Source organism: Coffea eugenioides, chromosome 11 (assembly GCF_003713205.1).
Source record: "Coffea eugenioides isolate CCC68of chromosome 11, Ceug_1.0, whole genome shotgun sequence".
Taxonomy (NCBI): domain Eukaryota; kingdom Viridiplantae; phylum Streptophyta; class Magnoliopsida; order Gentianales; family Rubiaceae; genus Coffea; species Coffea eugenioides.
In genome coordinates, this window is record NC_040045.1 from 44,160,324 (window position 1) to 44,407,414 (window position 247,091).

General features: G+C 37.0%; 31 protein-coding genes and 1 long non-coding RNA gene across 41 annotated transcripts; 15 read left to right on the plus strand and 17 right to left on the minus strand.

Annotated features, from left to right (window-relative positions):
- The first annotated feature begins 4,406 nt into the window (after positions 1–4,406).
- LOC113753965 (pentatricopeptide repeat-containing protein At1g59720, chloroplastic/mitochondrial) lies at positions 4,407–6,600 on the plus strand. The gene has a single exon (XM_027298244.1). The coding sequence runs from the start codon at positions 4,423–4,425 to the stop codon at positions 6,250–6,252; it is 1,830 nt and encodes a 609-aa protein (XP_027154045.1). The 5' UTR covers positions 4,407–4,422; the 3' UTR covers positions 6,253–6,600.
- Positions 6,601–7,006: 406 nt separating this feature from the next.
- Positions 7,007–11,932, minus strand: LOC113754099. 2 transcript variants are annotated; one of them, XM_027298432.1, is made up of 4 exons: positions 11,191–11,932; positions 8,251–8,835; positions 7,660–7,951; positions 7,007–7,266 (listed from the first exon to the last, which is right to left on the minus strand). In XM_027298432.1, exons 1-4 carry the CDS (start codon positions 11,794–11,796, stop codon positions 7,229–7,231), a joined length of 1,521 nt encoding a protein of 506 aa, XP_027154233.1. In that variant the 5' UTR covers positions 11,797–11,932; the 3' UTR covers positions 7,007–7,228. The 2 variants fall into 2 exon arrangements, with proteins under 2 accessions (XP_027154233.1, XP_027154232.1); XM_027298431.1 differs by having other exon boundaries at positions 7,007–7,269.
- A 4,923-nt stretch (positions 11,933–16,855) lies between these two features.
- Positions 16,856–19,456, plus strand: LOC113751334 (LEAF RUST 10 DISEASE-RESISTANCE LOCUS RECEPTOR-LIKE PROTEIN KINASE-like 1.5). Its single transcript, XM_027295305.1, has one exon. The coding sequence runs from the start codon at positions 17,325–17,327 to the stop codon at positions 19,323–19,325; it is 2,001 nt and encodes a 666-aa protein (XP_027151106.1). The 5' UTR covers positions 16,856–17,324; the 3' UTR covers positions 19,326–19,456.
- A 143-nt stretch (positions 19,457–19,599) lies between these two features.
- On the minus strand, positions 19,600–23,802 carry LOC113751335 (tetratricopeptide repeat protein 38-like). Of its 2 annotated transcripts, XM_027295306.1 has the most exons (14): positions 23,502–23,792; positions 23,227–23,379; positions 23,033–23,131; positions 22,271–22,372; positions 21,935–22,078; positions 21,358–21,452; positions 21,154–21,283; positions 20,975–21,079; positions 20,629–20,735; positions 20,494–20,545; positions 20,269–20,358; positions 20,111–20,195; positions 19,978–20,042; positions 19,600–19,856 (listed from the first exon to the last, which is right to left on the minus strand). In XM_027295306.1, exons 1-14 carry the CDS (start codon positions 23,589–23,591, stop codon positions 19,770–19,772), a joined length of 1,404 nt encoding a protein of 467 aa, XP_027151107.1. In that variant the 5' UTR covers positions 23,592–23,792; the 3' UTR covers positions 19,600–19,769. The 2 variants fall into 2 exon arrangements, with proteins under 2 accessions (XP_027151107.1, XP_027151108.1); XM_027295307.1 differs by lacking the exon at positions 20,629–20,735 and having other exon boundaries at positions 20,269–20,351; positions 23,502–23,802.
- A 3,192-nt stretch (positions 23,803–26,994) lies between these two features.
- LOC113753404 (tetratricopeptide repeat protein 38-like) lies at positions 26,995–31,138 on the minus strand. Of its 2 annotated transcripts, XM_027297544.1 has the most exons (14): positions 30,855–31,138; positions 30,574–30,726; positions 30,380–30,478; positions 29,620–29,721; positions 29,284–29,427; positions 28,690–28,784; positions 28,486–28,615; positions 28,307–28,411; positions 27,958–28,064; positions 27,823–27,874; positions 27,598–27,687; positions 27,440–27,524; positions 27,307–27,371; positions 26,995–27,185 (listed from the first exon to the last, which is right to left on the minus strand). In XM_027297544.1, the coding sequence occupies exons 1-14, from the start codon at positions 30,942–30,944 to the stop codon at positions 27,099–27,101; spliced, it is 1,404 nt and encodes a 467-aa protein (XP_027153345.1). In that variant the 5' UTR covers positions 30,945–31,138; the 3' UTR covers positions 26,995–27,098. The 2 variants fall into 2 exon arrangements, with proteins under 2 accessions (XP_027153345.1, XP_027153346.1); XM_027297545.1 differs by lacking the exon at positions 27,958–28,064 and having other exon boundaries at positions 27,598–27,680.
- A 523-nt stretch (positions 31,139–31,661) lies between these two features.
- On the minus strand, positions 31,662–32,994 carry LOC113751858 (glutathione S-transferase U17-like). The gene is made up of 2 exons (XM_027296004.1): positions 32,469–32,994; positions 31,662–32,308 (listed from the first exon to the last, which is right to left on the minus strand). Exons 1-2 carry the CDS (start codon positions 32,784–32,786, stop codon positions 31,925–31,927), a joined length of 702 nt encoding a protein of 233 aa, XP_027151805.1. The 5' UTR covers positions 32,787–32,994; the 3' UTR covers positions 31,662–31,924.
- A 4,762-nt stretch (positions 32,995–37,756) lies between these two features.
- LOC113751698 (glutathione S-transferase U17-like) lies at positions 37,757–39,032 on the minus strand. The gene is made up of 2 exons (XM_027295802.1): positions 38,514–39,032; positions 37,757–38,338 (listed from the first exon to the last, which is right to left on the minus strand). The coding sequence occupies exons 1-2, from the start codon at positions 38,946–38,948 to the stop codon at positions 37,967–37,969; spliced, it is 807 nt and encodes a 268-aa protein (XP_027151603.1). The 5' UTR covers positions 38,949–39,032; the 3' UTR covers positions 37,757–37,966.
- Positions 39,033–42,187: 3,155 nt separating this feature from the next.
- Positions 42,188–45,569, plus strand: LOC113751697 (HIPL1 protein-like). Of its 2 annotated transcripts, XM_027295801.1 has the most exons (8): positions 42,190–42,307; positions 42,443–42,448; positions 42,541–42,698; positions 43,066–43,863; positions 44,014–44,230; positions 44,421–44,599; positions 44,740–44,981; positions 45,082–45,569. In XM_027295801.1, exons 3-8 carry the CDS (start codon positions 42,645–42,647, stop codon positions 45,473–45,475), a joined length of 1,884 nt encoding a protein of 627 aa, XP_027151602.1. In that variant the 5' UTR covers positions 42,190–42,307; positions 42,443–42,448; positions 42,541–42,644; the 3' UTR covers positions 45,476–45,569. The 2 variants fall into 2 exon arrangements, with proteins under 2 accessions (XP_027151601.1, XP_027151602.1); XM_027295800.1 differs by having other exon boundaries at positions 42,188–42,448.
- Positions 45,570–46,764: 1,195 nt separating this feature from the next.
- Positions 46,765–51,565, minus strand: LOC113751695 (pentatricopeptide repeat-containing protein At1g05670, mitochondrial). 2 transcript variants are annotated; one of them, XM_027295799.1, is made up of 4 exons: positions 51,408–51,565; positions 47,952–50,396; positions 47,376–47,574; positions 46,765–47,043 (listed from the first exon to the last, which is right to left on the minus strand). In XM_027295799.1, the coding sequence occupies exon 2, from the start codon at positions 50,298–50,300 to the stop codon at positions 48,042–48,044; it is 2,259 nt and encodes a 752-aa protein (XP_027151600.1). In that variant the 5' UTR covers positions 50,301–50,396; positions 51,408–51,565; the 3' UTR covers positions 46,765–47,043; positions 47,376–47,574; positions 47,952–48,041. The 2 variants fall into 2 exon arrangements, with proteins under 2 accessions (XP_027151600.1, XP_027151599.1); XM_027295798.1 differs by lacking the exon at positions 51,408–51,565 and having other exon boundaries at positions 47,952–50,569.
- A 1,884-nt stretch (positions 51,566–53,449) lies between these two features.
- On the plus strand, positions 53,450–54,808 carry LOC113753341 (wall-associated receptor kinase-like 20). Its single transcript, XM_027297468.1, has 2 exons — positions 53,450–54,405; positions 54,513–54,808. The coding sequence occupies exons 1-2, from the start codon at positions 53,553–53,555 to the stop codon at positions 54,563–54,565; spliced, it is 906 nt and encodes a 301-aa protein (XP_027153269.1). The 5' UTR covers positions 53,450–53,552; the 3' UTR covers positions 54,566–54,808.
- A 786-nt stretch (positions 54,809–55,594) lies between these two features.
- Positions 55,595–60,469, minus strand: LOC113753790 (hydroxyproline O-galactosyltransferase GALT6-like). Its single transcript, XM_027298036.1, has 7 exons — positions 59,602–60,469; positions 58,729–58,961; positions 58,359–58,649; positions 58,144–58,272; positions 57,868–58,041; positions 56,213–56,320; positions 55,595–56,127 (listed from the first exon to the last, which is right to left on the minus strand). Exons 1-7 carry the CDS (start codon positions 60,422–60,424, stop codon positions 55,918–55,920), a joined length of 1,968 nt encoding a protein of 655 aa, XP_027153837.1. The 5' UTR covers positions 60,425–60,469; the 3' UTR covers positions 55,595–55,917.
- A 7,907-nt stretch (positions 60,470–68,376) lies between these two features.
- Positions 68,377–71,665, plus strand: LOC113753624 (glycerol-3-phosphate 2-O-acyltransferase 6-like). The gene is made up of 2 exons (XM_027297824.1): positions 68,377–69,328; positions 70,450–71,665. Exons 1-2 carry the CDS (start codon positions 68,717–68,719, stop codon positions 71,182–71,184), a joined length of 1,347 nt encoding a protein of 448 aa, XP_027153625.1. The 5' UTR covers positions 68,377–68,716; the 3' UTR covers positions 71,185–71,665.
- A 10,061-nt stretch (positions 71,666–81,726) lies between these two features.
- On the plus strand, positions 81,727–85,014 carry LOC113753242 (glycerol-3-phosphate 2-O-acyltransferase 6-like). Its single transcript, XM_027297345.1, has 2 exons — positions 81,727–82,678; positions 83,799–85,014. The coding sequence occupies exons 1-2, from the start codon at positions 82,067–82,069 to the stop codon at positions 84,531–84,533; spliced, it is 1,347 nt and encodes a 448-aa protein (XP_027153146.1). The 5' UTR covers positions 81,727–82,066; the 3' UTR covers positions 84,534–85,014.
- A 293-nt stretch (positions 85,015–85,307) lies between these two features.
- On the plus strand, positions 85,308–90,208 carry LOC113753243 (exocyst complex component EXO84A). The gene is made up of 7 exons (XM_027297346.1): positions 85,308–85,600; positions 86,199–86,296; positions 86,688–87,732; positions 87,963–88,475; positions 88,668–88,856; positions 89,612–89,748; positions 89,930–90,208. Exons 1-7 carry the CDS (start codon positions 85,451–85,453, stop codon positions 90,090–90,092), a joined length of 2,295 nt encoding a protein of 764 aa, XP_027153147.1. The 5' UTR covers positions 85,308–85,450; the 3' UTR covers positions 90,093–90,208.
- Positions 90,209–92,712: 2,504 nt separating this feature from the next.
- On the plus strand, positions 92,713–94,596 carry LOC113752678 (probable leucine-rich repeat receptor-like protein kinase At1g35710). Its single transcript, XM_027296761.1, has 2 exons — positions 92,713–93,713; positions 93,749–94,596. Exons 1-2 carry the CDS (start codon positions 92,713–92,715, stop codon positions 94,575–94,577), a joined length of 1,830 nt encoding a protein of 609 aa, XP_027152562.1. The 3' UTR covers positions 94,578–94,596.
- Positions 94,597–94,894: 298 nt separating this feature from the next.
- On the minus strand, positions 94,895–100,337 carry LOC113753067. Its single transcript, XM_027297147.1, has 9 exons — positions 100,126–100,337; positions 98,826–98,909; positions 98,195–98,674; positions 97,366–97,501; positions 97,088–97,250; positions 96,336–96,464; positions 95,917–96,111; positions 95,587–95,709; positions 94,895–95,439 (listed from the first exon to the last, which is right to left on the minus strand). Exons 1-9 carry the CDS (start codon positions 100,319–100,321, stop codon positions 95,332–95,334), a joined length of 1,614 nt encoding a protein of 537 aa, XP_027152948.1. The 5' UTR covers positions 100,322–100,337; the 3' UTR covers positions 94,895–95,331.
- A 4,949-nt stretch (positions 100,338–105,286) lies between these two features.
- Positions 105,287–109,062, minus strand: LOC113754068 (CDK5 regulatory subunit-associated protein 2). Its single transcript, XM_027298394.1, has 11 exons — positions 108,847–109,062; positions 108,718–108,762; positions 108,529–108,627; positions 108,314–108,424; positions 107,230–107,404; positions 107,100–107,156; positions 106,694–106,827; positions 106,538–106,597; positions 106,371–106,448; positions 105,779–105,852; positions 105,287–105,524 (listed from the first exon to the last, which is right to left on the minus strand). The coding sequence occupies exons 1-11, from the start codon at positions 108,916–108,918 to the stop codon at positions 105,440–105,442; spliced, it is 990 nt and encodes a 329-aa protein (XP_027154195.1). The 5' UTR covers positions 108,919–109,062; the 3' UTR covers positions 105,287–105,439.
- An 8,618-nt stretch (positions 109,063–117,680) lies between these two features.
- Positions 117,681–121,458, plus strand: LOC113753423 (transcription factor BHLH094). Of its 2 annotated transcripts, none has more exons than XM_027297568.1 (6): positions 117,681–118,392; positions 118,777–118,968; positions 119,162–119,227; positions 120,125–120,193; positions 120,357–120,428; positions 120,983–121,458. In XM_027297568.1, exons 1-6 carry the CDS (start codon positions 118,066–118,068, stop codon positions 121,061–121,063), a joined length of 807 nt encoding a protein of 268 aa, XP_027153369.1. In that variant the 5' UTR covers positions 117,681–118,065; the 3' UTR covers positions 121,064–121,458. The 2 variants fall into 2 exon arrangements, with proteins under 2 accessions (XP_027153369.1, XP_027153368.1); XM_027297567.1 differs by having other exon boundaries at positions 117,683–118,392; positions 120,935–121,458.
- A 1,660-nt stretch (positions 121,459–123,118) lies between these two features.
- On the minus strand, positions 123,119–128,258 carry LOC113753871 (ubiquitin-like modifier-activating enzyme atg7). 2 transcript variants are annotated; one of them, XM_027298137.1, is made up of 15 exons: positions 128,062–128,258; positions 127,673–127,839; positions 127,082–127,305; positions 126,726–126,917; positions 126,587–126,641; positions 126,396–126,490; positions 126,015–126,201; positions 125,794–125,899; positions 125,565–125,709; positions 125,306–125,455; positions 125,033–125,221; positions 124,661–124,855; positions 124,464–124,579; positions 124,195–124,354; positions 123,119–123,960 (listed from the first exon to the last, which is right to left on the minus strand). In XM_027298137.1, exons 2-15 carry the CDS (start codon positions 127,809–127,811, stop codon positions 123,787–123,789), a joined length of 2,127 nt encoding a protein of 708 aa, XP_027153938.1. In that variant the 5' UTR covers positions 127,812–127,839; positions 128,062–128,258; the 3' UTR covers positions 123,119–123,786. The 2 variants fall into 2 exon arrangements, with proteins under 2 accessions (XP_027153938.1, XP_027153937.1); XM_027298136.1 differs by having other exon boundaries at positions 127,673–128,258.
- A 1,868-nt stretch (positions 128,259–130,126) lies between these two features.
- LOC113751278 (phospholipid-transporting ATPase 3) lies at positions 130,127–143,414 on the plus strand. Its single transcript, XM_027295221.1, has 27 exons — positions 130,127–130,493; positions 132,256–132,321; positions 132,453–132,514; positions 133,909–133,990; positions 134,224–134,334; positions 134,920–134,997; positions 135,188–135,284; positions 135,456–135,562; positions 135,895–135,960; positions 136,273–136,394; positions 136,493–136,577; positions 136,660–136,737; positions 136,812–136,928; positions 137,132–137,278; positions 137,361–137,465; positions 138,135–138,277; positions 138,499–138,600; positions 138,687–138,750; positions 138,840–139,052; positions 139,651–139,816; positions 139,996–140,075; positions 140,157–140,396; positions 140,824–141,045; positions 141,282–141,449; positions 141,619–141,978; positions 142,058–142,164; positions 142,746–143,414. Exons 1-27 carry the CDS (start codon positions 130,311–130,313, stop codon positions 143,047–143,049), a joined length of 3,675 nt encoding a protein of 1,224 aa, XP_027151022.1. The 5' UTR covers positions 130,127–130,310; the 3' UTR covers positions 143,050–143,414.
- A 1,262-nt stretch (positions 143,415–144,676) lies between these two features.
- Positions 144,677–152,957, minus strand: LOC113752679 (disease resistance protein TAO1-like). Its single transcript, XM_027296762.1, has 5 exons — positions 152,473–152,957; positions 148,424–149,537; positions 147,739–148,164; positions 145,627–147,222; positions 144,677–145,448 (listed from the first exon to the last, which is right to left on the minus strand). The coding sequence occupies exons 1-5, from the start codon at positions 152,955–152,957 to the stop codon at positions 144,771–144,773; spliced, it is 4,299 nt and encodes a 1,432-aa protein (XP_027152563.1). The 3' UTR covers positions 144,677–144,770.
- Positions 152,958–153,556: 599 nt separating this feature from the next.
- LOC113753899 (disease resistance protein TAO1) lies at positions 153,557–160,951 on the plus strand. Its single transcript, XM_027298173.1, has 6 exons — positions 153,557–153,677; positions 153,909–154,419; positions 155,970–157,074; positions 157,542–157,961; positions 158,612–160,228; positions 160,310–160,951. Exons 2-6 carry the CDS (start codon positions 153,926–153,928, stop codon positions 160,820–160,822), a joined length of 4,149 nt encoding a protein of 1,382 aa, XP_027153974.1. The 5' UTR covers positions 153,557–153,677; positions 153,909–153,925; the 3' UTR covers positions 160,823–160,951.
- A 13,422-nt stretch (positions 160,952–174,373) lies between these two features.
- On the plus strand, positions 174,374–176,328 carry LOC113754275 (CLAVATA3/ESR (CLE)-related protein 25). The gene is made up of 2 exons (XM_027298655.1): positions 174,374–174,876; positions 175,895–176,328. The coding sequence occupies exons 1-2, from the start codon at positions 174,623–174,625 to the stop codon at positions 175,932–175,934; spliced, it is 294 nt and encodes a 97-aa protein (XP_027154456.1). The 5' UTR covers positions 174,374–174,622; the 3' UTR covers positions 175,935–176,328.
- Positions 176,329–179,298: 2,970 nt separating this feature from the next.
- LOC113751530 (serine/threonine-protein phosphatase PP2A-2 catalytic subunit) lies at positions 179,299–184,825 on the plus strand. The gene is made up of 7 exons (XM_027295569.1): positions 179,299–179,560; positions 179,661–179,968; positions 181,959–182,073; positions 183,500–183,608; positions 183,687–183,764; positions 184,019–184,210; positions 184,287–184,825. Exons 2-7 carry the CDS (start codon positions 179,716–179,718, stop codon positions 184,458–184,460), a joined length of 921 nt encoding a protein of 306 aa, XP_027151370.1. The 5' UTR covers positions 179,299–179,560; positions 179,661–179,715; the 3' UTR covers positions 184,461–184,825.
- A 484-nt stretch (positions 184,826–185,309) lies between these two features.
- On the minus strand, positions 185,310–188,442 carry LOC113753161. Its single transcript, XM_027297259.1, has 4 exons — positions 188,170–188,442; positions 187,746–187,893; positions 186,489–186,791; positions 185,310–185,645 (listed from the first exon to the last, which is right to left on the minus strand). Exons 1-4 carry the CDS (start codon positions 188,259–188,261, stop codon positions 185,532–185,534), a joined length of 657 nt encoding a protein of 218 aa, XP_027153060.1. The 5' UTR covers positions 188,262–188,442; the 3' UTR covers positions 185,310–185,531.
- A 3,499-nt stretch (positions 188,443–191,941) lies between these two features.
- Positions 191,942–197,005, minus strand: LOC113752680. The gene is made up of 2 exons (XM_027296763.1): positions 193,931–197,005; positions 191,942–193,849 (listed from the first exon to the last, which is right to left on the minus strand). The coding sequence occupies exons 1-2, from the start codon at positions 197,003–197,005 to the stop codon at positions 191,942–191,944; spliced, it is 4,983 nt and encodes a 1,660-aa protein (XP_027152564.1).
- Positions 197,006–199,597: 2,592 nt separating this feature from the next.
- Positions 199,598–201,450, minus strand: LOC113751061 (transcription factor MYB1R1). Its single transcript, XM_027294913.1, has 3 exons — positions 200,946–201,450; positions 200,579–200,787; positions 199,598–200,459 (listed from the first exon to the last, which is right to left on the minus strand). The coding sequence occupies exons 1-3, from the start codon at positions 201,238–201,240 to the stop codon at positions 199,947–199,949; spliced, it is 1,017 nt and encodes a 338-aa protein (XP_027150714.1). The 5' UTR covers positions 201,241–201,450; the 3' UTR covers positions 199,598–199,946.
- A 5,641-nt stretch (positions 201,451–207,091) lies between these two features.
- On the minus strand, positions 207,092–209,011 carry LOC113754090. Its single transcript, XR_003465129.1, has 5 exons — positions 208,977–209,011; positions 208,661–208,876; positions 208,452–208,560; positions 207,916–208,316; positions 207,092–207,341 (listed from the first exon to the last, which is right to left on the minus strand). It is a non-coding gene; the product is annotated as an uncharacterized LOC113754090 (long non-coding RNA).
- A 4,079-nt stretch (positions 209,012–213,090) lies between these two features.
- On the plus strand, positions 213,091–217,410 carry LOC113753663 (protein COFACTOR ASSEMBLY OF COMPLEX C SUBUNIT B CCB4, chloroplastic). Of its 3 annotated transcripts, none has more exons than XR_003465054.1 (9): positions 213,091–213,440; positions 213,516–213,682; positions 213,809–213,908; positions 214,015–214,088; positions 214,754–214,935; positions 215,037–215,107; positions 215,577–215,660; positions 215,913–216,435; positions 216,524–217,410. XR_003465054.1 is itself a non-coding variant. In XM_027297878.1 (8 exons), the coding sequence occupies exons 1-8, from the start codon at positions 213,276–213,278 to the stop codon at positions 215,985–215,987; spliced, it is 918 nt and encodes a 305-aa protein (XP_027153679.1). In that variant the 5' UTR covers positions 213,091–213,275; the 3' UTR covers positions 215,988–217,410. The 3 variants fall into 3 exon arrangements, 1 of the variants encoding a protein (XP_027153679.1); XR_003465055.1 differs by having other exon boundaries at positions 215,913–216,237; positions 216,328–217,410; XM_027297878.1 differs by having other exon boundaries at positions 215,913–217,410.
- Positions 217,411–218,358: 948 nt separating this feature from the next.
- LOC113754318 (glycosyltransferase family 92 protein RCOM_0530710) lies at positions 218,359–220,697 on the minus strand. Its single transcript, XM_027298701.1, has one exon. It carries the CDS (start codon positions 220,442–220,444, stop codon positions 218,579–218,581), a length of 1,866 nt encoding a protein of 621 aa, XP_027154502.1. The 5' UTR covers positions 220,445–220,697; the 3' UTR covers positions 218,359–218,578.
- Positions 220,698–230,269: 9,572 nt separating this feature from the next.
- LOC113753625 (TORTIFOLIA1-like protein 4) lies at positions 230,270–234,429 on the minus strand. The gene is made up of 5 exons (XM_027297825.1): positions 233,485–234,429; positions 233,280–233,388; positions 231,988–232,514; positions 230,704–231,211; positions 230,270–230,513 (listed from the first exon to the last, which is right to left on the minus strand). The coding sequence occupies exons 1-4, from the start codon at positions 234,274–234,276 to the stop codon at positions 230,711–230,713; spliced, it is 1,929 nt and encodes a 642-aa protein (XP_027153626.1). The 5' UTR covers positions 234,277–234,429; the 3' UTR covers positions 230,270–230,513; positions 230,704–230,710.
- An 8,194-nt stretch (positions 234,430–242,623) lies between these two features.
- Positions 242,624–243,225, plus strand: LOC113752681 (RING-H2 finger protein ATL73-like). Its single transcript, XM_027296764.1, has 2 exons — positions 242,624–242,655; positions 242,769–243,225. The coding sequence occupies exons 1-2, from the start codon at positions 242,624–242,626 to the stop codon at positions 243,223–243,225; spliced, it is 489 nt and encodes a 162-aa protein (XP_027152565.1).
- The last annotated feature ends 3,866 nt before the right edge of the window (positions 243,226–247,091 follow it).

A 247,091-nucleotide genomic window follows, 5' to 3' on the forward strand; every position in this document is an offset into this window, starting at 1 on the left:
GATTTAGCAAGATAGTGCAGCCAAAAAGTGTGTATGTAAGATGAGTATGACGATATAAGAAACTGTATATTTACCATAATCACGCAAAATCATTGGTGATGTGGATGCCTGGCGATCTTGAGGACATTAGATTTTTCATTTCTTTGATCTATAAATAAAATATATATTAAATTAAAAATCAATAGTTTATGTATTTATTTTATGTGTAAATAGTGATACATTGTATGAGAACTGTTAACCAAAAAAATACAATAATTAATATAGAAATAGCATCAATATAATTTAATAGAATTGCATTGTAATCAAATGAAAATAATTACAGAGAAGTGGTTACTTGAACTAAGGAATGCAGTTTTAAATGCTCAAAAGTGTCTTGACGATTGCACATATGTCAGGGGCTTGGTGAATTTTTTGCTCCTCTTGAATCATTTTCTTTTTTCTAATTGTAATATATTACTTGCAGGTGTTAAGTAGGACTTGGCTCTAACATTTCGTTTAAGTACTTTAAGCAATGAACTATTTATTCCATGAGTTGAATTGTGCTGTTGCTAGATAGATGAATCACGTAGTTGTAATTGTCATTGTTGATAAAGAAAAGAAAGGCTAGAATGCAATTTTGCCAAAAGGATTTCTGACGAAATTAAAAATTAATCCAATTTTAATAATGGGCGTATAGTGCCTTAGTTATTAGTAGTATTTGAATTGTTTTTCTCCAATTATAAACCATTTTTAATTATTTTTTTAAATTATCAAAAAAATCATTTTTTATTTCATGCACGATCATTTTTGGAATAAAATTATGAAAATAACTATCGTAACACCTATTTTATGTGATAAATGTGCAAATAAAAAATAATTAAAAAAATTTCAGTAATACAAACAAATAAATTTTTATAATATACAATTTATGTTAGAAATAGTAGAACCCTCAATCATGAACCAATACCATCCGCAATTATATAAGCAAGCAATACCTTTTTATCTTTGTTTTACGGTGTAACAATAAGCAAACAACCGTTCATAAGATTTTGTAAAAAATTTTCAGAAATAATGGATGATCAGAAAATCAATGCAATATCATTCATGACAAAAAACAAAGCAAAAACAAAACATACTTAAAAGGCAGAGGGGACTGACCTGGAAAATTAAGCCGGCCGCAAGAAGGTTGATTTCTGCTGGAGTCTCTGCACATAATATCTTCCACTACTGCTCACAAAAGAAACAAAATCAATACATTTACAAAATCAATAGAGAACCCAAAACAAATAAGAAACTGAGAGAGAGGGTGAGGGAATTAACTCGATAAGTTAATTAAGTCGATCAGTAAAAGAAGGATTTGTAGGAGTAATTGTAGGATGAGTTAAGATAGTGGAATAGTGGGAGTGAGATAGTGGGAATATTGATTGGTGATAATGTGATAGTGGGATAGTGAGAATATTGATCGGTGATAAGGTGGGTTATAACCCACTACTTTTTTATGTATTAAAATAAATACAAAAATATGAGTTAAGATAGTGGGATAGTGGGAGTGAGATAGTGGGAATATTGATTGGTGATAAGGTGGGTTATAACCCACTACTTTTTTATGTATTAAAATAAATACAAAAATTTAGAAAAAAGTATGACAAGTTTAGAAGACATTGAGAGGGTTTCTGCTAAAAATCCCTTCCTGAATACATATAGATATAGATAACTTCATTTTACGATCAATCGAAAAAAAAATCTTCAAATAATTTCCGATCAAAACACTCTAGAATGAGAGATTTAATTATGCAAGACAATTAGCATACCATAAAACTATATTTGAGCATAAATTAGTCTGTTTACTTTCACATAAAAAAAATAAATACTCCCTCCGTCCCACTTTGATAGTCCTGTTTCTTTTTTCACACAGTTTAAGAAAAAATAGTTAATTTTGTTGGAAAAATAAATTTAGATTGCTATTTTCCTAAAATACCCTCACATTAAATAGAGTACAACTTTATGGGAACTTTAATTGATGGTAAAAAAAGAATCAACTCTCATTAAATGGGGTAGGTTTATAGTAACAACAACTTACATTGAATAAGGGCATTTTAGGAAAATTAAAATACGACTACATTTTTCAATTGGAAAGTGGACTACAATTTGGGACAGACGAAAAAAGGAAAACAAGACTATCAAAGTGGGACGGAGGGAGTATTTTGTCTACTTTTAGTTATACACATTAATTAGATTACATACATTATTTGATATAAGCTTACTTAGAAATGAAATGAGTGTATGTAAAAGTTATTGTACATAACTGAAATAATTACATGAAATTCTATATTAACTCAAAATTCATTACAATTGATACACACATATCCTCTGGTTACATTTATTATTAGATTATGAAATTAGTATTTTTTTTTTCGGACTCTCAAATTGTAGCAGTTTCGAACATTTAAAATCTTGACTACTGCTATTATTTGGATGAAAATTGAATTGAATAATTTACTAAAAGAAGTATAGAATTGGTCTTTTCTTTTCTCATAAAGATACAAAAACGACAAATCAAGGTTAATTGCGATTATGTGATGAGTAGATAAACATGTCTTCTGATTGGCGCATTTGATTTGTCCGACCTTTGGATGGTGTTTAGGCCCTCCATCCATGATGACGTCAGACACGTGGGGTTTGGGAGTGGGCGTGGGTGAGTGGGGGTGTGGCTGACGGGGCTGTGAGGGACGGGAAATGTGGGGAAGGGGTGGGGGTTGAAGAAAATGATAAAGAAAGGCGAGTGAGCGGTAAGGCAAAGGAATGGACTGTGGAGAACGTGCAGGCGCGTAGAAGGAGGCGTGGGGGTGGGCCGACAGAGTATCTTCAATTTCAAGCGTGTGCGGTCGTTACGGAATCTGTTTTGGCGTCGCTGGTTGGCAACTTGGCGACTGGACGCCTGGCCCTCTTACGACGTCGTCTCTTTGTAAACCAGATCATGGATCTTCTGCTGTCCTTGTTTGGATTGTGGTTCTGCACGGGGAAAATTTTTATGTTTTTTGTGAACACATTTCTCAATCATCTTTTTATTTTATATATACATCAAATTGTACGGTACATTTTTTTTTTTTACAAAAATTCTTAAAAATAGTAATCCAACCACAAGAAGTGCATTAAAATCACTCAAATATAGGGCGTAAAATCCAACACTCTAGAGTTGAATTTTGTTTGTTTGTTTGTTTTAACGGGTTCAAAATAGTACTCAAAGTTTATTTTTATTTAATTATTGAGTTGAACTCAGATGATATTTCACTAAATAAAGTTTGACAATTTTAAATATAAAATTGAAATATGATAGTACTAATTGAGTTAAGTTTGAGATGAATTTGGAATCTTATCTTAGTTGACGAGCAAATATTTGAAATGAGTACAAATCAAATATTGAGCTATTTGATGGTTTAAACCTTGTTTTCTATCAATTGTTACAATATATGATTTATCTGAAAAATCCATATGGATACGTGGATAAAATGACGATGAAAAAAAAAATTTCTTGGCTTTAGACCCTACTATTGATTTTTTTGATATATTTTTTTAAAAATTTCCATTATTGCGAGGTAGCATGAGGAGGCCCATGGGCAGTGTTGGAAAAAGCTCCACCTGCATGATTCGGTTCAAACCAGTGGGCCAATTGATTCATGATTATTATTATAGTACTAGGCCCACATGAAACCCAGCAGTGTCAATCTAGTTCAAGTTGGAACCCAAGGGATCAAAAGGCAGATAGGAAGTAAGCTCACTGGACAGACACAAGAATATGTAAATATGAATTGTTGGAAAGTTGATGGTCTAGAAGATGTGTCTGTGACTTATTGCTACGCACCTTTTCTCCTTACCCCAAAACAAAAACAAAAAAAAAAAAAAAAAAAACCCACCACACTAAAGAATTTCACACGTATGCAAATATGTAGCTCTTTGTTTTAATTGTCAACAATCTACACATTCTACTTTGTAGTAAGAATGGATTTTTTTAAAATTAATTTTGGACCAATTTTTATTCATTCTTTTCAACACATAAGAGTTGTACTTTTTTTTTCTTTTTTTTTAATAATAAACAAAAATTAACATTATAACAGAAGATCACACTGAAACATGATAATCAAAACTCTGAGCTTTGAAGAGGAAATTGGAATAAATAATCTCTTACTTTTTTTTTTTTTTTTTTTGCTTTGGGTGTGTGTTAACCAATTGCTAGTGTGGGCCTGTGGTCATGCAGTCCACTTATCGTCTAATCTGCCTTTCATTTCAATGGCCCACATTCCTCTCTTCATCAATGGTGTGCATGTCAGTTGGAAGAAGCCCAACTCTTTTGCCAACTGTTGGCAATTTGTCTGCCGACCAAGAAAAGGTCGGGTTCGGGTTCACAGTTTAATCGAAGTTTTGGTTCGCGCCAGAAAGGCTCCAATGATTCTTGCCGCCGCACCCGGTCCGCCACCTTCTGTCACCGGCGCCATCATCCCAACCATCCTTTCGGTCAGCTCCCCTGCCCATCTCCTCCACCTGTTAACCCAATGCACCACCGTTTCTCAGCTCAAACAAATCCATGCTCACGCCCTCCGCACCACTCCCCCACAATCCGACCCAGACATATCCCGCCTCTTTAAAAAAATTCTCCAATTCTCGTCTTTGCATGACCTCAGATACACTATAAACGTGTTTAAACGGCTCCCAGATCGTGACTCGTTCACTTGGAACACTCTTATAAGAGCCCATGCTCATAGTGCAGACCACAAAGAACAAGCAATTATGCTATTTTATCAAATGTTAAACGAGGAAAATGTTTTACCTGACAAGTATACTTTCCCATTTGTGCTAAAAGCTTGTGCGTATTTATTTGCTCTATTCGAAGGCACGCAAGTTCACGGACAGGTTTTGAAACGGGGGTTTGGTTCAGATGTATATATTAACAACAGCTTAATTCATTTTTATGCTTCTTGTGGATGTTTGGAGTATGCGAGGAAAGTGTTCGAGGAAATGCCGGATAGAAGTGTCGTGTCGTGGAATGCTATGATGAATGCTGTAGTTGAGGTGGGGGAATTGCAGGGTGCGTTGAGAATGTTTTCTGAAATGCAGATGCTGTTTGAACCTGATGGATATACGGTACAGAGTGTAATTGCTGCTTGTGCTGGTTTAGGGGCGTTGTCTTTGGGCATTTGGGCTCATGTTTATGTTTTGCGGAAGTGTAAATTTGATGTAAATCTTGAAATTTTAGTAAATAATTCGTTGGTGGATATGTACGGTAAATGTGGATCAGTAAATTTGGCTGTGCAGGTTTTCGAGGGAATGAGGAATCGTGATGTAAATTCATGGAATTCAATTATTCTCGGATTTGCCATGCACGGGAAGTTTGAGGCTGCTATAGAATACTTTGAAAGAATGGTTAATGAGGGTGGATTTGTTCCTAGTTCGATAACATTTCTTGGTGTTTTAAGCGCATGTAATCATAGAGGTTTGGTTGACGAGGGTCGCAAATACTTTCATAAGATGGTTAAGGAGTTTGACATTATCCCTGTTTTGGAACACTATGGTTGTCTTATTGATCTTCTATCTCACGCTGGCCTCATTAACGAAGCACTTGATACTGTATTCAGCATGCCAATGAAACCCGATTCGGTGATTTGGAGGAGTCTTCTTGATGCTTGTTGCAAGAAAGATGCAGGACTAGAGCTTAGTGAAGAAATGGCCAGGCATATGATTGAATGTGAAGGCAGCGATTGCAGTGGTGCGTATGTCTTATTGTCAAGGTTGTATGCCTTAGCTAATCGCTGGAACGAGGTTGGCTTGGTCAGGAAACTGATGGCAGAAAAGGGTGTTAACAAAGAGCCTGGCTGTAGTATGGTCGAAATTGATGGCATTGCTCACGAATTTTTTGCTGGGGATACATCTCATCCTCAAACTACGGAGATTTACCAGCATTTAGATGTGATTGAAGAAAAGTTGACTTCTATGGGTTATAGTCCTGATATTTCACAGGCAGCTATGGTAGATGAAGGTGGTGATGGAAAAGGGCGGTCTCTTCGGTTGCACAGCGAGAGACTAGCGGTTGCATTCGGACTTCTGAACCAAAAACCAGGAGTGCCTATTCGCATATTTAAAAATCTCCGTTTCTGCAGTGACTGCCACAATGTGATCAAGCTAATATCCAAAATTTTCAATGTAGAAGTAATTGTTAGAGATCGTTTAAGGTTCCATCATTTTCTTGATGGGTCGTGTTCTTGCATGGATTATTGGTAATTTGGCTTTGTAATGCGCACTCACATTCTAAACCACACTGAATTCTCAAGGCCATTAGCATAGCATTCCGCCGGTGAAGAGGTTAACCATTTATTGCTCTGTTCGTACTCTCCCTGGTGCTGCTACCGCTTTAGGACCCGCGCGTGTTGCTGGAACTGGCAATGTATTGATGTCATGGCGCTGTAGTAATCTCCTCTGATAGTCAAGATTAGGTAGCATTTCGAACAAACAAAAAGTTGTGGCAGGCATAATCGATGTCATTATTGTTTGTTTCATTGAACCCTATCTACTCCTACGAGGAGGATCAATCACTCCACGGGACCTTTCAGCTGGGAATATGAAACGAGTAACAGGGGTCAAGGAAATGTTTCTCTAAGGTATATACGTATGAAGAGTGAAGACAAGACATGACCCGTTATTTAATTTTATCCTCGTGGATGTTCCGTGAGTATATGGCAATGTTAGGTGAATGCTTTTATCAAATTGACATTGAAGTTTACTAGCTCGTTTGGCATTTTGTTCTCTGCATTCTTCCACTAAGTTCATCAACGAAACAAACAAATATTGGAGATTACCAAAGATCAAATTTCAGTTTTAACCTCAAAGACGTTTACAGCAAAATATTTGTAGAATGAATAGGATACAAATACAATAATAAGAATAAAAACTCCAGCAGAACAAAAACCTCTACAGCTTTTTTTTAAAAATCCCAAAAAAAAAATTACTACAAAATTAATTCCCTTTTGACAAAAAAAAAACTACAAAATTAATTCCCTCCATTCCTCCAAAATAACAGAAAGGACAGCCTAGCAGGCACAATTTATGACGTGTAACATATTTACAGACGCTTTAAGAATTCAAAAATATATCCTCTCCAGGGCTCCCAAACATTGGGCGAACTTACAGCAATAGCAGGCATAAACGTGTGGAGTGGCATTTCTGTTTACGCCAGTATTGTATTTCTCTCTAATTTGTTCTACAATGACAGGACTGGTTTTGGGAAACTTCTAGCCACTGCTGCACGAATATATGAGGAGAAGAAGTCAGTAAATACCTTGATTATGTATACATTAACAGATAATTAATATGTAGATGCATGATCTAAAACCAAGTTTTGAAAGGAATGCAGCTGGCCCAATGATCTGATCATGGAGGATGAACAAATTTAACAGGATCAGCACATCTGAACTACCACTCACAACTTGGAAGCATCAAAATTATCTAATTTACTTAGCCACACTTGGAACTTCAGATCACATTATGCAAGATCATAACATCTAAAACCAAGAATTCGATTCAATTGAGTGTCAGAAATTTTTGATATAAGCAATCAGCGACGGAAAAGAAGCACATTGGATGCAGAAAGATTAACAAATTATTGTTATAAAGTTTAAACAAAGTTCTCGCCTTTGGATGAGGATTGGGCTACAATGACGCGCATAGTTGCATTATTTGGAGGAAGCTGCAAACGAAGAGGATAAAGCTTCCCATTCAACGGACTCCTTGTACACACCACAATATCCTCAAGCCCGGTCTCTTCTTCCAATCTTTTTGTCAACTCCTCCACGCCATTGCTTTTGAACGAGATACAAAGCTCCTCCACTCCCTCGTCAACTTCTCCATATCCATCAGCAACACTATAATATATCAACCTGCCTTCACCTCCCTTACGTGGCGAACTTCCCAAAGAATCACCAGACTGCACAAAATTCACAGAATACTACTGTTAAATTTCATACTAAAATTCTCTCATCTTATAATAATTACTTATTTTATCATTGGTCAGGGGATTGCCAGGACTAGGACTCCGTTCGCCTGTACGACTGAGCAGGCATTTGACTACAGAGCTACTAGTCCGACGGCCCCAAAATCAATAGTATGAAATTTCTCCTTCATCTTTGCTAGAATTACCAAAGAATCCCATTGATAAAGTCACAAAGATTGATTAATTAGCGTGAAATAAAGCAAGCTATTGAGGAAATGAAAAGATTAAAGTACCTCTTGTCTAGAAAAGCTTGCAGATTTGGAGGAATGTGTGGAGGGAGAAGACGATTCGGAATCCACATGAGTTACCAAAGGCGGAGGAGGTCTAGGAGCGGGAGACTTAACCACAATATCGACGACATGAACATCCCACAAAATCCAATCTTGAGTAGAAGTACGATGAGGAATATCATGAGTAACCGAATTTCTCCAAGGGGGCAGCCCACCATTAGCTCTCAAGAACTGCCCATACCTCGTTTTCAGCTTCACTTGATTCCCATCCTTAATGGGTTCCCACTCAACCGAGGAATCAAGCCGCTTGGGGTGCGTTTGAACCACCTTACGCCCCGTCCATCCCAACAAAAAGGGCTGGTTAGAGGCGGTTAAGTACGCGTTGTAACAGCTCTTTAAACGGATAATATTCTCTGCGTTATCGACAAACTCAACCGTCCACCTCGCCGCCTTGGATGAGCCGTTACGGTCTTGAGTAACTGATTCTTCGTCTTCTTCAGCTGTCAAGTACTTGTTGTGCGCGCTCTTCAGCCGCACTGCCTTGGCGTTGTGAAAGAGTTCCATCGCTGTAATCTTCAGCAGAGGACTCTGCTTTTCGTCACCAAAAAGCAAAATAAGTTACGAACTAAAAAATGGTCTCGAAAAATCAAATTAATTTCTGGTTTTGTGGAGGGTTTTTTTTTGCTGAAACGTTTAATGGGATCGAAACTTGAGAGAGAATGACGAAGAAATGAATGCTTGGAATTTTGGTCTCTGGCCTGGAGAATGGCCGATGAAGGTTTGCTTTTATAGTTGGCTAAATACAAGCGGGTGGGAAATGAATAATATATTTTTAATCGGGAAGGAGGGATAACTACGAGCATGTACGTTGTTCAAAGTAAGTAGTACTTGGTCTGATTTGGGGTTTGTGGGTTTACTGGAAATTTCCGCAAGCAAAGTCGGCGCCAGCTAGCTCTAATAATAGCAATGGTTAATCTGACGCGTTCATCTTTCTTCCTTCTCGTGGCTTAGACCGAGTTTGACAAAATCCTGGACTCCATTCTATTTTGGCACCTGGCCTATATAGAAAGGTAAAATACTACCCGTGTTTGTTTTGTGCTGCTGAGTTTAGCTCTAATAGTCTCGTTTTCTTATGGACTAATTCGTTTGGATTGCTGAAATTTATATATATAAAAAAATATTATAATGATGTGATATATATAAAATAAAATATATTTAAAAAAAAAAAATGACAATCTTTAAAATGATCTCTTTCTTTCTCGTGCCTGAACATCAGTAGTGAGATTTTAGGTTTCATAACAAAAGAAACTAACTAGCATGAGCATGAGCATGTTTATTGTTAAAGAACCAATCTTGATCACACACCAAAGAAAGAAGTCTTGGGTTCAGAAGCAACGTGGAATATGGTGCGGTTGCATGATTTACATGTGTGGTTGCGTAATGTTCTTATTTACTTCCCCAGGACGACAATTATTAAATACAGATTAAAAAGAAAGAAGGATTACCGTATATAAATCATGCTTTCAAACTATAATTGCCATTTGGCAGGTCAGATTGAAGTTGCGGGAAATTAGGGTGTTAGATCAGGTGATATTCGCAACGGATCTTCTGTCTCACACTCTGTGCCACTCTCTGTGCCACTTTTTATTATATTGCTATTTCTCCTGCATAAACATCATGTTTTAGTTCTTTTTTGTCTTCTTAAGATCCAATAACTATTAATTGAGTAATACATAAAATTTAACAAACTCAAAAAATCAAAATGCATAAAAAATGAGATTTTTTTATGAATTTTCTGCTATATTTTTTAATTTTCTATTATATATTGCTTTTTTGAAACTGTTGTATTTATTTTTTACTCAATTAATAGTTATTGGATTTTAAGGAGACAAAAAAGAACTAAAACATGATATTTATGCAGGAGAAATAGCAATATAATAAAAAGTGGCACAGAGTGTGAGACAGAAGATCCGTTGCGGGTGATATTCGGTTTCGCTGACTAGGAAAGAATATAATCTTACGGCCTTTACAAGTCAAGCGGTGCATTCCAGCAGAAGGTTCTCTGCATATTCGTTCCCTAGTCTACTTACTATCGAATGAATCTGGTAATCATATGCGGAATTTCCCCAGTATGCAATCTTTAAACGCAAACGCGCCTTTTCCTTTTCAGATTCAACTTTGGAGTAAACCGCTTATCATCATCATTTCCTTGACGCAAAAAAAAAAAAAAAGGGAAAGGAAAGACGAGACAGGTTTAAGTGAATCTCTTTTCTTTTCTTTTCTTTTTTGTGTTTGGGGGTATCCATTCCGCTAGTTCTCATGACAAACAGTAGTATCGACTTACCTATATACTTTTTTGTTGTCAATTTAATTATCCTTTTTATGCACAAAAGACGGTGATATGTTCACCTCAAGAAGACCAGAGAAATTCCAATTCATTCTGTACCCCCCTCTCTAAATTTCGTCGTAAGAATATCATAAAATTTATGCATTCATTAAAAGCTGAATAAAACCTCAATGCCTAATAAGTTTATTTGTTTGTTTCAATAAAAAAAAAATACTATTAGTTGTTTTTTTTTTTATCTCTACCCATTTTCCTAATTGCTCCACGTACTCACGGACGACATGCGCTCCTAACTTTTTTGTGACCCGCTCATATTGGCCTCAGGCCTTGTACTCAACTCCACTGCTCCACCCACCTCTTTAAAGGGCGGAAAAAAATCTAATGAGTGTCTAGGAGGCAACTGGCCACCGTCAACGCACTATAACCATATTGACCCTTAAGGCAACTGAATTGACCCTCAATGCAAATCACCATATTAACACCTAATCAAGCTGTAAACTTCTCATTTTAAGATGATAACATTTTTTTAATCTCAACTCTTAAAAGATTCTTTGGGAAGAAAAATAATGGTAATTTTGGGAAGTTGGAAACGTACGTACCTTTCTTGGAGTTGTAGATGCTCTTGGAGAGTTAAAACTAGAACGTATTGACATGGGGGACCCGAGCTCCAAGCCGGAGAGTTCATCAGAGACAGATGAAAAACTCGAAACAATCGACAAGTAATCATTAAGATGCTCATCTTCCGGGACATCTACAGCCTCCACCTCCCACAGAATCCAATTATAAGTTGAACCCGTCTGAGGTTTATCGTGAGTCATCGAGTTTCTCCATGGCGGAGTGCCTCCATTAGCCCGCAAATATGTACCTCCATAGGCCCTTAACTTCACCTGAAATCCATCTCTAACCGGCTCCCATTCAATTCTCAAGTCCTTCATGTTTTCCGGCACGGTTTGTTGGACTCTGTTACCGGTCATCCCCAGAAGAAAAGGGTCGTTCGAGGCGGTCAAATATTTCCCGTGGCAACTTTTGAGGCGAATAATATCACTAGTACCGCGGTCGACGACCTCCACTAGCCAACGGGCTTTTTTCGAGCCACCGTTCCGGCTCTGTCTTGTGCTTTCTTGATCATCGTCCGCCACTAAATATTTGTCCAGATGACTTCTGAGTCTAACAGCTTTCGTGTTATGAAAGAACTCCATGACCATGAGAAAATTTTCCAAAGAATCAGAAGCTTAGAGCGTGTTGCTATACAGTGATGGTGAGAAGTTGAATATGGTTTTAATTAACCAAGTATTAGATTGGTGGAAAAGAGGGCTTTGTCGGATGGTATTTGTACCCTTGCCAAAGTATTGATGATGAAGAAATAGGCTAAGAAAATAATTTAGTGTATATATATAGATAGTAGTATGGTACTCTATTTTATAGTCATATATTTTTGTAGTAGCTTAATACGTAAGGTTGGGAAAAGGTGTGAATGAATTATTGGAGGTGTGATTAGTGAAAGAATTTCCTTGGCTTTACCAGGAAAAAAAAGAAGAAAAATCCATGGTGGAAGAAGGACCAAGAAGATTTAGGAGTTGACAAGGAAATTTCGAGGTGGCATCATCGTCTAATCTCAAAGATCACGCCCTAAAAAGCGTGCGAGGTCTTAAAAGTCTTGTTTTGATACGAGATGTATCCTGCGAGTAAATTCATTTATGGCTGCAGGTGGATTTTTTTTTTAATTTTTTGGGTGTGGGTGACATGTATATATAATAGTAGTATTTTTTAAAATTTTTTATGATAAATCATAATCAAATAATATCATTGAAGAATAATTTTTTGAAGGAGAAATATAGATGAATTTAACTCCGATCATTATTAGGAGACATGTTATCAAGTTAGTGTTATATTTGAAAAAAGGGACTTTTTTCCATCTTTGTAGGTAAAAGCACTACTAGTTGCTCCTTATTGATTGAAAATTTTAACGGAAAATACAACTTTATTACGGACTGTAGTAAAAAGAAAGTGAAAGGCATCCATTTTGAAAATAATAAAATATATAAGACTTTGTTTGTTGGTAAGCACAGCTCATCAGCTGTATCTTTCACAATATATGCTCCAAACCCCAATAATTAGATAGCAAAATAAATTCATATTAGTTACCATTCTCCTCCTTTAGCTAAACTCACATGGATTGGCCATTTACGTGATAGATTTGTGGTTGCCACTAGCTTGATTACTCAATTTCTAAACTAAAGAAAATGTTGTAAAAGTCGGTTGATCTCCTTACATGATCTCAATTACGTTATTAATTATATTATTAAATTATAACTAAAATTTTATATTATGTATATACATGTATTGTATATATTCATAAATTTAAATATATATATTTTTTTTTTATATGCGGGGAAGGGACGGGAAATGGGGTTTCAAGCCGGGGGAAATTTTCTCCCCATACCCCCGCCCTGCCCCATGCCTACCCCGCGAGCACCTTGCCCCCTTGCCATCCTAGTTTATAGTCTATAGCATGAAGCGTAATAGCAGTTGAAGATACAAGTAGGCTCCACGTGTCCCTTCCAAGACTCATTTTGATTAAGAGGAATATTAGTCAATTGATTATCAGATTTATGATTTGATTATCAAACTCTCTCACGAGTCTAATTGCTTTCTCATAGCTTTTCGTGGTAATGAAGATAGCGTAATCCTTCTCATAAATTCATAGACCTCGTATAATATCTCTAGACTTGTAATCAAGGTTGGCTATCCCCGCATTAACAAATCATTTATTTTCTTCGCTAATTAAATCAGGATGATAGAATCTGAGTGAGGCGGATATTTTCTCCAGTGCATTGCTAGAATAAGCAATAGTAATTGTTAGTTTGTCAAAGTAATTAACGGAGAAACGGGCTCCTAAATTGCAAATCTCCTTGATGCCTTTTCTGGCTAGAGTCCACTATGAATTGATTGCTCGACGAATAAGGCACTGAACCTCCTAGACTAATGATGAATGCAAAGGACATTTTGGAGCAATTGCATTTAAAAGGCTTAAAGCCCAAGTGCCTCAGAGTAGGTACCAAATATTAATGAATGATACTCCTTCTTTCTCGTCCATTTTGATAGTTCTAGTTTTTTTTTTTCACACAATTTAAGAAAAAACAATCTACTTTGTTGGAAAAAATAAATTTAGGTTGCTATTTTCCTGAAATACGATTACATTAAATAGAGTACAACTTTATATTAATTATTCATAGAAACTTAAATTGATGGTTTATGAGAACTTGAATTGATGGTTAAAAAACAATCTACATTAAATATGGTAGTTTATACTAATAGCAACCTACTTTGAATAAGGGTATTTTAGAGAAATTAAAAGATAACTATATTCTTCAATTGAAAAATGGATGACAATTTGAGACAGACGAAAAAAGAAACAAGCAGCACTGTCAAAGTGGGACGGAGGGAGTACAAAAGATAACACAAGTCGACTTGATTAATAAAGAATCATGTCCTAATCCGTGATGGATGGCAATTAGAATCAAATTCACCCAAAATTTTTTTAAAAAAATAAAAATGATATATATATATATATATATATATATGTTGCTTCTGTGGCCCTGGCAGGTGAGCGGGTATATCGGTTCAACAAGTTTTCTGCAATTTAGTAACTTAAATTACTCATATCATATGATTAATGATACATAATGCAAAATATAGATCTCAATTTAGGCTTAATTTCTGGTGGGTGAGAGGATAAGATATGTACAGGACATTGCTATCTTGAATGTCTAGTCTTTAGTTTTTATGTAAAGCCAATTGCTTGAATGAACATATGTTGATGATCAAAATCATTCCAAGTGCAGCACAAGTCTGTTGCTTTGTATATGTCGTTATTTGAGATGAGCATATTCAAGAAAATTTTCCATTTTCTAAATGATAAGATGATATGGATCGCCATTTCAAAAAACAACAGAACCAGATGGAGCTGGAACGCAGGATGAAGGATGTGATAGGAAGGGGCTTCGAGAACTGTTTAGCGTAATCCTCGAAAACGACTGGCACTTGTTTTCCTCCGCGCAACAAAACCTATAGACCATGAGCAGAAATTCCATTTCCATTCCAACCGAACATGTCCAGAAACATGTTCTCAACAACATTTATGGACCAATAGTTGGGACGTTAGTGATGGTGGAAAGGACAAAAATATTTACAAGTGTTTAGATACGGAATTATTTGGGATAATTTTTTTTTAAAATAGTTGGGACGATGCAAGTAAGATAATTTTTGGTGTTGGAAACTTGAGGCCCAGGCATTAATGCGGGCAAATAATGCGCGTGAGACCCAGTCGAACGCTGAGATTTCCGGAACGCATTCTAATTTTCTAGAAGGAGGAGGCTAGGACCGTCGAAGTCCGAAGAAGCCCACAATTCAACAAATGGGAGTCGTAGCGTTCAGACAATTAGTTCTAATTAACAAACATGAAAATTGCTAAATTAGTTCAACTCCCACGCTCACCGCTATATGTGCGTGTGGCCCGTCTAAGTGAACTTAGGATGTTGACAACGAATACTATGAGATGATGAACATAATACTATTGAGTAATAATGGGATACAGAGTGTTGTTGGAAATATTATTTAACATTAATTAGCGTAACACTTGTTATGATGTGTTATATGTTACATAGAAAGATGATTGAAAAGATAAAAAAAAAAAGAGTTATTAAAATGCATGTTTTTTGATGTAAAAACGCTGCCAAGTATATTAGTAGTGATTGTTGATGTTTCTTACTCTTTCCATTTAATAAAGATAAACTCACTTTCGTGTATTCGTTTCGAATTATAAACTTATTTTTCATTCAAAAGGATAGCTAATTTATTAATTTACTAATACGTCCATATTTAATATATATTTTTATCAACAAACATGAGTCATATTATATTAAGGAGCGATAAGTGCCAAAAAATGATTAATGAACATGTGTCTCATACACTAATTTGAATGGAAATATATGAGTTGATAAAAGTACAAACGAGAGGCAGCCCTAAGTGCAGTCAATCTTTTTTTTTTTTAATTTGATTTCATCGGATTCTAAAGAGTGTGAAAGTGATGGAACAGTTAAGTGATTTTTCTTGATTTAGTACGCAGGCCTGAGATTGGAGCGTGATAAAACAAACAGAGCCACAGAGGTCAATGGGAAAAAGATGATTATATGACTACTGAGATAACAGAGATAAATGGGAAAAAGATGATTTCAACATTCTAGGCTTCAAGCTGATACCGATGTTTATTATTTTTTTTCCTAAATAAATTTTTGATAATCTCACTTTAAGATTCCACGTTATCCTCGAGATCTGAGAAGAGCACAAGCGGAAAATTTCACTTAATCCAGCATTTCTGAAGCCCTGAAAAGTGTTTCGGAAAAAAATAATAAATAAAGAAGAAAAGAAAAGAAAAGAAAAGAAGAAGGAAGCCGAAGACAGCTTCTTCAAAATTGATCTAAGCTTCTTGAAAGCAATTTTGCAGATATTATTATATAGCTCTGCTGCCTCGGGAGAAAAAGGGTGGAAAACGAAATGGGAAATGGCCCGGCTACAGCATGGAAACCCATCCATTTGCTAACCAAAACTTGTGGAATTAAGATGTAAATGGCCACTGAGAATGAACCATCTATGTGACAGAGATGTTCATCCCATCATCATATGGCTGAAAAATTATTCACACTTGGTGTTCTGAAGCTGTCGCTCTCATAACATAACGAAACAATCACCACTCTTGCTTGCAAGTCTTTCACCACAGTGCCTAACCATTCCACTCCCAGTGCCTTTTAGATTGGTGGAGTTGAAAATTTGCATCCTTGCACATCCCACTAAGCAAAATGGCTTCATAGTAGTATTAGTATGTGTCTGCTGACTCTGCTCCAAAGCCCATGCAACAAGGTCCAAATCTGTGTAATCTGTATCTTACCTAAATTCGAAATGATGAATGACGTATAGTCTGCTTAACGCTGATGCTTTGAGCTCACAAGCGTAGTTTTCTTTTAAGCTTTTGTCTTCTTGGATGGGCAGAAAACTAGGATTTGAACACTATGCTAATTCTTGAATAATACATCATACGGATTTCAGATACAGATATTGTCAGATTAAGCAGTTTTCTGTAGTAATGATCACTATTGCTGGAATATAATGCTCTAGTTAAAAGGCTCTTGCTTTTTCAGTCAGATGGTGCATAGATGAATTTACTCACAACGCAATTGTTACTACTAGATTTTTATCGCCAGAAAGAACAGTAGTAGTATCTGAATAGATAGAGAGTGATGAAAGAACTTTCGCTTCACTTCCATCTTCATCCTTCTCTACCCCTATTGAGCCATTGTACATTCCAAAGTGAAGCACACTCTCGCAAAGAAGCATGCCATCAATATCATATTTGTGATTCCTTCCACGTAGAATAGAATAGAATACAAGCGAAAAGGTGAAGTTTTCAACTTTGGCCAAATTTCCACGGTTTTGGTCTCCTTAGCTAGTGACCATTCCTTTTGGGGTTTTGTCTTCACCCCATTCTCTTCACGTGCCTCAGACACTTGACTCCTCTCTCTTCCCTTCCTCGAGACCTCCCCACTTCTCTTCTTGTTCTCACATCGGCGGTGCCACCACAAACGACCTATGCAGTCAACCCAAAAGGCCAAAACTAGATCAAGATTTAGATCTTCCTCTCCTCATTCATGACTGTGCTTCGCAGTTGGGCTCCACAATGTCACCCGCGCCACCATTAAAACCACCAAAGCCACTCTCTCTGCAACCGCGTTCGGCCGCCACCACCACTATCTCTCTCTTTCTGCTCTTCCTCCTCCGCCTGCCCTCCTCGACAGCAGCTCATATTTGCTCAGAACTTCCCTCCGAAACAGCCAAATATTCATGTCCACCTTTCACTTACGCCCCGTCTTTTCCTTTCTCCTCGCATCCTGGCTGTGGTCATCCATCCTTCCAAGTCAAATGCTCACTTCCACATGCCATCATTTCCATCAATAACCTCACCTTTTCCCTCCTCCACTATGAACCCAACTCCCCTTCTCTCGTCCTCTCCCCTGCAACAGTTCTGCCGCCATCTTCACACTCCAAACAAAATTGCTCTGTTCAGCATACTCTGTTTTCCATCCCCAGCAAACCAATCTCCCTTGTTGGCTCCCCATTTCGGTTATCTGACTCGTATTGCTCTAGACTTTCAGTCGTCAAACCTTGTCCACCTCCAAACCTTCCAAACTGCAGCCATTGTTCTTGGGAATGCAAACTTATCAAGAACCCCGTAAACCTTCTTCCTGAATGTAGATCAGAACACCAAGAAGACTCTCAACAGGGATGCCGAGGTGATGTTCTGGGATTTCTTGACAATTTCTTGAAACTTGGAGTTGAAGTTGAGTGGGATGAAGACCAAGATAGCTACTTTACGAGCTGCAAAACCTGCAGGGCTAATAATGGCTTTTGTGGGTTCAATTCTTCGGACCCTGGAATGCCATTCCTCTGTTTCAAATCCCCAGCTGCACAAATTCGTGAAAAAGGGGCCAACAGGATTGCAATCCTGTGCATTCTTTTGTTGTTTATGTGTTTCTTGATCATATTTTTTGTTGCTACTGTTATTTTCAGGTCTAGGCAAAAAGGATTGGCCTCAGAAGAAGATCCCACTATTGTCTTCCTTCGGAGACACCGCTCAGCTAGTCTCCTTCCACCAGTGTTTACTTATGAGGAGCTTGAGTCTTCCACAAATCATTTCGACCCAAAACGCAAAATTGGCGACGGAGGATTTGGTTCTGTCTATTTGGGCCAGCTTAACGATGGCCGCAGAGTGGCAGTAAAGCATCTTCACAAGCACAATTCAGGCAGAGCAGCTGGGGAAAAAGCATTTTCGACAAAGTCATTTTGCAATGAGATCTTGATCTTATCTTCACTCAACCATCCCAATTTAGTTAAGCTTCACGGCTATTGTAGCGATCCGAGAGGGTTGCTTTTAGTGTATGAATATGTACCAAATGGTAGTCTCGCGGATCATCTCCATGGAGCGACGGATTTATATGCAAAGGGCACGTTACCATGGAATCTAAGAGTTGATATCGCGCTACAAACTGCAATGGCCATCGAATATTTGCATTTCTCATTAGTGCCACCAATTGTTCATAGAGACATTACCTCATCAAACATTTTTGTAGAGAAAGATATGAGAGTCAAAGTTGGTGATTTTGGGCTATCAAGGCTACTGATTTGCTCAGAAACCACGACGGAGAGGGATAATTCTTCAGGGGGTGTTTGGACTGGTCCGCAAGGTACACCAGGATACTTGGATCCTGATTATCATAGGTCCTTTTTGTTGAATGAGAAGAGTGATATATATAGCTTTGGAGTAGTGTTGTTGGAGTTAATAACTGGGATGAGGGCCGTGGACCAGAGGAGGGAAAAGAGGGAAATGGCACTGGCTGATTTGGTCGTGTCAAGGATACAAATGGGACTGTTGCATCAGGTTGTGGACCCTGTTTTGGTCGTAGATGCTGAGGCAATGGAAGGTGTTGGTGCTGTTGCGGAGCTGGCTTTTCGATGTGTGGCAGCAGATAAGGATGACAGGCCTGATGCTAGGGAAGTGGTGGCGGAACTGAGGCGAATTAGGGGCCGCCCCCGTGTGGTTGCTGGCGGTGGTGCTGGGGTTTTCAGATCGTCCAACTCCAGTAATGTTGTTGTTCCAGATAGTATTGGATTAACGAGCTAAAACAAGACACGTGAGCTTTGACTATTGTGGAGTTGAGAGATTGATCAAATTGTACGTGCCCGTAATGTTCATGACTTTGTTTACTGTGCAGCATTTAATTGAATACCAGTGCCGGCCTGTGTGCCACTCGATGCCAAATTGTTCCCTTTAGATTGTAACGTTGGCAGAAGACCAAGAAAACGGTCTTTTACTTTCTCTTTTCTCTCGTGTGGTTTTTCCTGGGCAAGTACGAGATTATAATCTCTTAACACTGAACTACTTGGAGCTAACAGGCTTGAACAAAAACTGGAACTATTACGCCTCTATGATTTTACCACCTCGCGGTCTCATTCAACAACTATTCATAGACTAGGAGATCATTAGGGTACAGAAATGCGGGACTTACAAGTAAAATATTCAACAGCCAATGCTAAGCATTTAAGGATGTACGTCCATCTAAACCATCTATGTGAAGTATGCGACCGCTAATGCACTGGCTCTCTCTCCAACGTTTGCAGCTTCTGGCCTTCCTAATGTATGGTAACATTTTTCCTGGAAAAACAAGGCAACACCAAAAAGACAGTAAGATCAGTATGTGTATTGAATTGAGAATGCTCACAACTCCGTAAAATTTTGCTCAAGCGGATGGTTTAAGTGGTGAACAGAGGCGTACTAAGAGGCGCCACAAGAATGGGGCTCCTTCTCTCTTCTTTAACTGCTTCTCAATTGCTTCAGTTGCTGCAATTGACAACACTAATTAAAGAAATGAGGCACCACAAACATTGATCAGTCAGAAATTGGCATACCTTTGGTAGTTTCTCCTCCATTGATCAACAAGATGATCCAAATTTCGTTGAAAACATCAAGTTGTTCATCTGATGCTCCAATAGCCTAATCATAAATAAGTTTTTGTAAGTACATAGAGATGAAGCTAAGCCCAAATGGCTCCCCCTCTCCACATTACCTTACAGTCAATTGCATCAAATTGAAGTCCAAGCAATTCTAGGGCCTTTTCGTTTTCACCCTTCCCATACTCGTAAAGTGCTTCTGCAAGCTAGAGTAGGAGAATTAAATCACAAATGAAAGTTGAAAGAGGAATATGACAAAAAGTACATGATTCCAAATGCAAGTACATAAAAAAGACCATAGCAAATCAGATAGTGAAATGGAGGAGGAAATGGGAACAAACCAGCATCCCTTTTTGCATCCGCTGTTGCTTCTTCTTTGACATCAGAGAGAGCCTGCAGAATAGAAGCAACAAATGATGTTGCAGTGATGTGATTGACAAACTATATGCAAGAAATCATCAGAGGAAACCCTAAACCTGGATTTCAATCCTGTTAAAAGATCTTCAGCTTTAGAAATCTCTCCAGTATAAGCTAAAGCCCACACTATCAACACATCAAAGTGCCACTCGAGACACCAGAAGGCCTAAATAAATTGCAGGAGTACATCATAACATGTTCAAACCACTCGAAGGTTAACATGTGTATTTAAGTAGAGGAGAAACAGACAAAATGAATTAAGTTATCAACCGAGATGATAAATTAAGCAAATAAAGATGGATAACTGACAAGGAAAATATCGAACACCCATGAATTTGAGGAGGGCAAAAAAAAGCACTTAATCACAAGTCAAAAAGAAAATTGATTAAAAAAACTTTTCCTTACTTTATTAGTCAGACATTTTGCTAAGACCTTCAGACGATCTTCAAAGACTTTTATATAACCTCTAACATATATCCGCAACAATAAACTGACAGCATTAAGGTAGACCTGCATGCATGAAATCAGAGTTAGAATCTGGGAAACATTGAAGAGGCTCGGGGAGGAAAATACATTCAACATACCTCGACTGGACTGGCATCACTTCTTTCCAATTCTTTCCAAATACATTCATCATAGACCTCTGCTACCTTGTCAATTGGGGAATTACCTTCCAAGTAACAAAGAGCAACATGCCACCAATTGTGAGTGTGCCTGACAAACAACCTTATTCAGCCATCTAAAGAATTGTAGCAATGAAGTTGAGGATTCTGTCATATCATACTTACATAAACGATGACAAAGGACTCCATGATTGTGAACATTCTTCCATGAATATCACTGCTTCCTTGAAATGACATTCATATTGATAAACATGACAGAGCTGCAACAAAGTCCATATTAAAGGACTAGTCAAGTCTGATGTCAACAAAACAAACTTCAAGCAAATGATAACAAATGGAAACTCTTAAACAAATTACTACATCACTTGAATAAGCTATTAGTTATAGAGTTTTAAAATTATATTAGCCTACAAACCAGTATATTTTTTATTCTTTCCCAATTCAGCAAGAGCACTAAAATCTGAGTCAATAATCATATGATTAACAAAAATTAGAAATAGTTATGATCAAAGCATAATGGAAAGATGGGGGTTTACCAGGAAGGAGCTGACAGAAAATTGGAACTTTCTGTTTAATGAAGATTGGCAATACAAAATAGGCCAACGATGTTAAAATGATACTCATTAAAAAATTTATTATTAATGGAAATAGAATATGAGGATTCAAGATGTTAAAGGTGGCAGATTTCTCATTGATGCATGCGAAAGACTGAAAAGAGAAAGATGTATTATATTTTATTTACAGCATGTTGAGTCCAAGGATCCTCCTTGTTGATTTCAAATCCCTCTTTAGCAGCTTTCTCAGCATCTACCATTCGACCAAGCTCTAGCAGAGGGAAAGCAAGCATGCCATAAATGAAATTTGCTTTTTCATTTTTTGATAGAACCTGTTAACCATACAAGAGATAAGTTTCAATCAAAACATGGACATTACAAAATATTCAATCACCCTTCCATGTTTCCCGAGTTTGGCAACAATGTTTTCAAACGTGTGTGATAATTTCTATGTACAAAGTTGATAAGGTATTCTTGATGACTATCATTGGTAAAAGAAAATAGAGAAGCTGATTGGGCACAACCTGTTGAACAAGTTGCAGAGATAGATCAGGTCGACCCATATAGAAGCACAGCACCTGTGCCCTCGTCAGAGATACTAGATCTCTTGGATAATCTTTCAAAAACTGCAAAACAACATCGACTGTATTTACCAAACGTGCTATATTCTCACACAGATACCAGATATTAAATTGATCAAAGGTAAAGCTTAATTGATGAGGATCTCATCCTGTACAACGTTGCTTCTTTATGTACAGAATGGATTCTTACAAACGCATTACAGCACAGCCATTCAAGCAAAAAAAATATGTAAGACGTGTGATTTAACTACACGAAATAACTTTAAAAAACCATTCCATTTTGGAACAGGTACGGGCAGAGAAAAGATGGAAACCACTTCAAATCATAGAAACTGCAGTTTCAAGAAGAGCAAATAACATTTCCAACTGGTAAATAAGCTTCCTAAGTAACCACCACATAAAGAGAACTCCATAACATTTGATTAGTTGGATTTATTCTTTCTGATCTAAATTATGCAAGCAAAAAGTTGCAGAGCATCTCTTTAGTTTAGTCAAATATCTCCTTGCAAAATTTAGCATGTCAAAAATCACCCTTAGGAGAGGAATTGTCCATTCATGAAAAACTCAAAAGCAAAGTCCCATTAGCTCAATAGTTACGTTTACAGGAACAATTACAACGGCCTGCGTCAATAATTTGCAACCAATCATACTGAAACCAGGCCTTAAAAAGAAAAAATGAACCTGAGTGAGGAAAAAGGAGTGTACCGTGGAATGTAAATCAACAGCAACATCATCATCTCTATCTGGCGAAATGAAATAACTAACAGCATCAAAAACTGCTTTCTCGTATCCACTAGCATTGTCCTACGACATTATCAACAACAACTATGCAAATTTTGACGAAAAATCAAGAAAGATGAAAAGAAATAAAAGAGTAAATAAATTAAGGAATGTCATACTAGACAAGAATTTGCAGCATCAAGGAAAGTAGGAACTCTAGAAGGATCAAAGGAACAGAGAAAACTAGCTGCCAAAACATTTCCCAAAACACAATCCGGGTCGGCTTTAGGAGCTTCCAAAATCACATCCCTTCTTCTTCCATAGCTAAGTACCTAAAGATTCAGTTCAACCTTTCATATCATGGCATAGTAAAACATATGCAAAACCCACTATGTAAAATTGCCAGGAGAAGAACGTAAGAAACCCAGATAGGAAAAAAACAAAATCAAAGGACCTGATGATAATAAGAGTTGATAGCAGCTATACAGGCATCCGAACTAGTCTTCACTTCATAACCCCACTGATCCAGTTTCACACCTTCCATTTCTTCGTCTGTGAGGATCTTTCTCCTCTGCCAGCTTGACTTAGAAAGGTAACAAGGTAGCGTGGTTCCAGTTTCAGTTTGGATGGGTTGGGTTACAGTTATGGAAAAGGACCTTAGGTACAGGCAGAAGCGGCAAGCGGGCTCCAAGCCTCCAACAATTGGCTTGTGTATCCAAATGTAAGTTGTCCTTGTATCCTTGTTCCCGTGCCAGTTATCCCTGCGTGTGATATTTGATGGTCCCGATTTATCCAAATTCCTGGTTTTAATAAGCGCGAGCCTTCGCCTGTTTTTTTTTTTTTTAAGAAGTGAGGAGAAATCTAAAGAGGCTTGTGTCATTAGGCCTGTCAAAGATCCGGATTGTCTTGACCGGACTCGGATCGGATCCGTCAAATAATTTCGAGTGCGGGTAGAGATATAATTCCGTTACCCAAATTCGAATCCGTTTTGTCAAACAAAAAATGTGTTTCGACAGGAAATTATTTGCCCCAATTTATTTGCTTACATCATCATTACAATTTCCAATACACCTTTTTATCTTCTTAATTACCTTTTTATCCCATATACATCACATCACAAAAAGTGTTACAGTAAAAATATTTCAAATAATTTATAATCCAAACACACTGTCGGATACGAAATATGGTATTTCGACCCGTATTGAATCCGAACCCGGATATAAATTGATTAATAATTTTAAAAAAATATTTATTAATATAATACCCCAAATTTACTTCTCTGATTATTATCCATATAGTCAAATACACCAAAGACAAGTGTTGTTGCAAAAATAGGCTTTTGATGGGCCGTTTTCGAGTAAGCCCGACCCGGATCCAAGTAGAAGACTCGTCGGGTATTCAGGTCGAATCCAGAACTAGTATAGTATGCCGGGTCTGGGTCCAGATCCAGACTTTACTAGTGAACCTCGACCCGGACCCGGCCCGTTGACAGTCCTATGTGTTAGGGACTAACAGGTACACAGACTTTACTAGATCAAAGAGGTGTTTTGATACCATTCTTAAATTTTTTTCGTTGTAGGTAAAATTGGAACCTCGAAACTTAAATCCCACCTTAGTGGTCACTGAGCCAAGCTCCGTGGTTGAGCCTTCGCTTGTTCATTTGTCCAATCTTGGCAATTTGGATTAAAGCATATGTTAAAGATGTGGACGTTCAGGAATCCAAAGCTGTACCTTTTTATTGTCCCAGTTATTGGTTAATGGGCAAATGCGTTACATTGCGCAGAATTACCTCGAAGAAGGCTCACAGAACGATTGGACACCGTTAAATGTCCTAGTTTGGGCCACAAAAGTGCAGGAACGCCAGTTTACTTGCATATTTCTACTTCAAGTTGCACTTAATGCCTTGTGCTGAGTTCTTGAGCCCCTCCCCACTTTAATAAAATTCCTTTCTGATCTTCCTCAAGATTGGATATCAATTTATAAAAAGAAAAGAAAGGAAATAATTTGATTTTAACTTTCAGCAAGGTGCAATGTAACCAAAAGAAAAAAAAACTGTTTCATCGGTCATCCCACGAAATTGGAATCAGAAGAAATAAGTTTTTTAAAAAAAAAAAAAAAGAGAGAACTTCCATTTATGAATGGAAGCTCGCCCATTACAACTTTCATTTGGGAAAGGAAGCTTCCCCGTTTCAATTATTCTCGCACAATCCAAACAACAACAAAAATGATGACCACTCGGGCCATCATTGATGGGCTCCTTAAAATATGGGCCTTTTTCACTTTGAAGAAGCAGCAGCGGCCCAAGCTTGGAACATTTTGATAAGGTTAACGAGTTCCTCAGGCTCGGGTATAACACCATAACAACTTTATGAGAAGTAACCTCTCAGCCCATTCCACCAGGGCTGGTATCTTGGTTTCGTCCAGTATTTTCAAACCTGTAAATATTTCTCCAGCCCTTACCCATCCCAAGTAGCAACCCAGAACAATATCAAGGTAACCAAATTTTTCTCCACCAAAGAAGCCCTTCCCTTTGCTTGAATTCACAACTGCATCCTCCAACAATTTTAGGCCTTCAAATAATTTCTCTAAGGATGGCACGAGGATAGAAATGGGGCGGGCACACGGGATCCAAGTGCTACTTTTCTAGTGGCAATTCAGTATCACTTCTATATTTATGTCAAGTGTCTTATTTATTTAATTTGTCATGTGTTGTTTATTTAAATTTCTTCTACTATCATGTGATAAGTGGGATTGGCACTGGATTTAGCACCGAGTAGTGGCATAGAGGATCCCAACTGGGATAACAACTACCAATGGTATATTGGTATTATTTAAGTCAAGATTGGTTAATTTTTTGGGATAATTTCAGAAACCTCCCTGAGGTTTCTAACAATTTCATTAAGCTCTATTAAAGTTTAAAAAATTGCACATACCTCCCTTATTATTTAAAATAACAATTTTACCCTTAAATATTTTAATAAAATTCTCTTATTTGGTATACTTATATTTAGAATGAGTTTTAAAATTATTTTTTCATTCTTTTTCCTTCTTTTTCCTTTTTTTAAAAAAATTTCTCACCAATAAAATTGTAGAACTATTACTACTATCTTTAGGTTTCTATTATAACCAAATATCGAATTAATGATTTTTTTTTATGAGTTAATTTTATATGTGATCCAATATTTTTGTTGATCTTTGTTTTCTATTTTTTGGTATTAAAATTAATAATAAATTAAAGGGTAAAAAATAAAAAAGCCCCCTGTAGTAAACGTAATATATAGAAAAGCCCCTTGTGATTTCAAAATATACAACACGACACCTCATATTTTGAACTAAATTGCAAAGGTGACGAAATCTGTTAAACTTAACAGAAATGGACGAAATGACCAAAATGCCCTGATATAATTAAGTAAAAGACATCTCAAAAAAACCATTTGTTTTATTCTCTAGATAAAGAGAATTGAGGGTTAAGAGGTCGAACATGTATATTTGTTAAAAATTAGTTATAAATTTTTTTTTTAAGATTTCAACATGTCATTTCCGTTAAATTTAACGAATTCCGTCACCTTTGCAATTTAATTCAAAGTACGGAATGTCGTGTTATATATTTTAAAATCAAGGGAGACTTTTCTGTGTATTAGATTTACTACAGGGGACTTTTTTGTATTTTACCCAAAATTTAAAAAAAAATTACCCAAAAGCACTACTAAATTATAATAATCTAACTATTTCAAAAATTTATAAATTTTAAATGAATTATTTCAACATTTTCCTTCTATCTTATAAATCTAAATCTATAATAAAATACTATAAAAAATATCATATCATGGTAATAAAATTATTATTATAGTTTTTTATCAAATAGTAGATATGGATATGAAAAATTTGACACATTTTCCTTATAATTATACTAAATAATCTAATAATTGTATAGAAATAAATTAAAACTCATTCCACAAGAGCATTTTTGGGCATTCATTTAAAAAATTGTCCAAGACAATATTCAACAGCCAATGCTAAGCATTTAAGGATGTACGTCCATCTAAACCATCTATGTGAAGTACGCGACCGCTAATGCACTGGCTTTCTCTCCAACGTTCGCAGCTTCTGGCCTTCCTAATGTATGGTAACATTTTTCCTGGAAAAACAAGGCAACACCAAAAAGACAGTAAGATCAGTATGTGTATTGAATTGAGAATACTCACAACTTGGTAAAATTTTGCTCAAGCGGATGGTTTAAGTGGTGAACAGAGGCGTACTAAGAGGCGCCACAAGAATGGGGCTCCTTCTCTCTTCTTTAACTGCTTCTCAATTGCTTCAGTTGCTGCAATTGACAACACTAATTAAAGAAATGAGGCACCACAAACATTGATCAGTCAGAAATTGGCATACCTTTGGTAGTTTCTCCTCCATTGATCAACAAGATGATCCAAATTTCGTTGAAAACATCAAGTTGTTCATCTGATGCTCCAATAGCCTAATCATAAATAAGTTTTTGTAAGTACATAGAGATGAAGCTAAGCCCAAATGGCTCCCCCTCTCCACATTACCTTACAGTCAGTTGCATCAAATTGAAGTCCAAGCAATTCTAGGGCCTTTTCGTTTTCACCCTTCCCATACTCGTAAAGTGCTTCTGCAAGCTAGAGTAGGAGAATTAAATCACAAATGAAAGTTGAAAGAGGAATATGACAAAAAGTACATGATTCCAAATGCAAGTACATAAAAAAGACCATAGCAAATCGGATAGTGAAATGGAGGAGGAAATGGGAACAAACCAGCATCCCTTTTTGCATCCGCTGTTGCTTCTTCTTTGACATCAGAGAGAGCCTGCAGAATAGAAGCAACAAATGATGTTGCAGTGAAGTGATTGACAAACTATATGCAAGAAATCATCAGAGGAAATCCTAAACCTGGATTTCAATCCTGTTAAAAGATCTTCTGCTTTAGAAATCTCTCTAGTATAAGCTAAAGCCCACACTATCAACACATGAAGGTGCCACTCGAGATACCAGAAGGCCTAAATAAATCGCAGGAGTACATCATAACACGTTGTTCAAACCACTCGAAGGTTAACATGTGTATTTAAGTAGAGGAGAAACAGACAAAATGAATTAAGTTAACAACTGAGATGATAAATTAAGCAAATAAAGATGGATAACTGACAACGAAATATTGAACACCCATGAATTTGAGGAGGGCAAAAAAAAGCACTTAATCACAAGTCAAAAAGAAAATTGATTACAGAAAACTTTTCCTTACTTTATTAGTCAGACATTTTGCTAAGACCTTCAGACGATCTTCAAAGACTTTTATATAACCTCTTACATATATCCGCAACAATAAACTGACAGCATTAAGATAGACCTGCATGCATGAAATCAGAGTTAGAATCTGGGAAACATTGAAGAGGCTTGGGGAGGAAAATACATTCAACATACCTCGACTGGACTGGCATCACTTCTTTCCAATTCTTTCCAAATACATACATCATAGACCTCTGCTACCTTGTCAATTGGGGAATTACCTTCCAAGTAACAAAGAGCAACATGCCACCAATTGTGAGTGCGCCTGACAAACAACTTTCTTCAGGCATCTAAAGAATCGTAGCAATGAAGTAGAGAATTGTGTCGTATCATACTTACATAAACGACGACAAAGGACTCCATGATTGTGAACATTCTTTCATGAATATCACTGCTTCCTTGAAATGACATTCATATTGATAAACATGGCAGAGCTGCAGCAAAGTCCATATTGCAAGGTCCATATTAAAAGAACTAGTCAAGTCTGATGTCAACAAAACAAACTTCAAGCAAATGATAACAAATGGAAACTCTTAAACAAAATACTACACCACTTGAATAAGCTATTAGTTTATAGAGTTTTAAAATTATATTAGCCTCCAAACCAGTATATTTTTTATTCTTTCCCAATTCAGCAAGAGCACTAAAATATGAGTTAATAATCATATGATTAACAAAAATTAGAAATAGTTACCATCAAAACATAATGGAAAGATGGGAGTTTACCAGGAAGGAACTGACAGAAAATTGAAACTTTCTGTTTAATGAAGATTGGCAATGCAAAATAGGCCAACGATGTGAAAATGATACTCATTAAAAAATTTATTATTTAATGGAAATAGAATATGAGGATTCAAGATGTTAAAGGCAGTAGATTTCTCATTGATGCATGCGAAAGACTGAAAAAAGAAAGATGTATTATATTTTATTTACAGCATGTTGAGTCCAAGGATCCTCCTTGTTGATTTCAAATCCCTCTTTAGCAGCTTTCTCAGCATCTACCATTCGACCAAGCTCTAGCAGAGGGAAAGCAAGCATGCCATAAATGAAATTTGCTTTTTCATTTTTTGATAGAACCTGTTAACCATACAACGGATAAGTTTCAATCAAAGCATGGACATTACAAAATATTCAATCACCCTTCCATGTTTCCCGTGTTTGGCAACAATGTTTTCAAACGTGTGTGATAATTTCTATGTACAAAGTTGATAAGGTATTCTTGATGACTATCATTGGTAAAAGAAAATAGAGAAGCTGATTGGGGACAACCTGTTGAACAAGTTGCAGAGATAGATCAGGTCGACCCATATAGAAGCACAGCACCTGTGCCCTCTTCAGAGATAATAGATCTCTTGGATAATCTTTCAAAAACTGCAAAACAACATCGACTGTATTTACCAAACGTGCTATATTCTCACACATATACCAGATATTAAATTGATCAAAGGCAAACTTAATTGATGAGCCTTCATCATGTACAACGTTGCTTCTTTATGTACAGAATGGATTCTTACAAATGCATTACAGCACAGCCATTCAAGCAATAAAAATATGTAAGACATGTGATTTAACTACAAGAGCATAACTTTAAAAAACCATTCCATTTTGGAATAGGTACAGGCAGAGAAAAGATTGAAACCACTTCAAATCATAGAAACTGCAGTTTCAAGAAGAGCAAATAACATTTCCAACTGGTAAATAAGCTTCCTAAGTAACCACCACATAAAGAGAACTCCATACATTTGATTATTTGGATTTATTCTTTCTAATCTAAATTATGCAAGCAAAAAGTTGGAGAGCATCTCTTTAGTTTAGTCAAATATCTCCTTGCAAAATTTAGCATGTCAAAAATCACCCTTAGGAGAGGAATTGTCCATTCATGAAAAACTCAAAAGCAAAGTCCCATTAGCTCAATAGTTACGTTTACAGGAACAATTACAACGGCCTGCGTCAATAATTTGCAACCAATCATACTGAAACCAGGCCTTAAAAAGAAAAAATGAACCTGAGTGAGGAAAAAGGAGTGTACCGTGGAATGTAAATCAACAGCAACATCATCATCTCTATCTGGCGAAATGAAATAACTAACAGCATCAAAAACTGCTTTCTCGTATCCACTAGCATTGTCCTACGACATTATCAACAACAACTATGCAAATTTTGACGAAAAATCAAGAAAGATGAAAAGAAATAAAAGAGTAAATAAATTAAGGAATGTCATACTAGACAAGAATTTGCAGCATCAAGGAAAGTAGGAACTCTAGAAGGATCAAAGGAACAGAGAAAACTAGCTGCCAAAATATTTCCTAAAACACAATCCGGGTCGGCTTTAGGAGCTTCCAAAATCACATCCCTTCTTCTTCCATAGCTAAGTACCTAAAGATTCAGTTCAACCTTTCATATCATGGCATAAAACATATGGCATAGTAAAACATATGCAGAACCCACTATGTAAAATTGCCAGGAGAAAAAACCCAGATAGGAAAAAAACAAAATCAAAGGACCTGATGATAATAAGAGTTGATAGCAGCTATACAGGCATCCGAACTAGTCTTCACTTCATAACCCCACTGATCCAGTTTCACACCTTCCATTCTTTATCTGTGAGGATCTTTCTCCTCTGCCAGCTTGACTTAGAAAGGAAAGAAGGTAGCGTGGTTCCAGTTGCAGTTTGAATGGGTTGGGTTACAGTTATGGAAAAGGAGCTTAGGTACAGGTGGAAGCGGCGAGCGGACTCCAACAACGTAAGCTGTCCTTGTATCCTTGTTCCCGTGCCAGTTATCTCTGTCGTGTGATATTTGATCGGGTCCCGATTTTATCCAAATTCCTGGTTTTAAAAAGCGCGAGACTTCGCTTGTTCATTTGTCCAATCTTGGCAATTTGGAATAAAGCATATGTTAAACATGTGGATTTTTTATTTTATTTTTATCAATACAGGGGTACGGGCCCGACTAATCCCTGCGTTCAAAAATCCTTAAAGATGTGGACGTTCAGGAATCCAAAGCTATAACTTTTATTGCACCAGTTATTGGTTAATGGACAAATGCGTTACATTGCGCAGAATAACCCAGAAGAAGGCTCATAAAGCGGTTGGACACCGTTAAATGTGGGAATTGGGCCACAAAGTGCAGTAACGCCAGTTTACTTGCAAATTTCTACTTCAAGTTACACTTAGTGCCTTGTGCTGAGTTCTTGAGCCCCTCCCCACTTTAATCAAATTTCCTTTCTGATCTTCCTCCAGATTGGATAATCAATTTATAAAAAGAAAAGAAAGGAAATAATTTGATTTTAACTTTCAGCAAGGAGCAATGTAACCAAAGAAAAAAAACTTTTTCATAGGGTCATCCCACGAAATTGGAATCAGAAGAAATAATTTTTGAAAAAAAAAGGAGAGAACTTCCATTTATGAAAGGAAGCTCGCCCATTACAACTTGCATTTGGGAAAGGAAGCTTCCCCCTTACAATTATTCTCGCACAATCCAAACAACAACAAAAACAAGGGAAAAAAAAGAAAAAGAAAAAATGATGACCACTCGGGCCATCATTCATGGGCTCATTAAAAAATGGGCCTTTTTCACTTGGAAGAAGCATCAGCAGCAGCAGCGGCCCTAGCTTGGAACTTTTTGATAAGGTTAACGAGTTCCTCAGGCTCGGGTATAACACCATCCACAGCTTTATGAGAAGCAAACCTCTCAGCCCATCCCACCAGGGCTGGTGTCTTGGTTTCGTCCAGTATTTTCAAACCTGTAAATATTTCTCCAGCCCTTACCCATCCCAAGTAGCAACCCAGAACAATATCAAGGAAACCTAATTTTTCTCCACCGAAGAAGCCCTTCCCTTTGCTTGAATTCACAAATGCATCCTCCAACAATTTTAAGCCTTCAAATAATTTCTCCACTGCAGCTGCTTTTGACTGCTCGTCCGTTGCATTTCTAAGATCCCGCACCAATGGAAACCACTGCCACATTTATTAAACCCATTGACTCTTTTTCTTAGAATGTAGTAGTAGTACATGACAACTGAAGAATATGCAGAAAAAGTCGCATATATATATATATATATGATGTTGAAAAGAGGGAGGGGAGTGAGTGATGAAGCAAGAGAACTTATAGTGGTACCTTTTCATCAATGTAAGCGGCCCAAAAGCGAGCTGTGGCGCGGTCATAGGGATCAGAAGGAAGGAGAGAGGGAGGACCAGACCAGACCTCATCAATGTACTGCACAATCACAAGTGACTCGGAGATGGGCTGATCACCATGGATGAGTACTGGGACCTTCTTGTGAACAGGATTAGACTTAAGAAGGAGCTCGCTTTTCTCTGCCAAGTTTTGTGGGATGAATTCATGGTCTATTGACTTGAGGTTGAGGGCAAACTGAACCCGGTTCACGAATGGGCTCGGACGTGCACCAAGAAGCTTTACATCACTTGCTGCCATGGCTAGTTTTCTTTCGAGCCTTTTTTTTTTTTTGTTTTTTTTCAAATCTCCTTTAAACACAAAAATAAGCTAAAAATTTCACTTTGCAGAATATTTAGGGGTGAAGTTCCTGAAGTATAATAGTAATATTTATACTAGTAGCTACGAAGCTTGCAAGAGACGTCGGATTGGTGATGAGTAACTGTTCTTTAAAGTCTCAGGAAAATTTTGACTTTCCTGCTGGACAACAACTACTGATGGTATATTGGTATTATTTAAGTCAAGATTTGGTCAGTCAATATTTTTTTTTTGGGATACTATTGTGTCAGCAATGACGATTGGTATCAGGAGTTGACGGATGCGAATGCAATTACGTTTATGTCACGGTTGACAATGACGATTAGTAGTAGTAGTACAGAAAAAACGGAGATGCTTCTTCCCCAGCTTCTTTTTTTTTTCATTTTTATTCATCATATCAAAAGGCACAGAAGTTTATGTCACTTTTGTTTTTTTTTTTTTGGTTGGTTTGATCACCAGTACGGCACGGTGCCCAAAAGATTGGAATCTAATAAAACCAGCTTTTCATGTCGAAAATTGCGGAACTTTGAATGGAGAATTTCTAGCCAGCGGGACGAGGTCAAGAGTTCGAATTTTACCTCTTACAAAAATTGTCATAATATGTGACGATTTTTGTTGACCATTTTCGATGAAATTTCTACTCATATTGAGCCCCCTTCCCCTCCCTCTAAAATAGGCTAATTTAGGTTATAGGAATCCTATCGTTACGATAAAAAAAAAAAAAAGAATGAAGAATTTCTACGTGTAAGCTCATCAGTAGTTTGATACGCACGTATGCATATATGTCATGTGAATTAAGGATCCATTTCTCTCTTTTCTTTTCAAAGAAGAAAACTTGTCACGTATGCATACATGTCATGTATGTGAAGAAGGATCTATTTCTTTTAAAAGAAGAAAACTTTGAATGGAGGGTTTTTTTTTCTTCCAGATGTTAATCACACTTTTTTTAAATATATAATGACCACTTCAATTATCATTTTCATCATATGATTTTTATTTATAATAGTGAAAGTGTCATCATTATTTTTAAAAAAAAAAGTTGGGTCGTGTGGCTAATATGTGTATTTATATTTTTTTTTTTTGATTTTTTGAGTGTCTGGTTCTACGCCGTCGTAACTGATGTCTGACAGAGAGAACGACAACTCACCATTTTCGTTAGAACTAAGCGGCAGCCCTTTTTATCAGTTCTGTTTTCTTCAGTGTGGGGACTGGGGATGGTAGGGTCAGCCGCGAGAAGATTCTAAGTCGAAGGCGATGCGACAACTGGGGTGGTCTCTTTGACGACGCCGGTTAACTCCTCCAAAAAACCGCCCCCCCTTCCCGCCGGGGAATCTTTTTCTTTCAGGCGCAAAGTTGATCCTGCATTTTCGGCTGCAGCTGAGGGAATCCCTTCATTGTTCATTCTCTCTTGAAGAGGTTGCTTCCCATGCCATGGATTCTTAAACGAAAGAATCCCATCTTTTTGAATTGCATGCTATACGCAGAGTGGCCTCTCTCTGGAGAAAATTCTAAAACTATTATGAAAAAAAAAAAGTTTTCTATTTGAAGGGTTGTTTGTGTTGGGGATTCTAAGAATAGGTAGTTCGCATTTGTCGAATGCGAGCTCAGTGAGTTTGCATTCGGCAAATGCGATTTATTATTGAATTTCTGATTTTGCAAAAATCTAAAAAAAAATTTTTTTTGCTTCAGACAAATGCGAGGTCAGGCAACCTTCATTAAACTCTAATGAAAAAAGGCTTCGTGGCACGATGGATGCACCATGATTTTTGTTCGATAAACTGATTAGACAAGGGGGAAAAAGGCTCTGTGGTTGAATGGGGAACAACTATTGGGCATTGGCATACTTATAGAAATGTTTTACGTAGACATACAAGGACAGACCTACTAATTAACATATTAAGTGAAATTCACTTGACATATTAAATGGAATCAAATGAGACTCTTCTATGTTGACTTAAAAAAACTTTTTTATTGGTTCAAAAATAATTATGAGTATGAGTTATTTTGGACCGACATAAAATATCTCGTATTTTTTGTATTGTATCTGTCCAGTGAGTTTAATGAAATCAATTATGCTGAAATATATTTCATAAATCCTACATCGACAGCCTTAAATTCAACAGCAGCTATGTAGTATTCAACCAAAATTCTTACCTAAAGGGAAAACAACTTGAGACACGAATTGGCTGAAAGGCCAGAGCCAACAGTATAAACTTAAAAGAATACCCACAAAAATTATTTCCCTAAAATACACTAAAGCTTCAGACCTCATATTTGCATTTATACGCTTTTTGCAAACTATTCATGTTAAGTGTGTGGAAATCTATTGGAAACATGGAAACGTAGATGTGGCCAGACCTTCAGAAGTCCAAAGATGGAGGTTTGGATGCCTGACCTCGCATTGTCATTTGGATGCCTGACCTCGCATTTGACAAATGCGAGGTCTAAAGCAAATTTTTTTTTTTTTTTAGATTTTTGTAAAATCAAAAATTCAATAATAAATCGCATTTGCTGAATGCGATCTCAATGAGCTCGCATTCGGCAAATGCGAACATCACTTAGACAGAATGCCAAACTCAAAAAGGCCCACTTGTAGAAAAATTTTAAATTTCATCATAAACTTAGAAATTTCTCCCTCTCTCTGTCTCTCTCTCTCTCTCTCTTTTATTTAGCAAGGCTGTTCGAAGATGTCTCAAGCACTCTCTAATATTTTTCTGCGGGTTTTAAGATGTCTTGATGATGTTTTCTAACCCAAAATGTTGTTCGAACTATGGCTAATTATACGACGCAAAGTGTAATAGGTGCTTGTACTTGTGGGAAGCTTAATTTGTGCTTTGATTTTCGAGGCCCATGTGTGTTATATATTTCACATACATGAATAACTAGTATGAATATCCATGCTATGCGCAATACTTACATTATTGAAAGAAATTAAAAGAGATGATAAATTTGAAAAAAGTTAAAAAAAATTGTACCAACATAATTAAAATATAAAATTTGTCTAATAATAGTTCAAAGTATGACAAAATGTGTAGATCATTCAAGAATTGCGTTTTTACAAAAGATGGATCTTGAAATAATAATAAAAATTTATATTAGAAAATAAATGATATATGGATAGAAATAAATGTAATTGCATATTTTATTTGATTTCAAAATGACGTACTTACAAATATTATGCATTCGATTTGATAATCCTGTACAAAGATGCGAACATTTTTTACACCAATCAAACTTTTAGTATGAAAATTAATAATGGTGGTTTAATTAATTTTATTGAATTTCGTGGAGTTCGTACTCTAAAAAAATGTTCAGCGAATCTTATATTTCTTGGAAGTGAACTTGCTGAACCTTTTAAAATATTTCAGTGGGATCACTACGGTGTAGGATTCGTTTTGTGATTAGTTGTTTTTTCCTTTGTAATTATGCAAGTTTGAAACTGAGACGCCATTAAAATCAATGATGGAACTAAGGAGGGCTAATAGGGGCCATAGCCTCCTACGTTTTAAAAATTTTAATTCATATTGTGTAAATATTTGTGTAAAATAAAGTTGGCCATCTTAATTTTTTACAATTTTAGTTTATATTATAAGAGTTTATATATGTGTGTGCATGAATTAACTACATTTGAATTAATTTTTTCTTTAAAAAGTTATTTATTTTTTATATCCTTTTATAATTAACGTTAATATTTGATGTTTTTAGATGTCATGTATTTAAATAGATAAAAATTATTTTATGAAATGCTTACAAACATTCTGTATTTGATTTGATAATTTTGTATAAAGGTGCGAATATTTTTTACATCAATCAACTTTTAGTGTGAAAATAAACATTGGTGGTTTAATTAATTTTGTTGAATTTTATGGAATTTGTACTACACAAAAATGTTCAACGAGACTTGTATTTCTTGAAAGTGAACTTGGTGAATCTTTGAAAATATTTCAGTGGGATCACTATAGTGTAAGATTCATTTTGTGATCAGTTGTTTTCTCTTTTATAATCTTGCAGGTATGGAATTGATACGCCGTTGAAATCAATGATGTAACAAATGGGGGCCATAGCCCTCCCCCTAAGTTTTAAAAATTTTAATTCATATTGTATAAATATTTGTGTAAAATAAAGTTGGCATTTCTAATTTTTTACAATTTTAGTTTATATTATAAGAATATATATATCTATATATATGTATATATGTATGCGTGTGTGTGTGAATTAACTACCCTTTGAATTAATTTTTGAAAAAAAATTATTTATTTTTTACATCCCTTTATAATTAAAAATTAAATTTTGATATTTTTAGATGTCATATATTCAAATAGATGAAAATTATTTTGAACATAACACATAAAAATAATTATGTTAAGAAAAATTTTAACCCCTCCAGAAAAAAAATCTTGATTTCGTCAATGATTGAAATTCTTGTAAGTGGGATTTATCCATTGTGAGAGTATGATATATAGTCTTTTTTTCTGTATTTAATTTGTGTAATGGCAAATAAAAAGGGTTAGTGACCATTAGTTTTGTGAATGATAATGAGAGTAAAATATATTATAACAATAAGATACATAGAATTGTGAAAGTTGTAATTCAAACGAGTTTCTAAATTTTGGATATGTGATTTTCGTAGTTGTGAGTTTTTTAAATTAATAATTAGTTGTTGCTATTAAGTATGAGTATTGCTAGTAGTGATGTGGTAAATATCAATAGTAAATTATAAGACGTGAATTGATATTTGCAAATATCATTATATAGGGGTGATTATTGCCTATTAGTTGAAATTTAGGAGTTTTGATTTTGTGAATTAGTGGATCACGTGTGAATTGAAGAGCAAGAAGGGATAAGGAGAAGATAAGAGTTATTGAATTAAAATAAATCTAAAATTATAGTAAAAAGGGATTTAGATATCTGTCGCTCGTGGAAGCTCCTCCTCAGAAACCTGTTCTCTATAGATATAGATTGTTTGTTTGGTTGAAAATGAAATTCACTTGAAGTTTTAAGAGGAATTAACTATTACATCACTTTCTTATTGATCGATTGGACTCGCGACAAGAAAACATAACATAAAATCCAGACACATCTCAATTCTCAACCACATGCAGATGCAGATGCAGTTGCTACTTTCAGTTCTGAGGATTTCTGAGTTTGGCCATCAGAACCTTAGCAAACTCCAAGAGCTTATCAGTGTCTGGAATAACATCCTTGACAGAATTATCAGCACAGAATTTCTCGGCCCATTTGAACAAATTTGGTGTCTTGCTTTCATCAATTAACTTCACACTATTCATCTTCTCCGTCACCCTTACCCACCCCAAGAAACTGCCGAACGCGATGTCCAGATATCCAATTTTATCTCCACCAAAGAAATTCTTGCCTTTGCTGCTCTTAATAAATTCCTCTTCCAAGTACGCCAACCCTTCGATCACTGGCTCTATCGCAGCTTTTTTGGCTTCCTCCCCCTCAGCAGTTCCTATGCCTCTGATAGCCGGAAACAACTGCATCAGCCATTCCAAACAGTGTCATCTTGTGAAATATAACAAGACAAAAGGACAATTTTACATCTTTCTATTTGTCGATTTAAAAGGGAATTGTAATATCACGATGACAGGCATGATCAGAGCTGAACGCAGTCTTATATAAAACAGAGAAAGCAGGGCAAGAACAGGATACCTTTTCATCGATGTAAGCAGCCCAGAAGCGACCAGTGGCACGATCATAAGGATCTGAGGGAAGGATTGAAGGGCCTGAGCTCCAGACCTCATCAATATATTGGACAATGACCAAAGATTCACAGATGGGGTGGTCATTATGAATCAGAACAGGAATTTTTTTGTAAACAGGATTTGATTTGAGCAAGAGCTCACTCTTGGAACCAAATTTTTCCTCAAGAAATTCGTATTTAACGGACTTAATGTTTAGTGCAATTTGAGCCCTATTCACAAAGGGGCTAGGCCATGCACCAATCAATTTCACATCATCCTTAGCCATGGGATAAAAATTGTGAATTGGAGGAAAAAATAAAAGAGATGAGGTTAGAAGTGGCTGGCCTCTAGACTGTAATATGAAAGAAATAGAGGATGTGGTTGTCCTTGATGTGCACTGCATTTATAGTTGAGGTCCTTGGGCAAGAAGGCATAGGAAAGAGGGCGAAGCATTAAAGCCGGAAGAGTCGGTGTAATTTCATCCAAGCAAGGTCAGTTGTCAGGTTTGAATGGGTACTCGGAAGGATGATTTCCGGACCTTTGAGGGCGTTGAAACTTGAAAGGGGGAGGTGGGCTGATTGGTACGCTAATTCATGAATCACTTTTTTATTTTTGTCCGAAGAGGTGGTAGTGTCATTGTAGCAAATATTATGGAATCTAGATGTTCCTTAATAGATGTTTATTCACCAAAAAAAACAAAGAAAAGAAAAAGATGTTTCTACGAGGAAAATAGATTCTGATTCTACTAGCAACACCAATTGCTTTTGTTTTTCTTTTTAAATTTTTGTATTTCCAAATCTTTGCATTCTGAATTGAGCTGTATATTCTGCAAGGTTTAACGTGTAGTTTGTTCAAGATGTAATAAGTCAATCGGAACTATAACGTCAAAGGGTATCAAAACCAGATATTGACATCGGAAACCGTCCAACTAATGCCGCCAAATTTTGAGGTGGGTAAGTGGTAATGAAGCCGTTGTAATAAGTGAAGCAGTCAAGGAGAACTCGAGGTTGTTGGTAAAATGTATGGCTCAGACTCCTCCTCCCATTTTCTAATTTCTTTCTCCTGTGTTTTATTTGGTGGAAAGCACCCTTCCACGACAACCATTTTACGGTCGCTCGATTCCCAAGCAAATTAATTCAAACGTTGTCTTGTGAGGGAGCCACGTCCCCTACTTTCTATTTTAAAATATTTTTTTATTTAAAAAGTCAAAAAAACTTCTAGTCTCCTTTTTCAGTATATTCCTTTTCTTTAATTATATGCACATGCATCTTACCATTTAAATTCAAATTTTGAATTTATGAAAATAAAATTAAAAAAAAAACACAAATACCACAATCAAATCACTGTTATTAAAAAGCTAGATTTTCGAAACAGGATGAAATAATTGAGACGGAGGGATTCTATTTTATGGTGGTGGATCATATTTTGTTTTTGTTTACTATCCACTAGACAAGATATGACTATTCTTATTGCTTGATGATCAATAATTAATATTAGTGCTATTAATTGATGCATATGGATCGTGTAATAATTTTTTTGAGAGATAAGAAAAAATCTTCAAGTATTGTTGAGTACTTGAATAGTAAAATTGCGTACAGTTATATTTTATTATTGATATTTTTTGGTTTAATTTGAGTAGAATTCTATGATTTTTTGGTATATTGTGGAGAATTTCGCTTTTATCATGCAATATCTTATGAAATCATCTTTATTAATAAGTTTGGATATACGTTACATGTGCACAATTTAAAACTAATATTTAACCTGGATCATATGACACATATATGAAAGATAATATGTCAAGAGTTTTTTTTTTTTTTTGGGGGTACAATACAGTCAAACTTCAAGATTAAATGTTGGACCATTAATAATTCCTCGACCCTCGTCCAACGATACTTAATGAATAAGGCTAGCACCCTAATTAACGCCCCGCTGCTAGCTAACTTTGGTACATAAATTCCTCCTTTAAGAAATGGGCCCAAAACCAAACTGAAAAAGTCAGTACCCCATCCCACAAGTTGTCTTCTTGCGGGCAACCTTTGTAAATGCCCAATGTACAAAATTTCCAATCTTTGTACGGTCTTGGCCAGCTAAGTTGAACTTAACGACATCGAATCGGCCGATTTGGAATGGGAACCCCAAATCATCCTTAATGATAATTGGTCTGGCCCTGAATCGCTCCTAGAGCGTTACAGCTAGTCAGTATTCAACAACTCAACGCTATTTTTTATTGAGCAAATTATCCGAATGGTCATTAAATTTTTAGAATCATGAAGTTTTAACCACTGAACTATTAAACGTCTCATTTTAGCCACTGAACTATCTAATGTTTAGGTCGTGCTTGGATTGTAATTTTTTGGAGTTTTTGTAGAAAATGTACTGTAACGATTTGATATATGTGAGATAAAAAGGCGATTGAAAAATGTGTTTACGAAAACATAGAGATCTTTTAGTGATTGTAGTTTTCTGGATTTTCTATCGAAAGACTATTGTAACGAGTTGATATATATGAGATAAAAGAGTGATTGAAAAATGTGTTCATTAAAAACATAATAATTTTTTTTGAAAAATTGTAGTACAAACAAAGCCTTAGATTTCAGACCATTTTATCAAATTTAATCGTTAACTATGCCCTTTTCTTTTGTCTCGTGAATCGTGCGAGCACTCAGATCTGTCATGTTTAACGATGAAATCTAATGGATTGATCCGAAATCTGAACATTAGATAGTTTAATAGTCAAAATCAGACTTTTAATAGTTTAATGGTCAAAACTCAACGATTCCAAAAGTTTGGTGGCCATAAAATAATTTGCTTTATTTTTATTTTTTATTCAACCCTTCTTTTGGCGGTGATTCCAAAAGTTTGATGGTGATTATCGTGTCGTGAATCATTTCTTTAACATAGCGTTTCGAATGCTAATTACTCACAATGAATAGCATTAGCGCCTAGCCATCCACTTCTGATTTTCGCCTAATATTTAAAGCAGTTTATATAATACTAACACCTATCTGACAAGAACGTGACCATGTCCTTCAACGTTTTTCTAATCCAATGAACCAAATCTATTTCCCAACGAAACAGCCCACTATGCTCAGTTGTTTATGCATGCCAAAAAAGCAATTCAAGGATCCAAATCCTCAAGCGATTCACTTGTTTCAGATTAATAATATTTCTCCACTGAGAAGCCGTTATCTTCGAATTTTGCTGTAAGCGCAGATCAGTACGCTAGTGGAGAACACAACACCACTTCTTGTTTAGATTCCTTGCAATCTGGATGTTCAAATGGGCAATAAAAACAAGAAGAAATGTGTACAGATATCACCAGTACTAGTGTCCAAGACTTTTAGCCAACTTTTGCCTGTATTATATTTATGTCATTTTTTTTTCACAAGAAGAAGTTGCTTTCCCATCATTTTCAACTACCGCCCTTTCCACTGAGATTTGCAGGTGGACAAGTCAAATTAGGACCTGAATTATTGCTCAACTTGGTTGCCTCAAGTCTTCTCACATTTATCAACTTTTTAGCTTTCTAGTTGGAGGGTACTTTACTCAATCAAGCGTGTAACAAGTTCAGATTTACTGAGCAAACATTCGTCAACTGAAAATGGTCCCAGGAAATTGGAATAGTCAGCTCCTTCTGGAAGCCTTTGATACATTTCTAACCCCATTTGCAGTCTTGACTCTTCAGTGGAAACTGGAAAATGATAAGCTTTGTGCGCATATGCGAGTCCTTCTTTTCTGAGGTGGAAGATATAAAATAAGGTAGCTCCCTTTGTTGCACGTTCTTGTCCTCTCTTCTTATCTGCCAATCAATGGCTGATGTCCTTCCTGTGCTCTCATTCTTTTGTCTTCTTCTCTCGTTACCTCATCCATCATCCACACTCCCCTTGTGTACAGACTTGAGTAAGCCTCCCTTTATCTTTCTTTGTTTGCATATTTGTGATTTGCTTATTTTATATGGTTCTGTTTTGAAAATGAGATATCATTATAAACAGGGGCACCAGTCACTCCAAAAAAGCCTTTGGCTTTTTGCCCATACAATGGCAGTCTCTGCTGTGACTCATCTAAGGATTTGCAACTACAGAAGCGTTTTGATGCAATGAACGTAACTGATGCTGCCTGTGCATCTGCAGTGAAATCCATTTTATGTGCAGTGAGTGGTTGCTTTTTCTAATTTTCTTTTATTGCATTATCACTCTTTCACATTCATTTATGGGTGAACTGAAGTTCGCAAAGTACATGAATGTTGAATAGCACGAGTCATCATGGATGGAATGTTAGTTATTTTTGTTCAACCCCTTGACAAATACTGAGACAAAGTACGTTTTGCCCGGCATGTCTACATCTGAAACCAATTTTTCTATTATCCTCGAGTTGTACATGTTCGACCTGCAGATCTTAGACTCTTAGTATGCTGTTAAAAGTTGCCCAGCAAATGATTATTCAACTAGATTTGCTGGACTATGTTTTACATCATGGTAGCTTGCTTCAAGCTTAGTTTTGGATCATTATCTTTGCAGACCTGTGATCAGTTCTCAGCAGATCTATTTGAGGTTAAACTGGGACCTCGGCCTGTTCCTGTTCTTTGTAACTCCACGACTGAGGGAGGCTCGTCATCCAAAAGCCAGACGGATGGTAGTTTTTGCTCAAATGTGTGGGATGTTTGTCAAAACATATCAATATTGGATTCCCCTTTTGCTCCTTCATTAAAAACCAAGACTGAAGTGCCGCAGAATTCGACTGAATCGAAGCTAAGTGATCTCTGGCAATCAAAAACAGACTTTTGTAATGCATTTGGTGGCGTCTCCAATGAAGATTCAATTTGTTTTAGTGGTAAGCAAGTTTCACTGGACAAAACCGAAACATTGCTTCCTCCAAGAGGCATGTGTCTGGAGAAAGTTGGTGAAAAATCATACCTCAACATGGCAGCACATCCTGATGGATCTAACCGTGCATTCTTTTCTGATCAACCTGGTAGAGTTTGGTTGGCTACAATTCCTGAGCAAGACTCAGGGGAAGCTTTAGGACTAGATGTATCTAGCCCATTTGTTGATTTAACAGATGAAGTTTACTTTGATACCAAATTTGGAATGATGGGAATGGCATTTCATCCAAACTTTTCACAGAATGGACGTTTTTTTGCGTCATATAACTGTGATAAGACCAAGTCGCCAGATTGTACAGGAAGGTGTGCCTGTAACTCTGATGTTGGTTGTGATCCTTCAAAGATAGGTTCTTCGGAGGGAACTCAGCCATGCCAGGATTATGTTGTGGTTGCAGAGTTCAGTGCTAATGGGACTGCATCAAACCCCTCAATGGTATGAATAATCTTCACTTTCGGATGACAGACCATAAATATGGCTTTCGCTTAAGGTTGTTTCTGGAGGACTACAATTTTAGGCCATGAAATGGGGGTAAAATGATTATTAGTATCTTCCTGCTTATCTGAGTTTTCTATATATTTTCAGGCGAAAAATGCCAATCCTTTTGAAGTTAGAAGAATTTTCACAATGGGACTACCTTTTGGATCTAATCATGGCGGCCAGATTCTTTTCGGCCCAGAAGATGGATATCTGTACTATATGATGGGAGATGGCGGTAGTAAGGGTGATCCTTACAATTTCGCCCAAAATAAGAAGTCTTTGCTAGGAAAGATTCTCAGGCTTGATGTAAATAACATACCTAGTAAGTCTTCTCCTAACTCTATCCGCACTAGTTTCCTTTGGTTTTCTTAGTTTAAGATGGGGTCACAAAAAATCCTAAAAAAAAAAATGATTAGCTCAATTGGCTTCCTTCTTGTTCCATGAATCTTTATTATAAAGGAATAAACAATTTTACTTGCTTATTCTTCTTTTGAATGCATGACTGTTATTAGGTCAGGAAGAAATAGTTGATCTTGGTCTATGGGGAAACTATTCTGTACCTCGCGATAATCCATTCTCTGAAGATAAAGAATTGGAGCCAGAAATTTGGGCCCTGGGTTTGAGGGATCCTTGGCGCTGCAGCTTTGATGTAGAAAGGCCTTCTTATTTCCTTTGTGCAGATACTGGGGAGGTTCAAACTTGAAACATTGTCTTGCTTTCGCTCTTTATCTACACTTTCTTGCTTCACTTCATGTAAATGTAAGCCACTTTGGTAGAATATTTCAATTATCCCCATCACTGACCGTGTTGCGCTCGCAAAAAATTCTCTAGGATCAATACGAGGAGGTGGATATCATCACAAAGGGAGGAAATTATGGATGGCGCGTTTTTGAAGGGCCTATTCCTTTTCAACCTCAACAGACTCCAGGAGGGAATACTTCAATTGATTCAATTAATCCCATTTTCCCTGTGGTGGGATACAGTCACTCTGACGTAAACAAGAAGGAAGGATCAGCAGCAATATCAGGTGGCTACGTTTATCGCTCCAAGACTGATCCATGCCTGTATGGAAGGTAAGTTTTTGCCAAAAAAAAAAAAAAAAAAACCATTAATTGATTTCTCTATAGAAGCTGATTAAAAGCAGTCAACTGATATTCCAAAATGCCTGTGCAGTTACCTGTATGGAGATTTGTATGCTAAAAACATTTGGGCAGCTGCAGAAAACCCCAAGAATAGCGGCAACTTTTCAACTACAGATATTCCTTTCACTTGTGCTGCTGATTCCCCACTTCCATGCAGCTCGGTGCCCAACAGTCCTCTTCCTGCTTTAGGTTATGTATTCTCTTTTGGACAGGATAATAGGAAAGATGTTTTCATCCTTACTCAGAGTGGTGTATACAGAGTAGTTCGACCAAGTCGCTGTAATTACACTTGCTCCAAGGAAAAAGAGGTGGCCGTACCCCCTCGTCCTCCGCCTCCTCCTTCATGCAGTCATCTTCTTGTTCCACTATCAAAGTTGGTGCTTTCTCTGTCTTTCTTTGTGCTTTTTGTAGGTCTGATCTTGTAACATAATTACGGATATCTTGGATAAAACTTGAGAACTTGGCAACATCTAATTAGTCTTCATTGATTAATGTATTCTGGAATTACCTTTTCTTGCAGAGGCTTGAACATTTTAGCATGTAAGGTGAGAAGGTCTAAATACTCATGGGATGAAAAAACCTTGTTCCAGTCCTACACACAACCCCTTGTGATTTGGTTAAAGCGTCACCGTTAATTTTTTTCGTTAAAACTAAAGGTTAATAATAAAAGATCAAAATCAAAATAATAAATTGTTAAATTTATCCTTTCATTACTTCTCTTTATTTTCCTCCAAACATAAAAAACAAGAAATTGAAATAAAAAAATAGATAAATAAGAATTAGAAAATACCATTAAAAATTAATTTGGTTTAAAAACCTATAACGATATTTATAATATAAAAAGATTTGGTATTTTTTATTTTTTATTTATTTGTTTTATATTTCTCTTCCATCTTTTTTGTTTCTTATTTATTTATTTTTATTTCCCTTCTATCTCTTTTGTATTTGGAGAAAATTAAGATTTTGTAAACCAAAGTATAGGTGAATTTGTCATATAAAAGTGAGAAAGAAAAGGAAAAAGGAAAAAGTAGTAAAAGGATGAATTTATCAATTTATTAGTTTGACTTTCGTTTTTTACTATGAACAGTTAGTTTTAAAGGGAAAAAACTATTGGAAACACTTTAATCCAAATCATGAGAGGGTTATATATTAGTTTTTAGATTACAAGGGAATTATGTAGTAAAACACCAAATCACAGGAGATAAATTATACCCTTTGTTACATAACTTCCATTGCGAGTTGTCAAGTAGCTAAAAGAATATTTTAACGAGAATATCTACCAAATTTTGGATATGTGGTACATTATTTGATGTATATTATCATATTATAGTGAAAGTATGTAAATAAATTTTTAAAAATTAGTAAATAATTGAACATTTAAAATACATAATTTTTTAAAATTAATATGAATGAGCATGTAGAACTGTTGTTAATTTTTATATTTAAATTATTCTTATTTGTATAAATTCACAATAAATAAAAAAAGACCGTGCTAAGGCACGAGTAAAATTCTAATTATGTAGTAAAACACCAAATCACATGGAGGTAAATTATACCCTTTGTTATATAACTTCCATTGCAGAGAAGGATATTCCGATAATTGTTTGTTTGATGTTGAAAACTTGAACACAAGAGAGACTTTAAAGAAAGGCTATCATTTTATCTATATAAAACTTTTGACAAGATTTATTAAAAGTGATAACAGATACATACATGCAGGAGATCTTGCCCGACCATTTTTCTCCCAAAAAAAAAAATCCTATCTACAAATGTTGAAACCACCAAAAAAAAAAAAAAACTGTTGTACAAAAACTCGAAGAGCGTCCAAGTCAAGCTCTCTATGTACTCGAAGAACAGGACTGCCTTGTGCGCCATAAACTTCTAACACTGAGGACAGCAACATACAACGTGTGAAAAGAAATAAATATATCTTTGCGCGACAGAATTTCCATCCGCAGAGTTGCTAGCTCTTCCTTCTGCATGCGCCAACTTCCTGCAAGGTTAATAAAAGAAATTACGTTATGTAAAGGGACGTGGCAATATTGCAACATTGGCCACTATCCATTCATGGTGGCAAAAGAGGGAAAAAAGATTCCTTTGCATGTCCTCGATTTAATTCCCTCATCACCAATTTAAAACTCCAAGCTGGAATAACTACTTTTGCATCACACCTGATATCATCACAAGTTTTAAACTGCTTGCGTTTCCACATATTTTAAACAATAGAATGTGTGCAATTTTTTCATTTACTGTTGTCTATAATTGGTAAGATTGACAATAAATGAAGGAAAAAGTTCATAATCAAACCCCAATTGCAAGACAAACCTTTAGCCGCAAAAAGGGTTTAACCAAAATTCAGTGGTCAAGACCTTTGAATGACATTTTAGATCCCTGTGTCTCTTAAATTGTCTGCCTTTATAGGCATTTGGAAGCATCAGATTCTTTTAAGGGACACGTTGAGTAAAATTTCATACTCAATTTCCAGTAGATATCGCCAACCTTCAGCCGCTATTCTTGGCCAACCCTGAGAAAATGACATCAGAGTTCGTCAGCAAAATTTCAGAAGCATCTTGCCATGGAATGCTAATTTTATCATTATGCAAAGTAAGTCACTTAGAAAAAGAAGACCGATCAAATGGAAAAGGAACCAGATTTCATATCAAAAGGAAAACAAACTGTAATTGCAAGTCTTTGTCCATATATGATATAGAGATGCAGTCGAGCAAGTTTACAAACACAGCTGCATAAGCAGTTAACTAAATCACGGCTATATACACATTCAAACATGCAAACTCCCAATGGCTATTAGACGAGAAGGCACCATTTGCAGGATCCATAAAGGATGCAAAATCTCCAAAGTTTTTTTTTGCCCTCTACAAACAACAATAAAAAAACCCATACCGTCATATGGAGGATAGGCATTTTCTTGGATGACATGAGATGGCAGCCAAAAGTTTAGCTTCATGAATGTTTCCAGCATTGCAACTAAAATCATGTAACTCCACCACCGCTCTTATTCAGAAGGCAATGTTCTATTGATTCATCACAAAGCTCAAGCGTTGAATTAATATCTCCTTCCTTGTACCTTACATCTAGAAAGATGCCATATAATTCTTGATCTCCATGCAGCCCTTCCATTCTCATGTCTTCAAAAAGTTGTCTTGCTTCCAAATATTTCTTCTTCTTGATAAAGCCTTTGATGAGACTTATATATGCATCAACTGCAAGGCTAAGACCCTTTTCAACCATTTGTCGATGCACAAACCATGCCTCTTTCATGTTCCTTGCCTTGCAATGCCCTCGTATTAATATATTATAGGTATTTCCATCTGGCTCAATTCCTTGATCACACATTCTCCGGTAAATGTGAGTCGTTGCACGCATATTTTTCCTAATGCTGTATTGCTTCATGAGAGAATTATATGTGGCTGCATTTGGCATTACACCTTTCTCTAACATCCACTGTAGCAACTTTTCACCATCTTCTAGCAACCCAGACATACAAAATCCATTTATCAGTACATTAAATGTAACAACAGTTGGTTGAAGTCCTTTACTCAACATCTCATGCAGAAGCTCATGAGCCCTGATCAACTCTCCAGATTTACAGTATGCATCCATCAATGTGGTGTAAGTATATGTATCAGGCCGAATTCCAGAGACCTCCATATCTTGCATTAAACTAACTGCTTGCACTATATTTCCAGATTTACAAAAACCATTGACCAGTGAGTTATAGGTGACAATATTCAGTTCCAGACCTTTTTGACGCATCTCATGAAGCAGCTCATTTGCTGCATCTAATTCACCTTGTTTACAAAGCCCATCAGCAAGTGCAGTATAAGTAACAACGTTTGGTATCAGTCCCTGTTGCACCATTTGGTTGTGTAGAGAAAATGCAAATTTAATTTCACCAGCTTTGCAATATCCATCAATAAGTGTTGTATAAGTGACCTCATCTGCTTCCAATCCTCTTCTAAGCATTTCCTGGAAGAGCTTATTGGCTTCAACAACTTTTCCACTCTGACAAAGACCATAGATGAGAGATGTATATACCACATAATCAGGAATAAGTTTCTGAATTTGCATTTCATCAAACAATCTATATGCAGCAGAAATATTTCCAGCTTTACAGAAACCATCAATAAGAGTAGCATAAACTACATTATCTGGAGCAACCCCCTGGGAAATCATCTCCCTCAATATTCTCTCAGCATCCAGTACTTTACCAGCCTTACACAGAATTAGGATGATGCTATTGAAGGTGAACACATTTGGCTTCAACCCTTTTACCTGCATTGCTTCAATAATCTTTAAAACAATTTTAAGTTCCCCAGCTTTAGAATAGCCATCAATTACAGTACTATAGCTTATAACATCAGGTATACAACCCCTAAACTCCATTTGCAAAAGTAAACCGTGAGCTTCTTTCACTTTATTTAATTGACAGAGACAATGGATCACCATATTATATGAAGCAGTGTTCCAGCAAACACCCAGTCCAGATAATTCACCATAAGTCCTTAGTACCTTTTGTATCCCGTGATTACTATTCGACAGATGGGATAGATACAAATTACATGAATCAACAGATAAAATCAACCCATAATATAACATTTTATCAAAAAGCTTTCTTGCATTGTCCAAAATCCCAACTTCAACAAGCACTTGAAAAAAAATATCAAAAACATGAGGACTAGAACCCCAATCCTTATATGTGTATATTAATTTTTCAAGGAATTGTAGAAAAGAGAGATCAACATCTAGATTGGGGTTTGTCCAATAATCATGCATAAGTCTGTGAGCCATTGCAGAATCTTTTGCAGCAACAGCAATCTGAATAACAATGCAACGAGCTTCCAATGATGGGTCTCTCCGCAAGCAAGACCAATCAAAGAAGTCCAAAACTAATCTATAATCATTCTTTACATTCATGAGAACCCAAATGAGATGATCAGGCCTGAATTTGGATTCAAAGGGTCTCAGAGTACGGCGAAGCTGTTCAGATCGGCGCTGCTTAAGAGTCATGGAGATTTGATGAATGAGCTTGCTGTCTTTAATAGAAGGTTTCTTTGGACAATAGTCAGGGAATGGTCTTGCAGTACTGGAGCGAAAAGCAGACAACTTTCGGATAAAAAATCTATTAACATAAAAGATGAACGAGCAGCTGCTTTTTGCAGAACCGAAGTGTAAATGAAATGAGAAGACCTGACAACGATGAGCTGACAGGAAGATGGAATACTTATTCATATCTATAATAGAATTCCATCAAAACAGATGCCCAGCATACACCAATCTCCATCTAGAAAAAACCCAGGCAGATGAGTCCCTTCATCACTGCATCACCTGGAAGAGTATTACACAAGGTTCTAAACAAGTTTGCTCAAGCACAAAATGATTTATATATCCGGATGCTCAAAATTTTCTGCCAGAACAACAGCCAGACATACATGTACATGTCGATGATCTCTTCACGCTCTTATGATAAATTACAGTGAGAATTTTATCAACATTAATTTTTTCTTTTTGCTTACAAATACAACCATATTATGAATTTGACCAGTTGGTGATCAGGTTCTGATACTTCTTGATGTAGTTAGTTTGACTAAAGTCTAATATGGCTAACGAGCAAAGTGGATAGTTGTGTCACTAAATGCATAAAGTTTGTATCGACAAGCAAACTTTGGCTATGTAGCCCCAAACCCAGTATAAAAAGGCATCCCTTACTTCCTCACCATTGACTCGGTGGCCATTCAAAATTTTGCTCTGCCTACATGTTCACTATTACTTATTCTAGAAGTTTATTGCTTAAGAAAACCAGCATCCGTTCACATACAATAAGATGTTCCGACTTAATACTATTAAAACTAAAACTTGGGCCAGTTATTATTATCTTGTTATCAATAAGTGCGGCTTGCAAGAACACTATGTACCGGGTAATTTTACTTCATCAAACACATTTTCACGTATTTTCCCCTTTCTATGTTTTTCTTTTTGGGACTAATCATACAAAAATACATTTCAGTAACAACTAGCACTAATCCAAAGTTATGTCCGTTCTAGTTCCTGAAATTTCAAGAAATGATTTAAGCAGGTCAAATATTTTACGAGTAAAAAAATTCACAAAGCAACGATAAACTGCAATTCAACTGAAATTTAGAATTCTTTGAGGCATTTCATCAAACAGCAACCAAGCAATTACAGATGTTACCGTGTTCTCATTAAAACATAAAACGTCACAACTAGAACAGGTTGCCAAGATACTAAATTTTCAAAGAAGAAGCAGACTAAAGCGATAAAATGGATATGGTAACTGCTGTGGTTCACGTAACATGAGTTAAAGCTAATGGCATAAACCTTTTACACATTCCAGAGAGGAAAGAAATATCAACAGCCAAAACTGGAAATGATGAGTGCCCTAATAAATTAATGGAAAATGGGGAAAAGAAAATTAACAAATGTTTGGTATGAAGATGATGAACTCAGAACCTCACCCGTGGTAATGGAGATGAAGGCTGAAGCATGGAGATAAGGACTAAGGAGCATAGGAGAAGGCTTTTTGGGTGCGTTTGATCCTTGGGCATGTAGAAAGTAAGTCCAAGTTAGTGTTTTTGGGCCAACTTAGACATTCAGTTTAAACTCCTTTGGGCCTTAGTCCATTTCAACAGAGAACGCATATGATCCAACTGGGCACCGCGGTGAAATTAAATTGCGATTTGGAACCCCCTATTTTTTTTTTAATTTTTGGGTAGAAACTGAAATAATAGTTCTAAGGATAATAGATACTTGAAGGCTGTAGATTTCAGATGCCCGGCCCCATGCTTCGTAGCCTAGATTTATTTGCATCTTGATAAATAGGAAAGTTTTTTATTTTTCTGCAGCTTTGAAGCTTGGAAAAATACATATTTATCCATAATGTATGCGGTGTGGACCGAAATTCATCCCTAATATTTCAATAAAAACACATTTCATCCCTAAAGCATCAAATTTGGATCAATTTATGTCAATTGATCTTTAATTAAAAATTTTGGTTAGGAGTGAAAATGGTAGCCCACACGTGCTATTACTGTATTAGATCGGATAGGGCTGCAAACGAGTTGACTCTTGATTTAGTTTTATTAAACTCGAACTCGACGAGTTGCTAATCTAAAGCTCGAACTCGAGTTCGAGCTTGAAAAAATAAAAAATAAAAAATTTATTTTTTAAAAATGAATCAAATAATTTTTTAAAAATAAATAATTAAAAATTAGGGATATATTTATAATTTTACTATTAAAATAAAAAATAATAAAAATGTATATATACACTCGAGTTTGTAAGCCGATTCGCGAGTTAATGAGTTTGATATTTTGAGCTTGAGTCGAACTCAAGTTCAATTTAGCCAGTTCGAGCTCGACTCGAGTTCAATATTGATCGATCTCGAGTCGAGCTTTGACTCGAGCGGCTCGCGCGCGGTTCGATTCGTTTATACCCCTAAGGCCGGATACTTAATTGAACACTTGCGTCTCTTCTCTATTGCTCTAATGGCGCATGTGAGCCACATCTTTGAACTCCCGACCAAATTTTCTAAATAAAGATCAACTGTCCTAAATTTGTCCAAATTTGATGCTTTAGGGATGAAATGTGTTTTTATTGAAATATTAGGGATGAATTTCGGTCCACACCCCATACATTAAGGAAATCTTGGATATTGGAATGTAAACTAAAGGATTTGATCCTTTGACCTATGCCTCAAGGCTATTTTGGTTATCTTATGGTACTCACTTTCTTGAATTTTTTCCTGCCGTGCATGCATATGCCTTACATTGGGATTTATCCCAGTGTAAAGAAATGGAGAACGAGATCCGGAAGGCATGCACGGCGGTTTATGCATCCGATCCTGCTTTACTGCACATGCTCAATAGTCCAATATACATAGCACTACTAATAAGCCAACTTCTAAGCATAGATTCCAAACAGAGAAGCGCAAATTTCTCCACATACGCAGTTATTATTTTTATGTCTTTTTCATCCCATATATGAGAGGAATGGAAAAGCGATTATAGAATAGCTGATCAAAATCCTATAAATCAATCATGGTACGGACCTTAATTGCCCTCAACTAATTATTCAATCACAGCAGCATCAGCATGCGGTTGAATGAAGATTAGGAGGCTTCCGCAAGTCAGCTTAGTATGCTTTTCATTTCTAATATTCTACTTTTGGAGCTAGAAATCTTACAGCCGAGACATAAAATCAGGGCATCAATAGTTTAATGTTCACAAGGGCTAAAGATAATTAGTTACTATTGCCAGAGTTACCAAGAACCAATCTCCGTGCAATAAAAAAGCACATAAAAAACTTCAACTTAAAGCACTGGCTGCACATCCTTATATTTAGTGTTCCACCACAATCAGCATATACCCCCTCCTTTCTCCCCTCCTTTAAGCCTCTGTCGTCTTGTGTGTGTGTCTGCCTATCTGGTTATTTCTGTCATATTTCCTAGTCAATCAATTGATCAACATGAAGATCAACAAAATTTCTGTTAATTCTATCATAATATTCACTATGCTGATCGTATATGTCCAGCCAGCCTTGGGACAAGCTTGCCAGAAAACCTGTGGCAGTATACCAATCAAATATCCATTTGGCACAGGACCTGGATGTGGTGATCCCCGTTTCCAATCTTATGTAAATTGCAATCAGCAACAACTCACTTTCTCCACTCACACAGGCTGCTACCCCGTAACATCCATTGACTACAACAACCAAGTTTTGTACATCACTGATCCCTCCATGTCAACTTGCTCTTGTTCACAACCAAGTAAAGGCTTCAGCCTGGATTGGAATGCTCCCTTCAGCTTTCGCGACGACGTGGTTTTTGCTCTTCTTGACTGCTCAACTTCTGCTTCTCCAATATACAAATCCATTCGTGCAAGCAACTCGACTACTTTTCCACTGTGTGATCCTCAGGGTGCAAGTGTCTGCAGCGTTCTGTATTCTTGTCAAGCCATAAGTAGACTAAACATCCCAGTTTCTACTTGTTGTGTTTATACACCTGTGGATCTTGGGCCGTCTTTTGAGATGGATTTGCAGAAATTGCAGTGCACAGCGTATTCTGGCTTGTATGGATTCAATGGCCAAGAATCTAATCCGGATGCTTGGAAATATGGGGTAGCTCTGAACTACAAGTTCAATTTAAATAATGATTATCCAGCAATGTGTGCTAATTGTGAAAAGAGCAATGGAGTCTGTGGATACGGTGGACCTTACAATTCTTACGTCTGCAACTGTCCTAGCGGATTCAACACATCAACTGATTGTTTTTATGGGGCTGCTTGGAGCAATGGTTTAAGGTTTTATCCGTGGCAGACAGGTACCCCTAAAATTCTCTCCGTCTCATTTGCTTCAAATTTCTGTCATTCAGCATATAATCTTGGTGAGTTGATTATGAGTTCCGAAGCTTTTCGTTTTTTGCTGCAGGGATTGTTTTGGTGTATTCTTTGGCATGGTTTGCCATACTTTGCGCTGCTTAAGCTCGAGTGATGATGCAGCGGAGTACCAATGATCGATTTGAGCACTTTATGTAATTAATTGGTACATGTTTTCTTGTCGAAATTTCTCCAAGAGAAAGTTCTTCATATTGTGCCTCGATGCGAATCGAAAATACGACCAATAATTCTTAGTTGATAGATGTTTATTGCGAACCCTTTTTCTTCCCACTGTCTCCCTTTTGTGCTCCAGAAGCTTTTAGTGCCTGAACGCAATTGAAATCAGTAAACCAGTAATTATTATTCTGTTTTCATCTTAGTTCAAAAATTAGATCAACGGTCGAGAGAACAGCATCCCCCTTGTGTTAATTCCAACCGCGCGAGTCTGGAATTTAGTGTTAATCCCCTTATTAAAGCTCGACCACCCAATCCCAATGTAGGGTACTATGTGATACAGCTTGGAAAGTTGAGCTTGTAGGGTTTTGAGGAATCGATCATACAAGTATTTAAAGGCTATAAATGGGGAATTCTAACGGAATAAGTTCCCACCCAGCTTTTGAGCAACTCTGGTCCTCCACCAACAGAGGATCACTTTGGTTGTGACTGTTCTTCTTTTATCTCAAATTCCATGGAAAGCTCCGGACGTGAAAGAGCAATTGAATATATATATTCTGCTTTCCGCCCACAGCTTCTGGAAGGATTGGGATACCCACTGCATTAGCTTTAGCTAGGCCCCGGAGGTTGATGCTAAAGTTTTCCATGTCTGTGCTGTTCGGTATAGTATAGCATAAAGGAACCTTTTAGTTTAGTTAGGACTTAGGACGAAGTTTTTTCTATTGTGTCCATCAAGCTGTAAGGGTTCCGAGTTCATCGACATTATGATGAACCCTAAGCCTATTTGACCGCCTGGAGCAAGATCTCTAACAACAAAAGACCTTCCAATGATGCCTAGCCAGTCCCACCGACTGCTTGGACCGTAATAATAATTAGCACAGGCTATGCAGTAGATTAGACAAGAGCAAGTGCAAAAGCATGTGCTCCTACCTCAAAGATTGGATTCTGATATAAGCAGGAACTACTCGCTCGTTGATTTTACTCGTATAAACTGTATCATTTTAGTCTACATTACAGGACCTGAAATTGCAAAAACTATTCTCATCGAGTTCAATGTCCAACTGACATGAGATCTCAAAGACATCAGAACTCATGAGACAAGGCCCCCAAAAAGAAAGTGAATAAGCAATGGATTAGGAGGATTTAAGATAGCAGCTCCATTTTGACAGTCAAAATCTACTCACGTATGTACAGGCTATAGCCGCAAAGCCTTCTCTCACTTCTCTCTGTGCAAATCCTCAGGGTCTAACCATTAAAATCTAATCAGGAGAGACTGAGACTCATCATCTCATGTTGCAGCAGCGAGGTTTTCCCTTCAGTTGTAATTTATCCCACAAGCAGATCATCTGTCTCGGAGACTGGTAATGTGCAGTATAATAATCATCAATGCATCCAAATTGACAGAACTTCAAGCTGTGCACATACTCAACTTGCTTTGAGCTATTAAACCGTTCCACCCACATTCCCATGCTCACATCTTCCATCTTAAACAACTGCAGCACAGTGTTTATGTCAATAGGCATTAAACAGAGAGAGAGAGAGAGAGGTTCTGAAGAAAATAAAAGTATTATAACGCACCCTCAACCTATGTTTCTCAAAATCCGTCACTATAGAGTTTGCTATGTCAGATGACATGACATAACCAGGCCCGTTTGCATAGGGAGGATACTCTTCTTCTGGCCATTCCTGCATTTCCCAAGGAAAACAGAATGAAAAGATAAGTAAGCATTTGATCATGCTATCAACAATTGACATAGATTCACTCACAGAAAAGGAAAGAGGAAATGACTTTTTTTTTTTTTGTTTGTGGGGGGGGGGGGGTTTGGTTGTGGGGGAGGCTAGTAGAGCTAAAAGCTGATTTGCTTAAAATGTAAAAGTACCATCAATTCAATCAACTTCCCATTTGATATGCATCCGGAAGACAAATTATGCAAAATTAAAGGATAAAAAAATCTTTTTATCTGATGATTCAGCTACTAACGAATGAAAAAACGAAAAATTGTTGCTTTAAACAAAATATGAGAACATAAAGAGATGCAAATTTTGTTTGTGCTTGAGGTAGCCAATTAGATGTTCAGAAACTTTACCAAGTGTCCAAAAAGTTAATTCTTAGCAAATATGTTACTGATTTCACTGAATGACATTATTAAGCCACAATCAGAAAAGTAATACTTGTGTAAGAATTCAGTAGAAAGAAAGAAGCGAAGAAAATTTATCAAGGAGCAAAATAAATACAACAAAAAAAAATGAGAGGCTTTTTATTCCTCTGGCCGGGAGCATAGGAGAGAAGAAATAATTAAGCTTTTTTTACTTAGTTTGAAAGGTGGGAATCACAGATAACTTAGCAGAAGATTAAGTCTATTTTATTTGTTACACATGCACCCATTTTCGTGTGGATACAAATTCTTCGATATCGGACAATTTGACAAATAAAAGATTTTATTTACCAAGTTAATCTATCTTTCTGTTTCTTCTAAGATCTGGAAGGAAAATACAATGAGCATTAGAAGAATCCATTTCTTCTCCTTCCCTTGCCTTCTAAAACTCCCAGATAATTGACAACTACAATATTTTCTTCCCAACTCTTTCATTTCCCCATGTCTCCACCAAAGGCATAGACGCTTTCAGCTCCACGGCAGAACAATTCTATGACATCATTATGTCCAATTTGTATGCAAAAGAATAAAGGTCTAGTTTCACAAATAACAACACCGGAAGACTTTTGTAGCAGCACAGTTCCATTAAACAAGAAGAGAACAAAAGAAAACATACTATTATTTTCTTCAGATCGTAATAAATTTACCAATATAATCTAAAGCATGTGACTTTCACTCAAGGAATCAAAATGTAGGAGTACAAACACATCAAATTGCTGTTTTTGGATACGTATTGCAAGTCATATGGTCGCCCAAGTAACAAATCACATATACTAACTAAGTTGAATTTCCTACATCAAGTAACATGACCAATCCAGCAGTATGTAGAAATTAAATCTGGAATGTGTTTTAGCACATTCCAATCAAAAGAAGGAAAAGTATAAATTGCTAAGCTTTAATTGAATGCACTTCAACCATTGAAACAATAAGGAGAAAAAAAGTTACAAGTGCCATGCAGCTTCTTGAGGAATGCAAGAGAATCCACCTCAAGTTGATGCAAAGATTATTGAAGCACAGCCATAGAGATTGTAACATTGTAAGGATTGCAGAACTAAACCAAATATAAAGAAAGTATACCTCATATGTCACTGCCCATTTACCATGTCGCAAGGGTATGTGATAGTAATTAATATTTCCAATATACAGGCTTCTACCACGGTGGACTTTCTTCACTTCTTTCATGACAGCATCCACCCTTACAAACGTGTCATCATCACACTTCATTATGTACTTTGCAGCAACCGTCCGAACCTATAAACATCCAGCTTATATAAGCAAAAGGAAAAAGAAAAGCAATTTAACAATTATGGAACAGCAAAATAAGTTCTAAATTTGCTATAATTCATGGCTCACCCCATATTCACAGATTGCTATGGTCTTTAAAACAACAAGATCATAATGATCCATGTAAGGCACTATGACAATATCACCGAAAAACTCTGCTTCTTTCATTAGCTCCACATTTATTTCCTTTCTTCTGTGCTGCCAAAATTCAAAATTTCAAGCATCAGAGCTTCCAAGAAATTCTTGATAGGAACATTCTTTACAAGTTAATGCCTAATCTTTACCATTGCCACAAAAAATCGAGCTATATATTCCGAAGATTTGATTGATTTATACTGCATCCATGATTTCCTTACTGCCATCCGCTCAGAAAAATGATTGCCGGCAGAAAGGATGCCAATGAAGAGTTCCACGGGTCCATCATGGAGAGGCGGAGCCTGCCACTTAGTCAGCATCTCCAGATGCTGCTGTGGAGCAAAACTTGGATGCGTAGTTGGTAGTGATGCAGCTAATATTGAATGAACATCAATGTTTCCATTAATATATAGTCCAGTCGCATCCTCTAGAGTGAAACCCTGTCAATATTTAAAACTTTCCTCAGCCAAGCACTTCATTTGATTTTACTTCTCAACAGCTGTAACAATAAATACTCACAGGGCGATAAGGGAATGAGGTAATATGCCTCCCATCCACATTAATATGATAACCTTCCAAACCAGCACTTAGTGTAAGAACAAATAACTTGCCCTCAACAAAAGGGTAAGGCCAGTCAACTGTCACCTTTCTTGTCCTCCCAATCAGCCTTTTTAACCACCATGTGGCTTTGGATTCTTCAGTGCGATCATCGTCATCTCGAATCCACTTTTCACATTTCACCTGTCCATCAACTTCAGACAATCCAAAGATTGTACACATAAATAGCTCTAACAATCCTCAAAAGCTCGATGCTCACCCTAAGCCACATTGTATAAACAAAACCCACAAGCAACTAAATACAAGTATATAACCACTGACAACTAAGAACTCACACAAGGAGACAAGCCTACATATTCCACATCCAGTTTCCTCCATATTCAAAGGTCTGATTTTGTTGAGTCAGAAACGGAGAGAAAACCTTATAAGACACAAAAAAAGGGACAAAAAAGATGCCATTGCTATCGACCAATGATTGTACAGTAGTATCTGGTTCTGACAATCCTACTTTGCCGCTATATATCTTTAAAAGGGAGACACCATTGTTTCTGGCTTCTCCTACTGTTCCTATTTGTTGAAAAGTAAACTTAACATTCAATTCAAAACATTATAGCCCACAATGACTCCCTTTCTCAAATACGTCAACACAAATAAAATCTTAAATAATTAATTCAGTACACTCCAGCAATCCAATAGCACCAGATTTGAAAAGTCACAAACAGAAAGATACCAAAATTAACTCCCTGCAACCAACATGGCAAAATAATGATGCAGCTAGATACTCATCAATCAACACTTAATCAAATATTCGATAACAGTATTGCAATCCCTTACCCGTTTCTTCATCAGCGTTAGACTTCCACCCTTCACACCTCAATGCTGATCCCCATTGCATTCGGTAACACGTATTCTGCTCGATGACAGGCCTTCCACTCCAATCCCCTTTAATCCGGGGATTAAAATGCAGAATCTTAGGAGGGTCCTCACCATCCACAACCCTCAATCCTTGCAATTCCATCATAAACTGAGACACCATCAAAGTCTCATCCCCCTCCCTTAACAATCCTATCTTCGGATCCCGCTCTGGGTGGGCCCACTGCGGCCGAGCCACCACCGTTATGTGGGACCCCAGTGTCAATCCGCAAGGTATAACCATTAACTTGCCCTTCTTTTGCATTTCTACCCCTGATAAAGACACCGAACTGGGACAAGACTCTGTCCGGTTTTGAGTTCGATTTTGCAACTCGGCCTTAACATTTCCCGATTCAATTTCTTCCAATATTTTCTTCCCCATCACAAATGCGTCCCTAACAGTCGTATGAAGCTCAGAAAAGTCATCTTTGCTTACACTATCAAAAGCAATTTCGTCGAAAGTAAGCCCTGAAACTTTCTTAAACTGTTCCTTTTTCCTCTCCTGAAAGTTGAAAACTGGGTTTTCCTTGACGAAATATTCACTGGCATCAGGGCTTCTAATGGGCAAAGTGTTGATGGAGATCGTTGAGTCGGGCTCGGGCGATTCTAAGCCTAACCCATTTCGTAAAACTAATGGAATTTCAAGGCTCATTAATACAAGATAAAGAAACAAGAAACCCATCAGAATTTGAATCGATCTGATTCGGCTCACTGAGATCAGTGAGTCGAACTTACCTCGCTTCATTTTCTCCCAAATCCCCCAAAAATGGTTAAAATGCCCCAATGCTATCTGGTTTTTTCTGGGTTCGAGTCAGATTCAAGAGGAGAGATATATATTTTTTGAAAAAAAAAAGGAAAAAAGAAGCTGCTGCTTTCTTTATTTAGCTTTGTCTCTTCTTTCCCTCGAAAAACCCGAATGAACCCTAGATTTTAGTCGAACGAAGAGGGAAAATGGGGTTAGTTTATCAGGCTAGCTGGATGAACTGGTATCCGGACGTCCTGGGAGATTTAAAAACATGCATATCAAATGCATGACAGCAGTTCGGAAAGAATGAGAAAGAGAAAAAAGAATGAAAAGGAAAGCGTTTTTAGTATTGTTTGTGGTACGTGGAAAGCGTTAATAATTGCCGAAAAGGGAAACTCGGGGTCCACTGTCACTACCATATATAACTGTGCTCGTAAGCTGAAGCAATTTTGAGCTTTTACGGTTACACTCCTCCATGTTTAGCGTTGCAAATCAATTAGAAGTCGTAACTTCATAAATGCTAGTACATTATCTACCCATAAGAATTTTGCAAGAGATTAATTTCTTTGAATTTTAAGTAGATTCATTTTGTTAATACAATCAATTTGACGTGGTGTAACTTTTACGGACCATTTCTCTTTTTGGGTAGGCTGTGGGCGGCTGAGAGCCTGAGACAAATTGTTTTTCTTTTTTTATTTTTAATAGAAGGAGACCACATTGTTTGAACTTTGAAGTGTGAGCTAGAGAAAGAGGAGGCTGTTTTGGTCCTTTTCGGAGGAATAATGGGCGCCCACATGATCTCATCCGTGGTCTTCAGGTGAATCCCATTTTCTTAGGGATGGCAACGGAGAGGGGTTGCTACAAACTCCCCTCGCTCCCACCCCATCCCTCGTTCCTGCTCCCCCCGCCTCGTCCCCGCTCCGCCTCGCTTCCCCTGTGGATGCTCTCGCGAGACTAATAAAAATTTGTTATATAATTTTATTATGATTAAATTTTAGTAAATAATCAAGTACTAAAATATCAACACATCATCAAATTATTATTCATTGTAATTTTATAATTGAAACTTATAAAAACAATCAAATAAAAATTATTTGAATACAATCCAACATGATGAAATAAATATAACTAAAGTAGTCAAGTTTTCACTTTTGGCACAAATACAATCACTAATTCATTATTGTGCTTGTGCTTTTTTTAAGAAAAAAATGTTATTGTATTAAGTGTAATTAGGGATTTAGTATAAATGTATTAGTAAATTTAGTATAATCAATTAATAATTTGTATTAGTACACATATATAATTATTAGTATAATTAATAATATCAATTATATTATATATACTAATAGACATTATATAATACATATAACTAATAATATCATTATCATAAGTTTGTAACTAATTAAATTATATAATTATATATATAATTATATACATATATATTTTATATATTTATTTTTTTAAAGCGAGTAGTGGGACGGGGGTACACTCCCCCTCCCCTCGCCCCGTTTCTAAGCGGGGGGAAAAAAATCCCCCCTGCCCCAATCCCCTCCCCATTAGCCCCCTGCGAGACGGGTGACCGCCATCCCTACATTTTCTTCAGGAGGAAATGAAAGACGAGCATGTTAAGAGCAGTGTTATTATACTTGGACCGGACTGATCGGTTTTATTGAACCAATCGTGAACTCGCATTCTTTTCAAATTGATTTGTAGTATAGAATTATTTTAGTCAAAAATCAGTTAAAATCATTAAAAATTGGTTAGACCAGGACCCGATTCAACTGATTGACCTGATTATCAAACTTGCCTTTCTTCTTTTCCACAAACATAATTTGAGTTACCTAAATTGTAATATTTTTATTTATTAATAGGAATAAGAGAATGTCACCCATTTAGTGTAAATATCAAAATCACTCGCTTTTCTAAATAATTTCTAAATCAAGATGTTTTTCATCCTTATGATCTCATTAATTTAGCATCAGTGTTTCCAACTTGCATTATTTTGTTTTAATTTAGTTTTTCAAGTAGTTTTGGAGAATGGACATATTTTAACCATGAATTTACATTTTTGTATATAATTATTAGGTTTATATTTGATTGCAAGTCTAATATTTTTTAAAACATTTTTCATGATTGGCCAAATATAACCAAGAACTTAATTTCAATATTTCTGAACCTTCTAAAAATATAAAATAATTATAATATCATGCTGATGTCAGTGAATTTTTTAGAACGATCCGATCGATTCGACTAGTTGACCCTTGACCCAATAGTTTAGCGGAATCACTTTTCGGTCCGAATTTAACAACATTGATTAAAGATTAAAGAGTAGTAGTATATGATGCACTAAGTAACTAGAACTGGAAACTTTTAAGCGGGCGTGTTGCTTATCCACTTCTCAAATTGGTGTGTCAGGGACTGGGGGTTGGTGAATTGTGTGAAGACGGTTGGGAAACATGTGGTTGTTCCAACTTCCAAACGGAGTGAAGACTGGAGAAAAATCATGGACCGAGTCGTCACATGCCAATTGACGTTTGGTTTAGGGCGTTTTAAAATTTTAATCATTAGAAGCCTATATCTTCTCGTTTTTTAGGAATTGAAATGTTAAGACTTTTAGCAATGATTCTTGTGTCTTCTTCTTCTTTTTTTTTTTTTTTATCAAACACGCCACAATGTCATGTCAAGAAAAAGAAGAGCATTTGAGGTTATAAATGGAATCTCAATAAAACAAATATTTTATACTAGTCGATGATATGATTCAGCGATAGAGATAAACTAAAAAAATGATCCATCTCTTTGATTTCAGAGACTTCATATTTGTGTCCATCGCTTATAAATATTATAATTTTCAATGGTCTTTTTATAAATGGACTCACCTCAATAATAGAAACCCTTTGGGATCTAAAATGCTGGGGACTAGTTATTTCCTTCGCCATGAGAGAAAGTAACGAAGAAGGTATTACAATGAGCATGTTTTATGATTTGTTAGCCAAAACATGTAAAGAACTAAATAGAAATAGAGGCATTTCTAAAAGAAAATTTTGACGAAATAATTCCGGTGGTGAAAGTTTTGGCCCACAGTTGGGCGTTGGACAGCATTTGATATTTTGGCGTCGGAGTGTTGAGTTCTTAAACTCTGCCAGAGAGGTTGGGCTTATTTGGATCATGGTGTAAGCTCTGGGTAGATTAGCCCAAAAATTGTTTGGGCATGTACCGAGATCAAGAGGCCATCATTTAAGTAGGCGATGACTTAGGTGCCTCATTTATTGAAAATATTTTAGGCTTTCGGCCGATTCAGTGCCCGTTGTCATTGGGCACCTTTTTAACTTTGGAGCTAAGTAAGGCAAGTTTACTGATTACTCCAATGTTTCATTAATGACGCTCTTATTCCTTCATATTCTTTTGTAAAAAATAGATGGCGTGTCATTAACAATAAATAGGTGCTAATATAAAAAATGTTACACTAACTAAATATGGTCATCACAACAATTAGTAATGTATAAAAAAAATCTCGCAAAAAGGAATAGAAGACAAGATTTGAGTTTTATTTAGCTTCAAAAAAAAAAAAGGTGCTCGATGAGCTTGATGACAGGGTGTCAGCCTGTGCAATAATAAAAATATACTCAACTAAAGTTAATTTCTGTAGATAGTAGTAAGCAGGGTCGAATCCACAAGGATTAGGTGTAATTGTTTCTTTTCAAATTCACAATAACCAGAGATGACAATCAAATAAATGCAAATAAAATCCAAGAAATTACTAAAAATTAAATAACAATTTACTAAAATCAAATGAATGATAACTAATGATCTAGTCAAGAAATAACTTCAGTAATGGTTCACCTAATTGATCCTCGATGCACAAGCAATTCCAATTATTTATTAATAAATAGGTCATAATTGCCAAACAAGCGATGACAGTCAACCCCTCCTTACTGTATTGGTGATTAAAATACGCCCGTTAACCACTGCTCTAATTGAAAAATAATTTTAAGTACGCCTGTAAGATTTAATTCCCCAATTACCTTACGTATTATAGGAACTCTATTCTAACCAAATAACGCACTACCAGGGTTATTTCAGATTAGCCCGCGTATCCCCTGACACAAATCCAATCATGCCAGCTGTCACTAATTCAAGTCAATTAAACAATTACGGATTTAACTCCCCAATTGACAATAGACTCCCAAATTAACTAATTATCCGGATCCAAGACAATCAATTAATTGAACAATCACAAACATTGTAATCAGGAAATATGTGAATACCAATAAATAAATTTAAAAAGTAAAATTAAATCGATATCATAATTTTAGATGATCCAAAGCATTTGTTCCTTGACTAGTTCATCATCCCGAATGAAAAGAACCTACGCGAGAATTCAATGCTTCTAATCATCCCTGACATGCGAGGGAAGAAAAAAAAATGCTAAAAGACAAGGACGGAAAAGTCAAGGAAAACAACTCCTCATTTCTCCTGACATGCGCAGGAGAAGTCCTACTCAAAAGCATCCAAGGAAAAATTAAAGCTCCGTTTCCAATTCCTATCTTTTTCCCCCTACTGTGCGGCGGCTCCCCAAGGAAACAGCAGACTCCGCTTGCCCTCTTCCTCAGCAATTACTGAAATGGGCCCAAGTTTTCCGTTGCCAACAATGCCCCTGGGATAAGCTCTGTGATTTGGACTCCTTTCCTGTTAAATTGGTACTTGTTATCATATTGTCGTTTTATTCCTTGAAATAAATGTAAAATACTAAAAATGAGTAGAATCCAATAATTAATCCACATCGGGTCAGGTAATAGGGAAAATTAATAATAAAATAAATGATAAAATTGCAACCTATCACTTGAACTCGTACTCAAATACTTCTATTTGTTAGTCGAGTCGAACACCAGTATCCTACTCGAATTCAACTTGACTCGATTATAGCCGTACCCTGCTTCAGTTGATTTTGTTTGGTTTGGTCCAATTATTGTAATTCTTAGGACTTTAAACATAAAATTGTACATCTTTGGTGTGGATCGTGAATTAGATGTATGAGTTAACAAAAATTTATGTTTACACCAAAATCGTACCATTTTGCACCAAATGTTGTAAGAATTACTATATAATTGGAGAAAACTAGATAGAAGTTCAATTGGAGAAGCCTTGAACCAGATTCTCCTATATTGAAACCAGATAAAAGTTCAATTAAAAGTTTCTTTCAACTATATAATATCCTCTGTCTTTCAACTATATTAATTAATAAATAGCAGGTTATTGTTTAGGGATACAACTGTAAAATAATAAATCCTTTTAGTAGACGAGAATTCAGAGGGAAACTTTCCAAAAGTCTATTTATTTTGCTCCCTTGAGATAGAAGTAGCTTTGTCAAATAGTTCCCCACTGTTCATGGATTGTATTGTAAATTCGGTATATATTTCTAATTTGATTTCCATTCAGCGCATTTGTTTTAGTGCAATGATTAGAACTATATAATATTCATAAGTCAAGCAAAACTACTATTTTCTTTTAGTTTTCTACATTTTTTTTCTTATTTTCTGAGCCCTGATTATCTTTCTTTGATTTCCTTGATGTTGGGGGTTGCATTCCAAATTTCAGTTCAATAAAAAGGATAGAACCAGTAGTCCAGTACGCTTCAAAAACCATTCGAACAGTTCAATTTTGGTGTTAGTTTGATTAACTAAAGCATTAGATCTAGTTCCAGATTAAGCTTTAGGTGACGAGGTCCCTTCAATTAATACAATTAAAATTCCTTAATATGTCTTCTAAACTTTCTCTAATTAATTATATTTTTAGGGACCAAATTGACATTTTGTTTAGAGGTTGTAAATGAATCTTGAATTTGGTCGTGGACTGTGGAGTATGGACTATGAATAGCAAAGTCATATTTCATTCAACGTAATTTTCTCAAAATGCACTTCGATCAATCATTTTAACATTAGAAAGTTAAATATGTTATACAGTTGAGTTTTACTTAACACTCAGTCACTATTGAGATTTTTGAACATTATTTATAGATAATATTAATATTTGCAATATAATAACTAATAAATACTTATTTTATTACCAACATTAGAGGTTATAAGCAACATTTAAAAAAGTTTCAAAGTACAATATCAACTACGTACTTTGGCTATCTGCATGTAATAAAGTAAACTTGATAATATCTCTCTACTAGTTAATTCTTTGACTGCCATTGACCTGACTTCCATGACTTTATCTAATTAAATGGCAATATGTGTTTAAGAAGCAAAATTTAGATCAAGTTACGGGGCAACGGCTACGCATAACACAGCCAGCCTCCCCTAAAGGCACATGCGATGCTAGCGAGGAGGGGTGTGTAATTCAAAAACTCATTTTTGCGAATCAATTTTATATAAGATTTTCATTATTAAAGCAAATTGTGGTATTTTAACTTTTTTTTTTTAATCAAAGAAAGGCTACTTTAGTAGTTATAATACTTAGAGTCAGTCATTTTTTCAACATGGGTTTAGATGAGTTATGGTTAAAAATAGTTATAGACAGTTATTTTAGCAATTTATGTAAATAATTATAAATGATTTTCAATTCATGAGAATAAAATTGAAAATATATAAAGTGATAGAAAATGTTTACCCAGACCCCATCTCTCCCTGCAGCCCTTTATATATATATATATATATATATATATATATATATATATATATATTACTAATATAGGTAGTAATGGTACTATTGCACACCGCTTATCTTGCACTATTTTACCTTCTTTCAGAAAGGACTTGCAAATTTCTCCGCGCACTTAACGTGCTAGGGTCGGGTTGGGACGCCGGGCCCGGGTCCCAGGGGGTTAGTCGGGCCCCGTAAGGATTGATCCGAACACCTCTGTGTCGACCAAAAAAAAAAAAAAAAGAAGAAAGGACTTGCAAATCCAGCTACATGGTATGGTGCATTTCGTTTCATTTGCGCTTTTGCTGCTCATTGATGTTTTGTTTTATACGTCAAATCTTATCACCTAGTTCCCGTTTCAGGTAGGAAGTTGCATGTGGAGATACCGCCTATTGTAATGGTTATTAGCTGGTGGCTCCTTTGTTTATTATTCACTACCTTATTTACGAGTTGGAATCAAGGCTTTTTTATTTCAAAGCAAAAGCGACAAACAACCTTTGTTTTGTTTTTTCCCCTTTTTTGGGGCAAACATGCATAAAGAAACTTAAACTACTTTAGACTTGGGGAAATTCGTCCTCATTAAAATATGAAACCTAAATAAAATTCTTATATTTCGATTGCTATTTTACAGAGTCTTTATAGAAAAATATACTGTAGTGATTTGATATATATAAGTTAAAAAATTAATTAAAAAATGTGTTTACAGAAAATGAAAATATTTTTTGGAAAAAAATTTTCAAACAAGGCTTTAAAAGGATTTTACTAATCAGACACTCGTTAAAAGAACGTTTATGTATTATTATTATTTTTTTCCAAAAAATGAAGTTAAGTCTAGAAAAGAATCTAAATGCAGGGACAATGAACGTAGATGTATGTATTCCATTGGAAATTTTTTTTTTATTATATTTATCTTCCTCTCCTCTTGTCTTTGTGAGCTAATTTATCTCTCTTTCCTCTTCTTTGTCAGCTGTAGTTTTGTGATGCAATGCCGAATTAAGGAAATAATATGAGTTGACTTGGTTAAAATTCCACCCAAAAAAGAAGAAAAAAAGTCTTTCACTAATTTCAACTTCATTCACCTTCTTATTTTCTATTTCTTTCTTTCTTATTCTACTTTTTGTGGACTACTCCACCTTGTTATTTTAGACAATAACGCATTATTGTCACTATATGCGGGTGACGTACTTTTTTTTTTTTCCTAGGGCAAGAGCTTGGTAGATTATATCCATGCACATTTCGTGCAGAAACCGTAATGAATCCAATACACAAATGTTCCTTCAAAAAAGAAAATTACACAAATGACACGAAAATGACGATCTGTACTATGAAGAATATAATTGGGATAATCAATAATTATTTCATTCAAATTTGTAGCCGCAAGCTATTCCTCAACAGCAAGTAGCCACAAGCTATTCGTCAACATGTCCAGTTCTCCTCCAAACGCAGCGCCAATCTTTTTCATTGTTCTTGGAGCCAAAAACTTTTGCTTTGTCCTTCTCCAACTACTAATCTGGTGCTTTTGATTTCGTCTTTTTCCCAACTTGATCATCTTAAATATAACCAAGCCCCAAGCGAATTCAACTTCAAGGAACAGGTGCTTTTGGATACTTCAATTTTTCCACAGAAAGAAAGCTTTTCCAAGCCAAAATGGCCATCACTGCCTTCCCAACTGTCGATAAATGCGCGTCCATCGGTCGCGAGAGGGATACGGTGGTGGCGGATATGGATGGAACCTTGCTTAGAGGGCGAAATTCTTTTGCTTACTTTGCTTTGATTGCTTTTGAAGCAGGAGGGATTCTAAGGCTTCTTTTCCTGGTCTTGACTGCACCAATCGCTGGTCTTCTTTACTATTTTGTTTCTGAATCTGCTGGAATTCAAGTTATCATTTTTGCAACATTTGCTGGAGCAAGAATTTGTGACATAGAATCGATTGCTCGCGCCGTGTTACCAAAGTTTTACTCTAGTGATCTTCATCCGGAGTCATGGAGAGTGTTTTCTTCTTGTAGAAAACGTTGTGTCCTCACTGCCAATCCCAGGATTATGGTGGAAGCTTTCTTGAAAGATTTCTTAGGAGCTGACTTGGTTTTGGGTACTGAGATTGGTACTTACAAGGGCAGGGCAACTGGTTTTGTTAAGAAGCCTGGTGTTCTTATTGGGAAGAACAAAGCTGATTCTCTTAAGAAAGCATTTGGTGATGAACAGCCAGAGATTGGATTGGGTGACAGACAAACTGATATTCCTTTCATGACACTGTGCAAGGTTAGCGAACTACTGCATAGTATTTGTTGCATATGAAAAAAAAGCAAAAAAAATATTCCTGTTTGAATATTACATGTTGCATATCCAATATTTGGCTAATCACTTATCTATTTGTTGTACCCTACATACACTAAAACACATTTGAACACTAAGGAGGTGATAAACTAGAGAAAATAAAAATTACAGACGGACTAAACCAATAATTCAACATTGTTCAAGATGTTAAATCTTGTCCATTTTTATTTTGTCATTGATTATACAGTAAAATACCAAAAAAAACCTTCTATGATTTGTTAAATATTCAATTTAATTCCCTCTAATTTAGAAACATATAATATAATTCCATGTGGTTTCAACTAAATTAAAAATTGAATGGAAAGCATCCAATCTAACGATTGTATGTAAAATATCAATATTGCCCTTATGTAAATGAACTTCCTTTGATTTGCCAAATGTACAATTTAATTCCCTCTAATTTTAAAAAATTACAATTTAATTCCTTGCAATTTTGACCAAATTAAAAATTGAACGGAAAGCATTCACGTGTAATAGGGGCAATTGACACTTCACGTACAACTATTATTAGATTGAATGCTTTCCTTCCAATTTTTAATTTAGTCAATTTTTAATTTAGTCAAAATCACAGGGAATTATAGTATAGGCTTTCAAATTAGGAGGGGTTAAATTGAACAATACTCTTTCAACCACAAGAAGTTTTTTTTTGTTTTTCATATTTTACCCTTGATTATATATTATAAAGAACTGGTAGTCAGGTAACGTAAGTCTAACTACGGAGTGAGACGGATGTAGCAAACGACATCCCTATCTCAATCAAAAATTTGTACTAAGTATGCTCGAAAGCGCTAGGAAGATTCCTTTCTCTTATTAGCATTGTGTGTCTTGTAACTAATGTTGCAAGGCATGTGATATACGTTAACGTTACATGCGTGCCTCATAAAGAATGGTGCTGGATGAAGAATCTAAGTATACTGAAGAATATTTACTTGCAAGATTAATTGCATAATATCGTCAAAAAATTGACTACTTTAGCTTGACAGAATTAGTGTTGTAAGTATTACCTCAGCATCAAAGTTTCTTGACCACAAGTCTTCTGAATGCAGGAGGGTTACATTGTTCCACCGAAACCTGATGTGAAGGCCGTCACAAATGACAAACTCCCGAAGCCCCTAGTGTTCCATGATGGCCGCTTAGTTCAGAAGCCAACACCCCTCTTAGCTCTTCTCACCATCCTTTGGATCCCAATCGGTTTCCCCCTCGCTTGTCTTCGGATCGCAGCTGGATCACTCCTTCCCATGTCAATGGTGTACTATGCACTTTGGGCACTTGGGGTTCGTGTCACAGTTAAGGGCAATCCACCACCCCCTGTCAAAAGCTCCTCTGGCCGCCGATCCGGTGTACTCTTCATTTGCTCCCACAGAACCCTGCTCGACCCCATTTTCCTCTCTACCGCCCTTGGCCGCCCCATTCCAGCTGTTACATATTCCGTCTCCAGACTATCGGAAATCATTTATCCAATTAAGACAGTTAGACTTAGCAGAGATCGTGCTCCAGATGCATCCATGATAAAGAAATTACTTCAACAAGGTGATCTAGCAATATGCCCAGAGGGTACTACTTGTCGCGAACCCTTTCTTCTCCGATTTTCAGCCCTTTTCGCTGAACTAACCGACGAATTAGTAGTGCCCGTGGCTATGGAGAATCGCATGAGCATGTTTCATGGAACAACAGCAGGAGGGTGGAAAGGGATTGATCCATTTTATTTCTTCATGAACCCAAGCCCTGCTTACGAGGTCACTTTCCTGAAGAAGTTGCCAGCTGAATTGACATGCAAGTGAGGAAAGTCTAGTCATGAAGTAGCAAACTAAATTCAGAGGTTGATTGCTGCCACTCTTTCTTATGAATGCACGACCTTTACTAGGAAAGACAAGTATCGAGCACTTGCTGGGAATGATGGAACAGTAGTTGATAAACCTCGGATCAAAGCAGACAAGGTTTTGGGATGCTGATTTAATTTCCTGATGCTGGACCACAACCTGGAGAGTACTAGCTTGTATTATGGTTTTCCCAGTTGGGTACCTTCATTAGGAACATCGGACACGAACACGACCCGTGTTTGCAAATTCTAATGTTTCGTGGGTACCTCTGAATGCATGAGAAGCTAATCTGTTGCCTTCTTAAATTTAGGAAGAAACAAGTGATGAGAAGTTGGAATTATAGTCTAATGAATTGAGATCCCTTCTGTTTCTGAAAATGCATTTCATGCATCCATGTACCCGTTTTTCCTTTGAGTACAAGTGAAAGCATTGATTTACCTAACGTAAATTAGCTAAGAGAATCATCAAGAAAGAAAGCCCCTAAAGAAAGTTTGTTTAGAAGTTACAAGTAGGGATCCACCTAACACATCCACTTTTCGGATCTGTGTAAATTAGGGGGACAAATTGCAACTCCAAGGATATATAAAAATATATTTTTCTTTTGGGAGGGGAAAAGGTTCTCTCCTGGTATGCTGCTCCCTTTTACTTATTAACATATCATTATTATACAAGTATGTACCATAAAATTATTATTATTAATTTTATTTTATTTTTTGGTAAGCATGTAGGAGTACCACAAAATGCAGTACGGAAAGGGATACCATTTGTGGGGATGCGCTTAAAGCCTTACGACAGCGAAGCAGCTTTTAGAGTTTGGTCCTTGGCTGCTGCTGCTGCTGCTGGTGGTGGCTCTGCATGACAGAATCTATGGAAAATTGGGAGTGGTTAAAAACGAAATAAATAAATTAGGCGAAGCAAATATGTCCACATGCCATAACATCTTTTGCCAAATATATATTAATGTTTATTGATAAACCCCGCAGCCAGCGGGATTGGGTGAAATTGAACAGCAGCAGTGTCCGAGATGGTAAATTACAGCCTCCTCAATGCCCCTGCCTAAGTTAACAGCGTAGTACTATGGCGTAGAGAAAAATTATTCGAGTTAGAATCATGCCATCTTCAAAACTTACACATTCGAAAAGGAGTTTTTGTTTTAGCCTTTTCAACTTCCACCGGATGCAATTAGGCCTGTCAACTGTATTTTGGATACGGGTAGGGATTTAATTCCGTTTTTCGGATTCGGATCCGACCCGAATCCTTTTTGTAAAAAAAAAAATGGATCAGATACGGAATAAAGTATTTCAATCCGAATCTGAACATAAATGGATTAATAATTTAAAATATATATATTTATCAATATAATTTGAACATATATATATATTTAAAAAAAAAGGAAGAGGATCAAGAAAAACCAGGAGGATCCTGAAATGATCTGGCAAGTTGGATTTGGTTTACCCAGACCAATTAAGTAAGCGACAATGCTAAACTGGCTTGGACTTCCTTCCCTGTTAGTTCCTCCGCCTCGTTTTACATTTATTCCCTTCTGGGCCGGCGGTCAGAACATATAAAAACTCGAATGGGGACAAGAAATGCTGCACCACCCTCCGACAGGTTTGCAGTTTGCACCGCACCAGTGCACTCGATCGACTCAACCCCTGTGTTGTGTTGTTTGTAGCATAGCAGATTATTATTAGCAGCACATCAATAATGATAACTCTGGGTGTGTGTGGGCCTTGTTAGCCTTAAATAAATTACTGCTCGTACCACGACTTGGTACGTACTAGTACTAGTTTTGAATTTTGATTTGGCCATTTTCTGCACCAAAACAAGCCCCCCCTCAGCCCTCAGGGAATCCAATGCACCTCTGCGCTCTGCGCTCTGCAAACTACAGGTCCACCACTCCTAACTGCATCTCCAGCTCTATTTTCCCACCTCTCAGATTCTTACAATAAAATTGCTACAAATTCAGACTGCATGCTTCTCGTCTTGCTAAAACTGTTGTTGTTGTTGTTGTAATACTAGAGTAGAGTATAGATGTTTTACTGGCTGACACGAAAGTTTAAAATATGGAGTTTTGAGCATTGCCCAAATTTTCTAGAAGCAAATGTATAAGAAACCATTTAAAACGTCAAAAATCAATACTAGAAGTTTGGGACCTGCTACGTACATCGCCATATATGAATTTGATCTCTGCACTAGAACAAGTCCAGCTTATACATTTATACATTATTACATATTATGTATATTATATATTATACATAACATTATTATACATTATTATACACAATAATGTACATAATAATATTATACATTAATAATGTATATATTATAATATAATGTATAAATATTTATACATTTATGTATACAATATTGCATATTATGTACATTATATTATATTATGTATAATATACAATATTATGTATAATATTAATGTATATAAATATTTATATAATATATAAATATATAATTTTCAATTTGTATATTTCAATTTATATTAATATATATATATACATAATTGAAATATACAAATTGAAATATACAAATTGAAATAAACATATGGAGTTGTTTTTTATATAATATTTGGATATGGTGTTTTTGGAATTGTTTTGAAAATACACATTTACTGTAGCATTTGGAATGTGAAAAACAGTTTTTCAAAAACAGGAGCAAAAGCAAGGAATCCAAACGAACCCACATTGTTTGAACTTTGAAGTGTGAGCTGGAGAAAGAGGAGGGTGTTTTCGTCCTTTTAGGAGGAATAATGGGTGCCCACGTGATCTCATCTGTGGTCTTCAGGTGAATCCCTTTTTCTTGATTCAGGTGAATCCCATTTTCTTCGGGAGGAAATGAAAGACGAGCCTGTTAAGAGCAGTGTTATTATACCTGGACCGAACCACTGGGCCAATGGCTCAGTGGCCACCAGGGAGGGATTAAGTCCTACTTGGGCTGTTGGTAAGGGTTGAACCCTCACCAGCAGCGAAAAAAATTTAAGGGTTGTGTCATAACACTTTTTTGGTCTAGTTGGGTCTGTATACCCACTAACCCCTACAACAGCCTCCTTAGGCTCCTCCTCCCCCCTAGATTATGATAGTATAGGTTATACACATGTATCGTTGCTGACAAAAAAAATATTATACCTGGACCGAACCGATCGGTTTTATTGAACCGATCATGAACTCACCTTCTTTTCAAATTGATTTGTAGTATAGAATCATTTTAGTAAAAAATCAGTTAAAATTATAAAAAATTGGTTAGACCAGGACCCAATTCAACTGATTGACCCGATTATCAAACTTGTCTTTCTTCTTTTCCACAAACATAATTTGAGTTACCTAAATTGTAATATTTTTATTTATTAATAGGAATAAGAGAATGTCACCCATTTAGTGTACATATCAAAATCACTCGCTTTTCTAAATGATTTCTAAATCAATATGTTTTTCATCCTTATGATCTCATTAATTTAGCATCAGTGTTTCCAACTTGCATTATTTTGTTTTAATTTAGTTTTTCAAGTAGTTTTGGAGAATGGACATATTTTAACCATGAATTTGCATTTTTGTATATAATTATTAGGCTTATATTTGATTGCAAGTCTAATATTTTTAAAACATTTTTCATGATTGGCCAAATATAACCAAAAACTTAATTTCAATATTTCTGAACCTTCTAAAAATATAAAATAATTATAATATCATGCTGATGTCAGTGAATTTTTTAGAACGATCCGATCGATTTGACTAGTTGACCCTTGACCCAGCAATTCAGTGGAATCACTTTTCGGTCCGAATTTAACAACATTGATTAAGGAGTAGTAGTATATGATGCAACGATTCTTGTGTCTTCTTCTTCTTTTTTTTTTTTTTTTATCAAACACGCCACAATGTCATGTCAAGAAAAAGAAGAGCATTTGACGTTATAAATGGAATCTCAATAAAAAAAAATATTTTATACTAGTCGATGATATGATTCAGCGATAGAGATAAACTAAAAAAATTATCCATCTCTTTGATTTCAGAGATTTCATATTTGTGTCCATCGTTTATAAATATTATAATTTTCAATGGTCTTTTTATAAATGGACTCACCTCAATAATAGAAACCCTTTGGGATCTAAAATGCTGGGGACTAGTTATTTCCTTCGCCATGAGAGAAAGTAACGAAGAAGGTATTACAATGAGCATGTTTTATGATTTGTTAGCCAAAACATGTAAAGAACTAAATAGAAATAGAGGCATTTCTAAACGAAAATTTTGACGAAAAAATTCCGGTGGTGAAAGTTTTGGCCCACAGTTGGGCGTTGGACATGAATTTGATATTTTGGCGTCGGGGTGTTGAGTTCTTAAACTCTGACGGAGAGGTTGGGTTTATTTGGATAATGGTGTAAGCTCTGGGTAGATTAGCCCAAAACTTCTTTGGGCATGTACCGAGATCAAGAGGCCATCATTTAAGTAGGCGATGACTTAGGCGCCTCATTTATTGAAAATATTTTAGGCTTTCGGCCGATTCAGTGCCCGTTATCATTGGGCACCTTTTTAACTTTGGAGCTAAGTAAGGCAAGTTTACTGATTACTCCAATGTTTCATTAATGACGCTCTTATTCCTTCATATTCTTTTGTAAAAAATAGATGGCGTGTCATTAACAATAAATAGGTGCTAATATAAAAAATGTTACACTAACTAAATATGGTCATCACAACAATTAGTAATGTATAAAAAAAATGTCGCAAAATGGAATAGAAGACAAGATTTGAGTTTTATTTAGCTTCAAAAAAAAAAAAAAGGTGCTCGATGAGCTTGAACTCGTACTCAAATACTTCTATTTGTTAGTCGAGTCGAACTCCAGTATCCTACTCGAATTCAACTTGACTCGATTATAGCCGTACCCTGCTTCAGTTGATTTTGTTTGGTTTGGTCCAATTATTGTAATTCTTAGGACTTTAAACATAAAATTGTACATCTTTGGTGTGATCGTGAATTAGATGTATGAGTTAACAAAAATTTATGTTTACACCAAAATCGTACCATTTTGCACCAAATTAATGTTGTAAGAATTATATAATTGGAGAAAACTAGATAGAAGTTCAATTGGAGAAGCCTTGAACCAGATTCTCCTATATTGAAACCAGATAAAAGTTCAATCAAAAGTTTCTTTCAACTATATAATATCCTCTGTCTTTCAACTATATTAATTAATAAATAGCAGGTTATTGTTTAGGGATACAACTGTAAAATAATAAATCCTTTTAGTAGACGAGAATTCAGAGGGAAACTTTCCAAAAGTCTATTTATTTTGCTCCCTTGAGATAGAAGTAGCTTTGTCAAATAGTTCCCTACTGTTCATGGATTATATTGTAAATTCGGTATATATTTCTATTTTGATTTCCTTTCAGCGCATTTGTTTTAGTGCAATGATTAGAACTATATAATATTCATAAGTCAAGCAATACTATATATTTTCTTTTAGTTTTCTACATTTTTTAAAAAAAATTTCTGAGCCCTGATTAGCTTTCTTTGATTTCCTTGATGTTGGGGGTTGCATTATTCCAAATTTCAGTTCAATAAAAAGGATAGAGGCAGTAGTCCAGTACACTTAAAAAACCATTCGAACAGTTCAATTTTGGTGTTAGTTTGATTAACTAAAGCATTAGTTCTAGTTCCAGGTTAAGCTTTAGGTGACGAGGTCCCTTCAATTAATACAATTAAAATTCCTTAATGTGTAGATAGAGGTGAGCTCATGATGATGAGTAATGGAATTTAGGAGGCTGGGAGTGTAGGGTGTGAAAAAATATTCCATATGTCTTCTAAACTTTCTCTAATTATATTTTGTATTTAGGGACCAAATTGACATTTGTTTAGAGGTTGTAAATGAATCTTGAATTTGGATGTGGAGTATGGACTATGAATAGCAAAGTCATATTTCATTCAACGTAATTTTCTCAAAAATGCACTTCATTCATTTTAAAATTGCGAATCAATTTTATATAAAATTTTCATTACTAAAGCAAATTGTGGTAGTTTAACTTCTTTTTTTTTTTTATCAAAGAAAGGCTACTTTAGTAGTCATAATACTTAGAGTCAGTCATTTTTTCAACATGGGTTTAGATGAGTTATGGTTAAAAATAGTTATAGACAGTTATTTTAGCAATTTATGTAAATAATTATAAATGATTTTCAATTCATGAGAATAAAATTGAAAATATATAAAGTGATAGAAAATGTTTACCCAGACCCCATCTCTCCCTGCAGCCCTTTATATATATATATATATAGTACTAGTATAGGTAGTAATACTGTACTATTGCACACCGCTTATCTTGCACTATTTTACCTTCTTTCAGAAAGGACTTGCAAATCCAGCTACATGGTGCATTTCGGTTTTCATTTGCTTGCTTTTACTGCTTCTTTGTTTTATACGTCAAATCTTGATCCTAGTTCCTGTAAGGTATGGAAGTTGCATGTTGAGATACCGCTATTTAATGGTTATTAGCTGGTTGGACTACCTTTGTTTATTATTCACTACCTTATTAGAGTTGGGAATCTGACGGTGGATTACCAGTAGATTAGGCCAGTCAAGGTTTTTTATTTCAAAAGCACGAGCATCAAATCAACCTTTTGTTTTTTTTTCCCCTTATTTTGGGGGCAAATTTCTTAGTATATTGTCAATTTTGAATAAGTTCACAAAATTGGGGGTAGTCCGGGTGGAGTGCTGAGAAAGGGGTCGCCGCAATTGAGAGTTGAGTCTACTGATAAAAACACTTTTAGTTTTCATTTATTTTAGTTTCATGTATTTTGGGTCAGTTTTTGTAAAAAAAAAGCATCTTGGCCGCTCATGAATTTTGCAATTGCTTCGCCGCTCATCACATGGGCGGCGAAGGAATGTCGATCAATTGCTTCGCCGCTCAATTGATGAGCGGCGAAGCTTTTGTCCTATGTTCTTTTTTCTTTTTTTTTTTTCCTAAGTATTCTTCCTACCTTTTTATTATTATTTTTCGAAGCATTCTTCCTACCTTTTTATAATTTCATATGTAATTTTTTAATAAGTTATTTATTATTTCATATGTAATTTTTAATAAGTGTCGCGGCTCATTCTAATTTATTTTTTTTGCGAAGCATTCTTCCTACCTTTTATTTCATATGTAATTTTTAATAAGTTATTTAATATTTAACAAAGGCAGCGCGATCAAGTTTTTTCCTGCCGTTTTTACGTAACCCTTAAATAGGTGTAATTAGAATTTTACGTTTTACATGAAATACTAATTTTCAAATTACAATGTAATACTTTTTAAATTAAAATTCTTAAATCATATTACTAAAATTCTATTATAAACCAAAATTATCAAAAAATTAAAATATGATATTAGAATAATGAGAAATTTATAAATTAACATGATAATCGAGTATGCTATTAAATTACTAATAAAACTTACTTAAGTCATATTTTTAAATTTTATAATATTATTATTGCAATCAATAATGATAAATAATACAATATTTATAGAATGTAATAATTACTATATAAACTTAAATAATAATAAATTAGGCATAATTAGAGTTTAGGATTAAAATAATTGGTATGGTATTAAAAATATTCTAAAATTTACTATTTAACATTTATCGTTTATCACTTATCACTTACTATTTACTATTTAACATCTACCAGTATTTACCTTTTATTCATCATTCGCCTAAAAGACTACTGCATCTATAAAATTAATTCTAAAATCCGTCAATAAATAATCTTTAAAAAACTTCTTTAATAACCATAAAAAACTAACCTTATCATCTGACTATTAAATAATCTTAAATGTAAATATTAATTCACCTACCAACGACTATTAAATCTTAAAAACTATAACTTTTTATTCATCTGATCTTTAATATCAATAAATAATCATTTAATAGTATATCTTACTATTAATATTCATTATTAATTCACCTAAAAGACTTGTAGGCAAACCATAAATAAATCATAAATAAAAGATTACTGCAAACCATAAATAAAGGACTACTGCAAACTATAAATAAATATCTCATTCCAAAATTAAATAAATGTAAAGCAGCATAATATTTAGAACTTAACATAACTGCAAATATAATAAAAATATTATTAACAAAATTATTAAATAAACTAACCTGGTCAGTGATATGTCGTTTCTTTACAAAATTTCTTTCCGATTCACCCCTCAAATTGTAATGTTGCTTTCCTGAATCATCGTCTTAATCGATCAGCTATTCTCGAAAATTTAGGAGAAATATAAGATGAGAACCACCAGAAAGGGAAAAAGCTAAGAAAAATTTGTGAAAACGATGAAGAAGATGATGAGGATCACACCAGAAAGAGAAAGAAAGCGAAGGAAGTGGGTTTTCTCAAGTGAATATATAAAGGAGAAAAATGTTGAGGTTGTCCGTGAAGATGCGGCAGAATAGTTATTGTCGGCAAACAAATAATTGTAGTACTGCATTGACTATAACTTTGATTAGTTTAGTTAAGAAAAAAATTAGTGCATGGCCGTTAGTCTTTTTTATCCAATGACAACCATTGGATATGTTGGGTAGATGGTGTTGACAGTGGAAAAACTATCGCCGCAATCAAGATTTGCGATTTTATTTTAAAAATATTGTTTTCCAATTAAATTAAGCCATCTCACTTTAAAGAAAATATTTTGATCGACAGCGTCCGTTGATCACAATGTGGTCAACGGTGGAAAAAAATAAATTCTACTCGACGTCAATAAAAATCGACAGCGTCCGTTGATTTGCGGCATCGAGTAGCAAATACAAAAAAAAAATATTTAGTGCCTCCTGTCCGTACGAGGTAAATAATTTGGCCTCAAACAAAAAAAGTAAAAAAGTAGTATGACATCTGAAGAAAAAGTCAAAAAGTACTACTCTCTCCTGTCCGCAAATAATTTTGGTCTCAAGCAATAAAATTCAAAAAGTAGTCTGACATCTCAACATAAAGTCAAAAGTTGCTCCTGATGTCTTGTCAAATCATGGTCACGCTTACAGAACCTTTCGCCGCTCATCAGCGTTTTTATTTAAAAAAAAAACGAACCAAAAAATGAAACCAAAATAAATGAAAATTAAAACTATTTTTACTAGTAGCCACCCTTCTCACTTGCGACTAGGGGTGCAAACGAGCCGAGCTCGAGTCGAGCTTTGGTTAATCGAGCCGAGCTCGAGTTAATTTTGTGAAGCTCGAACTCGAGCTCGAGCTCGACGAGCTCAAAATATCAAGCTCGAGCTCGAGCTCGAGTCAAATTCGAGTCGAGCTCGAGCTTAAAAAATAAAAAAAAATAATAATAATTATTTTATTTTTTAAAAATAAAAAATAATTTTAAAAAAAAATGAATAAAACAATAATTTTTTTAACAAATAATAAAATATTAGGGATATATATGTAATTTTACTATTAAAATAAAAAATAAAAAATAAAAAAAAATATATAATTGAGCTCGCGAGCCAACGAGCTTAATGTTTTTGAGCTCGAGCTCGAGCTCGAGATCGCTTAATTAGCTCGAGCTCGACTCGAGCTCGATATTGACGAGCTCGAGTCGAGCTCGTATTCGAGCCGCTCGCGATCGGCTCGCGAGCGGCTCGATTCGCGAAACAGCCCTACTTGCGACGACCCCTTAACCAGCAAGACTTCCCACACAGCCCCAATTTTGTGAACTTTTTCAATTTTAACAATATTCTTAGAAATTCGCCTATTTTAGGGTAAACATTCATAAAGAAACTTAAACTACTTTAGACTTGGGGAAATTCGTCCTCATTAAAATATGAAACCTAAATAAAATTCTTATATTTCGATTGCTATTTTACAGAGTCTTTATAGAAAAATATACTGTAGTGATTTGATATATATAAGTTAAAAAATTAATTAAAAAATGTGTTTACAGAAAATGAAAATATTTTTTGGAAAAAAATTTTCAAACAAGGCTTTAAAAGGATTTTACTAATCAGACACTCGTTAAAAGAACGTTTATGTATTATTATTATTTTTTTCCAAAAAATGAAGTTAAGTCTAGAAAAGAATCTAAATGCAGGGACAATGAACGTAGATGTATGTATTCCATTGGAAATTTTTTTTTTATTATATTTATCTTCCTCTCCTCTTGTCTTTGTGAGCTAATTTATCTCTCTTTCCTCTTCTTTGTCAGCTGTAGTTTTGTGATGCAATGCCGAATTAAGGAAATAATATGAGTTGACTTGGTTAAAATTCCACCCAAAAAAGAAGAAAAAAAGTCTTTCACTAATTTCAACTTCATTCACCTTCTTATTTTCTATTTCTTTCTTTCTTATTCTACTTTTTGTGGACTACTCCACCTTGTTATTTTAGACAATAACGCATTATTGTCACTATATGCGGGTGACGTACTTTTTTTTTTTTCCTAGGGCAAGAGCTTGGTAGATTATATCCATGCACATTTCGTGCAGAAACCGTAATGAATCCAATACACAAATGTTCCTTCAAAAAAGAAAATTACACAAATGACACGAAAATGACGATCTGTACTATGAAGAATATAATTGGGATAATCAATAATTATTTCATTCAAATTTGTAGCCGCAAGCTATTCCTCAACAGCAAGTAGCCACAAGCTATTCGTCAACATGTCCAGTTCTCCTCCAAACGCAGCGCCAATCTTTTTCATTGTTCTTGGAGCCAAAAACTTTTGCTTTGTCCTTCTCCAACTACTAATCTGGTGCTTTTGATTTCGTCTTTTTCCCAACTTGATCATCTTAAATATAACCAAGCCCCAAGCGAATTCAACTTCAAGGAACAGGTGCTTTTGGATACTTCAATTTTTCCACAGAAAGAAAGCTTTTCCAAGCCAAAATGGCCATCACTGCCTTCCCAACTGTCGATAAATGCGCGTCCATCGGTCGCGAGAGGGATACGGTGGTGGCGGATATGGATGGAACCTTGCTTAGAGGGCGAAATTCTTTTGCTTACTTTGCTTTGATTGCTTTTGAAGCAGGAGGGATTCTAAGGCTTCTTTTCCTGGTCTTGACTGCACCAATCGCTGGTCTTCTTTACTATTTTGTTTCTGAATCTGCTGGAATTCAAGTTATCATTTTTGCAACATTTGCTGGAGCAAGAATTTGTGACATAGAATCGATTGCTCGCGCCGTGTTACCAAAGTTTTACTCTAGTGATCTTCATCCGGAGTCATGGAGAGTGTTTTCTTCTTGTAGAAAACGTTGTGTCCTCACTGCCAATCCCAGGATTATGGTGGAAGCTTTCTTGAAAGATTTCTTAGGAGCTGACTTGGTTTTGGGTACTGAGATTGGTACTTACAAGGGCAGGGCAACTGGTTTTGTTAAGAAGCCTGGTGTTCTTATTGGGAAGAACAAAGCTGATTCTCTTAAGAAAGCATTTGGTGATGAACAGCCAGAGATTGGATTGGGTGACAGACAAACTGATATTCCTTTCATGACACTGTGCAAGGTTAGCGAACTACTGCATAGTATTTGTTGCATATGAAAAAAAAGCAAAAAAAATATTCCTGTTTGAATATTACATGTTGCATATCCAATATTTGGCTAATCACTTATCTATTTGTTGTACCCTACATACACTAAAACACATTTGAACACTAAGGAGGTGATAAACTAGAGAAAATAAAAATTACAGACGGACTAAACCAATAATTCAACATTGTTCAAGATGTTAAATCTTGTCCATTTTTATTTTGTCATTGATTATACAGTAAAATACCAAAAAAAACCTTCTATGATTTGTTAAATATTCAATTTAATTCCCTCTAATTTAGAAACATATAATATAATTCCATGTGGTTTCAACTAAATTAAAAATTGAATGGAAAGCATCCAATCTAACGATTGTATGTAAAATATCAATATTGCCCTTATGTAAATGAACTTCCTTTGATTTGCCAAATGTACAATTTAATTCCCTCTAATTTTAAAAAATTACAATTTAATTCCTTGCAATTTTGACCAAATTAAAAATTGAACGGAAAGCATTCACGTGTAATAGGGGCAATTGACACTTCACGTACAACTATTATTAGATTGAATGCTTTCCTTCCAATTTTTAATTTAGTCAATTTTTAATTTAGTCAAAATCACAGGGAATTATAGTATAGGCTTTCAAATTAGGAGGGGTTAAATTGAACAATACTCTTTCAACCACAAGAAGTTTTTTTTTGTTTTTCATATTTTACCCTTGATTATATATTATAAAGAACTGGTAGTCAGGTAACGTAAGTCTAACTACGGAGTGAGACGGATGTAGCAAACGACATCCCTATCTCAATCAAAAATTTGTACTAAGTATGCTCGAAAGCGCTAGGAAGATTCCTTTCTCTTATTAGCATTGTGTGTCTTGTAACTAATGTTGCAAGGCATGTGATATACGTTAACGTTACATGCGTGCCTCATAAAGAATGGTGCTGGATGAAGAATCTAAGTATACTGAAGAATATTACTTGCAAGATTAATTGCATAATATCGTCAAAAAATTGACTACTTTAGCTTGACAGAATTAGTGTTGTAAGTATTACCTCAGCATCAAAGTTTCTTGACCACAAGTCTTCTGAATGCAGGAGGGTTACATTGTTCCACCGAAACCTGATGTGAAGGCCGTCACAAATGACAAACTCCCGAAGCCCCTAGTGTTCCATGATGGCCGCTTAGTTCAGAAGCCAACACCCCTCTTAGCTCTTCTCACCATCCTTTGGATCCCAATCGGTTTCCCCCTCGCTTGTCTTCGGATCGCAGCTGGATCACTCCTTCCCATGTCAATGGTGTACTATGCACTTTGGGCACTTGGGGTTCGTGTCACAGTTAAGGGCAATCCACCACCCCCTGTCAAAAGCTCCTCTGGCCGCCGATCCGGTGTACTCTTCATTTGCTCCCACAGAACCCTGCTCGACCCCATTTTCCTCTCTACCGCCCTTGGCCGCCCCATTCCAGCTGTTACATATTCCGTCTCCAGACTATCGGAAATCATTTATCCAATTAAGACAGTTAGACTTAGCAGAGATCGTGCTCCAGATGCATCCATGATAAAGAAATTACTTCAACAAGGTGATCTAGCAATATGCCCAGAGGGTACTACTTGTCGCGAACCCTTTCTTCTCCGATTTTCAGCCCTTTTCGCTGAACTAACCGACGAATTAGTAGTGCCCGTGGCTATGGAGAATCGCATGAGCATGTTTCATGGAACAACAGCAGGAGGGTGGAAAGGGATTGATCCATTTTATTTCTTCATGAACCCAAGCCCTGCTTACGAGGTCACTTTCCTGAAGAAGTTGCCAGCTGAATTGACATGCAAGTGAGGAAAGTCTAGTCATGAAGTAGCAAACTAAATTCAGAGGTTGATTGCTGCCACTCTTTCTTATGAATGCACGACCTTTACTAGGAAAGACAAGTATCGAGCACTTGCTGGGAATGATGGAACAGTAGTTGATAAACCTCGGATCAAAGCAGACAAGGTTTTGGGATGCTGATTTAATTTCCTGATGCTGGACCACAACCTGGAGAGTACTAGCTTGTATTATGGTTTTCCCAGTTGGGTACCTTCATTAGGAACATCGGACACGAACACGACCCGTGTTTGCAAATTCTAATGTTTCGTGGGTACCTCTGAATGCATGAGAAGCTAATCTGTTGCCTTCTTAAATTTAGGAAGAAACAAGTGATGAGAAGTTGGAATTATAGTCTAATGAATTGAGATCCCTTCTGTTTCTGAAAATGCATTTCATGCATCCATGTACCCGTTTTTCCTTTGAGTACAAGTGAAAGCATTGATTTACCTAACGTAAATTAGCTAAGAGAATCATCAAGAAAGAAAGCCCCTAAAGAAAGTTTGTTTAGAAGTTACAAGTAGTGATCCACCTAACACATCCACTTTTCGGATCTGTGTAAATTAGGGGGACAAATTGCAACTCCAAGGATAAATTTGTCTTTTGATCAGTTTTGATCTGGGACTGGCAGCTTACCCCTGGCAAGAAATAGCAAGGGAAAATACAAAATCGAGTAAAAAAGGAAAAAAAAAAAAAGGAGCGAGTCCGAAGCGCGTGATCCATGAAAAATTGCGTCGTCTTTGTCCCTCAACTCATTCTCCTCGTCCAGTTCTTTTTCTATCTTCATATTCTCCTCTTGTTATTTTCTTTCAGGCCAAGATTTTGTACTACATTCCCTTCGTAATGAATCTCATGGTATAGAAAGTTGAGAAACACAGGCAAACGGAAACATGGATTTCGGGTCATTCTCATCAAGCGTAGAAGATTCAGCAGAATTTGATAAAGATCTCACTCTTAGTGAAAAACTTAAAGTCTTCAAACCATCAAATTTCGATCCAGAGGGCTATGTCACCTCCAGATGCCGTCGGATGGGTGAAAAGGTCACCCCACCAACCTTTTTCCTATCCACATGTATTCTTGCATGAATTCTCTATCACCTTTATATTTACACTAGAAATTTCCTAATGTACTACTATGATTTTCTGCGTATGATGGGATTGTCGTACTAGAGGAATTTTTTGTTTGATGACGTTGGTTAACATATTTGGTCTTTAAAAATTATCTCATGATCTAGTCAGATAATTCTTGAGGGCCCATTTTCAAATGAAAACTATTGCATTGGCAGCTTCATTGATCCAGGTATTATCAAATTCTGCCTGCCAAAGTTTTGCTTTCTATATATTAAGGAGGCATGATTTCCCAACCTTAGATATGTAAGAACGAAAAAAATTGTCTCCTACATAGAGGGATATGTTCTATCATGACATTATAATCACTTGCATTGCTGGGAAATGAGTTTTTGACAATTAGCTAACGTAGTCCAAATCATTAATCTAAATATTACTGCGATGTTTCAAATTTCAATTGCTAAGGCATACATTTAATCCGGTACATTGGCCTACATCAGAAACCGTTTAAAAGTATAATAGGTCCTCTGTGAGAAACAAGGCTGATAGTAAATTCTTGATTTCCTGACAGGAAATTAGGCATTTGTGCATTTACCTAGTCGATTTGAGGAAGGCTTCAGCTGAAGAGATGCGGAAAAGTGTTTATTCTAACTATGCAGCATTCATTCGGTAAGCATAACTACAGAATAGGCCATCAAGATTGAACCTTTCTGATTTCTGACAATGCACTTGGAAGCTTAATGTGTATTTTTCTTCATCCTATGATGTTGTTCTTACATCATAAGGCATAGGCATTGCAGTTTGCAAAACCGAGAGATGATTAATAATCTAATAGCTATTGAAAAATTTTACTGCAATTCCTCAGTGGCTTTAGTTACACTTACTAGCACTTTGGTTGAGCTTAGCAAAGTTTTATCATAAGCATGTTATATTTGTGCTGCTTTTGAAGGATGTATAGGTTGAGCAACTTCTAAATCAATGATCATGGTCCTTTTTTGCAGTGTCTCTAAGATGTTGGTACATGACATGAAGAGCTATCTGATACTGTTTGCATATGCAGCACCTCGAGGGAGATTTCTGATCTTGAAGGACAGCTTCTCTCCTTAAGGAATCTCCTCTCAACCCGAGCAAATCTTGTTCATGGTTTAGCTGATGGAGTTGGCATACATTCTCTGTCAGATGGCCCCGAAGGTTCCAAAGCTGAGGACGTTGTAGGATTGGACCAGGGACCTTCAAAATTCGAAAATTGGTTAGCTCAATTTTTGGAGACTCTTGAAGTTTTACTGGCTGAAAGAAGGGTTGACGAAGCTTTGGCTGCCTTGGAAGAAGGGGAAAAAATGGCAGAGGAGGCCGAGAAACAAAAAAGTTTAACTCCATCGGCATTGTTATTATCACTGCAGGCAGCTATTATGGAGAAGAGAAAAAAGTTGGCAGATCAATTAGCAGAAGCTGCTTGCCAATCTTCAATCACCATTGTTGAGCTTCGCTCGTCTGTACAAGCTCTTAAACGACTTGGGGATGGCCCACGAGCTCACACACTACTTCTGAAAACTCACTATCAGAAGCTGCAGAGTAATATGCAGAGTCTCCGGCCATCAGGATCTTTGGAAGGAGTAGCATATACTGCTGCACTTTCCCAGCTTGTTTTCTCAACCATTGCACAGGCAGCAAGTGATTCGTTGGCTATATTCAATGAAGAGCCTGCATATGTATCTGAACTTGTTACTTGGGCTGTCAAGCAGACAGAGAATTTTGCACTGCTTGTGAAGAGACATGTTCTAGATTTACCAGCAGCTTCAGGGGGACTCAGACCTGTTGCTGAGTCGGTTCACATATGCTTTGGTCACTGCTCTTTGCTAGAAGCTCGTGGATTGGCCCTTTCTCCAGTTCTCTTGAAAATCTTTAGGCCTTGTGTCGAGCGGGCACTGAATGCAAACTTGAAAAGAATTGAACAGAGCACTGCTGCGCTTGCTGCTGCAGACGATTGGTCACTCAATTATCCCCCTGTTGGTTCACGCGCTTTTGGTACCACGTCCATTGGCACTGCATTATCATCCCAACCAAGGCTCTCATGCAGCGCTCACAAGTTTAATTCCATGGTTCAGGTGATTTTCTGGTGTATATGTGTACAGTGTTCATCGTTATTTCTCGTGCACTAGTATCAAGTTAGGGATTTTCTGCTTTGATATTGCAACAGTTGTGTGTTAATCTATCTGAGAATGTCCAGAAATTTTGCAACAGTATTGTGTTAATCTATCTGCTTTTGAAAGGCTTTCTGATAGCCCACAAGTTTGTATGGTTTCTATTGTATTAACCAAATTAAACATGGACTCAGGAACTTTGCGAGGATGTCAGTCCCCTTGAGAGCTTGCAGTTGTCTGATGCAGCTTTAGAAGGTGTTATACAAGCTTTTAACGCATATGTGAACTTAATGATAAATGCATTGCCCGGTTCAACAGAGACTGAGAACCTGGAGGAGACTGGACATAAAATTGTCAGGATGGCAGAAACCGAAACCCAACAAATTGCCTTGCTAGCCAATGCACTAATGCTGGCAGACGAGCTTCTTCCACGTGCAACCATTAAGCTCTCATCGTCACAGCAGATTTATAGAATGGATGAACAGTCTCGAAGGACTTCAGATAAACAGAACCGTCTTCCAGAGCAAAGGGAACTTAAGCGCCGGCTCCAGCGCATGGTTGATCAATTACGAGATACCTTTTGCAGGCAACATGCCCTTGAGCTTATCTTCAATGAAGATGGTGGCGTTCGTTTGGGTGCAGATATGTACTTAATCATGGATGGAAATGCTGATGAGCCAGAATGGTTTCCCTCACCAATATATCAGGTAAGCATTTTACTTTGAGTGGTGATGCTGTGTTGTATGGTGTTGACATTATTCCCCTGATTAGCTGCTCCAATGTTCCTCTCTTTCTACAGAAAAAATCCTTAAGATTTTTCAATCTCTTCTATAGCATGGACATCATTGCGAAATCAATTTTGTTAGGTTCTTAATTTTGATGTATAAAACCTGTTTCAGGAATTGTTTCAGAAGTTAACATACATTGCGAGCATCGCTTCAGATATGTTTGTGGGAAGAGAAAGATTTGCTACTATTCTGTTGATGAGACTCACAGAGACAATCATCCTATGGCTTTCTGATGATCAAATCTTCTGGGAAGAAATTGAGAACGGGCCAAGGCCTCTGGGTCCTTTTGGGCTTCAACAGGTTTTTCTTGCGGATTTTTTTGCTTTTACCTTCCGAATGCTGATTTGTTTATGCTGTTATCTAGGGTAATTTACTCAATTATTGCATTTTTAATTGGAAATTACAAAACAGTATTGTTACTTTTGATGGGCTCCCAAAAGTACAGAAGCCTACTCCTTAGAAGTCCACTGCCAGTAAATTTTGAAGTCTACTTCCAAGAAATTGACTTTAAAGTCAACTTTTATTCTCCAAGAGGTTTTCTCCTTCTTCCATTCCCAAAAAAAAAGTATAATCCATGATTGGAAAGAAGGTTTTTTTGGCTCCATCTTTCTACCCCCTTGTTTCTGCCAAGAATTTTCCCAGCTCTTCAACATGATTAAGAGAACCAAGAAGCCAAGTATTGTTTGGACGCTTGGTACCTGTTATGCTGCTAGTGCTTTGGTGGCCGGTAGCATCATCTGAAGGTTGAGGGAGCAGAGTGAGAGTTGAGATAAATTTTTGTGAGGAAAAATATTTGCTTTTTGGTCTCAATAAGTGACTTCGAGTTCTTAATAGTCTGACTTCTATACTTTTGAAACACTGTTAAAGCCAACAATAATATTATTCTTTTAATTTTGAATACAAGATTCCAATACTTAAATACATTATCCTTGTCATTTACGGTAGGTGTATCTTAGAATGAGACATAATATCGGGTAAAAAAGGAAACCCGACATACTTTTCTTGGTATATTACTGAATAAATTACTGAACATTACTTTTCTTGGTATTCTGTAGTTTTATTTGGATATGGAGTTTGTGATACTCTTCGCATCACAAGGGCGGTACCTATCCCGAAATTTGCATCAAGTTATCAAAAACATCATTGCTAGAGCTATTGAAGCAGTTGCTGCAAGTAACATGGATCCTTATAGGTAATAAGTCCTGGTAAATAATGTTAAACCTTCGTGATCAATCAAGTTGTACTTGTCATACAGTATTATCATGCAGGAAGTTGGTGCAATTAGCACTTTTATTGCCTATTTCTCATCTTAAGTTTTAAAATTAACCACCATTATTCTTTTTCTTTCTTAAAATTTTGTTGCTCCCTCCCAGTATGTTGCCAGAGGATGACTGGTTTGCTGAAGTAGCTCAAATTGCAATAAAGATGTTGACCGGGAAAGCCAACTTTGGGAGCTTGGAGAGAGAGACTGGCAGTCCAACCGCATCCATTTCTGCAAGATCTGCTTCATCTGTCCACTCCCATGGAAGTACCTAGCATTGATAATTGTTGTTATGCTATGCCTCCATATTTCATATTACCATGCAAATTCTCCACCCCACTCTGTAACCCTCAGCAAGGTTGCTTCTTCTTATTAACTTTTCTTCTTTTTGTCATCTGATTCCAATGAGAGAATAATATCATCTAGAGGCATGTGGAAGTTGTATTTGCAGCTTCCAGGATGGATACATCAAGTATATCAAAGGACAACGTTGCAACTAAAACACATGCTGCTTTCAGTAATACGAACAGTAAAAAGGAAAGATGCAGTTTGAAAAGGACAGAGCTGCCTACTTCTTTTACAAAAATTGATTCTTGTTATAGCAGCAATTCTAGTAGAGGTAACTACTACTATTAGATAGGTACAAGGCGAGAAATGAGTGCATAGGCTTTGTACTCTGATTATGCATCTATGACTCTACACCTATATGGATGGTCATCTTCCCAGCTTTTCTCTTTTTGCCATTGTTTGCACCGGTAGTCATACAGATGAATCTTCCTGGTGCCAAGACCATTGGTGATGCTACTGCTCAGACAAGCATGGATGGCCAGTTATCTCCATCCTTGCCACTCCTGACCTCCCTTGAAGTTCTTGATCTTACTGGACTTTCTTACCTCAAAGGCCAGATCCCTCCGCTGATTGAGAATCTGCCAGAGCTCCGAAGTTTAGCCCTCTCTTTCAATGGTCTTAGTGGTCCAATACCATAAAGCACAGGAAAGCTATCAAAACTTGAGGGCATGAATCTGCGTTATAACAAATTATTAACTTTTTAACTTTTCCAGCTCTCTTCCTTCAAGCCTTGGCGGACTCAGGAGTCTTAAAACACTTGATGTAGATTGAAATCATCTTTCTGGTTCTATTGGAAATTTGATCGATTTGGAGAACTTGTATCTTCAGAATAACTCTCTATCTGGACATATACCAAAAAGTATTGGTTATCTGCAGGCTCTCCAAGATCTTCAGCTATTAAACAATCAGTTGAGTGGGAGAATTCCGTCTTCCATAACCAATCTAAGTTCCATAAAACGCATCTTACTGAACGATAATCGTCTAAGAGGAAGTATACCTTCCTCTTTTGGGCAACTGAAGTCACTTCAAACACTCTCTTGAGAATAATCGCCTTTTGCCTTTCTACAAGCACAATGTACCTGCCAAATAAATCGTCCTACTTAATCACTTACAGTTCCCAGGAGAGTTTTAAAATTCAATAAAACATTAAAGGCAGAAATGATGATCTGCCCCTTATCTGAGGAAAGAAATGTCAGCCCCAGAAGGTTTTATTTGGACCAAAACGAAGACAACTCTGAAACTAAATACAGCTTTCTGTATCAACATTGTACGCGATAGCCTCGTTACAGCAAAAAATCAACTAAAGGCATCAAAACTCCAGTTGGAAATCATCCCCAAGACTTCATCAAGGATAACCCAGATTGGAAATCCTAGGGTTTCTACACGGAAAAGTATGACTAAAGTAAATGATTTGGAATTATATGAAACCTCTTAAAAATGTGCAGGGACTCGAGAAATAAAGCACTGGTTTTCAACGTTAATTAACTTTCTGAGCGCTTTCAATAAACTGCGCTTGACATTTTCGTGCAAAAACAAGGGAGAAAAAACACGGAATTTGGAAAATACTGGAAGAATAACTCCATAGATTTAGGCAAAAAATGATGAACCTCGATTTTTTTTCCTTTTTTTAATATTTAGTTGCTCTCGGTATGTTGCCAGAGGATGACAGGTTTGCTGAAGTAGGTCAAATTGCTATAAAAATGTTGACTTGGAAAGCCAATTTTTGGACCATGTAGAGAGATGGTAGCAGTTCAACAGCTTCCAATTCTGCAAGATCTGTTTCATCTGTCCACTTTTCCTGGAAGTAACTAGAATTGATAAATTTTGTGTTTTATCATGTTTCCAAATTTCCTTTTCCCCACGCAAATTCGCCTCCATATTCATGGATCCTCGGCAAAAATGCTGCTTCCTATGTTTCTCTTCATTTTCTAATTTGTTTCCCTCTTTAGTATGTGAAAATGAGAAATTAACATCATCTAGATACAATTCCTAAGACCAAAAAAGATAGAATCGATCACTTCTCAATCAAAATTCGTCGCTGCTATGGCGACAATTCCTAGCTGGGATAAATATTAGGTACAAGGCGAGCAATGAATGCGTAGGTACCAGATTGCTATATACTCCTGTTTATGTACCTACATGTACTCTGCCGGAAAAAGAAGAAGGGGAAGCTGTCGTCCCTATTATAGTATGCCAGTGGTACTTTTTCCAGCTAATCTCATCGTTTCGCCATGCCTTTAGTTACAGTCGAGACTGCTAGTGCTGACGACTAAAGAGAGCTTGATATCTTGCACGTTTTCACACGATGAATATGAACACATCAACGGTTGGTTTTCCTGATTTGGTAATTCAAGCGTGAGAGCCCGTTTAGCTGTTTTAGTGAAGTATTTACCCCTTCCCATCCCTCGCATCCTTTAAGCCTGTTTAGCTGTTTTTTTTAGTAAGAAGTATTTGCTACTTCCCATCCCTCGCATCCTTTAAATCACAAGCACTGAATTAAGAAAAGAATCAAGAATGAGAAAATCCATCTTGTTTCATCCAGAAAAAATGGGTTCTAAGGAAGTTTTAGTTCTTCTAATTATTCTCATGATCACAAAGGGAGAATGCAAGGCAAGTGATGGTGAAAAAACTTGCCACCCCAATGACCTCAAGGCGCTGATCGATTTCAAGTCTGGGATCCGCCATGACGATTCATTCCGGCTGGAGAAGTGGATTGGGCGTGATTGCTGCAAATGGGATGGCATTGTTTGTGACAATGTCACTGGAAGAGTCATAAAGATGAAACTCCCTGGTGCAATGACCATTGATGATGCTCCTGCGCAGACAAGTATGGATGGCGTGTTATCTCCATCACTGTCACTCCTGACCTCCCTTGAAGTTCTTGAACTTAGTGGACTTTCTCACCTCAAAGGGCAGATCCCTCCGCTGATTGGGAATTTGGCAAAGCTCCGAACTTTGGCCCTCTCTTACAACAGTCTTAGTGGTCCAATACCAGAAAGCATTGGTAAGCTATCAAAACTTGAGGAAGTGCATCTAAATTCTAACAACTTCTCTGGCTCTCTTCCTTCCAGCCTTGGAAATCTCAGCAGTCTTGGAACAATGGATCTTACTTCAAACCATTTTTCGGGTTCTATACCTCATTCTATTGGAAATCTGATGAATCTGGTGAACTTGTATCTAGAGAATAACGTACTAACAGGCTATATACCAAAATGTATTGGTAACTTGCAGGCACTCCAAGATCTTAAGCTATCAAACAATCTGTTGACTGGGGGAATTCCTTTTTCCATTGGCAAGTTAAGTTCTTTGCGCTCTATTTTACTGGATAATAATCATCTTACAGGAAGGATACCTTCTTCTTTTGGGCAACTGAAGTCACTCGTTACACTGTCCCTTCAGAATAACCAGCTTGAGGGGCCAGTCCCTTCCAACTTAGGCCAGTTACAATCATTGGCAGAGTTAAATCTTGGTGGGAACAGATTATCTGGTAAACTACCAAAAACTATTGGCCTGCTCCCACTTTTCACCTTAAGCATCTCGAACAACATGTTGAAGGACCACTACCTGTGGAGATGTCTTCTCTCACGAATCTTTCAAGACTCTATCTATCATTCAATCCGCTGAATCTTTCGTCAATTCCAACTTGGCTTGTGGATATGCCATCGATAAACGCGATTCACTTGGCTGGATGTGGAATAGAAGGTGAAATTCCAAGGTACCTACAAAGTGCTGCAAGCAGATGGGCGGAATTGGACTTGTCAGCTAATCATCTCACTGGAAGCATACCTTCCTGGCTTGGGAGCTTCCACCTGCAACATTTGAATCTCTCAACCAATTCACTTTCTTCCGAGATTCCTGCTACCTTTATAAGTTTCGAAGACTTGGAAGAGTTGGACCTTCACTCAAATAAATTATCAGGTTCACTGAACTGGTTATTTCAAATGAGATGTAGTTTCCCTTTTGGATTGTCATATGTTGATCTTTCTAATAACAGATTCAGAGGTGATATCGAGCTGATTGGCAAGGGAAGCCAACAGAGAATTACAAAACTTAATTTGTCGAATAACTTGCTCAACGGTGAACTGCCAAAATCCATTGGAGAGTTAGGGTGGCTGTGGAGTTTGGATTTGAGTTACAATCAGTTGAACTCTGTCCTGCCAGAATCACTAGCAAATGCAAGCCTCTTAAAGAGGCTGAATCTGCAACAAAATAAGTTCACCGGTACGATACCATATGAGTTTTTGAAGTTCAAACATCTAAGAGAGTTGAACCTGTCAGGTAATCTTCTTTCAGGGGAAATTCCTCAAGGCAAGCCACTGACTGGTTTTCCAAAGAGCTCTTATTCTGGAAACAGAGGTCTTTGTGGCGCACCCCTTCCTCCTTGCAAGAGGACTCAAACATCACATCCATAGTCTTGTTTTTAGGCCTTGGCTTATAACACATAGTATGACAATGTGATATAACAGCAGTTGCTGTTCTACGTGGAAATAAGAAAGTACAACTAAGCTGAACTTTGAAATTTGATCTTCTACTTTCACAACCCTCTGTTTATTATAAATACAGTCATGTATGCGTATCCCTATCAAAAGTCAAGCCTAACTGTGCGGCCCAAAAACTTCAAGCTATTAGCGAACCAGCGGGCTAGAGGTTATATTTCATTCCCCCCGCCCCATACTCCAGTTTTGGCTTGATTTAAGTGTGTAAAAAGGTCTTTCACGCACCCTCAGAGGAACGACGAAAACCAGAGCTGGCTCAAGAACATGCACAAATTTTTTCTACTGTTACACTGTTGCATGTGAGAGGCCGGGATATAATACACCGGAATTCAGGTCCGAGCAAATCAGGACCCAGAGATGGAGCAGGACATGATGGCCCAAGTAGTTCATCGAAACCTTGCATTGCTTAATGTAAAAGTCTAGAATGACGAGCATTCTCAGCACCGTCGGAACTCTATTCAAGATTCATTAGTTTAACAGCAGTCTCTTTGCTTGCTAGAAAACTCAGATGATTTACTTTCTTTTTAGATTCAAGGGATTGTTGTCATCCACAGATATATTTTTGGCGTATCCAAGAATGTTAAGCTTCCCAGGGCGGCAACAAAAGTTGCTGTAGAATGAAGTTTTGCACTATTCGTCATTATCTTGAAGCTAACAAGTTCTCCACCTGTTAAAGGGACTCATTACTAAACTCCAATTGCTGATAATTCACATAATCAATTTCATTTAGCCGTATGCAGCATAAAATCTGCTCCGGCAACTCCTCAGCTTTGTTACCCTGGTATGCCACCAACCAAAAAAAAAGGGGACAAAAAAGAAAAAATATATATATTAGAAAGATATTTTACGGCCCAGAACTGTATTAAGAAAGAACGAACGAATAAAACAAGAGTGAAAGAATTGTGCACTCAAAACAGTTGCTTGCCTGAATTGTGAGGCCAAAGTCCAAGATGCAAAACTTTAGCCGGTCTAGGAATGCTTCAAAACCTTTTCTAGAGATGTAGCTAAATCGATGCATATCCAAATCAATCTCAAAATAGTTTTCTCCCTGCAGAAAAATTTTCATGGTTCTTAGGGATTGATATCATCAAGATGTTTGTCTCTCTACAATTTCAACGAGTATCAGTGAGAGCTCTTATAATTGAAAGTTTCAAGCTTTTATCCATAATTATGCTGCTTCTCTACATAGATGGCTAACAAGACTAAACAAGAACATCTAAACAAAAACAATTTCAAGCTTAAAGTTGACTCTCACCAAGAAAAATTCATGTTGCGGACGTGAAAGAACAGGCTTTTCATTGTAGGCATGCATAAGCTTTCGCTCAGGCGCACTTAAACGGAGATCATCCACATTGCCTACACGCCCCAAGATTTTTAACCTTTCCCTGAAAGGTACATTTGTATCTACAGGAAAGCCTTTTACTTTTTCCACCTCATCATTGATTAACCTCTGCACCACAATATATAGTAAACCAAGAAAAAAGAGTATTACATGAAAATTTTGGCAAGGCATTCATGGACAGAGGTGTTATTATATGTTCTCTTCACTGAGTTATTATTGCTCAAGGAATATTTCAACTAGAAATGAAGTGAAAAACTCGAGCACTTTAGGATGCTACCTTCAAATTTTAACTTGTCAAAATTCAAGTGAAAAATTAAAATGATCCAACTTACCCTGATACTTTCTTGAAAATGGAATGGAAGTTCCTTTGCATAACTCTCTGAAAGTTTAAAGTACATAACAAAACTAATCCCGTCTCCATCAGTTTCATTTTGAAAAATTGTGGCTGGATACAGTGGTATCTGTATAACCACGAAAACATGAAGGATACTTAAATAAACAGGTGTTAGATATGGAACAACTGAGCAACTCAACTTCTATAGCAATGCAGCTTTATCTTAAAGAGCAATGTCTAAGCAAATATTGAGGCATAAGCCAACATATAAACTGATAATCCTGGAGAGAGAAACTAAAATGATCAGAGAGGAAAGGATAATGTATGAGAATTAGATAAGAAAAAGCAATTAGAGACAGGTAGAAGGCTTCATAGACAGTTAAAGGGCACTGAACTAGAGTCAAGACTTCATGCTAAAGTACACCACATGCTTTGTCATGAATTTGAAGGGAAAAAAAAAAAGAAGACAGAAACAAACTTGAGCACAGTATTAGAACTAATCCAACTCAATATCACACCAACCATACATCCTGTAGCTTTCTAGAAGGTTGTCTAATTCCAATAAATAAACTGAATGAAGAAATAGAACATTATCGGAACTTTATGTGCATTGTCAGATTTGATAACCTCTGAGGAAGCAAATAAAATCCAGGTAAATATCGTGATATTCCATGCAATTCTTTTCTGGAAAAGTCATTTCTGTATGGTGTTAAATGACAAGGAACTGCCATAAATTGCAAGTTTTAATACCTGAGCATTGACAACAAGAATAGAAGGAAGTGCCCCAGAGTAGTTTATGGCTGGAAGCTCCACAAATCGAGCAATATGATTAACTTTCTTCGGAGATAAAAATACATCAAGACCAAATGGGTAATATGCTGCATAATTTGGAGCAAAATCCTTCCTTTTATCTCTGCATAGTAAAAGCACAAGAGAACCACATGAGAGAGATGGGAAAGACCATATACACAAAATGCATAAATGTGTTTGGGTGCAAAACTTTGAAATAGTTGAGAATGTCCTCCAACCTATGATAATTTGGCCCCCGAACTTTGAAAGTACTCGGTTCAATCTGAGACCAACTGTCAGAAATCTTCTTCTCCAAGGGACAAAAAGGTACCTGGGATCCGGCAATTGGCCTTTGTAAAAGCGCCTTTGAAGAAACTGCAAGGAATAATTATCAGTACTCTGCCAAACTTGCCGATGACTATAGTAGCTGTATTATAGATGAAACTGCCTCATTTGCAAATGCACCCTTTTCCCCATTTCAGCATTTGTGAGGGATTCAACATCACATATCAAGCAATTTCGTAAAAGCATTCTTATAGACAGTTTCTCACCATGAATAGCAGTCAAAGCTACTTGAATGCCTGAAGGAACCAAATTTAAAATGCCCACAGGATGTAGAAATAAATCTTACATAGCTTCATTACACAAGGCCTTTATTCAGTCCTGAAGAAGTTACTGAGGGTCATTTTTTAAAGTTAATAGATTACCATTTGAATGAAAGATAGCAAACTTAAGCAAGTAGCATGCTCAATAATCATTGGCAGTCTAACATAACATTAACTATTTATGCTTCATTAGAAAAATGATCCCGTTAAATGTTTATAGAAAAGATTTTCCCCCACTTTTCTTTCTTATAATAAGCATGTCCACTTCATATCTTATACCCAGATGAGTGATTTCATCTCAAACAATATGTGTAAACCTATAAGGAGCAAGAGATGATGCAGTTTGACCGCAATACCACAGAGAGAAGAGGTGGGTATGAGACAGCAGTAAATAAATTATAAACATAGAAACTCAACCATAGGCATAGTTAATTTGTAGTTTCAAGTGGAAGTGGATACTCACGCAAATTTGCACTAGAATGTCCTTCCCTCCACTTGAAGGAAAGTTTTGAGGCAGCCTTTTTCCTAGCACTTGGTGGACTGGAGCTCAGAGATCTCCTCTTTTCCACAGATGGGACGGTTGAAGCTAGACAAGGCAAACAATTGTTTGGAAGAATACCACAGTTATCCATCAAGCCATCCTCCCTGTCAGCACTTTCATCTGCCGAAGAGGATATTTCATCAAGGAAAACAGGTTGCACCTCACTGGAGGATCCATCAAATTTCACCCGCAATTCACAGTCATTAGGATGCCCTGAACTTTTTGAAACTCCACTGACAGAGTTCCGAGCAGAATTCTGATTTGACAAGTCTCCTTGCCCCTGTGGCTGCTCAATAGAGGATACACATTGCACATTAGCATCACCATGTCTTTGATTGGCATATTTGGGAGAAGTAATACTAGACACTGATGCAGCATCACAGCCATTGAGGGAGAGCAAATCTGTCCACAAAATAGTCGTGAGATTTGATAAGAAGTGTGAAACCGTATTAGATCATAGACAAACTTCTTCTTTTTCTAGTTCAAGAATTCAGTTGATGCATCATCAAGCTATACATTTTATGAAATTTTGATCAATGAGTAGTTTATGTACCATCAGGAACACTTTGAAAATCATCGTCACTACAGTCAGATTCAAGTATTGCAGCAGAATCATGCCATTCCTCCTCAGTGCTTCCTGTTACCATTACCACAAAGAACAAAACAATCTCATCAAAAAATCTTGATCAAACTTCAAACAATTGAAAATATATTTGTAGCAGAGTTTTATCTCCAGCAGCAGGAATCTATGATCCCTTTATTGTCCATTAACGTCCTGATGCTGATACAACTACTTCAATTAGAAACCTTGATGCATAACTGAAAGTCTCACCAGAAAATTCATGCTAAAATTGTCCAAATGACAAAACTAGAGATGCATCTTGAAATCAAAATGCACCTTCGAGCTCATTATTACCTCCCAAAAAGTACAATGCTGCATTTATGATTTTCAGTCGTGTTAATATCCTGATTTCAGAATGCAAAATCTCCACTAAATCTGAATGTAAGGATATCAATCTAAGAAATAAATATCTAGTGCTTAAATCCAGATGTCATCATGCCAAAAACAGAAGAAAGCCTTGTGCTCAATATACTGGGAATACTCTACCACATCTGAGTAATTTGCACAATCACAGTTCTCACCAGATTTTTGCTTAGTAAGCTCAGAGTTCAATCATTTCCTGCCAGCAACAAAGTTCTAATCCCAGTATTAACAATCATCTGGAAAACCACAGAAGTTTCAACCATGTTTAACCATGACCAGCTCAACAGCTCAAAAGGCTTGGCTGGCAAACTACTTAGTGATCCTTTAGCATTTCCACATCTTCAGTATGTTCGAAGAGCAAAATACACAAGCTCTCAACAGCCTCGGCATCATATAAAAAACATTGCATTTCAACTAGGAACCCACATTTTGCTCTATCAGTAACAGCATGAACTTGTTAAATAACATTCCAACCCAAAACTCAGACACCCAAAAAAGGGAACAAAACAAAGTCTCCTTCTTTTTCTGAGGAAAGAAATGCCAGCCCAAAAAGGGTTTAATAAAGAAAAACTCAAAATATTTCTGCAGTCAGATATGGATCATCAGCTGCTACGGGAAAATGCAGCACCCAATCTCCACATTTCCATCACATGCAATGCATCAATTAATCACAAAAGTCAACTGAAGACTTCGAAACTCCAAACAAAAATCAGTCCAAGGCTTCATAAAGAACAGCATACCAGATCAATAACCTAAATAGTTAAATCCGAGGATATAGATACAGCAAATTGAATTACAAGGAGACAAATTTTATCAACAGAAAGAAAACGTACAAAAGGGCAGAGAGAGAGAGGGAGAGAGAGAGAACCTTTATTATAGGTGGGATTGTTGAAGGAGGGATCCAAAGGAAGAGACTTGTTGTCAAATTTATCCAATGATGATCGGTCAGGTAAGTGAGAAGGAACTTTTCTCCTCACCGCTTTTCTTCTTCTCCTAGACTTTTTCTTGGAACCTCCAAATTTACCTCCCACACAACTCTCTGGCCTTGATACACATGCACCCATGTCCCCTACCCGGCTGCCAACCCCCCCCCCCCCCTCCTCCCCTGTCTCTTTTCAGTCTGCTCTGCAAAACGTCACAAATCGAAGGCAAAATCCACAAGCCTTTTTTCTCCTTTATATCATCTAGACCCACTACAGCTGATGATCAACTAAAAATATAAAAATCCCAGATGGGAAGCCGTGAAAAAGAATAGAACCCGCAACGCAATATAGAATCAAGAAAGGGAACTTATTAAACTTGGTTCTTATACTCATTAGACTATCTTTTTCGTTTTCTAGGTGGAGGGGTTGGGAATTTTCTATTGAGCTAGACAGGCAAATAAGTTAACGTAAAATTTTTTTTAAAAAAAAAAAATTTTTGGTGTGGTGAAGACCGAAGCCAGAGAGAGCATAGTCAATACCATAATCTATCTAACTATCCAAGGGACAAAATCAATCAGTGAGAAGGCAGTTGGATGATCAGGGGCGGTGGCCGTGGTGGGGAGAGAGCCGGAGAGGTGAGGTGGGGGAAGCACCATCTGGGATTGGGGACCCAGTCAAGGAATAGCCCACGTGGCGCAATTATGGGCTCCTCAACGTGTGGGATCGTCAGTTTCAGGCTTTCAGCTTCTAAAAATCCCTCACGCTTTTTTAACGTTACTTGTCTCAGCTGTCTGTCACCGAAATCTATTTACTGCCACTGCTTAAATCTGGGCCCAAATAGTAGTCTGTCTGGTACGTGGATCCATTTTACACTACTTTACTTTAGTAGTACCACTTTAATTAAAAAATAATAATAATGCTACTTATATATATTTTCTTTTCTTTTTTTGTGTTTGGATATGCCCATTAATATTAAAATAAATGTCCGGGTCAATTTGCTTATATTTATGGGAATTTACTTATAGAATTGCTCTAATGACAAAAATGTTTTCGGTAGTATGATGACTCATCGAACCCTCACGGTACAGCTCATCAATCATTATCTACTAGCCTCCTTAATAATGCTTATATTTCAGGAATTTTTTAGAAGTTAAAAGTAGTTTAGATTTGCTTAACGCTTGTAGATTCAGACAAGGACAATTGTCCCAGGTCCCTGGTTCTACAAGTACGAGTACAGTTACTACTATCTTGTTCATGTTTGCAATGGTGTCGGATTTTTTTTTTTTTTTTTTTTTTTTGTAACTTTGGTTCAATAATGGGTTCCTTCAAAAAATAAAAAATAATAATGGGTTGGTTTCGATTTGCGTTGAATCTGCGCTCAGCTATGATTACAATAATGTAGGACTATGTGAATATGAATTTCGGCAAATACTAGTGCTGTAATTGCTTCTTTTTTTTTTATACAAGATATCTGGATCTTCGATCCGACTAATTTCCTGTAATCCGAGAGGAGCGATCCATTTTTCTCGAACACCCCTTAGGCCCGACAATAATTGCTTCAAACCACTCCTTTTTGTCCCGCCTCTTGTATGGTGTAATCTCGTACCAAACTTTTTTTTTTATTTACCATAAAAGTAGTAAAAAAAAAAAAACTCGGTATCTATTCTTATGATATGCTAGATCGAAAATTTTGTCGTTCTTGTCTGAGTAATTGTTTGACTTCAAAGAAAATCAAAGGAAAAGGAGATGGGAAATCTTTTTAGTACCAAAGAAATTCGAGGATGATTATATTATTGTCAAAATTGTAGGCAAAAGGCCAAGAGGGGCATTGAGTGTAGTGCATCAAGATGTGCGCTTTTTTCTTTCGAGCAAAGTGTGGGGTTGATGAGATTTGACTGGGGAAGTTTGCGATCTATTCACCAGTCAAATGGGTAATTAATGGATGTCATAAAATCCTCAACAACTTCTATATCAGCGATCACGCTTTTAAGATTTAATTAATAAGAAGCCCAAAAGTTACACTGATTCATTACGCTGCAATAAAGAGTGATTAATTACTCTTCCACCTCTCTCGACATTGCCTCATGGAGTAATTAACTAAGAAGATCCGTAAACCTATTAATTTGTTTGAAGGATATAGTAATAATGGCTCTCTGAGATCGTGTGGCAGTACATAAGGTGTTGAAAAATGTGCAGTGCAATAAAGAAAAGGAAGATTTGCAGTAGAGATCCAAAGCAAGGTCTGCGTAAAACTTGCCAATAATGGTCTCAATTTGAGTAGACCTCAAGCTAACTTGTCCATCCAATTCATTTACCCCCCTAAACCATATACAGTGCATATATAGTAAAAAATCTTTTACTTTCATCACGCTAATATCTTGCTTGTTTAATATAGTAGAGCACATGATTTCCACAGTCCCTTTTAGGTACTCCCTTTTTTCTAGTATCAAATTGTTTGGATTGTGATTTTCTACCCAAACAAATTTTTTTTACATTTTCTGTAAACATATTTTTCAATCACCTTTTTATCTCACATACATCAAATCGCCACAGTACATTTTTTTATTCAAAAAAATCCTATTGAATTATATTTGTGTGTCGAATTCATCATGAAAATACAAGGAAAGAAGTAGGGTATCATACTCATGCTCTGCACTTTAAGGTAATAGAAAAGTCTGAGTTCAGTTAGAAAAATTAAAATTCATGGGACAAAATAGTCACCTTCAAAAATTTTTTTTTTGTTTTTGTTTTTGCTTGATATACTTGTTTAAGAGGATCCAAAACGTACTCGGCATTAAGAGACTCGGTGTGGTTTCCTCAAAATAAAAAGGTGGGAAAATTACAGAAACAGTAGTAATTAGCTGAAAATCAAGAGAGTGAATACGAAATATGCTACATATTGGTGAGGTGCTCTACTTGTTCTCATAATTAATCTCGTTTATTATGATTTCTGGGAGGTAATGAATGGCGTAAAAGAGTAGTGTAATAGCATCCTTTGCTGCTTAAAGAAGAAAAAAAATGGCGTTCATGGAGCGAGGATAGTATAGGTTTGTAGTATCTTGTAAGCAACCTTTTCCTAACTCGAAGGCAAAAAACAGACAAAAAAGAAGTAGTCTTGTGAGCAACCATTTGCTGTAGAAAAAAGTTACTTCGTTGCATTCTTGCTACATTACGATTTTTCGAATATTTGATTTTAAAGAAAGACACAGAAACGTAATGTAATGGCAAGGCATTTTTTTTTGTCTTGATGATATTTGAAGAAATGCATGCATTCCTTTGCAAAGTGAGATTATTTATTTTTGTATTATTTTTTCCTCCACATCTTAAATTTTGTTCTTCCCTTATTTTAAAATATTCATCCTTTTATTATTTTAACTACCCTTTTATTTTACACACTTCACGTCATATATTATATATTAAAAAAATCAAATAATTGTCAATCCAAATGCACCTTTTTGTTTGGGGAGCGGCGGCAAAGGCAATCGTAATGCGAACGTTGTCTGCAGCTGCGTTGGCGTGAAATCTTTCATAACTTTGGCCTCTTTCTTTGTTGCTTCTATTTCTCATTTTCCTTTTTTTTTTTTTTTTTGTCTTTTAGGTCGTGGGACACGAAACAATTTCTACCGGAAGAAACAAGAATATATTATTGTATAGTAGCTAATAATAAGTGTACTCGCTCAAGATTTTTATTGTTCGAGAAAAAGTACTTGTTCAAGATCGAGGTGCTTCGAATCTTGGATATACCCTAAAGGCCAAGCCTATAAAGACTAAAGAGATTTATATCTTTGGCCGAATTAATTATTTCCACTGGTGGAACCTTCTGCCATTGCTTTTCATCCCACTTTTTTTGAGCTATTTATTCTGGATAATAGTAATAGCATAAGTTGCATAAGGAACGTACAGAAGATAAAGAGAACCTAACAGAAGAAGGTAGAGAGACAGCCATTCAAATAGGTCTGCGAAATTGCCGAAAACTATTACTAAAAAATAATGAGCTATTAGTTCAATCACTGAAATCCCTACCACACCAAATGCTCAAAAAGCAGAAAAGGCATTACTCTCACATTTAATGAGGAAAACAACATTTAAGTAATTATAGCAAAATGAGAGTTGGAATAACTTGTACTCAATGCTACAATCACAGGCCGAACATTCTTGTATTTCCAAACTACCATTAACCTTAAATGTCCCAAAAGCCAACCATGTAATTAGAACAAGTTCAAAACTATCATGACTTGTGTACCTAATGCTCTAACGATACTCCAAATATTCTCAGATTTTCAAACTATTTCTGCTCTTGCGGTTGAAATTCAAACACAACCTTTGATCACAACTCATTTTTATATAATATAAGAGATAAGAATTCCATTGTACTCGGGGTAATCTTAAGATTCAGTTTTACTTCTTCGAAAAATTAATACTTGAGGTCCCATTTATGATTTAGCCAATGAATCTCTTAGGCAAAGCCTTCATACAAACAAAACATTGGGACATAATTAATAGGTTGATTTTGACTAAGTATCACAATGACAATGCTGAAAATGATTGTCTTTATCACCAATCATCAGCTGTTTCTGGATTCTTTCGTGGATTACCTAAACTACGACCAAGATGGCAACGCATAACATAATTAGTTTGTTTTTTGTGAATCTTGTTTTTTGAAATCTTAAGATCATCGCGCTACGAAACTTCATCTCTTTCTGTTTCTGCCGAATATTCTTCGGTTTGGTACAACAGCTTGGCACATTGCTAATGGTGTATTGCAAGTTGCCCAATATAGCTAACTGGTCACATATTTTTTCTTTTGAATGGGAAAAAAGATTATAATTCCTTGCTAGTCCTTGAACTTTAAAATGAAGCGAGAAATCATCGGAGAACATGAGGAGTTAGCCTGCAATTCCAACTCAAATCAGATCCGAGCAGAGCCCGACAGAAATCACCAATTGCCCCTTGTGGTGTTATTTTTTTACACTTGTTATTTAACTGTTTAAGTGCATACCATTATTGTATTAGTACATAAATTTACTGTATCACGACTACACAAATTAGTAAAGAGAGTTTCAAGTAATAATACAACTATGAATGTCATATATGTATGATTTGAACTTAAAACATTTTCCTTGACCGTGTCACGACTGTCAAAACTACACAAATTAGTAGAGAGAGTTTCAAGTAATAATACAGATTTGAACTTCAAAGCATTTTCCTTTATGATTCCTATTGATTGTTCCTGAATGTACAACTCTGATATCCAGAAAACTAGAAGAACCCTGAATTTTCAACAGCTCCTACAGCAGAAGTATTTTGGTGACAGCCATCTTCCTCTTCTTGAACATCTCCTAATCTGCGCGCAAATAGACAGCCAATTAGAAAGACTCCACTTTTTTGCTCCTTCTATGGATGATGATCTTTCTCCTCGTTTATTGATCACATTTGACTTTATGCTGCCTAGTGATGATTTACTAAATAACACAATTCTCGAACTACCAATATAGCATGAAAGGATTTGAATTCGACAAAGTTAGACTAAGACACCAAAAGTTCATTAATAAAAGGTACATAAATGAATCCAACAGTAAGCAAGCAGGGATGGATTACCCTTTGACTTCATTGCTTTCATTTGTTACGCATTCCTCTGCTTCATATAAAATTGAGGAAAATGATTTCCTATTCTGGAACAGCATCAAAAGTTTAGCAATTAGTGCTGAAGAAGAAAAATGAAAAAGTAATGCTGAACCACATAAATGCAATCCATAGTAATAATAATGTTTCTAGGCATTTCGACACCACCAAGGGGTTAGAAAAGGTTGATTGAACTGAGAGTCCTTGCAAAGAATCACCTAGAAGAAACAACTAAACTAACAGCTGTACTTGTACTCCAAAAGTATCATTTGATAACGTATGGTAATGTCACTAAGTGATCTATGGTTGACGAAAACTCCATCTGAAAGAGGAAAGCCATAAAGAATTCATGGCAGAAAAACCCAACTATTAATATTCCCCATATTGACTTTGCAGCATGTCATTTCTTATTGAGCTGCAGAAGCACGGACAAGATAACTCATGTCTAGAATTCTGATGTCTAGAGTCTCGCATACTTGTACTGATGAGGAAATGGTTCAGAAGAACCACTACTGACAATTATAGCATAGAGCGATCCTGTGACATATAAAATGGACCTTTCTCTAACCTCTTCATCCATTCCTGAGACAGCATCTTGAATCTTCTTCATGGTAAAACCCAGATTACGAACTTCAAAATGCAATGCCTGATCAATCAATGTACAAGAAAAGGTTTAAGAGTCATAATGATATTTATTGTGCTTTAAAGGAACAAAGCAAAAATCATGCTGCCTACTTGTTTCTCCAAGATTAAATTCTGTATAATGATTTCCTTGGCAGCTAATGCATTCTGAAGGTTTGGCTAGTCAAGACAAGACATTCAAAAAACTTTTCTATTATCAATATAGCTAGGATAACAGACCACAAAGATCTTTAAAAAGTTCATGGATATCTCATCAACTCTTGGTTGGAAGTCATAGGTTGATTTTGCTGCCTCTATCTGTGCTTCCAGATCCAAAATGATTTTATCCTTCCTTTTGAGCTCATCATCATCTCTCAGTTTTCTTTCCAGGTTATTGATTGTTTCTGCGAGGAACAGTGTCAAAGCAGTTTTTTCACAAAAAAGAATTATATTGCTCAGATTTATGCACCCAAGAGAGTTTATAAATCACCAATAAAGAACATCCATTTTTCAATTCATGCTGTGGTGGTATAATCCGATGACACACTGTTGTACAAAAAAAAACTCTGGAAGAGAATAACCTGGTCAATTTTTTAACGTAGCATAAAATGGGAGGACTTCAGAAAATGAATGAAGAATGCGCCACACGTGACAGTAAATAGAGATAGCAGGTTACCCAAAAATAGTGTTTCCCACGTAGAAGCCTCATCAAATTTCCTCTTTAATCCAACAACTGGAAGAAAAAAGAAAAGTTAACATGGCAAGACTACAAACAATAAAGCTCTGCTCTGCAGAAAGTTACATGCCTACTTCTTCTCTTTCTTTTAAAGCGTTCTCTGCATTACTCACGACCTGCTTGATAGAATTAGCCTCCTTTTCAATTGTGTCAAATAGTAGGGAATGAGCTTTTATCTTCTCAGAAAGAACAGCAATCTTTTTATCTCTGTCTTCCATAGCTCGTTTCATTTCTCCAAAGGAGTCCTGAGAAATAATGTAACAATATTAACTGCCTCCTTGTATTGATTGCAAAAACAAGATTTGAAGTAAACAAGCCCTCTGGGATGATTGAGTTTTACTGTTGCAACTATAAAATCCACTACTGAAGAACAGAGAGAGGGCAATCTCGTAACTACAGATATAAAGACAGCGTAATCACGAAATGCTTCTAAATCCCAGCTAGCACACAGAGCAGCTAAAAATAGTTTTCAGCCAACTTTATAGACTTGATAACATGACATTTAACTGTTCCCCAACACATGCTTATCCAATTGAAAGAAAACAATTAGCAATGATACTAGTATGAAACTTAAAGTAACATTTGGAGCCAGATGAGGAAAAGTAGACTTGCAAATTGCAAGAGGTTTCCTGATTATAATGAATGCAAACCTTCATCTTCAACAGCTGCGATTACAATTGAACAATGAAAGAGAAGACTGCATTAACAGAACATACGATACTTTCTGATCACAGCGCTGCTTTTGCACATGGATTATTAGGAATACAATGTACCAGCTTCGCAACACAGATAGAACATTCCACCTCTAAGCCATTAAGCAGCAAGCTTCATTGTCGATCACCAAAAGAAGAGAGATTCAATAATTTTTTTCTTTTTCTTTTTCTTTTTTTTTAAAAGAAAGATCATAATAAAGTTATTAGCTTGACCCAAAGAGACTAGAAGTTATAAAATTTGCCTCGGACGTTCAATTTGCATTCTGGCATAGCAAACTCAAACGGGTCTTTACCTATTAATCCACTCAAACATAAACAACCCCACCTCATTAAACAGTTAGAAACACAGTAATTAATTTTCTATCACCTCTAACTGCAATCCGTTTACCAATTGATAAACATTCAAACTTTCCTAATAACAGAAAAGCAACTAAAGCAAACCTCATAAACTTGGAAAAAACTCTGTTTTGATTGAAGTAAGCTGCTAATTGTCTCCACCAACTCCTGCTGCTTACTCTCGAGCAACCCATTTTCACTCTCAAGGCAACTCACCTATCAAAACAAATTTAGTTTCCAATTACTTCAACAGATAAGTTCAATCTAATTGACCAATTTATCATCATCTTATTCCAAAAAAAAAAAAAAAAACTTCATACCTTCTTTTCGAGTTTCTGTCGGATATCATTAGATAAACTTAATTCAGCTTGCAATGCCGTTAACTTTTTACTAAAAACCTCGTCTCTTTGCTTTTGTTTCTGTAGTCATCCATGGAAAACAGTTGCTACAGAAGAAATTAAAAATAAATAACTAAATAAATAAAAATGCTGAAGTGGATTGAGTCCAACCTGAGTCAAAACTCGGACTTGATCATTAGCCGAGATTTCTCTATCCTGCAATTTAGAGTCAATTAGGAGGAGATATACATTAAGACGTGGAATTAAAATAACAATGAATCATCTGTCATAAATTAGTACTTTGAGTTGCTTGACTTCGGAGATTAGGGCTTTGAGTTGGAGCTTGAATTTTGATAGTTTCAGAAGCTCCATTTTCCCGCCAAAAATTCTCAAGTTGTAAAATCTAATCCACTTTTTTCTCTTGCCAAGAAGATTTTTGATTGATTGAGTGGAAGATGATCTTTGCTGCTTGAATTGATCCGGCAAAAAATATTACCATTAAGGCTGATGAAATATTACAGAACTAGTTCCAAATTTTTTTTTTTCCGTTTTTGGGAAGAGGGGGAAAAGGGGGGGAGGGGTGAAGGAAATTGGTGTGGCTGATTAATACTTTCGGACAAGAAGTCTAGCCTCGTACCCCAAAATTTTTAAAAAAAAAAAAAAAAAAAGGTCAAGCGTCGTCGTTCTGGGTACAATGCATTTCTCAAACTTCAGGATTTGCTAAAACTAAAAGCCGCGCGCGTTGTTTTGGCCCTTTTTAGGGACTTTGCCCAATCCAAGCTCGAAGAAAATTCCCAAATTTCTTCCTCAAAAAAGATTAATTTGGATTCAAAACATTTCACTTATATATATAAAAAAAGGGACTTTTCTTTTCTTTTTTTTTTTTTTGTCAATTTGAGGAGAGAAAAACAGCAGTTTAACAAATTGAGGCACCAAACTGGTTGAGATTCAAAACTAAATTTGAAAATTGTAATAGGATTTATGCAAACTTGAGGGACTAAGTAAATTAAACCACACTCAAATAATAATAATCATCCAACAACATAATGTATGCATTTGCCAAATGATGATGCGCCCTAAAAGTGGATTTCTTGAATATACTATTGTATTGGTACAAGAATAAGATTGTATACATTTTGTGATTTGTAAAACATCACAACTAAGGTGAGATAATTCTCTATTTTGATCTTGGTAAAATTCAAAAATTGGATACGTGAGCAGAAGATAAATCAAGTGCTTGCTCGAATTTGGACGAAATCGAGCTCGAACATGCTTGGTAATGAGAGCTCAAGCATAGTAATACTTTACTCTAGTTTTCGTTTGATAATTTATCATTTTATTTATATAATATTACTAAAATACCTCACCATTTTAATAATTTACACGCTTTACTTGTGAAAGTGATCTCAAACATCAAATTTTGCATTTGATTAATTTCAAAAGTCGACAATAGATCATATATTCTATCAATGTATTTATATTTTATATAAAATTACTAAAATACACTCCTTTTTAATAATTTACATGTTCTACTCGGGAAAGTGATCCAAGCATCAAATTTAGTACTTGATTGAGTTCGAGCACATCGACCTTATTCGATCTCTAGGTCAAGTAGCAATATTTACGGTCTCCTGACTCGTTTAGGGACCTATTTTTTTTTTTTTTTTGATAGAAAAGATCATTTCATTCAAACAAATTTGCATTAATGACAGAAAATACATCAAACAAACATAACACAAACACATATAGATTTGAAATCAATAGATATAATATATCTAAGAAAATAATACAAATAAAGATAAAATTGATACTCCTATGTGTCTTGCATCCGGATAAATCACCTACTTCTGAGCATTTCATGACTCGAGCAAATAATGCAAATCTGTTTAGAACATTATTGGTTCAGTTTTTCGAGAATCTCCCCTGGGAATCCAATAGTCCCAATAGGCCATTGCTTTCTTTTCGAGAATTCAACAAAGCCTTACAAGTTCATGCACCCATAGATATGGAATTCCCAAAGTGATTAAGAAATCCGAATTGCAGCCCCATTTAGTTCCCCACGCACCCAATATTTCTGCAACTGCAAGGGCCAAGTTCGACGTGCATTTTCATCGCAATATTTCATTAAATTGGGAAAAAATCTTTAATTTCTTGACATAGAACCCCACAACAATATGAATCAATCTCCATATGACTGCCTTTCGGGGGGTTGGGCGCGGGGCCGTTGGACAATTCATGGCTGATGAGGCCACCAATGCTAAGGCAATAGTCCGTAACATATCAAGCTGGAATTGGGTCCTTCATTTGTTCTTTTCTTCTGTTTTTCCTCCCAACTCATTTGATCAATATCGCATGTTTCCATTATGCATTTGCCTTCTTTCATATCCACTACCCTGCAGAATAAAAGGGAAGGACTAGACAATGGAGCACTGATTTTGATGCCTCATCTGCTTTATCGACCAGCAATTGGTGATGCTGCATCTAAATCCACAAGAACAGAGAAAACCCAATAATTACGTCCATCAAATTGGATTTGTGGTCCTAAATACACGTTGCAATGTTTGAGCCATTTAAAGTACCGTCACTGGGACATTACTAGCAAATTAGGTATAGTTACTAAGAACAATATTCATGCAATTTTTTGGCAAAAACATTTCAAATCAGTGATTCAGGCTAAAATTGTTAATTGGTTAGCTTGCCAATCGAATTGTATTAATCAATACCGAAGTTCTTTGCAAAGCTACACGTTTTTAAGGTGCACCTAGCTGGCGATAATACATGTCCATTTCTTCAATGATTCACGAAGAAGAACAATTATCAGCTGTTTTTAAATTTGCTCTATTAGCAAAAGTTCCGACCGTAATTTTCAGCGAAATTGCAGTATCTGACAGCAGTTACCAGCCCCTTTCTCCGTTGAAAACAAGTAGCACTGCGATCACAGGATCCCATTTCAAAAACAGTTTGCATTTCACGTCCTATTAATTAATGCCGCTTAATAATCGACTCGACTCGACTCCTGCAGAGCGAGCGAGGAACCGGAACTGAGCATGGTTGTCATTTGTTTGTTGGAAGTTAATCTAGATGGTCCAATGATAATGACTGATCGGTCACGCCTCTTCATGCATTGATTGCCCATTGCGGTTCTGGATATCACTTTCCAATTTACTCAACGTCTAGTTAAAAGTGAAAAGAAAAAGGGAAGCATCAAGCGTCCCAGTCGTAGTGGAGATCATGAAAGTACACATATAGCTAGTGGCTGCATAAGCATGCTGCTCCAGCTCTCTCAGCTCCTCTCATGGCTTGTATATGATACCAACCTTCGTCTGTCAAGGACGCCATTTGCTTTGATATTTCGAGAATTTTCTCACATGGCCTGCATGGCAATTGGCATCGCCACCATTCATTTGATGTTAGTGTAGAATCATCTAGTTTCTCTCCGGACATGTTTTTTCACCAGATATAGAAAGTGGCACATATTTTTCAATCTTCACGTGGCTCAAAACACAATCGAGAATTGTTCCCACTCGGCACAGAGATGACAAATCCAAAAAGCTACACTTTTGTATTCCTCCAACAAACTTCTGATAGAACGAAGCAATCCCGTCACAAAATCTCAAATCAAGAAAGAAAACGAGCTGGGATGGTACTGATTTCTGAACGAGTGTCACGAGTCCAAACAAAAAAAAAGAAATTTTTTTTTTTATCATGGTCCATCTAGAGTTGGATAGTATGAAACCGAAAGAATTAGGATACAAGAGTCTATAGAGGTGCTGCTCTTTCCAGCGATGTTTGATGTCTGACCAAATCAGGATAAGCAGCAGGCAAAATTCGGCACCAACAGTTTTCAAGAGCCGTCACTGTTCAGTTTTATTTTTCTTCCGCATAGTTGTACAGTGGCCATTACCGCTAGCACCAAACCAAACCATCATGTTAGGCAGTTCTTGAATCAATCAACTGGCCCAGTTAATTAGTCCTTAGCCAGGAGCTTGATTTGAAAGATGTGCAGTTGTTGCTCGTCGAAAAGTTGTTGTAACATTAACTCTACTCAGATATAGAATTCACTCCATCGCTCGGTTGGGACGACAAATATATATATATATATATATATATATATATATATAATTTTCATGATTTACCCAACAGAAATCAAACACGCAACGGCAATTAGAAGTGAGTTACAGGGACAACTTTGGGAAAGCATAGATCTCCAATAATCCAATGGGCACGCACATCTACCCCCTTTTTCTTGGTATGGAATCCCAAGGTAAAAAAAAACTCAGTGGCCATTAAACTTTTTTTTGCATCGATTATTGACTATCAATAATTTTTTATCACAAATTAGCTACTAAACTAACTAATCGGCACACCCATGGTCATTTCATCGATTATTGCTCTGAATTTTTCAAACAATTAGAATTGTGTTTTGATAAAAAAAAAAACCCATGGTGGATAAATATACTCTAGGATTTTGACACATGTTCTGATTATTGTACAGATTTAGAGCAATAATCGACGAAATGGCCACGGGTGAGATGATTAATTAGTTTAGTAGTTAGAAAAAATTATTTGACGTCAAAAGCCGATACGAGCGATGATAATTTAATGACTGCTAATGATTTTTATTAACAATCAGGACAAGGATTCAGAACAATTGTATTTTGTACCGAAAGCATAAACTACTTGGAATTGGGACCCTGAGCAACAACTAGGACAACTAACAGTGGTCATAAAGCATAAAAGTCATCCGACTCCTTAACCGACCACTAACAAAAAGTGAACCGAGGTTACTTTTATCAGGGGGAAGGGAAGGTGGGCTGGGTTGACGTGTGCTAGTTACTGCACAGGATGCAAAGGAATCAAACTCAACTATTAAGTATTAACAAGCTTGCTTTGTTAAATCATCAATTCAAACCTTATATATGAGGTTTACATGGTGGATGAACTTAATCAAAATCAGTCAGACAAACATCTATATATTGAAGCTTTTATATTTATTGGTGTGGAAGATTTGTCTTATCCTATATATATAATTATATTAAACATTAATTTTTATCAATTAATATTGACCAATCTCGGTGGTCGAGTCATATCAGCTCGAGCTCGAACACGAGTTGAAGTAAATTAGAACTAAATCGAGCAGAATATTGTCCGCAACGAATCTTCTGTCCCACACCCTGTGGCATTCTCTATCCCATTTTTTATTATATTGCTATTTCTCCTACATAAACACCGTGTTTTAATTTTTTTTTTTGTTTTTTTAAGATCCAATAACTATTAACTGAATAATATACAAAATTTAACAAATTCAAAAAATCAAAATGCATAAAAAATGAGATTTTTTGTGAATTTTCTGCTGTATTTTTAAATTTTCTATTATATATTGCTTTTTTGAAATTGTTGTATTTATTTTTTATTCAGTTAATAGTTATTGGATCTTAAGGAAACAAAAAAAAAACTAAAATATAGTATGTATATAGAAGAAATAGCAATATAATAAAAATGGAACAGAGAATGATACAGAATGTGTGACAGAAAATCCGTCGCGAATGTTGTCGCCCGGGTATTAGATTTGCAGCCCGCGGCATAATTCTTGTGCCTACTGATTTCTCTACGAAGGCAGCTACGTGCAGTGACTTCAGCTGTAGGGGTCCGAACAATTTGATAGTTTCCTGTAGGAACATAGGACATCCACATGTTTTACGATCTACGGGAAGTACGGATGATGAAATTCTTCCCAGCTGTGAGCCCGGTTCATCATCTCCTTGTATTCCACCTAGATTACAACTGACATCTGACATTTACAATTACTGCATCATTATTTACTCTTTTTAGGGATCTCCATTGACAACTCTGAATTTTGCATTCACGTTGATTTCTTTCATGGAGTACAAACTGCAAACATGTGGTGGTGGGTTTCGTTTTCTCCTTTGAATAGATGCATGCAAACAAGGAATGGAAGGCAAGTAAATGCATTTCGCGGGATGTGAGCAAATATTTGGCTATTCGTACCCAGATTGAAAGAACAACAAGTATCGCTCTTGCTGTGGTTTGTCTGTTTTTGCCTCTTGCGCTGCAGACAACAAATTGCACGGCTTTTCTTCGTTCTCATCCGTCTTTGTGGAAGAAAGTTGTACCCTTTCTTCCTTTCAATACTGCCCGATTTCGCCTCTTCGTAGTCGGTACGCTTTCATTTTCTTGGTTCGTTTATGGGTTTAAATCAGATCAAGGAAAGAAGAAACCTTTCAAGCTTTGCAATGAAACTCACTGCAACATCTAGACATTGAAACAGTCATTTGATTGTCAGCACTAACTTTCTAAAAGACTTAAAAATTCCTACTCAAGAATTGTTGTATGAAAAAGGCATTGTCAACAGTTACTATAACTACATCTCTTTATCATTTCCGTGTAAAATAGTTATTTGATTGCAGGCATTATTAACTTTCTAAAAGGTTTACAAGTTCTTACTCAAAAAAGTTTTGTGCCAAAAGACGTTATTAATGGTGTCTACAACTGAGTCTCTTTATTATTAGCGTGTATATATACCTACCGATATGTAATGCCCAATTGCACCTATCGATCCAAATGAGGCATAACATTAAATTTTCAATAGGTTTTGTTAGTGTGAAATCGTTGAAATCACAAATGAAATGAGAAATTAACTTTGAAATGCGAGCTTTGATATAGGAGTACACACATTTGAGTGCATAATTCTACCAAATAACATTTTCAATTTTTTACTGAAGCAAAAGTGTTTTTTTTTTTAAGGGCAAAAAAGCTAGTTTCCTAAAACTTGGAGGGCACTGGACCCTCCCTATCCCCTTTAGTTCCTTCTATGATTTAACACTTCTTAAGGGACCAAGACATATTAAGTCCATTCCATCAGAGAATATATATATATATATATATATATACATATTTTTCCTGAATCCATGTATAGAGTGTAATTTCTTCATTGCGTTCCCTTTTTCATAATATTTTGAGTTTTGTATGATGTTAGTGCAGAAAAAAATAGGCTAAAATAAAATAGTGACTAAATAAATGCTTTACTGTATCTTCATCCATATAATAAGCTGTATGCCTATTGGGTGCGTGGCTGTATGGATCTTGGATGTTTGCACATTTAATGCATTCTGTAAAATATTAGAGAAAACTGAAATTTCGCAGGATGGAGATATAAAAATTATATAGCCTACATTCAACTGGATTGAATCTGACCAATCTCGGCATTTGCAAAGATATATTACTATTCAACTCGACTCTTCCAAGTTCTGCGAAGCTGCCAACTACCGAGGAATTTCCATGAATGCAAGAACACCAAGTACGCATGAGAAATTGCTTTGCTACACAGAATGGGCTAGCTAAGACTCAAGAGTGAGATAAGTTAAACCTCAAGATTTTAACACTCTTTTTTAAATGAAATGAGAAATTTTCAAATTCAGAACTTTCTATTTACAATTCCTTCCACCTTACTTACAATACGTGGATGAGATGAAAATGCAATAAGGTTTCGAAACGAAAACAAAAGAGACGATACTGAATGAAAATTCTAGTGTTTTTTTTTTTTTTTGGTTGCTTTCTTTTTAATAGTATCAATTAGACGCGACACTAGTTGTTTACGCGCATTAAGATAAATTCATTTTTTTATGAGACCGAAAGAAAGAAAGAAAAAATTGGCATTTTAAAAGTCAGGAATCTCGCGTAACTCAAGAACAATGGATAACCACGGAAATCACGAAGATTCAATTATTAGTTGATGGAAATTTCATTTTTGATACATGAAACTAATACTAGCAGTATTTGTTTGCTGAATCAAGAAAAGAAACAGGACCAACAAAAAAAGAAAAGAGAAAGAAAAAGAAAAAGAAAAAGAAAAAACATTCCTCAGTTGTTAGGTAATAGACCACATCTTTGCTTTGCAGTATCCAAACTAACCTCCAAAAGGGTGGGCCAAAACATGATGTGCCTTCATTGCGATCCACTATTCCAGATTTCATATAGTATCTGCTAAACCCATGTAATTTTCTAACCCACAACTATCATTATCACTAACCTTTCCACAAATAGACCACTTAATCATAATTCCATCAATCATTAATTAATGTACCCTTTAACGGCATTAATCCCTTTGTTAATAAATGCCTATAGCCAATATCATAATTAGTATCTTTCCCAAAATCCGAAATATATCGTGAAACCAGAATATCCAATCCTAACTTTTGTACTACACTGTATGCGTACTTCTCATTACCTAATGACGCCACCCCCTTTCCCATTTATCACACCAATAATACTCTCATCTACACCGCGCGTATGACTTCATTCATATCCCCTACCGTCCGATCAGAGGACTGCGCGTTTGACTTGTTGAAAACAAACTAAACTAAACTAATCTTTTTCCTTTTTTTTTTTCCCCCTCTTTGGTGAAAAGCAAAATCTATACTAAAGACAAACTAAACTCTTTTTTTTCTTGGTGAAAAGTAAACTAAACTGCCGAATCTAATTTGCAGTAGTGGTTTTTGAACTAGTTGAACTGGTTCTCAACATTAATGTTTCTTTTCCAAAAGTAAATCATTTCCATTTCCCTCATCCTTGTATCTGGTAGATTCTGTTACACACATCTAAATTTGAACAAAGATAAGTTTGTATTAAGTATTTCAAATAATTCATTTTAACCTTTAATTCTTTTTAATTTATTTCAAATAAGGAGTGAGATTTAAGAAGCAGAGGGAAAGCGAGGGAATTTGAACCCAATAACTTTTGGTGCCTTAACGTTAGCCATTAGATTAAAATTTCCTCGCCAGATTCGTTTCAAGCAGGAGAAAATAATAGTGGTATTAGCAATTTTACCTAGTACTTCCTCCGTTCCATTTTGATAACTCTGTTTTTCTTTTTCATCTATTTCAAATTATCCAAGAAAAAAAGTCAAATCAAAATGAAAAGTGGACTATAATTCGAAACAGATAAAAAAAGAAAATAGAACTATTAAAATGAAATAGAAGGAGTATAAATTTTTTGAAACGTAACATATGAACTTGTCCAAGAAAAAAAGTCAAATCAAATGATGGTCAAAGTTTAGATATATAAATTACTCTCCTCATTTACACCACGCTACGTTATATAAGCAAATCCGAGGGCAAGTGAGGGAGGGAGGTGGGAAGTACACGCGAAGAGTAGAGAAGAGAGGAGGGAGGAAGGTGTTTGTTGGGACAGGAAACGCTGGACCCTCCGAGAAAACCTCACTCCAAAGTCAGTTGTTTTCAACTCCCGAGGAGTGATAGTGAGAAGAGAGTGGTGGACAGAGAAAGAGAAAGCTACGGCAGAGTGAGCCACTAAGTACTGTACGCATACCAACGACAGCGCCCTCCACCTCCCACCGCCACCACCTTTACTTCCTTCAGCTGTCACCGTTCCTCTAACAAAACCTTTGCATCACCAGCTCTCCCAAGGTCTCAACCAATGCTGTGTAACTGAATAAATAAAGTTCCAGTTCGTTTTTGGATTCGGATCGGGTTGGGAGAAATGGATCCGCAAGCGTCCTATAATCTGGGATGTGATACGGCGGCGTATAACTTAGCGGAGATCTGGCCGTTTCCTATGAACAACGGTCCCGGTCCCGGTCCCGGTGCAAGCGCTGCGACGTCGTTTCACAATACTAATGACTTTGTTGCCACTATGAGTATGAACATGAATGTGAATTCCGGTGTTAATAGAGACCGTGATCCGATGGTAATGGAGCAGGCTCCAAATCCGACTCCCAACAGCAGTGGTGGCGGAGGAGCTAGGCGGAGAAGAGATGAGGATGAGGCAGTTAAAGGAGTTTCAAATAGCAGTAATGGCAATGCCATGGTAATTTTTCCTACTGAAATTACGCTCAATTTACGCTGTACATATGAAAGTTTACTAAGCTGGAAATTCTTTCCACTTTTTTTTTTTTTTTGCTTTTGTTGTTTAGTTGTTTTAGTTGAATTGCTTGGATGTAGTATATTAGAAGTTATTTCAAATCGGATTCTGCATTGTTTTAGAATTTGTCATTGTTTTGAGCTGATTTTATCTATATAAAGTTCATACGCATCAGAATCTAGAGTTCGTAAATTGAAGATCCACGTGGATTGCCTGTGCATTATACCAATTCTACCGTTACCGTTAGTTGCTTTCACTGTTTAACCTGAAGATTTGAACTATCAATTGCTTAATTTTGATTATGATTTAGCGGCTTTGACAATTGTGCAGAAAGCATGTGATAGTAAAAAACTTAAGACAGCAGGAGCGCATGAGAATCGGGAAGCGGAGGCAGAAGGGGAAGCAAATTCAGGCAAGGCAGCGGAACCATCTCCAAAACCGGCTGAACCACCTAAGCAAGATTACATCCATGTGCGAGCGAGAAGAGGTCAAGCTACAGACAGTCATAGTCTAGCCGAAAGGGTAATTTTCTTTAGATTATCTATCGATTTGTTGTAGTAATTCTTTGCCTTGCTGATAGTAAGGGTAATAGTTAACAGGTTGTGAGGTCTTCAAATTTTCATTCAGTAGCTGCATCAGATGGATTAATAGAAAAGTAGCGCGCTAGTTCTGGAAAATAACAAAGGCTTAGTTGTTTTATTTTACTGATATGCAGGCTAGGCGAGAGAAGATAAGTGAGAGGATGAAAATTCTCCAGGACCTAGTCCCTGGTTGTAACAAGGTGAGCTCTGGCTTTATATCCATTTGTCTTTTACTTCATGAACTAACAGTTCTTGTTTGTTGATACTGTGGTAAATTTCGACGTTGGGAAATGGTATCATTTGCTCGCTAATTGTCATATAAGATGACATAGAGAATTGAAAAAGAATTTTCTTTTGTTTTTCTTACTTTTTTTGATCCTTCTTATTCAATTGAGATTTCACACAGTTTGATCTTCATTAAAGCTGATGAAGCCACTTAAAGTATACTTCCCCTCCCCCCTCCTTTGGGTGATTAAGTGTTTATAAGCAACTTAAATCAACTTAGATCTCATTATGGGTGATAGTACCCATAGAAACAAATATGTAAGGTAGATAGTAAATTAAAGTGACACCTGATCCTTGCTGTCAAAGGTCATCAAGTTTTTGTAGTACAGCATTAATGAAAATCACCACAAGAGAATGAAAACAATAGGTATTTGAACTAAATTGGCGGAAGATGATCCTAGTGGTGCACCTTCCCATTGGATGGCTGAAGGTAGTGCTGCTGGAGGTAAAAAATCAAATCCCAAGAAATTTCTCTTTCAATCTTTTCCCTCCAAGAAATCTCTCTTTCAATCTTTACTCTTACAATTCGGTCAGATTTTTCCCTCTGTTACTGTAGACTCATTTTTCACCTTCGTAAGGAGTCTAGGGATAAATTAACACTGCTACATTGGTTGGAGTCTGTTTCTGTGGATGCTCTTTCTTTGTTTTATCCTGAGTGCTTTTTTTTTTTTAATGTGTAAGAGTTATTTCTGAATTGCACCTCTAGCTGTTGCACAATTTAGTTATCTTGAAGGGTAATATTTCACTTCTTTAAGCTGGCAAACTTTGGAGGATATGTCAGTTTTCTAACAGAAGTTGGTCTTCGGATTCAGGTTATCGGAAAAGCTTTGGTTCTTGATGAGATTATCAATTATATCCAATCCTTACAGCGCCAAGTTGAGGTACAGTCTGTACAGTCTTCCCCCTTCCCCCAAAAAGAAAAAGGAAAAAGAAGAAGAAAAGAGAAGCAGCTTCTTGTGAATAGTGGATAATCCTATGACTACTCCTGCTTTTGGCTCATTCTGTAACAGTTTATACTGAATTGCAAATTTACTTGCCGTCCAGTTTCTTTCAATGAAGCTTGAAGCAGTTAATTCAAGATTAAGCCCTGGAATTGAAGGTTTTCCCTCCAAAGATGTAAGTGCACTAGACATCTATCATGAGTTGCCAGAATTTGTCCCATGATAGGAGCTATACATTGTGAAACATTTGGAATTAGTGGGTGTGCAGTTGAGTCAAGCCAAATCATAACTCGATCTTCATAATTTGAGCTTACCTGACTCCTGAATCCTTACTTTTGTTCGAACTCCTTGCTGTCAAGAGTTCTTTTGTCTTGCTTAAAAGCTACGCTAAAGGAAAATCTCGTGACTTGGTGAGGAACTTTGTTTATCTTTTCTTTCAATGAAATGAAGACCAAACATCATTTCCTTTCTAAAATTTTTCAGCACTTCGAAACATATTATGTGAAGAAAGGACACCTTATTTATTAAACTACATACAGTAGAGAAAGATTGAAAGCTGTTGAAAGATCATAAAAGATAGAGACGGGACTTGCTACTATTGATAAAATATATAGATACTTTTACCTTTATTTACATAATTTTGGTGTAATTTTTTTGACATGTAGCACATGTTGTTTCCAGTTTGGCCAGCAGCCATTTGATTCATCTGGGATGGCCTTTGCTTCACAGGCGGTGAGGGAATATGCTAGGGGTACATCACCTGATTGGTTGCACATGCAGATTGGTGGTGGTTTTGAAAGATCATCATGAGTAAATATAGTTCAGATCAACTGGTAATAAGAGCGTTGAGAAACCAGGCTCATTCATTCATTGACCATCAGAAGATGTCCATTTTTCTGGGTCAAAGAGTTACCTTACACTCGTTTCTTCATCAAAGCCACAGAAATGTGGGTAGTCTCTTCGACTCCTGAAGCTTATATCAGAATATCTCCATAACTTGGTAAACAGAGAGAAATTGTTTAGCTTCTATACTTCTTCTGGCGGGATTGATCTATAATGTCTGGTACAGTGTTCTTGTGAGGTTGCTTGCCCAGAACTTATAAAGCTCGACTAATCTGTGTCAAATTTGTTTGATTGAATATATTAAGAAACCGAAGATTAACTGAATAAATAAAATTACAAGGATGTAAGTGCTTGTTTCAGAAGTTCCAATGCTTTGCTCTCATATTACCTGATTATGCGAGTTTAGACATTAAAAAGGGTTCAAGGGAAAGAAATTTCTTTTTTTGATGGTTCGCGGAAATTTGCCTTCCAGTTTGGTACCTTGGCAACGTAGGCCGATCTTTTCATTTGTCTTTGCGTTTTTCATTTAAAAGAAGGGGAACGAAATAGCGCAAAGGGATTGGTGGATGGAAATATGAACAAAAACCCTTGACCTCGCGTACAAGCTGCTCAGCTTGTAATTTCCATCTGTCCATGTATCAATGGCTGGCTGGCCGAAACCTCGTCCTATATTTGGCGATGTAGAAAAAGAAGAAAAATTCAACGTCCGAGAGTAATTTCTCATTACCAGAGAGTTTGCACAGTATTAAGATGCGGATGCAATGGAACCTTGGACCGCGTTTCAGCTTTTTGATTTCGATCAACAGAATCAATCATAAAGTACAATAGAAACCAAACAAAGCAGTTTGAAGCGGCCAAGTTGGGGTATTATTCCTTGATGGAAAAGTAAACCTGCTACTAAAAAAGGGTTGACAATTAAGCGGGCCATGGAAATTGCATGGATTCCGAAGCCGACTCTGGCTAAAAACAGCTCCAGCCAGATTGGGGGTAGAACCAGCTGATAGATAAACACCAAAATACAGTTCCCCCAAGTGTGCGTACCACCAAGATGAACGACAACATTTGCTTCCATGGATAAATGATGCGAACACGACCTAGCCAATGCTTATGTAACATTATGAGCACTTTGTCAAAATCACAAACAGAAAACAATGCCTTGCCCTCAAGTACTATGAAAAGAAAACCAACAGCAAAGCTGCAAGTGCAAAAGACACCTGTATTCTTGCAACAAAGGGGATGCACAGACCACAAACTTCAGAGAATTTATAGAAAGTGACCCAGAAAATGCAGATTAACCAATGGATCAAAATATGTGGTAGCTTATCCTTTCTCTTTATTTAATTAGACCAACTAACTAAGATGAGTTTTTCAACAAACTAACGTTTGTCATACAAAGGAACAAGAAACTGAGTAAGATCAAGTCAAAAAAACATGATGCCCACATATCAACTAATAACTGTATTCATGCAAAGAAATACTAATTTGATACCAAAAGTTGGAGAAACAGGAAAAGGGCGGATCTGAAATATAACAGGGGACAAGCGGCGAAGAAGAAAACTGTTCTTTAATGCACTAACTCCATTTTATGTAGTAAAATTGACAAATGATACACCTTCCAATGGCCAAATACTGATCCATAATAAGATTCTAGGCTGTGAACTAATGCAAACTCACCAGCCAGAAAGTTGTACTGTACCTGAAAGTGTTTAAACTAACAAATAGATGTAACGACAGACTAGAAATAAAAGCAGTGTACTTGAAAATAAAATAACACTTGACAAATGACATGAGAATCATAGGATATCTTTGAACAGTACAATATTTTGTGCAGTTACAAAGGTTTACAATAATTATTCCCATCCTTCATATGTTAAAGCTAATACCATCTAAATTACATGTAATTATATTCCACACCATTATTTTCACAGAGGTCTCCACCATGATCAAAGATAAAATGCCAAACAATATGAGCGTTGCTTGCAACCAGAACAACAGCTAGTTCCAGAGTTATGCACAAATAAGTAGTAAAAGGAAACTTCATATCTGCAAACAGTTATTCGTAAAAAGAGATAAACTTTTAAGGGTATGCATATAGTACATGAACCTGATTCAAGTTGAATGGAACTAAAAGATACTTGGGAAACCTGCATGATTGTGTCTTTACTAAAGACTTTAATCAGAGAATTTGTCACGAAACCTGCAGCTTTCATTCGGAGCCAGGTATCCAACAAATAACAGGAATAATAGTAGTATCTTTTTTTTTGTAACTACAAACTACATTACCAAAACAATTTCTGAAATTAGTAGCACTGGGAATGGATGCAATTTTGGAACATCTTCTTATGCTGTTTGCCAGCTAACCACTCCCAAGAGTTCTAATAACTAGTTTTTGGGGATGCCACAGAAAACGGGAAAGCAAGAAGCACATCCTAGTAGGTAAAGATAACTTCTTGTCTTCAAAACTTTTTCCTTCTTTCTGTTTGCCTTGTACCAACCATTCTGCAAGTGAAACTACATCAACAGACCCCCCCCCTTTCCAAAAAAAAGAAAAAGAAAAGGACAAATCAAGTAGAAGTCAAACTTTCGTCTCTTTTCTGGTGATTTCTACAACACTTCAAACAAGAACATTCATGTTAATTTCCACCAGAAGATTTTATATGATCAGATGAAGTTAATTACACCAGAAGATTTTATATTTCCACACAATCATCCTCCACATCATCAGTTCCAACTTCCCAATCCAAATTAAAAGAATCAGCTGACTTTTTCAGCTCTGTTAGTCCTGTTCGATCTTCTAGATACATAGGTGTATTGATAGCTTGAAGGACAAAATCCAGCCCTCTCTTCTGATATTCCAATATCACCTGGAATATTTCAAGTTCCAGAGACATCAAACAACCTCCAGAATTAAACAAAAACCAAAAGAAGGGATATGCAAAAGATTATAATAGTTTCACACAGGTAAAACGCAAAGCTAGAGAATATGGTTTTACGCCGACAAACAAAACCATTAATAAAATGATTGTCCGGGTTGTGGTGGTAAATAATGTGATGCATTTATTTACTAATAATGGGATTTAACAGTTTTAGAAACTTACAGTGCTGCTACAACCAGTGCAGCTAGAAGAGGCATGCCCCACAAGTGTTATCATAGACATCTGGGAGAGGGATCCTCGAATCTGATGGGGCAAGATACCAAGACAATTCTCACTGCTCGGGTTATTAGCTGAGTTTGCAAATTCAGCATCCGCAAATATCCTGTGTGAGAGCGTCCATAAACAAGAAACATGAAAACACAGCACACCCAATATAAAACTGTCATCAGGTAATAGCCATTGATAACGTCATGCAGTAAAAGGACAATTACCCCAAACGATCTTGTAAAATTCCTGCTAGAAGTTTAACAGCATAGCCAGATGTAATAGAAGCAAGTCCAGGAAGAGCAACTGTGCACTGCTGATCCAAGGTACGGTTTGCAGTCGACTGAAAGTAGAACAAGTGATCAATGCTTCTAAAATCAAAATCTTATAACTTAAAAGATATTTCAATAATTCAAAATATTACGTCAACTGGCGCAACCACGTCATTACAGAAATAGCATCCTAGTCTCTGTTTTCCCATCCTGTTTGTAAGTGAGAGGTTGTGCATTTCAGCAGACAAACTACTTAGAGCTCCAGAATCTTTGATCATGCTCAAAGGACCAGCTCCATGACGCATAACTACAAAGCTCTCAAATCCTAGAGCTGCTGTAATAGCTATCTACACAAAAAAGGATTATTTATCAGGACCATTGTACAAGTGAAAGCAACCCAAGGTATCTAGTCTTTAAGCATCAATATTTTAAAGCACACATTATATGTAAAATGATCCCAAGATATGATGCAACAACTATACAACAGGACAGAACTTAATAGGACATAAGTTAATAAACCATACCTTGTTAGCACTAGAGCAAAGAAGAGTAGGCAGCCACCGACTCTCTCGCGTATCAGTCAGCAAGAATATTACATCATGACATTCAACTAAATCGTGCAGCCGTTTACAATCCTCAAGCACACTTTGCTCTTCTTGTTCGGGCACCGGATGCCCAGGCATTGGAATAGCCATCACAATGCCTTCTGCTTCCTGAGAGGAAGAACAAACAACATCCTTTCAGCCAAAAAATCGATTTTTCTTAGGGCTAATTCATTTTGGGACTAAATTAATCACCACTGCAGGAAAGATGCGATTTAAACTTCTAACTGCAGCAATGGCCTTAAATTCACCGCAGTCATCTAATGTGTACAGGGACTGCCTCAGTGGATTCGAAATGGCAACCTTGCCGCTATCAAGCATTGTAATTTTACGGAAACCCCAAGCCTGCAAAATTAAAATAATTCTCAATAAGGTATCGAGGCATTAAGATTATCAAGTTATTGTTTCTTTCAACAAAAAGAGGTTTAACTTGAAATTGGTACCAAACACTTACCATAAGCAATCTAGCAACTTCGCATCCAAGTGTACCTGCTCCCAGTATAAGACATCTAGTAGCAGACAAGATGCTGAGGTTCAAATCTGGCACTGCACGCCATTTCATAAGCTTTAAATTCAAATCTGCACTTGATATGGCTAAACTGCACATCATAAACCAAAAATGGCCCGAATAAGGAGAATGAAACCACATTAATAAGCAATTTTTAACTAATTTCCTCTGATACCTAGTTGGATCCATAGCCTTTGCAAGGCTGATGAAGTTTGGTTTAGCATTCCCTTTGTTCACTTCCCATCCAACAGCTTTAGGCGTACAGTCACGAGTTTTCCATTCTAAACAAACGTGAGCATATACTTGAGAAAAGCAGGGAAACCAAAGTTTTGCTAAAAGTTGAAAGAACATGAGTAGCAATTTGAAGAAAAGCTGTTAAAGACTCTGCATCTCTACCTGGTGAAACTGATATAGAAGCTTCTCCAATGAGTGAAAACCCTAAATCTGCAAAACCACGAGTCTCGCGATAGCACAAGAAATGAACCTTCTCAAGACCCCATCTTATGCAAATATATGCAAGATAATTTCGAAGTGGCCAACCAGGATATGGAACATTACAAGGGTCATAAAAACCAAATAAAACCTGGACAAAAGAGCGGCACCAAAAATCGTTCAAAAACTATTGATTTTTCCTATGTTTCATTAAATGTACTTTGTAACTATATTTTTTGCGCATTATAAGTCCATAAAACAGAAGCTATCATTTGTCAAAATTTTATTCACTCACTAATAACGACTTTATTTTTATAGCAGCTAGTGTAAGGCATGTTAACAGACCTTTTGACCATCATCCATGCAAGCTTCCCAATCAGCTAGATGTCTAAGAGTAACATGAGAGTCTGAAGCAATACAAACCAGAAAAAATGGCACACCTGCAGTGACATCAAGGTTTAAATTCTTTATGTATCAGACAATACACATCAAATATACAAATTCTGATAAAACTACAAGCCATAATCTAATCATGCCTGTTGTAGAGCTTGTATTACGCCACTCATTACATGCTGATGACAAGGACTCAGCCTGTTTAACAAGTTGAACATCTTTAAGATCAAAATCTTATCTTTACAAGCTATCATCAATCCATAGAGTTGATCAGAGTAACACCTGTTCTAAACTAAGGCACTGGGATGCTGACCGCAAACTGACCACCCTTGCTGCAGGATCAAGCATTAGAGCCGGGAAAGCAAACCAATAACAAAAGCTCCATTTTTTCAGCTCTGCAAATGATATAACCATGAATCTTAAGAGCACAGAGCTGCTCTCCTCCACTTTACCATTGTGAATATCATCCCAAATCTGATATTAAACGATAAATAAACTAGATACATGAGCAATGTTCCAGCACTAGCACATCTAGCTTTCCATCCATCAAAGATTACAGCTAGTTAAGTAATCAAATTCAAAAATAAAATTTTCTCCACATGGCATTGACAGTTTCAATAAACTTCACTTCATAATACCTTCTTAGCTTCAGTCTCAAGTAAGCTCACTCTATCAATGCCATTGAAGCCCTCCAAAGTGTTCGTATTGTAAAGAATGCCAGGTACAGGACATCTATTCCTATTCCCCTGATTCAAAGTAGCAGGTAAGGATGATGATTGTTTTTGATCTTCACTAGGCAGAGACTCGGCCAGAAGGGTCAGACGACTTGGAACTTGCTTGTGCGAACAAGGTGCAAAAAAACCTAGCATTTTATCACAACAAAACCAAGCTACTAAAACCTGCTTAGGCATTATAAATAACTAAATAGTGCCATAAAATTCCAATTTCTACTTAATTTGATTGCTTGAAATATGTATCCCAAACTAAACCCAAAACAAAAAGTGGAAAAAAACATGTAGAAAAGCAGAAAGAAGCAACGGAAACCATAAATGGTGCGATATATATTCTCTATTTGCTCAATTTGATTGCTAACATGATTGAATAGCAAAGACAAGCTACAGGTATCATAAAAGATCCCATAAAAATTCAATCTTCAATCTTTCTGAGTATTTGAACCCAAAAAAAAAAAGCATAAAATTAAAGTGTAGAAAAAACAGAAAGAATTAAACCAGTAATGGGCATTGGAGATTCATCAAGCCGTAATTTGTTGAGCTTCAATGAAGATAATCTATGCCAGAAACCCTCATCCACTCTACTTTGAAACGGTGCAAATTTAAGCAAAGTTCCTTCCTCAGCGTCAACGTCCATGTTTGCTGATTTCTTTCCCAAAATTCCCCTGCAAGGCCCCTTAAAATTTCAAATCTTCGAAAAAAGAGCCCCCGAGGACAATACTTGATGGGTCCAAGCCAAATTGTAATTGAAAAAGTTTTGGTAAAAGATTTGCGAAATTAACCGAAGCCACAAAAAGCTTTGGCGAAAAGAAGAGCAAATATGGCGACTTCTTGTCAGGAGAAAAGTTAGAAAACTTCAAAAGGTGGCAAGGTGCCAATAATCGTACGGTAGATTGTAAACGTGTACTTTAGCCTTTGCTTATTCCCAGAGATAATTGAATTCGATGAAGCAAGGTGTTTGATTTGGTGTTGGAATGGGACGAGTAGGACTGTCAAACTGGCGCTGCCGGATACTTCAAGCAGCTGTTGAGAATTGGGATTCTCACTCTCTTTTTTTTTTTCCTCAAACTAGTGTACCACTACTTTTTTCTCCAAAACAGTTCTAGAGACTAGCACCTTATTTTTCTGCCCCTCGTGAAAATAGAATAAATCGCACGGTCTCCAACTTGTAGTTCCCAAAGTACAACGTAAATGGGTTTAGATTGCCCTTTTTTCCATAAAATTTTTATATTTTTAACCACATTTTTATTTTATGTGTATCAAATTACTACTATCATATATTTTCTATAAAAATTTTAAAACATAATAATCTAAACGGACATATTTGAAAATTACTGAAGAATCTCAAGTTGGACAAGTTCGGTAGGAGAAGGACAATTAATTTTTCAACGAGAAAAAAAATCCAAAGAATCATCTCATATATAATAATAAGCTATGGAAAATAGAGGAAATTAAAGTAGTTATTTGCACCGTATGAATAAGACAAGAATGTGCAATGAGACCACAAAATTAGTCATGTGACATAATTATTATCAATTGCTAGACAATTGTATAATTATACAAATACATTAAAAGGTTGATTATTTTCTTCTAGATAAGATTAAAACTTATGTTGGAAGTGGCATTTTTATGTTGTTATTTTGACATTAACCATAAGTAAAATTTGATGTTATCAAAGGAAAAAACACATTTGATCATTTTGACACATCCGTCTTTTATCTCACAACATAGAGTTTGAAAATACAAATTATGCTATAAATATTTGCTTCTCAATTTATAATTTCCAACCAGTAAACAAAAAGTAAAAAGAGTTAATGTAGGTGAGATTAAAAAATAATTTAAAAAATAAAGAAGTGATTCAATAACTTATTCATGAAACAAATAACTATTATTATTATTATTTTGCAGAAATTGGCGCAGAAGAGTGGGAGCAGTACAGATGTACCTGTTCTAACCGCCACATCCAACGTCATCACCTAAAATTTCAACTGTCCGCTCCATGATCATCACGACAATGGCCCTTTTCTATCGCCTCTCAGCCCCCATTAACAAACTTCGTTGACGGCGCAATTTAGCATCCTGCACGTCAAATAAACGTTGTCGTCTCTCCTCTTCATGACATCCTCTTTAACCTTCACTTTCCTTTCCGCGCGTACACAAACTATCCGGAGTTTTAATTTCTCAAAACCCGTGCAGAAAGTGCTCAACGCGCACACCCAGGAGTTGTTAAATCCCCACAGTCGTTAAGTACATTTACCATGATACGTAAAAATTGCAAATACTGTCCCTCATCTTTGCAACTCATCCTTTTTTGCCTCATGTATCTAAAAAAAAAACAAATACTCTAGTGAGTAAAATCCACAAACGCCATTTTCTTACTATTATTTTTTTAATTGCATAGAAAAGTCCTGAAATGTAATTATCAAAAGATAGTTTTGCATGAAAGAAATTCTTTAGTTAACCATAAAATTTAGATTTAATGTAAATCATCATTTTTTTTATTGTTAGTGAATGATATTGTGAAAATATAACACCATTTTAACAATTAGTGTTAGATAACTCATTTCGTCAATCTTTTTTAATTCAATAAGTATGTTGAAAAATATATATTATTTCTCTACTTTGTAAAAATTATTTGTCATGTTAAGATTTGATAATTTAGATAGAGAATAAATTTATAAGAAAGTGATCTAAAAAATAAACTTATAAAGGATATATTTTGTTCCCACTGAATTGATATATTTTTACCTTTTCACAACGACAGGAGCTTAGTGCATTGTCTGATACATTGAGGGAGTATAAAACTATACTTCGAAAATTGAGGGACTACATCTCAAAAATTTTCGCCAAAAAAATGCAGTAATGGATTTCACGCGGAACAAAAAGATGGTGGAATATCAAATCTGTAATGTATTTAACGAAAAAGGGCTGAATTACCAACAAAAGCCCCTCCCTTCTTCTTCCGTCCTATTATCTTCACACTTCAACCAGCAATTAATTAATATTCCCCCAATTTATTCAAATATATGAAAAGGAAATTTGAAGTGAGGTAAGATTTGGAGAATTTTTCAACGTGATAGTCTCCGGAATTGATTTGATCGGTTCTGTGCGATCGGAGGGATTACAGGGCAGTAGTATGGCGGGCTGGAGGGGATCCAGATCGAGGTTAGGCGGCGGCGGAGACACCGGAGGCACGGCTATGACGGAGCACGTCTCTTCGTCTCGAACTGTTCGACTCGGGAGAGTCCAGCCGCAGGCACCTGGTCACCGTACCGTGTTTTGTAATGACCGTGAAGCCAATGCCCTCGCCAAATTCAAGGTCCATTAACTTTTCAACTTCTCATTCCTTACTACGTTTTAGAGGTTTGCTTATTCCCCCTCCCCTCTCCTCTTGGTTGATTTACTTCGAAATGTGGGATGGGGACGTAGGCACGAATTTCTTTGAAGGGCAGTAATTTTTTTTGGGAGGTTCATCGAAGGTTTACTTCATGTTTAAATGTTGGTAGCAGCGGCTAGTGGTTATTAGGATATAAAGATGGACGATTGTTTTGTCTTCGTTTCAAATTTATAAAGTTGAAAAGAATGATATGAGTTGTTTTTGCCTTTTCTGGTGGCAGTATATGGTGCACAATTAGATGGATTGTTGTGCATTTAAGTTTCAGTTGATAAATTATTAATGTTATTGAGCCATTCTTGTCTTATTGTTCATTTAGGAAATAGAAAGATGTTCTTGTTGGAATAACTGTGAGGAAAATCAATTGGAATGGAGTTTATTATTTTGCTCAAAGTATGTTATTTATGAATCTTTAACTTCTTGATAATAGAAAAGAATTTGTTTCTTTCTTAAACTAAGTCTGAATTTTTAAGACCTTAACATCTTCTGCAAATTGTGAATGCATAGAATCCTTGTTCTCAGTACATTCATAACCTTAACAATGTATATAGGGCCACTTGAATCCCTTATTTACGTGAAAACAGAACTCTAATATGCATTTAACACTATGTCAATCTTTGTGACCTTTAATCTTTGTCATGGTATCTTGTCTGGTATTCTATCTTAAATTCTATCTTCCCTTTCCACACTGAGTTAAAAAGAAGTATTTTAGAGCTTTAACAACAAGTTGTTTTGAACTATTTTCTTGTTCCTTTTCTAAGAGAACTAGATATTGTAAAAAGATCTTATGTGGGAGCTGTCAAGTCTTAGTGTTATGGCCAGAGTGAAGCTTGGCCCATCTAGTTTATCGTCAATTTGGGTTCTTCATGCAATTAGAATAACTAATTTCTCCTGATGGATTGAGAGAAGCTAAGATTTGTGATTCAATTCGCACAAAAGAACACAGGCACAGGGAGAAATGGCTTATTGATGTCCAGCTCGATTAAGACATTCGACACTGGATGGAGCCATTGGGGCCTGATTTCTGCTTACGTGAGAGAGATGTTGGAATGAAATTGGTTTATGATTGGTTCTATTTCTTCAAGTTGTCTGTTAGCATCTTTGCTGATACTTGGAAAGGTCCACCGTATAGACCTTTCTGACTATGCGACAATTTGATGCTTTGTTTGTATGATTAAGTTTAGTAGTTGTTTTTCTTTGATGAAACTATTTCCCAACAACTGGAACTTTGTTTCAACCGTGTAGCACATTCTAAGCCTTAAGCTAGCTTTGTCATTTTGTATTGGAAATGTCTTCATTTGTAGTTGTGAAAATTGTCACAATCTAGTTTTGTGTGTTGGCATATAGTTTCAGGAGCAAAAGAAATCGAAAAATAACATCTAATTGCATAAAATTGCATGTGATGCCCTACTGAGACCATCGCCTGCTCAGATGTCTAAAGCTAAACTTTGGACTGCAAAGTGAACTGATTGTACTCATAAGTCTTTCTTTCAAGACTCTTTGCTCCTGTGAGTGAAGTGATGTTTTTAAGATTTGTTGGAAAGATATCATTGATTTGTATGTGAAAGGTTATTGAGATTGAATTTTGGAGCTTAAAACAGATATAAACTTCTCAGTTATTTTTCTTAATGTTACTTTTGAATTTTGATGAAGTTTGGTTCTAGTTTACTGAAACTCTTTTTCTCAGGGAAATTCTGTGTCAACCACAAAATATGATGTACTTACATTTCTCCCAAAGGGGTTATTTGAACAGGTAAATTTTGTTATACCATTAATGCTAATAGTCAGTAATTTCAAATTATCATCTCTGCAATTCCTCACAGGATGTAACCTTGCTGTCTATTTCACTTTATCTTTTCTTCTTGCTGTTGTTTGTGCTGACAGTTCAGGCGGGTGGCTAACCTTTACTTCCTTATGATCTCGATCTTGTCATGCACTCCCGTCAGGTATGTTTGTTGCAAAATTTATCTTCTAACTTGTCAAGAAGCAAGCAAAATGCGGGGTTCATTTGGCACCCCTGTTTTTTTGCATGTTTTTAATAGTGAAAGTTTTTCTTCAACTTTAGCTACAATAACTTGTTCAAACAGCCTAATTTTGTAAGACAAACCCACCCCCACCCCCCCCCCCCACAACAAAAAACCACAAAAAAAAAAGAAACACTCAAAAACCGCACACCCTTTTTCCCTTCTAGCACCACCTTCCATAACCATTTCCCCTGCTGCCGCTGCCACTTCCTCCCATCACGGCTGCCCCACGCCACCACCCTCCCCCACACTTCCGCCTCCTATTCTGCTTCCCCCTCTCTTCTTGTTTCCTCTCTCCCCTCCCTTCCCCTCTTCTCCTCCTCCTTCCACCTCTTCCCCCTCCCCCCTACTTTCTTCCTCCCTTCTTTTCCCCACCAGCACCTATCCCCATCATCACCTTCCTCCTCTTATCTCCCTCTCCACCACCACCCATCCTGCCATCACCTTCACCTTCCCCTCCCTCTCTCCCTCTCTCTCCTTCCCATACCCCGTGGTGGCGGGCTGGAGGAGAGGGAGAAAAGAAGAGGGAGGAGGATGAAACTGCCATGGTGGAGAGAGAGGATGAGGGGATGGGGGTGGGGGCGGGGGCGGCCGGTAGTGGGGGGTGGTGAGAGGGGTGCTTCTGGGGGTAGTGGAGAAGTAGGGAGTGGGAGGGGCGGCGGCAGGTGAGGGAGAGGCGGTAGTGGTTGCCGGTGGCGGTTGTGGGTGGGGAATGGTGGTGAGAGTTGCTGGTGGGTGTCATGTCCAGATTGAGCGGCGTTGTGGGTGGCTCATGGAAAGGTTTTTGTAAAACATTCTACAGTAAGCTACAGTAAAGTTGTAGACAAACACCAATAAAACACACCATCCAAGTAGACCCATGGCTTTATTAGTTCTGAATCATCACTTGAATCTGGATTCCATGCACTGAATTTTGCTTCTAAATTAGCATCTCATGTTGTTCTTTCTGGGCAATGTTGGTATAGAGTATTGTTATATAGAAAGAATAGTGGAAAAAGTGAAAAAAAACCTCAAGCATGAGAGTTATAATAAAACTCATCAAAATTTTTGTCTCAAGTTTCTTTTACAGTTGATACGAGGTGTGCCTCAGCTTTTAACTGGTTTCGCCAGAAGTATTGAGGAGATCTAGTACTGCTATTATCTCCTATTTACCCTGTGTTACCAAAATGCTACCACCAAAACATTACTTAGTGCATGTTTGTAATGCTTTATGGAGTTGTGTACTCCCATAGCATCAGAGAGAATTTGGATGGAGTTGGCTTTTAGTGATTTTGGGAGTTTTAGCTACTCTGATTTTTATATTTTCTTCCTTGCAGTCCTGTAAGTCCAATTACAAATGTGCTTCCTTTGAGCTTGGTGCTTCTTGTTTCCCTGATAAAGGAGGCATGGGAGGACTGGGTGAGTATTATCAGATAACTTTAGTTTGTTTTCTTTATATTTTTGTACTTAATAGGATGAATGTTCCAATTTGTAAAAGCTTTACTTGTCTTTGAATAGGCTTAATAGATAAAACAGTAATTTGATCTGCATCTAATCAAGAAGTTAGAGCTTTCTTTCCTGATGCTTCTGCTAGGCCTAAGGGATTTCTCACCTTTTTTTTTCTTTATTCTCCTGTGCCCTGTGTATAACAGAAGCGTTTTCAAAATGACATGGCAATTAATAATACTCCAGTCGATGTATTGCTAGATCAAAAGTGGATATCTGTTCCTTGGAAGAAACTTCAGGTTGGAGACATCATCAGAGTAAGTAAATCGAATTTATGATGTTTACCCATTTATTGTATTCATGTATAGCTGGACTAAGATTGTTGCCTACTCTTATGCTCATGCATCTTCTATCTGTGGTTGTTGTCTTGATTGTGACTTTTCCAACATTTATCTCCTTTTTCTTGTGAAGAGCTTCATTTTTGCCACACTGGTTAAACCTTTATGTTTATGGTTGATTTTACTTAATATGGAAGGGAACTTCCGCACATATTGATTCAGGTAGCTTTAGTTTTTTTTTTAGGATGTTTTTTTCTTCTTTTCCCTGGCACTACTGCTTTGCTTTAGAAATAAGATGTATAGACTGTTATTTATTTCAGAAGAGTGCAATAGTATATTAATATCCTGCTGGTCTTTTATGTGAATATTGGTATCCTTACTTTGATGTCGAAGTTATATTTTAACAAGTATCAGAGATATTGACTCAGGGCAACTTTACAGTTCTGAACTTTCATCAGAATTGACTCAAGGCTACTTATATTTACAGTTTTGACCTTCCATTCTTAGTGCTTGGAAGAATTGGCATCTTTGTGGTTATTTAGCATGTGTTGCTCTATTTTTCAGGTTAAGCAGGATGGATACTTTCCTGCTGATTTATTATTTCTGGCCAGCCCTAATCCGGATGGGGTCTGTTACACTGAGGTATAGCTCTTTGGGCAGTTGACTTTCCCATTGACTTTTGCCTGTAACTGAACTCTTGATTATGTTGCATTCGCAAGGATGACATGATCTTATCCGTTGTATACCTGGCTTGTTGGTCTGTCTGTCTGTTTCTCCTCTCTCTGTCTCTCTCTCTCTCTCTCAGCTTGTAGTTCTTTTTGTCTTGTCACAGACTGCAAATCTGGATGGTGAAACAAATTTAAAGATCAGAAAAGCATTAGAGAAGACATGGGATTATTTGACTCCTGAGAGAGTCTCTGAATTTAAAGGTTCTACCTATCCATTTTTTTGCCTATATATCCTCGTGTTAAGCTAGTAAATTTTTTAGAAAATTCTAACTAGCATCAATAGCCCCTGTAACAATGATAAATCAACTGATATATTCTGTAATCATCCCATTATTGTCTACTATCTCATGTGTGTCTTTCTATAAGTTGCAGGTGAAGTGCAATGTGAGCAACCTAACAATTCATTGTACACCTTTACTGGCAATTTGATAATTCAAAATCAGACGTTGCCCCTGAGTCCTAATCAGATTTTACTGCGAGTACGGCTTCATTTTGTCATCTTTATGATTCTTTGATTGTTTTAACATTATTTATATTATTTAATTATCTGTGTGCAAATTTTGTCATACTTTCCATGAATGACTATTTCTTCATTGTTTGTGGGGTTCAAATCTTGTTCATTCATATACCAGTTTGATATGCTTTTCTTAGTGCATGCATTTCTCACCTAATTTTATTTTTCTTCAACTGAATTTTTCATGGTGGGACTATGTTTCTATTCTTTACACTTGCTGGCCTGGTTAACGTTGGTATTTTGCTGCCTAACTTGTTTATGATTTGACCTGCTGACTTTTGCTTTAAATTTCCACAGGGATGTAGTCTCAGGAACACTGGGTTCATCGTTGGCGCTGTAATTTTCACGGGGCATGAGACGAAGGTACTACTATATATGGCAGCACTATGTCTTTGTTAGATTTCCTCCATTCTGGTTATAGTAACACACAATAACAATGTCTATATGGGCAGTCTTCACAGTACTGGGTTGGGTATGGTCTAAAAAATTTAGTTCTACAATAAGACGTGCTTAAGCAAAGATATTTTACTGTTTTCTATCAATGTTATTTCTTTGTATGTGAACTTTTTGGCTTGGCTTTGTCCATATTTATGTTCTATTTCTCACATTTTGCCATCATTTTTACTGTTCATCTTCATAATGTCCAGTTCCATGGCCTCCTTGGTTAAATTGCAGGTCATGATGAATGCAATGAAAATCCCATCAAAGCGAAGTACTTTAGAAAAGAAACTTGACAAACTTATTTTGACTCTGTTCTGTGTCCTCTTCTGCATGTGCCTTTTGGGTGCTGTGGGCAGGTTAGCTTCTCTTCCCCAAAATGTTCAGTATGAAATAGAGGTTTCATTTGAAGCATGCTCACACTTTCACAATGACTTATTGTTCAAAATTTTTGCAGTGGTATTTTCATCAATCGGAAGTATTATTACTTACAGTTTAGCAAGAACTCAGATGCACAGTCCAATCCAGACAATCGATTTGCGGTGATGGAGAGATTATTTATGTTTTTTCTGCTTTCTGTTTTTTATACTGCTTCTTGTTTTACTGATTGTATTAATTGTGCAGGTTGCTGCTTTGACCATGTTCACTCTTATCACACTCTATTCTCCAATAATTCCCATCTCCCTCTATGTCTCTGTCGAGGTATGTGTCTGGCATTTTCTTTTCATTGTATGTGTATAAGTCTCATCTAAGCTTGCCTTCCTTTTCCTTTTCAGATGATAAAATTTATCCAGTCCACTCAGTTTATCAATAATGATTTGCATATGTATCATTCTGAGAGCAATACGCCGGCTTTAGCACGGACTTCTAATTTGAATGAAGAACTTGGGCAGGTGAAATTTATTTATTAATGATTTTTCTTGATTCGACGGGATGCAGAAAATCTATCTGCTTTCACTTTTGCTTATTCTCTTTCCTACATGAACACAATCCTATGGATGAAGAAATTATTGTCATCATCTTTCTTTTGTAATTCACTCATGCTGTTCATCAAAGCTGATTTCTGGCAACTGAATTTATCATCTTATTTCACCAGGTGGAATACATTTTTTCGGATAAAACTGGAACTTTGACAAGAAACTTAATGGAATTTTTTAAATGTTCAATTGGAGGAGAAATATATGGTACTGGTATCAGCGAGATCGAGATTGGAACTGCTCAAAGGAATGGAATGAAAGTAGAGGTAAGTTAATCTGCCATCACAAGGAGAGAGATTGTATTTTAGTTGCAGTCATGCATGTTTTCATATCATAAAGTTCATACAGGTTCAGAAATCGTCAGATGCAACACATGAAAAGGGTTTCAACTTTGATGATGCTCGGCTTATGAGAGGTGCTTGGCGGAATGAACCTAATCCTGATTTATGCAAGGTAGAATATATAAAATAGGAACCAGTTAAGAATTACATGCTCAATCTTTAAAGAAACTGAATTTCCCATTATCCAATTCAAAATATGTTGGTCATTGGGTGCTCTTGTTCCACTTTTGATCACAATTACTTTCTCTGAGATGTGGACCTATAATTTTTGTGGCTGCTTTCAGTTTTCATTGTTATCCAGTTACTCATTTGCCGAAATGTTCTTCTCTGTACCGGTTGCACTGCCTTCAGCTATTTAATTTTTCATAGAATCGGATGGAGAAGAGCTAGTAAATGAGATAAAGTCTCTGTGTGCACTCTGTGATATGCAACTTTACCTTTTTGATTTGGTGTGCACCTTCTTCTGGGGACACTGCTTGTATCTATTAAAATTTTTTGTCCTTTCCTGTCAATTGTGTTAAGCTATCAAGACATCATTGCCTTACTTGTGAATTGACTGTTGTGTGCAATCTGATGCTTCCTTTCCTTTCAGTCTAGTTTTCCTCCCTTTTCTCCTCTTCCTGCTCTTATTTATTATGCTGTTGTGATGTTGTTAAATTTGAAAGTAAAGTGTTTGTTGCTTTTGTTGGTTCTACTACACCTAATAATTGATGACCATGTACATATCTAATGAAAAGATTTCATTGTTCAACATCAACAAAAGCTTTTCTTTTTTGTGTAGGAATTCTTCAGATGCCTTGCAATTTGTCATACTGTACTCCCTGAAGGTGAAGATTCCCCTGAAAAAATTCGCTACCAAGCTGCTTCCCCTGATGAGGCTGCTTTGGTTACAGCAGCCAAGAACTTTGGCTTCTTCTTTTTTAAGTAAGCATGCATGAATAATGACTTATGAATGATAAGACTTGTAAAAATCAATCTTTTCGTCATTCAGTGATGTTTACCCTTAAATTAGAGTGATTTCATCCCCAAATGATAGTCGAATTCTCAATTTAGATAGGAATGAGAAAGTGATATGGATCTTGTGCTTGAATGAATGAGATAATCAATTCATCTGTGATGGTAATTGGTGAAGTATGCTTTTGCAGACGTACACCTACTACAATTTATGTCCGTGAATCACACGTGGAGAGAATGGGAAAGGTTGAAGATGTTCCTTATGAGATCCTGAATGTCCTCGAGTTCAACAGGTGATTATATTTTATTACTTGCATGATGGCAGCGATTATATGCTATGTTTCATAAAATTGACTTAAACACTCTGTGGTGTGTGTAGTACAAGGAAGCGCCAATCTGTTGTCTGTCGTTATTCAAATGGCAGACTTGTGTTATACTGCAAGGTAATGGTTTCATGGGACTGACAATGCGAGTTGAACCCTGTCTTTAGGCTTTCTAGATGGTTTTTTTCACAGTACTTGCTTTTTCTCAGGGTGCAGATACTGTAATTTATGAACGATTGGCTGACAGAGACAATGAACTGAAAAGAACCAGTAGGGAGCACTTGGAAGAGTTTGGAGCTGCTGGACTGCGTACGCTTTGCCTGGCCTACAGAGATTTGAGTTCTGAAGTGTATGAGAGTTGGAATGAGAAATATATTCAGGCAAAATCTTCTTTAAGGGATCGTGAAAAGAAATTAGATGAGGTCTGTGTTAATTTGAGTTTCTACCAAAAGTTAAAACTAGCTTTCTGAGGGAAATACTATTGAAGTTCTGGTGGTTTCTTACTTTGGGATTTTTGTTTGTGAGACATTTGGCATTTGATTGGTGCTCCAGTTATTGATGCTTTTCATTTGGCTTTTTAATGGTAGCATTTAACCTTTTCCATCTTTTCATTATTATACATCACTATCTGGGAAGCTAGAAAAATGTCTTCGAACGCCCCCCACCACACCACCGCACCTCCCTTTAACGAAAAAGAAAAAAAAATATCTCAGAATGTGAAGAAAATGTGATTTGTAGGTGCAGCATCTTGATTTGTCTTGCTAGGTCCAATGATTTTCTGGAAAAGTATTGAATGCTGGTGCGGCTTTTGGTGCAATATGTTCATCTATATTCTAGAATGTGTGGATATAGTACATTAGGTTCTTTAGGTTGTCAATTTTCATCATCGAAGTGGACGCACAACGTCAATTTCTTTGATAGCATATGTATTTGAATGTGCTTTTTGTTGGTGTACCTTTACTGTATATAAGCCACTTCTGATACTTTTTTCCTGCAAATAACTATCTGTTTATTTTGCAGGTAGCTGAACTCATTGAAAAAGAGCTTGTTCTGATTGGGTGCACTGCTATAGAAGACAAGCTTCAGGAAGGGGTACCCACTTGTATAGAGACTCTGTCAAAGGCTGGTATCAAGATTTGGGTGCTTACTGGGGACAAGATGGAGACAGCAATAAATATAGCTTATGGTAATTTTTTTCCTTTGAATTCAATTTTTTCATTTCTATTCTTTTCTACGTTAATGGCAACAATAAACTTTTATTCATTGTATTTTAGCTTCAGCTTCATAATTTCATCAGCACATTCTAGGAGTTTCCTTGTCATATTAATTTGATAGTGGAATATCTCATTTCATTTTTTGGTACAGCTTGCAAATTGATTAATAACAGCATGAAACAATTTATCATCAGCTCTGAAACTGATGCCGTTAGAGAAGTAGAAGACAGAGTGAGTAACATTTCTTCTGTAAAACAGTTCTTTAGTGAATTTTGATGTCAAAGGCTTAAGTTGTCATAAACCTAATTTTAGGGTGACCAAGTGGAGCTTGCTCGGTTTATGAAAGAAAATGTGAAGAATGAGCTGAAAAGGTGCTATGAAGAAGCATTACAGTATCTTCGTACTGGATCAGAAACAAAATTAGCCCTTGTGATTGATGGGAAGTGTTTGATGTATGCATTAGATCCAAGTTTGCGCGTAATGCTGTTGAATTTGAGCTTAAATTGTAATGCAGTGGTTTGCTGTCGAGTTTCTCCTTTACAAAAAGCACAGGTGATGTTCTTAAGACTCTTATTGAAGAGTGTATCAAGTGAAACCGTTGATATAATTTATGAGGCTAACACCTTAACTTTCTTACGTTTCCTTTCTGTCAAGGACATAGCCAGAAGTATATATATTATTGTTTATGGTATTGGTGGTGTTAAAATATAAGCTATACATCATAGTTGTTCCTCTGGCATAACCTGAAAAACTGCTTGGAAGATGGGCCCAAACTTTTCTCTGCACATGATCTTGTTTCATTCAAAATGTCATAATTTAGCTGTCATAATTTTTTTCTTGTGTACCTCAAATGTGGGCACTAAAGAATCTTTTAGGTATGAAGTTGATTATTTTGTGTTAGCCTGTACAATAGCATCTGGTCTGCAAGTCATATACTTCTATGTTCAAGTGTTTCAGGAAACTCTGTTATTGGTTGTAGGTCACAAGCCTGGTTAAGAAGGGTGCAAAGAGAATCACACTCAGTATTGGCGATGGTGCCAATGATGTTAGCATGATTCAGGCTGCTCATGTTGGTGTTGGAATAAGTGGACAGGAAGGGATGCAAGCAGTAATGGCCAGTGATTTTGCAATTGCTCAGTTCCGCTTTCTCACAGACCTACTTCTTGTGCATGGAAGGTGGTCATATCTTAGGATATGCAAGGTATGGTATTTTCCTTCCCTTCCCCCCGGGCCCCCTTCCCCCAAAAAATAAAAAATAAAAAAGATATATTGATGAATTATAAGAGCCATTGTGGATTCTTTATTGTATCAGCTTGGCGGATCCATTCGTTGTGTCATCGAATGCATTTAGCCGTGATCAGTCACATTGTTGTTGCAATTATCTTGTGCTTTTTGATTTGCATCTTAAGCTCAATTTTTGTTTTGTTTTGTTTACAGGTGGTGACGTACTTCTTTTACAAGAATCTGATGTTTACTCTGACCCAGTTCTGGTTCACATTCCATACTGGATTTTCTGGTCAAAGGTTCTATGATGATTGGTTTCAGTCTCTCTACAATGTTATCTTCACTGCCTTACCTGTGATTGTCCTAGGAATATTTGAGAAGGTAATCTTATACTTGTGCAATTTGGTTTTTTACCTTGCATAATTCCAACAGTGCATTTGATTGCTTTGTTATTCATTTTAATGATTTTGTAATGCCAAAAATTTTTTATGCAGGCTCAGTATGCAATTTATTATATTCTTTGACACTATTCATATGTGACTTCTTGCAGGATGTTAGTGCATCCCTTTCCAAGAAATATCCGGAATTATACAAGGAAGGAATAAGAAACACATTCTTCAAATGGAGAGTCATTGCAATTTGGGCTTTCTTTGCAATTTATCAATCTCTCGTATTCTATCATTTTGTGACAGCTTCTAGTATTACGGGAATGAATAAAGCAGGGAAAATGTTTGGTCTTTGGGATGTCAGTACAATGGCCTTCACATGTGTTGTAGTTACTGTCAATTTGCGCCTTCTTATGATGTCTAATACAATTACAAGGTGGCATCATGTTACTGTTGGTGGGAGTATATTAGCTTGGTTTATATTTGTCTTTATTTACTCTGGCATCGTCTTGCCAAAAGATCAGGTCAGCAGTGTGAATAGCCATTGTTTTAGTGTAGAAAATTTCACATGTTGATGTTCTTGGGGTTTTTTCTATGGTGCAGGAAAATATCTATTTCGTCATTTATGTGTTGATGAGTACGATTTATTTCTACCTGACGCTGCTTCTTGTTCCTATAGCTGCACTTTTTTGTGATTTTATATACCAGGGGTAAGATCCTTTAAGGCCTTCTGTTCTGACTTTTTTTAAGTTGCATTGGATCATTGCTTAAATTCAGCTGAAAAGTATGCAAAAGGTTTTTTGACCTACTGTTGTCTGTTATTTTGGCCAGTTGCGGGCTTTTCTTTTCGGATTCATCTTTCTTACACTGGCAGTTTATACGCTGTCAGTTTTGAATAAATGACAATTATGCAAAATATGAACTTGGAATTCAACTTTTGCACTGTGTCATGGATCCAACAGTGATAGTGTATACACTGTCAGTATATATAAGCTTTATTCATTCTTTTCAGAATCTCTTGTTTAGTCCTTCAGAAATATTGACGTGTTGAATGCAGTGATTATGGTTCAAGACATTTAATATGCATAGATATGTCTGGGTGGTTGTCTTTAATTATTTTGAGCAAACTATGCCTTTGTATCATGATCTTTGTTTGAAGGTTTCTTTAGACAAGTAGCTGCACACATTTTTTGCCCTTCTTCCCCCACCTTACTCATGCTGTATGATAGACACTACTCTTCTGTGAGTAGAAGTTTGTTCATTCACTAAACTGTTGATGATATGGTTTCAGCGCCCAGAGATGGTTCTTCCCCTATGATTACCAGATTGTTCAGGAAATTCACAGGCATGAGCCTGACGCCAGCAAGGTTGGATTATTAGAGATTGGGAATCAACTTACCCCAGATGAGGCACGACGCTATGCTATAATGCAGCTACCAGGAGAGAAATCGAAGCATACTGGTTTTGCTTTTGATTCACCTGGTTATGAGTCCTTTTTTGCATCACAAGCAGGTGTTTTCGTTCCTCAAAAGGCGTGGGATGTGGCTAGACGAGCCAGCATGAAGTCGCGCCCAAAAACATCTCGAAAGAACTGAATTGGAAGTCTGTACAAAGTTTTGCTTCTTGCGGCACTTCGCTACGATAGCTTGTAGAACTATCTGTACATTAGTTGTACCATATGCGGTGTAGGTTTGATTTCTTTTTGTAGTGTTTTCTCAGCTGCTAACCGATAGTTAGATGTTAGTTATCAGGTATAGGGTATCAAGTGTTGACTGAAAGACCTGGGAATGGCATTGAGAATTCTTTTACAGCAGCACATTGTTTGGTATGAGCTTGTATATGCAAAATGTTACCGGCCCAAGGTTTTTTACACAATTCCTATAGTGGATGTACTACTAAGGGATGTTTGATTACCACGTTAAGCATTTAAAATTAATGTGTCAAGTTCTTTTTTGTTCAAGTTTGTTTCATAACAAAATTTCTTTACCATTTAAGAGTCAATTTCTATACAAAATTTTAATGGAAAGTGTAATGATTTGATTTGCTGAATGGTTGAACTAGGGTCGTAATATTCATTTAAAATTATTATTTCCTATATCCAGACACTTTTATGCACACAATCTCTCTCTCTCACACGTACTATCACACATGTACGCACATACGTATTGCGCCTCTTGCACACATGTACCTGCTCACACATTTTCTCTCTTGCGCAATTGCACTCTACCACTTTTTTTCTTTTAATCTGTCAATATATATTTTCATACATAATCTATTTATTGTACACAAAAAAATACATATTTCTTTTCTCATGTAACATATTTTCACATATAGACAAAGACATATATTCATTTCTTGTGTTGGTTTTCAAGTTTATCAATATTAATAATTGATATTAAAAAAAACTAATTTAATAGAATAGTAAAATAAAATATTGGTATTAAACTATGTAACACATATACAATAAAATTTGTTAATTCAGTGCTCAAATTTAACAAATTTGACCTCATAGATACAGCAAATTTAAATTTTAGTACTGAAATTTCAGTTTTATCAAAAGTTTTTGAAGTTGCATTATTTAGGGTGTTTGATAACAAAACTCTCTTATTTTTCAATATAGATGGAGCACCATTTAGTTTTTCTTGTTCTTCGGTATAGAATAAGCATCACTTAATTTGTACATAAAATTTTAAGTGATAGTTTTTTTTTTTTTTTTTGCCCCTCGTTTTGCTTAAACTACCATATTAATGTCCACTTATTTTCTCTTTTGTTTTTTTCACGGACATGCACAGACATTTGACACAAACTCAACCCGTTTCCCTGACGCTCCCATTCCAACATATCAAACATACTCTGTCACACACATACGCACGCAAAATTTTGGTGAACAAATATATCAAAGGGGCTTAAACTGCCTATTGTTTTGGTTCGGGGTTCAAAGTGTAGCTGGAGTATAAGTTCAGGGGGCTTAGCATAATTAACCATAAAAATTATTAGAGTGAGAATTTTATATGGAAGTTGCAAGTTTTTGATATCGTTCCCAATAATCTGCATTGCAATTGTTTGCAATCATTCCCTGGAATGTGCAAATTTTCCTCTTTTATGGCACAAGTAAATGGAATCGGGGCATTTTGAACACACACACAGAGTACACCCCAAAAAAAAAGAAAAAAAAGGGCGAGAGAGGAGCAATTGGGTAAGGGACACATGGCAAGCATCCTGTATAACAGAGAAATGGAGTTTGATTGATTAATTAAAACTACAATTTTATCTGGCAACCAAAACCATTGAATTAATTCGTACGGTACAATGCAGTCTAAACTTTTAGCCACCACGCAAACGCTATGCCTAGAATCAGTGAGATTAAGACAATTAGGCTTGGCTTATATTTAGCATAGCCCAATATCCCTTGGAAGCAATCGGAGACATGCTTCTGCAGTTCTTGCTTATTTTCTCCTCTTGAGCCCGTGATAAGATCACCTTTTCGGGGAGAACCTATGAATCTTCTTAGCCTCTCTGATATGGATTGTTGACTTTGGTCCAACGATTCTTCATCCCCATCATAATCATCATCATTTTCAAATATCAAATGTATTCCCCGCTTCTTCAGCTGCAGCCCTTCAAAAATTGAAAGGTTCTGCATTCCAACCTCTATCTTATCGCCATCTTTTAGTATGGAAACTAAGGGATGATAGTCCTCGTACCGGCACAAATAAGTTTGATCCTCGTCCGTTCTAGGCACTCCTGCCAAGAACATGCCAGAAGTATGTACTGTTTCGTTCAGCCTGAGGATCTTTGCATTAACACCAGGTACTACAGGCAGCTGATGTCGGGAATCAACTAGTCCTCCACAATCCACAGAGATGACGAAACCAATGATTACAGCTTTAAGCGAAATGTTTTTGCGTTTCGAAAAGCTAACCACATCTGAAGTTAGCCATTCTGGAACTTCACTTCCAGGAAAACTCAAATTGCCCAGATTCTTCAGGGCAACCTGCATTTAAACCCAAAAAAAAACATGCAAGTTCTGCAGATAATAATAATAATATGCATGTGGGCATCCAATACTGCGAACGCAGGGACAGAGATACTTCAAGTAGCCTCAATGTTGCCAATAACGCACACAAATATTTCACCATAAGCTGACTATGAGAGAGAGAGAGAGAGAGTACCTTGTCAATTTTCCTGACCGCTTGGGCGCATGAAGTGCATCCAACCATGTGCAACCTTCTCAATGATTTTAAACATTCAATACCTGGGACGTCTACCAATTTTCCACAGTTTGAGAGGTTTAGGTCCTGCAAACACGTCAAATTTGAAAGGCTGTGTATGCTTTCGAGTGCTATGCAGTTTGAGGCATTAATATTCAGCAAACTCGAGGGAAGAGGAGGAAGAGCTTTAAGCTTGCTGCAACTGGATAGGAAAAGCTCTCTCAGAACGGAGAGTCCGCTCATGCTAGACGGCAGGCTGAAAAAGTCATTATGACTCAAATTCAGAATTTTCAATGATGTCAACTTCTCAAAATTATCAGGTAGTTGCCCAGAGATCTTCCATGCTCGAGCATCAAATTCTTCTAACGAGATGAGCTTTGAGAAAGAAGGTGGAAGCAAAATCGATTCAGCTTCCCTTTCTACATTTATAACTGGATCTATTGTTTCTGAACTCTGAGCAAGTTGGCCGTCCGGTTTCTTTGCCATTTTCAATATCATTAAGTTCAAAAGCTTACCGAAGGTTTCAGGTAATTCTGTCATAGCAGTCTCCTCCATTAACAGGTGGCGCAAGTTCCTCAAGTCTCCAAATGAATCTGGCAATCTCTGCAAATTCTTACATTTGTTCAATCTTAAGATAAAGAGATTTTCCAGCGAACCTATAGATACTGGCAACTCTGTAATGGCAGCATTTGTTATGATCAATTTCTCCAGAGCCAACATCTTTCCAATGGAGTCAGGAAGTGAACTAAGTAATTTACAGTTCCTCATCTCAAGTTTCTTGACTGATATAAGGGCACCAATCTGATCTGGTAGACCCGTAATTTGCATGTCGTCTAGCTGAAGCTCTGTCAAGGAAGATAGCCCCTCGATTGAAGCAGGCAGCATTTTTATATGAAAACATTTTCCAAGTGACAATTCTTTCAAATAGTACAAGTAACCAATAGATGATGGCACAAGCTTTACTGAACTGCCACTAAGATAGAATTTTGTTAATGATTTGAGATTGCCAACAGATTCAGGAATTACAGTTAGTGATCTGCACCACATCAGATCTAGTGTCTCAAGACTCCGCAAGGAACCAAAAGATGCAGGGATTTCCTCCAATGCAGAATGGTATAGAGAGATTTCCCTCAAAGATATTAGCTTTCCTACGTGTCTTGGCAGTCGTTTCAGTGACGAGCATCTTTCCAAGCTAAGCTTTTCAAGTTTTGTTAGCCTGAAAATATTCTCTGGTAGGTGCCCTATCACAGTATCATCAAGTAGAAGTACCCTCAATGAAATCATGCATTCTATATTCTTTGGAAGACTCCTCAACTTTGTGCAACCAGAGAGGGTTAGAATCTCCACATTTTTAAGTCCCGAAACATCTTCAGGAAATTCAACGAGGCTTAAACAATGATTCAAGTTCAAATGACGCAATGATCGAAGGTCCCCCATTGATTGGTGAATCTTCTCCAATTTGGTGCAGCGTTCCAGGATCAGCTTTTCCAATTTTTCATACCCAGATAAATCAGGGATCTCAGTAATGTTGTTGCAGTGGCGAAGATTCATAACATTAAGTTATTTGACACCTATAAAGAAATAGATTGCACGGATAAAGGAAAAGAATGACGGATTAAAGTTAAGCAAATGCACATTTGCATTTATTTCCAAAAAGTTAAAAATATCAAAATGTTTCATCATTTGCTTCATTCCTGAAAACAGCAAAACATATAGTTGTCAAAGAAACGGGATGAGACGCATATTGAAGAACTCGTTGTGTTATAAAGGTTCTAGATCACTGCAGGGAGACCATAGTGCAAAAAGAAAGCTTCTCTTTGGTTGAATTATGAATGCAATCAGAGTCTTGCAAGCAGAATCCACTTTATATGTGAGAACAGATCCTTACTAGACAAACCTATACACAATATGTTTTCTTGACTTCCGGGAATCTTAATAGTAGACAAAGGCAAAAAAGCAAAAGATTTGACCAGTTACATCACTTTGATTTTCTTGTATAATGTGTGATGCATGTTACTATCCAAAATAACTAAATCGAGAGACCAACCAAACGATAATGTACATCAGAAGTACCTGTTGAGCATGCCAGCACCATTTCCGTCCCCAGATTCTTTCAATTTTGCTTTCTGAGAGATCAAGGACCGCCAATTCCCTTGGGAAAAAATCAGAAGGAAGGCTTCTCAGGGAACATTTTCTCCACTGTAACCACTTTAACTGGGCAGGTAAACGTTTCAAATGTCCTTCCAATTTCACATTGCTGAACTGTAACAGTCTCAGATTCACCATTGATTCAAATGATGTAGCATTAAGTATGACTTCACCATCTTTTGTTGCATAACGGTGATGATGTTCCTTGTATATCTCCCTGAAGTATGTTACTGCAGAGGTAAAATTGGGTGTTTGACGAAGTTGTTGCCATGCAATTGCCCGTGCCTTTTTATCCCTAGGGAAGTTCTTCTTTTCAAGGTCTAAGACAATTCCTTGAATATCTCGAGTACCCTGCAATCATCAAGAAATAAACAATTATGCGTGAATGTCAGCATGGTGCAACCACAAAATCCCTAATAGAAAAGGAAGTCGAGAAATCTGCTGACTTGGAAAGAAGAGCAAAGCATGCAGTATGATTTTCACCATCTTAGTCTGCACACGCATTTTCTCGTGTTTTGGACGGTGCAATCGAGACCAATCATACACTAGTGAAAGACGTATAAGCAAAGCTTCACAGGAAGTAAAGGTTAGAATCTCCAGTATAACCAACCTTTCCGTCTTGAAAGAGACCCAAAACATCGGCAGGATTCCAGATTCTGCTGCGTCCATAAACATCTGATAAATTTTCTTCTACAATTATCTGTCTTCCCATGTCTCGAATCTGGTCATGCATCCATAACTGCTCAGAATCGATAAATTTTATAAGGGATCTTGAAACAAGAGTAGTAATTGCAGTCTCTACTCCAAAATAAGAGCCTCTCAGCGCATCAATTACATCCTCTCTGTTCATTTCCAAATTCAGAAACAAGCATGCAATGTCAAGAAATATCGACCGCTCTTGAACATCAAGGGCATCATAACTTATCTTCAAGGCACCCTGAAGTTCAGGCCCACGGATCTGTTTCAGCTTTGCCAAAGCATCTTGCCATTCCTCTACTATTCTCTTACCGTATAAAAGAGAACCAAAGACTTCTAGTGCCAACGGTAGTCCACCGGTACAGGAGACAATTTCTTTGGACAAATTAAGGAAAGCTCCTGTGGGATTCTCTCTTCTAAATGCATGGTGACTAAAAAGTTTTAGTGACTCAGACTTTCCCAAAGATTTCACTTCATAAATCTTATCCACAAAATCAGTTGGTAAAACTGCCGCATCTCTAGTAGTAATTACTATCCGGCTTCCTTCAGAGTACCATTCTCTCGAGCCAGCTAGTTCTTTAAGTTGTCCTGCATCATCAATGTCATCTAAAACTAGAAGAACTCGGTTTTGTTTCAGTATCCTCTTCATTTCTAGCACATAAGATTTGGCATCAGAGAAAGTAGGAGGCACCTTGTGTGAAGAAAGATCACCAACAATCTTTTTCTGAAGGAATTCAGGACCATTTTGCCGACTTTTAAAATTTTCTCTAACACTGGAAAGGAAGCTGCGGCATTGAAAGTGTCTAGCAAGTTTATTGTAGAGAGCCTTGGCAAGAGTTGTCTTACCAATTCCACCCAGTCCGTGCAAACCCAGAACTTGCTGGCCATTTTGCTTGACGTCTAACAATTCCACTAATTCTTCCAGACAAAAATCAAGTCCCACAACGTAAGAAGCCACAACCACAGGGGAATTGCTCAGTTCAGCCAGAATCCTTTTGACTATGTTTTGTATCAAATCCGACTCTTCGCTGAGAACAAATCAAATAAATTTGGAACGCATGAGTGCCATTGCGCAAATTAATACCACTAGTCAGCAGTGTAATATGAAGTAAGAAATTGCATTAGCTAAACTGTTGCGATTTCACAACTCTACGATAGCCTATAGTTCTGTATTTAAAAATCTCGCCTGCAGAAGAAGGTTGAATTATAATTAGGATATATTGTCATCTAAGATGCAAAGCTTCTACCAAGTACCAACCCCTCATTCAGTCTCAACAAATTTAAACACATTTCAGCTGATTGAAGAGTAATACTATGGAATATTGGACAATATTGCTTAAATAGAACACATTTCAACAAATTTCCATAGCTTCAGATTCTTCTTTGACAATTTTGAATTAGTCACGACCTTAGCCTTCATGTTATGCATGTTATCGTTGATTTGAAATACATTTTATTATTGACCAAACTGCTGCACGTACTATAGTCATCCAAGTATAAAATATAAACAGAAAAGAAAAGTCAAGCAGAAGACAATTTAACAACCAAGACAAGCGTATTATAAAATAGAGAGATAATTGAAGTTATAAATATTAGTATTTTACGTATCATTCAAAAAACCAGTACGAATGGCAAAACCCTTAGTATTTTGGTCATTTTATTTTTCAATTATTCATCAAAATCTGTAACATAAATTGTAGAAACCAATTCATTTACTCTAATACCTTCTAGAAGTTAAATTTACAGTTTGAGCCATTACTTTACTACTATTTATCAAAGTTATTTACCGCTCCATATTTGGCTTGTGTATCTATTTGTACTGCTTAACAACGTTCTATTGTGTATAATAAATTACAACTTTTATGATTTAATAAGTGTAACAATATCATGAATATATAATAAATTTGACAAAACATAATGGTGTTAATATTTGTGTGTTAAAATTTAAGCTACAAATTAACCTCATAGTTTAGAAAAGTTTGAAAAATTTTAGATCTATGATTTCTAAGTAATGTATCCTAAAAACAACTGTCTAAAGTAAAAAAAATAATGCATATATTTTGAAATAATATAACCACGTGCTTTGCACGTGAAGTATTAATAGTAAAGTACAAGTGGATGTAGCAATAAAACTACATGGTGATAATAAGAATATTGTTTTGATGCGGTCTTATTTAATTTGCTTTTTTTGTTCATTTTTGGCAAGTCAATTTTCACAACCTAGGCCCTAGGGTAACCGTTAAAAGGAAAAAACATGCTTAGGATAGCCGTTGAATAAGATTGTACGCTTGTTAACTTCACCAACTCAGCATAAGTTCAACTTTTTTTTTCAGGGAGATAGGTGGGAGAGGAGGCATTAGGGGAGAAGAAATGGGTTGGATGGTATCGGAAAAAAGAATGTAAGTGAGAGATTCTAAAAAAAAAAAACTTGATAACTAGTAACAATCATATGAAAGAAAAAACAAAGGATCGATTCCATTTCACTTTTTCGAGAGGTCGTTCAAAATTGGCTAGAAATGATAATCAAGCCAAGCTTGACGCTGTTTCTAAGTTTGTTAACTAATAAATTAAGTCAAGCTTCAATACATCAGTATTTTGGTCGTTTGGACTCATTTTACACTATAATGCCCTAACCTTTTGAAATTTTTAGAATGCCACAAAGATAATTAATCGATTCCACCTACTAAGTATAAGTCCGCCTACGTGTGTTGGTTCTTGCAGATGGATCCAAGTTCTCATATTTCGCCTCAACGCACAGCCCAATATTGAAACTACGGACACTCACAAGAATTATAGAATTGAAGAGATAAAAATGATTACTTATGAAAAGAGAATAATCAATACAACTGATCATATTGTTGATATCTTAAATTATAGAAGAAAGTCACGCCACAATAAATATCCTACAAGTACTCTACTGACTCTCCTTGGAAAATGCGCTATTTATTTATAGCATAACATACTTGAAAAATTGGAAACTACCACACAAATGATTATCAAATAAAATACTAATTACTCAATAGGAAAACAGCTAAAGATCTTTACTTGACTATAAGAAAACAACTAAGATTTTAAAAGAAAATTCTAGAAAATTGGTTTATTTTTGCCACCAATGAGGATTTTTTAAAAGAAGATACAAAAAATTATGGTCCCGACTATATATTTTTTTGACAAAATGGTGTGCCAACTATATATGCTTCCAATTAATTAATCATGCAAATTTTATTTTCTCGAAGAGCTCTCGAAAAAATATACTACTTTCTAATGTCATCTCCCTCCGAAGCCTAGATGGACTACCCGAGCCACAATATAGAGCTACCGCTTGTGCTCTGCAAATCTTTTTCCCATGTTATCTTTTGAGAAATACGTTTCTAACATACCAAAATATTTTCTTTCCTTTTTCAAATGCCGTAGTATGAACGCAGGAAATAAGGTATAGTATTAACTTAGAATTTGTCTTGGCTTTTTTTTTTTTAAATATATAGTAATACAGTGTAAATTTTGAAACATATTAATTTTTATATTCTTTTGTCTTCATATTATTTTTAGAAGGTATTTGGATGCAGTAAAAAAGATGATTTGCTACAAGAAAGAAAAAAAAAGGCGCAATATGCTGCTGTTAAAAGGTCTTTAGCGGATGTTCGAGAAGTTGATATCGCTATCACCCTATGAAACTCGAACAAACATTAATATGTTCATGTATCCAAGAACCAAAAGCTTGTTCCTTAATTTATGGTTAGGAAAGGCCAATTCTGTATGTCGATGATGCTGCGCTAGGGTTTTCGCTTTTTTTTTTTTTTTTTGCAATATACTTTTCTTTTAGAGTGCTAATTTTGTTGTAAGAACAGTTTAGCTATCACAAAAACGAAAAAGGATTGCTCAAGAATGAAAAAACATTTGCCGATGAATACAGACGAGAGAAACAAAAAATGAATGTATACGATCATTGATCATGAGCATTACCTGTTGTTATAAACCCATCCAGAAATCCCACCAACTCTTTCCATGGCTTTCCTCCATCTGACCACCTTTTGAACTCCAAACCTTTCCTCCAGAGCTTTAAAATCCTCCTCGAATGGCCCCCTCTGGCGTCGAACATCCGACGGATCAACCCGGTAGAAGACCGGAAGGACGAGTCGTGGGCTTTGGAAGATGTGCGCAAGCTCCTCGAGACACCACCTGGAGGATGCATAGTTATCTGAGATAATGGCGATGGCAGCTGCCGAGTCCTCAATGGCCTCGACTAAGCCTCGATCAATCTGGTCTCCTTGAGTCAATCCGTTGTTGTCTCGGAAAACTCGGACGCCGCTCGTATCTAGGGCCGAGTAGAGCCGATCCGTGAAGTTGTCCCGTGTATCCTCCCCCCGGAAGCTCAAGAAAACATCCCACCTCAACCTCAAGGCGCTGGGTGTTGAGCGTGAAAATTGATCTTCTTCTTCTTCTTCCATTGTCCCGTACCATCAATCTTCAATTGTACATTTATGTTGGTCGGAAGTACAAATTAAGATTGGCCAGTAGTGTCATCATCAGTACCCTATACGTAATGCCTAGACATATAACCGTGCATGAGTAACAGGTAATTACTAATTAGCCCCCGATATTATACAAATTCTTCTGTTGTAGGCGTTACTTGTACTATTATATATCGAAGCACTTTTTTAGTTGGTCTTGGTTTTTGAGAAAAATGCAAGATGGCATTTCTCCTTTTTTTTTTTTTTTTTTTTTGCTGTGCTTATTAAAACCAAGGAAAAACAGATGGATGAAATCATGACGTCCCATCCAATATGGACCATCCGATGAATTTAGACGGTCCAACGTGTTGTTGTTAGCACGTGCCTTCGCATTATTGGCGTAATAATTCCAATTTCTTGGGTGGAGTGTGGAAAGCAATAATCTGTACAACCGAGAGTTGACAGATCTAGTACCAAATTCAGTCTTAAAAAGAAAAAGACCATATGACTTTTTCAACTTGCTAATCTCAATGGTCAATACTGTTACTCGTGCTGTGACTTTTGATTACTGCGACATTTCGTGGATTTGCTCCGACCAAAATAATTCTTCTAACATGCAACTCAACAAAAAATTTTCTTTGTATTTCCATATTGTTGTTGCCGAATTGCCAATTGTTGGCAACTCAAGCTCAAAGAAAATCACCAGAATTTCTACAGGTAGGGTACAGAGGTAATATGCAGATTTTGTTTGTAGAAGTATTTCCAGGTGCATGTCAAAAAGTTAGAGGCATCCTCAACTATGATATTCGTTGCTTAATATGATCACCAAACAATTTTCGTACTCCTAATACTTATGAAGATGCGAAACTTTTATACTCCATTAAGTATAAGGTGATAGCTTGTTTCAATAACCAATATATTAACGTTCTCCGTTCACTCCGTTTGCAGTCTCCGGCGAATGAGAGATGGGCGACGAAGACGACGATGCTGCGTGGTTCTCATCATCCAATTCAACCCCATCATATCGATTCAGGTGGGACGTATTCCTGAGCTTCCGAGGCGAAGACACGCGCCACAACTTTACAGAACGACTCTACAATGAACTAGTACTCCGGGGTGTCAGAACTTTCCGGGATGATGAGGGACTAGAGAGAGGGGAAGAAATAGCGCCTAGTCTCGTGGACGCGATCAAAGACTCGGCGGCTTCTATAGCGGTGATATCCGAGAATTACGCTAATTCAAAGTGGTGCCTGGAGGAGCTTGCTGTTATTTTGGAGTGTAAGAGGCTGATGCTGCCGGTGTTTTACGAGGTGGATCCTTCGGATGTGAGGCGACAAAAGGGTCCATTTGAGACGGATTTTAGAAACCACGACACCGATGTGGCGGCTGATAAGGTAAGCCGGTGGAGGGATGCCATGAGCAAGGCTGGACGAATCTCCGGCTGGGATTCCAGGACTTGGTACGTACGTGCTACCTCCTGCTGCATTATTATTAACTTCCTCCTGCTCTTTGTCAAAGATATGCTGTAGGGTAGGAGAACTCTTCTTTACCTTCCTTTTTTTTTTTTTTTTTTTTTTTTTTTTTCATTTTTCCCCTTCTCTTTTACCCGTTTGGCAACACAATTGGTTGGAAACTTTTTTTTTTTTTTTTAATATTTTCCTTTGGATTCTCTAAAGTTAATTTGTTCTTGGCTAAGTTAGGCATTGGGAATTGGGAGCATGTGTAAATTTTCTAATAATCTAAAGATGGGATGAGCTCTCAATCCTCTTGTTTGAAAGCATTCTTCTCATTCTAGGACAAGAAAAAAGAAAACACTACTAACAAAATTAACTCATAAACCTAACACACACTATTTTGTTATACTCTTCCAACATCATCCCTTAAGAAACATTATAAACTCCTAATGAACCAATAACATTTACTAAAGAACAAGACAGTTAAATGCGTTGCTTTTGGCAAGCTCAGTAGACCAGAACGTACAGCTTAGGTGCAACCGTGTAATACTACTAGTTGGATTCATAAAGGTGCATAAAGATTTGTTTAATAGTTAGACTTGATTGTTGTAGAATCTACATAAGTCTGTCTGTTTAATTACTTAATTAATTTATTGCAAGTTATAAAGGACAACAAATTATAATTCCCGCCTTCCTTTATGGTTGGTTATTTATGTACTCACACATAACTGAGAATTTAAAAATTGATTTTAAGCAGTCGTTTCCTTGTCATGAGCTATTTAATGTATATAACCCTAGAGGCTAAATCACATCCCTTTCACCATTTCAATTTAGTTTTCTTAATGGCAGAAAAACGGAAAGTGATTAAAGAGTTGAAGGAAGGCTCTGATTACTTCCTATAACCTAATTGTCCAGAATGACTTCTGCGAAGCAGCTCATCATATTCTCATGATGCGCCAATCAAGTAATTATGGACTTGTTTTCGGTTGATTATTTTAATTGATTATATATTCTGATTTTCGATAATCAGTTTTTGTGATATTGTCTGTTGCTTTTGTATTTTGATTATAAATTTTTTAATGACGAAAAAGCTAAAATTTATAATCACATAAATGGTAGCTTTTACTGATTCTGATTCTTCTCTCTAATCACATTTTGTAAAATCTAAAACAACCGAGAAGAAGACCTGTGTGTGTTTCTATGTGTCTAAAATAATTGAACCAACTGCAAGTCAATGCAACACCTCACAACATTTGGGACTTCGAACTAAGAAAAATTGCATATTTGTTTTTTCTAACTAGCTTACCCTTTTGCGACCCAAATATGGATACCTGTTCTTTTCCCGGACCTAACCAAAAAAAAAAAAAATTAGGGAGGAGGAGGTAATATAAACGTTCCTCTCTGTGGTAAGGCTCGATGCTTGGAATTTGCAACGTTACAAAATTATGATTTTTGGTCCATTAAACTTCACCTAAAAATAAATGATTGCAAAATGAGAATCAAGGTTGATAGACTTTGTGGATTACTCTTGATGATACAGTATTTTTTATGTCAGGAATGAATTAGACCTTATCCATTCCCTAGTGAAGAAGATAATGGCAAAACTGAACGATACGCCCTTAGGCGTGGCCAAATATCCAGTTGGAATAAGTTCACGCCTTGATATACTGTTGAGAAAGCTAGATGTCAAAGGCAATGGTGTCCGAATTATTGGATTTCATGGCATGGGAGGGATTGGCAAAACCACTCTAGCTAAGGCTCTTTTTAATAAACTTGTCAGTCATTTTAAGACAAGGAGTTTTATCTCCAATGTCAGACAAATTTCACAGGATTCTGGTTTGACTTATCTACAAAGCAAATTTCTTGGTGATGTAAACTCAACCGTGCCACCAACAATACACGACTTCGCCAGAGGAATCATTTATATCAAGGAAGCTGTTCACGATAAGCCAGTTCTTCTTGTTCTCGATGACATTGATGATGCAAACCAGTTAAACGCACTGGCTGGCGGGAGAGATTGGTTTTATGAAGGAAGTCGAATAATCATCACAACTCGAACTAAGGAAGTTTTACCCCAAAATATTGTTGATGAAGTTTATGAAGTAAATGGGCTAATTTACCCTGAAGCATTACAGTTGTTTAGCTATCATGCATTTGGAAGAGAGAAACCTAACATGGACTTTATGAAGCTGTCCGAGCAAATTGTGAATCTAACAGGAGGACTACCTTTGGCCCTGGAAGTGATTGGTTCTTCCATGTTCTATAAGAGGAGAAAAACGGAATGGATTGATGAACTGGAAAAGCTGAAACAAATTCGCCCCAATCATCTCCAAGATGTGTTAGAGATTAGCTTCAAAGGACTGGATGATCAAGAGAAGTGTGTATTTCTGGACCTTGCTTGTTTTTTTGTTAACAGCAACCTGATTAGAGAAGACGCAATTGACATTTTTAAGGGTTGTGGCTTCAATGCTGAAGTAGCAATAACAGATCTTACCGCCAGATCTTTGGTTAAGATCATTGAGGGAAATGTTTTGTGGATGCATGACCAAATCAGAGACATGGGAAGGCAAATTGTTCAACGTGAAAGCTATGCGGATGCTGGTAAACGCAGTAGACTCTGGAGTCAAGGTGAAATAATGATGGTATTGAAGAATCGTAAGGTATGAACTGAAAAACACGCTTCATCTTTCCCTATTTATACTACATTAAGTGTGAATATAGTAAGTGACAGTTCATATTTTAACAAATCAGTCTAATTAAGCTCGAGTTCTTCAAAGTAACTTTCAATCTTGCTCGAGGTAACTGTGGCACCTCTTGATACTCATACTGAAATTACTACTGCATTGATACATGCCAACCTCATCAGGATTGAAGGTCATTACTTCATTCTGGTTGGATCTATTCTTTGATAACTGGAACCTCTTAGGCAGGGGTATGCTGCCAAAAAGCAAACTGCACCGAAGGCTACAAGTTGCTTTTTGGGAAAATTAGTAAAACAAAATGTCGCTTTCTGGATTTATATTTTATTTCCTGGATCTTAATTATTCTCCCCATGCTTGTATCTTTGAACCTTTCACCGCTTGAATCTGCTGATCTGGCTAATATAGTCCTTGAGTAATTAATACAGGGAACAAGAAGCATCGAGGGCATCACACTTGACTTCGGAAAAAAGCAGAAGTTGAGCAGTGAGAAGGCAGATAAGGTCAACACAAGAAAATTCCCAGCCTTAGAATCAGCAGTTATATTCTTAAAGAAGCAGTACAAGAAATGGTTTGGGCATACTGCAAAAGAAGATGGAGACTTGCTTAACACAGAGTCCTTTAAGGGTATGGTGAATCTGAGGCTTCTCCAAATTAATCATGCGAAGTTGGAAGGTAACTTCGAGATACTTCCTGCTGAATTGAAGTGGCTGCAATGGAAAGGATGCCCTTTGGAAAGCCTTCCTTCTGCTCTATGCTCCAGGGATGTTGCCATACTTGATATCTCTCAAAGCAGCATTGTGCAGCTGTGGGGTCACAGTTTTATGGGTCATTGGCAGCGGAACAAGGTTAGTTTCATGATTCAATCACTAAATTCAATTTCCCTGTATATCTCTTCACCTTCCCCCTGAAGAAACAAATAAGAGTATCACTGAAAAAAACTCAAAAAGATAAGTACACATAGGTTTTCATACTGAACAAAAATTATGAGGAAGCCATCAATGAAATATATGAGTAGTTTTATCAAAAATGCATGACAAACTTTGTTCGGCAGTCTTCTATTTTTGAACTCTTTACCACATCCCGTAGATACCAAGAATCCCTTTATGACTTCTTGAGATTACCGTGAAAAGGTACACCAACTCTGCACCTGTGTCACTTTTTTTATCTAATTATCTCAGGTAGTTGAACTACTAAGGAGGAAAAGCCAAACTTGTGTGGGGCATAAGAGCCGTTTGCTAGGAGGGTTGAGCCATTTTGTTCTCTATGAGATACATTTCAATCTTAAATGCTCATTAAGTGCTGACTTTTTGCAGCATCATCATTTAATTTTCCGCAGCATGATATTTATGCTTCAAAAAATTTGTGATTCGGGGTAAAAGTTAGACTTATTCGAATATAAACAAACTTCTGGGCTTGGTCACCTTCATCCTCTTAGCCTTTCAAGAATATGGTTAATCAGTTGATCTTTAACAAATAAAAATTTTCTGTTGCATAGATGACCAAGAAGCTGTTTGTAGTGAATGCCAGTAATTGCTATCATCTAAAAGAGATCCCTGATTTGTCCGGGTTCTGTTTAGAGAAGTTGATTCTTGAGCATTGCAAGGGACTAGTCAAGATCCATCACTCACTAGGTGATATGGGTACATTGACTTACTTGAACCTCAAAGAGTGTGAAAACCTTTTGGAGCTTCCAAGTGATATATCTGGGCTAAGGAATCTCGAGAAACTGATCCTTTCTGGTTGCATTAATTTAAGGGAATTACCAGAGGACTTAAGTGGTTTGAGATCCTTGAAAGAACTGCTACTTGATAGAACACCTATAATGAAATTACCGGACACTATATTCCGCCTAAAGAATCTTGAAGTGTTCAATTTGGCTGGTTGCTATTGTCTAGATCTACTGCCTCATTCCATAGGAAATCTCAATTCTCTGAGGGAGCTTATTTTGAGTGGCACTGCTCTACAGAAACTGCCAGATTCTATTGGGAACTTGAGCAATCTCGAGTTGCTAAATTTGAGAATGTGCAAGTCCCTTTCGTCAATTTCTAATTCAATTGGCAATCTTACTTCTTTGGTTGAACTTTGCCTTGATAGAAGTTCAATCAAGGAATTACCAGCATCTATAGGTTCAATATCTCATCTCAAGTTCCTTATGCTTGGTCATTGCCGATCCCTCAGTAAATTGCCTGATTCTATCGGCAGATTGTCATCTTTGGTTAGTCTTCAGTTAGAAGGAACACAACTGAAGGAAATTCCAGATCAGGTAGGTGCATTAAATAACCTTGAGCAGCTCAATTTGGGGAGCATTGAACTGCTGGATTCTATACCAGGCTCAATTGGCGGAATGTTGAGTCTGAGAGATGTGGAGTTGGATAATCTCTCAATAGCAGAGTTGCCAGAATCCATAGGCTTATTGGAGAGACTTGACACTTTAAAATTGAACAACTGCAAGAATCTTCGAAAACTACCTGCTTCAATTGGAAACTTGGCAAGTTTGCGGTACCTTTATATGGATAAAAATGCAGTGACTGAATTACCTGATGAAATTGGAAGGCTATCACGTTTAAAAGTACTAAGAATGGCAAAACAACCTGATTCTGGAGCGCCTAATAACAATGGCAGGGAATCCAATCAGACAGATTTGGTTGCCGAGCACCAAATTCAGCCTGTAGTACTTCCGAAATCCTTTTCAGGCCTCTCCTCATTGGAAGAACTGGATGCCCGATCCTGGAGAATATCAGGAAAGTTGTCTGATGATCTTGAGAAGTTATCTTCACTGCAGACTCTGAATCTTGGTGATAATGATTTTCGCCTACTTCCCTCCAGCTTGAGGGGACTTTCTGTTCTCAAAAAGTTGCTTCTACCCAAATGCAAAGAGCTCAAACTTCTCCCCCCGCTTCCTTCAAGCTTGGTTGAGTTAAACGTCGCCAATTGTTATGCATTGGAATATCTAGCTGATATATCAAGCTTGGGAAATCTAGAGGAACTTCAACTTACTAATTGCAAGAAGATAACAGATATTCCCGGCCTTGAATGTTTGAAGTCATTGAGAAGGCTATACACCGGTGGTTGCAATTCATGTTTGCCAGCTATTAAAAAACGACTTTCCAAGGTTCTTTCCTTTTTTCTTCATTTTCATTATAGTTAAATTATCCTAAATGACAAGTATAAGCAAATGTTTTACGTCTTGCAGGATGCTTTAAGGCATATAATCTATCTGTGTGTTCCCGGCACTGAAATTCCGAGTTGGTTTGCTCCAGAATTGCCTCGTTTTTCAATTCGAAAGAATCTCAAACTTAAGGCTGTGATTATAGGTGTCGTAGTCTCTCTTGATCAACAAGTTGAGGACAACTTCAGAAAGAAACTTCCAGCCATCGTTGATATACAAGCCAAGATCATCAGATTGAATGATGCCATTTTCACCAAAACGTTGTACTTACTTGGAGTTCCCGACACAGACGAGGATCAGCTATACTTGTGTCGATTTCACGAGTTTCAGCAGCTCGTCTTCATGTTGGAAGATGGTGATAAGATAGCGGTGACAATGAGAGAAAACCCGCGGTTTAATGGCCTTAAGCTTAAAAAGCATGGAATTCACTTGGTTTTCGAGGGCGATGATGACTACGATGAGAATGATGAGGAACTCTTTGATGAATCCCATCAGTCAGTGTCGAAGAAGCTTGCAAACTTCTTCAGTTCCTTGTGATGGATACTCTTTAGCTGTTGACTCTAAATTTCAGATTAAACATTTCAAGTGCGTTTGGAAGTATGGCACTCAGCTTTACCACTAATTTTTCATGGTGGAATTCTACGTAATCTAACCCCATTATTTTCATCACTTCGTTCGACACAGATACATGATAATGAAAAGATGATGAAAGATGAATCTTCCATCTTTGATGTAAAATGAAGTTACACTTCATTATAGTTTGGGTAAGAGAAAAACAACATCAAGACAAAGAAATGAAAGCAGGAAAATAGAAAGGGATATCAGAAAGGGATATAGTTTGAGGTTTTTCATAATATCACTTGGTTCCCCGGAGGTTTTTAAAGTCTTACTTACCTCTTTTGGATTGATATTTCTTGTAACATTTTAGCTCGTTTGGAGGAAATACAAGAAAGATAAAAGTTTTATTCTAATATTACTCTTATGTTATCTTGCTTATGAAGTTTACAATAGCAATAAAAAAATAAAAAAAAATTAAATTTTTATAACGTATATATTTCTTGACTTGAACTATTTATTTTTGTTGTATTGAAATAAAAGCAAAATTTACACCTTGAAAAATTCACAAGTATAAAGAGATTATTTTAGTTTTCAGTTTACTTAAACTACATCATGTATTAAAATATATTTCCTAAAAAAAATTTTTTACTTCCTTATAACTGTCCACAAAATTTTTCAAAGTGTCAATTACTCACCAAAATCCTTCTAAGTGGTTGATTTTGACTAGATTTAATTTGCCCACGGTCTTTGCTGTTCCACCACGATCTCAATATAGAGAAATATGGATTATTATTAGATATCAATTTATTTTTTTAATCTACATATTTTGGTTTAAATTTTTATTTTATCGATTAAATAGTTATTAGAGCAAGGGTAATATTATCAATTTATGGATTTAGTAGAAATATTTAGGCCCTATTTGATAATTCAGTTCAACACTTAAGTTTAATGGATTCAGATCTTAACATATTCAGACCGCTTGATAACCAAAAATTGAACATCTGAATGAATTAAGTGGCACTGAATTTTTTAGACAAAACTTGCTTTCAAATTAAGTGATAAACTATTCACTTATCACTGAATGTAATATGTATTCAAATATATTAGATTTGATACTTAATAATTCAATCACTTAATTGATTCAGACTTCAGATTTCAAATTCCAGTTTTATCAAACGCACCCTTAGTCTTGTCAAGTTGATATGGAAGATAAGTGAGATTTTAAAAATTTTAGGGGAGTTGAGTGATATTATGAAAAACCTCATGGGAGGTTTTTGAAATTATCCCAAAAAGAATTTTTGCAAAGGATTTTTTTATCCCATTTTTGTATCATTTTTTATCAAAACATCTATTAAATCATCATATATATTCTTCGTAAACATCCTTTATTAATTTTTTTGTCCTTTTTAAGTTTTAACACTACTGGGGCAGGTTTAGGAAAGGGGAGGGGCATTGTCATAAAACTCCTCCCACTCTTGCCTTGCCCCACTTTGCTGTTGTCCACAGGCCATAAGGCATCTCTCTCTCTCTCTCTCTCTCTCTCTCTCTCTCTCTCTCTCTCTATTATTTAAAAAAGACTAATATTAACACTACTACTACTAATAGTACTATTATTAGGAAAAAAACTAATAGTTTAATCCAACATAACATGAAAAAATTGTTCCGTTTGGATTAGTTATTTTTTGGGGTATTTTTTAAAAATTTTATTGCAACAGAGTTTTTAGAGTATATTTTGGGATATTTTTAGAATATATTTTGGGATATTTAAGAGTAGTAGAGTTTTTAGAATATATTTTGAAATACTTTTTAAACATTAAAAAAATTTAAACTACTTTTAGAGTACTTTTTAAAAAATTTTATAGTATTTGAAAAACTAATTTTTGAAAAATTAATGGATCCAAATAGATGTAATTAATAATTTTATTTATATTTATTTAATTAATACAAGAGATGGGGTGGAAATAGGGTGGAGATATGCTCCTCCGCTAGGGGTGGCAATTCGGGTCCAAATCAGGTTTGCGGGTCGGGTTCGGGTCAACCCGCCAGAAAATCTGTTGACCCGAACCCGACCCGCCAACCCGTGACGGGTCAGGTATGCTGACCCGAACCCGAAAATTTCAGGTTGACGGGTTGGCGGGTCGACCCGAAATGACCCGAAACTTAATTTTAATTTATTAATTTATCACTGTAATTTCTAATAAAATCAATTTCTCACAAAACTAATTACATAATCAAGTAATAAAAATTTAAATAAGTAATTCCAAACCAAATCTAAAATAAATTAAACACCGTAAAAGTGTTTTATCCCAAACAAAATATAAAATAAATTAAAACAGTATAAAAGTAAAAAATAATATAATATATTATTTGTCCAAATATAATAATTTCAACTTCACACAAATTAAATAAATTCATTTATGATTAAGTAATTAATGCCTTTGAAAAAAAGAATAACTTAGGTTAGTTAGATAAAATTATTTTTATATTTATTAAATTATTTTTAATTCGTAAACGGGTCATATCGGTCATATCGGGTCACCACGGGTTGACCCGAAATCGACATGTTTTCTTTTCGGGTTCCTCGGGTCCAACCCGATTCTGACCCGAATTCCCAAAACCTCAACCCAAACCCATTAATTTCGTGTTAGGTTCGTGTCGTGTTTTCAGGTCGTGTCGAAAATTGCCACCCCTATCCTCCGCCCTATTTAAGGCGAGGGGAGATTTTCCCCTGACTTTATCTTCGCGCTTCATACCTCCCCACAAGATGGGTGCCTTTTGTGATACCAAGGCTATTACATTAGTCATAAGGTGGCAAATTTTGACTTAAAACTAAAATATGATATTATGTGGAAATGGAGTGCTCGGATATTTAGTTTATATCATAAATAAATTCTTCAACTACCTTTTAATCTTTCGAATTACATCACATACACTACATCATAAAAAATATTACAATATCAAAATAAATATTGAGTGTATTTGGTAATCAAATTATTTTAAATATTATTTTACTTGTATCACAAATACAGTTTTCAATGAAGTTTTTTTATCTTTTCAACCATTTTTTTAATCTCATTTATAACACACCAAATATTATTTTGTTTATGTCACATTATCTTGTTTCCTACCATGGTGTATCTAAAGTCAAGGGAGAAAAGGGTATTTACCCAATAATTGAAAATCCTTTGGTCATATATATAAAAGTTTAAAAAAAAAAAGGTTAACTGTAATTAAGCCTAAAAATTATCAGCTTGAGACTTTTATACAGCAGTTGCAATTTTTTTTATTTCATTATCACAATGTGCATTGCGATTATTTTATATGTGTTTAAGATTCGGATTAGAATAAGAAGGTTTAATTTAACCCCTCCCAATGTCTTAAACCAGAGCCACCCATTTGCATCTTCAATTATGAGACACTAGGAGTAGATCAAAAATTTCAAACCTTGTGCTAAAGAGTTTTTCTATGCAATTAGAGTACAGGGGTCATTTTGAGATATCTAAAAAACTTCAAGGTCAATTTATTCAATTTGCACGAAACTATGAGAAGCTTTAGTCAGTATCTAATGATCCTAGTACACTAGAATTCAAATTAACAAATTACTATAAAATATAAAAAATCTGAAAATGATAAAGAAAAATAAAAGTGCATCAATAATCCCACTACTTATCCTTTTTTGTTTTAGAAAAATAATTGATCATAGCACTCTGTTAAACACTAAATCCTGAACCGGAAAAATATCCCTCCTAATCCGACCTATTCACTCCAAAATCTAGCCGGGAAACTCACTCCAACTCCCGGCCCTCCGCCACGACTCCTCCCCTCGCTTCCCGATAATCCTCTTTTTTAAGTTAAGCACTGTGTGGTCGATTCATCGTTTTTCTTGGAAATGTATGTTTATTACAAATTGTCTTCATTGCTGGGGCTAGTTTATGATTTCCTGAAAAGCATTCTTGATGATTGAATGGAGATGCAATGATTAAGAACCAGCCGATGCATATCTAATCGCTCCATGTCTTCATTGCTGAGGCTAGTTTTCTATTTCTTGAAAAACACTTCGCAATTTCTTGATGGTTGAATGGCCTTCAATTGCTTTTAGAACTGTTCTGCTTCCATCTGCAGTAAACGTTGTTCAGTCTTGGGAATTTTCAGTTTGTGTTATTTTTCATATTTACAACCTGTGGTTTCTGTTGTTGAAACTTGTCAATTTCTGCGCATACTAGGCATTTTGGTTTAGCAAATTGTCTTGGACTTATTTGGAGTTGCCTGTACTATCAGTGAAAGACGACTCCTTGAAATGTTATTAAACTGCATAATGTTAATTATATTTATCCTCCTACAGGAACATGAGTTCAGAGAAGGAGCATCTCCAGGATCTTTTCAAACTTAGCCAGGATAAAAGGAGAATGGAGGAGTTAATGCAAAGCACGATGCAAGTTGTGGAAGATATGAGGCAAAAGGTCCATCAAGAAATTGATAAATTGGAAAATCTGAGGCATGTGGTTGAAGAAGCAGTTGCTAAATTGAGCAATGAAGAAGAAACTCTCGACGAGCAAGATAGGCAATTGAAGAATATCATGATGTTGGAGTATGAGAGCAAGTTGGCCACTAATAAAGAAAGCATTAGGCGCTATTTATCTGCATGGCCTAAACTTGGAAGTCAATGCGACGAGGAAGAGGGATTTAAGTATCTAAGTTGGCTTCGCGATGTATTTGGATTCAATCGACATGTGTTGTTGCCGAAAAATGATCCTGAGATGCAGAAACAGCACATCCGCAAATTGGTAAAGCAATATAACAGGCATAGAACTAAAAGAGCCGAGTCCCAAGTCACATGCCGCAGAGCTGCTCGAGTGCAGAGAAAGAAATGAAGCTCTGGAGAGGGAAAGAAGATTAGAGTCCGAGAAAGCTTTAAGGGAGAAATGAAGACAGCAGCAGGACATCAAGACAAATACCATCACTTCCTGCTGTTTCATAAGACCATCTATGAAACATCACTTCCTACTGTTTCAGATTGACTAATCAAGATCGACACCTCTTGTGATTTAGCTTTATCTTTTAGTTGTTATGTGGCGATGATGACTGAGTTGCACTATACATAGGTAATGTGAGGATGATGATTGATTTTTGCAGTCACGTTTAGCTTTATAAAAGAAGGGATAATTGCAGAAACCTCCCCTGAGATTTCTGACATTTGCACTGACCTCCCCTCTAGGTTTAGAAATTGCATTCACTTCCCCTAAACAGTAACAATTGGTTGCAGAAACCTCCTTGACAGCTTTTGTAGAAGTGAGATAAGAATTTTCTTCCAATTTTGCCCTTACTTGCTTGACAATTATTATTTGCTTGACAATTGCTTAACTAATTATCTAATTAGTTAATAGTTAAACTAATTAACTATTAACTAATTATCTAATTAATTAATTAACTAATTATCTAATTAATTAATTAACTAATTAACTAAAGCTGTTGTCTGTCCGAAACTAACAAACTATTTGTATGTTAAACTAATTAACTAATTAACTGCTTAACTAATTATCTAATTAACTAATTAACTAAAGTTGTTGTCTGTCCGAAACTAACAAACTATTTGTATGTTAAACTAATTAACTGCTTAACTAATTAACTAATTAACTAACTAACTAATTAACAAACTATTTGCATGTTAAACTATATGCAGTACGTATTACCTATTTAAAGTATCGGCTCCTTATAAGTATTTTACTTTCAAACATTTAATTTATGATAAAAATGTCAATGTTTGTAACTAAAATTCAAAAAGTATTACAGTAATATTCTTACAAAAAGGGGGGGGGCATAGGGTCATAAATTAAATGTTTGAAAATAAGAATATTGATATTACTTGTAACACTTTTTGAATTTTACTTACAAACATTGATGTTTTTATCATAAATTAAAAGATTGAAAGTAAAATACCCATAAAGAGCCGATACTTTAAATAGATAATGCGTACTGCATATAGTTTAACATGCAAATAGTTTGTTAATTAGTTAGTTAGTTAATTAGTTAATTAGTTTAACATGCAAATAGTTTGTTAGTTTCGGATAGACAACAGTTTTAGTTAATTAGTTAATTAGTTAATTAGATAAACAGAAATTAGTTAATTAATTAATTAGATAATTAGTTAGTTAATTAGTTAATTAGTTTAACATGCAAATAGTTTGTTAGTTTCGGATAGACAACAACTTTAGTTAATTAGATGATTAGTTAATTAGATAAACAAAAATTAGTTAATTAGTTAATTAATTAATTAGATAATTAGGTAGTTAATTAGTTAAGCAGTTAATTAGTTAATTAGTTTAACATGCAAATAGTTTGTTAGTTTCGGACAGACAACAGCTTTAGTTAATTAATTAATTAGTTAATTAGTTAATAGTTAATTAGATAATTAGTTAATAGTTAATTAGTTTAACTATGTAGAAATAGTTTGATTAGTTAATAACTATTAACAATTAGATAATTAGTTAATTAGTTAATAGTTAATTAGATAATTAGTTATTAATTAATTAGATTATTAGTTATTTAGTTAATTAGTTAATTAGTTAATTAGTTAAACTATGTAGAAATAGTTAATTTAGTGTAATTTTTATTAACAAATGTTTTGTTGAGTTTGATGAAAGTACTCATCACATTCATTTGGTAAAATTAAATCATGTCAGGGGTACTTTAGTAAATTGACCCACTTTTGCCTATTAAATTGCCTCCAACTTTTAATAGGGGAGGTCAATGCTATTTCAAAATTGATAGGGGAGGTCAATGCTATTACTATAAAAGTCAGGGGAGGTTTCTGCAATTATCCCTTATAAGAAATAGAGACAGTGTGTTTAGAATAATACTACACTGTTGCTTTGTTCCCTAACAATTTTAGTGTAACAGTAAGTAATATAGATGCCACACGTCTCGTCCTTTATATTTGCATCCGTTTAGCACATATGACTTATCAAATAATCTTTTGATTTTTCCCCCTCTTTTCAATTGCTAAAAGTTCTAGAATATTTGTTACAAGTTAACAATTTTAGCACCTGCAGTTGACCCTCCTTCGTTCCTATCCCGGACCTAGTTTTCGATGATTAATTGCATCAGGAAAAGCGTTTGAAATTCATGTAACTTTAAGCAATAACTAGGATTTTTGCTTGACTGTGCGTACTGCATTAATCGTTATAATCAACTTGAGTATGAGCTAGCTGTTTATGCTAAATCCTTTTAACCTTATCGACCCTTTAAAGAATTTTTTTTCTAAATTATGTCAAGCGATTCATGTTGGATGATTTTCAACAATGTACTTAATATGATGCTCTGCTTTCTTATTAAAAAAAAAAATGCAATCCAACCACTTTTTTTTTTAATTTCTTTTAAAGTAGGGGAATGATGGGATTTGAGAAGTGGGGAGGAGAGAAGAAAGATTTATTGAGCCAACTACCTAGATTATGATAGTTAAGTTTAATTAATATAATGCCGCTGGTTCACTACAATTGGGCTTTTGGTTCTATCCTAGTAAATTTGGCAAAACTTTTTTTGTCCTTAAAAATTATGAGCATTAATAAAAAAAAACTAAAGTGAAAATCTAAGTCGAAAAGGAACAGACCTTTGAATTGGGGGCTCATATCTTTAAGGTTTTTGCCCATATTAAATGGAAGGGCCTGATTTTGCTTGAAAATGGCATTTACATGATTTGGGCCCGTTATGCATGGCAGCCTAACATAGTGATGACACGAATGGGGATGACATCGACGATGATGCTGCAGAGCCGCCAGATCCAGCTTCATAGTCAACTCGTTCGTGAATCAACTGCACCGAATCCTTCTGTAAAATTACAGCTATTTTAGCTTTTGGTTGATAAATTGGACTGTTTTGTATAAATTGACATTATACTATGTATACCCAATCCCATACAAATACACTATATTCTAATCTGTTTGTTTAAGCGCTATTAGAATTAAGTGATTGAATGATTAACCGACGCTTTTCCTTTTTACGAAAACAAAAGAAAATTAATCAGCACAAATCTCTTCTATCATGTATAAAATAATCCAACAACGAGATCCGCAAATTGTTCCAAATATATTTAAACTGAAAACCAATAACAACAATATAGAATACCAAGTACCAATTAGACTAGGTCAAAGGAGAAACGAATGAAGAAAAGCAAATAGAAACATAATAATAAATTGTAATGATAAATTATAAGTACGTGATGCTTTTTTGGGTCCTGAAATCGAAATCACGTGGTGGTCACGTGATATTTTCAGACTAAAATTCTCCAGAGATAGTTTTTAAAATTAAAATGGTGCGATTTGTATATATGAGAGACAAATTTACGTAATTTTGTAAGTGAGAGAGCAAATAAGTACAAAAGTAGCATGTCAGACGTTGAAATTGCAGATTTTGATTAGAAGCTTGTTTTGTACCCATTATAACACTATTACCAACCAAATAGTTAATTCTGGATTTTTAGTTGGGTAAATTTCTAATAATATCTTGTAATTTTGTATATTAATTATTACATGATCCCTTAACATTTTAAACATCGATCTTTATATATAACCACTCTACAATTTTGTGTAAAAAGTACCTTCTTTAGTTATGATAATTGATTCAGACACTCGAGTGGTGAAATTATAATACAGTATCTATTTAATCTCTTATGATTTTGCAAAAATTTCTACTTATTATTTTGCATACATCTACATGATTCTCCTACTGTTTTATGCACAATAGTTAGACCCTCATTCTGTTTCGTACTTAAGTAAGGGTATTGTTGATATTTCAACTAACAACATTACATAGTTTTTTTTTTTTTGTCAAATATCTAGCTACCTTACACAAAATTACAAGGAGATTATGTGGGTATTTTGAAACACTACGAGTCATGTGGTAATTGTGCGAAACCGCGAGGGGATTTACTAATAATTTACCATTTTTAGTTTGATTTGTACGAGTGGCAAAAAATATTTAACTCGATCCTTACAAATTAAACCCACCATGAAAGAAACTTGTGCGAGAAAAATGGTCTCCAAATTAGAAAGATTGGCCCATTGGCGCTCGAAGGATGCATCTTGATCTTGGAAAAGAGCTGAAAGAGGAGCGTGATTAGACACCGGGGAAGTGTATGCCTTTTTGCCTAATAAACGATGAGTGTTGGGAGCATATAGAATCCTCATGAGTTTTGGGCACCTTTTATGCTACCTGTTCACTTATTCTCTCTTGCTTTCCATTTGCTACAAACCATGTCGAATTTTAAAGCGCATTGCATAAAGTTGTCGTGTACGAATCCATAAAGAGGATAAGATAATTAATTATGTAATAATACATGCAAAGGAAACACGACTAAACAACATTAGTATTATTAATTTCTTTCGAGACCAACGAAAATTGACTTTCCATGAGTCCCCGACCTGGGAGAGAATAATCAACCTACATAAATGTTAGCCTTCTCCAAGCAATTTTATTTGCCAATAGCTATCAGGATGGATATTATCATCTGCTCAGCTCCATATGTACGTACTCTTACTATTTAAGCAGCTAGCAAAGGGGATTCTCAAAGTGAGACAAACTTACTATGCTGCTTCATTTCATGTTCCCACGAGTCTTTTTTTTTTTTTTTTTTTTGGGTTGGAATATTCATGATGCGCATTTAATTTCTTTGTGCAGCCATTCCGACTGAGAAACCTTTTTGGCTTTTGACCATACGAAGTCGATCCTCTCTGACCTATATAAGTTCAGAGAAATTAGGAAAAGAACTATGCTAGAATTTTGGGACGTTGATAGATAGCTAACAAGTATAGCTGGAGATATGCCCTTCGAGCCAATAACAGTGAGCCTTCTTTATGAAACTTCAGTGAGAGTTACTTATGGTTTATGTCATTGGAACCAATGCTCTTGTTTACTGGTTCTAGCATCCGATGTAAATCTCTTTATTCTCTCAATCATCAATACCTACCAAGCAACAAACACAACATTTTGTCATTGATAAGCTCGAGTGAGCGACTCCAGCTGTACCTTTTCTTTTTCTTTTTTCCTAAAGATACTTTGCATTGTTAGCTAGCCTAGCCATTATGCATGTACGTGGTATGTGAGTTTTATCTGAGTTTTTAGCAATCTCGGGTCGATTGGATGATCTGTGTTTGATTGCCTCATGTGTATTTGAGTTCTAAAATATTAACTCTTCACCACGCCATATGCGATAGCAGACAGATTATATCTATTACAGCATCAACTGACGAATCGCAACTCAAAGTAATCCACAAAATGATGGTAACTGCAACTCAAATGGATTGGTTGGTTGTTTTCATATCTCATTAATCCACGCGCATTTGATTAATTCGTAGAATTTTAATTTCTGTCGCCATGCTCTGCGTTATCAGGGCTTTTCTTAAGTAGATTTAACTTGTTCTCACCATTGTGACATCAGAGATATGTTAATATTTTCTACACTGTCAGTGTATATATTAACGGGGTTGAATGAATGCCACATCATTTGAATTTGAATTTAAGCATCAAATGTCGTATATGTAGGATGCATCTAGACCCGCTAATGCATACACTGTCAGTGTATAAAAGAGTTATAAACCAAGAAATACTAACTACTTTCTCCGAACCCTACCAGTTATGTGTTATCTGAAGGGCACAAAAAGAGAGCAAATTGTGCCCAAGCACGTGTAATAACCTTTGTTGTGTTGGTGTTAATTATTAATCTTGCCTGTGAAGCCATTTATACTAGTACTGTTTGATCCGAGCATTGATTCTCCAAGAGGGGGCCAACTTTTGTATTTTTCCCTGTTTGTATAATGTCCTCAAAATGATGCTCTATTCAACTGGAGGAAGGTGTAGGGGATATTATTCCGTTTGATCAACAGAACAGAAAAGGAACCAGCTGAAACGATAGACAGTTAATATGAATATATATGTCACACTTCTGCTTGGTTTGCTCCATGGAGGCCGGAACCAGCTTTTCATTTCAATCTGGCGAAGCAACAGGTGCAATCAATCTTGTAATACTATATGAAATCTAGTACAGAAGTTTCTGCTAAATATTCCAATTCCCATCTTCATAAAAGATCATATCTATCTCCATCGTGATGGGATTTAATTTGCAAACCACTTCAACTAAGAGTGGCTCAAGTTATTGAAGCATCTACGTGGGCCAAAGACAATTGAAGCAAAACAAGTACTCAGATATATTATTGTAACTTTAGTAATTTTTATCTAGAAAATTAGGATTTAGCATTGAAATGTTAAATCATGTATATCAAAGAAACTAGCTGGTCAATCTAAACTTTTTGCAAAACATTGATTGTTTTACATGTTAAACTTTCTAACTACGTTCGCCAAAAGTATAATAAACTATTCCGGTGTTTTGGTATACCAGCGGTTAAGTATGTGGGGCAAGGAGGGACACAATTGATTTAAAATCAAAGAGCACCTTTTGTAAAACATTTAGCAGCTAAATGAACATGATGAGAACCCCTTTTCGAGTTTAAGTAAAAGAATTGCCTTTCTTTTCTTTTTTTTAACTCCAGCTTAATGTACTTAAAAGTTTGGCGTGTCTTACCAGAAAAATATGACAAGTACATTTCTTGATTGAAACCCGCATGGCGATCAAGCATACACAAATTTCTGAGTCCAAGCTCGATTGCTTGTAGAAGTATCAATCACAATCTAAATATGTTGACCCGTCCACCAATAAGTGGATTTGGATATGTAATGAACTTTAAATATGTCTAAATTTAATTAGTAGGTAGTGGGTTGACTTGACTCGTTTATTTATATTTATTTAAAAATAATTATGCATTTAAACTCAAATTTTAGTGGGTGTTAAGTAAATAAGTATGCATTTTGTACTGATCTGATAACAATAGAATATCGTTATTTCTTGTCAAATAACATGTGAAAAAACAGTAAAATTTCAAGTGAGTTATAAATGAATAATTGGATATATCCAATACTCATTCATTAAATGAGTATAAACAAATTGATTCATTTTGACCTGTTTATTAAATGGGTATAAATGGATTGACACAAATATGATTTGCCCAAATCCATCGAGTTACTCATTTTGACACCTCTAGTTGCATGATGTCAATATTTTCTTGCTTTAGAGAACAAAAATTTATCTTAAAAGCTGTTGATTGTTCAAATCAATCCTTCTAAAGGATGGATTTTAAACTTTGTACAATCCAACTTTATAGCACATTTTAAAGATAAAATTATTTCATACGCCAACTTTAACTTTGCAGAATTCGTCCAAACTTTAAAAAAAAAAAAAAAAAGGGCACCCTTCCCAATATTGAATAGTTTATTGAGAGCTTGTTATAATAACAAAAAAGAAATAGAATAACTGAAATTCCTTTACTTCATAATGATGCGACCTAGTGCCGTTTTATTTTGGTTGAAGCTTGGTATCTAGCGTATAAATAATTTGGGCCTTTGTAGTGAAGATCTTCCCCGAAAAGCTATGTCCAAGTGAGCGATGCCAAGGCACGAGCTCAGCAGTTGAAATTTTCTTCCTAACTTAAGTCGCACAAACAATTCAATGATTCATTTGTTCTCCAAAAGAGATTGCGCGAATATAACCAAAAATTTTGTCGCCATTGTGGCCCCCTAATCTACGAACCATTTTTCATTCAAATAAATTAACTTATTAGAAAAAGGAAAAGGTTGACAAATTTTCAAACTCAAATAATGAGGACAATATACGAACGTGCTCTCAGATTACTTCGATAATTTAATCAAAATGAATACTAGTTTTCTTTTTTCCTTTTTTTTTTTTTGGGTTAAAAAGTAGCCCCACGAATACCATCCAGTTCTTTAATTTCTTAATTTTGTTGCTCTGAATATCAGTTTTCATCAATTTAAAGAACTGATGTTTCTTGACAAAGAGAAGATAGCGATGTTGCATTTGAATGATATATGATAATTAAGCCCATAAGTTCTTTCTGATCATTTTGCTTTTTGAACTAATTTTTAGCTAGTGAGTCAAAGTTAGACGAGGAAGGCCAACTATTTGAAGATTAGTGGCGTTTATGGATCACATACGAGTCTCTAAGGTGCAAAAATGATTGACTCATGCAGAAAATGTAGTTTCAAATTTTCTGAAATGTGCCAAATATTCCATCTTTACCGTGGAAGATATTTAACTATCTGAAATTTTAGAACTCATGCAGTTAAATAGTTTCCTGGGAATGATTTATTTTATCCGTTTATATATCTGGGAATCCAGCAATCAAAGAACTGTACGTAAGGAATTATAGTTTGGCATGCTATTGTTGGTATCGTATGTGCATGAAAATACACAAACCAAAGCAAAAAAGACAATATGTGGTATAAGGTAAGGGGGTCCTAAAATCAGTATAAAGCAATGTCTTCCCTCCATGTCACGTTCGAACCAGCTCACCTCTCTCTCTCTCTAGCTTCGAGAAAGGAACCGAATCGCTCCAATCTATAAAGAAAACCAACCATCCGTATCCCTTGCAGTAAACCCCCCCCCCCCCACCCCCCGGCCTGGTCTAGCAGCTAAGACATCACTTTTAGTCTTAGCAAATCATCCTATTCTTTGTCTTTCTCGTTTGCTCTCCACCTCAAAATTTTATTACTCTCATTTATATGCTCCAAAGGTACAACACTTACGTTTGTTGCCAATCCTGTTTTGTTCCGTCCTTCATCTATATTCTTGATCAGGAAAAAATTCTTGATCACGGAAAAAGGTGCAGCAGCGTTCCCTTTCAATCTTGAAGTTGATATATATTTAGAGCCAAAGAAATGAATTGCGGCAGAAGTGGCAGGTGGTGCTCAGATGTTTTGTTTCGAAGACTTCTGCTGGTAGGACTCATTTGGTTCTTGTGGGTAGGCATCTTAGAGAATGAAGCAGCAACGCTAAATTCTGAGGTAGCAGGTGGAAGTTGGAAGCATATGGAACTGATAGGAAAGAGGCTTCTTAATGCTCATAAACATTTGGAAATTAACTTTGTCAGCAAAAGAAGAGTTCCAAATGGACCAGACCCCATCCACAACAGGTTTGCACTTGTTGAGTTTACTTACTCTGATTGTATTCTCGTGATCTGCATGCTTTCAATATTTGTCTCTTGATATTTTTCACCGCCATGCTGATTTAATTAAGTAATAGTGGTGGATGAAAATTAGAGTATAATTCTGGTGTGATTATACTGACTTCTGTGATAAGTATTTGATTTAATTTAGTCGTTCTTGAATATCACCATTAAAAAAAATTCTTTTCTTTCTCTAAATTATAGAGCGAAACTTAAACATCCATAACCTAGTTCATCAAGAATTAAAAAGCTCTTTGTTCCTATTCTTCATCATTTTCTAGTCATGTGAAAGCCGATGCTATATACAACAAACAGATGGATTACACCTATATCATTAGTCAATGATTATATAAAGTCATATCCACTGTAGCCCAACTTTGGCCGATCACCACCGAATTAGATTAGAGAATATTAGCTTATACTCTATTTTACAAGTTCCCCGACCATCTTTGATCATGTAGGGACGAAGCATGTCAAACGGATATGTAGTGTTTTTCCCTACTTTACAACATAATCTTTGACCATAATTCATACTTTCTTCAATTATGTTAAAGCCCCATGAAAAAAAAAATGAAGAAAAGTATTGGCTAAGAGGCTCTCTCTTAATCCATGTGTTTAAGCTACATATATATATATTCATGTTGTTCTCTCCACTTACGAGGCCTTTAAGTTAACCTTTTGATGTTGTCCTCTTTTCTTTCTCTTTTTCTTCTTTTCCCTTCCTTTCGTCCTTTATCCTCACACCTAAGCACCCTAATTTAATCAGAAATATATCTATCATTGATAAATTGGGGCTGCAGTTTTTGGTCAGGCATCTTCTTTACCAAAAGTGAATAATCGTACTTCTAGATTTCAAAAACACAAACTAGCCACTGGAGATAGTCTTTACCAAAAAATAATAGGACAGAAGCTTGATCATGCAATAGAAATAAGTTCCCGCTTTATAATTATTGGCACTGAATCAAACTTGCTTCATTCTCAACAGAAGGGCTGGCAACTCTCACCGGCCACCAGGTCGAGCATAGGAGACTCCAAGAGAAGCTACGATTTAACGCAGAGGAGACTGCAGGCCATCATTTGCTTTCTTGTATGTACTTCTTGGAAATGTGACCATGTCTTATTGACAGCGTTTGAGAAATCCCAGATTGTTTAGATTTTTTACTGACTTGATCAATTTGCTAGGTTCGTGGGAGTTAATGGACTCTTGGGGATGTGTTTTTAGACAAGGAAAGAAAATGTTGTCAAAAAAACAGACGAGCTAACTGTTGTAGGAATGTAGAATCTTTTCTTTTTTTTTTTCCCTTTCTAAATGTGTTTTGGACAAGTGTACAACTAGTTGTTCTAGAGAAGAGAGACGGAGTCTTGAGAGTCGAGATCAGGCAGTCGAAATTTTGGAAGTGGAAGAACAAGTTTGATGGATACTAGCTCTCATTTACAAAAGTTGATGGAACATAAAAAATTAAGCAACCAGAAAAGTTTTTAGCAGCCATGCATGCATGCACACTAGGGAGAATCTCTATCTGTCTGATCAATCAGCTATGCTTTTAATTTTGTTTTAAAGTTATTTCACGTACTCTTCTTTTAAATATTTATCCAACTTCTTAATAGGTATGTGTTCCAAAACAAAAGCAAATCCACCATTTAAAGGTGTTTGCACCTGTAAAAAAGAAGAAAAAGGTGAAAGCATCTCGTGTTAGTCTTTATCACTGGATTCTTTGGTACTGTAATGTGTATGGTGTATACACTGTTTTGGACTGTGACCTATTCAAACTTACAAAGCTATGCCAGACTCTGCAGTCTCGTGGCTTGGAAAAAGGGCGGCCAAAATTAAGTCGAAACTAAAAAATTCCATTAATTCCTTCGGAATGTGAAGTGATGGATGGAACTCCGAATGCATCACTAGTTATGCTTTTTATTTCTCTTTTCCTTTTGGTTTTTACTTAGAAGCAAGCAAGACTTGGTCTAAAGTTATTGAGACTCAACAAGTGGGACAATTTACCGGAAAGGGATAAAAGAAAAAGAGATTCAGAGGACAGGATCTTTAGTTGCATGCATGAAAGGGAGGCCTCATTGTCCCTGAATGAAACTTCGAATACTGATTTCGTCTTCTAGTTTGTCGTAGCAGGCTTTTGTTTTCCACAAGAAGTAAATTAAAGCTTAATCATATATCAACGAAGAAAGCACAGAGGATCCCTCTGCTGGAATTAGATCTATACTTGGCGCTGATGTGATGGAGATCACTACCCCCCCTCGTTTTGTGGCGTCCTCGAGTCTGTAAACGACTCAACTTTCCCTTGTACCCCAAAAGAAGAAGAAGAAGAAGATGGAAGTATAGCTTTGTAATCACCTCCTTGAATGGTCCTATTGCTGTTGTCTGTTGTGAATGGTCCTTTTATGATGCTTGCAAATTCCAGAGTCTAAAATTATGAAGAGCAAGAGATAATGAGTAAGATCAGTGATCTATGTTGAATATGGTAAAACTGCCCTCAGTGTCAAAAGTTTTTGTACTGCTATATATATCTTCCTATAGTATATAGTTTATACACAAATTAATCAAGTGACAGAAATCTTGAGGATTAATTCACAACACAAGAAGAATATATGAGCAGGTAATTTTAAAATAGCGGCCAAAAGTGACTACTGACTGAAGTAACAGTCAGGTTGGAATCAAACTCCACCACCTATTTTATAAGTAGAATTTCCAACTCCGCCATTGACTACTTCCTGTTGTTCAGATGAACATATGTTTTATGACTGAAATGTGATTCAACAGTAGCAAAATCTAACAGCCAACTTTGAAGTCAACTTCGAGTGCAAATTGAAAAAGTCTACAAGGAAAGAACTAAATGGATTTCATTATTTCCAAAAAAAAAAAATGGTTTGGAAATCTCCCTCGCAAATGGTACTAGATTAATTTTGATTTATTTTCGAAAAAAATTTGTGTCACACTTACATAAACGTTGTTTTAGCCACGTAATCCTCCTCGTGGACGAGGCTCCTCTCCTCCTTGGTATGATTTTAAGTGAAATTTTTATAGGATTAACTTTTTATACACGATAGTATAGTGATTTTTTTTTTACACTTACAGCTTTGTATATATGCCATATGTGTATGACTTGAGTTTCAAATTTAAATTCATAGTACGTGGTATTGTTCTAAATTCGTTGCATGAAACATATCCAAAATTTGAATTTCAAATTCAACTTTACAATAGTTACTATAGTTATCATTCAATTCGAAATTGACAAAATACACACTGTCAGTGTATAAAAAATTAATTTTTTTTGTAAACACAAATAATTTTGGACAAATGGTGTTTGGATTGTAAATTTTTTTAAATAATATTTTACTTGTATCAAAAACACATTTTTTATATTCTTAACCACTTTTTTATCTCACATACATCATATCACATCACAAAAAATATTATAATAATTAATTCAAATAATATTTCAAATAATACTCAATCCAAACAAAAACTTGGGCCGTAACAAATTTGAAGATTTGATCCATCTTGGCTCCTTGTACTTAAACACTTCCACAGTGGGCTCCACTTCTCCAGGCGCCTAAAATCAAAATGGATTCATAATTCATTCTGGCCCAATTAATCACATTTCACTATCTTGCGCCTCACGCGTACGCTCGTAGTCTTAGAACGCAGCTTCAGTGACACGTGTCCCCAGCATTTTATTTTGACCCGGCGGAGCCACCGGAGCGAGAAATTTCGTTAAACAATTTTGACGCCACAACAAAGCAAAAACATTATTAATTTATTAACAAATAACATGCAAATTCATGCTGGAAACTTCAAAAATACTACAATGCTCCCTCATATTCTGTAAAAACCTATTTTGCTACCTGTTGCTTGAAACGAGACAGATTGAACCTTAATTTTTTTTTTTGGTTGGTGACAAATACACTTGGTTAGATTTGATAGTTGATACTGATGTTTGGTCATCTTTTAAACACCCAAATGCCAAGTCTTTGATTCTTGTTATAAAACTGAAATTACGGCTGCTTTGTTTTAAAATAGGAATTATGTGCAAAGAATCATTTGTGTTTTTTGGGGCTGTGTTTGGCCATTTTATTAAATAAAAAGATTGTATATAATATATTTAATTTTATTTCAAAAGGGAAGTAGTATGTTAGACATTTTTCATTCCAAATTATTTGTATATAGAAAAGTTATAATATGGTGTTAGAAATAATGGGGCAAAAAAGTGATTTACTACCAAAAATTTGCTTGATTTGGACTTTAAAGGACTGAATGCAGGTTAAATCAAAATGCGAAGGACTGTTTTAGCAAAATTGTCAAATTTCATTTACATTTGCATTTCATTTGGGCTCATTAGAGTTTCATTTCACATTCCACCATTTCTTCTCTCTCTCTCTCTCTCTCTCTCTTCTCCCACACCATCATCACATATACAGATAATACACAAAGATACATACAGCTCGATAGATTTAAAAATATATGTTCTAATAAAATATAGATACACACATATATATAATCCTAGGCCAATATATTGGAAGAATTTTCTCTCTGCATTTTCGGGAGAGAAATTTCAGAAAACAGAAAATGATTTGGAAAATTGAGAAATTGGAGCCCTAGTTTTTTTTTTTTTGGTCATTTCCTCTGCCAATCGAATTTGTAAGTGAATTCTGGTCGACAATTAATCGGTAATTTCTTTTGTTTATTTGGTGGCCTATACCATCGTTTAGCTAATTGTAATTCGCGTCGATCGACAAAGAAAACCTAGATCGGAGAAAACAAAGGGAAAAGAAAGGAAAAAAGAGTGGGGAAAAATGCCGTCGCATGCGGATCTGGACAGGCAGATAGAGCAATTGATGGAGTGCAAGCCGCTGACTGAGGCGGAGGTGAAGACGCTCTGCGATCAGGCGAGGGCGATTCTAGTGGAAGAATGGAATGTGCAGCCGGTAAAATGTCCGGTGACGGTCTGCGGCGATATTCACGGCCAGTTCTACGATCTCATCGAACTTTTCCGGATAGGAGGAAATGCTCCCGACACAAATTACCTATTCATGGGCGATTACGTTGGTAAGCAATTCATTTCCGGTTTAGGAAATTTATTAAAGTTAGGGATTTCTTTGATTTCACTGTACATATAAAGGTCGAATAGTTGGTGATCTATGATTATCTATTAGTTTTCTTGGTTTTTATGGGTTTTTTTTTATATGTTTGCTTTATATGTGATCAAGGGATGTGTTTGCTTTTAAAAGAAGTGGCATATTCAAAGATGTCTATATTGTTTTGGATGGGTGTTTATAAATTATTGAATATTTCAGTTTAGGTAGATCTATGATTTGCTCTACGAAGGAATTTCTGTGGTATAAGGAGCTGAAGCCATTATGAGGGGTTCATTCCAAAATAACTTTTCTAGGTTTTGAAAATAAATTTCTTTGACTATGGATTTTGCTTCGCATTTATGGAAATTTGTATCCCTTGTTCGAGTGGCATTATTCATGTCAGTTGTTTGTAGTGGTTGATTACTGCTTATTGGAATTGTATTGCACGATATACAAGGTCTGAACAAAGGAACCAAATAAATGAAGAGACTATTTGGCTGACGTTTTCAATTTCCTCTGGAAGTTTTGGCGAAAAAAGGGGCTTGACATGGTGGCATGTAGTTGCACTGCTCAGCTGCCAAGTATTTTTTGGTATTTGACTTGTAATAGGCAGCAATGAGTGGATTGTTATGGGTTAATTTGGATTTGACATCACCAGCAAGCAACTTAAAGAAATGTAGGTGAAGAAGAATTATTGGATCCACGACTTGAAAGTTTGATGACTTGTGAAGAAAGGTGAAGTTGCTGTGTTAGTAAACGGATTTGCGCTTTAACATGTTTGATCTGAGCTGCTAATTGATTTGGAGAGTTTGTTAGAAGAGTTGCTGGGAATGTCATTAGTCACTGTAATCTACTGGACTTTTACTTGCTTCACCTGATAGAAGCATGATTGAGCTTTAGTGTCATAAAGCAAAGGCTTGCTTTGAGTTCGATGCATATGAGATTTGTTCACAGACAGTCTATTTGCTGACTAACTGCAATTACATGTTGAGGCATTGTTGATTAGATTGTTAAACTTTTCTATTCATGTTGCCAATGCTTCTCATATTTGTAATTCCTTGGAAGTTGGCTATGTTGGCTATTGTGGGATGATTTGCATATGTAAAGAACCTTAAGCTTCATGCTGTTCTGTTTGTTGGCTATTCATTTATTATATGTTATTGCTGTAAACTATTTGCATATTATTTCCAATTCCATCTGTTAACCAGTCTAATTTCAGTAGTGAATGGTAATCAGTGGTGTTCCTTTTCCTTTTTGTTTAGTAGTAATCAGTCTTTGGGAGTATTTGGAAAGTGGAAGCATTGTTAGTTTGAAGAAAATGGATACTTAATTACCATAGGTGAATTCAAGATTTATTATGGTGCTTAAATGAATTCTGCAGATTTTGGGAATATGGATTACCAGTTGTACGTAATGCTCAGAAGTATTTGTTAGCATTTAAACATCCTGATAGTTCTGCAATTTAATGTTGATTTTCTTCAAACATTGAAAAGATGGGGAAACTGCTTAGTGTTATTAGATTATTGCCAAATAGATGGAAGAAACATGAAAGATAATTTATCTCTGGTTTTGAGGTGTCGCGCTCCTGTCATGATGGGAACTTTTCTGGCTGCTACTAGTCATTACTTCTATTTTGCCTTTGTAATTTTGAGCCTTCTAAACAGATGGTTAATTGGTCTTATCTGCTTCTTGTCATTGAATACCTTCTATTTTTAGTTCGTATCTGCATTAGTAGAGATGATATTCATGTTTTCCTGTATAATATATCTCTTTCCATCTTAGAAATTTTATGGCTTGATAACCATGCTCTAGACATGTTTTCCACCATTGATGCCTTTCTAATTGGATGAGTATCTTTTATGAGCTTGAAGTTGGTGCTTATAGAGCTTGTTCCTTGACATTCAATATTTCCTTGATATCAAACTTCAATATCCTGTTGATGACAATTCCATTTAATGCAGACCGTGGGTACTACTCAGTGGAGACTGTCACACTCTTAGTTGCTCTGAAAGTTCGTTATAGAGATAGAATCACAATTCTTAGAGGAAATCATGAAAGTCGGCAAATTACTCAAGTGTAAGGCTTTTGTACGCTCGGATGAGCACATTGTTGCTAAGAGTACAAATTCTGTGGTTAAATATGTGGATTCTTGTTGTTTCATGGGAAATACATGATTTGGGAATTCTGTATCATAAAGGTTGTATAATAAAGTTTAATTTAAAAGACTTGGACAATTTAGTATGGGAGTCGCCACATACTTTAGTGGATATGTCTTTAGTTCTCACCTGGACATGACTCTGCACTTTTCTCCATTCTTCTGTGCTTCACAACAGAAGAAGCATTCTGGTATTTATTTCCATTATCTGTAAGTCTATATTATTTGTCTTTCTGCTTGGCAGCAGTAGGTGCATATTCCAGCTCGCATACTTGAATACATACTTATGTGGTTAACTGGTGAATGAAACAGGCATAAGGTGGTATGAAAGAAGGGTTAGGGAAGGAATAAAGCTAGAAAGGATGGAACCAACAAGGTTTCTGTTTGTTGCATTTTGTCAAATTAACTTCTGTAATGTTGTGGTTCTTTTTGCAATGCCAACTGATCTTTTAAGGCATAAGTTTTTAGTTTTTTTCTGTCCATACTAGTTTGGGATTATGCTGTTGAGAGTTGGTTATAGGTGAAAAGTATCATTGATGGTCAACCTTGGGGGACATGTGATATGTTTTTCCTGAATTTCATTTCCTTTCAAAAGATTTTTTTTATCCTCCCTTCAATTTGTCCGAAAGTTTTTTCTACAGGATCCGTTTGGATTAGCTGTTTTGGGGGTGTTTTTGAAAAATTTTACTGTAGCAGAGTTTTTATAGTATATTTTGGGATATTTTTAGAAAATATTTTGGGATATTTAAGAGTAAAAGAGTTTTTAGAATATATTTTGGGATATTTTTTAAACATTAAAAAAAATTTAGACTACTTTTTAGAGTACCTTTTAGAGTACTTTTTAAAAATTTTAATAGCACTTGAAAATCTAATTTTTGAAAAACTCTTGAATCCAAACAGCCGTCTACCATAATCATTGTTGTGCGAAAAGTTAGAATCATTCCTGCAAATAATTTAAACTCATGTAAGGGTGGGGTTTGTGCGAGAGAATGTAAATGGAAGATGAATCATAAAGTTTAAGTCCCATATATCAGGATGTTTATCCCGGTGTCTTGCTTTAGCCTGGTTGAGTTATTTCTAGCCTATGCATCTTGCCTGGTCTTTTCTTCAGCAAGTGTCATATAGGGCCAGCAATTTTTATTTTCCCTAAGTAGTGATGATCTCTGAAATTCCATCTATTCGATTGTCATATTGTTCAGTCAAGCTTTGTGAGCCTCCTCTTATGACCTTTTTATTGTTGTGGATGCGACAAATGAACCTTTCTTTTGCTTAATTAGAAGCAAGGGACCATACTGATTCATTTCAGGCCTGCTTCAGTATTAACAAATTGTTTGTTCCTAATGTCAGGTATGGTTTTTATGATGAATGCTTGAGGAAGTATGGAAATGCCAATGTCTGGAAGTATTTTACTGATCTTTTTGATTACCTCCCCCTGACAGCACTTATTGAGAGTCAGGTTTGAGCAGTAGTATGTGAATATGTGTGCTTAGTTAATCTCATTACCACTTCCAATAGCAATATTACTCTATTGTAGATCTTCTGTTTGCATGGAGGGCTTTCACCATCACTTGATACGCTAGATAATATTCGAGCCTTGGACCGCATACAGGAGGTACATTACTCTTAGCTTCAATTTCACGTACTTTAGCTGATGACCTTTTCTCTATATATATGACAAGTGGTTCCTTTGGCTTTATGTAAGGATTTTCGATCCCCTTCTGTTTTTGAATGTTCCCAAATCTACCTTTGGTTTCTCTCTCTTTCTTTGAGACGAACTCTCTTCTTTTACTTGTCTCGAATTTTGCTCAAAATTTTCTACCACTCCTAATGAGAATTTGGCTGGCAAATATGTTTGTGGTTGTATAGGTCCCACATGAAGGACCAATGTGCGACCTGTTATGGTCTGATCCTGATGATAGGTGTGGATGGGGCATATCACCTCGTGGGGCTGGCTACACTTTTGGACAGGATATTGCAGCTCAGTTCAACCACACCAATGGGCTTAGTCTGATTTCAAGAGCCCATCAGCTTGTCATGGAGGGCTATAACTGGTGTCAGGTTCGTTGACTGGGAAATGACCTCATTGCATCGTGCGTTACATAGTTTCTAATTATTCAATCTTGTTATTTTGTAGGAGAAGAATGTGGTGACTGTATTTAGTGCTCCAAACTATTGTTATCGGTGCGGAAATATGGCTGCAATCCTCGAAATTGGGGAGAACATGGAGCAAAATTTCCTCCAATTTGATCCAGCACCTCGTCAGATTGAACCTGACACCACAAGGAAAACCCCAGATTATTTTTTGTGAGCTTATTTTCCTGCCAGGTCTTTGTAGTCCTCGCTTGCTATTCTCTCTGTAGATGTGTCTAAAAAGAGGAGTTTTTGCTGTTTGAGGATTATTACTACCATGATACCATCATTCTTTTTTTTTGTGGCGTTGCTCTGCTGCTGACTTTGATTATGTGCTCGGGATTCTTGCCCAAGAATTGATGGGAAGGCACCAAGTCTTTTGTCTTGTATATTTTTTTCCGGAATAGAAGGAAGCAGCAATAACATGACATGGTATATTGTGTTATGTAATGTCAGAATTTTTATTTTAGGACACAGGTCTCGGCACTATTCTGAGTCAGCGCTGCGTGTTTTGATGACTAATTATTTCAGCTAAATTTTCCGTGACGGATTAGAAACTTCAGTTTTTTTTTTTTTGCCCCAAATAGTTCTGCCAAGAACCGGTCATTTAAATCTTAAAAAAAGCATTCGGTGAATCTTGGTGTAGCACGGCGGTGTGTGCGTTGCCATGCGCCATCTGTTTCTCAGCAGCGTAGCGGAGCATTTAACTGCTGAGCATTTTACTGCTGAGTTGATATGATACTACAGAGCTCCTATCTTGGGTAGATGTAGCTTTCACCATGCAGGTGATAAATGAACGTCTCTCGCTTTATCTGCACAAGGGATTTCTACATTGTACTGGTTATGAATGAGTGTCTTGCATATCCGCGCACAGATTGAAGTTTAAGATGTATTCTCGGTTCAGAGAAAATATTACAGCAATGCCAACACTGGATCGGGAAAATCATTCTTAAAAAGGCATCTCGGATGGGATCCCTTCCAAAACCAAGCGTTCTACACCTAAACTTTGAACACAGTTAATATTAAATTACTGCTGCAACATTTTTTGCTAGCATAACTCGGAAGCAGCCACCTTGAAATGGCAATCAGATTACAGGTAAAGCAGGTAATTGGAGCGCAAATTACATGCAAAAAGGATTTGAAGAACCACGAATAAAAGTGATACAGGAAAGGAGGGAAGCAGGTTTTCGGGAAAATTCCTCAACTAATTCCTCCTTATGAATGACAGTGAGGGCCACGGAGCACTAATTTAAAACCTAGAATTATTAGGTACTCTGGCTTGTCCCCCTGGCACAGCGTTGGCTCTCTTCCTTCTGAAGTATATGGCTGAACCACCAATAAGCAGCAAACCGACCATAATCCCCTACATAGAGCAGATTTGACTACAAACATGAACAAGGGTGACAAAAAGCACTAAAAGCTTGTTTATTCTGTTGTTCATCTAAGGAAAAAGCTGCATATAATCACACGAAGTATTGGCATACAGAAGATCCGCATCTTTTTGATAAACCACAAAGGTACTAGTCTTCACGCACAAGCCCATGTCCCCAAACTTTACTCCTAGTCAGTACTGTCTACCCAACTAGCATCAAAAGGTTGACTAACTAAAGTTTATTTTCTCTCTGTTCAATACAATTTTTGTTTTTTTGTTTTTGTTTTTGGTTCAAATACAATTTTTAATTATAGACTGAAGCACAATAATTCCAGGCCTACACTCACTATGGACCCAGTCCCCTGAATGACAACCATGGTCCGTGCTCCGCCACTGAGCAAAAGTGCACCTGTTTATGCATGATGATGAATGTCTTACCTATACATCCAACCCACACCAGCCAGCAAGCAAAATGAAAAGAAAAGAGAGAAGTTTGCATTAACGTATTCATCAAATGAGGTTGGATGATTATTCTATGAATATATTAGAAACCATTCATTTGTGGGTCACAATCTGCATCATGATGGTAGCAGCTTCGGTTACAATTAAATTTTATTCCTAAGCACCCTATTTTCTGTCAGGTATAACTCATTCCATACCCTTCCAGTCTGCAGTTTATTTGTTTCTACCAATAAAACTAGCAGGGTACCATCCAAAATACAGGATAGTACAAAGAGAATCGTTTTTAACGTATAGGGGTCTTAATCAATCAAAAGTTCAATAGTTAGAAGGCATTGTGGAGTCAAAGAATTCGTGAGTTGAGATTTAACTTACCTCAAAACCCAGCACAGACAACTTTTCTTCATTTGCAGCAGGTATACAACTTCTGTAAGTAATATAAGCTTGTCTGCCATCATCTGATGTGGTCGACTCATCGAGTAAATGTCTCTGTGATGCCATTATAGTAAGCTTGTCTCCAGAATTCATATTGACAGGCTGCATAACCTTCATGCTTTCAAGAGCAGATCGACCTTTCTGCAATTTCTTGCCATTTGCCTCCTTTGAATCAGACCCAGTATCCACACATTTCAAGGGGATACGATATCCAGTTTCACTGCAGCGATACTTTTCATCATTCTACAGCAAACATGCCATTTCAAAACTAAGTCCAACTAACAGATTGTGGAAGAGGCATAAAAAAACAGAAACTGACAGAAAACAACATTTTTCCATTTTTCATTTCATCTTTGAATTTCCTATTGCATTTGATGATTAGAACTTACTGCAACTCAAGGTTAATACTATCAAATGAACATATGTTCAGCTAAGAATGACTTGGTACTTAATGTTCAATAAGGATAGCAGCAAACATCTAAGCAAATTTTGAAGCTTTTTGGATTTTATCGAGATCAACAACCATTTATCTGTTTCAAATTTCTGTAACAAGCCTCATAGTTATACAGTAGTGCTCCACAAAATATTATTCATTCTTGTGCACATCAGAAAAATTCACAGCAGCTTTAGAATAGATTATTTGGTCTTAAAGACGACATATGACATATTGCGATAATCAGACGAATGAAAGTTTATATCCTTTACTTCGCTTTCCACGTATGGAAATTGAAGCAAACCAACCATTACATCAAAACGGTCTAGCTTGTGAATGCATCCGAGGTTAAGTTCAGCATGCATGCTTTTTGTGCTTAAAAAGGGCAAATGCATACTCTAATTTGTCTTTAACTCAGCCTGCCACATAGAATAATGGTGCAGCAGACGCACCAAACAAGCTCTCATTGTAAAATGCTTACAAAACACAAATCAGCATTTAAAGTTCACAGGTACTTGCTCAGCAGGTCCTAAATTAACTTCCCGGGAAAGAATACAATCAACAACCTCTCACTTAACTAGTCCTAAAGCTTGCACATTCCCGTCAATCAGCTCAAGAACTTGAAGTAATTCCATCAGTTCAATATTGTCAAAGAATTTTCGGCTATACACTTATTCCAATAGCAAATTCTAAACACTCGAACAAATGGTCATGAATATCTGATCAAAATTACATTAAAAGGGGGCAAGAGAGTGTGAGCATACCTTTTCAGAGTAGGCACAGGGAACACAAGGACCTGAAGGTGAGCATTCATAGGTAATATTTCCACCATTAGGAGTCTCCTTAAAACCCATCAAAGCTCTTCTTCCAACGTTTAGATATCCTGAACCCACTTCTCCACTTTCTCCTGCTCTGTTCATACACCCCAGAAAACAAAAAACCAATACAGCAAGAATTTCACTAAAAGGAATCCAGACCCGACTTCCCCTTTTATTCTTTTTCCTCAAGTTCTACCTCAATAGTTCTCAAGAAAATAGCTTAACCAATTAAGCCAGAACCCAGAAAACATCCCCAACCCACTTCCCTCTTGGTCTTCCACTATTTTCAAATCAACAAATTAACCAAAAAAAAGTAAAGATACTAACTTTATCCCATAATCTTTAATCAGAGGAAGAAGTTTGCTCTTACCTTTGGACCTCAGCAGAGAGATCGGAGATTAAAGAGCAGAAGAAGAGGACGGCGGCAAACGGCCAATTCGCGGGAGCCAAACGGGATTTCATCTTGTTTAAACTCAAGAAAAAGTGGATCAAATTGAGATGGATCTCTATTCTATGTCTCTCCCCTGTGGAATGAATGTATCGATGATTATTTGTGTGAATATCATGCGACTGTTGAATTTCACCGACCTATGCATACCAAAAACCTCTCAATCAATATGTTCTAGTTTACGCAATGAGTCGTGACATTGAAGAGCACGCTTTTTCTGGGTGGGGTACATTGCTTCAAACAAGCGATTACTTAAAAGCGTTACAGTTATGCAACTGACCTGCCGCGCCTTTCTCCTTTCTCTCTCAAGGCGTGGATTTTTACAATGCCGCTGAGCTGCACCTCTCACTTTTTCTTTTTCTTTTTCTTTTTTTTTGTCAAAAGGTAAGTGATGCGACTGCCGAAGTGAAGGTCCGACCTGGCCCGGTGCCTGGGGAGCGAGCTGGAGCGTTCGACCTGCACGTGAGCGAGCTGCGGGGCTAAGTCCCCTGGAGCAACTCCGACGGTCAAGTCAGAAGAAGATTCGTGAATAAGAGGGTAGAGTTGGTGCTATGAATAGCGTACCTTGTATTTTTCCCATGCGTGGTATTTATAGGACCACCAAAGGTAGTCTTCTAGTAGAATAGGGAGTCCTTATGGGAGCAGAACTCTCCCTAGGGCTCCATAACTCAGCTAAGGCGTGCTTGGGCTCTGCGGCCTGCGCGTCCCATCTGCTTGGGGAGACCGCGCCCTCTGGGCCCCCAAGCCGACCTGCTGGGCCGAGAACCTATTACTAGCCGAGCTTGCGGGCTGGGCCGACGTGCACGTGGGCCCCACTACACTAGCCCCCCCTCAAGTCTAGAGTCATCGATCGTGCGCGTGAATCTAGGCCGAGTTCCAGGAGGTCATGTCAGCTCCTTGTGGGACCCCCGTCAGAGAGGGGCGCAAGCAACCGTCGCGTCAGTTCGCGCCTGTCACCTCAACCGTCGTCTCGGCTAATTATGGCGGTCAGGAACGGTTCCCCATAAACTGCTCGAATAAATGCGCGCCCCTTCGCTTTCCCGCGCTGTCGTCGCCTATAAATAGGATCCTCCAAGCGTTATTTTCACTTTCCTTCTCTCATTTTCTCAGTTCGCTCCTTCACTCCTTAGTTCGCTGCTTCATCCTTTTTCCTTCGAGAACACGTCGGGTTGCCTTGCCCTAGGAGTCCAGAGTCAGTTCGTGCATTACCTAGATCAGCCTTCCACCCGATCTCGTTCCACCAGTAAGTTCCCCTCTCCTTTTTATGTCTTCTTATAGTTCTGATAGTTCTGACGTCACCAGTTCAGCCCATAGGCATAGAACAGCTAGCCCCATTCTCTTAGATAGCAGCTCTTCAGATTCCCTCAGCTCTACTCCTTCTATTTCATTTGGGCCAGAACCCGTAGTTTCTCCCAACCCGTCTCCTGCTAGAATAATGAACCCCGCCGAGCAACCTGCCCAACCTCTGGTCGAAGCTGCTGAACAGGTGGCTCCAGATCAGACGGTGGCAGGGACCTCGGGGGGGCCGAGTGGCGACTTTGGGGAAGTCGACACCATCCTCACAGCCCTGGAGCAAAAAGACGTTGACGAGCTGGCGGAAAAATATGAGATCCCGGCCCAATTCGAGCCCAGGGCTGCCCGCCCAGGGGAGGTCGCCAGCCGACCTCCTCCTGGCTTCGTGGCGATCTACAGGGACCAGCTGATGGCTGGTCTCCGCCTGCCCATTCCCAATTTCCTCTTCTTTATCCTTACCTTCTGGGGCATTCGCATAACTCAGGTCATCCCCAATGCTGTTCACTCCATCATAGGCTTTTTCATCCTTTGCCGAGCACTCGAAATCCCCTTTTCTCTTGACCTGTTCCGAGCCTTCTTCCAGATGAAGGTCAGCGGGAAGGTGCCTGGGTGGTTCTACTTTGCCCGGCGAAGTGGAGCGAAAACCCCCACCCGCGAGCTGTTCACGGGGGCACCTTCTTCTATCAAGGACTGGAAGCCCCAGTTCTTCTTTGTTAGGAACTTAGGCTTCCCTCCCCTTACCTGGAGGGCAGAGACTCAAGTCTCAGATCCCCTTCCGTCCCGCTCCCCGTGTCCGAGCTTAGCCGCCTACTCAGCTCGGACGCGAAGCTGGATGTGAAGGAACTCAGCAACAACCAGCTCTGGGCGGCGGGGTTGATCCGAGCTAGCTCCTCGGATCCCTCCTTAGAGGATAGGCCACTCTCGACAGACGAGCTGGACGCCTGTAACTATCCTGACCTTCCGTTCATTTTCTTTTATCATCATTTTTTTTTTCAACTACTGATCTCTTGGCCTCCTGTTTGTGCAGTGAAGCGATTTTCCTCACTTCTGTCCATCGGTGGCACCAGCAACCCGAGCGCTGCCACGCAGACTCCTTCGGCCATCCCCGCCAGCTCGGTGCCAGCTCCCATACCTCAACCAGCTCCTGCCCAATCCTCCAAGGCGGTTGAGGCGGGGAAGAAAAAGAAAAAGAAGACAACTGCCAAGAGAGCTAGGGTGGAAACGCCCTCGTCCCCAACTCGGGAGGAGAGGTCGACACCTGAGACTGCTCAGGGTGGCCACTATGGCGTGAACTCAGCCGAGGAGCAAGCCCGAGCTGAGGCTCCTCCTAACTTGTGGCAACGCCAGAGCTCCTTGCTCTTCGACCCCCAGACTCGGCTGACGACGCACCAGCACCCCATGCACTTCTGCCCCCAGTGGAAGCTCTCCATAAATGACCGAACTCAGTTCCCCGAGGTGGCACGGGAGCTCGCTCACGGGGCCATCCTCCCACGGGACTACAACTTGACCAAGGCCATGGAGCCAGCCGACCTTCTCAACTACTTCTATACAGGAACGGCGCAGGTAAACCTGGTTGGGTCCGAGCTGGCCAGGCGCTACGAAAGCCTGCTTCCCCTGCTGCATGAAACAAAGACGGCCAACGAGAAGTTGCTCAGCCAGAACGAAGCAGCAGTGGCCGAAGCTGAAGGTCTGAAGAAGCAGCTCGCGCAAGTCCACACGAACTTCGAGCTAGAACTGAAGAAGAACGCCGAGCTGACCTCCCAGCTGAAAGAGGAACAGCAGAAGGCAGCTGGGTTGTCTGCTCAGGCAGAGGCAGCCAGGGCTGAGGGAAGCCAGGAGGGCGTGCGGACCTTCCTCAGGTCCGAGGAATTCAGGGGCGACCTGGCCATCCTGAATACCCCCGTTCTGCAGCATGGGTATTCCCAGGCCCTGCAGGAAGTGCAAGGGCTAGGTCTGCCCGGGTTCGATCTGGGAAACTTTCCCAGCTACAATCCCCTGGCCGTGGAGCAGCTCGACCGCCTGGTGGAGGGCTACACGCACGGACGGAAACTGACCGACCTGGTTGCCGACCCCCTGCTGCCAGTGACCACCCCCGAATCCGAGCAGGAGGAGGAGGAGGGTGAAAACTAGAATAGGGCTTAGGGTAGAACCCGAACTGTCAGTAGGCAGTTTGTTTTGTATGAGCTCTGCTCTTCGTTGTACAGTTTTTATTGAATGAAATGAAAGCCTTCCTTTTGCTTTATACTTAATCGCATTTCGCAAAGCTTCTCACAATAAGACATATCAGTTCGGCCTTATGCCGACCTAAGTGAGCTATTCTCCAAGATGAAAATAACTTATTAGCTAAATACATTAACATTAACCAAAGTCTTGACCTTGAAGCGAACTGTCATGCGCGAGCTTAACGGAAAATCCTCAGGTTGGAATTGTGCCAAGTACGCGGGACCTCCTCGCCGCTGAGGTGAGTTAGCTTGCAGTATCCAGCTCGGTCTGCCTCCTTCACCATGTAGGGTCCCTCCCAGTTTGGATCCAGCTTGCCCGTGCCCTGAAGCCGACTTACGCTGTTCTTCCTCAGGACCAGATCCCCTGGCTTGAAAGATAGGGGCCTCACCCTAGCATTGTAGTGTCGCGCAACCTGTCCCTTATACTTAGCCATGCGTATAGCCGCCTCTTCTCTCCTCCCTTCCAGCAAATCCAGGTTAAGACGCAGCTCGTCTTCATTGTCCTGAGCTATGAAGTTCTGAACCCTGCCCGAAGGCACGCCTATCTCTGCAGGAATCACAGCCTCTGCTCCATAGGTCAGAACGAAAGGGGTCTCCTGAGTGGCAGTTCGGGGAGTGGTTCGATAGGCCCATAGTATGGTGGGCAGCTCGTCCAGCCACCCAGCTCGAGCGGACTCCATCCGCGTCTTCAAACCATGCAGGATAGTCCTGTTAACGTTTTCGACCTGCCCATTGGCTTGGGGATGACCTACCGAGGTGAAGTGCTGCCGGATCCCGAGCTCCGTGCACCAACCTTGGAGAGAATTGTCCGCGAACTGTCGTCCATTGTCTGAGACTAGGACCCGAGGTATACCAAATCGACAAACAATGTTTCTCCAGAGAAATTTCTGAACCGACCTGCTGCTGATGGTGGTAAGGGGCTCGGCCTCCACCCACTTGGTGAAGTAGTCCACAGCCACCACCACGTGCTCATAGCCCCCAGGAGCTCGGGGGAACGGACCCAGCAAGTCTATCCCCCACTGGAAGAAAGGCCAAGGGCTCTGAAGAGGCACCATTTCCTGAGTTGGGGCGTGGTGGATCGGAGCGTGCAGTTGGCAGGATTTGCACCGAGCTACTAGTTCGGCAGAGTCCAAGAAGATAGTGGGCCAGTAATATCCAGACAACATTCCTTTTTTGGCCAAAACTCTTGGTCCGACGTGATTCCCGCAGATACCTTCATGCAGCTCACGCAAGATATATTCTCCTTCCTCCGGAGTCACGCACTTCAACCATGGACGCAGATAAGATTTCTTGTAAAGCACCCCATTCGAGAGCTCGTATCCCCGCGATTTAAGAAGGATCCGTCGTGCTTCCACCCGACTTGAGGGGAGCTCTCCATTGGCCAGGTATCGCACGAGGGGATCCATCCAGGAGCTCACTACTTGAATAACGGCCGCGTCTACCTGATCATATGCCCGACTCCTGACGACCTCCACCAAGACCTCTTTGTTCAATGTGCCCACTGAGGTGGAGGCGAGCTTGGACAGTGCGTCTGCCCTCTTATTCTGGCTTCGCGGGACCTGCTTGAGCATGAACAATTTGAACTGAACTCTCAGCTCATGCACTTTTGCGACGTACCTCCTTAGTGGCTCTTCTTTGACTTCATAACTTCCCCCTACCTGATTTACTATCAGCTGCGAGTCGCTGTAGACTTCTATTGATTCGGCCCCCAGCTTCCGAGCTATCACCATCCCCGCGACCAGGGCCTCGTACTCGGACTCGTTGTTGGAGGCCCTGAAATCAAACCTCAGGGCGTAGGCCAACTCATCCCCCATGGGGCTAGTCAAGAGAAGTCCCGCTCCGCATCCTTCCTGGCTCGACGACCCATCTACGAACAGTGTCCAGGTCGGAATGGTCTGATCAACTTTGCCAGTGGCCTGTTCAATCTCGACAGCCTCTTTGGCCTGTTCAGCCTCCGCTGCGTCTCCGATCCGTGTGGCCTGGGCTTCCCTTGTGGCCTGTCCGACCTTGGCAGGTCCTTCGGCCTGCTCGGCCTCGGCTGCATCTATGGTCTGCTTGGCCTCGGAAGTCTTGGTGGCTTGCTCGACCTAGGCAGCTTTTCCGGCCTGACTGGCCTCGGCTGCGTCTTGGGCCCTGGAGGTCTGCGCGACCTCGACAGCTTCTCCGACCTGCTTGGCCTTAGCTGTGTCTCTGGTCCGTTCGACCTGTGATCCCCGTTGCCCGAAGGAGACCCCTTCGGCTATAAAATCCGCCAATGCCTGGGCCTTAATGGCCGTGCGAGGTTGGTAGATGAGGTCGTACTCAGACAGCTCCACAGCCCACCTCACCATTCTCCCTAACGCATCAGGCTTAGAAAGAATTTGTTTGAGCGGCTGGTCGGTCATAACCACCACGGGGTGGGCTTGAAAATACGACCTAAGCTTCCGAGCCGCGTGAACTAATGCCAAAACATACCGCTCAATCGAGGTGTACCTTGGCTCTGCGCCCTGCAGGGCTCGGCTGACATAGTATACGGGCTTCTGGACCTTGCCTTCTTCCCGAACTAGCACCGCACTGATTGCCTCCTCCCCTACTGCCAAATAGATAAATAAGATCTCTCCGTGTGCGGGAGAGGTCAAGGCTGGCAACCGAACGATGTGGGCTTTTAGCTCGTCGAATGCTCGCTGGCACTCGGGGGTCCACTCAAACTGGGGACCTCTTCGCAGGGCCCTGAAGAAGGGGGAACCCCGAACTGCAGATTTTGACAAGAACCTGCTCAGGGCCGCCATCCTGCCAGCTAGCCGTTGGACCTCTTTTATGTTTCGGGGAGGAGCCATGTCCATGATAGCTTTTACCTTGTCGGGATTAGCTCTTACCCCGTCCTTGGATATCATGTACCCCAAGAACTTGCCCGACCTAACCCCGAAAGTGCACTTCTTAGGGTTCAGCCGCATGCGCGAGCTCCGTAGGACGTCAAAGATCTCTCTGAGGTCGTTGACGAACTGCTCCTGAGTTCGGCTTTTTACCAGCATGTCATCAACGTATACCTCCATGTTGCGGCCGATCTGGTTCTTGAATAACTTGTTGACCAGCCGTTGATAGGTCGCGCCGGCGTTCTTCAATCCGAATGGCATGGTGGTATAGCAGTACGTACCGTACTCGGTGATGAAGGCAGTCTTCTCTTTATCCTCCTCGTCCAGGGCTATCTGGTGATACCCTTTGAAGGCGTCCAGAAAGCAGAAAATCTCGCAGCCAGTAGTCGAATCGACCAGCTGATCGATGCGAGGGAGGGGGTAACAGTCCTTGGGACAGGCTTTATTCAGGTCGGTGAAGTCTACGCACATCCGCCACGCCCTGTCCTCCTTTTTCACCAGCACTGGGTTGGCTAGCCAGGTCGGGTAGTAGATCTCTTTCACAATTTTGGCCTCCAACAGCTTGCCGACCTCCTCCTTGACGACCTCATTCCGTTCAGGCGCGAAATTCCTTTTCTTTTGCTTTACTGGTCGAGCGTTTGGGTCCACGTGCAACTTATGGACTGCCAGCTCGGGAGGGACACCGGGCATATCGTCTGCACTCCAAGCAAAGATCTCTTCGTACTCCTCCAGAAGGGACTCCAGAGCTCTCCGCGCTAGCTCGTTTAGGCCCGATCCGACCCTGACCACCCGATCAGGTCGCTCTAGGCAAATGGGTACTTCAACCAGACTCTCGTCCGTCTCCAACCTCTCCTCCTTCTCAATAGGCTCCCAGGGCTCCAGAAGGACTGTCTGCGCCACCAGCTTCTCCTTACCCTTGAGGGTTGCGATATAGCAGGCTCGTGCTACCTCCGGGTCTCCCAGCACCTCGGCCACCCCATCAGACGTTGGAAACTTCATGCTGAGGTGCAAAGTCGAGCAGACAGCTCGGAGTGCATTTAAGGTTGGACGCCCTAGTATCATGTTGTAGGAGGACGGCTCCTTTACCACTGCGAAGTTCACCGGAATAGTTCGGCACTTCGGTGATTCCCTAATAGTGACCGTGAGAGTTATCATTCCCTCTGGTCTTACGGGCGGACCTGCAAATCCTATCAGCGGAGTACGAACTGGGATGAGCTGCTTGTCCTCCAGCTGCAGCTCTTTAAAAGTTTTGCAGTACAGCACGTCGATGGCGCTCCCGTTGTCGATGTATACCTTCTTTACTTTGTAGTTGCACGTGATGACCTCTATCACAATTGCCTCATGGTTGTTGGAGGCTAAAGGTACCGCGTCCTCTGGTCCATAGACGATCTCCTCGTACATCTTCAAACGTTTATTCGAGCTCTCCCCGCTGGGGGGAGGCCGATTGTTCTGCCGGGCCGTATGGCTATCTCCCCCTGCAGGTCCCCCTGCGATGGTGTTGATCACCCCGGCTAGGTTCTGAACCCCCTGCTCCGGAGTCCGATCACGGGGACCTCGAGGTCGGTCGTGCGAGCTGGTAGCCCGGTCTCGCTTGAACCCCCCTGGCCTCTGATCTGCCCGTCCGTCACGGACGAACTGCCAGAGATGGCCCCTTCGTATCAGCTTTTCGATCTCCTTCTTGAGGTGTCGGCAGTCCTCAATATCATGTCCGACGTCTCGGTGGTAAGCGCAGTACAGGTCCTGATCCCGTCTGCTTTTGTCTCCGGCCAAGGGTCGGGAGAGTCCCTGCTGCTCCATTACTGCAAGGACCCGAGCCCTGGGGGCCGTGAGGGAAGTCCAAGGCTTGTCCCCCCCTAAGGGCCGACTTCTAGGCGGGTGGTCATAAGTAGTCTTCCGCCCTTGGTCACGTCGCGCGTCCCCTTGGTCGGTTATCCTTCGGCGCTTGTCATCCCTCTGCCTCTCCTGAGCGCTCTTCAAGCGATTGGCTTCTTCAGCATTGGCTTTCTCATGAGCTCGATCCAGCATCTCCCGAACTGACTTGGGCGGTTTCTCCACGAGCTCGGTGTATAACTTCTGCTTCCGTAGCCCGTTAATGAAGGCAGCCATGACCACCTTGTCGTCTCGGTCGCGGACCTGGAGGGATTCGTTATTAAACCGCACCATGTATTCACGCAGTGATTCCTCGACCCTTTGTTGGATGGTCATAAGGTGAGCGGTGCTTTTAGAGAAGGCTCGTGAGGAAACGAACTGTGCTGAGAACAGTCGCGCGAGCTGGGTGAAAGAGCTGATCGACCTGGGGGGAAGTCCCTGGAACCACTGCCGAGCCCTTCCTTCTAGGAACATCGGGAAGGTCTTGCACCTGACCGCATCCGCGGCCGTTTGTAAGCGCATCTACGTCATGAACACGAACAGGTGGTCTTTCGGATCCGTAGTAGCGTCGTAAGATTTCATGGTTGGAATTTTGAACTTTGCGGGCAGTTGGTATTCCTCGATGTCAAGCACAAAGGGGGAAGCGATGTACCTGTCCGCCTCCGGATCGAGCATTAGGTCCAGCTCGTCCCGTACCTGTTGCCGCTCCCTCCGGGGGGAGAGCCTCCGGACGGGCTCCGGATGTTCAGTCCGGGAGTTCTTGTGAGATGGCTCTACGACCTCGACCTGCTCACGCTTGAGTTCCCGATGCGCCCGCTTGGCCCCGTGATTGGGACTCCCAGTTCGGGACTCTGACAGGTCGGCTCCTTGTCGGACTGACCCCCCGATTGCCCTTTGAGGTAGTTCATGATCGCCTCGAAGGTGGGCAGGTTTGCTGCCACCGTTTGAACTAGCTGTTCGGGCGGAATTCGTGAGGGCCCCGCCCCTCCTTCTTCAGGTGTTGGATCCCGATGAGAGTGTTGAGGGCCACTTCGCTCCATCCCTTTGGATCTACCAGCGTTCCGTTGCGACCTAGTTTTCGGCATGATTCGCGAAAAAAGTAACGTGTTTCCCACAGACGGCGCCAATTGATGCGACTGCCGAAGTGAAGGTCCGACCTGGCCCGGTGCCTGGGGAGCGAGCTGGAGCGTTCGACCTGCACGTGAGCGAGCTGCGGGGCTAAGTCCCCTGGAGCAACTCCGACGGTCAAGTCAGAAGAAGATTCGTAAGTAAAAGAGTAGAGTTTGTGCTGTGAATAGCGTACCTTGTGTTTCTCCCACGCGTGGTATTTATAGGACCACAGATGGTAGTCTCCTAGTAGAATAGGGAGTTCTTATGGGAGCAGAACTCTCCCTAGGGCTCCATAACTCAGTTAAGGCGTGCTTGGGATCTGCAGCCCGCGCGGCCCACCCGCTTGGGGAGACCGCGCCCTCTGGGCCCCCAAGCCGACCTGCTGGGCCGAGAACCTCCTACTAGCCGAGCTTGTGGGCCGGGCCGACGTGCACGTGGGCCCCACTACAGTAAGTAAAAGATTTTTTTTGTTGATTGTATTATTCTCACTATTGTATATTCCTTATAATCTTCTCCCAAAACAAAACAAAAAAAAAAAGAGCGGAGCACGATTATCTCTATCAATGTATAATAAACAATTACATTAATTTAGATTTCCCAACTAGCAAGTCGACAACATTGATATTTATCAAATACTAATTAAAAATTCCCCTACTCAACTTTTAATAGGATTTAGACTGTTACACTTTGCTGGTTGTTCAGTGAATCATTTTCTTTACTTTTCTTTTAAATCCATCAAGAAATATGCCATGCATATTTATATTGGCCTTCAAATAACTCTGGTCTTTCATTTTTGTTCTTCTTTTTGCGTTTTTTTGGATGACAAAGAATTCTCTAGTCTCTATGAGCTGCGTTACCCTGGTGTAATATTTAGGAATTGATTGCTCCTACTAATGAAGATTCGGATCCACGTAGGCCCTCGCCATTCAAGTATTAACCATCACCTGAAATGACCAATATATTTTAATTAAGTACCTGAAAATTCAACTAGTGTAATTAGCCGTACATAAAGCACGAGTGTGTTTGGATAGAGATAATTTGAAAAAAAAATAATTTGTCTCACAAATTTCTCAATTACCTTTTTATTTTCTCAATCACCGTTTTATCTCACATACATCATATCACAAAAAGTGTTACAGTAATTATTTCAAATAAATCATCCAAATAAACTCTTATCCAAACAAACTCACTGACACTTGGAACTAACTGCTTTTCTTCTTCTTCTTCTTCTTTCTGGACTAATTAGTGTTTGGATTGCATTTTCCGTGATTTTTCATGGAAAAATTACTGTAGCGATTTGATGTATGTGAGGGAAAAAAGTAATAAGGAAATGTGATAACGGAAAACGACGTAATTTTTCGACGGAAACCGGCAATCCAAACAAATTACCTGGATCTTCTTGCTACTTTAAAAAAAAATGCTACAATATTTTGATCACTACCTAATTAAGCAGTTGCTTATACCAGAAAATTATCACTTAACGATTCCTATAAATTGTTAGGTAAATTAACCATTCATGCCGACTTATAAACAAAAACTTTTCCTACAAGTATGTAGTGAGGTTACATGTAACATTACCCCTAATAAGCCTTAGACTAACAAGTCCAATCGAAGGATGCTTAGAAGGTTGAAGTTGCTTGATTACATGTTTAAATATTCCAAATCGCTTTTACACCATTGCTTGGTTGATGAGAAGAATATTTCTTTTGACTTCTCTTTCATATATACCCATTACCTTTCTAATATGCCAAGACCCAGTGAGCATGACGCTCTGGTCTGGCAGTTGTCATGTACCATATCCAGAGAAGAAGAGATGGCCTTAATTAGGGAGAGGGGAAAAATTACAAAAAGTCTGTGGGAATCATTTATGCCCAAAAATCATAAAAGCGCCACATTTCTGGTACAAATAGGGTTTGGTGGCATAGGAACCTTACGAATATTGGCATAAAGAGATATACTCCATACTGCTTTTTTACAAGTGGAAGCAACATAGTAAGGCAAGGGGACACCAACAAGCAGAAAGTTGATCCATTTTGCCTGTACGAGGCCACAAAGGAATCAGCCATAAATAAAACAGGAATTTCCCCAACTATTGAAAGTGACTTAACGTTATCTCACTCTCATCACATTATTAATTAATTAATTAATTATTACCCCCAAACCCTGTACAACAAGGAATTGTCTCTAATTAACCACCTAATAATCTAATGCTAAAAGCTAATCAAACCTAACCCTATCATATTATGTTACTCTAAAAAAGAAAAGAAAAGAAAAGCTCTACTTTACAACACAGATTGCATTAGTTATAATAACATTACTACTTGTACGTACTACTAATTAGGCTTTTTCTCCATCAAGCAACACTGATGATGCTATCTCCACTGCTATTGTCAAAACTACTTGGCATGGCCTGAAATGGTGATGTGTGCCTCGCCGGCGGTGACGATGATGACGGCGAGTGCTGCTCTGATGATGGTTGTGATGCTGCTGATGACGAAGGGGTTGATAGTTTTAATGATAAAGGCAAAGGGTCTGGGATGGTTGTCTTGTTTAAGTTGAGATCTGCCATTTTTGAGGATGGAGGGATCGGAGCAAGAGGGATTGGACGAATAAGCTTAGGAGTTGGGGATGATGCATTGTTGGTACGGTTTAGCAGCAATTGATTGTTGGCTGGTCCTAATGTAAGGCTCTCTAACGATGATGCACCCTTGACTGGGCTGACTGGTAACATTACAGGCGCAATATTTGTTGGATAGGTGGACATGGGAAATTTTTCCAGATTGTTGATTAGATTTTTCTGCTGTTGCATTGCTGGTTGAGGCACGGATTCTTCTTGTGTTCTGTCTTCCATTGCTGAGCCCAAAACCTGTCAATTCATTTCAGAAAGGATTTCCTAGTTTAGAAAAATAATTGACAAGGGTATTTATTGGTTGAATAATAATAATCTTCATCATAATAAACAAATAAAAGTGATTGGTTGAATACCGTATCAGTGGTGATGTCAAAGAGACTAGATCTCCGGCGCCTCCGGCTGTGATTGTTGCGGCGGAGGAAGTATTTCTGAGCATGGCTAGCAACCTGAGTAGGTGTACGTGTCTTAACAAAGTTTCTTGAAATTCCTCTCCAATCTCCTTTCCCCACTTTTTGCAATCCCAGCAAAAATAGCCTGTGCTCGTCCTCAGTCCAGGGCACTCCTGCATACATATATTTATATATATATATATACACACACACCAATTCATCATCCAAAAACTCATACGGTTCCTACAATAAAGTGAGAGCCCCTTCTCGCTATGTATCAAATTTAATTTAACGGACATATATATATAAGAGTGATTTTAGAAGATATTACCTCGTTTTCGTTCCCGGTTTCTAGCAGAAGGATGGACAACATCATCAGAAGCATATCCGGCATTAACATCATTATTATTCATGGAATCCTGAGGCTGCTCAAACTGAGCAAGATTGTTCATACTAGCACTTTTCCTGAATGATCCCTCCATCACTCTCACACCAAACAGCATGAACCCTTTATTACAACCTTCAGCCGCAGCCGCCGCGGCCGGCCCGGCACCACTAACTTCCGGGCATGTTTGCCAGCAGTTCTGGCCATCATTTCCACACTGCAGAGAGCATGAGCTGGCCATTTTTCGCAGCCTCCCCAGCTGGCTATTCCCTTACTTCGTCAAGAAAATTAAGAAATAAAACGTACGGTTAGATGATATACTGCTATCAAGCTTGGTGCAAATGATCCTCAGCCGCCCATACAAGCAAAAGGAGAGAGAGAGAAAAAGAAGGGAAAAGTAGAAATGGACGCTTTCTTTTTCCTTTTTCTTTTTTTTTTTTTTTTGGTTTTGCTCTCTCCTGAGAAAGATAGAAAGAAAATAAGACAGAAGAAAGGATGAATAAGAACGAGTGGGATGCCGCTGTTGTTGATATTATTATACCATAGCATTCAAGCTAGGGTTTTCTTTGTTTATTAGCTTGTGCTTAATGACTTCTTTCTTGGTACTACTACTATTACTTAAAATATTCCAATGCTTCGCAGGGACATTGCAAATACCTACAACTCTAAATCTCGAACGTCAACTATCAAAATGAGCCCAAGACAGAAAGTCACAAAAATCAAAGCCATCAACTTCAAAGAATCAAAGTCGTAGTGGGTGAGTTCTTCACTGGAAATAGAGTAGCGTCATTATTATCACTAAAACCACGTGTCTCCATAATCTCTCCTCCGTCCTGTGGTTCCTTCTAGCGGGGGTAATTTTTTTTTTTTTTTTTGTCAAAAAAAAAAAGCGGGGGTAATTGGTAAGGGCGTTTTATTGAGTACTGGAAATTGACGTGATTAATTAACGATTGTTAGACATTTGACTTTCTTGCCAAAAAAGAAAAAAAAAAAAGAAGTGTCGAATTACTATTGCCAAAAAAAAAGAAGTGTAGAAGCATATATAAGGATCAAGACTTTTTATCATGGACTAGCTAGTGACATTTTTAATTAGCAGAATGCATGCATGAAGATTGATGAAGAGAATTACTATTGATGAATTTTTAGTACTGTAGTAACTTTTAAATTAGTTGATGAATATTTTGAACCGATCGATGAAAGTAGTAGTATAAGTTAGGTGATAGGGGAGAATTAATGCTCGCCCATTAGTGGAAGTATTATTAAATGCTTAAGAATCATTAAGAAAGAAATATGAAAGAAGGAAGGGCAGAGAGAGAGAGAGAGAGAGAGAGAGACAGGATTCAAAAAAAAATGGAAAGAAAAAGGGATGGTGGAGGTGGAGGGGCAGTTCTCCACCGTCAAATTGGCATATTCGGGGGGGGTTGTGTTTCTTTTGGAAAAAGATATGATGGTTGTCTCTCTATTACTAATAATATTTTGCTTTCGTCCTGCCATTGGCTTTGTATAGTGATAGTCAGTCACCTTTGGTGGTGGTCTGGTGGTGGTGGACGACTGGTGGGTGTGATTTGCGAATTGTGAGGATAAGGGGCATTAAGACCCCACTTATCATCCCTCCTCCCCAACTCTTTTTCATCAGCCTTTTCGAGTGGCTGTAGTGGAAGTTCCTGTTTCTTCTTCTTCTTCTTCTCTCATCTCACGGTCCCTTCCCTTCCTCTCCTCTCCTCTCCTCTCTAATTTTTTTTTCATATTTTTATTTTTATGAATTCATAAAAAAAAATAATTCATATTTAATTACACCCCTTCACATGATTTTGTAATATATATTCACAGGTTTGTTCAGATCAATTTTTCCAGTGTCTTGCCTTTTTCTTGGACCCGGGCTGGAACGGTTGTCAGTGCAATCGTTCCGGAAGCTTATGTGCATTTTGTACACGATGTAATATCATTTGTACACGATATAACACTAAAATAACAGCGAGTAACACTAAAACAATATTTTATGGATCTCACACATGTTAAAATCTAGACCTTACAAATTTTGTTGGCCAAATCTTGGCCATTAACTGGCAGGAACGTCCCTGCCCCTTCTCCCTTTTTCTTTTGTAGCCGACATATATGCGCATGAACCCTCGTGGTCATCTGACTTTGTATTTTATTTCTAGTATCCTTCCTGTTAAGTTGTCATTGCTTATTGGATCAACCAATAATTAGTAGTACTATGACATATACATATACATACATATATATATATATATACACCAAGACCAAGCTTCCTTCCCCACCATTTCATCTGAAAAACCATGACATCCCCCTCAGTTAATACTAGCTAGTCCGCCTTCCAAAAATGTAACGTAACATATATATATATATATTTAAAAAAAAAAAAGAGTGAACTATTTTATTTGTCAGAAGAGAGAGAAAGGGTGGAGCTGTATTTATTTTGTGGAGGAGGAGGAGGAGGAGGGAGAGAAGAGAAGTGGATGGATAGCACGTTTTTCTTATCCTTATTAATTTCTCCTCTCCATCCATCCCTTTCATAGTTTCATTCAATTGTCCTTTTTTTTTTAACTTGCGTGGGCGTCCGGCTGTGCCATTGTCTTGTCGCCCTGTTCAGTACAACACAACGAGGACCAATAACATACACAATAGGGTGAATACATTCATCACAGTCTTTTTCTTCACAACCCTTCTGCTGATTATTGACCTAAAAAATCAATCAATATAATAATGTCCCGTAAGAAACAAACATTACACGCCCCATCTTATCCCTTTACGGTGGTTTAAGCGTACGTGTGCTCCCTGTTCAATTTCCATGGTACAATATTTTTGGGCTAGTACGTGTTATTATGTGCGTGGCTGCCCCACAGGATCATTTCAAACGATGAACGGTCCTGAATTACGACAGCAGATTTCCAGCATAAGCACGTGATGGGATGGGGATGGGATGCATAAAATTACTCTGCCACTATCTACTAATTTTTACACTACTTGAAAGCCAATCAAAAACGCAAACTTGACCTAATCCCCAGTTCATAAGCTATGATGTGGAACCGTTTCTTGATTTGAGAATCATGGACGTAAAAGCAAAACACTGCTGATTATAAATTACTTCACAATCACAAAATCAGACTACAATAAAAGGATCGGATCACAATTGCGCTGCCAAACTGCTTGCTAGGGTAGTATCAAGGATGCTTTCCGATTCCATCACAGGTTAATAATTGTTAGTACGTGTGTGTGTTTACATATAGCAAGATGTAATTTAAGGGTGCGTTTGATAAAATTAAAGTCTGAAAACTGAACTGCATTCATTAAATTATTGAATTATTAAGTATTAAATCAAACATATTTGATTGTATATCGCATGCATTCGATGATAAACTTATCACTTATTTCTGAGAGCAAGTTTTACCTAGATTTGAATACATTAAGTTTAAGTGCTGAATTGAATTATGAAACAAGACCTAAGTATTTTGACAAGTGCTCATTATGTTATCGTTCAAAAAACTCCTATAATTATATATAGTAGTATTTATCATAATCTTATTATTGTGAATTTATTACAATTTTGTGGGTAAAAAAGCCCCACATCCAATGATTATCTTGCACTGGCATTACATCACACAATTGAGGTGACTGAACGTTACTAAGAGATTGTTAATCAAATTGCACTTTGGCCTTTGCAATGTTTGAAGTCAGGAGGAAAAAACTTCGATTAAAATGAAAACACGTGATAAATTTTCACCTTTCCTTCCCATGTTATTTCAGACAGTTGATGAAAAGGCAAAATAATCAAAATTGTCCTTGCAAATTTACCGTTTTAAGTTCTTCAATTGTGTTCCAAGGGCAAAAGTGGTCATAACAAAGAGAACCATCCTGCAAAATTTGTTCTTTCCATTTCTCCCATCCCAGACTTGGAAAGGAAAAAAGGGACAAAGAACAGATAGATAGAGATAGTGAGAAAATGTACAACCATCAATTTTTTTCCTTCTTTTATTTTTATAATCTTTTTTCTTTTTCCCATATCTTTGCTTCCAAACTGGCCATGGCCATGAGAAAAGATTGAACAAAAAAAAAAAAATCATTCATTGGGCTTAAGCTCTATAATTTTAAGACGGCTTAAACTCTTTGGTTTGGAGATAAATTGGACTCCAGACCCCTTTTCTTCCCCATGCAACTTCCCTATCAATTTTTTGAAATCATAATCATTTTTCATTTTTCCCCTCCTCCATTTCTAGAATCAGGAGTATAAATAACTTTTCCCTCCGTCTCCCTTTTCCCCTTCCATCTTCCCTTTTCACTCTGAAATTCTCAATGTACAAAAGATTACATAGACGACGAAAGAGAATTTGAAAGAACTTTTTGTTCTATTGTATACATAACCCATTTTGTGTAAGCCCCTTAGAATCCCTTGCTTCTAATTGTCCTCCTCATCTTCCGGTGAATTTTGAAGAAGTAGTGAAGATATATATTTTCCCCATTTTCATGTGGAATTAAGGTTCAATTTGGAAGCACAGGGACTCTGTTATATTCAACTATTTTTCATCCTTCAATTTTCTAGTTTTATGATTATTGTTACTATGGTTGTTTCTTTTCCTACCTCCTCTATCCACTCTGCAATTCTCAAAAACAATAAAAGAAACTATTCTAACTTTTGGAGGCAAGAAAATAGATTACACATACAGCTTTATCAGCAATTCCAGCTCCTTTTATCATTTTCCAATGAATCTTGAATAAGTAATGAAGATTTCATATTTTTTTTTTCATTTTTTTTATGTAAATTTAGGGTTCAACGTTAGAGTAAAAAGATCCTTAGTAAAAGCGCAAGAGTTTTCCAGTATTTGAATACTCCTTGTCCTGTGATTTTTGGGTGTGGTGATTATTGTTAATGTTGTGGTTGCCTTGTCTGTTGATGATTGTCGTTGGAAATTTGGGTGAGGTGTGGTGCTGGTGGTTGGTTTGTTGAGATGTGGAAGAGACGGAGATATTTCTTGCATTGAGGCCTTACAAATTCCATAAAAAGACATGTATAACTTTGTTTTCTGTAAATTTTTAGGAGATGTTAGGTTAAGAAAATACGAATTTTAGGAGATGCAAGGGTTTTCTATGAATGATGCAAGGTTGAGATCATTACAAAAAAAATATGATTTTAGGGGATGTTAGTAATATTTTTGAAACTTTAGGAATGTCAAGAAATATTAACAAAAATCTCAAGGAGAGGTTTCTAAAATTATCTCCAACCAAAAGGGTGAGAAATATACCTTTTACAAGTTTGAGGGACAAAAATTATACACTTAATAGTTGGAGGGTTAAAAATCTACAAACTTAATAATTTGAGAGCCATCCAAATTTGTTGCCCTTGATTTTTGGTTTCTTTATAGTACATTTTGTGACTTGGACGGTCTAGATTTGGGGATACCAAAAAGAAAAGCAGACTTGGATATGCAAATGATATAGGCTAGGTGTGTCCACTAAATTAGACTTACAAGTGTGCTTGTGTAACGGGCACACCACATCATATTATCCAGTAGTGCTTGTTGAACTAGAAAGTTCTTATATTTTCAAAAAAAAGTATTTGAGATCTGAAGGGCATGAATCTGGTCTAGGTCTATCTTGTTCTGATATATTTGATGGTAATAAATAATTGAAAATCTCATATTTTGATATTTTAATTCAAATCATGAAAAATTATGTATAATTTTTAAAATTATAGTAATAAATTATGTGAAAAATTCGGGGGTAAAGTGTATTTTGTCCAAAAAAAAAAAAATCACATTTGAATCTTAGTTCTCGATTCCTTTATGATTGTTCTTCTGGGTTAATGTGTTTTCCTTTTCTGTCCATTCTTCTGCTGCCGGGTTGGTTTTTTTTTTTTTGGAAAAAATTAATATATGTTTGCGAGCGATAAGCTTAATTACTAAAAAGTAACCTTATGTCCTTTCTTCATTCATCCATCAAAATGGAATAATTAGCCGACTGAGTCATTCTTACTGCTCCCTTCAGAGTCGCACGATGATAAATTCATTATGAATACTAGGTGGTAACACCGCGCCTTGCGCGGTGGTATACATGCCCAGTTAATGTTAGCTAGTAATATTTGTGAGACTGAAGAATAGGGGTAAAAAACGGAGCTATATTATACAAGAATAAAAGTGAAAAAGCAGTTGCACTGGAAAGAAGTCGTAATTATACAGGCGTTGTAAAAATGTAAAAAATTCTTTTTCCGGTGAATGAATAGAACATTTAAGGTGTTTAATTAAAACAATAACTTACTCACTATTTCAAGCAGGTGCTTAGAATCTAATATTTGAGAATCCTTATCTTGGGCAAACCTTTAATCACCTATAAACAGGAAAACCATTTATAAGATCTAGTGAATCAGAAACAATTAATCAATAAAAGATTGCTGAAAATACTTGATTTAATATCCACTTAAGGCTCGTAAAACAAATATTCAAAAGATTTCAACAAGAGACAATTCTCTGTGCTAAAAGACATAAAATTCAACACAAAGCATTCAAAAGAGTAGCATCCCAAGATCTTTTGTAACGTAAAATTTTGGCCAATGACCAACTTGGCACAGAACTCCTAGAGAAGAAATTCATTAGTTCTTCAAGTGTTGGAAACCCAATGAAGGAAAAAGAAACGGAAGAACCGAAGCAAAAAGAAAAACATTTTGAAGATGAAGAAATATATTTTAAACAAGTAAATCTTTTTAGTTACCATATACATTGCTTTTTTTGAGAAGATCAACAAAATACCTGCGTGAAAGACGCCAAAAAATGATTAAAAAGAAAATTTGAATGAGTTTGAAAAGAGCAAAGGCCAAAGAAAATAACCAAAGAGAAAGCATACCAGGTCTGAAGAGAGCAATTTAAAGGAAAAAATTAAATCAGAATGATATAACAAAACTTACGTTTTCCCTCACTAGTTGTTTTTCACGGGTGGCCATTTTTGCTTCCAGCTCCAGAAGAAATCCAAGAAAGGCGAAAGCTTAGGTTAAGCTGAATAAACAAAAGGTCATTTTCTTCAGCAAATTATAGGCACATAAGTAGGTGAGGCAAATCATTTTCACCATCTGATTTAAATAAAAAAAGAAAGGCAATCTGTTCCAATACAAATCTACAGCGTTGTTGGTCCTGTGCAAAAAATCTGTAAACCAGTTGACATCAAAGAATCTTCCTGGCGCTAAAACAATTGGCTTGTTTGCTACATCCTTGTAGATTTCTAGTACTTTGTTGTGTAGTACGATTGTATTAGAAGCATACTGATCAGGTGCAACTCTTGTCCCAACTTCACCGCCGGAAAGTTCATTCCCTGGCCAAAATAGATGATGAAAAATTACCATCCGAAACTAATCTCAAGCTATCTAAATCATTTGAAAAAACTATATAAAAACAGAGAAGAAGCATTTCTGCAGCAGGCTAACCATAGAAAGGTAAATGATATTACCAAGTTCCCAGCCATATATGTTGTAGCCCTTTTCAACAATGTAATGAATAAAAGCTTCACCATTTGAGGAATCCCAAGCTCCAACTATTGAACCATCGGACCTTATTCTCTTCCCATTCAGAGCATTCAAACAAAATATAATTTCAGCCCAGGAATGAAGACAATGATTCATTAATTTTAGATCGATGAGAATAATGATAAATAATTACCAGTCTAACTAACCAAGGCAGTGCTTCTTATGTACCCAGATTTCTTGAAAAAGGAGTTTAATTCATCCCATCAAGACGAAGGAAGGCACCATTGAGTGAAGCCAAACAACTCTGGGGAATTCTTAACAAATGAATGGCAGCATTGATTACTCTGAGTTTGATATATGACATTATCTTGCAGGGTGCCCCCAAGTCTAATCTTTAATGGCGAAAAAGCTGCAAAATTAGGGGAAGATAGCAACTTGAGCTCCCATAACGGGACTATAACGTTAGAATGCCATTTTTAGTAATCAAGAAAGCTAGAAAAAGTTAATACCTTTTACTGCATTTAATAAAATTATGTTGTTAAGATCCTGCAAATAAAACAAGAAACAGATCAAACCAGTCCATTAAACACTCATCTTTTACTTCAAATTGGTCACGCATATAATAGCCCAGAATCATTTTGGACAATTTGAAATTCGATAACATCTCTCTCAGAACACAATCAAGATCTTTTGGACTTTAATCAAAAGGCAAACAAAACAGAGCATAAATGATAAGCGACAAGTATTGTCTTCTTCCCCTTTTACAACTTCATTGCTGAAAGCATCAGCAGCCATCAAAAAACTTTTCTGACACACCATCTAAAGCATAAAAATCACATCTTTTTAACCGGAAATGAATTTGAAGCTGAAATATACAGCTCAAACAAGCCATCATCCCCTTGTTATAAAAGACGGCATTGGTTCAGGTGGATAAATCCATCAACAACTTCAGCATACCAACGTAGTAAGCTTGCAGGTAACATTAAAAAAGGCACACACACACACGCATTGACATAAACATGAGACACAAAATAGCTGCAAATGCAGGAAAATGGAAAGTACCAGAATGAGAAGGGATCCAAGGTGGCACAAATGAAATCGTCATCTATTTCTCCAATGGCACTAATCCCATCTACAAATACAAAGCCTTGGGATGTTCCAGTGTCTTTTACAATCTCAGAGTACACGAAAATGGAGCTATAACTAAACAAAGACAACCATATCCACAATCCCACGTAGTACACAACTAAATAGCCCATCTTTATATCTTGAAGCTAATCTTCAAGATCTATCCCCCAGAAGAAAATGCTTAGCTGGAATGCTACAATTTTTACTCCATTGCAGGGCTCGCTGGGAAGTTTATGATAGCAAAAGAGAGGATACCAATTAGCAAAGATAGATGGTATTAAGCTGAGGTGACATTAGATGAGTCATAAATGCCTAAGATAGCAAATTTACAGGTAATTTAGACTAAAGGCCCCAATTTTTTTTGGGACTGAGGCTATTTAAATCGAAGGTACAAGAAAAATTCAAGATTTAAAGCTTGGGCTCTGAGTAAGAAATTTGAGGCATTTCTAATTGGACAAATCAGTTGGGCTGGAGCAGCAAATTTCTCTGACTTCCGATAAGTCTAAGATTTGGCTGCAACTCCAGCACTATTCTCAGTTTCCTGATTTCAATAATTACTTCGCTTTCATTTTCGCTCGTGCTCGGGTGTTCTATTTTCTCTCCTCTTTCTGTCTCTCTTGCTTTCCTTATAGTATCTATTTATTTTGAGCACTCAAGCAACACTTCTTATCCTTCTTGTAGCAATCTCGGCCGAAGAAAAATACCAAAAACACCAGAAAAAAATGAAGAAAATGAAGAAAAACCTGAAGCCAACAGCATCAAACTATTCTTTCCTTTTCTCCTCCTGGACGATTGCTCTTCACGATGCATGAATCAGATCAAGCTAGGCAATAAGACAAGGAGACAAAACATTAATAAATTTTTTATTTCCCTTCTTAAAGTGCAACGAAGTTTTATTGTGGAAAAAAGAAAAAAACAGAACAGTTATGGCAAGAAAGTAAGGAAAAAATTATGCATAAGAGGAAAAAAAGAGGAAGTAAAACTGAGAGAAAAAATAAAACCCATTCCTCTCCTTAAAGGGCGACAAAGATTTCCTGCGAAAAAAAAGGAACAAAACGGTTATGACAAGAAGGGTTAAAATAAGGAAGAAATATGGACAAGGGAAAAAAAGGATAATAAAACCGAGGGGGAAAACAAACCTCGTGAGTACATGATTCTCACCTTCCAACACATGAGGGAAAAAAATTAGGGAGAATGCGAGCTTGAAAAGTATACAAATACATAACGGCCAATGTATTTCTTTGAATTGAAAGACACAAAATGCAATATAAAGTTGCACACAATGAAGCAAAAGAAGACACATTGCAAGTTAAGCGTGTAAAAGGAAAGCAAACATAGCATGTAATGGAACGGAGCAAGCATAGCAGTAAGAGAGATAGGGGGGGGAGAGGTTGGAGCGAACAGAGAAGCAAGCCATAACAACAAGAATAAGAATATATAAAAAAACCACAACAGGGTGATGCGAAACCAAGTAGAAAGGAAATTACCTGGAGCAACAGGCAGGCGTAAGCAGAAGAACAAGCTAGATGAAGCAGTCGAAATGGGCCTGCAGAAACCAAAAGGAAGACTGTCAAAATTTTTTTTTCTTTGATGCAAAACTGAAACCCTGATAAACCACCAAAGAAAAAACAAAGTAATCCAAAAGGAAGAAAACGAACATATGATACACCAAACAATTGCCAAAAAACGATTAGAATGAGCAATGCTGAGATCAACATAATGTCTTTTCCTTACTGGTTTATAACAGTGAAATGAGCTATTGCTAATTATCTGGTTGTCCCAAGTAAAATTTGTTTTCCTCGGAACATGTTTTGTATCAAAACTAACATGAATTGTTGGTCAACCAAATAATTAAAAATTACAGAAGCATGTACAACAACATCCAATTTTTTGGCACAAAAAAAAAAAGATAAGTTGGACAAGAGCTCTCTCCTTGCTTCCATCTTTCAATGCAGTTTTTGAGCTGCAAATAGGGTGATCAATTGAGCTTTTTTTTGTTTCTTAAATTTTCTACAAGACTATCATCATTCAATAGGGAATTATAGTGACCTGGTGAAAGGATCCATTAATTTAAAAATCCACTACTAAAAGGCCTCAATTCCAACGCCTTAATCCTAAAGTCGAAGCATGACTTTATTTTAATAAGCGCAATAATAGACAGCTACTATAGTGGCAATACAGCGGTATACAAGTATGCATAATAAAAAATAGTTTTCAAAGATGTATTTTAAAAAAATTTTGGGAGAACAATCTGCCTCATGGAAGGGCAATTGGGCGGTTTGTTATTCGGTATCTTGATTGGGTTAAGCAGACTGTACAGCAACAACAATGTAAAGCGGGGAAAATACAGCATACGGAAGACTGAGGATCAGGCGGAGGCAGTAATTTGAGGGAGAATTTGGAGGGGGCAGCGCTAATTTGGGGGGCAGGGGGGGAGACGGAAGCACACTGATCCACTAAAATTAAGAACCAGAAAGCGAGGGTGGGAAAAGCGGGGGGAGGGATTCGTCCAAAACAGATGCTGTAATTGGTGGGATGTGCAATCAACAAACATGGAGGGGAAAAGAAAAGGAAGGGGAAACGGAGAAGGCGATAAAAGCAGGTGGAAAAAAGAGGAGCAGAGGTTACCTGGCGGAGCGAAATGGGAAGCAGGGAGAAGGAGCAGCAGCAGGGAAACACCAACGGAAGAACAATTGACCAGTCGTGGGGAGAGGTAAGGAGAAGCAGCTACATCGGCCATCATTGCAGCAACCTAATCCGTCAGCAGCCACGGGGAGACAGCAGAAGGAGAAGGCGTGTAAGGGGGCAAAGCGGAACAGTAAAGGCTGGGGGGACGCAGCCGGACAGAGCGATGGAGCGGGGAAAAAATAAAAAAGAGAAGAAGCCAAGACGGGGGAAAAAGGGGATTTTTTAACATATGGGGCAGGAAAGATTTGGACCTTTACGGGGGGCTAAATTTTGCAGCTGAACGAAACAAAACAGAATCTGTGGTCGAGGAAGAAAGAAAAAGAAGGACAGAAGGAAGATGGAGCCGCTAGAGACGAGCTGGCTCAGCCAGCAGAGAGGCACCTGACGGAGCCAACCTAACGGATGCAGGCAAACAGGGCCAACGAAAGACGGGTCTTACAAGGTGAAACTTGAGTTGAGGGTAAAAGTTGAGGGTAAAACGTGAGCTGCAAAGAAGACCGCACAAGGAGGAAAAGCTTCCGCTTGGTGGAGTTGGTACACAGGAGACTGAGGAAGTGGCAGAGAAGTGATCCACGACCTCAGCCAGCCTCCAACCGAGCAAGAAGAAAGAAAGAAAAGAAGAAAACAGTGCGGGGAAAAAAAAAGGACACCAAACAAACGAATCCCCAGCCGCCACGCGGAGGACGACCACGCCGACGTGGACACCGGGCTTCCGCCCTTAGTCTATATGGTTAATGAATTAAGAACCACCATCTTATTGATCAATTTAACTTTGCGTTGATCATTCATGTCAACAAGAAACCCATTTCTGGTTTCATGCTGCTATATCGGAAAACTGGGTCAGCGACACATAGCTCAGCTCAAAGGTGTTTGTTCCCCATGCTCCAGTACTTGTTGTACCAAATTGGCTTAGTTATTGGTGGATTGGCCAATGCTAATCCGTTTCAAGTACTACGATAATATCCCTTCCGCTACAACTAACTGATTTTTCAATGGGGGCGGGAACACTTATCCGTCCGACTCCATTAAAATCCAGCCCCCTGTCCCAGCAACGGCCACCCCCCCGCCCTCCGACTCCCGGTTATCATTCCTCTAATTCTATTTCTATCCCGCGCTCCTCCACCCCCGTTAAGGCATCGTCTTCTCTAAATTCCCAGGTCCGTGCGTCTATAAATGAATTAGTTAGCATTTCTTCAAACAAAATTTGCAACACTTACGAATGAAATGGGCAGGGAGATTATCGAGGCCCGAAGCCAAAACGGGAATGGGTAGCAGATTGGGTTTCTCAGAACAACGACGTTGTTAGGAGCTTGCCCATTTATGTTGGAGGGCTGTCGCTATTAGCTGTTCTCGTTAATCGTACTATTTCCGGCATTGCTCCGGTTGCTGATGCCAGCAGGTCAGTCCAATTCATACCTTTGCACCCTATACTGCTAGAAAAGAAATTTTCGAGATTTGATTTGTAATTTTTCCAAGAATTTACTATTTCTCCCCTCTCACAATTCAAAGCCTCGACTTTCTGTAGTTCTCAGTCTAGAGCAGATCTATTGACCCTTGGATTGGCTGTCACGAACATCCTGAATGGTCTAGTATGGCTTTCTATCAGACCAAAATCTGTGTCTGCGGTGAGGCTTTTCAATTTTAATATACTTGATATCCTGCTCCTGCACATTATTTTCTTATCTGTAGTTCCACAATATTTTGTCCTTCAACTATTTTAAGTTTCCACAGGTAAACCCTGAAGGTGTGGAGTGCCAAAGTATATGTCCTTTGCTTCCTGATTTCATATCCTCAGAGCTCCTTTGGTAGGACGCTTTCATAGTGCCGGTCCAATTGTTCTTGATAATGTTTCGTCTATGTCTTAATTCACTAGTCATGCCTGGGAAGTTTTGGTGAATCCCTTGAATAGTTTCAGCTGCTATTTTTTCTAGTGATATCGAATTTCATCAGTCTAATAGATGGTTTTGTAATTTGTGAACTGCAATGGTGTTGCCCTGTATCAATATTTTCTCTGTATGTGCGGCATTTACTGGGATCCTTGAATGGACTAGATAAGGTGATGACTGGAGATGTCTCTTCTGATGGTTATTGGTAACTGGGGATTACACCATCCATTGAAGATGATTGTTGTGATGATTTAGAGCCCATAAGCATTAGTATTGCAGCTCATCATATTCTGGATAAGCATACAACTACTAGATCGAGCAAATGATTGGGGCTAAAATTGTGGTGTTGAGGACTCAGACGATGAATGAACTAGCAAAAAAAAAAAAGATGAAAATGGGTGAACTATTATGACAGAAGACCTTTATATCGGATTTTAGAGTTAATGAGAACTAACTATTCACTTAAAAACGCTTAAGGAAAAGCTTTTGTCCTACTTAAAGGTGGAACGCCAGAATGGACATCAATCAAGCTGTTTGATGATGATTGACAGCATTCTGAAGATGGTAATTTTGCTTATTCTCAGGGTATGGGAGTCTCTATCAGATGCAACATGCTGCAGGTCTCTCATTATTGTGTATGATAAGAGAGTCATCCTCCAAATAGGGTTTGCTACTGCATCGTCTAATACTGACGATGCAGTAGTGGTTGATGTTGATAAATTGATGAAAGGATCGCTTTACCAGGGTGCTTTGAAATCCAAATCACGTAAGAGACCTGCATTCACCTTCATTTGGTTCTGGCATGTTTGGTATAATGTTTATCCCTCAGGTGTTTTTTGAAGATGCGAATTATTACCTTGTTTGCAGAGAGCTACTTAGCCAACTTATCTCTTTATCCTGCCAAGTCTGAGTTGCCATTTCTACCTCCCAATACACAGGTAGTCATGATTTTTTTCTGTCTGCATAATCATGATTGAGATATATTTTCTTCGTTGAGAAGTTTGATGAGATTGAGAGATACAAAAAACAGTATAACAACTTATCTTGGAAAATGATTTTCCTTTGTTCTTATGATCCTTTGTTTTCATGGTTACATGTTATATGAAACAACTTTAAAAAGGTGAGCACATTCTAGGACTTTTTTAATTTTGTCAAAAATCCAGGAGGTTATTAACTTGTTCGATTGTTGATTCAAGATTGTTAAAAGGGAATTGATCATTTCATTTTCCATTATACTCCAAGATACTGATGACTGGATTATATATGAGCATGAGCAAACAAAGAAGGGAAAAAGAAAATTTTGTGCAATTCTTGCAATTCCTGCAATCCCTGAAATTTTGTTATCCTGTCAATTGTTTTCCCCATGGCCATATAGTGTTTTTTCTGATCCCCATATTGAATCTCTAGGCAGTCATCTTGCAACCCCTTGGTGATAAAGGACTCGCCATAATTGGTGGTGACATGATCCGGGGATTCACTACTTCTGACCAGGTGAGAAGCTAAGAATTGTTTTTAAGTTTCAATTATGCTTTCTTCTCCGCTTGTACAGTTTTTACTTTTAAGTGGTATTACTGATTAACATCTATAAACACAGAATTACATCCTTTATTTGTGTATTTGAACACTTGGCTGTTTCTTTCTTTGGATTAAGTTTGTTGTTAGACTGTAATGCTCCCTGAATTCATGATCTAGGTTACCTTTTTGCCATTATTAAGGTATATGTCTTCTCTCTTTGACGCACAGGCATGGATCACCCTGGTTGGAGAAAAGTTAGATGCTACACTTGCAAAAATGAACAATATTCCGGTGAATGCATAAGATGCATGCTCAGCTGATCAGTCCCATCAAGTTATTGAGCCGCTTCTTTCAAGTCTTAAGTTGATACACTTGTTTAATGTGCCACAGTTCCTCTATCAGCTATTGCATTTTGAACTCGGAGAGAATGTCAGTTCAAGTTCCAATCTTCTGGCAGAATCTCCTCAGAAGGGAACAGTAATGTTTTGGAAGTTACTCCCTTCATTTGTGTAATAAAGAATCTTCCCAAAAATCTCAACGTTTCTGAGCTATTGTAAGAATCGTTAGCAACCGTAGGTTTAAGCTTTTAACCCTGATCCATATACCAAATTGGGATTATTGACACTACATTACCATTCCTTAGGGCGATCGCTAGTATCCTTTATGCTGCTTTCTGCTAGATCAATCGCAACTATCATTAGGCATTCACAACTTATATGCTGCTTTCTGCTGGAGGAGGACTGAGAAAATGGTACTTTTTATGGACAAAACCGTCCTTGTCTTTTGGAACAACAGAACTCTTCCCCAGACATTTGATACTTAAGAACCAACTTGTGCAGAGCAGAAGATGCACGTAGAAATGATCCCACGAAAAGCATGGTCTGCTCATCTAGTACCTTGAATGATGATTCCAGTTAGCGAAGGTTCGTAAATTGAGCTGTAAATTCTTGACGAGGAAACTTGTAGCAGGATACGGCACACAGCAAGAAATCAGATCTCAGTGCCAACGTATGTAGCTGTGCGATAGGAATGGGGAGCCCTCTGAATTCAGTAGCTACCAAGTGCAGAGTAAATCACCACCTCTACGAGAAAGGGAAGAAAGTTGGGGAACATCTTGGAAGAGCATGTTCGGAAGATGAGGTGGTTCTGGATTTTGCAAACAAAAGAGGGACCTTCAATGAGCAGTGACAGTCCCATCAAACTTAAAAAGAAGCAAAGACCTCAAGATGCTGCAACCCCTTACACTCTCTGATCTCCAAGTGCTTCAACCTAAGAGCATGGCCAACATTGGCAGCAACAACCTTCACATCACATAGAGATGGTGCATGAACAATTGATAGCTCCTCCAGTTGGGGACAATTATGCAAGAAGCAAGGCACGTGCTCATCGGCTAGACCGACAGAGTGCAGGCGGAGGGAAGCCAGCTGCTTTAAATCCCTGCCTAATTTCATTAACTCAGTTATTGGAGTTGGCGAGGTGTAACACCTTTCAGCCTCCGAAAGATGGCGGGTCTGACATCGTGGATGAATTACATACTCATCTGAAAAGTTGAACTCAAGCCTGCGAACCCCCTTGGCTGCTGCAAACTGGATCCATCTGTCGGTGTTAGTCAATTCATCCTTGTCCCTCCTTGATGCGAGGCAAGTACTCCCAATTCACGTACTTGCTTCGTTCCTCTGTCATAATTTACCATACCATACCATAAAACAGCCGCTGGCATGTCTTATACAGCCGCTGTAAAATTTCCATAAACTCACTCACCTATGGGAAACAACACTACTTCTGGCTGCCTCTTTAACTGACAGCGTAACAAAGATTTCTATGAGGATTTCATCCAGCAATTCATTAATAAGATCTGAGGCATCCATGAATATGATCCTCTGTCTTTCGTTTGATTTCAACATCATGGTACTTATCGCTGCAGGCTTTCATCATCATGAAATTATTTTGATTCTTCTCATTTCTTAGAAATTGATTCGATGTTAAACTTTCAAATACTACTTTGTACGAGGGATAACTATATATTTTAAGAAGAAAAAAAAAGAAGGGTATTAAATACCGTAAATAGATATAGACTAAGCTCGATTCCACTTAGGAATCTGACCTGCTGCAAAGAGTTAGAACTTACTAAAAACCGATAAACTATTGATATCGCGCACGTCGAAATTGGAAACTAACAATCCAACCACGATTCAAAATCAAAATGCGGCAGTTCTATTCTTTTAATTGGATGGAAAAACTAAAAACTACAGAGATCTTGCTAACTGCCACAGTTAGTGGAGAAGTATTTTTTTTTTTTTTTTTTAAATAAACTAAATTGAAACTCGGAAAGTTATAGAACTTTTGATGGCTGCTAATTCTTGTATTTTGGTTCGCTGAATTGATACCCTCAATAACAACAACTGCTGAAAACTAAGATTGTTCTCGCTCAACCATTCACGTTGCTAAATCTATTGCAGCTCCATTTGAAACTTATCCAGCAGGTGTCTGTTTTACAGAAGGTTGCAAGCTAGACTGATATGATTCTGAATTTGCTTGGATCATAAGGAAGGTTTCATTATTTTTGCGTTTCCTCTCTAATAAGTCTGTTTGACATAGTTGAAACTTGTCTTCCTTTATTCCCCCCCTTGGCCCGTGTCACATTAGTCACAATAGAAGCTCAACATATGAACTGTGAGAAGAAAGGAATCAAATAATATATCAATCACTGAGAAAATAGAAGGGTTACTTTAATGTTGAATGTATAATTTCCAAGAAAATCTCCTAATCTAACTGGTGCCTTTTCATTGAGTGTCTACAAAGAAAAACTACAACATACCATAAAACAATGTAGGGAAAGAATTGGGTGTGTATAATTAATTCTCTGTTCTACAAGCGTGGAACCATTACCAACTTCATTGGTCTAAAGAAGATGTTTCCCAGGGCAACAGACCATTTGAGGTATCAACCAAGTTGGCCAAAACAAAATCTCGTAGGCCAGTGTCCCAAACCTCACAAAACTGTTGTGGCCAATTGGGAGGTTCGATGGCCTCGGTTCCCAAGCCAGGAGCTCTATCCCTAGACCCTTCATTGTGGTTTTCTTGCCAATCAGCAACATAGGTTGCAACTCTTCTGTAAAATTTTGCTTTGAAAACATCCCACACCTGGTATTTGTAATGATTTATCACAGCTGTGCTCTGAGGCAAATTTAGGTACTTGAATCCATTTCTTAAGTGGAAGTGATGCACCACATTCAGAAGGGTAGCGTCAAGGGCCTTGGGGCGAATAATTGATTTGTGTCGCTCAGGACTCTGAAGTCGGCAAGTGTATCCTGCCATAACTCCCTGAGGAGGCTGTTTACTCAATCCTGATGGCCCAAAACTATGGCAAGTAGTTCTTATCTCTGCAATTCTTGGGGATGATGAAACATTTGCCACCAGAGTCCGTAGTGAATTCTGACCAGCATAGCCCACTTCCCTGAATGTCTGATGCCTTGGTGTTGAATAGGGAAAATAGAAAAACTCGTCAACATCCATGAACGAAACCCAATTGCATTCATCCTTTGCTCTAAGAGCACAATGAGAGAAACCAGCTTCCTGAGTCTTAACCCAAGGCCACACATGCCTGGTGACATTGTAGTTCTCTCGCTCGAGCTCCCCAATTACCTGTTTGATGTTATCGTCACTATTGTTATCATAAATGAACCACCTCTCAACTCCCAGCCAAGCATGATACATAATCCATTCACGCAAAGCAGAGCCCTGATTCCACACCATTGTACACACACAGAGCTCATACTTTCCCCGACCACCAACCCCACCCTCGATAGACTTCGGACTAAAAATCTTAGCCACAGAAGGAAAAACCACATGCTCATGAGCTCTGGCACGAACATGGGGTGTCACTCCAATTGTCACCCTAATTCCCTGAGCCTTTTCAGGGGCCTTCTTGATACTCCGCGGCAACAAACACCTCACAACCTCTTGAGCAGCCGTAACAGCTTTTGTCGTGAGCATAAATTTTCCATCCGCCTCCCAGTTCCCCAACCCAAAATGGCAGCTGAACTGCCTCGGATCCGATTCTCGTTGTTGCCTAAGATTCAAACCTTTTACAAACACCACAGCAGTGTCCCCATCCAAAGTAGCAGTATAGGCCACACGTTCCCATTTATGAACTGACTGATTACTAATCCCCCGTAAGCCATTTTCATCCCCTAAATTCTCAATCCCATTTCTCCAGCGCCTTTGTAAATTTACCACAGCAGAGTAATTGACAGGCGGAATTGGACATCTGACAATCAATCTAAATTCGTCATATTCATCAACGGACAAAACATTCAGCTTGGCAACAAGACTCTGCCTTGCCTCCAGACCATCGATGTTCCTACCTTCAGAAACTATGCTTCTCCAGTAAACACAATCCAATTCTTGATTTCTCTTCACTGTCCCATTATTCTTTACCAACAAAAGTATATGATCAGGCAACAAAACCCGATCCTCTATCTTAAATGGCAACGATATCAACTTATCAAAATGTTGAACGGAATCACTACTAGAAGACAATAAAGATAAGCTAGAAACTACCAAAACTGGCCTAAAAACTGAAGAATGAATCTTTGCCGTGTAGGATAAGAGGCAAAGAAAGGTGAAGAAGGTGAAACAAAGAAGAAGAGATCTTACTGAAAATAAATGAGAAGGTAGAACTAATAGATATGAAGTTTGCGATGCTGCAGATGTTCTAAGTAGCCGTTTTCTCTTCCTCCTTTGGTCTGAAGAATCCATAACTTGTCTGGAAAAAATCCGTTATATTGAGCTAGGATGCATTCAATTCAAGAAAGAGTTTCTCTGGGTTAAGTTGAAGTTTTGTGTTGGAGTAGATCTAACGTGGGATGGGACGCCGACAGAGGTCCTCTGGCCTTTTGAGGTTCTGATGCTCAGTTCTGCTCAGCTGGTAATCCGGTAATTGTCGGAGAGGACGTGTTTGGATGATTCTCAATAGAATTGAAGATTGCTTTATTCATTCTCCGAGGAACGCTTTTGGTATTTGCTAGTACGATTTTATAATTAATGGTGGCGAAATCATGTAGGAACAAGAAAAGCTGGGTCTGGATTCTGAAAGTCCACATTTGCTGGCTGGATTGAATGAAATACGTGGACCATTCATGAAAGAGCGCGTGGAGTAACCCCCAAAATCTTTAGACCGTTAGAATCCCACTTTTTTGTATACCTGTCCTTATCTTTCGTGCTTGTCCTAATTTAGTCCCTCATCAATCATCTATAACTAGTGTGAATACCCGTGCTACGCACGGTCCTGACATTATTGAAAAAATGAAAATAAAAGGGTGAATTAAAAAAGGTTAAAAAATTATACCAACATAATTAAAATATAATATCTGTCTAACAATAGTTTGAAATATGATAGAATGTGTATATTATTCAAAAATTACCTTTTTTCGGAAGATAAATCTTGAAAAAATAATAGAAATTTATATTAGAAAATAAATGATATATGAATAAAAATGAATGTAATTAAATGCTGTTAAAATAAAATACTTACAAATATTATGCATTCGATTTGATAATCTTGCATGAAGATGCGAACACTCTTCACACCAATCAACTTTTAGTACGAAAGCCAAAATTGGTGATTTAATTAATTCTGTTGAATTTTGTGGAATGCGTTCTATAAATGAAAATGCACGATCTTTGCATGAATTGATTCGTTGGTTGAACAACCTATCACCATTGTCCTGAGAATTAAGTAAGTGCGAAATTCAAAATTAGTGTATTTTTTTTACATAGTTTATAAATAGCATTATAAAAAATAAACATATATCAAGAAATTTTACCTTCCTTTGTAATTTTCTGAGATAAGAAGCATTACAATCAAATATGAATCGTGCATGTCTGTCCTGTAGATTAAGATGCATATTACCACTGGAATCTTTAATTTGTATGTTAACATTGTACCTGTTTGCCAAATAAAATGTTATATACAATACAGAAAAAATTGTTGAAATTAAAGGTATATGAAATTAATTACCTAACAACAGTGTCGACCACGTCATTACAATGTATAAACACTGTTTTTAAAAAACAACCTTCACATAGTTATCCACAATTTTTGCATAGCTCATAGAAAATGTTTTCTATATTAATGCTCTGAATGTAAGCAAATATTCGAAAATATTTAATCTAGTAAGAATGAAAGAAGGTATAGGTTATGATTATAAATTTAAAAAGTTTGTGCAGTAATTAAATTAAATAGAGTAAGTTTACCGTACGTATGATTGTATATTCGGATATCCATATTTTCTTTGAATTTACTATCAACAATACTTGTGATGTTGTAAAATTGCTTGACATCAATCAGGTAACTAACTTTCGAGCACATGTATCATTTTCAAACCTACAATTTTTTGAAATACATGTTTATAAGAGTATAAAACAACATTAAAAGTTTGATGTAGTGTTATTGATGGAACTCACCAACTGCGTAGGTATCGAGCAAAATCTAAATTGTGATTGATATACAATTTGCTAGCTCCAATTGTACAAAGTGATGGTCCTGTATAGTATGGTTATATTCGCTAAAAAACTATTCAAATTATATAAATTATAAGTAAAAGCATTTGATTTACCTCTGAAATTTCGTACACAAATACCACATGCTAGTAAAATATTATTTTTTGTAGCAGACTGATATTATAGAATTTGTAGTATATTCAATAACTTGATACTCAAATCACCGATAAGGTAAAATTTGCCTAAATAAGTTTTACAGTGTCCTAACTCCTTGTAAAAAAAAAAAAACACTAAATAGTCCTAATTGGCATCGCAAGTTACGGCAACGTGCCAGTTCCATCTAGGCCTAATTTTTTTTTTGTCAAAATCTAGTCCTAATTGGTTCTGCTATTTCTTGATCATGCTGTATGCTTGCGAATTAAAATTGTATTAAAATAGCATGTGAATGAGCATTTGTCTTTAATTAAGGAGTAAAAAAAATTTAAAGTATAAATAACAAACTATAAACGGTTTATGAAATAGATTATGAGAAAGTTTTTAATTTTAAATTTGACTGGTGATAGGGTTGGTTATAACTCACTACTTTTTATATATTAAAATAAATATAAAAATCTATAACCCACTACTTGTTACGTTATTGGGATTTTTTTAGGGTTAAATATAGTAAACCCCCTTAACTTTACGTTTAGTTGCACTTTACCCCCTCAACTTTACATTTAGTTGCACATTTGTGATTTTTTTGAAAAGTGATTGTAATTTGTAAAATTCATTTGTAAGGGTGGTTATAAGGTTAGTGTGGTGACAAATATTTCTTAATTATAAAAATGTAACATTGTATTAAAATAGCATACGAATGAGCATTTGTCTTTAATTAAGAAGTAAAAATGATTTAAAATATAAATAACAACTATAAACAGTTTATGAATTAGATAGTGGAAAAACTTTAAATTTTAAATTTGATTGGTGATAGGGTTGGTTATAACCCACTACTTTTTATATATTAAAATAAATACAAAAATCTAGAAAAAAGAATGGGAAGTTTAGAAGCCATTGAGAGGGTTTCTGCTAAAAACCCCTTCCTCAATACATATAGATATAGATTCTCATATTTTTCTTTCGTTCTTTGTGTTTTAGAACAATGGGTTTGTTTGGATTTAAGGTAATTTATAAATTTTTTTTGAAGATAATACTGTAATGTTTTGTATATGAAACAATAAAGTATGTCAAAAATATTTAAAAATAATTAAAAAATGTGTTGATAATTTTATCATTTTTTTTTTAAAAAAAATTATCAATCCCATCCCAACTTCTATCCAAGGTCATAAAGCACAAATCACCAAGTAATAATCTCTAACTCTAAGCTATTCTTATTTTGATGTTTTAAAAGAAGAGAAAGAGTGGAAAGGAATCCTCATTCAAAAGTAATGAAGAAAAAAATAGATTTTCGGTGATTAAATTTATGCCGAGATTTTCTTTAACTCTTTTGCGTTTCGTGCATTCATGTTTTCATTTTAGAAGTTGTAATATTAATCATTACCTAATCATTCTTATAATAAAATTTTGTAAACATAATGCACAAAATTCACTAATATTGAAATGTGATGGATGAAAATAAGGTTAGACTCGTAAATAAAGGACCAAATGTGTTGAGCTTGAAAAATGAGAGATCGAAGTGAAACCACTGTCAAGCATAAGGATAACGATATAAATATGCTATTGGAATCATGGAGAATTATTCATTCAGCTTGTTTGCCTTTTTATTTGGTCAAGTTTTTCAGCTTTGGATTGTAAATTATTTGAAATATTATTGTGATGTGATGTATGTGAGATAAAAAGATAATTAAGAAGATAAAAAAATATATTGAAAATTGTAATAATGATGTAAACAAATATATTTGATCAAATAATCTCCTGTCCAAAGAAATTGCAAATGGCTATGACGTAGTTTTGGCGGACGGGGTCTTTCGTTTTCTTAAAGCCTACTGAATCCCAGCGTTTGGCTGTCACGCGTCAAGAATGTGCTCGGGCCGGCGTCGCATAGCACTATTGGAACACCGGAGGCTTCACTTCATTTTTTTTAATTTTTTTTTTTTTGTATGGGGAATAGCCCATCTTTGTTTTTGGAATTCATCTCTAGTTTCACTTTCAGCTTTTGTCTAGTCTATTATTTAGAAAATTCCTACTCCTCCTTCATCATTTTAGGGATTCCATATTTATATCTATCTTGATTTTTAGTGAATTCCATTATTTAATCAATTCCTTTCTACTTCTAAATTATCTGCGTTTGTTGCCATCATAATTTTACGCAATTACACTTTTCTCCCCTTCCAAGTATTTTTTTTTTTTGTGGGTGGTAGGGGTTGGGGGGGAGGGGGGGGGTTGGTTAGGAGTTTTCTTTCTTATGATGCTCATTACCTAAAGAACGCTAACAACAACAACACGGTACTTTATCTTAAGCATAGTGATGATTTTCTACCTGAAATTTGCTTAATTTTGATAGGGAAAAAAATATATTAATTAACGATACTGAGCAAAAAGAAACAAAATGAGCTGATCATCAGTTATCTTAAATGCTTGCTTACCATTACGGAATCACTTTTGCTCAACAAATCCGCACAGTTTGCATATGAATTTTGTATGTACAAACTTTGTTTCATTGTCATTATCAAAATCACTAAGTTTCATTGATTAATGATTGAATAGATATCATAATTCATTTTGGGGTCTTCTGGCTTAGCTTTTTCTCATTGGACCATAATTGTTCTATCTATGACATCTTTACGACTCCATTTCCCTTCCCCTCTTATCAAGTTTAGAAGTTGCTTTCGTTATCCTCATCGCCAGCTGATAAAAGAAAGAAAGATACAATTATAAAAAGGAACAAAATGAGGTGTTGGCCTTGAACCTGGACCAATGACCATCATCATCTACTCCATATATATATATAAAATGCATGTAGACAAATTGCTATTTTATTATTATCCAGGCCAGTTAGGCTATTTTGTCACAAATTGCTGTCCTTTTAATTGATTGTATCCCTACATAGTTTAGTAACTCATATTATCGGCAAGAGTGATCGGCCTGCACGACTTTCCATTTTCTATGCTTTTTTTTTTTTGTCAAAAATTTTCTATCTATGCATTTGGCAGACCATACCTTGTTTGGAAAGCAAAATTATTATGTTTTTCGTGAATATATTTTTTAATCATCTTTTTACCTCATATATATCAAATCACTACAGTAATTTTTTTACAAAAAATTCAAAAAAAAATGCAATCAATCCATGAGTGCATTGTCATAGAGTACTTCGAACCGAACCATCAATTATTTTTCCTTTTTTCTGGACCAGTACTTAATCTTGTTATACGATGAATTTTCATTTATATGCATAAATCATCACAGCCTGCCACAAAAAAAAAAAAACTTGTCATCAAGTGTTCGATGATTAGGTTAACAGCTTGGCAAATTATCGATCGACTCCCGTGACAGATGGGATGATGGCTTCTGCTAAATAGTTAGTACTATTTGATAATCCAGACGGTACTTGGGAATATATTCAGAACACAAACGACGAGGAAGCTTCCAGATGCACAAGTAGTATCAAAAAGTCAGAAACATATCAGAACGTGTGATTAGTGCCAGATTGTCATCCAAGTTAACCACCGCTTAGGGAATTTCCAAACGCGGAATTTGTGTCCTCCTCGACGTGCTTTGTTTGAAATTGTTTTGTTGGCTTATTAGTTTAGCTATAGAAACTGGAACCAGACTGCACGAAAGTCTATCCTATCTTAAGCTTGTTTGTAATAAGTAGTAGTAATAAACAAGAAGCCAACAGAAGTTTGAAGCTTATTAGTTTGGTCATCAACCAAATTAGTTTGGACAACTGCATGATTGGTAAAAAAGTAACAACAGCCACAATGAAAAATAATAAGCTATGCAGGAAAGGATTGCTTCCACACAATTTCATCTATCAGGTTTATGGCAAACTTTGCCAAGTAACTAACATCATTCAGTAACATCCCTCCCCCTTAATCATAACTTTAAAAACTTTGAGCGGACATAATTAAATATTAGCCGGCAATTGGCTGCTTGACCGCTGGTTGGTCCACATTGGCCTCAACGACGTAATCTACACGCGTATGAAAAAGAACAATACGAGTAAAGATAATTGTCATAGGAGAAATATTAGGAAAGCAAGGAATGAAGAACTAACATAATGGAAATTTCCTAGAATATGCAAAGCCCCGCAGTTGATTGGTTTAATACCGCTAAATCCGCCTCTTTAAAGTGTAAACTACACGCTTTAATAGAGACAGACAGACAACAGACAACTATGCTGGAAAAGGTGCACTGGGGTTTGCTTCTTTTTTCTTCTTCTTCTTCTTTTTTTTTTTGGGCTGTATTTTACTGGGGAGGAGAGATTCTCCTAGCTCAGCTGGGAAAAGGAATTAACATATGTTCTCTACCTTTTTTCTTTTTTCTTTAATCATCTAAAGCTCCTTCCAATTGGCATTAAAAGAGTGGGTTTCTGTTTGCATAATCTAACATTAAGAGACATTTTGGTTTTTGTCTATAAAATCAGGAACTGTATGGAACTACCAACTATGCTAGGGAACTTCACTAGAGTTATATTGCAGTTGTTATTGGACATTAAAGAATAAATGGTTATGCTTATTAGAGGAGGACCGGATCGGGTGGTAAGGTGAAAAGAATTGTGCATAAGAGATTTTGGGTTCGAATCCTCTCTCTCATGTACCCAAAAAAAAAAAAAAATTATGTTTTATTGGAGGAGAGTAATAATATACTCGTCATCTTTAGCATGGTCCTCTTGTATCTAATTTAATTCCCTTCATATCAAATCTGGCACATGTTCTCTTCCATGTCAAATGATGTGGTACCAAAAGAGTTGAGCAACGCGCTTAGGTTGTGTTTGGATTGCATTTTTCGTCATTTTTCATGGAAAAATTACTGTAGCGATTTGATATATGTGAGGGAAAAAGGTGATAGGGAAATGTGATCACGGAAAACGACAATATTTTCCGACGGAAACAAGCAATCCAAGCATGGCTAGCATTTCGACTCAACGTGGTCGGGCAAGGATTTCAATCCTTTTCTGACCGGATAAGAGGTTGAAAGCCCAAGAGCTTGTTTCAATTGTGACTTTTTGTCCAAAATTTTTTGAAATATTTATTTGACATATTTTTTTAATCATTTTTTTATTCCATATATATCACTTTACTACATTATATATTTATACAAAAATTCAAAAAACTTACAATTCAAATGGGCTTTAACTTACATGGAATATCTGACAATGGGTCACTTTTAAAAAAATGCGAGTCCTTCAAGATTGTAAGTGTAATTGAGGACTTTTTATAGTCGAGAGATCAGTCGATTCGATCTCGAGTTTATCTCAACTATTAATTTAAAATTCAATTAAATTTTAAACCAATAATCGAGCCAAACTGAGTTCAACGGTTCAACCGATCAAGGTCAAATCTGTCAACAGTGGATTCAAATCCGTCTTAAAGACTTGAACAATCAGCTGACAACAAATGATGGACTGATCTGGTGGATCTGTTATCAAAGTAACCCCACGTTGCTTTCTCCAGAAAACAGAGCCCATTCTAGAGAAAAATTAGAAAGTCACAGTCCAATTAGTTGGAGTTTGGGCTGGCAAGAAGAGCCCATGCTGACAGACCGCTCTATTTTTGGATTCTCAAAAGCCTGCTACCTAAATGTGGGCTACCCATGAGTGGCTGGTTTTCTATTTTTAGGCCCTTTCTCGCTAGCGATAGTTGTTGCATACTCGTGCAGTCATGTCTATGTAGAGATGGCAATGGGACAGGTGTCCGCCCTGCAGAGGATGTAATGGGGCGGGACGCGAGCGGGGACGAGGAATGGGGCGAGGGGAGGGAAACGATACCCCTGCTCCGTTCCCACTTCAATTTATTAATATAAATAAATGTAATATATCATATAATCTAATAATGATAAATATAGAATTTTTGCCAACTAAACATAATCTTTATCCCATTTCTATCCAAATTTCTAATTGATATTTGGTACAAGCATATTACGCGTTCTATAAGTATTCTTAAATGTTATCTATACAATTTAATTAATTTTCTTAGTGTTTTATTTCGACACTTTTCTTGTTTCATTTTTCTTTTTTCACTTTTTTCAGTTCCGTATTTTAGCTTATTCTTTGAATTTAGTTTTGATCTATTGAATAAAGATTTCTAAAAAATAATAATAATAAAATTATCACCCGTACAGGAAGCGGGGCGAGACGGGGTAGGGGAAACGGAGGCGAGGGCAGGGAGAGTTTTATGGCAATGGGGCAGTCCCCCGTTCCAAACCCACACCATTGTCATCCCTATGCCTATGCAAGTTGTAAAAGAACTTACTGTAACTAGAAAATTACAATTTAGTGTCAAAATATGAACTTGAAAAGGGAAAAATATGTTGTAGTTAATAGTGTTGATTAATTAATACCTAACGTCGGCTATTGTATGGTAAGACATGAAATAATAATTGTTATTAAATCAAAATTTTCAATGCGCTTTCTACGCTCAAATTACAAGCACAGAACTCTCTAAACATGGATACAGGGCATTATTAGGAACACGAAAGGCTACATACCTAAAGATTCGTTCACTTTTCTTTTAATTACACCTAATAATACATGGTGATTGCCACTATCACAGGTCAAACTAGCTGGCTGAATTTTAGCCAAAAAAAAAAATATGAACAAACTCACTTGGGTTCTCTGAAAGAAAGCTATTTGCGCAGGCGTGTATGTGTGGTTTTTTTCGCTTTTTTGGCGTCAAGTAAAATTAGTAAAGAATACTTTTAATATAGGAAAAGCATTTTATCAAAAAATTATAGGAAGTAGTCAGTCTGAGTTGTTCTGCATCAAAGGGAGAAAAGAAAAAAGAGAAGCAAGTGAAGACAGACGGGTCCATGTTACCCAAAAAAGAAGAAAAAGTTGAAAGCCACAAAGGAGGGAATATCAGTGTGTGAGGAACTTCGTAAAAGATCTTCACAAAATCTTTTAAGTGCCAAAGAGAATCGATGCCGTGTCCAAAATCTAATGCAGTCAGTATTCAGTAAAGACTAAAGACTAGTCGATGCAACTGGCAGGAGGACCCTATATTTGGTATGAAGGACAAAAGTAGTGAGTTCGAGAGCAGCGTGTACGTTTGATCAACTTTGTCCTGAATCTCCGTTCTCTCTGCACTACTACGTACGCCAGCCACCAACTATCATGATTCAACCACTCCTCTTCCCCCTCTGAGTTCCAAGCTTCACCTTTTCATTCTTTGATTCTGCACTTCTACATTATCAAGTTCTCAAATGTTCAACACGTTCAATTGATAAGACCGAGTATCCCAATCACACAGAGTATTCATAGACGCAATTTAAGTACGCAGGTGGATCGAACTGAGGTGTTCATTTCCCAAATGATATCTCGATGATTCGTCGTCAAATGTAAAGCATCGTTCAGCTGCTTTGCTTTGTTAATGGCACTGCTTTTAAACTCGAATAGAAAACCTTCTAATTCATGGTTTAACCAATTCAAAATTTTAATAATTTTTTTATTTATTTTAACATTAACAATTTTAAATAAAACTAAAATATTTATTTTCAAAAATAAAAAATTAATAAAAAATCATTAAACCTCCAAATTTTTATCAATTCAATTGATTCTTGATCGAATTTAATCAATTCAATTGACTCTTTGAGTTAATGATTAACTCAAATCGAAGGCATGGCCAATTCCCGATTCGACCTATCAGTCCGGCTGATTTTCAATACATTGGTTAATGGTCGGCAGGTCATTCAAGATTTAGTTATTGCTTTACACGCATTCATTTGCGGACCAGAGAAAGGAACTCTCTTATCTGAGGTGAGCTGGCGACCTTGTATTTCAGCCTAAATTTGAAAGAACTTCTGCAGAGAAGTCTTCCTTCCCAACCTCATTTGGGAGTATCATTCGCTTTGCACTATGGCATTGTTGCTCCTCATTTAAAAATGGGGCGCGACATTTATATCTAAAGCATTCTAGAAAAATCAGAATTACGCAAGACGGGCAGCATCATGTCGTGCACAATAAACCCTGAAATAAGGATCTTTTTGAAGTGGTATAAATACAGAGAAAATTGCTGCTGCATGGTGCTCCAACCCTTTGACATGCAATTCTACCGAACTAAGATCTTCCCTGCTTGGAATTTAACCTAGAACCTATTCTAATTCAATTCATGATGGACAATCGGTCATCTGAATGTGGAGCCTGCGGCGACTTTTCCATGTTCTTCATGACCTGTTCAGAAATATTAAAATACGTATCAAAGTATTAGATGTACATCTGCAGTTTTTGGGCTTTCATAAAAGGACAAAGCTCTATGCACTAACAACTAAAATGCAGAATGCATTATTTAGGCAGAAAACGAGGAAGGGCGAATGAAATGTTCCAAAGCATGGAGCCGAAACTGAAAACAAATGCCAATTACCAGTTATTCAAGTCTGCTTCTGTACACAAGTAGCATGTGATGCCCTATCAAGGCCACCACTATAGAAACTTTTTACCGCATCAGCATCTTTGAGTAACCTATTAATCCTTCTTTTTGAGTGGGAATCCGGAGTTTCCCTAGAGCCTGCTTGAGCATCTCCCATGAAGCCCACAGCAGACACACTCCCTATTTGATGCTTCTCTATTGGACTCTCCAGTTTTGATGATTCAGAATTTACATATTTGTTTGGCATATAATTAAGTGACTGGCATCGGTTTGAGAAAGAAACCTTCGAACTGAAATTCTGTCCGTCACTTTTCCTCCAGAACTTAGGACTCAAGAATTCTGCACCAGGCAGCATGCAACATGTATTTCCTGTAGCATCAGTGTCTGTAATCTTTCCTGTTGATATTGCCAGATCACTGCACATCACATCAAGAGCTTTCTCTAGACCATTTACACGTCTCTCCAGAGAATTCATCCCATTTTGTGAATGGCCAATAAAACTCTGAAATTCACAACAGCATAAAACTGATTTCAGCTAATTTTCCAGTTTCGTGTTGAGGATTCACAGCTACATATGCTAGAAGCAGAAGACACAATCCTATTTCATGACCATGAGACAATGCATAAAACTGGTTTCAGCACTAATTTTTCAGTTTCATATTGAGGATTCACTGCTACATATGCTAGAAGCAGAAAGATGCAATCCTATTTGAACACTGTGAAACAACGCATAAGCATCTTCCAGATGTACAGAAGAAAACCATAACAAGTTTTACATCTTTATCAGCATGAAGCATGGCAAACCTCCGAAACCAACAAATGAAAAAGCATTTCGGTTTCAACGTACTTTTTCTTGGCAGAAATGCATCACAAATTTGAAAAATAAGTGAATGTAGCAAACAGTTGATCCAGCTACAACATATCAACAAAAAAGCAGAGCAGAAACATAACAAAATGGAGAATTTTAAATTTGTAACTAAAGAAAAATGTTAAAACCATTGAAACTCACATGATTACATCTCTAAAAAAATTTTGCACGAACATTAGATGCTTTCAAAACTATATTCACACATGATGCACACAAAGGATTATGATGGACTTAGACATCAAAAGATGAGGTATAAGAAAGCAGGTTCTCCTTGACCAGCTCGAGCAAATAGCAGGTGAATGGTTAACAGAGGCAGAAGTATGGTCTCAAAATATAAGCAAAAAAAGAGAGATGAAACCACATGCACACGCGTGTGCAGAGAGAGAGAGAGAGAGAGAGAGAGCAAGTACCTGAAGGAGATCCAATAAACTTGATTGCTGGTTTTCAATCTGACGAAGTTGTTTCTGTATCAAAGATAGGTTTTCAAACTCTTTTTGGCTCCCAGCCACATCAGTAGCATTGATATCTAGTGCAGTTGAATCACAGTCTGCATTCCCATATAATGGAACCACACGAGCCCCAAATTTCGAACTACCAATCCTGCTTCTTTCATCTGAGTTTCGGTTGAATGGGAAGCACTTCGCTTCAAAATTTCTGTTTAAGCAGCTTTCACTATCTTCTGAATCTGAATCTCCAAGGTTTTGGTTCATCTGCTCAATGGGATTTTCTGGTACAGCAACTTCAATTCTGCACTCAGAGAACCTTTTAAAATCCGCCTGACAAGACCTTGCAGCTTTTGGTTTGCCAAAATCACTCTTCAAAGAAGTATTCTTTTGATTGTTGGTAGTAGATGAAGTATTGGACGTGGGTGACCTGATTCTAGGGGCTGCTTTTTTCATATGAGGGGTCACATAGCCAAAATCATCACTGCCAAAATCTGCACAGATTGTCATCATGCTAGATGTCATTAACAGGTATAGGAAATTTTCAGATACTTGGAGAGGCCACGAATATAACACAAAAGGAATCATTCAAAGTTTTATAACTAACAAAAGCAACATGGACGACTAATTAAAAGGGATATGGAGAAACTCCCAAAGCATTTCTTTTTTCTTTTTTTCCAGAAAACAAGCTAGCTTCAATATCTAGAAATGCAGAAACGTTAGAGAAACAGGGGTAATCATCCAAGGAATGATTGGCAACTTTAAAAGTGACACGAGAACATGAAAAACCAACTACTAATAAAATAACATTCGATACTTTACACCAAAATGATTTGCTTTGACATTGCAGCCAGAGTATGTAGGGCGGTAAAAGTATGAGTACTTACAACAAAGATTATGCAGCAACAAACCATTATACAAACACTCGTTGTTTGCCTGCTTAAATGAAGCTATTTGGGGACACACTATAGTAGGGGACCCCAAATAATATTAGGTCAGGGACTCAGGGACCATATTATTACCATAGTCAATTTGTCATACTACTAGCAAGTAGTAACTGACCCAAAAAAATCCAAATTACAAACATGAAAGACAAGGCATTCTTAACTTATTGGCCATTCCCATCGGTCATAGCCCACAAATCAACTCAAGAAATTCCTTTACCATCATTTGCACACTCACAAATTCAAGTCTCATACCATAAATTTAAAATTAAAAATCCCAAATACTAAAATAAACTAAGGCATGGGGCACCTGACCTTTCACGGAGGACTTGGATTCTGCTTCATCCGAAACCTCATCTGAAACTCCCGGAACCCCTTTCCACAATTCCATTGCCCGATTCATCGTCTCCCTTACAACCTTCACCTACAGGTTTTCAGAAAAGACTTTCATTAAAGTAAAAAATAAAATAGAATAAAACATTCACCAAAAATGCCATTGAGAACAACAGTGATAAAATACCTTGTCAAATCGTCTGCTTTCCAAGGCAGCTACACAGTTGGACTTAAAATCTGATAAAAAATCCCTCTCTGCCACTGCTAACATCCCCAATGCTTCGGCGGCAGCCTTCCTTGCCGACCAATCGTCGCTACTCAGGAACTCGACCATAGTCGAAACCAAACTATTGACTACATTTTTACTGGAAGCACCTCCAACCCTAGCTATGCTGCCAACTAGCGACAGCAAAGCAGATTTTGCTTTGAAGCAATCATTTTTCACCAGTTTTAGCAGTCTAGGCAAGAGTTTCTTGAGCTCGGCAGGGTCAGGCTCCGGCGCAGCCTCAATAGCAGCGGCAAAACAGAGTGAAGCTCCGATCTGCGCATTGTAGTCCTGCTCGTGAGATATACAATCGATCAAAGGCTTCGAAATGAGAGAAAACGGCGGTCTAGTTATGTGCGAGGCAATGGAGGAGACGGCGTCGACGCAGGCGGAGCGGACGGAGCTGTCAGGGTCGCGAAGGCGTCGGAGGAGGGAGGAGAGCATTTTGGAGAGGTAAGGGGAAAGAGCGTCGCCATGCGCGGCGGAGAGGATGCCGAGGATGCGGACGCATTGGCGGCGGACTGGGGACTTGTCGGAAGAATCAGTGGCGGAGAGGCAAGTTAGGAAAGGTGCAAAACCGTCGTTGGACAAGGTCTTAGCTATGGACTCGAGCTCGTTGGAGGCTTGGGGAAGAGTGTCCCGGTCGGAGAGCTTGTTGAGGCAAGTGATCACTCGGTTTTTTAAGTCGGACTGTTGGCGAGAAAGCTGCGCCATTTACGCAATGCTGACGTAAAAATTAGTACCAAAACCTTTGGTGGAGTATTAGATGGTTGCTGCGGCGGTAAGGAGAGGAGGAAATGGTGGCATGTGGGGGGAGGAAATGGGAATCTGTGGGTGGTTGGGTTGGTTGAAGAGTGGGGTTGGAGTTTGTTGCGAGAGAGTGAGTGAGGAAATGGGTGGGAAATGGGGGGAATGGCTTTTATATCTTAGCAGGGTGGGGTGGGAATGGGTATGGTGGGACTTGGAGTGGAACCGGTTGGGGAGGAGAACATGGAGTCTGGGGATTGGGGTGGACAGTGAAAGTGAGTGAGGATTTGAGGGGGTGCATTGCATTGGTCTATTTTTTTCTGTGTGGGGTTTTCCAATTTTAACTTCGCTCGACAGTCGAGGCGTTTAGACTTTATAGAGGGGGAATAAGCATGGGGAATGGAAACTACTGTTACAAATATCAGGGTCAATAAAAATTTATTTTACTGCATTTACTGTTCAAATATTACGTCACGCTATCAGAAAATAAGATGAAAAAAAAAATTTGCTTGATTTGTTTGTCGATGGAACAACAAATCTTCTACGTTACTTCTATTCTAATCCACGCCAGAAGAAGACCCCCCAGACTGGACTAGGGGACCGAGGAAAACAATATAATGTTTGTTTGGATTGTAAATTATTTGAGATATTTTTACTGTAGCACTTTTTGTGATGTGATGTATGTGAGATAAAAAGGTAATTGGGAAGATAAAAAGCTGTATTGGAAATTGTAATGGTGATGTAAGCAAATATATTTGGGGAAATAACCCACTATCCAAACAAACCAGATCAACTCTACACCAAAGATAGAAACCTACATTCCGATTTGTGATTTATGCTAGTAGTAAACATGCCCTTTAATTCTCCAGAGATTAGTCATTAAAATGAAAGTGAGTATGGTTATCAACTGATAAATCTCATATAGTAACTCTTTTCTATAATAAAAATAATTGTAACTGTTCAATTTTTTTTTTTGGTAACCGTTCAATAAGTTAAATAGTGTACTACCATGAAAGTTACTTGGCTCAGTGAAAGTACTAATAATACGAAACCATACTAGAAAATTTTTAAGGTTTTAAATTTTTGGGATGTATAATAATTAATGTTACACGATTAAAGTGTTTGCCTATTTCTCAATCGTGAAATTTTAGATTTTTCTTTTGTTTTTTGGCTTTTATTATTTTCAGTTTATAGAGTCACAATTTTATCCAGTTTGCTCAGTTTATTCATATGATACTCCAATCTTTATAATGCTTGGAGGTGTACTTCTTGTCGCATGCAAATAATAGCAGAAGAGCGGGGCCGATAGACAGTCCTGGCGCCGAAATTTTGGAACACATTCATGGTCCCTTAGAATGAATTTTAGTTCCAAATATATGCTCGTGGATACCAAAAAAAATACATATAATTAATTAATTTTCTATATACTGATAATATATACACTAGAGCTGTTTACAAACGAACTCGACTCGAATTCGATCAATATCGAGTTCGAGTCGAACTCGGGTTAATCAAGTTGAATTCGAGTTAAACATTAAGCTCGTTGGCTCGCGAGTTCGATTATATTTTTATTTTTTATTTTAATAGTAAAATTACATATATATCTTTAATATTTTATTATTTGTTAAAAAATTATTATTTTATTCATTTTTAAAAATAAAATAATTATTTTTTATTTTTTAAAAATAAAATAATTATTTTTATTTTTTAAAAATAAAATAATTATTATTTTTTTATTTTTTAACCTCGAGTTCGACATTTTGAGCTCGTCGAGTTCGAGTTTCATAAAATTAACAGGAGACTCGGCTCGATAAGGTCAAAACTCGACTCGACTCGACTCGACTCGTTTGCACTCCTGGCATACACTTTCAAAAATTCTAATATATATATATATATATATTCTTCAGAAATCTAAATGACAACTCTAATTATTGTATGCATTAACCTCCCTCCCCTACATACATCTGCTGATTCCCCAGTTCTTAAAGCTAAAATTAGAGTGGTGAAAATTTGTCGATTTCTAGTGAGGAATAAGAGGAATGAAACTGATAATGAGTATACTTGAAATCCAAAATTCTAATCTTTGTTTCAAAGTCACCTCCATACCTTTCTCTTAGTCATAATCACATGGTGCCTGCAACGGATCATGCGTCCTAGCGAGAGGGCAGTCACATGCTGAACTCAGAGAATTTAATTTCATAGTATGGTATTAATCAGACAATGTTAATGATAAGACATAGAAACTCGATCGTAAAAAACAATAAGAATAATACCCTGCATGTTACCAGCATTCGGAACTCTTCGTTTATTTTACTTTTACCCTATGAATTAATGATGATCAAAGAGACTTTTTTTCGTTTTTCAACCGCAATTCTTGTGAAACTTTCTTGTGATTCGATACTCGTAAGATTTAGACGGTTGGAGAAAAGGTAAACATCAACCGTCTTTCATTCGGCTGTTTTTCATATGGTTCTACAATATATCAACTGCCTTCCTTCTTTTCTTTTCTTTCATGCGGTCTTGATCTAGCACTTCGAACTGGGGAATTCAAGAAAGTAATTACTATTTGTTAGCTCGTAGAAGGTAGCTGCCATCTGAGTATTTGATATAGTATATACTACGTCAAAGGAAGAGCAATTGTATGTATATTCTATCATTGATAGGCTGATAGTAGGTTTGTTTGTGAGGGGAGAAATTTGCATCATTGATATCCTGTTTTTGTCAAGAAAAAAGAGGTTTAATATGCATTATTATCCATTGCTATGCATCTTATTAAATCTGTTGTGGGGTTTGTCAGAAATTCTGTTGACTTTGGATACCCAGGATGGACACCAAGAGATGCGATTTCATTTGGAGATCGATTCTTCTTTATCCGCAGGATGTTGACAGCAAATACAAACGACCCCTTTACTAGCTGTTTACGCCCGTAGGTAGAACATTATTATAAACCTACAAAATAGGAGCTAAATCTGAATTAGCTGAACACCAAGCACTTGACAGATATGTTTATAGTTGGCTATCCCGAAATTATCCAGCTACCAAGCTCTTTTACTTCTTTCTTTTCTTTTCTTTTTTCTTTTTCTTTTTTCCTCCCCCTGGTCAGTTGATATATTTTTCCTTTCCTCTCAAACAATTTGTGGTTGTCACGATTGTCAAACTAGCTACATTGGGATTCTGGATGTATTCTGGTTAGAATTTCTTAAACTATACCACTACTTTGTGTTATCATTTTGTCACTTGTAAAATATTTTCTAGACATGTATGTACGCGATAAAATTGTCTTGCAAGAAAATTATAAGACAAGAAAAATATACGACAAATATGAATTACATGAATTTTAAGAAAATATGTGAGTTATAATTTCTGAAATTTTCTCTAATTTGTATAAAGCTTCTTTCTCTAATTTGTAAAATATTTTCTTGATTCAATAGTCGATTTATAGAAGATTTGAACAACTTATGAATTCAAACACTTGAAGATTTAAGTCATTCCTTTGAAGAACTCGAACATTTGAAAATGCAGAGCCTTCACACCCTTGGAACTTCAAAAAAATATGAAAGTATGAGAATGTGATGTGCGCCTTGGTGGAGAGATCCCCTATCTATAACTGTAAAATAAGGTAGAGCCTGAAGTCATGTATGCCACTTTACTTGTCTTATAAGACATCCAGTCATATAAGGATTGCTTCACTTTAAATATTATCTCTTCATTTTATATTTATTGATAAAGAGATAAAATTAATAAATATTTCCTTAATTGATTAGACTTGTAGGGACATATGACATGGCACAATTTAACTGAACGAACCATTGCAGTATATAAGACATATACATAGATTAAATAACTCTAAATATTATCTCTTTAATAAAGAAATAATTATTTAGATATTTATTCATAATTTTGTCAAGTCATAAAGACACGTGACATGGCATAATTTGATTAGCAGAGACATCTCAACAATTTTAATTGGTGTCGACACCTCCTCAACTTAACATGTGGCGAGACATGATTGGCTGCCGAATAGCCAAACTTCCAAGTATATATGACATGTGGCAACATCCAATTGAATAAAAATAAATCATAGAAATAATTTATAAATCAATAATAATTTTTAGAATTAATTAAAATTTCATTGTCTACAATGTATATTAACTAAATTTAGAACTGCCCGCAAGAGAGAAGAAGAAAGAGAGAGATATGAAGCTCCAGCGACAGGAAATAATGAAATTAGGAGGGTTTGATTAGTGGTAAATTAAGGCTTAATGGTAGTAACAATGGTTTATGGATGTACAATATATTAGTTTCCATTTTTGCTCACGTTCCTCTCCTCTCCTTTTCCCCGCAATGAATCAAAAGAAAACAAAACAGGAAAGATTTTCTAGGTGAATAATTATTGGCTTTAATTGAATACTTAATTACCTCTTAACTCGATCACCTTATTGCACCATGACTTGGAACTTTTACTTTTTAGCTTTTGGAATCCAAATCTAAGGGTACATACAATACAAGGGGAAAAAAGTATGAATTCAGCAGTTAAGGGATGAGTGTCTTTACTGTATATAATAACATAGATGCAAATCTAGGAGGAAGTGCTGAAAATGTAGAGCATGTGAGGAAGAAAACAAAAGCAGAATTCTCTAGTTCTTTAACACCAGATATTCACGTGACAGTACAGGGCGATATTCATTGAACTGAAAATTTTTGATTTATTTTTTCCATTCCGTTTCCTACAGTAAAAGCATTTGCCAAAGAGAAAGTGGCGGCCCAAATCGGGTGAGACTGCGAGAGCGACTTTTTGTGGCAAAGGGTTGGGAAAGGTTGGCTTCGTTTGGTAAATCAGTGCTAATATTGAGATTCTGCTAGAATTCGATTGTGATGGAGTCATACAGCTAGTAATCTTGCATCAAGATTTTTTCTTTTTTCTTGTAGCTTTTGGCACTTTTTGGGAGGGGGAATGGGAGTTTGGAGGCTGGAGAAGGGAAAGTATGCAAGAATGCGTGAAAGAATACTAGAGCTGTTTTACCTTCTCCAGGGAATACTCGTACTAATATACATGCATGCATAATGTGATGGATCGATCAGGTACAACCTAGAAAGGTTCGTAATCAACTCTCCCTTATCCTTTTCTAACTTTACATATATATATATATATATGTATATAATACATTAATGCAAATTCTAATTTCATAACTAAATCGACTGCGTCTTGTTTTACTGTGAAGTAATTCTGTGATTTACAAAAACAAGTTACATTTTTTTTTAGTAGTGTAAGTGGAAGGTTTTGAAATCGGAATCTCTTACTTACTCTCATTTCTATACCACTTAACCCTTTTTCCCCAAAAGACAACCTATAGTCCGTAAAGCCATCAATTTACGCAATCAAATAAAAATGATCCACATGATTTAACGGTACAATATGGATTTATACACCACTTAACAGGCTGTGGAATTGCTAAAAGAGATAAGGACCATTGAAGGAGAAGAAATCATGTGTTCGTGATTCAATTGAACAAGTGCAATATGTATCAAGAAGGGCAAACCAAAGGATGAGATAAAAAGGGTTACAGATTGAATCACCAAAGATAGTAGCATAACAATAGCAAGAGGTTACAAATCATCTCATATAGAGAGAAGATGGTGACGCTAAATAGGTTAGAATCCATGTGACCTCGTTTGGATTTTATAGGCTCAAATAGATTGGCATATTGGCACTGTATTGTTGTTTTCAGATAGGTCATGATCGAAGTTTTAATATTCCAAACAGAGCCATCACATTTTTAACGACCATTTCTCTGTGGAATGAACGTGGGGTGGAATATCATTCAATAATTTTATGCAGCTGAAAAAAGCTATGTATTTTTCGTTGCAAAATATTATATTTTCATGATCTCATCTAATTAGCAAAATGTCAAATGAGAATGAAGACATAAGTTGACTCTTTCTTCTATTTTTCCTTTTTTTTTTTTTTTTTTTTTTTTTTGGCCTTTGGTTGCCTAAGGTCTGCGGGCATTTCTTGCTAGCTTACAGAAGACTGATTACATGACGTGCATTCTTGTCTTTGCTCGACAAAAAGAGATTAATAGTACTCGAGTGTTTTTTTTTTTTTTTTTTTACCGACTGGAAAATGGATAAGTGATAGCTAGGGCGTAAAGAAAAGAAGTATTCTTTATCAAATTGCAGTTTTATAACGAATATTAGTTAATGACATGTGTTTAGTTGTTAACCCCAATGATTCCAGCTGTCCCCTCAAATCATTACGATTAGATTTAGAATAAAAGACATTATTGTTGACAGAGAAAATCTCCATTAATTATTTTCTCATCAGAAAACATTAAGATAAATATACTAGCATTATATGCGCAGGAAGAATGTTAGCCGCAGGCAGAGCTCTGCGGAGCCAGGATTTGTTCACAATAGTTGAAGCCTACACAAGAGAAAAAAAAAAGAAAAAAAAAGGAAAAAGAAAGAGGACATCCATGGAATATGCTTAATCCGAAGATTTATATATAATTGTCAGCTAATTAAGCAATAACAGGCTTAAGGATGGGGAAAATAAAGAACTGATCCTTCATTACCGCATTTTGAAAGCCATTAAAGTTCAGACACCATCTTTCATCTTTCTGGTAACCGAGAAGAATACAATTAGCAATTCATCAGTCAAACTTTTGATTAATGTCGAGAATTCTTTGTTTTTTTTTTTTTTATTCCCTTCACGCAAGTCTCACAAACATCGACCCTACGGCCTCCAATTTCTCAAAATACTTGTGCTGAGCTTGCGCATATAGGCTAGTTTTGTTCTCGTGTTGAAATTTGGATATTTGCCGAACACGAATAATGGTCGACGTCTCATGCATGATAAAGATGTGCTTAGATCAAGGGAGATGTACAAAGGAGAACCAATCAGTAATGAAGTTCGACAGGAACGTTGGAGGGCGAAGGGCCTATTTCTCCTACTAGATGTTGCTTGACTCCTAGACAGTGCCCTGTTCAATTAAGGTACCCACCATCGATTCAAAGGTGTGCGCATGCATTCACATGGGAACTTCAGAAAATGAGACCAAAACCCTCTTGGATTCGTGTCGAGTTCCTGCTGTTTCGGCTGTTGCATAATGAATTATATCTAGGCGACATTAACACATGCAGAGTTTATTGATGAAAGCTAGGTAGATGCAGGATTCATAGAAGGGTACATTATATGGGGCTATATTTATTGGTTTTAGGAAAATTTTCAATGACGAAGAAGACATTCTTCTTCCTTTCTCTTCTCTTTGATTATTGTTTGCCTCGTTGTCACGTGGAGCTGGCATTTCCTATGCTCCCTCCATTCAATTCAATCGGATGCAATGTCTATGTTGTACTATATGGCTATATGATTGCTTGTTTCTTTGGTTTTGAGTTTTGTGGGCCTGGTACAAATATTCATATCAATATCAGCTACCAACCTTCTACATTGGATCTTGTGTTTGAGCACCATAATTAAAAACAGGGTGAGGGTCGTCTTAAACCTCGAATACTATGAACTTAAAGTTTTAACTTCATGTTTCAATGCTAGTGGAGTTGTCTTCCATGAGACTCTAGGAAGGAAGGAACATTATTATTATTTTTTGGTGTTGGGGGGAGAATTTAGTATGTTTCCATTTTTCGTAATCGTACTGTACAGCCATTAATAAATGAATCCTTTTCCGCATCATAAATCTGTATTCATCTTAAGAGAAAAAAAAAGGATGTTGAACAAATTTTGACTTGAAATTTTCGTACAACTGTTGTAAGAGGAGTTCTAAGTTTTAGGTAGCCACCCCCAACCTCCAAGCCCCCCAAAAAAGAAAAAAAAAGAAAAAGAGAATAATGAGCAAAAAAGAAAAAAAAAACAAAAACTTAAATATTATACTATATCGTTTTGATATATATATATATATATAAACTAAAAAATAATTAAAAAATATATTCACAAAAAATGTAAAAAATTTTTGATGGAAAATGACCTTCCAACAAGGTCTAATCATGTCAGTTAGGATCCTCTGTGTCACTATTCGGTGTCAAATTCAGTGCCAATCCCACTTATCACGTGATGGTAGAAAAAATTTAAATAAACAGCACGTGACAAATTAAATAAACAGAACACTTGACATAAATATAGAAATGACACTGAATTGCCATCGGAAAAGTGGCATTGAGGATTCCGTAGGTAAAAAAAAGTTTAACTAGAGGAGGAACCAGGTGGAAGCCAGCCATTGGCTGAGACTCGATGCACCGTAATTGGTCAAGAATTCTGTATAGCCAGCCAGGACGTCTAGAATTTCCAAGTCAATATGCGATGATCACAAATGGGAGGTTAAAACTTACAAGGTAAAAAAACCAAAACAATGGCCGGAAAACAACGCAAGAGATTTTTCCACCCTAGGTGATATAGATGGTAGGACAATCTCCATATATAATTATACTGGTACATCAATTTTCAGCATGATTAAATCCCTTGAGTTGATAACAGACTGGATCATCTACCCAGCCCTTTTGGCATTCTTCTGTACCATCGCCATTTTCAGCGCCTTTTACATAACTCTTGGAATCAAATCGGCTTTCGACAAACTCTTCGCTGTCGTGTGCGAGAGGTGGCATCTGGGCAACAATGGAGCAACACCGCCAGCGCCGTCGCCGTCTGTGACCGCTAATGTTCAAAGGAAGGAGGTGGAGGAGGCCGTGAAGGTCTTGGAGATTATCCCAGCCCCTGCAACGTACAAGAGAAACCGAAACCATTCAATAGTTAGCTGTGCAATTTGCTTGGAAGATTTGAAGGATGGAGAATTATGCCAGGCTCTTCCTGATTGTCAACATGCATTCCATTCATCTTGTATCAAACCTTGGCTAATCAAGAGGCCTAATTGTCCCATTTGTCGCCAGTCTCTACCAATCGTTTGAGAGTTTTATACAACAATCTGGGCATGCATATATTTTAATGATATACAATTGCATAACATTAACCTTTCTTGATTGAATCCATTTCATATATATATATATATACCATGTTGCATTTTCTTGGCTTGTTGAACACGTGATGAATTTGAAATCATATTCATTCATCAATGCATGCGTAAATTTCTGAGGTAATGCACATTCTTTCTCATCTTAACCGCCAAGGCTTGCTTGCTTGCATGGATCAGTTTAACCACAAACAATGTACACAATTTTCAGAAAACAATCTAGCCCATTAAAAATTTCCTGGTAATGGATATGTTCGTTTATGTATACTTAAATACCTGCTTTTCTGAAGATAGATAATAATAGTAGTTTCTCTGAGATAGGCATCTTAATTCTAAGGGGTAAAGCAACATTTATTGAGCAAGATTATACTACTCGTTAAGATTATCAGCTTGCAAACTTAAGGGATTACATAATCACAGTAATGGTTACATTTTGTACATAAATGATCGTGGATGCTGTTTGATTTAGGACAACAATTAAAGTCTTATTATCACTAAAAATTTGTTTAGAGTTTTAGCTGAATAAGATTAACAAACTACTCACCCCAATCATTTGCTTCATAAAGCTTTTACTAAAAGTAGTGTTACCGAGAAATACATATTCCAATTGTTCTTTGAATCAAACCCTTAAATTCTCCATGCCATAGGCAAGAGGCTGTCGTCGTGGAAGAGTAAAATCCCTGCAGCACTCTTTTAGAACTTTTGGGAAGCTGAGATATTAGTTTCACGGTTGGTTGTTTGTACCCGACACCAACAGGAACCTTCCGTCGCAAGCAATTACGCTTTGATTGGTTCTGTATTTCGAGTGTACAAAAATGCAATGAATGGTTCATCATGAGGGGGAGGGGAAAAAAGAAAAAGAAAAAAAAAAACCACCAATTCAAGGTTACTGAATCAACATTTCACCTAAGAAAAGAAAAACCACTAATTCAAGGTTAATGAATCAACATTTCACCTAATATCGACGCGATGTTTATTTTTTTGGCGGGACCAAGTAAAGACTACATTATAGTTGCTTAGATCCAAGGGGATACTTATTGGTAGAGGTGTCAAAATGGGTGACTTGGCCGGGTTTGGATTGGGTAAAATGAGTAATGGATATAAGTGAGTCAACCCATTTATACCCATCTAATTAGATGGGTATAAATGGGTAAGTCAAAAAATGAATTGGGTAACCAAATTACCCATTTATAACCCATTTATTTTAATTTTTTGTAAACTCATTTAAATTCATTTTTGCAAACTAAGTTATCAATTTATACCGCTCTTTGTATCCATCATTAGTTTTAAATATTTACTTGTAATGCTCAATAAGCCTAATTACCAATTTTTTTCCATTTATACTTTATGAAGCAAAATTAAATATTATTTAATAATTGAATAATAAGAATATAAAAATTTGAACTAAGTACTATAAAAGTTAATATAAAACTTAAACCAAAAATTTTGAATCCTTAACATTATTTTCATATATAAATTTAAAATTTCATTTTAGAAAGATAAGAAAAGAGCCTAAAATTTATCATAAATTGGTAATGCTGAAAAATAAGCAAGTTAACAAACTAAGATAAAATAAAATAATAAGATAAAATCAACAAATAATAATAATAATGAAACAAAAGTAGTTAATTGGATTAATGAAACAAAAGTAGTTCATGACAAAATGAAAATTTTGGAAAAAAAAAAATGGGTGGGGGAAGAGAAGAGAATTCTAAATGGGTTAATTGGATTTGATGGGTTGCCCAATAATACCCATTTAATAAATGGGTATTATTGGGTAACCATTTATACCCATATACAAAAATTTAAGATATCCATACCCATCTATTCATGGACGGGTATGGATAAATTTAGTTAAGTGGGTTGGTTTGCCACCTATACTTATTGGATATATCCATTTTACAGAGGATCATGCATTCAAAAATTGTATAAGCATTAACATCTTCAGACAAGAAAAAAAAAATCTTCTCATGGTTTCCTTTTCTGTATAATGAAACTATAATATGTACGGCGTACCTCTTGGAGCCGTAACACTCGTAATTGTCCACTTTGGAAAAGAAAACTGTTGGGACTTATATTCATGGCCTTGGGACCAATCTCCTGGAAGAGATATAATTTGCGGACATAAAAGGAACATGTTTTCAGGGGTATATTTGAAATCATAAACATATACAATCTCATAAAAATATTTTCAATGTGAAGATACCTATCATAATCTTTCTTCTTTTTTTTTTTCGTTTATCAACACGCAAATTTCATTAGCTCTGTTTGGATTGGCCTATTTTTCAAAATAAGTTTTTCAAATATAATGCTACAATAATACACAAACAAAAATAACTCAAAAAATATCTCATCCATACAATATTTCAAAAAACATCTATAGTAAAATTTTTTCATATACGTTGTTACAGTAAAATATTTCAAAAACATCCCAAAAAACAGCTAATTCAAACAAAACGATGACTATCTGAAAAACGTAACATCAGTTGATAGAAGAAAAACTTCATTCACATTAGCTTATTAAAGGAAAAAAAATCAGATGCCTATACTGCGAGACAGTTGACTTTCTTCACTGTCTCTCTATCCTAATTAGTTGTAATTAATGGGAAGAATAGGTTGCATTTGCCTAAGCTCGTTTGTCTCTCTCTCTCTTTTCTTTTCTTTTTTTTGGGCTTAACGGGAGACTGCAATCCTTACGATAAGAAAGCCGCAAGGATAAAAGGCAAAGTTTGAGAACATCCACACCAACGAAACTAAATCGTGGAGTCTTGGGTACACAAACCTAAGATCTCACAAACAAGCTGACCCCATCTCATGGGCTGGCCTTTTGCAGTTGATCCAATCACATGGTTTCCATTGAACACCATTTCATGCAGATGCAGAAGCACATTCTTGTCAAGCTTCTCCAGCAAAGCAGACTGAGGCCCATCCAAAGGAAAGCCATTAGGAGGCAACTTGGTTACATTCCTTGAGAATTAAGATCCGCAAATGGGAATAGATAGGCCCTTGCTTTTAACAGGCGCTAAAAATGTGGAGAAGCTCATGTAATGTTGCCCCCAATTTTTCTTCTTACACTTTTTAGTATGGATCAAAATTCAGCTTGCCATGGAAAGTTTTAGAATTTTCAGTTATTACTTACGACATACTGGTGGAAAAAAATTGCCCTCACAACTAATTAAAACCTCTATGCAGTTTGATGCTGATCCAGATTGACATGGTATAGATTGCTTTTACCATTTTAATTTTTTATTCATACTAAAAGAGTTTTTTTAGCTGGTGTCCATTGAGCACTTATTAATATGCATAAAATTCAATTACTCTACCATGTATATACGTAGATTAATAATTATTATTTTTCATTACATTTATATAATTTTCTTATTTAATCTTATATACCCTCTTTTGTATTTATTTTTTTTCTAATTAGTCTTACATTTTAAAAAATATGATGTTTTAAATATATTTTAACAAGTACCAATGAACACCTGTTATATATACCCGTACTAAAATAAAATATTGCAAAGAATCTACAATGTTTAATTAAAAAACGAAAACTTAGATATTCTTTTATTCCAACCCAACTCATATTACAGGGGTTAAATCCAAATTTTATTAGTCTTTCGAAAGCAATTTGATGATTAGTCCGCTCATTACCTCGTACTAAACAAAAGTTGGGACATTTTGGCCTTGTTTGAATCGTAGTTTTCTGTAGAAATATTTTTACTTTCTTTGCAAACATATTTTTTTATTATTTTCTACTTCATACATATCATATTTTTACAGTATATATTTTTTTTTTACTAA

Coding starts and splice junctions, on each gene's coding strand:
- LOC113753625 (XM_027297825.1), bottom strand. CDS start 234,276: ATGGCGCAGCTTTCTCGCCAACAGTCCGACTTAAAAAACCGAGTGATC. Junction 232,515..233,279: donor ATCCAAGTCCTCCGTGAAAG/GTCAGGTGCCCC, acceptor CAATCTGTGCAG/ATTTTGGCAGTGATGATTTT. Junction 231,212..231,987: donor GTTTATTGGATCTCCTTCAG/GTACTTGCTCTC, acceptor TGTGAATTTCAG/AGTTTTATTGGCCATTCACA.
- LOC113753161 (XM_027297259.1), bottom strand. CDS start 188,261: ATGAAATCCCGTTTGGCTCCCGCGAATTGGCCGTTTGCCGCCGTCCTC. Junction 186,792..187,745: donor CCTGTGCCTACTCTGAAAAG/GTATGCTCACAC, acceptor TGTTTGCTGTAG/AATGATGAAAAGTATCGCTG. Junction 185,646..186,488: donor TGTCTGTGCTGGGTTTTGAG/GTAAGTTAAATC, acceptor TGCTCTATGTAG/GGGATTATGGTCGGTTTGCT.
- LOC113753663 (XM_027297878.1), top strand. CDS start 213,276: ATGGGGGCGGGAACACTTATCCGTCCGACTCCATTAAAATCCAGCCCC. Junction 214,089..214,753: donor ATATCCTCAGAGCTCCTTTG/GTAGGACGCTTT, acceptor GCTTATTCTCAG/GGTATGGGAGTCTCTATCAG. Junction 215,108..215,576: donor TTCTACCTCCCAATACACAG/GTAGTCATGATT, acceptor TTGAATCTCTAG/GCAGTCATCTTGCAACCCCT.
- LOC113751335 (XM_027295306.1), bottom strand. CDS start 23,591: ATGGAAGGTGTGAAACTGGATCAGTGGGGTTATGAAGTGAAGACTAGT. Junction 22,079..22,270: donor CTCTGCAACTTGTTCAACAG/GTTGTGCCCAAT, acceptor TATGGTTAACAG/GTTCTATCAAAAAATGAAAA. Junction 20,359..20,493: donor GGATGCAAAAAGGGATGCTG/GTTTGTTCCCAT, acceptor CTCCTACTCTAG/CTTGCAGAAGCACTTTACGA.
- LOC113751697 (XM_027295800.1), top strand. CDS start 42,358: ATGGCTGATGTCCTTCCTGTGCTCTCATTCTTTTGTCTTCTTCTCTCG. Junction 42,449..42,540: donor CCCCTTGTGTACAGACTTGA/GTAAGCCTCCCT, acceptor CATTATAAACAG/GGGCACCAGTCACTCCAAAA. Junction 42,699..43,065: donor TGAAATCCATTTTATGTGCA/GTGAGTGGTTGC, acceptor TTATCTTTGCAG/ACCTGTGATCAGTTCTCAGC.
- LOC113754275 (XM_027298655.1), top strand. CDS start 174,623: ATGAATTGCGGCAGAAGTGGCAGGTGGTGCTCAGATGTTTTGTTTCGA. Junction 174,877..175,894: donor CCAGACCCCATCCACAACAG/GTTTGCACTTGT, acceptor CATTCTCAACAG/AAGGGCTGGCAACTCTCACC.
- LOC113751695 (XM_027295799.1), bottom strand. CDS start 50,300: ATGAATAAGTATTCCATCTTCCTGTCAGCTCATCGTTGTCAGGTCTTC.
- LOC113753871 (XM_027298137.1), bottom strand. CDS start 127,811: ATGGACGTTGACGCTGAGGAAGGAACTTTGCTTAAATTTGCACCGTTT. Junction 126,202..126,395: donor GCATGGATGATGGTCAAAAG/GTCTGTTAACAT, acceptor TCTTTTGTCCAG/GTTTTATTTGGTTTTTATGA. Junction 125,222..125,305: donor ATCGCATCTTTCCTGCAGTG/GTGATTAATTTA, acceptor TCTTCCTCTCAG/GAAGCAGAAGGCATTGTGAT.
- LOC113753965 (XM_027298244.1), top strand. CDS start 4,423: ATGATTCTTGCCGCCGCACCCGGTCCGCCACCTTCTGTCACCGGCGCC.
- LOC113753624 (XM_027297824.1), top strand. CDS start 68,717: ATGGCCATCACTGCCTTCCCAACTGTCGATAAATGCGCGTCCATCGGT. Junction 69,329..70,449: donor CTTTCATGACACTGTGCAAG/GTTAGCGAACTA, acceptor TTCTGAATGCAG/GAGGGTTACATTGTTCCACC.
- LOC113753423 (XM_027297567.1), top strand. CDS start 118,066: ATGGATCCGCAAGCGTCCTATAATCTGGGATGTGATACGGCGGCGTAT. Junction 119,228..120,124: donor TAGTCCCTGGTTGTAACAAG/GTGAGCTCTGGC, acceptor CTTCGGATTCAG/GTTATCGGAAAAGCTTTGGT. Junction 120,194..120,356: donor CCTTACAGCGCCAAGTTGAG/GTACAGTCTGTA, acceptor CTTGCCGTCCAG/TTTCTTTCAATGAAGCTTGA.
- LOC113754318 (XM_027298701.1), bottom strand. CDS start 220,444: ATGGATTCTTCAGACCAAAGGAGGAAGAGAAAACGGCTACTTAGAACA.
- LOC113751698 (XM_027295802.1), bottom strand. CDS start 38,948: ATGCAGTGCACATCAAGGACAACCACATCCTCTATTTCTTTCATATTA. Junction 38,339..38,513: donor CTGCTTACATCGATGAAAAG/GTATCCTGTTCT, acceptor TGGCTGATGCAG/TTGTTTCCGGCTATCAGAGG.
- LOC113753243 (XM_027297346.1), top strand. CDS start 85,451: ATGGATTTCGGGTCATTCTCATCAAGCGTAGAAGATTCAGCAGAATTT. Junction 86,297..86,687: donor AACTATGCAGCATTCATTCG/GTAAGCATAACT, acceptor TTGCATATGCAG/CACCTCGAGGGAGATTTCTG. Junction 88,476..88,667: donor TTCCCTCACCAATATATCAG/GTAAGCATTTTA, acceptor AACCTGTTTCAG/GAATTGTTTCAGAAGTTAAC.
- LOC113751530 (XM_027295569.1), top strand. CDS start 179,716: ATGCCGTCGCATGCGGATCTGGACAGGCAGATAGAGCAATTGATGGAG. Junction 182,074..183,499: donor AGTCGGCAAATTACTCAAGT/GTAAGGCTTTTG, acceptor TCCTAATGTCAG/GTATGGTTTTTATGATGAAT. Junction 184,211..184,286: donor AGGGCTATAACTGGTGTCAG/GTTCGTTGACTG, acceptor GTTATTTTGTAG/GAGAAGAATGTGGTGACTGT.
- LOC113753067 (XM_027297147.1), bottom strand. CDS start 100,321: ATGGGTGCATGTGTATCAAGGCCAGAGAGTTGTGTGGGAGGTAAATTT. Junction 97,502..98,194: donor ACATTCTAGTGCAAATTTGC/GTGAGTATCCAC, acceptor TATTCCTTGCAG/TTTCTTCAAAGGCGCTTTTA. Junction 96,112..96,335: donor ATTTTCAAGAAAGTATCAGG/GTAAGTTGGATC, acceptor ATTGTGGTGCAG/AGGTTAATCAATGATGAGGT.
- LOC113754099 (XM_027298431.1), bottom strand. CDS start 11,796: ATGGTCATGGAGTTCTTTCATAACACGAAAGCTGTTAGACTCAGAAGT. Junction 8,836..11,190: donor CATCTACAACTCCAAGAAAG/GTACGTACGTTT, acceptor GACGAAAAGCAG/AGTCCTCTGCTGAAGATTAC. Junction 7,952..8,250: donor CAAGCTTTTCTAGACAAGAG/GTACTTTAATCT, acceptor AATTTTGTGCAG/TCTGGTGATTCTTTGGGAAG.
- LOC113753242 (XM_027297345.1), top strand. CDS start 82,067: ATGGCCATCACTGCCTTCCCAACTGTCGATAAATGCGCGTCCATCGGT. Junction 82,679..83,798: donor CTTTCATGACACTGTGCAAG/GTTAGCGAACTA, acceptor TTCTGAATGCAG/GAGGGTTACATTGTTCCACC.
- LOC113751334 (XM_027295305.1), top strand. CDS start 17,325: ATGTCACCCGCGCCACCATTAAAACCACCAAAGCCACTCTCTCTGCAA.
- LOC113752679 (XM_027296762.1), bottom strand. CDS start 152,957: ATGGAAGAAGAAGAAGAAGATCAATTTTCACGCTCAACACCCAGCGCC. Junction 148,165..148,423: donor GTCTCTTTCAAGACGGAAAG/GTTGGTTATACT, acceptor TGATGATTGCAG/GGTACTCGAGATATTCAAGG. Junction 147,223..147,738: donor GGTGCTGGCATGCTCAACAG/GTACTTCTGATG, acceptor GTCAAATAACTT/AATGTTATGAATCTTCGCCA.
- LOC113753404 (XM_027297544.1), bottom strand. CDS start 30,944: ATGGAAGGTGTGAAACTGGATCAGTGGGGTTATGAAGTGAAGACTAGT. Junction 27,688..27,822: donor GGATGCAAAAAGGGATGCTG/GTTTGTTCCCAT, acceptor CTCCTACTCTAG/CTTGCAGAAGCACTTTACGA. Junction 27,525..27,597: donor TTGATGCAACTGACTGTAAG/GTAATGTGGAGA, acceptor ATTTATGATTAG/GCTATTGGAGCATCAGATGA.
- LOC113753899 (XM_027298173.1), top strand. CDS start 153,926: ATGGGCGACGAAGACGACGATGCTGCGTGGTTCTCATCATCCAATTCA. Junction 154,420..155,969: donor GGCTGGGATTCCAGGACTTG/GTACGTACGTGC, acceptor TTTTTATGTCAG/GAATGAATTAGACCTTATCC. Junction 157,962..158,611: donor GTCATTGGCAGCGGAACAAG/GTTAGTTTCATG, acceptor TCTGTTGCATAG/ATGACCAAGAAGCTGTTTGT.
- LOC113752681 (XM_027296764.1), top strand. CDS start 242,624: ATGATCACAAATGGGAGGTTAAAACTTACAAG. Junction 242,656..242,768: donor GGGAGGTTAAAACTTACAAG/GTAAAAAAACCA, acceptor ATCAATTTTCAG/CATGATTAAATCCCTTGAGT.
- LOC113751858 (XM_027296004.1), bottom strand. CDS start 32,786: ATGGCAGCAAGTGATGTAAAGCTTCTTGGTGCACGTCCGAGCCCATTC. Junction 32,309..32,468: donor CCGCTTACATTGATGAAAAG/GTACCACTATAA, acceptor TAAATGTGGCAG/TGGTTTCCATTGGTGCGGGA.
- LOC113754068 (XM_027298394.1), bottom strand. CDS start 108,918: ATGGAGCTTCTGAAACTATCAAAATTCAAGCTCCAACTCAAAGCCCTA. Junction 106,828..107,099: donor GTGGGAAACACTATTTTTGG/GTAACCTGCTAT, acceptor TGTTCCTCGCAG/AAACAATCAATAACCTGGAA. Junction 106,598..106,693: donor TCCAACCAAGAGTTGATGAG/ATATCCATGAAC, acceptor GACTAGCCAAAC/CTTCAGAATGCATTAGCTGC.
- LOC113751061 (XM_027294913.1), bottom strand. CDS start 201,240: ATGGCCAGCTCATGCTCTCTGCAGTGTGGAAATGATGGCCAGAACTGC. Junction 200,788..200,945: donor AAACCGGGAACGAAAACGAG/GTAATATCTTCT, acceptor ATATGTATGCAG/GAGTGCCCTGGACTGAGGAC. Junction 200,460..200,578: donor TTGACATCACCACTGATACG/GTATTCAACCAA, acceptor ATGAATTGACAG/GTTTTGGGCTCAGCAATGGA.
- LOC113752680 (XM_027296763.1), bottom strand. CDS start 197,005: ATGCGCTTACAAACGGCCGCGGATGCGGTCAGGTGCAAGACCTTCCCG. Junction 193,850..193,930: donor ACACAGCTAAGGCCAAGCAG/GTCGGAGAAGCT, acceptor AAAGCTGCCTAG/GTCGAGCAAGCCACCAAGAC.
- LOC113753790 (XM_027298036.1), bottom strand. CDS start 60,424: ATGAAGCGAGGTAAGTTCGACTCACTGATCTCAGTGAGCCGAATCAGA. Junction 58,650..58,728: donor CCTCATTCCCTTATCGCCCT/GTGAGTATTTAT, acceptor AAATATTGACAG/GGTTTCACTCTAGAGGATGC. Junction 56,321..57,867: donor AATGGGCAGTGACATATGAG/GTATACTTTCTT, acceptor TGGGAAATGCAG/GAATGGCCAGAAGAAGAGTA.
- LOC113753341 (XM_027297468.1), top strand. CDS start 53,553: ATGAAGATCAACAAAATTTCTGTTAATTCTATCATAATATTCACTATG. Junction 54,406..54,512: donor GTTTTATCCGTGGCAGACAG/GTACCCCTAAAA, acceptor TTTTTGCTGCAG/GGATTGTTTTGGTGTATTCT.
- LOC113752678 (XM_027296761.1), top strand. CDS start 92,713: ATGGGTTCTAAGGAAGTTTTAGTTCTTCTAATTATTCTCATGATCACA. Junction 93,714..93,748: donor TTAAGCATCTCGAACAACAT/GTTGAAGGACCA, acceptor GATGTCTTCTCT/CACGAATCTTTCAAGACTCT.
- LOC113751278 (XM_027295221.1), top strand. CDS start 130,311: ATGGCGGGCTGGAGGGGATCCAGATCGAGGTTAGGCGGCGGCGGAGAC. Junction 134,335..134,919: donor AGGTTGGAGACATCATCAGA/GTAAGTAAATCG, acceptor TCTATTTTTCAG/GTTAAGCAGGATGGATACTT. Junction 134,998..135,187: donor ATGGGGTCTGTTACACTGAG/GTATAGCTCTTT, acceptor GTCTTGTCACAG/ACTGCAAATCTGGATGGTGA.